Genomic DNA, 288,358 nt, shown 5'->3' with positions numbered 1-288,358 from the left:
ACTGTTGCCAACATCCTCAGCTTACACCTACCCAACGTAATGGGCCACATGAATAAAAAAAGAGAACATTCTCTTGACAGTTCGGAATGTCATATGAATGAAAAATTCGAAGCATTTTCTTTTATGAGGGTGTCTTTCCTCACTACCTCTCCTCCTCCTTGAGAGGGTTCTCAATGTATGCTGTGTGCAACATCTAGCACAGAACACAGGAGTAATCTTACATTTCTTTCAACTCGCTCAAATAGACAAACTATTGAATGTACAAATATGGAAATGACATCTGGAAGAGTTGCACTATGTTTTGATTTTAGTCTTATGAGAAGCAATAAATTACTAAGATGATTACAGACAGTTTACAAAAATGCATTTTCTGATGATATTACCAAATTTTTGACAAGCGGGAAACTTTTATGTAACTGAAGTTAAGTGAACACACTATCCAAATGAAATCTTAAGAATGCATTGCAGTTTGATCTACTACAAACAGGAACACTGACAGAGTTTCCCAACACAAAACAGTTTTGGTTAAATATGATGCATAACGGTTCACTCACACATTAAGTACTTAAGTGGTCACCTATGTGATTTTGTTGGTTGGCTGATCCAGGGAGGGGACCAAACATCGGATTAGGGAAGGATGGGGAATGAAGGCGGCTGTGCCCTTTCAAAGGAATCATCCTGGCATTTGCCTAAAGCAATTTAGGGAAATCACAGAAAACCTAAATCAGGATGGCTGGATGTGGGTTTGAACCGTCATTCTCCTGAATGTGAGTTCAGTTTGCTAACCACTGCGCCACCTCATTCGACGTGGTTTTGTTATGAGAAACAGATCACTAAGTTTGTAATAAACCATTTATTACTTTTTCTGACCTGCCCGGTTATTACTAACCTAGCAAAATATAACATGTATGCTGTGAATAAATATGATGAACGACATATAAAAATGTCAGTGACACAAGTTGTCTGGTGTTTTTTTTTCTTTTTTTTCTTAATTTATATCTAAAAATTCCTCTATGGAGTAGAAGGAGTTGTCATTCAGAAATTCTTTTAATTTCATCTTAAATACTTGTTCGTTATCTGTCAGACTTTTGATACTATTTGGTAAGTGACCAAAGACTATAGTGCCAGTATAATTCACCCCTTTCTGTGCCAAAGTTAGATTTAATCTTGAATAGTGAAGATCATCCTTTCTCCTAGTATTGTAGTTATGCACACTGCTATTACTTTTGAATTGGGTTTGTTTGTTAATAACAAATTTCATAAGAGAGTATATATACTGAGAAGCTACTGTGAATATCCCTAGATCCTTATATAACTGTCTGCAGGATGATCTTGGGTGGACTCCAGCTATTATTCTGATTACACGCTTTTGTGCAATAAATACTTTATTCCTCAGTGATGAATTACCCCAACATATGATGCCATATGAAAGCAATGAGTGAAAATAGGCGTAGTAAGCTAATTTACTAAGATGTTTATCATCAAAATTTGCAATGACCCTTATTGCATAAGTAGCTGAATTCAAACGTTTCAGCAGATCATCAATGTGTTTCTTCCAATTTAATCTCTCATCAATGGACACACCTAAAAATTTGGAATATTCTACCTTAGCTATATGCTTCTGATTAAGGTCTATATTTATTAATGGCGTCATACCATTCACTGTACGGAACTGTATGTACTGTGTCTTATCAAAATTCAGTGAGAGTCCATTTACAAGGAACCACTTAGTAATTTTCTGAAAGACAGTATTGACAATTTCATCAGTTAATTCTTGTTTGTCAGGTGTGATTACTATACTTGTATCATCAGCAAAGAGAACTAACTTTGCCTCTTCATGAATATAGAATGGCAGGTCATTAATATATATTAAGAACAACAAAGGACCCAAGACTGACCCTTGTGGAACCCCATTCCTGATAGTTCCCCAGTTTGAGGAATGTGCTGATCTTTGCATGTTATGAGAACTACATATTTCAACTTTCTGCACTCTTCCAGTTAGGTACGAATTAAACCATTTGTGCACTATCCCACTCATGCCACAATACTTGAGCTTGTCTAGCAGAATTTCATGATTTACACAATCAAAAGCCTTTGAGAGATCACAAAAAATCCCAATGGGTGGTGTTCGGTTATTCAGATCATTCAAAATTTGATTGGTGAAAGCATATATGGCATTTTCTGTAGAAAAACCTTTCTGGAAACCAAACTGACATTTTGTGAGTACTTCATTTTTACAGATATGTGAAGCTACTCTTGAATACATTACTTTCTCAAAAATTTTGGATAAAGCTGATAGAAGGGAGATTGGACAGCAATTGTTGACATCAGATCCATCCCCCTTTTTATGCAAAGTTATAACAATAGCATATTTCAGTCTATCAGGGAAAATGCCCTGTTCCAGAGAGCTATTACACAGGTGGCTGAGAATCTTACTTATCTGTTGAGAACAAGCTTTTAGTATTTTGCTGGAAATGCCATCAATTCCATGTGAGTTTTTGCTTTTAAGCAAGTTTATTATTTTCCCAATTTCAGAGGGAGAAGTGGGTGAGATTTCAATTGTATCAAATTGCATAGGTATGGCCTCTTCCATTAACAGCCTAGCATCTTCTATTGAAACACCTGGATCCTACTATATCCACAACATTTAGAAAATGATTATTAAAAATATTTTCAACTTCTGACTTTTTGTTCGTAAAGTTTTCATTCAATTTTATGGTAATACTGTCTTCCTCTGCTCTTGGTTGACCTGTTTCTCTTTTAATAATATTCCAAATTGTTTTAATTTTATTATCAGAGATGCTGATTTCAGACATGATACACATACTCCTGGATCTTTTAATAACTTTTCTTAATATAACACAGTAGTTTTTATAATGTTTGACAGTTTCTGGGTCACTACTCTTTCTTGCTGTCAGATACATTTCCCTTTTCCGGTTACAAGATATTTTTATACCCTTAGTAAGCCATGGTTTGTTACAAGGTTTCTTATGAGTATATTTAACTATTTTCTTGGGGAAGCAGTTTTCAAATGCATTTACAAAAATGTCAAGAAATAAATTATATTTTAAATTGGCATCAGGTTCACGGTACACCTCATCCCAGTCTAACTGCTGTAGGCTTTCCCTGAAATTTGCAATTGTTAAATCATTGGCTGAACGTACTACTTTGGAGGACTGTTTAGTATTGCTGAATGGAGCTATGTCATATATTGTAACTAGCTGTGCACCATGATCAGAAAGACCATTCTCAACAGGCTGAGCATTTATCTGGTTAAACTTATCTTGGTCTATAAAGAAGTTATCTATCAGTGAGCTGCTATCCTTTACCACCCAAGTAGGAAAATCAATAACGGGTGTCAAATTGAAAGAACCGAGTAATACTTCAAGGTCATTTTTCCTATTACCCTCTTTCAGAGAATCTTCATTGAAGTCCCCACAAATAATAATATGCTTCCCCCCGTCTGACAGATAGCACAACAAGGAGTCCAAATTTTTCAGAAATAGATGAAAATTTCCTGATGGGGACCTATATACAGTTACAATAATAAATGTGCCTTTCTTTAATTTAAGCTCACAGGCACATGCTTCTATATGTTTCTCTACACAAAACTTTTTTGTTCCTATACTTTTTGCACAATAACTTTTGACATATATGGCAACTCCTCCTTTCTCCATATTTTCTCTCATTACATGTGCAGAGAGCTTATATCCACTTACATTTACCTTTTCCATATCAGTAACAATGTGATGCTCAGACAGGCATAGTATATCTATTTCATCCTCAGCTTCTAAATCTTCTAAACAAACCAGAAGCTCATCTATTTTATTCTTTAAACTCCCAATATTTTGATGAAATATACTTACATTATTTTTAATTATACTTTTATGAGAACCTTTCCTTATTCTAACATTTGCAGTAATCTCCTGTCTGAGTTTGGTTTAACACCTCATCAGTTAAAATGTTGTTCCCACACAGGATTAAATGATAGCTACAGAGATGAGAGAAAGTGAAAATAACAAAATTTGAATGGTGACGCCTGATGTCACCATGGAAACCAATAGAATCATAAAAATAATGAAAAGAGGAACTGTAGAAGTTTATAGAGGTTTAACAATAAAAATCTTTTCTGCAATATATTACATTATTCTCAACTGCTGGCACTGCATTACTCCCAACTGCTGCGGTGCCTTTACTCATATAGCACTTGCGGCTGGGAGTGTCGTCCAGCAAGACCTCTCCAGAATCCTGCATACAAGCCACAACATGTCAACTGTGACATGATCTGTGGAATGCGCAGTGAGTGTGCTACCAGTTTGCCTTAGGTGCTACTATCATGGACTCTGTTTATAAAAAGTGGTACTTTGTTGTTGTATGAACCGGACTTTATTTCTGAATACAGATTTAAGATAGCTTGCACCCTTTCTGAAGAGTAACCTGCATATATCTCTTGCTGTAAATAAACTGGGGTGTATCTCCGCTAGCTTATGTGTAACTTGTTTTTACATAAGTGACAGTGATTCAGGACCTGTCATATCTGCAGATCAAATCTTGAAAAATTTTGTACTTAGGTTACAGGAGGGTTTTTACCTAATGTAGGAACCAATCACTAATACAAACTGCCCAACTGTAGACAGAGAGTCTGCCAGATTGCATGGTGTGCATTGTTATGCGAACCATAAATCCAAAAAATATGGGAAGAATCTATCTGGAAACATTGTCCACTTTAGGGTCAGCTTCCACAAGGAAATTTTTTGAACCAGTGACTCATTTGTAAGTGAGAAAAACTGGAAGCTTTTCTAGTAGGGGCATGTGATGATATCCATAGACTCAAAGATTTGTCCCAGCTCCCTGCAATAGCAGTGCGGCTAAACGTTACTAAGCAGATTGTAGATTGGCTTAGTAAGGACACACAAGCACTGGTAACCAGAAGTTATTTCACAATGTGCTTGCCTGTGAGCGCATCTAAGTACATTTGCAAGATTGCGTTCTATGTATGCTGCACTTCCATAGATTTATCACTCAGCTGGTACACTTCCATAGGGTGGACATACCTGTACTGGAATTGCTAGAACATACTTCTTGCTAGTGCTCCTTTTCCACACATGTGGCATATAGTGCATTGATGTGGACATGCACTGCATACCTGGTGAAGGAAATAGTGTTAACATCTATTCCCCATACTCAATGTGCCACTCCCCTAGTAATAGTTTTGAAGTCCCACAACACTGTAATCAATAAAACGGATCTTGCAGATATGTACTTTCAAATCCTTTTAGATGCAGTATTATAGGCTTACCTCATGTTAAATATACCATACAGCCTTTACTGTTACAATTGGTTACCTTTTGAAATCTCTTCAGTCAGAGCCATATTTCAGCATTTTCAGGACAAATTATTAAAAGATATTCCCAACTGTGGCACAAACTTTGATTACATTTTGGTCATAGGAGCGACTACTAAAGTCCACCCTTCACAATCTCAACTTTTTTGTTCCAGAGGATGGCAGAAAAAGGACTCAAATGCACACAGCACAAGTATTCTTTCAGGCAACCATCCTTGACATATTTGGGGTTCAAACCTTCGGCAAATAGATAGGCATCAACTAAGGACCATGTTGCGATCATCCACAAGAAAATGATGTCTAACAGCACACCTAATGCCGTTTGTGATTCTGTAGCAACTTAGAGAACCAACCCAGCTGAAGGACACAGCTGCTGGGGTAGCTTCATGGGCACCAGCCAACCCACTCTCTTGGAGATGCTGCATCCACTGCTGGCACATGTAACTGCTAAGGTCTCTTCTTTCCAGGTGGCCATCCTGGAGTGGTCCAATGAGTCTGTACACCATCCAACCTGAATTTACAGGACAATCTTCATCTACCACAGAGTGTATGATGTTAACTGAGCTCTCTGCCCAAGACCCTCAAAGGCATTGCCAAATTCAACTTTGTTTCTGCCACCCTGGTCTCCGGCCACCAGTTTCACTGCTCCTGGTGAACCCTCTGATTCCATGGTACACTGAGCAGCCCCAGCCTTCTGCAGTGATGCCCAACAATACTGATCTGCTGTCTTTACTGGTCATGGCTCTTCTTAACAGTGCACTACCTAAGTTCTCTCCTCCACTGGCTGCTGTTTGGAGAGGGATGGAATATACTAGTACCACCTGACATCGTTACAGTAACCAAACAGGTGGCTCAACATTACTGTCAATCACTGTGGAGCCACGATTCAGATGGTAATTGTCATCAAGAGAGCCGTCTCAGGAGACCACATCAGAATTGGGCATACTGCTGTGAGCTGTGCTGAGTGCAGTGTGGAGTGGTAGTTAGTTTTGCTGCGTAGCATGCTGCAGGCTGCTTGTTCAGGTCCAGTTACCAGGGAATATTTGTTATTTAGTATTTATCATTCCTGGAAGGTTCTCAAAATTTCTTATGTTTGCATATTCTAAAGTATTTGACATTTCTATAAATAGTAGCACTCTCCGTCTAGGAGGTAGTTCTGCCTGTATGTTGGTGTCCATAATAAACATGCTTTCAGTGCTAAGTGTTATACTTTACTGACAACCCTGCTTTCACATTTGGACTTGATTTTGGTTACATGACTCTGTTTGTTGGAGGTGAAGGGCACCTCAAAACTTCTACATCATTGTAGCTCCAATTAGGCAACATAAAAGCCATTGCATACATGGAAAGAAACCAGAATACAAGCAGTACATCATTCCCAAGGTATGTATATGGATTCCAAAAGACAGTAACTCATCTGTAAATCAGGCATCCATCATGTTTTACAGAGACGCTGCTCAGGAAACAGAGGTATGACTGGAAGGATTTGACTGAGTTGTCCAATACAACACGAGAGATGACATGATGTGTTTGACCAATGCTGACATTTACTTGGATGGCTTAGACCAACAGTGGTTTCAGAACAAGGAAAGAAAACAGGCTAGCTCAGACAAATTCCATGTCAAACTGAAGAAAACATATAGTGACATCTCTGCTGAAGTGTGTTGAGCCCAAAAAAGTGCCTCCTCATTGCCATCACTGCCCAAGAAATAAAAATCTTGGGGCACCTAGTAAGCGGCAATTGTGTCTATTCCAACCCAGGAGAGATACGAGCAGTCACAGATTTTTCAAGAACTCGGCACATTTGTGATGTGAGATATTTTCTTGGAATGTGCTCAAACTACCAGCGATTCATAAAGGACTTATGTACCAAGCAAGAGCGCCCATACAATAGTTTGTGAGGGGGGGGACCAAACTGGAGGGGGATGAAGCATTTTTAATACCAGCATTCTGGAAGATGGGTGGTGACTTGTAAGTATCATAAAAATGTTTTTAGTTCCAACCCTGTTAAAAACCTGCATAATACCGACATTTAAATAATTTTGTTGAAAGAAAAACATCTGACTACACAATATTTTTTTCCTTTTCCTGCTTTGCCTGAGAGCTGGAGGGGGGCGGGGGGGAGGGGGGGGGGGGGGGCATGGTGCACTGTTGCCCCCAAGAATGGCCGCCCTTGGTACCAAGACACATCTCTCACAAGAACTACTGCAGGAAGATGCCAAATTTTCCTGGTAAAACATACTAGAAATATCTTTCCTTGTCCTTAAAGAGGTGCTAACATCCACTCCAGACCTAGCACTGTATGATGAAAATGTCGAGACAGAACTTTAAAGTGATGCTAACGGTTATGCAATAAGTGCAGTTGTGGTGCTGCAAAAGTGATAGCTTATGCTTCCGGAGTATTCTCCCTGCCGCAACTGAACTACTCTGAAATGGGGAAAAGGTGCCTTACAGTTGTTTTGGCCATCACCAAGTTCCAGCTATATTTATTGGGCAGACCATTCACTATTGAGATGTCCCACCATTCTCTAAGTTGACTGACAAGCCTGAAGGATTTGTTGGGTCAACTGGTGAGATGAGCGCTGAGTCTTCAAGAGGATGATGTCACAGTGATATACAAAGCAGACACAAACACAAGGACAGCAACTGCCTTTTGGGTAATCCTGTGGCAAAACACTGAAGCATGGACTATATTGCTGCATTAAATGACATCACCGTTGAACAGAGGGAAGATCCAGCATTGTTGAAAATCAAGAAGCCTTGAACGATGAGGAATTGGCCATTGGAGAGTCCCAACTAATAAAGAGAATACTATATAAGAGGAAGTATGCTGCAATGGGATAAAAATGGTTGCTCATCATCCCAGTTCAACAGACAGCCATCCTAAGGTATTTCCATGATATTCGAACATCTAGTCACCTGGAATATTTTAAGACTAGAAAGAAACAGATGCAGATATCACTGGCTAGGTCTCTATCAATTAGTTAGATATTATGTGAGCCACTGCAGGGAGTGACAACGACGGAAGCACATGTCGCCGTTACCTCCAGGGCATATGACACCAACCCCACTTGCAGCAGTGATATTTTGCCAGATTGAAACTGACCTCTTTGGAAAGTTGGCAAGGACGACAAATTGGAATTCATGGATAACAGTCAGCCCTGATTATCTCACCCACTACACTGTCACCTAAGGTGTGACAACTACCAAAGCTCCAGGAACTACAAGGCTCCTTGTACATGATGTCATTTTGAAGCGTGGAGCATTCCAATGATGGACTCTGATCATGGAGAAGATGTCTAGTTGAGACTGGTATAAGAGGTAATTTCCTGTTGCAAAATCAACCATAGGATGACAACTGCCAACCATCCACTGATGAATAGCATCACAGAGCACTTTAATAAGACATTGGCTGATATATTCTTGATGTATAATTATGTCAAACAGAGAAAGACAGGGATACAATAACGCGCTGTGAAATCTGCATATAATACAGTGAAGCAAGACATGATTCTTTCTGTTCCAAGGTCACAATGCCTTACTGACAATGAATATACTGTTCCAGTTTCAACGAGACTATACTCAGGATGACTACATGAAACACTTCACCGCCAGGACTAAGAAAGTGAGACAGATGGCTCACATGTAGTCCCTGGATGCCTAGAAGGACTGAGAGCACTGTAATGAAAAGCAATGGGCATTAAGATATAGTTGTGGGAGACGTGGTAAAAATTTTGCATGCCTGTGCGGAAAGTGGAACTATTGGAAAAATTACTAAAATGTTACTTTAGGCAGTATCAAATTCTTCGCCACTTTACAACCATCACATGTGAAGTCAAGGATTATAACTTTTCAACAAAAGGCAAACATGCAGAGATGTCATCCATGACCTCTGTATATGAAGCTCTACTGCAGTACCGAGGTGCACATCAATGATGAGGGCTTCTCATTGAATGTAAATGAAGGCACGCTCAATGATCACAAAGCTTTGACCAGAAGGCCTACCTTTGTTGCTCATCATAGTGAAGAGGATGTGACAACATAACCAGACCAATGATATTTCCAAACCAGGGCAAAAACTTGATAGTGGCAACCCCCCCCTCCCCCCCCCCCCCCCACACACACACACGTGAGCATTTAACATAGGTTGTCAAAAACTTAAAAAAAAAAATTTTCAAAAATATGTTCATTTTGTAGCACACATCTTTCTGAAGAGTTTGATATATAAAACATATATATTTGAGGAAATGCAAGACATGTTATTTGGTCTTAAGTGTGACAATGTGCAGTACCATACCATTTCACACAGCATTCTTCTATCGCACATCACTGTATTTCCCTCTGTGGAATTCAAATGTATATATTATGTAATGCAAGCCATTAAACCTATTTTCAGGACAGTGGAAATTAAAATGTCCTATGGTGCCTCTCCTACTCCCAGTAGGCTGGTTTGGCATCCTACCATCCTTAAAAAAAACTCACAATTAATGTTGGGTGGGATTATTTGTAACCGGGAGAATAAGAACTCTTCAGAAGATCTGCACTTTTTATTGCATATTACCTAATAACTTTCTCTATTGTGTGACATAAAATTAAATATAGGGAACATAAAACTAGTAAAGACAAGAGACACACAAGACAGTAAACATTTCTTCAATCCTTAGGTCCCAGCATTTTTTTCTCTCCATTCTTGCTATAGCTTTATATGGCGTGCCTTCGTTTCTGCAAAAGAAACTATTACCTTATCAAAGTTCATCAACCATTTTGCTACATAAAAAATCAAAATGTTGTTGGCTAATACTGAAAAAGCAGTTAATACAAATAGTATCCAAAAGTGGTGTGGTTTCTCGATTTATTAGATCTATTTTGTTGCTGTCGGCTAGATAAAATGAAATAGGCTTTTCTAACATTGCAGCAATTGTAAGACATGCAAAATAAGCAAGACTGCTTTGGCACATATGGTCATTTTTACTACCTCATTTACATAAACAACACAACAGAATATAATTCAGGAAGTACCAATATCAAATGCCAATTAGGTCTATTACAAGCAAAAAGTACGAAGTACCAATATCAAATGCCAATTAGGTCTATTACAAGCAAAAAGTTTTATGTTAGGAAAAATTTTCACATTTCATTCAAATGCTCCAGTTTCTCAAGCATGAGACTGAAAAGAAGTAGTAGTAGTAGTAGTAGTAGTAGTAGTAGTAGTAGCACAAAATTTTTATATTAATTTGGGATTGCCATATTCTTCGATATAATTTGTGTTATGTCCCCATTTTTTCCCTTTCCTCGTTCTAACAAACAATCTTGTCTTCACTAATTGTGTAACTATTTCTGCCATTGTAAAAACTTATTCTCCAGTTAACTTCACTAACCCTGCCAGAACCACTGGTTTAGTTATCCCGTGTTTATTCTCCAGTTAGGCATTATTACTCATTTGTACAATGCATTTTCCAAACTGTTCTGAGAATAGAGCTTAAGCACCTTCTAACTGGGGACTGTACAACTGGCTTTTGGTAGTGAAGCGATCTGGCAAAAATTTTCTGTCAACATTTCAATTTCTTGGATACACCAAGAAGATAATATGTAATGTTCCTTACCTGTTATTCCTCACAGTCATTTGTTTCTACTCTGGTAGTGTGAATCTATGGATTTCACTAATAATTATAACAACGCTTATCATTCGTTCACCCAATCAACCACATAAAAAAACAGTGATTGGTATTCACCGATTCCAGTTTATTTGGCTCAGCTAGTATAGTCCCATTCCCGGAAAGTTCTTTATTTCTTGATGCAACAGGGATTCCCCTGGCAGAGACATCACATACATTGTGCACACATTGAAAAAACAACTTATGATTCGTGCAAAAATTAACTTAGAATGTGTTCAAAAATGTTAAAAACCAACAAGGATGCGATTCAAAATCGTGAATAATCGACAGACCCACCAGCGCTGGACGCTAGGCTCTTTGTACAGGGTTTTTCTTCAAGAATATCAATAATTTGGTGCCCTCTGAAATGGCACCCAGGGCAGATCAAATAACCCAGTTGCCCCCATCCCCCCTTCCTCCTTCCAAATCCGGGCCTGCATGAGGATCTCCCAGTAATGCCATACAGAGGACCACTGACAAAATCTGGAACTAAGATGATGCAGTCAGTTCCAATGAGAACTTCCGAACCAGCAGACAACTATTTCTCCAAGACAGGGAGTAATGCAATGTGCTGTTGTGCATGCATGCTGTGGCTTGTCAGCTCAAAGATGATCACCAGCATACTTGTTATTTAGCATTTATCATTTCTGAAAGGTTCACAAAATTTCTTATGTTTGTGATGTTTGTATACTCTTGAATATTCAGTGTTAGCAGCATTCTATGTCTATTAACCAGTACTTTTCTGTATCTACACTCCTGGAAATGGAAAAAAGAACACATTGACACCGGTGTGTCAGACCCACCATACTTGCTCCGGACACTGCGAGAGGGCTGTACAAGCAATGATCACACGCACGGCACAGCGGACACACCAGGAACCGCGGTTTTGGCCGTCGAATGGCGCTAGCTGCGCAGCATTTGTGCACCGCCGCCGTCAGTGTCAGCCAGTTTGCCGTGGCATACGGAGCTCCATCGCAGTCTTTAACACTGGTAGCATGCCGCGACAGCATGGACGTGAACCGTATGTGCAGTTGACGGACTTTGAGCGAGGGCGTATAGTGGGCATGCGGGAGGCCGGGTGGACGGACCGCCGAATTGTTCAACACGTGGGGCGTGAGGTCTCCACAGTACATCGATGTTGTCGCCAGTGGTCGGCGGAAGGTGCACGTGCACGTGCCCGTCGACCTGGGACCGGACCGCAGCGACGCACGGATGCACGCCAAGACCGTAGGATCCTACGCAGTGCCGTAGGGGACCGCACCGCCACTTCCCAGCAAATTAGGGACACTGTTGCTCCTGGGGTATCGGCGAGGACCATTCGCAACCGTCTCCATGAAGCTGGGCTACGGTCCCGCACACCGTTGGGCCGTCTTCCGCTCACGCCCCAACATCGTGCAGCCCGCCTCCAGTGGTGTCGCGACAGGCGTGAATGGAGGGACGAATGGAGACGTGTCGTCTTCAGCGATGAGAGTCGCTTCTGCCTTGGTGCCAATGATGGTCGTATGCGTGTTTGGCGCCGTGCAGGTGAGCGCCACAATCAGGACTGCATACGACCGAGGCACACAGGGCCAACACCCGGCATCATGGTGTGGGGAGCGATCTCATACACTGGCCGTACACCACTGGTGATCGTTGAGGGGACACTGAATAGTGCACTGTACATCCAAACCGTCATCGAACCCATCGTTCTACCATTCCTAGACCGGCAAGGGAACTTGCTGTTCCAACAGGACAATGCACGTCCGCATGTATCCCGTGCCACCCAACGTGCTCTAGAAGGTGTAAGTCAACTACCCTGGCCAGCAAGATCTCCGGATCTGTCCCCCATTGAGCATGTTTGGGACTGGATGAAGCGTCGTCTCACGCGCTCTGCACGTCCAGCACGAACGCTGGTCCAACTGAGGCGCCAGGTGGAAATGGCATGGCAAGCTGTTCCACAGGACTACATCCAGCATCTCTACGATCGTCTCCATGGGAGAATAGCAGCCTGCATTGCTGCGAAAGGTGGATATACACTGTACTAGTGCCGACATTGTGCATGCTCTGTTGACTGTGTCTATGTGCCTGTGGTTCTGTCAGTGTGATCATGTGATGTATCTGACCCCAGGAATGTGTCAATAAAGTTTCCCCTCCCTGGGACAATGAATTCACGGTGTTCTTATTTCAATTTCCAGGAGTGTATGTTGGTGTCTAAAATTAATGTGCTTTAAGTGGTAAGTGTTGTACTTCATTAATGACACTGTTTTTCGATTTGGACTTGACTGTGGTTGCAATATGATAATATAAGCATGGTTCCCCCATGAACCATGGACCTTGCCGTTGGTGGGGAGGCTTGCGTGCCTCAGCGATACAGATGGCCGTACCGTAGGTGCAACCACAACGGAGGGGTATCTGTTGAGAGGCCAGACAAACATGTGGTTCCTGAAGAGGGGCAGCAGCCTTTTCAGTAGTTGCAGGGGCAACAGTCTGGATGATTGACTGATCTGGCCTTGTAACATTAACCAAAACGGCCTTGCTGTGCTGGTACTGCGAACGGCTGAAAGCAAGGGGAAACTACAGCCGTAATTTTTCCCGAGGACATGCAGCTTTACTGTATGATTAAATGATGATGGCGTCCTCTTCGGTAAAATATTCCGGAGGTAAAATAGTCCCCCATTCGGATCTCCGGGCGGGGACTACTCAAGAGGACGTCGTTATCAGGAGAAAGAAAACTGGCATTCTACGGATCGGAGCGTGGAATGTCAGATCCCTTAATCGGGCAGGTAGGTTAGAAAATTTAAAAAGGGAAATGGATAGGTTAAAGTTAGATATAGTGGGAATTAGTGAAGTTCGGTGGCAGGAGGAACAAGACTTTTGGTCAGGTGATTACAGGGTTATAAATACAAAATCAAATAGGGGTAATGCAGGAGTAGGTTTAATAATGAATAAAAAAATAGGAGTGTGGGTTAGCTACTACAAACAGCATAGTGAACGCATTATTGTTGCCAAGATAGACACAAAGCCCATGCCTACTACAGTAGTACAAGTTTATATGCCAACTAGCTCTGCAGATGATGAAGAAATTGATGAAACGTATGACGAGATAAAAGAAATTATTCAGGTAGTGAAGGGAGACGAAAATTTAATAGTCATGGGTGACTGGAATTCGTCAGTAGGAAAAGGGAGAGAAGGAAACATAGTAGGTGAATATGGATTGGGGGGAAGAAATGAAAGAGGAAGCCGCCTTGTAGAATTTTGCACAGAGCATAACTTAATCATAGCTAACACTTGGTTTAAGAATTATGATAGAAGGTTGTATACATGGAAGAACCCTGGAGATACTAATAGGTATCAGATAGATTATATAATGGTAAGACAGAGATTTAGGAACCAGGTTTTAAATTGTAAGACATTTCCAGGGGCAGATGTGGATTCTGACCACAATCTATTGGTTATGAACTGCAGATTGAAACTGAAGAAACTGCAAAAAGGTGGGAATTTAAGGAGATGGGACCTGGATAAACTGAAAGAACCAGAGGTTGTAGAGAGTTTCAGGGAGAGCATAAGGGAACAACGGACAGGAATGGGGGAAAGAAATACAGTAGAAGAAGAATGGGTAGCTCTGAGGGATGAAGTAGTGAAGGCAGCAGAGGATCAAGTAGGTAAAAAGACGAGGGCTAATAGAAATCCTTGGGTAACAGAAGAAATATTGAATTTAATTGATGAAAGGAGAAAATATAAAAATGCAGTAAATGAAGCAGGCAAAAGGGAATACAAACGTCTCAAAAATGAGATCGACAGAAAGTGCAAAATGGCTAAGCAGGGATGGCTAGAGGACAAATGTAAGGATGTAGAGGCTTGTCTCACTAGGGGTAAGATAGATACTGCCAACAGGAAAATTAAAGAGACCTTTGGAGAGAAGAGAACCACTTGTATGAATATCAAGAGCTCAGATGGCAACCCAGTTCTAAGCAAAGAAGGGAAGGCAGAAAGGTGGAAGGAGTATATAGAGGGTTTATACAAGGGCGATGTACTTGAGGACAATATTATGGAAATGGAAGAGGATGTAGATGAAGATGAAATGGGAGATAAGATACTGCGTGAAGAGTTTGACAGAGCACTGAAAGACCTGAGTCGAAACAAGGCCCCGGGAGTAGACAACATTCCATTAGAACTACTGATGGCCTTGGGAGAGCCAGTCATGACAAAACTCTACCATCTGGTGAGCAAGATGTATGAGACAGGCGAAATACCCACAGACTTCAAGAAGAATATAATAATTCCAATCCCAAAGAAAGCAGGTGTTGACAGATGTGAAAATTACCGAACTATCAGTTTAATAAGTCACAGCTGCAAAATACTAACGCGAATTCTTTACAGACGAATGGAAAAACTGGTAGAAGCGGACCTCGGGGAAGATCAGTTTGGATTCCGTAGAAATGTTGGAACACGTGAGGCAATACTAACCTTACGACTTATCTTAGAAGAAAGATTAAGAAAAGGCAAACCTACGTTTCTAGCATTTGTAGACTTAGAGAAAGCTTTTGACAACGTTAACTGGAATACTCTCTTTCAAATTCTGAAGGTGGCAGGGGTAAAATACAGGGAGCGAAAGGCTATTTACAATTTGTACAGAAACCAGATGGCAGTTATAAGAGTCGAGGGGCATGAAAGGGAAGCAGTGGTTGGGAAAGGAGTGAGACAGGGTTGTAGCCTCGCCCCGATGTTATTCAATCTGTATATTGAGCAAGCAGTAAAGGAAACAAAAGAAAAATTCGGAGTAGGTATTAAAATTCATGGAGAAGAAGTAAAGACTTTGAGGTTCGCCGATGACATTGTAATTCTGTCAGAGACAGCAAAGGACTTGGAAGAGCAGTTGAACGGAATGGACAGTGTCTTGAAAGGAGGATATAAGATGAACATCAACAAAAGCAAAACGAGGATAATGGAATGTAGTCAAATTAAATCGGGTGATGCTGAGGGGATTAGATTAGGAAATGAGACACTTAAAGTAGTAAAGGAGTTTTGCTATTTAGGGAGTAAAATAACTGATGATGGTCGAAGTAGAGAGGATATAAAATGTAGACTGGCAATGGCAAGGAAATCGTTTCTGAAGAAGAGAAATTTGTTAACATCGAGTATAGATTTAAGTGTCAGGAAGTCGTTTCTGAAAGTATTTGTATGGAGTGTAGCCATGTATGGAAGTGAAACATGGACGATAACCAGTTTGGACAAGAAGAGAATAGAAGCTTTCGAAATGTGGTGCTACAGAAGAATGCTGAAGATAAGGTGGGTAGATCACGTAACTAATGAGGAGGTATTGAATAGGATTGGGGAGAAGAGAAGTTTGTGGCACAACTTGACTAGAAGAAGGGATCGGTTGGTAGGACATGTTTTGAGGCATCAAGAGATCACAAATTTAGCATTGGAGGGCAGCGTGGAGGGTAAAAATCGTAGAGGGAGACCAAGAGATCAATACACTAAGCAGATTCAGAAGGATGTAGGTTGCAGTAGGTACTGGGAGATGAAGAAGCTTGCACAGGATAGAGTAGCATGGAGAGCTGCATCAAACCAGTCTCAGGGCTGAAGACCACAACAACAACAACAAGCTGGCTCAGGGCCAACCAAACTCAATTGTGATACAACATTTGTAGTGAGTGACCAGTTTGCTACCAGCTCAGTTTAGATGGTATTTTTGTGGACTGTTTATCATAGGCAGATCTTTGATATGGCATGGACCAGACCTTGCTTTGGAATAGGGATGTAAGTTACTTTGCACTGTTTCCTAGAAGTATCCTTTACATGTCTTTTGTTGTAAATAAAGATGGGTGAGTCCCTGCAAGCTCATATGTAATTTGCTTTTACAACAAAGAGATAGAGAGAGAGAGAGAGAGAGAGAGAGAGAGAGGAGACAAAGAACAACAAGAAAAATAAGGAGAAGAAGAACAGTTCATATAACAGCAGAGTGTTGAAAATGGTAAGATATTCCCCTGTTCGGAAGAACAAGTAATGAATACACAAACATGTTCATGCAACATGACAATAGCCTGAAATGATTCCAGTAGATGAAACACCTAATACATAAACGTGTTACAAGCTTTTATGAATAGATTAAAATGTGACTGGAGAAGAAAGAATAAAACATAAAAAAGCACTGCTCAACAAAGTGAACAGAACGTTAATTTCAGAATAAAATTCAATGATCACTTGCACAATAAATAAGGTTATTCATCACTGCTTTCTGTGTAAATTGTGTCACCAGTCAAGAAACAGAAGCTCGACAGGCAGCCAACTGGGTAGCACTGCACAGACCCTTCCTAGTAACTGGTGTTGATTTTGCAGGACCGTCATACAGCAAAGCAGGAAACACCTATTTACCTGTGCTGTGATTGCAGCCACCGCCTAGTGGTAGGTCGCAGTGCATCAGTGGATCAATTCTTTCTGTCACTACAAAGGTTTATTTGTCAGTGCGACATTCAACACACCATCTGCAGTGACAATGCTTAAACATTCCATATAGCCAACAAAGGAATAATGTAACTGTGGTCAACAATATCTGCTAACAAGACTCTCCAATATTTTATTCAACAAGGCACAGCTTGGAAATTTATTGCCCCACATGCAGCCTGGTAGGAAGGATTCTGGGAGAGAAGTGTCAACTCAATGAAATAATGTCTCAGAAGAGTACTCAGATGTTCAACTATAGATGTAAAAGGGTTACAAACTGTGTTCATGAGTACTGAAACTCCCCTTAACTCAAGGTCCATTTCTCACATTGAGGATGAAGTACTCACTACAGCACACTTCCTCATGGGGAGAGGCTTACGATACTGTCAACCTGGCCCCAGCCACTAATGGCAGTAAACTTGACGAGAGAGTTCCAACTACATAAAAAAACAGCAGATTTCTGAAAGCACCTTATGCTCTTTTGTAATTTTCACCATATTAAATGCCCGAATGGAGGAGAGGTGAAATCTGAGTTGGTGACATTGTACTCCAACAAGAAATTCTTCCGTAGCACATGTGGAAGAGGGCAAGAGCACAGGAGCTGAAAGAAGGCAGAGATGGAATCTTGTGTGTGGCCATCCTTGAAATCATGGATGGAGGGCGCAGCACTAGGTGTGTCCAGCTGGTCATACCTCTGCAGGTGGGAGGATGTGGAGAATCACTGAAATAATGCTTCCGCATTATACAGGGTGCATCAAAAAGAATAATCTGATTTGGCACATCTATATTTCTGAAACTAATAAACATACACAATGAATTTTGTTTTTTGGTGAATGGGAAACGCAAAAAGGTGTTTTTTTTCCACACCTTTTCATAGATGTTCAATATGACCCCCCTTGAGATGCATGGCATATGCCAATGCAGTATTCAAATTGTTCCCACATTGTGGGCACGTCTTTAGTTACAGCTTCCACAGGTGCTGTTATGTGATGTCTCAGTTCATTCATTGTTGTTGATATCAGAAGTCACATAAACAGAGTCTTTCATAAGCCCACACAGAAATAATCACATACAATCTCAGGTTCAGAGACCTTGGAGGCCAATAATGTAAGGCTGAATAATTTGGTCCAGTGTGACTAATCCATCGTTCAGTAATTCTTTAATTTAAAAATTCCCACACTTCCAGATGCCAGTGTGGTGGTTCCCCCATCCTGTAGGTAAATGAAGTCATCTGAATCAGTCGTCAACCGTGGGAAAAGAAAGTTCTCTAGCATGTCGAGATACGTGCTTCCTGTAACAGTGTTCTTGGTAAAGAAAAATGGACCATACACCTTATCTCAAATAACATAACATTTATGATTTTTGAAAACCAGATGATTCTTTTTGATGTACCATGTAAAACTCAAGAGTTTGCTCTTTCCAACGGTGTGTTGTTCATGCACATATCTCAAATAACAATTAGTTATGACATTTTTAAATCGAATGATTCTTTTTGATACATCCAGTATTATACATGTGAAATGTTAATGACATGTTACTTAATCTCTGTGATATAGAAGTTCTGTGAAAATAAAGTTACCTGTGTTTGATATTGAAAATTCACTTTCGAATTTTTCCCAACATTTTATTAAATCCATACTACAGATGCTGCAAAAATAACATCTATGAAAAAAATAATAAGAATGTTACTGAGGAATGAAAACCTTTAGATTTCAATGAAAAGGTCTCACTTTTTGGGTTTTATTCTCTTTTATATTATGAACTAGTTTTCACTGAGATGTGTATTAGCATCTTGTTGCAAAGGGGTGGAGTGGAATAAATCAGGAAATGTTTATAGTGAACAAGACCAATTGCTAACTTGGAAATGTGTGTTCATGTTGGATTTCTTTGTTTGACTAAGGTATTGCAACACACAGAGTAACATCATTTTCTTTCCGTTTTTTTTTTTTTTTTTTTTTATTTATTATAAGTTTTCATCATAGCTTCCAAAAAAGGTTAACTGTGAACCAGGCTAGTTGTTGAAGCTGAATCTTTAGCATTTCATTTGCTGTGTTCTTCTAGTTGAACTGATTCAAAGCTTCATTTCTATGAGACATAGTCATAACATTTCAATTAGTGTAATTATGTAACTGGTACAAATTTTCATTTGTCAGATCAGTCTGCATGTAGAAACTTACTTAAAAAACAGTTTTGTTTGTTTGTTTGTTTCCAAGTACATGTCACCAGTCTTGGTGCACAGTGAAATTCCTGTTCCATAGAACGCTAGCACATCACTAGGGGAGCCGAAACAAAATGATGTAGCCCAGTGCTAAAGTGGAGTCATCATCTTCTTATTCCTCAGCATTTGTCCCAGAATGTAGTGAGGTCCACTCTCTTAAGTCTCTGTATCCATTTGACATGCTCCTGCACTTGGTCAGGGTAGAGGCCTGCTATCTTGAGAATTATATGGAAGGTATCCAGACAATGTTACCTCCATCTCCCGATAGATCTCAACGATAGGTGCCACTCTGTACCACCTACGTATTTTGTCACTGGTTACACAAAGGTGAAGAGTCAGCCCAAACATTCACCGAAGCATTTTTGTTTCCATTACAGAAAGTTGCTGTTCTGTTTCTTTTGCTGTTATCCAACATTCTGCACCATATGAAGGCAACTGGGCAGATAGCAAAACAGTGTACTGAGCAAACAACCCCAGTCACTGTCCGCCATTTAAGGTATTGCTAACACAGCTTGTGGTTTCAGGTATGAGTGAGCCATTGGCAGAAATTTTTGAGTCAAGATACTTGTCTTTGGCTGGTCTACACTGTTGAACTTGAGTGCAGCTGTTTTATTTGCATCTGTTGAGAGGTATTCCATTTTCTTTACACTGAAGCATAGTCAGGAGTGTCCAAGGAAGTTCTTCCCTGATTGTACTTGTCACTGAAGGTCGTTCTTGTCTTCAGTGGCCAGTGGTCTATCATCAGAATACAGCAGAGTCCATGGTGCTAATTCCTGAAGTTCTTTGGTGAGCTTGTCCATTATGATGAAGAACAGAAGGGAAGGGACAGCAGATCCCTGAAGGACACGGAGAGAAACAGGAAAGAAAGTACTCAACTTCTAACATTTTGATACAACAGTCAGACCCATTCAGTTAGTTCTTCAGCTACTGCACACTCTTGGAGGGCAGACCATATGCGATCCCTTTCTTAGTCAAAAGCCTTTTCCAGGTCCTGGAAAGTGAAGTGGAAATGCTTAGCCATCACACACGGTTTCTCAGTAAGATAGAAAGTGGCATAGCCTTTCAAAAACCCGCATTGATTGGGAGTAATACTGACAACCTTGTGTATTTTCTGTCTACGATGTGTTCTGAGATCTTCATTGTCTGTGTCAGGAGGCATGCAGGTTGGAAGTTGGCACGTTCAGCCACATCACCTTTTTTTCCAAACTGGGACTCTACTGCTTAATCATCACTCAGTTGATACCCACTTCTCTTCAATGATATTTCTGAGAAAACCTGTCAGCCATCAAGTTACTTCCCAGTGCCTTGATCTCCACAATTCTGCTGGCAGATTTCTGTCTCAGTCACTTTCTGAAATTTAATCTTCCCTATGACTTTTAGAACTCAGTAGCGTCAACTACAAGAACTCAGCAAAGGAAATACACAAGATTCAGCTTTAACATCTAGCGTGGTTAACAGTTTAAACTTTTGGTGAAAACTGGAATGAAAATTTGTAATAAATAAAACAAATGAGATGAGAAAATGAAGTTACTCAGTGTGATGGAATATCTTAGTTCGAAAAATAAAACTTTAACACATATCTCCAAGTTAGTAATTTGGTCTTGTTTACTATAAATGTTCCCTGATTTATTGCACTGCACTGCTTTGTGGCTGCTAATACACACATCTCAGTGAGGACTCGTTTTCATGGTGATTAATCTTAACTATAAATGTTTGACTGCAATATCTATCAGATGAATCTATTATACAGGTGTTGACTTATTACATATTCTGTTTTGTTTCTTCTAACATCTAATAAAACACAAGTGAGCAAGTTTGATGTAAATATAACTCGCATAACACTGACCATATTGATAGAACTATATACATACAAATATTGACATGCTGCACAAACTCAACACCAAAGAAAATACAACTTTTACTCATACATGAGATGTACTAATCTGCAAAATGTCAGCAGAAATACTAATGGCTAAAATCTGTCAAAGATCAGGTAAATGATTTCACCTCTTTCAGAGTAGTACTGGATACATTATTTCAACAATTTAATTCAATTTAATTCAACAAACTGTACTATTGTAGCTCCAAAGAGTGGCAACACATCATGTGTCTTTCCAAAATCCACTTGCGTTTTGTCCTCACATGACAACGAGAACAAGCAAATTTTGGCTCTTTACCACATTCCCACTTTATGTGTCTCTTCAAGCTACACTCCTGTCTGTAAGTCCTGTTACATTTTGCACATCTAAATCTCCTTGGTACTTCTGAAGCAGGTACAAGTTGTAAACATGTTTGATATGAATGATGTACGGGTGTATGGAAGTCCAAGAATCTGTTACCTGGTAGACATAAAACACAATGGCATCATTAATAAAAATGGTTCTTCAGTATCAATACAATATTTTTTTTTAATCTTATGCAATATAGCAAACACAGTGTACCAAAAAAATGAATGTATAATACAAACATTCTTCCAGGATGCAACTTTCATTACATGGATTAATTTTTATTACATGGATGAACTTTCATTTGTTAATTTATAGTTTTGTAGTACAAAACAATTAAATTCTTATTACTGTTGTTAAACTACTATTATTGCTATATGAATAACAGCAATAAGTTCTTTTTTGCCTAATATACTACACATTTCTAATACAGATTTAAGAAGAAATGATTTCAGTTTGCTTTTAAAATTCACTTACTTTCTTTCAGATATGTTATGGCATGTAGTATTTTGGGATATCTTACCTCAACAGAGAAGAGCAACATTAACATATGTAGCCAAGTTGGCATTTTGATTAAGCACAGCCCATCCTTTTGTTTGTTTTTTTTTTTTTTTTTTTTTTTTTTTTTTTTTTTTTTTTTTTTTGGCAAAGTCAATTCAATTATGAGTAAAATACGTAATATAAGGGAAAGGCAACAACTCATGTATAGTGGACTGATGTGTGGTGCATAGAAACATGTAACAGAAAACAGTATTCACACTAGCTTTTGAGCTCTTGTTCTTTCTCTGGCAAAAGTACACACATTCACACATGCAGCTGACAGCCAAATGAACACTACCATGGTCACAGCGAGACTCTCTCTCTGGTGATTCGGATTGCATATAAAACAAGAGCTATAAATACAGGTGAAGGTCTCATCCTTAGCACATAAACATATAGTAACAGCTATCCTTGCATACTACCCTCAGAAGCCACATTCATACTTAATCATTCTAAAATAGGCCACACAATGTTCCTGCATCAAAATAGCGCCAAAATGCAAATGACAACTTGGTCAGCATGTCCCACATCATCAGGTATGCCAGTGATTTCAGTTTCATAACTGGACACACAAATGACATCAAAAGGGCAGGCCTAATTTCTGGAACATCCAAAACAAAACAATGTGACCTTCCACAATCTACAGCTTGGTTTGTCACCAAGTTTTCATTTGTTCACATGTGACAAGCTGAATAGTTCAGCAATGAAACCAGGACCTGTTGAAGAAACTGTACATTGCTGGAATTTGAAATGAGTGAACAGTTGGAAAAATTTGAGAGCTTTTCTTGTTATTAACAGAGGTACACACCGAAAAAAAGTCATAAATATTTCAAGGAATATCAAATATTTTTTGCAGTGAGTGCACAACAGAACAATTATTGGGGACCAAATGCATGATGCAAAAGCATATCTACAATAGGTACAGAAACTGGACTGCAGTTATAATAGTTGGAGTACATGATATGAAGACAGTAGTGAATGGAGCATGTCAGGGTTGTAATCTACACCCCCTGTAATTCATTCTGTACATTAAGCAAGCAGTAAACAAAACCAAATAGGAATTTGAAAACAGAATTAAAGTTCAGGGAGAACTAATAAACTGTTTGCTAAAGATGACTCTGAAAGAACTACAAAGCCACTGGCAAAATTATAAGCTAGTATTTACCGTCCCCAACCCTTAAACAAAATTGATTGTGCTTCGAAAAGAGGTTATAAGATGAATATCAACAAAAGTAGAGCAAGGGTAATGGAGTGTTGTAAAATCATGTCATATAGCATTACACGAATTAGATTAAGACGAGGCAGTAAACATAGATGAATTTTGCTAGTTGAGCAGCAACATGATTGATGACAACAGAAGTAAAGAGGATATAAAACACATACTGGCAACAGGAATATAAAAATTTCTGAAAAAGAGAAATACATTAATGTCTAATATGAATTTAACTGTTACGAAGTCTTTTCTGAAAGTACTTGTCAGGAGCATACATTTATATGGGAGGAAATATGGATGAGGAATAAAGGTTTTGAAATGTGGTGTTCCAGAACTGGGCAAGAAAGATCTTTATTATGTGTTTGGCTGAAACAAGTAATATGTTGATAGGACAATCCTGAGAAATAAAGGATAGTTAATTTGGCAATGGAGGGAAGTGGGGGAGGGATGGATGGTAAAAACTGTTGAAGGAGAGTTAAGGCCTAGAAAGTTTACAAACAAAAGGATTAAAGAATTAATAAAGCTCAAAAAACTGTGAGAGAGTACACAAACAAATAACATATTACAGAGAAAACAGAACAGGAGTGTGCTCTAAGTACACTTTCCAACTTGGATTTCAATACTTGAGGTTTATTACTAAATTTTTGCAGTTCTGCTAGAAGGCTAATGAATATGAAACCTGCTAAATAGTGCACAACTTCCTGTGCAGTGCTTAAGGCAGTGTTATCCACGAGAATATTGTTTTGTTTTAGTGTTCACTGAATGAATATTGCAGTTTTTTCCTAATGAGTCAATTATCAACAACAAAACCCACAAAGGAATATATATACATGGGTGGCAAAGCTAGGATCCTAGTACACCTGGACAACAGCCTACATGAAGTTTATGAGCTGACAGCACTGAACAGTCTGACTATACATTTCTGAACTAATAATATTCTAGGTGATGACACAGAGTTGCTCCAAATCATTATATCATATGGGATAATAAAGTGAAAGCAAGAACAGTAAATGAGCCTTTCTGCAGACTAGTACTCCAATTAGCAGAACACTGCAACTGGTCACTATTTCTTTCACTGAGTGATTTATTTAGTCATATCTAGAGAGTATCAGGCTAAAGGTAATCTTCATATGGTGGAACAATTTCTTGTGCAATTCTATATAGTTCTCATCCAGATATAGCTCATTTCCTAAAACAAGATGGAATACACATTTAATTACACAAGTGTATGAGAGAGATTGAAGACAGCATCATAGATACATTAGCTTGTCTCTATGTACTACCCTAATACAGAACAAAAAAATATTTCTCAACTTACTAAAGAACTATTTGTCTTGTTGCATTAGTGAGTGATCATTATTTGGCCTTGAACTGTATCCTTGCGTGGTCAGAAATTTCATTAAACTCTAACAACTCAGTGGCAGTGGATAACCAGTTTAGTAAAGATGTACTCTTGCAGTCTTCCAGATAATACCATGACCAAGGCTCAAACAATGGAATGCCCAGGGTGGAAGTTAACAGTATAATGAAAAGGATAGTTGCTACTCACCATACAGTGGAGATGCTGGGTTGCAGAAAGGTGCAACAACAAGAATGTCACACAATCAGCTTTCAGCCAATAGGGCCTTTGTCAACATTAGACAACATATACACAGGCACAAACTCACACAAACACAACTCACACACACATGACCACAGTCTCTGGCAGCTGGAGTCAGACTCTGAATCTGACTCCAGCTGTCAGAGACTGTGGTACTGTGTGTGTGAGTTGCATTTGTATGTGTGTCTCTTTTTGTTGTGCCTTTCTGTGACTCAGCATCTCCACTATAGTAGCAACTATCCTTTTCATTACATTGTTACATGACCAAGGTTTGACATAAAAGAAATAAGATTATAGTTAACAATCTTGTTGTTGTTGTGCTCTTCAGTCCAAAGACTGGTTTGATGTAGCTCTCGACACTACTCCATCCTGTGCAGGCCTCTTTGTCACCGAATAACTACCGCAACACACATCCTACAGAATCCGCTTAGTGTACTCCTCTCATGATCTCTCGCTACAATTTTTAACCCCCACACTTCCCTCCAATACTAGACTGTTGACCCATTGATGTCTCAGAATGTATTATGTACTTAGCAAATCTTTTCAGTCAGTGGTGATTGTTGTCAAATTAGAGCCCATTTTAGTCCAAACATGTCTGTACTCAACCTTTTCACTGCATTTAACTGTTTCTTTATCCCCGAGTCTGGATTTTGGTAACATTTGTTAGAGTCTGAGAATACAGTTCAGGGTTAAGTAATAATATCTTTAATATTACTTCATCCTTTGATCAATCTGTACAGTTATATAGGCAAGTCGCTTCTAATGAGTTACACAATACACAGAATATAGAAAATATCATATGGAAACATATTTGTATGTCTCATGTATGTATGAAAACAATGATAATCTTAGATTCCAGTTATCCTACAAGGTCAAGAGTTTTACATTCACTTGGACAGCAAGCTGGATATCTATATCCAACTCCAAAGTAATATGTCAAAGTAGGCAGCTAGATTGGATGTTAATATCCTCAGTAAAATCAGGCAATTATAGAAGGAGCAATAGCATAGACTGGATTAGGATGGAAAAGGAAATTGACCCTGCTCTTTTCAAAGTTAGGAAAATGATGGAAAATCCAAATCTATATGGCTGGATGGGGCCTGAATTCCATTCTTACTGAAAGTGAGTCCATGTGCCAAACTCTTTCTGCATCTGACTCAGTAGTACAACAAATAGTGCCTCAATAGTGCAGCCTTAAAGATAAGGAATGAATGAATACAGCTAACATCTCATAATACTGTGAAATCATTTAGCAGTGGTTAGTCAAACAAATAAGTAACTGAACATAGTAACTCAGCTTATGAGCTGATCATCTTCAGAATGCACACATGCGTGTATGTCCACGTATGCGCACGCACGCACACACGCGCGCACACACGCGCGCACACACACACACACACACACACACACACACACACACACACACACACACACACACACACACACACACACACAATCTTCAATGCCTTAGAACGATGGATTGATGAATATATGAGTACACAATTATTAGTGGAGATTTAGCAAATCTACAAAAAAGGGGGGTTATTAGGGCCTTATCAGACATTTTACTTGTGTTAAGTACTTGCTCTTAACAGTTGTGTTTGTCTATATATTACATTCATTAATCATATCCACCTGGAAGTTTAACACCTGAGAAGATGTTATGCAGGCGCACATCTGTCACTGCTTCCCACCAACCTTTTCATTCTTCAAGAGGTTTGAAATCCTTAGTAACCATGTCAGCAGCTTGTCAGTTGGCGTGATTTCAGTCTCTTATGATTTAAAAGTGGCAGGCCGCCATACACGGGTAGGTTAGAATTCCTGGAGATCTTGTGAAATTCTCTCTTAAGGGCAGTACATCTGCGTAGATCAGGGGGCATTATACCGGTTAACAGTAGAAGCAAATCAACTGGAGTAGATCTGTTGTTGTATTCAGCTGGGTGTCAACAAGCCTTGTATGATGGCTGTTCATCCAAACAGGTGCACAATACTCAGCACTTGAGTACACCAAGCCCAGAGCTGAAGATCGCAGGGTGGTTGCTGAAGATCTCCAGGTAGCTCCGCATAGCTTATGGATGTTGTTTCAAGTCCTCAACTTTTGAGCTAAGTTAAGAATGTGTTGTTTGAAGCATAGTGTACAGTCCAGGGTGACACCAAGATATTTTGGGTTCCAATTATGACAAAGAATTCTGCCTCTGAAACTTACTTCCAGTTTTACCTGTGCCAGCCGATTATTTAAATGGAAGCAACACACTTCTGTTTTACTCACACTGGGTTGGAGTCTCCATATTTTGAAGTAATTATCTAATGCAGACAGGTCATTGATTAGAATCTCTTCTGTTGTCTTCATTTTCTGGTGTCGTACAGCTAGAGCCAGGTCATCAACATAGCAGTATTTTCTGGACGAAGTGTCAGGTAGATTAGATAGATATAGGTTGAACAGTAATGGTGAGAGAACTGTTCCTTGAGGCAATCCATTGTTCAGCGCCCTCTCCTTACTTATGTTGCTTCCAGTGATTACCTGGAACTTCCAATCGCTTAGCATGCCGCTAATCAGTTGAGCCATTGTTCTGCAGGGTATGATGCGGATAAATTTGTAGATAAGTCCTTCCCTCAACACAGTGTCGAAGGCAGTAGTTATGTCAACAAATGCCACAGATGTTTTCTGCTTCATTTGGTATCCTGACTCTATGAAGGATGTGAGAGACAATACTTGGTCGCAGCAGCTACGTCCTGGTCTGAAGCCTGCCTGATCAACTAGAACGTTCTCTAGTGTAGTGCTACTTATTCTGTTAATATTAGCCTTTCAGAAAGCTTGTAGCAGCACCTAAGTTTTTAAACACCAATGGAAGTTGACCAGCCAGCAGAATGTCAGTGAAGAATTCTGCCAGCCATTTCTAGCTTTTCCTCCCATGGATCAGAAATTCTGGATGGATACCATTGAATCCAGGCGCCTCAAGAGGTTTGAGGTCCTTCAGTCCAGAGTCAATGTCTGGAACTGCAAAGGTATGGGTATACTCAGATGAGGGAGATGCCATCTTTTTTCAGGTCACGAAGCTGTCGTCTGATATGTCTTGTATGTTTCTTGTCAGGAGGCACTCTTGAGGTAGTAATGATGTGGGAAGCAATTTGGTCTGGTGTTACTTCAGAGCTTTTTCTGCATGCTGGTTCACTTCCTCCCAGTTTTCTCAGAAGACTCCATGCTTTCCTGTTCGAGTGGGTAAAGTCCATGGATTCGACCTACCAAGCAAGACCTGGACTACTCTCAACAGAATCCATACCGGCCATGGCCGATCCAGGGATTCTCTCTTTAAGTGGAAGAAGCTGCCTAATCCAGCCTGTGACTGCGGGGCTCCATACCAGACTGTTCACCACATTGTCAATGAATACAGGATTTGAGCCTGTCACGGTGCTGAAGAGGACTTCCTGCTAGCAACTCCAGATGCAGTGCGCTGGATTGAAGGACTGGATATTCAGTTGTAAAGACAAACTTAAGTTTCTTGTGTGTCAATATGTACATATGTATATGTAATTTAATTTTACAATATGTCTGTATTAGCCATATGCTAAATAAAATAAATTAATCATATGCCAATATCAGTTGTAGACAGATAACATACACAACACTAAAGTGATGAATCTGAGTGCTTAAGATCACCAAATACAGCTAGCATATTATTAATGCGTAATTTGGGAGGAATTGTGGATGGTAAACTCATAAGGTCATACACTTTACCACACACATAGGTGGCGTATATTAGTCAACTTCTGTATGACAATTTGTGTGTGCTGTTGGAGAATATTACCCTTGCACAAAGACAACAGAAATGGTTTGTGCATGATCGGAAACCATCCCATTTTCTACACCTCATCTGATAGTATATAATCCAAACATTTAAGGAGTAATGGATGGATAAGGTGGTCCAGAAGAATGTATCCCCCTTTATTTGACTTTACCCTTTTATATTTCTGGCTGTGCAGACAATTAAAATCATTGAAATAAATCATATCTATTACCAACATGCACTACTTAAGTAAGTTGTGTTGGATACATGTGTATATTGGCTTTTTGTTAGAAGCTTGATAATGGATCATAACCATCTGAATCTCGTCATCAATAAATTGTAACTTGCAAGCTAGACTTTATATTATGCACTATAAATAATCTGAGTAGAGCTGAAGAACAACACTCAAACAGCATCAACTGGAAATCTTGCTTTACTTTAAAAATTTAGCAACAAGGTACTTCCATTTTAATTTTATTTATAAGAAGGCGAGTTTCAGGTTTTCACTCATCTTCAAATGATCCTATTACAATCATACATTGCCATCATTATGTTAAAGCTGACTGCATTTTGAATGCTGTAGCTGCACTTTGCTCTGACTTTGTAGCTTCTTCTTTCAGTATTATGTGCATATTAACAAATATGTTATGGACATTTTAAATATTATGCTTTTACTGTGGGCATGACTTAGATTTTCTGACAGCTGAGTTTTGAGTTCACTTACCTTCAGTCTTTGCTGATGTCACCTCTCACCTCCTAAAAGGCAAATCTTGAATACCAGATTCACAATGACCTTTCTGACATACCTGTGGTTTAATATACTAAAAGCAATACCCATCAGCCATACAATTTGAGGTAACCAACGGATTTACAATAAAAAAGCAACTAAGCTGGTTTCTCTGTTCTTCAAAACTTACTGCACTTGCCAAAAGGTAACTCTCATTGTAAGCAGAATAATCGGCCTGGAACATAAAAGCTGATCTATGGAATATAATTAGTTTCTTTTCTGGAGGGTACACTGCACCCAATTTGAGCTCCTCACTCGAAACTAAACATTGAACTATGTATAAATATATTATAAATATAGTATGAAAAGTTTTAACAATGGAAAATCAAGGATGGAATGAAACAATATTATGAAGAGAATAGTTGCTACTCACCATATAGCAGAGATGCTGAGTCGCAGATAGGCACAACATACAGACTGTCACAAAATGAGGTTTTGGCCAACAAGGCCTTTGTTGAAAAATGACGACACACACACACACACACACACACACACACATACACACACACACACACACACTCGTGCAAATGCCTGAAGCTGAGTCTGGCTTCAGCTGTCAGAGACTGTGGTCATGTATGTGTGTGTGTGTGTGTGTGTGTGTGTGTGTGTGTGTGTGTGTGTGCGTGCGTGTGCGTGTCTTGTGTCTGTTGTCTTTTTTCGACAAAGGCCTTATTGGCCAAAACCTCATTTTATGACAGTCTTTTTGTTGTGCCTATCTGCGACTCAGCATCTGCACTATATGGTGAGTAGCAACTATCCTCTTCAGAACATGGAAACTTCTGGCAGAATGTAAATACTTTAAGTGCAAAGGAAAACTTTTACTGAATAGCAGAAGTGTTGAGTCACTGACAGTCACACACAAAAGATAATGAAAACTTGCTAACTTTCAAAATAAATTCTTTGTCAAACTATGACTATAATATCCATGACTCACTGTTGGAATAGGCCAACTGATACAAATACCTGTGTGTAACACTTTGAAGGGATATGAAATGGAATGATCACACAGGTTCAGTTGTGGGTAAAGCAGATGGCAGACTTCAGTTTATTGGTAGAATACTGGGGAACTGCAATCAGTCTACAAAGGAGATTACTTACAAATAACTCGTGCAACCCATCCTAGAATACTGCTCAAGAGTGTGGGACCCATACCAGATAGCACTAACAGAGGATACTAAAAATATACAGAGAAGGGCAACACGAATGGTCACAGGTTTCTTTAATCTATGGGAGTGTGTCAAAAAGCTACTGAATTGGAAGACTTTTGAAGATAGACATCAACTATACCAAGAAAGTCTTTAATAGACTTTTTAATAAAGTTTCAAGAACCAGCTTTAAATGATGACTCTAGGTATATACTACAATCCACTACATATCGCTCATAAAAGGATCATGAAGATAAGATTAGAAATTACTGCGTGCATAGAGGCATTCAAACAGCCATTCTTCCCACACTCCATATATGAATGGAAAAGGAATAAATCCTAATAACTGATGCAGTGGGACACGTGTGTGTGTGTGTGTGTGTGTGTGTGTGTGTGTGAGAGAGAGAGAGAGAGAGAGAGAGATAGAGAGAGAGAGAGCACATGTCCTAGCTTCAGATAGGATTTATTCTGAAAGCTGGCAAGTTTTCTTTCTCTTTTGTGAGTGAGTGCCTGTTGATGATCCAAACACTTTTGCTATTCACTGAGTTGTCTCCTTTACTCCTAAAGTATTTACATCGAGCTAAACACGCATCCTGCAGATGATGGGAGGACAGTTTGTGCTTTACAAAACATCGCAAACAAACTGCAAGGGGATGTGCTAAAAATCCAGGAAAAATGTAAAGCACTGGGCTACGAATTTTACATCATGGCAAGTGAAACTTCCTCAAGTTTCACTTGGCATAAAAATAAATACTGGTCTTATTTTAAATAAGAGGCCATTAACTTTCAACAAATTCACCAACAAACAAGTTTAAGTGGCACGAGACTCAAAATTAGATTCCATTTTTTGTCAGGCTTCCCTGTTATCCTGTTGATATAAACAAATAAACTCAAATTATGTTAATACACTGCATTTCAACATCAAGATACAAAAATATCTGCCAAGTTCAGTCTCCACTAGCTGAAATTTGAATATAATTCAGCTGATGTCAATACTGGAATTCACATCATGTATAAAGCCAAAGACACAAAATAAAAAGGAGGTCATTTCTTAAACTCTCAAATTACATCAGTCTTTTCCAAAACTAGAGAGATAGATACAACTGCAAGGGGATAACTCTGTAGCTATGAAATGAATGTTTTTCACTATCTTTCTTGAGAGATGTGAATTATTTTCAATGATTAGTTAATGTAATCACACAAAATTACCAACCTCACATCAGACCATGACCAGCCAAACCCCAGATTGACTTTCATATTAGTATCTAAGGTTTTATTAGAAAAACTAAGCAACCTCACAGATCATTTTGCTATTTGATGTGAATGGTTTATGTCCACAGTCTGAAGCGTATATGTAAGTCTTCATTGTGCATGAGTAAATTCTGCTGGCTACAAACAAGTATTTCCTTTACAGAAAAAAAGCTGTCTGTAGTTTCAAACACGTAGTGTCAACTCTTGCTAGGTACAATCAGTAATGCTGACAATGGAGATATGGGTAATCAAATAATTGTTTTTAATTTATAAATTACAGCAAACAATCATTTTATATTCAAAATTTCATTTGTGAATCTTGTAACATGTTTCAAAAAATATACAAAAGCTAATTAAGCTTAAGCATTATACCTCTGCAGAAAACTGAGGATGCAGCTTTCAGGCAGATTAAAACTGTGTGTCAGTTTTTTTAATATTGTCAACTTTTTTACGGGCTTTACTGAGGTAGAGATTGTTCAATAATTTATTGAAGACATATAGCATGGGACATGCAGTAAATCGATGTAGATATACCTGTGTATAAATAAATACACAACTGTGTGTTAGACTGGAATTTGCACTTGCAACCCTGTCTTTTGTGAGCAATGCTGTTATCAACTGGTGTAACCAGGTATAACTCACAACCCAACCCCACAGCCTCAACTCTGCCATTAGCTCTAATCACTGCTATTTTCCAGATTTCACAAAGGCTCTACTTTATACCTTGCAGTACTATCATTCCTGTGTCCAACAGACAGTAATATGCTAGGAAGTTTCAAAACTGTACAGACTCTGATGCAAAGTGAAAGATTTATTCTGGGGATAATGAGGGTAGTTGGGACAGGATGGATGGGAGAATGCCATTGCCTTCATGTCTGAAAACTGTCACACTGCAATAGTTATAAGGACAGTAAACATTTTCAGCATTTCTAAATATCTGGATTAATACTGGCTCCTTTGATCTGGGATGTATTTCTGATTTGCATCACTGAGGTATCTGCCAGCAAAGTGCATTTCAGAAAGGAATTAAGAATCCCACATAAAGTGAACTGCTTAACAGAGCACCACAAGGCAAACTAAGACATCCAGGGAAAAAAAATATTTCATACTTTTTGTAGACTACACAAAGCCTTTGACACTATTAACAGAAAAACACTCATCCGAAAACTCAACCTGTTAAATGGTGACACACATCAAATAATGAAAGCACTTACAGACATCTTAAGATACAACCACATCCAAATATCTGATGATATCCCCCAACCCAAGAATATGAAACAAACAAATGGAGTACTACAAGGGGACCCGATCAGTCTGATACTGTTCAACATCATGACAGAAAAAGTCATGAAAATCACCACGAATGGCTCAGTGATATTCCTATTATAAGTGGATGAAATGATCATAGGTTCAGAAGAGAATGATGACCTAGTAACACTAGAGAAAGCCAATATGAAACAACACTTGCGTGTCAGGAAGACAGCACCTTGAAGACTGGCTTATGTCTTAATGAAAGAAACCTTCTTCATAGAAGACATCAGAATGCAGATGCTCCTACCCAACCCTAATGCCTATGACAGCACATGCCAAATACTCGCAGAAAAAACACAACTCTATCTGGAACAACTTCTACTCAACCAATCCCACAATGACAGAAGAGTGGAAACAGAAAAACTAAACACTCTGATACACAGTGACACAATAGACAGCACACGGATTCCACCACAAGTTCTGCCAAAACAAGAGACTCCACACTAGCCAAATGAAGACTGTGTATGTGGACTGTGCAATGAACATTGGGAAAGACATCATGCAAAAAACTGCAGAAAAAGAACAATGTCAATAATAAAACTAGGGGTAGAGTAATGTAACTCAGCTTTTATTTGTACCAGTATTTGCATTTGCATTTGCCCATTGTTCAGCTTTTCATTAATAAACCACTAATAATAAAGTGTGTACATGGTTCCTTGAATGAACTGTGCCACACACAATACACACACTGTGTTTCCAGGTTGTGGATTCGCAAATGGTGAACAAAATCAACCCCTTGTCTAATGCAGTGATTGTGTGGATAAATCAGTTATAATGGTCAGCTCTATAGAAAATCACACAGCATCAAAGCATAAAACACCCTGCATGTGTATTTTTTTTGGCACAACCTCAAAAAGTAAACTGTTGCATACCAGATTGTTTTTGAGACAAAATCATAACACAACTTTTTAAACACAACATATACCAAACACACTATAAGAACTACTGAGAATGTTGACCTCACTCACGAAATGTTTCAAAAAAGTAAGTTACTGAACACAGAGGCAAGAACATTGCTTTAAACTGTATCCCAATTACAAAAACTGCCTCAATTCCCACAACCCGAGTACCTCGCAGAAGTATAAACATAAGTCAACTAATTTTTGTCATATCTTATGTTTGTATATTCACACCACTTTATAACTAATGTCCCTCAAGCTTAAAACATGATTTATGGTGGATAAATGAAATAACACAGTTCATATAATCCATCAAAAATAGAAGAAGACAGAATGGTTAATGTGTATTTATTCCAAGTGGCAAAATCCATAGTATTGTAGATAGAAAGAAGATAGTAATCCTAGCTTTTGGAACTTATATGTTTCTTCTTCAGGGGAGAAAGAGGAATGGATTGGGGAAGGGTGGAAAAGAGGAGATTTTGGAAAAGGGGGGCAGTACGTTATTCAGGGTTCTGGTACATAGGAATCCACCTGCTGTGAGGATGAAGGGAGAGAAAAATGATAGAGGAGGCACCAGACAGAATAAGAGGTCACAGCCAGTTTCAATTGACAGATGATAGAAGGGACATAGTGAGAAGTAAATGTGGATTAGGAGGGAAGAGAAATGAAAAAAAGACAGAATAATGTAATTAAGAGGTAGCAGGAAATGAGGAAAAGAGAAGACAGAATGGAGAAGGAAGGAAAAATAAAAATAAGTAATGGAATATAAATGACTAAATAATGCAGGTCTACCACTGGGAAAAAGAAGGTTGAGGTTGTGGGGAATGACGGGTTGGGGTTGTTGATGGAGGTTAATTCCAGGAGGATGGCGATTCAAGAGAAAATTTGAACAGCACGTTTCCATCTCTGAAATCTGTAGAAACTGGTAAGTGTGGGAGGATCGAATGGTCCATGTGGTGTAGCAGGCATTGGGTCTCTTGAGCCACACTTTAGATGATTCACAGCAAAAGGGAACTGGTTATTCCCAAGACAGACAGTTCTTTTGTGCCCATTCAATTGTTCAGCCACTTCGGGATGTTACTTCTATGAAAAAACGCACATGTATATTTCTGCAAGCTGGTTTGCCTCTGATGTTGTAGGCGTTGCCTGCAGTGAGGCTGGAGTAAGTGGTAGTGAGTGGGTGCAAAGGGCAGGTTTTACATAAGCAACACTTGCTGGGATAGGAACCTGGCTGCAGGGATGATAGTCTGAAAATGATACATGGTCTGATGTAAAGGATAAGTACTGGGAAGCCATTCAGCTACCTAACTTTTAGTTTTTTAAAATTGAATTCACCATTTGATACCAAATAATCAGACAGTTTAGTTATGCAGCCATGACAACAACAAGTAGCTAAAATATCTCTAATGAAATGGTACAGTCCGTTAGCTAGTTACACATCCTGTAGTCCATTTCCATTTGCCTGAGTTGCAGACAATGAATATGGACAACAGTACAGCTCACAGCACTTGAAGAGGAAAGCTAGATCATTTTGTCAAAATATTGTGCATAAAATGGAATCAACAACTCAGCTGTACTCTTCAAAGCACTCTATAAAACAGTCACAGTGAGAAAACCTGAGAGATCACAGGGGCATGTGGGTGCATGGACCACATTGTGCATGAGAAATGATTGCATAGGCAGAAACCATAGAGAAACCATAAAGATGTTACGAAGGTCCGGAGGGTGACAGTGGGTGATGGGTGGAGGCTATAGGGGAGAGAGGCTCTCATTTCAGGGCTCACCTCGAGAGATTCAGAAATTTATAACACTGGTGGAGCAATTTATTGAGGCAATCAAGGCCTAGGTAGTACTGGATGACAAGGGAGATGTTTCAGATTTTTTTGGAAGTTCACTAAACCTATCCTCAGATCCTACAGATCTGCAATTTATTATCCTCAAATTGGACCTTCCTGTATTTGGGTACAATGGAGGGGTATCTGTGAAGAGGCCAGTAGTTGTAGAAGCGGCAATCTGGATGAAAATGCAAGTAGCAAAGAGGAAAGCCAATGATATCTTCACTGAAAAGTCTCACAACAAATGTAAAGCAAACTGGAAGTTAGTGAACTCCATAACGGGGAAACATAGAACCAAGCTAGTGACATCAGTTTCACCCAACATGCTAAATAACTTATTCATAAACTGTGCCAATCAGGGAAAAAGTCGGCTACCTCAAACATGGATGAAAATAATCCTGAAAGTACTTTGGACAATATAGGCCTTCATGATTTGAGACACATTATCTTCAAGTGAACTCAAACTACTTTCAAGATTGTACACCATCTGTATTCAAACTAGGTAACTCCCATATGAAGATACCAATGGCTTCTCAAATTATATCATAAAACTTATCTGTGATATTATAGTCTCTCCTCTGACTTACCTTATAAACTGCATGTTTCAAGCTGGCAAACTGAAACCCACAACTGATGTCCCAGTTTAGAAGGGAGGTAAAAATAGTCTGTACAGTTAACAGACCAAAATCCCTAATTCCCATAATATCTAAGGTCATAGAATGCTGCATGAAAGAGCAACTATGTTGCTACTTTGAGAACAATAAGCTTATCTCTTGTTTGTTATATGACTTTAGACCTGGTGTATCCACCAATGATCTCATAATTTCTCTGGTTGCAGATATTCTGAAATGCTTTGAAAGCCATTCTTTTGCCTGTGCTATGATCCTCAATCTGATCACAGCATTTGACATTGAACCACATGGTATCATAATATCTAAACTTCAAAAATATGAAGTCAAGAATAATGAACAATCATCCATTGAACTGTATATCTTAGATAAGAAACAGACAATGGAAAGTACACTTTGGAATATCAACAGTTATGGAAAGGATAGATTGCTACTCACCATAAAGGCGACACAATGAGTTGCAAAAGTGCACAATGAAAGGACTGTTACACATTAAGCTTTTGGCCAAAGCCTTCGTCAGAAAAGAGAAAAAATCATACACATTCACACAAGCAAGCCATCTCACACTCAAATGACTGCTATCTCTTGACTGCTTAGGCCAGAATAAACTGAAACATATCATATGGGAGCAACAGTCTGGGAGAGGGAGAGAGAGAATAGGCTACATGTGGGGGAAGAGAAAGTAGTGCTGAGTGACAGAGCGTGCAGGGAATAGAGGTGGCCGACGAGGCTGCCTGGTGCACCATTAGGAAGCTGTGGTGGGGGGGGGGGGGCAGAGGGAGTGGAAATGAGAGGGGCAGAGAGGGGGAAAATATTGGTGGGTGCATTGACAAAGAGCGGTGCACAATGAGGGTGAAGCGATGTGATTTGGGAGGAAGTGTTATGGCAGAGGGGGCAGAAACTGTTGGGTGGAGGGTGTGGTGACAGTGGTTTACTGTAGGTTGAGGCCAGGATGATTTTCGGAGCTGAGAATGTGTTGTAAGGATAACTCTCATCTGTGCAGTTCAGAAAAGCTGGTGGTAGAGGAAAGGATCCAGAGAGCCCAAGATGGGAAGCAGCCATTCAAATCAAGCATGTTATGATCAGTTGCATGTTGTGCAACAGTGTGGTCTGCTTTGCTCTTGACCACAGTTTGGTTGTGGCCGGTCGTCCTAGTGGGTAGCTGGTTGATAGTCATACCAATAAAGAAAGCTGAGCAATGACTGCAGCAGAGCTTCACAGGTGGCCTGGCATCTGATGGGGTATGACAAGCCTGTGACAGGACTGGAATAGGAAGTGCTGGGTGGGTGGATTGGGCAGGTCTTGCACCTGTGTCTTCCACAGGGATACGATTCCTGTGGCAAGGGGTTGCGGTGGAAGTGGCAAAGGGGCAGACTATGATGTTGTGGAGGTTACATGGGCAATGGAACACTACTTTAGGAGGGGTGGGGAGGATCTTGTGTAGGCTGTCCCTTATTTCAGGCCATGGAGATAGAAAATCAAATGTGGTTCAGCTGTTCCAGTCTGGGCTGGTATTGGGTGATGAGGGGGGTGCTCCTATGTAGCTAGTTCTTGGCAGTGATAGTAGGCTTGGGGTTTGTGGGGATACGGCACAGGAGATCTGTTCACAGACCTGTGAAAAAAGCCAAGTTGTGTACCAGCTTTGCTGTGATCATTGTTCAGCTTTTTGTGTTGGTATGACTACCAGTCAGCTGTCTATCAGGATGAAGCAAAGTGGATTACCCAGTTGCACAGCATGCAGCTGAACACAATATGCCTGATTTCAATGACTGCTTCACAACCTGAGCCATCTCGATGCTCCCCTCCACCGCCAGGCAGCACTGTTTCCTCTTCCCTCACCCACATCCTGCTATCCCTCCCCCTTACCCACTCCACTATGGACTGTTGCTCCCATACAATCCATTTAAGTTTCAGTCCGGTCTGAGCAGCCAGAGGTAGCAGTCATGTATCTGTGAGGTTTATTTGCTTGTGTGAATGGATGTGTGCTTTTCCTTTCTGATGAAAACTTTGGCTGAAAACTTAATGCATAACAGTCTTTTCGTTATGCCCGTCTGCAGCTCGACATGTCATTTATGTGGTGAGTAGCAATCTATCTTTTAAAAAGGAAACAAGTTGTCAATGTAAATGATCATAGATCAAATGCCCTACCAGTTACTACAGGAGTGCCACAAGGTCTGTCCTGGGGATTTTTCTCTTTCTTATACGAGATGTGCTCAAAAAGAAACTGAACTTTTGAAATAGCATGCCAATCAGGAGAGATAGCACACTGCGGCTACTCAGCCCACTTAGCAGCAGGTTTAGGCAAAAAAACTGCCATTTGCCTCGTGTCACTCAGAGAAGTAGCAAGCAAACCGCAGCTGCTGAAGTAAGCACGTGTACAGACTGCTTGTTGGATTAGTGCAATGAAGGAGCTTGAAGAACAAATGTGTGTGTGAAGTTTTGCTACAAACTTGGCAAAACTTTCATGGAGGCATTTCAAATGTTTAGCCAAGCATATGGGGAGGAATGTATGACTCCCACACAGTGCTAAGAGTTTTTTTAACATTTTCAACAGGGCAGAATGTCGGTCTGTGATACTTCTAAGTCCGGACGCCATCAACAGATGATGACCATGTGGATAGCATTCGTGCTGGCTGTGATTCACAGAAATCATCATTTAACTGTTCAGGGAGTTGCTGAGGAGATGGACACTGGCGTAGGATCATGCCATCAAATTTTGAGTGAAAAATTTGAGATGCGTCATGTCAGTGCAAAATTCGTACCATGTTTGTTGACTGATGATCAGAAACAGACCCGTGTTGAAAAGTGTGAGGAACTGCTCGCTGCTGTTAATGACAATGAAAACTTTCTTAAGAACATCATAACAGGTGATCAGATGTGGGTGTACGGCTATGATGCTGAAATGAAGATGCAATCATCACTGTGCGTGGGCAAAGGGTCACTTTGTCCAAAAAAAAGCACGCATGAGTCGGTCAAAGATCGAGGTGATGTTGAGTGTGTTTTTTGACTGCAAAGGCATTATCTATCATGAATTTGTGCCACATGGTCAGATGGTAAACAAGGAAGTCTACCAGCGAATCCTGGTGCGCATGAGGGATGCTGTGTGCAGCAAGGGGCTCAAATTATGGGAAAAACTAGAGTTGGATGTTGCATCATGACAATGCGCCAGATCACGCGTCACTCCTAGTCTGTGGCTTATCTAGCAAAACACCACATTCCCACTGTGCCCCATCCAGTATATTCTCCAGACCTAGCCCCAGCAGACTTTTTCCTGTCTCCCAAACTGAAAAACACGTTGAAAGGGCTTCATTTCCAAACCACAGAGGAAATACAGGACAATGCAATGAAAGCCTGTGTGCCATCCAAAAAAAAAAAAAAAAGTGTTCCAGGAGGCGTTTCAAAGTTGTAAGAAACAATGGGAACTGTGTACTGCCTGCAGAGGAGACTATTTTGAAGGGGACAGTGCTTAAAATGTACAATAAGCAATTAGATTAGATTAGATTAATACTTGTTCTTTTTCCCCTTAATTTATATCTAAAAATTCAGCCAAAGAGTAGAAGGAGTTGTCATCTAGAAATTCTTTTAATTTATTTTTAAATGTTAGTTGGCTATCTGTCAGGCTTTTGATGCTGTTTGGTAGGTGACCAAAGACTTTTGTGGCAGTATAATTTACCCCTTTCTGTGCCAACGTCAGATTTAACCCTGCATAGTGAAGATCAGCCTTTCTCCTGGTGTTATAGCTATGCACAATGCTATTACTTTTGAACTGGGTTGGATTATTAACAACAAATTTCATAAGTGAATATATATACTGTGAGGTTACTGTGAGGATCCCTAGATCCTTAAATAGATGTCTGCAGGATGACCGTGGGTGGGCTCCAGCAATTATTCTGATAACACGTTTTTGAGCAATGAATACTTTTCTATTCAACGATGAATTACCCCAGAATATGATGCCATACGAAAGCAGTGAATGAAAGTAGGCATAGTAAGCTAATTTACTGAGATTCTTATCACCAAAATTTGCAATAACCCTAATAGCATACGTAGCTGAACTCAGACGTTTCAGCAGACCATCAATGTGTTGCTTCCAGTTTAACCTCTCATCAATGGACACAACTAAAAATTTTGAAAATTCTACCTTAGCTACAGACTTCTGTTCAAAGTCTATATTTATTACTGGAGTTGTGCCATTTACTGTACGGAACTGTATATACTGTGTTTTATCAAAATTTAAAGAGAGTCCGTTTGCTGAGAACCACTTAATAATTTTGTGAAAAACATCATTTACAATTACATCACTTAGTTCTTGGTTTTTGGATGTTATTACTATACTTGTATCATCAGCAAAAAGAACTAACTTTGCATCTTCATCAATGTGGAATGGTAAGTCATTAATGTATATCAAGAACAGTAAAGGTCTTAAGACCGAACCCTGTGGGACCCCGTACTTGATAGCCTCCCCCCCCCCCCCCCCCAGTTTGAGGAATCAGCTGTTGTTTTAACATTACATGAACCACTTATTTCAACTTTCTGCATTTCTGCATTCTTCCAGTTAAGTATGAATTAAACCATTTGTGCACTGCCCCACTCAAACCGTAATGATTTAGCTTATCTAAAAGAATTCCATGATTTACACAATCAAAGGCCTTTTAGAGATCACAAAAAATACCAATGGGTGATGTCCGGTTATTCAGAGCATTTAATATTTGATCAGTGGAAGCGTATATAGCATTTTCTGTTGAAAAGCCTTTCTGAAAACCAAACGGACATTTTGTTAGTACTTTATTTTTACAAATATGGGAGGCTACTCTTTTCTGTTGAAAAACCTTTCTGAAAACCAAACTGACATTTTGTTCGTACTTTATTTTTACAAAAATGGGAGGCTACTCTTGAATACATTACTTTCTCAAAAAGTTTTGATAGAGCTGTCAGAAGAGAGATTGGGCGGTAGTTGTTGACATCCGACGTATCCCCCTTTTTATGCAATGGTTTTACAATGGCATATTTCAGTCTATCGGGGAAAACACCCTGCCCCAAAGAGCTATTACATACGTGGCTGAGAATCCTACTCATCTGTGGGGAACAAGCTTTAAGTACCTTGCTGGAAATGCCATCAATTCCGTAAGAGCTTTTACTTTTCAGTGAGTTTATTATTTTACTGATTTCAGAGGGAGAGGCAATAAATATGATACAGCAAAAGTTCAGTTTATTTTTGAACACACGTCATATACATGAATGATCTACCTAGTTCTTTGACCTGATGATAAAATGACTGGTCCTAATACAGACAAAGTGAAAAGGAAAACACTGACAATGGTGACTATGACTACACAGTGTCTACGAAAGAATGACCTAATACCTAATTTTAAAAAAATGAAAATATGTATTTCACCAAACTAAGTGAAAAGGTCAATGATCTGTCAGACTAGTAGGAATTTGTTTGCACCCACAACTGAATTGGGATGCACAGACAGACCAATTGTGCATTAACCTATCATGTATGATTTGCTTACTACACAATTTAGAAGCCAGTGCCACTAAGGAATAGCTTCAGTCCTCACTATGGAGGTGCTGTTTAAAAGCAAGAGAAACATCAGCCTTTATATTTCCTACGGACATGAAGCTGAATTGGATGGTTTGGTTTAATGATAATGGCATCCTCTTGGGTAAAATATTTGGGAGCTAAAATAGTCCTCTCATTCAACATATGGAAATAAAAAGCAGTGATAACAATTACAGGAATTCCGAACAGAGGGCCATGATCGTCACATTTCAAAGAACAAAAAAGGTTAACTGAACCTTCCCTCTATATTAAATATTAGTAGTATCATATATAGTGGCATAAAGATGTACGAGCACATGCTGAAAAGTAATGCCTCTAAATTTTTTATGTGAAAACTTTTAAAGCTTTTTATGTAAAACAAACTTTATTAACACTTTACATCTTTATTCTTCATATCTATTTCTCAACATAGTCACCCTGGCAATAAACACATTTCTCCCAATGAGAGAGCAGTTTGTTGATACCATCACAGTAAAATGTTTGACTTAGTTGATGGGAGCTACCACCTCAGATCTTTTGGAAACAGATGAAAATCATGTGGGACCAAGTCGGGATTGTATGAAGGATGATCAATGACAGTAAACACAAGGTGTTGGATTGTTGTTCATGTCGCAGCACTTGTGTATGGTCTGGCATTGTCATGCTAAAGGAGAGAGTGCCCCATGTGTGGACAACTAGAAACTCAATTACTGCATGAGTCATTGTTTCTCATGCACCAACATAGTTACGTAACACTCTGCCAAGTTACTTGCTGTAATTTGGAGCCCCCTAGTGGCAGAAGGTTGCAACTTGAGTCAGCAAAGCAGGGAAGTTGATCGAGTAATATGCATTATACGTAATACCTCAACCAATGTCGAAAATAGGTTAAAAAAGCGATGAGAGATCTACCATACAATCCTTTGAGAGTTACATACACAATTATTAACTGGCAGCAGTGTTTATGAAGTAGAAGAATTCAGTTACTGTTTGGTATCCTAAAGCAAACATTTAATTTTTAACATAAAATATAAATGTAATGTCTAATTCTTAATGTAAAATTTTATTACTGTAAACATATCAATACCCATATCATGAACATGTTCAATGGCAGATTGTGGTGATGTTTAAAAGCAAGAGAAACATCGCTCTTATATTTCCCAAGGACATGAAGCTCAACTGGGTGGTTTGATGGTAATGGCATCCTCCGGGGTAAGTTATTTGGGAGCTAAATAACCCTCCATTTCAATCTCCACATAAGGACTGCTCAGGAGGATTTAGTCATCAGGTAAAACAAACATAGCTTATTTTGGGCTGAAGTGTGGAATGTTAGATCCCTTAACCAGGCAGGTAGTTAGTTAGGTGGGTGGGTAGGTAGGTAGGTAGGTAGGTTGGAGAACTTCAGAAGCGAAATGGATGGACTGAAGTTAGATATAGCAGAATGAATGAAGTGTGGACACAGGAAGAACAGATTAGGTGGTCTGCTGAGTACAGAGGTAATGCACGAGTAGGCTGTATAATGAATGGACATGATCTACTATTGTATGAACAACACAGTAAAACACAAACAAAGCCAAGACCCACCACAGAAGTAAAAACATATATGCCTACTATCTACTCAAATTATGTTGAGATTGAAAGAATATATGAAGAGCTAAAAGGAATTACCCACAGGAGATGAAAACTTAATTGTAATTGTAAAGGGGTACTGGAAATCAATTTCAGCAAATGAAATAGAAGGAAAAAAAAGATGGAGAATGATTGCAAAGAGGTTATATATATACGTAAATTGCAAGGAGGTTATGTGTATAAAAGAGCTGTGGAGACACCAGAAGATAGACTACATAATGTAAAGACAGATTTTGAAACCAAATTTTAAACTGAAAAACACATTCAGAGACAGATGTGGACTCTGACCAATAATTTACTGGACATTTATTGCAGATTAAAACTGAGGAAATTATAGAAAGGGCGCCGGCCGAAGTGGCCGTGCGGTTAAAGGCGCTGCAGTCTGGAACCGCAAGACCGCTACGGTCGCAGGTTCGAATCCTGCCTCGGGCATGGATGTTTGTGATGTCCTTAGGTTAGTTAGGTTTAACTAGTTCTAAGTTCTAGGGGACTAATAACCTCAGCAGTTGAGTCCCATAGTGCTCAGAGCCATTTGATTTTTAGAAAGGGAACATGTAAAGAGATGGGACCTGGATACGTTCAGAGACTGACACTACTGACTGAAGAAGGGGAAAGAAATACAATAAAAGTAGAATGAGTCACTTTGAAAAATGGAACAATGTAGGCTACAGAAGTTCAAACAGCAAAAATGCAAGGCCTATTAGGTATCCATTGATAATAATAATAATAATAAAAAAAGATATTTAACTGGAATATGTTGAAATACCATAAACTGATCAGGAAAAATCAAATACAGAAGTAAATGACAATGAGATGGGACATATCATAATGTGAGAAGAGTTTGACAGAACACTGAAAGACTTGAGTTGAAACGAAGCACCTGGAACAGACAACATTCAGTTAGAATTATTGAGGTCCTCAGGAGAAAAAACAATGGCAAAACTAGTCCATCTGGTATGCAGGATATACGAGTCAGGTTAAATACCCTTTGACTTCAGAAAAATATAATAATCATAACTACAAGTAAGGCTGGAACTGAGAGGTGTGAATATCACACACCGATCGATTTAATAAGTCCTAGATGAAAAATACTGACAAAAATTATTTACAGAAGAATAGAAAGACTAGCAGAAGCCAATCTAAGGAAAGTTAAGTATGGGTTCAGGGGAAATGCAGGGACACAATAGTCAAATAGTACCCTACTACTTATCTTACAAGATAGACTAAAGGAAGGCAAACCTAGATTATATCATTTGTAGATTTAGAAAAATTGTTTGACAGTGTGACTAGAACACATTCTTTGGAATTATAAAGTGACCAGAGATAAGATACATAGAACAAAAAGTTATCTATACAGGGTGTACATTAATAAAACCGACAAACTGCAGAGACAGATTCCTGACTGGAAACAAAGGAAAACATGTCATATAAACATGTGTCCAGAAATGGAAGGTGTGCATGCAATGACAAGAAATCATCTTGGAACACAGTACAGAGCTGCATTGCATCCATGTCACAATAGATGTTCAAAGTGTCTCCATGGGATTACAGGTGATACGGATAGTAGTGATTGTCATGTAGGATACACATAATTGTACTTTGGATTACACCATACTGGCAGGCCACTTACCTGGAACTTTTATTAGGATTCGTTTCAATATCTGTAGAATCCAGTCATCCAAATCTGGTGTACACACAGTCTGCCACCTCCCTGCACTGTCGTCTGAAAGGATCCATGATCACACAAACACCCAAAAGGGCTTGAAATGTTGTGTGATGTGGGTGTTGTCTGTGATTATACTTGTTATGGTACAGCTGTGCTGGCTCTCAACTGTTTCCATTTGCTTGGTCATAAACAAACACCATCTCAGCTTGTTCCTGACATGAATACCAGACTATTCTGCTACTTACAGTATGCTGAGTCAATCACACAGTCTGCAACAAACAAGGAAGGTACAGCACTTGGTCAAAGGAACTGTCATTCATCACCGCCATCTACCGTGGCAATGGAGCATTTTCAGACACACATACATGCGATCTTTTTTTCTTCCATTTTCAGTCAGGAATCCGTTCCTGCAGTTTGTCAGTTTTATTAATGTTCACCCCTGTAGAAACCATATAGCAGCAAGAAGAGGTGAAGGACATGAAAGAGAGGCAGTAATTGAGAAGGGAGTGAGACACAGTATTAGTGTATCCCCCATGTACTGAAGCAGGCAGTAAAGGAAATTAAGAAGAATTCTGGAAATAAAAACTTTAATGTTTGCCAATGATGATTTAATTTTGGCACACAGGGCAACAAAATCATAAAATCTGTTTAATGTAATTGACACTGACTTGAAGGAAGTTTAAAGACACACACAAATACTAGTAAATAAAATTATAATGGAGCATCATCAAATTACGTCAGGTGATACTGGTGGACTTCAATTAGAAAATGAGATACTGAACATAGCAGATGACCTTTGCTATTTGGGCAGGAAAAGAACTGATGATAGCAGAAATAAAGAGGATATAAAATGCAGTCTGGCACTAGCAAGGAAAGCTTTTCCAAAAATAAGGAAACGCTTAGCGATGAATGTAAATTTAAGTGTTTAGCTATTTACCTGGAGTGTAGCATTATAATGAAATGAAACACTGATGACAAACAGTTCAAATAAGAAGTGTACAGAAACTTTTGAAATTTGGTGTTAAAGAAGAATGCCAAAGATTACAACAGAAGGAGCTTGGTTCCTAAAGTCTTACTGTCTATTTCACCAAACTTTGTGTAGCAAGTTGCATGTGCATAGCCTTAAGTCATTACCTCAGTTTCTTCCATCCACTACTCCGAATATTCTTTCAACTCATATGTAGCAGCTCTTCATGGTGTGCTAGCCTACTAGAGCCTTGAGATGTTTTGTGAGGCACATGTGTAGTGTTAAAACTTGCCAGAACTATTCTTACAACAGTCTCAGCCCAAGTATAAGCACTTCTAAATCTCCAGAGCTAGGGGCCAACACAACCAATTTGTGTGCTGATCACATGTCAGCAACAACCTCAAGTCTCCAGTCAATACTGTCACTGAAGTCAGAACATCATGCACTACAGAGAGTAAGAGACTTTGGAATGGGGGATTATGAGCAGCCCATCTATATTCTGTCCCCTCAAAGTGACTCATAAAGATGGTTACAGATATACAGATTCACTGTATGATTGGGTTGGGTTGTTTTGGGGAGGAGACCAGACAGCAAGGTCATCGGTCTCATTGGATTAGGGAAGGACGGGGAAGGAAGTCGGCCGTGCCCTTTCAAAGGAACCATCCCAGCATTTGCCTGGAGCGATTTAGGGAAATCACGGAAAACCTAAACCAGAATGGCTGGACGCAGGATTGAACTGTCGTCCTCCCGAATGCGAGTCCAGTGTGCTAGCCACAGCACCACCTCGCTCGGTCACTCTATAATACACAAGAATATGTGAAGTATTATAAATATAATAGAGGGAAACATTCCATGTGGGAAAAATATATCTAAAAACAAAGATGGTGTGGCTTACCGAACGAAAGCGCTGGCAGGTAGATAGACACACAAACAAACACAAACATACACACAAAATTCAAGCTTTCGCAACCAACGGTTGCTTCATCAGGAAAGAGGGAAGGAGAGGGAAAGACGAAAGGATGTGGGTTTTAAGGGAGAGGGTAAGGAATCATTCCAATCCCGGGAGCGGAAAGACTTACCTTAGGGGGAAAAAAGGACAGGCATACACTTGCACACACACACATATCCATCCGCACATACACAGACACAAGCAGACTCCCGGGATTGGAATGATTCCTTACCCTCTCCCTTAAAACCCACATCCTTTCGTCTTTCCCTCAGCTTCCCTCTTTCCTGATGAAGCAACCGTTGGTTGCGAAAGCTTGAATTTTGTGTGGATGTTTGTGTCTATCAATCTGCCAGCCCTGAAGTATTATAAACTTAGAAAACCATATCTTTTACAGTCAATAACTGAGTAGGAGCAGTTTCTGTCTAGGATCTTTGTTTGATAGCTGTGTGATTTACAAGATTGTGAATGGTATCACAGGTGTAACAAATCCCAGAAGTCTTCCAGCTGAAAGAGTCAGGCAGGTATCAAGAAACCTCATCCTCTCACTCCAACTCCAACCAGCAACATAACAAAACACAGTGCTTTTTTTTTTTTGTACAACATAACTGAAACTACAGTAAGAAGATTGAGAATGGCATTTATTACCAAGTGTATGCATGGGCAAAACAATATGCCCATTGGATATTAAGAAGTAAAACCACCTTAAGCAAATTTTACTTTTCATTTGAGAATATATTTTATAAAATTCAAATGTGTATTGATTATAATGAAAATTCACATACTTGTCTTTTCAATTAATCCTACAGCCCACTACCATAATATTGGAAGCAATACAGGAAGTTAGTGTTATGAAATTAAGAAAATATTTCTGCAGTTCTGGCCATTAAAATTGCAACATCAGGGATGATTAAAGAATCTAACAGTTTACTTATTGTGCACACACAGAACAGTAGGAATAATACATTATTAAATCTGTACGTGATTGCGGGGGTACACAATGTTTGAAATATTGTATCCAGAGCTGCCAACATTGGCACCCACAATGGCTATAGCTCAGCTGGGAATCAAATCAATCTGGCAGATATGGGTACTTCATTTTATGCTGCTTCAGCTCTAAGCCATCAATTATAGTTGTTGGTGAGTGCTGGCGTGCCAGTTTCTCAGCTGCCCATGACCAGATCTTTTCAGTGAGTGAGAGATCCGGAGATCATGGTGGCACCAGCAACAGTAGAGCGCCCTTAGCAACTGAGATAGGTCAAGACAGTAAGGAAAACATGCAGCCTTTGTGTGATCTTGTTGGAAGAAATAAACACAGGGATCTTGACTATAGTCCACAGACACTGGCCTATCAGATCAGAAATGTAAACGCTGCTGTCCAAATTATTGGTTATGTGAATGAGAGTTGATCATGTTGTGTTCCCATTGGCACCCCATAGCCTCACACCATGCTGAGCCCATATTATGATGATGAATGCAATCTGGCAACATTCATTATCCTTGAAACCTCCACATACATTCATCATGATGCTGTCTGCCTAACTAAGACTTATATGAAAAACCATTGTGGTGTCACTCTTGTGTCCAGTGTTGGTCACACCATTGTTGACACAGCTCTGTCTGCTGCTGCATCAAAGTAAGTCACAACAAGACTGTTTGTTTCTTTATCAATATGAAATAATACGCCTGTCCTCTTGAACGCTAGTCTGATGGGGTCGCTGAGATCCTGCGCAGCATCAGGTATGGCTGCCTAAAACTATTGATTCCATATTCACCCGACAATCATAAGATTCCCACCAATGCACACACTAACATTGCAGAACTATTAATCGTAGCTGCTGTTGACAAAATATGAATTATGTCAGCAGATGTATCTTATTATTAAATGAGGCATACCACAATTATTTCACAAACAAATAATATTCAAATGTGATTTCTGAATGAGGAACCCATTGCATAATTTTTCATTATGCACAGAATGTAGAGAGCATTAGTCCTACATACTGTGTGAGGTTATGCTGAAATGATGATCATTTGCATATCAAAGCACGCAGCACATTTCATGTCCCTCTGAGATCAGTTGCCTTCCTGGTGCTGCAAATTCAAAACCCACAGTGCATAAAAATCCATAAGTATTAAGGAGATAATTCGAATTATGAATCAAAGAATTCTGTATGTATTAGATAGGTCTCAAGTGAGAGATTCATAGTACACTTTAAGACATTATTGTGTAAGATGCAACTTCATAGGTAGCTGCTTAGCTGATCCAGTCCTGAAACAATGTTGTGCAATGTATTGTCAACGTATGTCATAATAGGGCCACATATTGTAAGGAAAGTGATTAATAAGGCAAATGACAAAAGTTATTTGTATTTATTAGCCACAAAAGCAGGAGAAGTCCAATTATAAATAATTTGAAGTGATAATATTTGGAACAGCAGCACTATCAGACAAACACAAGTAAAACTGTAGTTGTTGCCTGTCCTTGTAGTAGAGTATAGTTCTGCTTACTGTGGAAAGCAGATGCACTCAGCGTAGCTTCCAATTTACCACCGTCATGTACACATGCCAGCTTGAATAATTTTATGCTTTGATAGAGGCTGCAAGACTTAGAAATCAATAATACATGTGATAAAGATGAATTTCAGTCGAGGAATTTAATCTTCCCTTTTTGGTGAGGATGATTCAGAATTCTGTACCAAAAGTGCACACCAGTATGGCTCCTTTTGTGTTTATAAAAAGGCCCATTACCTTCTTCTATAATGTGATCGTTCTTTGTGTTAGCCTGCTCAATACTGTTCTTAATTCTTTTACTCTGTAGACTTGGGAATAAACACATCATCAAATTTCACTAGTGTGTGTGTGTGTGTGTGTGTGTGTGTGTGTGTGTGTGTGGGCACACGCGCGCGAATGCGCCTGCTCTTGCGACCATAAGAGGGGGGAGGGGTGAGAACTGAGTTTGGACTTTGCTGCCATAAAGTAGTGAAATTTCTGCTGCATCACTAAATAATGAAAACAAAACTGAAGAATTTCTAGGAAGGATAGTATTAGTACAAAAAGAAATTGTCACAAGAAAGAGAACCAATAATAAATATCCTTTAAAGACTCCAATTTTTAAATATAGCTAAAAGCTGCATTCCCATCATTACAAAAATAAATAAATGAAACATAATAAAATAAAAAATAAAAGAACAATAGATGTTGAGCAAGAGGGGGAAGAGGCAGAAAAGAATAACACAACGGAAATGTTATTTCATTTTCAGTGCATTCCTAAAGTGAACATTTTGTAATGGAATATCTTTCATGATCAGTAAGCAAGTAAAAGCTTAAACAAGACATTAGTTTCTGTCAATATGAAATGTGGAACAACTAACATCCTGAAATATTCAACATTCCTAACACTTTCAATATGAGCAGTTCCAGGAAAGGAATAACAGAACAGAATAAGTAATAAATTCTGTATTGAGAACAATGTTATATATACATAACAATGCAAGCAAAGAGAACATCTATAAGTGTAACAATAAAGAGTTTTTGTCTCCTTGCACTGTGGTACAGAGAGATTACTACAAATTTCCGATGTAAGGAGATGAGTACAATAGTTTATCTTTATGCTTACACTGAATGTGTTTCAATAAATGACATTTATGAATAGAGCGATTAGGACAAAATGGACACTGAAATCTTCTTTCCTTTCCGCATTCAAAGGTAACATGTCTTTTGAGTGATGCCTTGCGTTGATACTCTTTGCCACATAAACATTTATATATTTCAGTGGTTTGATACGTATTAATTGAATCATCAGTTCCAAGCAAATAATTTGCTGTTGTTACACCCATTGCATTATATGGGTGAAACACAGATGTTACTTCAGATTTACCTGTAAAGGAAAAGTTCTGACATCAGTATGTGAATAAATGACAGATAATATACATACATTTAGGTATAAAATGCTAAAAATTAATGATGGATGCTAAAAATTAATGAGGAATACCATACAGTGGAAGAGCAGGATATTAATCAAGTGGATTATAGGCTTAATTTCTTTTCAGTCATATTTATTTTTAAGTGAAATCTCTGTCTTCTCTACTTCCACAACCTAATTACGTGTTCTGTTTCCTTATCATTTTTCAATTCCAGAACAAATGATGCTATATCTGCTCAGCTTAGTTTTATGAAAGCAGATTCTTTTAAGTGCTAAAATAATGATCACAAACTGAGAAATATTCTGTACGACTTTCAAGAGAAGAGTTTACAATCTGCCTCACAATATATTTTTATAAAAAGGACAGGCTGTTACTCATCTTTGTTTTTAGATATATTTTTCCCACGTGGAATGTTTCCCTCTAGATGATGTGACTTACCAAACGAAAGCGCTGGCAGGTCGATAGACACACAAACAAACACAAACATACACACAAAATTCAAGCTTTTGCAACAAACTGTTGCCTCATCAGGAAAGAGGGAAGGAGAGGGAAAGACAAAAGGATGTGGGTTTTAAGGGAGAGGGTAAGGAGTCATTCCAATCCCAGGAGCGGAAAGACTTACCTTAGGGGGAAAAAAGGACGGGTATACACTCGCGCGCACACACACACACACACACACACACACACACACACACACACACATATCCATACACACATATACAGACACAAGCATATATATATATATATACAAAGATGATGTGACTTACCAAATGAAAGTGCTGGCAGGTCGACAGACACACAAACGAACACAAACATACACACAAAATTCAAGCTTTCGCAACAAACTGTTGCCTCATCAGGAAAGAGGGAAGGAGAGGGAAAGACGAAAGGATATGGGTTTTAAGGGAGAAGGTAAGGAGTCATTCCAATCCCGGGAGCGGAAAGACTTACCTTAGGGGGAAAAAAGGACGGGTATACACTCGCACACACACACATATCCATCCACACATATACAGACACAAGCAGACATCTCACAAGCAGACATATTTAAAGACCAAAAAGGGCATCTACTGCCAAACAGGACAATAACCATAATGTAAAGTGTGCTTGCTAGGCGTGTGTGTGTGTGTGTGTGTGTGTGTGTGTGTGTGTGTGTTTTCTCCTTCCAGAAGAAGGCTTTGACCGAAAGCTCAATGTATAACAGTTATTTTGTTGTGCCTGTCTGCAACTCGTTTCATCATTAAGCTGTGCAGCGAAATATAATTTGTCTTATTCTAGCAATTTAATGTTCAGAATTGCTCATTTCCCTACACTAATTCTAACAGTTTATGGGTCCAGATATCAATGAATGAATTCAGAGAAAGTATTCCATTGTAAAGAAGGAAAAACTGTTGGAATAGTACTGAATAAGAAAGTGTGTTGTGAAAGCTATCAGGATGTACAGAAGTTTGCATAATGTATTACAGTGGTGGAAATATTTATTGAATCACCTCTTACAATTAACAATTTTTGTTACAATCATTGAATCACTGACCGAAATTTGCATGATTTCTCTTGATTTCTATCAGAAATTAATATACACAATAATTTTTGTCAATTTGTTTTTATTCTTAATTTTTGGTTCTATAAATATATTTGTTTTTTATAAGTCAAAAATTTCTTGAAAAATGAATGTAAGTGGATATGTCAGCTATTCTGTTTTCTATTCTGAAATATGAATACTAATGTTCAAAGAAACACTGCATATTAATGTTGTAACATAACACTGATGGATTTTAGTGTTTGTATTGCCTCATATGAGCACATTGTTGCATTTAATACTTTGTTGCTTCACCATGCACTTTAATCACCGCTTTGCATCATGCAGGCATTGAAAGAATTAACTTTTTAATGTACTCCTCACTCAGTTCATGAAACCACACACACAGACAAGGGTCTCCAACAGCTCCCGTTTATTCCATGGCTTCTTTTTGGTGATAGCATTTCCCATAACCTTCCAACAGTTCTCAATAGGATTGAGAACAGTGCTGTTTCCAGGCCCTTCTAATACTCAAACCCCATTTTGTTGAAGGAAAGATTTTACCTGAAATGTAGACGTATGTGATAATTAACCAAGAAAGTAATCTGCTTTGTGTTTGGTACAAATATTAGTCATAGGACTCACCTTCAATGCTCTATGGCAAGGAGCGGAGTCACATTGAAAAATGCAATTGGAAATATCTCCAAACTTGTCTCTAATTGTTGGCATAAGCTTCCTCTCAAGGATGCTTATGTAGACATCTGTGTTGACAGTGCCATTGGTGAAGTCCAGATGACCAACTCCGTGACTGGAAATGCACCCCCAGACCATCTGTCCTTGTGGGTGTTTGAATGTATGTGTTATACATGATGGCAATAATTCTTCACCTTTTCTTCATTGCACGAACACTTTTCCATCTGAGCCGTGCAGATTAAATTTGGACTCGTCTGAAAAGGTTACTTTGTTCCACATCTCTGGTGTCCATGTCGCCTTTGCCCATTGTAGTCGCTGCTGTCACATTATCTTGGTCAATAAAGGCTTCCTTCTAGGGTGACGGGCTGAGAGTCCAGCCTCCAGTAGTCTATTTCTTACATTTCTACTGGTTACTGAGATGTTGCACATTTCTTCCCAGTCTCGCTTTAGTTCAGTTGATGACAGTTGACGATCATTGAGCGAAAGCATTTTCAATATCCTGTCCTGTTTGGCAGTAGATGCCCTTTTCCAACCTCTTCCTTTTTCATGATCAGCATTTCCTTTTTCCCTGTATTTTCTCAGTAACCTCAAAACTGTAGACTGATTAAATCCTGTCTTAAAGGCTATCTCTCGGGTGCTGAGACCAACAGATGAACAAGCAAGTATAGCAGCTTTCTTTTCTGGCGTTAATTCAACTGACCTGCCCATCTTCTCACTGCAAAGTCTCAACTCAAAATGTCGGTACAAACACTGGTTTCATTGTAAAACCAAACGACAACAACAAAGAGTTGTGTATTGTTGGAAAACATGCATGAAGAAGTCAGATTATTAAGGCAAGACTATGTCAACAAAGTTTAGCAACAATGGGACTGGTATAACATGAAGCAAACTGCTGCAAAAGACAAAAAGATGAAGTAATTCATGGTGATGCCATAAATATTTCCACCACTGTAATTTTCTTGTTACCAATAAAGGTAATTGTGAAAAAGGAGAGCAGCACAAATAGAGTGACATGAATGTTATGAAAACTACATTATATGGAAATTTGTTTTGTGATACACTTACACTTGAAAGATTTATGAGATGTAATGACCAGTACACTGATGTCCACTGAGCAAAATTATGCACATAAAGAATAGACGGTAATATCACGTATGATATTACTGATTGATCCAGTGAACTATGCACACATAGAGATAATTGCGATGGCAAAATAAGTTTGGGACAAGTTACAGAGCGTATCTGAAGATGGATTTATTGCAAGAAAAGATGGATCACTCCACGAACTTGCACTCAATTGGATCAGCTCAAGAAATCCACAAGATAATATCTTTATCAAATCAACTAAGGAACATTGGATTCGAAGCTGCCGATAAATGGATATGCACATTATTGGAAGCAGGACTGCATGAAAACTACACACCTGTTATTATGGGGTTAGAAAGCTTAGGTATAATGGGTAAAACTAAAGATTCTGCAGGACATGAAAAGGAAATAAGTCAACTGCTACAACAGTTAAAAGGCGGGTCACATTGCACCCCAACGCCATGAAGGGCAAATAAAAAAGGAAAAAAGTACAATGCAAATACCGCAGAGAGGAGAACTACTAATCAAAGTAAGGCACCCTCCATTTATTATGCTTTTGGAAATAAAGGGTAACAGAGAATCAGAATGGATATTAGATACAGGTGCTTTAGTGTATATTATCAGAACCTCTGATATAAAAGGAGCAAAAATAGTTAATGAAAATGGAGAAATTATAGCAACAGCAACAAATGCTATGGTACAGAATGACTACAGTCATAAGTCACAACTGTGAATTCATCTGATGTGTTTAGTAACGGCTGTGGTTGGCACAGTGCATCATCATCAGTATAACACCAGCACTACAATATCGTATTTACCTGCCGATACCGTGCATGCGACTTTGATGCATACCATCTGATATGCACAGGAATACACATAGTGGATGTGTGAGTACAAATCGCGGACATATGGCCTACAACATATGGAAGTTTACGTCTGGCCGTGACTCGTGCACAGACAGCCAAATGGTAACGTGGCCACTCGCGATAAGTGGGAAATCCTGGTTTGTGTCCCAGTCCAGCACAAACTCTCATTGTCATCATTCCATTCTACAGCTGATGGTACCCATTATTTGCAATTGCGAACTCACCTGATGTGTTTAGTAACGCCTGTGGTCGCCGCAATGCATCGTTATCAATATAACACTGGCACTACAATATCGTTTAGCTCACAATTGGTTCACCTCTTACTTTAACAAAAGACAGCAAAAGGTCATTATCCACAGTGTTGAGAATGGCTGTGATGTGGGGTCTGAGAGGGGCACATTCAAATGGGTGGTGCCCCAGGGATCAGTGTTGGGGCCTCTCCTGTTCCTTATTTATATAAATGATATGCATTCTCATATTACAGGTAAGCTTAAAATATTTCTGTTTGCTGATGACACTAGCTTGGTAGTAAAGGATGTTGTGTGCAACACTGGATCGGTTTCAAATAGTGCAGTTCATGACATAAGTTTATTGCTTGTACACAATAAACTAAAAGTTTGTGACATAAGTTTATGGCTTGTAGACAATAACTCACAGTAATACTCAGTTTTTACAGTTTCTAGCACATAATTCAACAAAACCCAACGTTTTGATTTCACAGAATGGGCATATGATTAGTGAAACTGAACAGTTCAAATTTCTACATGTTCAGACAGATAGTAAACTTCATGCTGCCATTTTTACTATTCGAAAGGTATCTGAAGTGTGTGATCATTTGACACAAAAGTTAGTCTACTTTGCTTATTTTCATTCGCTTATGTCATATAGTATTATATTTTGGGGTAACTCTTCCCATTCTAAAAGGATAGTTTTGGCTCAGAAACAGGCGGTTCAGGCAATAAGTAGTGCAAGTTCGCGATCTTCTTGTTGACCTCTGTCCACTAGTCTGTGTATTTTGACATTGGCCTTTAAATATATAGATTCTTTACTGTCATTTCTTATTCCCAAGAATAAGCAGCTTTCACTCACTTAATCCTCGGCAGAAAACCAACCCCAATTGGATCGGACTTCCTTAACTCTTTTGCACAAAGGTGTGCAGTACACTGTTGCATCCATTTTCAATAAGCTACCACGAGAATTCAAAAATCTTAGCAGTAATCCACGTGCTTTCAAATCAAAACTACAGATTTCCCTCATGGGTTACTCCTAATCTGTTAAAGAGTCCCTTGAAAAATTGACCTGATTCTTATGTTATATTGTTGACTGCATTTACTGAAACTTATGGGTTGACTTTTTTTGGGTTCATAAACATTTTATTTTTATCCGTTATTACTTTTATGTTGTAATTTCATGTGCTGACACATTCCATGACCTTGGAGATTTGCTCCTCAATTTGGTCCGATGGAATTTGACATGTAAATTAATAAATATATAATAAGATATCAAGTAGAGCAAAGCAAAACTGAGGTACATTATTTATGCACAGAAAAAACAAAACATTTGAACAAGGACAAATTTCGGGAGATAATAAAGCAATATGGTTTTACTCGTGAAAGTGAGATTCACAATATATATTCAAAGGGGAGTGTCAGAAATATATGAACAATGTATTTCATAAATGTCTGTTTGTGCAGAAAAGTGTACTACATCAAGGGTAATAGACCTCTATTACGTTTTGTATACTCTGCGGTGTTACCTTAACAATGTACTGTTATGTGCTATTCTAACTAATCATGAATATTAAAATACAGCTTGTGCTACTCCGGAAATTTAGTGTTCAAAACGACTTGTTTCATTATGCTAGTTCTAACAAGCACATTATTCTGTCATTCAGTCATAGTGGCCAGAGGAAACTATAGAGTTTTTGAACTACATAGCCAAATTAGGGTACAAACAAATGACCTCTCAGGCACGATACTGCATTTAATGTGTGTAGGATGGTCCATAAGTAGTAGGTCTTACTTTGAATCAATGTAATGTCTAGCAGAAGTGCATGTTCTGAGAGAGTTACTTGTAACGTGTTGTAGAAGTACCATACTGCACTGTCGTTAAGAACTATTTCATTAAAAGTTACAGGATGAACTTCTGAAATAGCAATTAGTGGGATTCCTCTGGAGTTAGAAATTCAGTGTGTATGACTATATCCAGCAGTTGCTAGCATCCAATATGTCCATCACCATATGCATGCTCAAGTATGAGCTGGATGTACCAAAGCCTGAGACCAATGGACTTTTAAACAAACACTGTACTGGGTTGAATACACTGCATTCACAAAGACCAAAACTGTCATCACAAACTATCTGTACTCAAGATGTACCACTTTAAGATACTGCAATGTAACATTTCTGCTATATGTTACACATAAAACCTGTCAGGAGGTGCATTTCCTCTAGATGTTATGTTATTCAGTCTGAAGGTCACTCTGAATAATAGCAATTTGAAAGCTGTACCCCTTTCCCCTTGCAGATTAGTTTTCTCTGTAATATCCTTACAGCACAGCTGCACTGTAACAAATATGTCTGAGAAGACTGCATGCAGAATCACAGTTTGGTTGGGTCTGGGTGCTTGGTTCCTATTTGAGCTAGGAACATGAGGTAAAAAGCTTTTGGTTTAGCCCAGACCAGCGACCACTTGTATAGTCATTCAAACATCTGTCTTACTGTAGCTACATTACTGTATGTTAAGCAAAATTTGAGCAATGAACTGGAGCTGGTGCCCTGCCAGACTGTGTGAATCAATTAAGTCCTTTTGCAAAAGATTTTAAATAGGTGAAAATTAATGGTCAGCTATGGCACCATTTGTATGAGCACCAAAAATAGTCACCCTCATTTGTATTTCACGTCCAAAAACAGTCATCCCTAAATAACTTCAGACTGGAGCGACACACAATTCAAATTTGGTACAATGAAGTATTGGACCTTCATCTACAACAAGTTTTGACAGTTTGAAAAAATTTTTTTGTATTTCACATATACATTTTTCTGGGCTGTTTCTGAAATGTGGCACTATTACATGTACAAATCGGTTCAAATTTAGCATGAAGGTAGATAAATGGATAAAATCACAATGTAATTTTTTTATATAATAATCTTTATCTGTTGTTGAGATATGATGGTTTAAAGTCGAACTACATGTAGCGTGTAAAATTCATCTTATGTTAAGTGAATGTGTGGAAATGGTTTAAAGTGAATCAGATAAATAAAAAACGCATTCTTGGAACAAACTGAAAACTCACTTTCCAAAATTTTGCTTCTTTTGGATCTTACATGCATAAAATACATTTCTTGAGGCTTTTTTTTCACACAAGCCACTTCAATGTTTCAACATTGTGTGAACCAGTTAAAATTTTGTAGAAAGGTAGACAGGTAATTAATAGTCATCCCATTGTGTTGTGAAAGCACAATATAAGCAACATGGTTCGGGGGGGGGGGGGGGGGTCCAAGTCAACAAAAACCTACAACAGTCACCAACCTATGGCAGTCTAATGTCAAAATTATGCCAGAGTAAAAGTTGGGAACCAGAATCAAAAATGCTCCTATCATAGCACACGAATGGTAACTATGTCCTGGGCAGAGTTCAGGATATAGAAGAAGGTAATTAGCTTTTCAGCTTATCTGGCAGCTTCCAGGCCATTTAAATCAAAACATCTTTACATATTCCTGCTTCTCCCCAGCACAGTGTGCTCTACCAGGCGCACCCCATAACATGTCTGGTGAGGGTTGTAAGAACAAATAAACAAAGATGTTAGTGTTTCTGGAGGGTGGGATGCATCTCCACTAGGAAGTATCTGAGAGTGGGGTGTATGCATCCTAAATTTTAATGACACATTGTGTACAACATGACAAAAGCCATGTTGGATGACATGTGTCATGTTATATGACATGACATCACTTATCACGTTACTTCACTTGACACATATTACCTGATATGAGTACCAGTAAATATGTACGAGTACGAGTAAAAATGCATCAGTATGTCAATATGTTTCGATTTTAATGTCATTGAAGCTACCAGATCAGTCAAAACCCTAGTAGACTCCTTTTACATCCCTAATTCTGCCCTGGACATATTTGCCTTTTTTGGATATGAACATTATTCATTCTGGTTCCCAAATTTTACTCTGCCATTATTTTGACATTAGGCAGCCACAGCTTGGGAAGTGATGTAGATTTTTGTTGACCAGAGTGACGACTGATCAGGAGTGTTCATTGTTTTTCAAACAACACTGCTTGTGTTAGGCATTGTTATCGTTGGAGCCACAAATGGCGGCAGTCGAGTTTAGGCTCGTTCTGCACTCCAACGACACGCATTCTGCGACAGCCAATGAGCGTTCAGTAGTATTCTTGGTGCTCTGTTGTGAATATAGTAGCCAATCCCAGCATTAACCCTTTGGCTGCTGCAGCTGAGCATCTGGCTGGCTGTGTCGAGCGCGTCCTTGAGGTTGCCTAATCCGTTTACCTACACTAATGCCCATCTCCGTTGACTGCAACTGTGCCTGAGCTCTTTGCTTGGCCGACCTCACACTGTGCTGAGTATTTATGGAGCCAGTGTGGTTGCAAATGTCTGGCAGTTGGAGTTTGATCACCAATGTTACAAATAAACACAGTGTATCTGGATACTTATTCCATAGCTTTGAATCTGGAGATGAATTGCTTGATAGACATAACTTACACTTAAAAAGCTTATGCTGCTAACATGTAACTCCTCATCATAGGCTTTCTTTCATTTCCAAATTAGTTCTTCCCAATCATAATGAGGTCTCTGTAGACATCTGAATTTTACCTAACATACTGATACTTAAATTTTCAGCTTTTTGTACATAACTGACAATGTAAATGCAGGAGATTACATAATGATAAAATATTGATGTTTGTCTGCACTAGTGCAGTAATTCGCCTGCAAACAACTTTTGAGAGATGTGTCTGGATGCCAAGACACACTCAATAAATCATCCCCAGGGCATATATTCAATATTTCTGAATTCTCTTTACATAGGACGCACTTGGTATTATACAGTAGAAATAAATGATGATGTATGACTTTTGTTTAATAATTCATAATAATTCAATAAGGAAATACTAAGGTTTCTATACTATTGCTATGCATTAGTCTCATTAAAACACAAAAATGGCTTAACCAATCTGGTTTTTTTTTTTTTTTTTTTTTTTTTTTTTTTTTTTTTTTTTTTTTTTTTTTTGTGTGTGTGTGTGTGTGTGTGTGTGTGTGTGTGTGTGTGTGTGTGTGTGTGTGTGTGTGTGTGTGTGTGCGCATTCATAATTGTTAAGACGAGGTTTGTATGAAAGAAAAATTGCCTACAAAATTGGAAAATTCTGGAAATACTGAAATACAATTTTTCCATGGGATTTTCACAATCTTCATTGTTCACAACTGAAATAATCGATATGAATAACTCTTTTTTTTTTCACTATGCTCCTGGACTTTAAGCATCCAGTCTATGTTTGTCAGAATGGACTGGATGTTTCACGTGTCCATACATAAGGTGTTTGGCAGCGCAGTAATTCTTCTGGAGAGGCTCTTCACACTCAAATAATTTTGTGTTTTTATTTATTTACTTTTATTTTTATCTATTCATTTATTAATTGATTTATTTGCACTGTTATATTTCCCATCCTTCTTTCTCATCTGGGCTTTGGACCAGCAAAGACAAAGTTAAAAATATTTCTTTTAATTTTTGTACTTATTTTTCATTTTGGTTCCCCCTCCCCCCCCTCCCTCCCCACGTTTGGATCATCTAAGGACTATGCACCAATTTCAATGCTTCCTTCTTTGTTGTTCTTTCTTTTTCCTCCAGTATTCTTTCATCTTTTCACTATGTACCCTTTTTCTCTCCTCGGACCATTCTGACCCTGTCTTCTTCTCCCTCTTGCCCCGGAATCCTTCCATTTTTAACACTTTCCTCTTGAAACTCTCTCTTCCTGTTGCATCTTTTTCACTTACGTTGTTTCCTTCCAAATCTTTCCTAACTTATAGTATCCATGCTATTGTTGACTTCTTGTCCCAAAGATATTTAAAAATCTGTTTGGTTAACCTGTTGCTGTTCATTCTATCAGTATCCAAAAAATAGCAGTTGCCTCTTTCGTAGTGTTTCATTTATGTTTTCTACGTTGTGATAAACTTCTTCATTGCTTCTTAATTTCCATACCTCTGTATTTTTTGGTGGTCCAAGTATTTTTTGAATGATTTTTCTTTCTAGGACTTCAAGTTTGTGTAATTTTTAGTTCAGTACTAAACATTCACTTGCATAAAGACATTCTGGTTTTACTACTGTGTTGTAGTGCTGTATCTTTAAATTTTTAGACAGACACCTTTTCTTGTAGACATTCCTAGTTATTCCATAAGCTCTCTCCATTTTATGTACTCTTTCTTCTATAGCAAATTTTTCTAAGCCATTTTCTTGGATAATTTCTCGCAAATATTTCAATTTATTTACCCTCTTTATCTGGCCAATATCTGTTGCTAGGGATTCCAGAGCATTTTTTATATTTGTCATAAATTTTGTTTTTTCTATAGATATTCTTAAACCTGCTTTGTTGACTATTTCTTCTAAGAGATTGATTTGTATCCCAGCATTTGTTAGGTTTTCAGAAAGAATGGCAAAATAATCCGCAAATGCTAAACAGTGAATTTCAATGCATTTTTTTTAGTTCCTAGTCTGATTGTTGATAGCTTCTCTTCTTTTAGTTTTTGTTTCCATACGCAGTAAAAGAAGAGTGGAGACAGGCCAACACCTTGCCTTACACCTGTTTTTATGTTGAATGCCTTCGATATTTCACCCTGAAACTTTACTTTTGATTTGGTGTCGTGAGTATTTCACAAATAAGGTTTGCTAATTTAGATTTGATGCCAAATTCTCTCATCATTTTATCTAGTGTTTCCCTATCAACTGAGTCAAATGCCTTTTTAAAATCTATAAATGTTACAACTATATCTTTGGAGTTTGTAAGTCTGTGACGAATTATGGACTTTAGGTTGAAAATCTGTTCTGAGCAAGATCTGCCCTTTCTAAGTCCATTCTGATACTCTCCCAGTTGACTATCAAGTGTTTCTTCTACCTTGTTTAGCAGTATTGTTGAAAATATTTTATAACCCACTGGCAACAAAGATATACTCTGTAGTTATTTACATTTTGCTTATCACCTTTCTTGTGCGGATGGATGAGAGCCACTTTCCAGTCTTTTGGTATCTTTTCAGTTTCCCATATTTCTTCAAACATGAGCTGAAGGTTAGTTATAATTTTTGGTTGAGACCATTTAATAAGTTCATCTGTAATTGAGTCTTCTCCACTGGCTTTGTTGTTTTTCAGGGTACTTATTGCTTTTTTTAATTTCCTCAGCAGTAGGTGGTGGATCTGCTTCTGTATTTTCATGGAGATCTGGGAATTCTAGCTTACAGTTTGGTGCTTCACAGTTCAATAATTTTTCAAAGTACTTTCTTAGTTTTTCACAATTCTGGCTGTTGCTTAGTCCTACTTTACCATTTTCATCTGTGAAGCAAATACTTGGAGCTTGGTAGTCCTTTAGATGACTTTTAAACATCAGATAGAAATTCCGGGTGTTATTTTTTACAAAGTTGTTTTGTATGTCAAGAAGCTGCGATTTCTCAAAATATCTTTTAGAACTCTTTATTATTCTTGTTGTTTCTTTCCTTTGCATTTTAAATGCATCAAGGTGTTCAGGCTTCCCAGAACATTTCCATTTATTCCACTGCTTTGTTCTTTCTGTAACTGCTTCTTCACAGATTTCATTCCACGAGACTTTCTTCTTCATTTTTGTTGTTCCAAATACATTTTCCGCTGCCCTGTTCATTTCTTTGGATACTTCTTCCCATTTCCCTGATTTAGTTCCTTTAATTTCTTCCTGAAATTTTTTTATTACCTCTTTGGTGATGTTGAGCCTGTCTGTATTGTATTTAATTAATTTTTGCTGTCTCTTTCAGTTTTTATTGGGGAGAAGTTTCAGTTTAATCTTAGTCAGGTAATGATCAGAATCAAATTCCCTGTTTCTTGCTACTTTTACATTCGTTATTTCTTTAAAATTGCATTTAGAAATAGCCACGCTATCTAACTGGAACTCCCCTAGCTTTGGATTCAGAGAGATCCATGTTTCTGCCTTTTTTGGTAATTTTTTGAAGAAGGTTGACATTACCTTCAACTGAAATGTTCTACAAAGACTGATTAGTCTTGTGCCATTTTTGTTTGTCCTTTTATGAGCTGGATAATATCCTACTATTTTTGAAGCTATTTTTCCCTCCCTATTTGTGCATTAAAATCCCCCATTAGTATAACATTTGATTGTGGAATTTTTGATATTTCTTCTTCTAGAAGTTCCCAGAATGCTTCCACTTTACTTGGATTTTTCAAATTGTCATTGTTGATTGGAGCATGACAATTAACAAAGGTATACTGTTTATTTTTGCATTTAGCTGTAAGAAGAGATAGTCTTTCTGAACTGGATTTGAATTCTGTAATGTTATCTACTAAATTTTTATGAACACAGAAAGCAGAACCAAGTATTGGCATGCCTTTCATGATTTTTATTGCTGGTTTACACTTAAAAATTCTATGGTTTTTGGTTTCCATAACATTTTCATCCAAAAATCTTGTTTCTTGAATTGCTAAAATTCGTATTTCATGCTTATCTAAGGGAATTTCAAGTTCTTTTTGTTTACCAATTTTAAGTAATGAGTTTACGTTCAAGGCACCTGCAAAGAATTTCCTTTTGGACTTGAGTTTGGAAGGATACCAAGGATGCTCCGACTCATCCTTTCAATGCGGATGTTGGGACTCCCCAGAACCCTAGGTCCCAATGCAATGCATAAAGCAATTGTGGATTCCTCTTTTGAGCTACCACCTGGGGTAGTGCTTTCTTCTAGCGGACTTTCCATTCTGCAATTGAAATTGTACATTGTACATGGTAGGAAATAAATTCCAAGGTAAGACCAGATTGTAAGTCCGAAATGATTATTTTTCATGGTTTTCTCCATTATGTTCTTCCGCTCTCTCTGCTGTTGGGAGTTATACTTCCTCTTCCACCTTTGAGACCATTGACCGGGCTTCACCTGTAACCCTAGGCAGGGGCCCTCACAGGGTGTTACCATCCGGAGCCAGATGGACCCAGGTTTTTTTACGAGGTGTTACTCCTCCCCCTCCTCCTTCCTCATCGCTAGCAAGATGAGGCCCCGGGCTTGGGACCGGCAGTGGCGGAGTTTTTTGTTTTGTTTTTTTTATTTTTTTATTTTTAAATTTTTTTTTTTTTTCAGAATTAAGGGCTTGATTTCATTTTCCAGATGTAGCAACTTAGCTAAACGTCTTTCTTTGTGTGGTATGTTTCAAAACACGGTACAACACACAAGGGTACATTGCAAGTTTTGCATTCATATTTCGTTTCTCGGCGCACATTCTGTTTTGAGCAGACTGCACATCTACGCCATACTCCACGTTTTTTGGACTGGTCACTTGGAATTACATTTGGAAAGTGCCTTCCAGTAAAGCGTAGAGGATTCTCGTCATCAGAGCGTCTTCCTTTCCTATCTCTTCTCCGTTCTGTTGACAAATACACGTAATTAATAGTCATCCCACTGTATTATGAAAGCACAATATAAGCAACATGGTTCAAAAGACAATAAAAAAACCTTTACCAGTTAAATCATCACCCAAGTCAACAAAAACCTACATCGGTTACCAACCTATGGCAGTCTAATGTCAAAATCATGGCAGAGTAAAAGTTGGAAACCAGATTGAAAAGTTCTCCTATCGTAGCACAAAAGGCGAATATATCCAGGGCAGGGTTAGGGATATAAAAGAGGACAACTTATTTGGGAGCTTCTAAACCATTTAAATCAGAACATCTTGACATCCTGCTTCTTTTTTTGAGCTAACCCTAACCTCCCCAGCACAATGAGCGCTCTTAGGCAAACTCCACTACACGTCTGGTGAGGGGTGTAAGAACAAAAAGACAAAAATTTGTGTGTTTCTAGAGAGTGGGATGCATCTACAACAGGAAGTATCTGAGGGTGGGATGCATGCATTCTAAACTTTAATGATACATGGTGTCATACTGCACGACATGTCAAATGCCATGTTGGATGACATGTGACATGTTATATGACATTATTTTGATATTTAGCAGCCACAGCTTAGGAAGTGATATAGATTTTTGTTGACTTTGGCGACAACTGATCAGGTATATATTGTTTTTTGAACAATGTTGCTTGTGTTGGGCATTGCTACAGCTGGAGCCACAAATGATGGCGGTCAAGTTTAGGCTTGTTCTGCACTCCTACATCACGAATTCTGGGTTCTCTGCTGTGTATGCAGTAGCCAATGTAAGCATTAAACTTGATTTTAACAAGTTTTTTGGTGAATTTTTAATCCATTTGTTGCGAGTTGTCATCATTGATGGTGGAGGTAAGCGACAACTTCTACTTAAGCAAGCAAGGGACATAATTTGCAGGATACACGCTTTCTTCAAGTACAAAGCACGTGTATGCATGTACCACAATTGTTACTTGGAACTGGCGACAATGCAATTCCCGTCCATTACTCGATTTGCATGAACCGCCATCGTTCGTGAATCAGACTATAGTCTGGCTCCTCTCCTTCATCCTCAGACTCAGAGCATACATGCCTCATTGCCATGTAACGTCACATGCCTGCAGGAGGGCTTCTTTTTTTTTCATGCTTTTATTATTTTGTTTTATATGTTTAATATTATTTAATTTTTTTATTGTTTCTTTTTAATTACTCTGTTTTACATTTTTAATTCTGTTTGATTTTCAATTGTTTCTTTTTAATTTTTTTTTATATATCTAAAAACAAAGATGATGTGACTTACCGAACGAAAGCGCTGGCAGGTCGATAGACACACAAACAAACACAAACACACACACAAAATTCAAGCTTTCGCAACAAACTGTTGCCTCATCAGGAAAGAGGGAAGGAGAGGGAAAGACGAAAGGATGTGGGTTTTAAGGGAGAGGGTAAGGAGTCATTCCAATCCCGGGAGCGGAAAGACTTACCTTAGGGGGAAAAAAGGACAGGTATACACTCGCGCACACACACACATATCCATCCCCCTAAGGTAAGTCTTTCCGCTCCCGGGATTGGAATGACTCCTTACCCTCTCCCTTAAAACCCACATCCTTTCGTCTTTCCCTCTCCTTCCCTCTTTCCTGATGAGGCAACAGTTTGTTGCGAAAGCTTGAATTTTGTGTGTGTGTTTGTGTTTGTTTGTGTGTCTATTGACCTGCCAGCGCTTTCGTTCGGTAAGTCACATCATCTTTGTTTTTAGATATATTTTTCCCACGTGGAATGTTTCCCTCTATTATATTAATTTTTTTTATAGTTACACATATTTTATTTGTATACACATGAGAGATTATACGCAAACAAATGAAAAATAACCATAAATACTTAATACAGTGCAAAAGTAACAACAAATATAAATATTATACTGAACAAAATATTAAATACTGTGCAACGTTTATGATAACAATGCACGTCAATAGTATATCTATGAAATATAAACTTGCAATAAGACCACGATTCACACAACAAATAAAAAACTACGGAAAAGTGTAAGTCTTGTTATTCTCTCTTACCTTAAAACTCTTATCATTCTCTCTTTCAAGTATGGAATAACAAAAATTGAAAATTGAAAAACAGTAACTAGAAAAACTCATGTGAATAATTTTGCTGTGAAATGTTGCAACAACTAATCCGAGTTACGAATGATTGGCCGAACTGAGCAGAACTGCGAAACAATATTATGCATGACAAAAAACCAACAACTTTACTTTCCTGTACGAAAATTGACAAACTTACGCTTGCTTTGTCCAAAAATGTATTTTCTTCATCACAGCAAAGTAATTTTTGAAGAAAACACAGTAAAACATTTTCTGGTGGTTAGAAATAAGGTAAGCTTTTCCTAACAATTATTTTATAGCAACAGGTTAGTTTAATTTTCTGCATGGTCATCGATAAAGCTTTCAATGCTCGATCAAACACTATCATTTTGTACATGGCTGGGCATATTTATGGTTTGGTGCATGCACTGTTGTGCAAACCAAAAGATTCCTCAATGATTTTAGCCATTGATGAAATCTTTAACGTATAAACAATGAAATGATAAACAACTGTAATAGCCAGTTTTTCCCTTAATTATATGCAAATACAACGCACTTCTACAAAACACTTTCATATGCAGACACATGATTTTTCGTACATAAAACCCGAACCATTCAAGATTTTTGCAAACTCTTCATACAATTACCATAATAACCTCCCCTCCCCCATGTGCATCACTTAAAACTGTCTCAGCAAGTTTGGTCTGCGTAAAACTGAATTTTACACGCACATCACGTGCAACTTTTGACCACTATATCTTGGCAACAAATAAAGCTTTCATAAAATAACAGGATGATAATTAATTACACGTATTTGTCTACCTTCTTACAAAAATTTGAACCAATTTACACAAATCTGAAACAGAGAAGTGGCACGTGTAAAAAGAAAAGCTCTCAAAAAACATGTTTCTTCCACGCAAAATCTGAATGAAGCTAGATTTTTGAAAGTGAGTTTTCAATTTTACCGTACGAATATATTTTTTATTTATCTGATTAACTTTAGGCCATTTCTGTGCTTTTCATTCATGTAAGAACAAATTTTATGTGCTACATTCAGTTCAATTTTAAACCATCATATTTTGATAACAGACAAAGTTTATTGGATAAAAAAATCCATTCTGACTTTATCCATGTATCTACCTTCGTGCACAGTTTGAAACAATTTGTACAAGTTAAAAGTATAGAAGTGGCATGCCTCAAAATCCTCCCAGAAAAATGTATTTTGGGCAGGTATGATACAAACAAAGAAAGATTTTTTTGTGGGTAACTCAGGTGGTTGACTTTGCTTTATTGGTAGAATACTGCTAAAGTGCAATCAATCTATAAAGGAGATTGCTTACAAATCCTATGTATGACCATCCTAGAATACTGCTCACGTGTCTGGGACCCATATCAGGTAGGACTAACAGGGGATATTGAACACATACAGAGAAGGGCGCACGAATGGCCAAAGGTTTCTTTAATACATGGGAGAGTATCAGAAAGATAATGAAGGAACTGGCCTGGAAGACTCTTGAAGATAGACGTAAACTATTCCAAGAAACTCTATTAACAACGTTTCAAGAACCAGCTTTGAATGATGACTCTAGGTACACATTACAATCCCCTACATATCACTCACAAAGGGATTATGAAGATAAGATTAGAAATTACTGCATGCATAGAGGCATTCAAACAATCGTCCTTCCTGCACTCCATACATGAATGGAACAGGAAGAAAACCTAATAACTGACACAATGGGACACATCCTCTTCCATGCACCTCATGGTGGCTTGCAGAGCAAAGACGTAAAATGCAGATGTAGATGGTTAAAACTTATATCCGACCAGGGTCCAATACACCGATGGGTTAAATTTGAACCATCAGTTTCGTTCTAGTCCGGAGTTATTTAAGGGTGACTGTTTTTGCAAGTAAAATCTAAATGGGGGTGACTGTGTTTGCATGTAAAATCCGAATGGTGCATACACAAATGGTGCAGTCAGCTGAGCGTTAATGTCAGCCAATTAAAATCTGTTACATAAGTAATTAATCGATTCACACAATTTGTCTGGGACCCAGCTCTAGTTTGCCACTCAAATCTTGCTGTAACACAGCTACAGTAAGACAGATGTTCAAGTGGCTATTAAGAAAAGTTATTAAAATATTCAGAAGTATGTGCATTATGTCTGAGATTAGCACCTCTGATAATAAAATTAAAACAAAAATGGAATATTGTTAAACGGGTAACAGGGCAACCGACAGCACAGGAAGACTGTATTTCTATCAAATTCAATGAAAAGTTTGTTAACAAAAGTCAGAAGTATAAAATATTTTAATAATCATTTTTTAAGTGTTGTAGAAAAATAGGATCCAGCTATTCATTAGAAAATGCAAGGCTGTGTATGGAAGAGGCAATACCTATGCAGTTTCACAAAACTGAAATTTAACCCAACTCTCCTACTGAAATTAGGAAAATCATAAATTCAATTTAAAGTAAAAGCTCATATGGAATTGATGGCATTTCCAACAGAGTATTAAGAGCTTTTTCCCAACAGATAAGTACGATTCCTGGCCTCATATGTAGAAGTTCAGTGAAACAGAGCATTTTTCCAGATAGGCTGAAATATGCTATTGTTAAACCACAGCATAAAAAAGGGTAGATGTATGATGCTAACAACTATTGCCCAGCCTCACTTGTGACAGCTTTATCTAAAATTCTTGAAAAAGTTATGTATTCAAGAGCAGCTTCAAATATTTGAAGACTATACGGAAAGAAGTGGTTAAGCCCAAATCTCACAAAAATGAGTTAGTGGTACCATTATGAAATTCATCAGATGTACTTTCAGTTGGGTGAACTTAAATGAATGTGATGGGTATAGTCACAGGGTTGTAGCCAGATTAAAATATGGCATGTACTGAGAAATCAGATCAAGTCCGTCCAATACACGGGCAGAAAGGGTGAAATCCAACAGGTGCGGATTTCTGAGCTGTATTGATTTTCTTTTTGTCTACTTTTATGGAAGTCTCATTGTTGACCAACATCATTGTTGATCTTTCTTGTGTATCGTCAAAGCTAACATGGAGCATATTTGACATTAGCTTCTTTGCTTTGTGCTGTGCTGGAAATGAATTTCCTGTCGTGATTTGTGCTAACACAGAGTAGCCTTGACAATTGCTTCAGTGCTTTGTGGTATGGTAGATAGAGCTGAATTTTGTGTAAAATACAACTGAGGTCAGTGATGGAATATCCAGAGTCAAGTTGCAGTGGTAAGTCTAGAAAAAGACAGAGCCATGGTAGACAATCTGAAGTATCTAAAAAGCTAACAACAATGTCACATGAAATAGGAGAGCATTGTAGCTGCAAGAAGAATTTGTACTGATTTACTAACTGATGCAGCGAAGTCTACATTAATATCTAATTTCAATTTGCTGAAGGACTGGAATGAGCAAGGTTGTCACCTGACAGGACTGATCTCTGTTGACAATGAACAATGCCGAAGGCCTCGCAGAGATGAGACAGTAGCTACTTTGCATAATTATACATTTCATTATGAGGTCAGAATGTTGTTGTTGTTGTGGTCTTCAGTCCTGAGACTGGTTTGATGCAGCTCTCCATGCTACTCTATCCTGTGCAAGCTTCTTCATCTCCCAGTACCTACTGCAACCTACATCCTTCTGAATCTGCTTAGTGTATTGATCTCTTGGTCTCCCTCTACGATTTTTACCCTCCACGCTGCCCTCCAATGCTAAATTTGTGATCCCTTGATGCCTCAAAACATGTCCTACCAACCGATCCCTTCTTCTAGTCAAGTTGTGCCACAAACTTCTCTTCTCCCCAATCCTATTCAATACCTCCTCATTAGTTACGTGATCTACCCACCTTATCTTCAGCATTCTTCTGTAGCACCACATTTCGAAAGCTTCTATTCTCTTCTTGTCCAAACTGGTTATCGTCCATGTTTCACTTCCATACATGGCTACACTCCATACAAATACTTTCAGAAACGACTTCCTGACACTTAAATCTATACTCGATGTTAACAAATTTCTCTTCTTCAGAAACAATTTCCTTGCCATTGCCAGTCTACATTTTATATCCTCTCTACTTCGACCATCATCAATTATTTTACTCCCTAAATAGCAAAACTCCTTTATTACTTTAAGTGTCTCATTTCCTAATCTAATCCCCTCAGCATCACCCGATTTAATTTGACTACATTCAATTATCCTCGTTTTGCTTTTGTTGATGCTCATCTTATATCCTCCTTTCAAGACACTGTCCATTCCATTCAACTGCTCTTCCAAGTCCTTTGCTGTCTCTGACAGAATTACAATGTCATCGGCGAACCTCAAAGTTTTTACTTCTTCTCCATGAATTTTAATACCTACTCTGAATTTTTCTTTTGTTTCCTTTACTGCTTGCTCAATATACAGATTGAATAACATTGGGGAGAGGCTACAACCCTGTCTCACTCCCTTCCCAACCACTGCTTCCCTTTCATGTCCCTCGACTCTTATAACTGCCATCTGCTTTCTGTACAAATTGTAAATAGCCTTTCGCTCCCTGTATTTTACCCCTGCCACCTTCAGAATTTGAAAGAGAGTATTCCAGTTAACGTTGTCAAAAGCTTTCTCTAAGTCTACAAATGCTAGAAATGTAGGTTTGCCTTTTCTTAATCTTTCTTCTAAGATAAGTCGTAAGGTTAGTATTGCCTCACGTGTTCCAACATTTCTACGGAATCCAAACTGATCTTCCCCGAGGTCCGCTTCTACTAGTTTTTCCATTCGTCTGTAAAGAATTTGCGTTAGTATTTTGCAGCTGTGACTTATTAAACTGATAGTTCAGTAATTTTCACATCTGTCAACACCTGCTTTCTTTGGGATTGGAATTATTATATTCTTCTTGAAGTCTGTGGGTATTTCGCCTGTCTCATACATCTTGCTCACCAGATGGTAGAGTTTTGTCATGACTGGCTCTCCCAAGGCCATCAGTAGTTCTAATGGAATGTTGTCTACCCCTGGGGCCTTGTTTCGACTCAGGTCTTTCAGTGCTCTGTCAAACTCTTCACGCAGTATCTTATCTCCCATTTCATCTTCATCTACATCCTCTTCCATTTCCATAATATTGTCCTCAAGTACATCGCCCTTGTATAAACCCTCTATATACTCCTTCCACCTTTCTGCCTTCCCTTCTTTGCTTAGAACTGGGTTGCCATCTGAGCTCTTGATATTCATACAAGTGGTTCTCTTCTCTCCAAAGGTGTCTTTAATTTTCCTGTAGGCAGTATCTATCTTATCCCTAGTGAGACAAGCCTCTACATCCTTACATTTGTCCTCCAGCCATCCCTGCTTAGCCATTTTGCACTTCCTGTCGATCTCATTTTTGAGACGTTTGTATTCCTTTTTGCCTGCTTCATTTACTGCATTTTTATATTTTCTCCTTTCATCAATTAAATTCAATATTTCTTCTGTTACCCAAGGATTTCTATTAGCCCTCGTCTTTTTACCTACTTGATCCTCTGCTGCCTTCACTACTTCATCCCTCAGAGTTACCCATTCTTCTTCTACTGTATTTCTTTCCCCCATTCCTGTCAATTGTTCCCTTATGCTCTCCCTGAAACTCTCTACAACCTCTGGTTCTTTCAGTTTATCCAGGTCCCATCTCCTTAAATTCCCACCTTTTTGCAGTTTCTTCAGTTTCACTCTGCAGTTCATAACCAATAGATTGTGGTCAGAGTCCACATCTGCCCCTGGAAATGTCTTACAATTTAAAACCTGGTTCCTAAATCTCTGTCTTACCATTATATAATCTATCTGGTACCTTCTAGTATCTCCAGGATTCTTCCAGGTATACAACCTTCTTTTATGATTCTTGAACCAAGTGTTAGCTATGATTAAGTTATGCTCTGTGCAAAATTCTACAAGGCGGCTACCTCTTTCATTTCTTCCCCCCCCCCCCCCCCCCCCCAATCCATATTCACCTACTATGTTTCTTTCTCTCCCTTTTCCTACTGACGAATTCCTTTTCCTACTGACGAATTCCAGTCACCCATGACTATTAAGTTTTCGTCTCCCTTCACTACCTGAATAATTTCTTTTATCTCGTCATACATTTCATCAATTTCTTCATCATCTGCAGAGCTAGTTGGCATATAAACTTGTACTACTGTAGTAGGCATGGGCTTTGTGTCTATCTTGGCCACAATAATGCGTTCACTATGCTGTTTGTAGTAGCTAACCCGCACTCCTATTTTTTATTCATTATTAAACCTACTCCTGCATTACCCCTATTTGATTTTGTATTTATAACCCTGTAATCACCTGACCAAAAGTCTTGTTCCTCCTGCCACCGAACTTCACTAATTCCCACTATATCTAACTTTAACCTATCCATTTCCCTTTTTAAATTTTCTAACCTACCTGCCCGATTAAGGGATCTGACATTCCACGCTCCGATCCGTAGAATACCAGTTTTCTTTCTCCTGATAACGACGTCCTCTTGAGTAGTCCCCGCCCGGAGATCCGAATGGGGGACTATTTTACCTCCGGAATATTTTACCCAAGAGGACGCCATCATCATTTAATCATACAGTAAAGCTGCATGTCCTCAGAGGTCAGAATAATGAGAGACAATACTGTGACAGAATTGTCTGTTTGTCAAAAGGCCTTTATATCACTGTATAGTATTTCAAAGAAAAGATTAGAAACTATCAGGAATTCCTTAAAAAATGAAGGCCAGTTGATAAATGAGGAAAACACAGAAGCCAAGTTCACAAACTTTCAACAGAAACAGAGAAAAACATCTGCACTCACATCAAGTCATTTACAGGACGGTCCAGTCATTAGAGCATAAATAAAACACAGAAACTGTAGTTGGCTGAAGAACTCACAATCAAAAAGATGTTTAAGATGTTTCAAGGGACACATTCTTCTTATTCCATATCATATGAAACTTATCGTAAAATACAGGGCGAGGCAGTGAAACGGAACGGTTTTCTAAAATCACGAATAATATATTTACAAAAATAGTATAATTATTTCAGCATGAATCATAAGTACATGAGTGGAAATTAATATTTTACCTTAAAAACAATCATTTTTTGAATATGGTGTCAGTAAGGTGGCGTCCTCGGTTCTGTACACATTTTCGAAGTCTAGGATGAAATCCGCCCATGACGTTCTGTAGCATCTGCAACACAATGTTGTTAATATCCTACTGGATTCACTCCTACAGATCTTTTGTTCTTGGTGGATTTTCCTTGAAGACTTTGCATTTAAGACAGCCCCAAAGAAAGAAGTCTGGGGTGGTCAAATCTGGCGAACAGGCAGGCCAAGGGATATCACCATTCTTGCTGATTAGCGTCCTGAAAATGCGAGTTTAAGCAAATCCATTGGGACATTATAGGTATGGCTTGTTGCACCATCTTGCTGGAGGAGTGTTTCTTCATCTGGATCATACTGATCGATTTCAGGCAGACCAAAAGTTGCCAAGATGTCAGCATAACGTTCAGAGTTCACTGCTACTGTGTTACCATATTCATCTTAAAAAAAAAAAAAATAGGGCCCCATGATCCCATGAGAAGATACTGCACACCAAACTGTTACTTTTTCAGAATGGAGAGGTTTGTCATGAAGACCACATGGGTTATTTGCATACCAATACCAGAAGTTCTGCTTGTTGACGTAGCCATTAAGGTGAAAGTGGACTTCATCACTCATCCAGGAGATATGCACTCTTTCTCCATTTCTTCCTATAACATCAAGTATCACTTGGCAAAAGTGTATGCAATGATTGCAATCATTAGGTTTTAGGGCTTGCACTACCTGTGTTTTTTATGGAAGATAGTGTAGGTCATTCTTCAAAATCCGTCTCACTGATCGATTGCTGAGACAAGTTAAGCACTGTGTCGCCTTGCTATTGTTTTTAAATTCATGGCGGAAAGCGTGTTGGGCACCAACCACACTATCTGTGTTTTTATAATATGCTTTTACAGAAAACATACATTGCACGCTTGACCAACGCTCCATGGCTACTGAAATTTCCACCTGGCTAGATGCTCAATGTCATTTCCCCCACTCCCACAACCCACCCACCCGCCTGTCAGCCGGAGTCGAAATCATGCTGTTTCACTGCCTCACCCTGTATTTAATACAAAATTTAATATCTCATTCGATTTCCCTCAAAGTGATACACGCAGTACTTGTGATAAGTATTCTTAACCTTCAAAGCTCTAGAGGCACAAGTCACAGATGCAACATATGGTAAGGAAAGATCAGACGCTCAAAGTAATATTAAAAGAGAGAAGATTGAGTATGAACTGCACTGCCATAAAGCTGATGCATTCTATCAGCATAAAAGACAATCTCGACAAAGAAGCAGAAAGTTTACAAACACAAACTCGATATGTATGAATTTCCAACAAAATCTTCCATGTCCAAGCTTCGGCACCAACATTGTCTATTATAAGCGACAGCTTTCTCTATATCTATTTAACATACATCGATTCTCAGACAGTAATGCACTGTTTTATGTTTCTCCTGAAACTATAGAGAAAAAGGTTCAAATGAAGTAGTTTCTTTCTTGCATCATTATGTTAATTTGTTTCTCAATCCTCAGGTTAAAAATTTGGAAATCTTCTGTGACTCATGTGGTGCTCAAAACAAAAACTACGCCCTTTTCAGCTTCATCTATTATCTTGGCCCTCATGCAAAGTGATTTGATTCAATTCATGTGACATTCCCAGTAAGAGGACATTCATACCTGGAAAGTTACAAAGACATGGGCCTCATCAGAAGTAAAACAAAAGCTGAGTTCCCAAAGGACTGGCCAAACATAATTAAAGATGCGTGTGCGAAACCCATTCCTTTTCAGGTTGTTGAAGCTGATGGCTCAATGATACGTGACTGGACTGATTTCTTGCAGCCAAGGTACCGACCAAAATGTCCATTCCCATTGTGAATTATTAAGGAGATGAAGATAGAATGTCACCATCCAAGGCTTATCATACATCGTGACACTCACAATGGATCTTGGATCACATCAGTTGTTACTGCTCCTGCTAGTATGAATGGAAGAGGAACCAGAACTTGCAGAAGGAGAGTTTTTGTTCCCTTCTCCCCGTTACGAAGGTAGGCTGGTAAAGAGTTTTAGTCACAGTAATTAAATGAAACTAGATCATATCAGAGTGTGAAATAGCAGGTCCTGCTTTATTATAACAAATCTATTGAGATACCATGCTAATAAGCAGTCGCATGTCCAATGTTTCAGGACTGCTACCTATCACAAAGGAAAAGTGTTGTGATCTGCAAGAACTGAAGGTCTTCTGTGACACAGGGGCCCAAGAGTACTATACAAATATTTCTTTCCAGCAGTGACTTTACAAACTCTTTTTGTGTTATTTGTTTGTAATAATTAAAAAGTGAGAAATGAAGACTGTGGGTTATAAAAACTGTGATGTGTGCTGGTTACTGAAGTTATGTCTTATTAACTATGTTTTTAATGTATGTGTTGTAACCATTTATTGAATAATTGGTGGTAGTTGTATATTTAAAGATACAAAACTTGAGACATGGGCTTATTAATCATTGTAAGCCCTGCAGCCAGGCAACTAGTGCGAGGTTTGGTGTTCTCGTAAAGATAAGTCATTTTAGATTATAAAACATATAGATTAGTACTGATTACGTGGTAAATAAGTGTATTAGTGTGCCGTTTAAGTGTACCATTAAAGGTTTCATTTTTCTTTACGTAATTTAGCAGAAAACGCGAAAAGACCGTACAGTCGTATTTTCTGTTTACGTTCTGCTGCAGCAAATCTATAGAATTTCGTTTAGTTGTTCCTTGCTCTCTCCAGCAATTTAACTTAGCGTACCTCTTCATTATTTAACTAGCATTTCCGGAAAGTAGCGTAAAGTTTAAGTTGTTGTTTCAGAAACTATGCACTTTTGTTTTTGTTTACACACAGTTGCGTATAGGCCAAATTTGTGTAACCATATTTTCGTGTTTATCTGTAATTTAACTGACTTATTCTTAATAAACTATTACGATTATCATGAGTGAAAAGTGCTTGACTTGCCATAGAATTGTTAGGTCGGGGCTTTGGTGTGATGGGTGCTGTAGTTTTTTCCATGTGGGTGACTGTAGTGGCGTGGGAATAGGGGAAGTAAATGAGACTCATCAGTGGTTTTGTAGGATTTGTAGTAGAGATAGGAAGATACTAGAACAGGAGGGGAAAATTGCTGCCCTTCAGGCTGAGTTAGACAAGGCCAGGTGAGATCTTGACAGGTTAAGGAGGGAGAAGGGTAAGGAGAGGTGGGAAGTGGCAACAGGTAACAGGAGGAACAGGCCTAGAACTTTGTCTGACAGCTTTATGGTGAATATGGAAAATAGATTTGACCAGTTGCTTCAGTTACAAGCTGGTGAGCCTCAAGCAGTTGCAGGTGTAGACAGGGCACAACAAACTTTCAGCAGCAAATTGAAAAGTAAGAATGTAGGGAACCGTGGTCATAGTGGGTGGGGCAAGTAACAGTATTGACAGAGATCCTGGGTACAGTATAGAGTGTGACCTGGCGAAGATTGCATCAGCATCGAAGCATACTAGTGTTGAGTTTGTATCTGTTCTTGGGCGCCATGACCGACCTCATTTGAACTCTTCTGTCAAGAGAGTTAATTTGGAGCTGGAACGGCTGCTCATGGCGGGTACGGGGTCACACATTGGTGTGGTTCATGTTGATTCTCTCAGTAGGTGGGATTATACTAGGCATGGTCTTCATCTCAACAGGAAGGGGAAGGGTAAATTGGCTGGGGAAATAGCAGGAAAGTTAAATGGGGGAGGCACTGTCATGAGTGGTAAAATACCAGTGGTTATAGGGTTCAGAAAAGACCCTTTTTTAGGGTAGGGAGGACAGAAAGAAAGCAAATTTTAAGAGAGGTTAGAACTGAGACAAACCTTCAGTTTGAGAAAGAAATCAAAAAACATAATTCCAGCTTATTACATCAGCATAAACAGCCATTGGTTAAGAATTTTCAACTGTCAGCAGATATTTTAACTCCACCCAATTTTAACTCAGTCAATGTGAAATGTCAGCTATCTTTATTGCATCAAAATATTCGAAGACTGAGAAATAAAATTAATGAATTAACTATCTGCATAGATGAATTAGAGTCTTCAAACCCAGCTGACATAATCTGCCTCTCTGAACATCATGTGACCACTGGTATAGAACTTTTAAGTGTTACAGGGTTTAGGTTAGCATCTCACTTTTGTAGATCAGAAATGGAGACAGGAGGAGTTGCCACATTCATCAGGAACTGTCATAAATTTAAGAACATCATTCATAAATTTTGCCTAGAACAGCATATGGAAGCATGTGCAACAGAATTAGAATTTCACAAAAAATCCTTCATAATATTAAGTGTATATCGAGCACCTGCAGGTAACTTTAATCTGTTTGTAAACGACCTTGAAGCTGCACTGGCCCATTTAACAACCAAAAACAAAGAAACAGTGGTTGCTGGTGATTTCAATGTAGATTTCCTTAAAGACTCTCCAAATAAGAACTTATTTGAGTTAGTAACACTATCATTCAACTTAATTCCCACTGTAAAGTTCCCCACTAGGATAGCCACTTGCTCACAAACAGCCATTGATAATATCTTTATAGAAAAGTCCAATGAACAAAATTATATTACAAAACCAATAGTCAATGGCCTCTCAGACCATGACATGCAGTTCCTTCTGTTAAATGTTAATACTGAACAGGATATAAAATCTCTTAAATCTGAGCTCAAGAGGGTAATCAGTAAGCCAAAAATTGATTATTTTAGGACACTCCTCAGAGACATTCACTGGAAGCCATGGATTACTCGAGGAATAGGGGTATCTTGTAAAACAAAAAGAAAACTGTATCTGTCAATCCGAAACATTTCCAATGTTGATGCTATAGCACATTATAAGAAATACTGCAAAATATTAAAGACTGTAATACAGATGTCAAAGCAAATATATTACAAGGGAAAGATAGTCACATCAGATAACAAAATAAAGACAATATGGGATATAGTGAAGGAGGAGACCGGTAGAACCAGACATGAAGCGGAACAAATAGCATTAAGAGTAAATGATACATTGGTGACAGATGTGTATAGTGTTGCAGAACTTTTTAACAAACATTTTATAACTGTTACTGAAAAGATGGGGTTGTCAGGTTCGGTAGATGCTGCTATGGATTACCTTAGACCAGACATTTCAAGTAACTTCCATAATATGAATTTGACCCTCACTACCCCAACAGAAATAATGTCCATCATAAAATCTTTAAAATCAAAACCATCTAGTGGGTATGATGAAATATCAACAAAGTTAATTAAAGAATGTGATTCTGAGCTAAGTAACATATTAAGCTATCTGTGTAACCAGTCGTTTATCAGTGGAATATTTCCTGAATGGCTGAAATATGCTGAAGTTAAGCCACTGTTTAAGAAGGGAGATAAAGAAATAGCATCAAATTTCCGTCCAATTTCACTGTTGCCAGCATTCTCAAAAATGTTCGAAAAAGTAATGTACAGTCGTCTTTATAACCATCTTATCTCAAATAACATACTGTCAAAGTCACAGTTTGGATTTCTAAAAGGTTCTGATATTGAGAAGGCTATCTACACTTACAGTGAAAATGTGCTTAATTCATTAGACAAAAAATTGCAGGCAACTGGTATATTTTGTGATCTGTCAAAGGCATTTGACTGTGTAAATCACAATATCCTTTTAAGTAAACTAGAATATTATAGTGTAACAGGAAATGCTGCAAAATGGTTCAAATCTTATATCTCTGGCAGGAAACAAAGGGTGTTATTAGGAAAGAGACATGTATCAAGCTATCAGGCATCATCCAACTAGGAACTAATTACATGTGGGGTCCCACAAGGTTCCATTTTGGGGCCCTTACTTTTTCTTGTGTATATCAATGACCTTTCATCAGTAACATTACCAGATGCCAAGTTTGTTTTGTTTGCCGATGATACAAACATTGCAATAAATAGCAAATCAAGTGTAGTCTTAGAAAGATCAGCCAATAAAATATTTGTGGACATTAATCACTGGTTCCTAGCCAATTCTTTGTCACTAAACTTTGAAAAAACACACTACATGCAGTTCAGAACTTGTAAGGGGTGTCCCAAGACTATATGTCTAACATACGATGACAAGAAGATAGAAGAAGTGGACAGTGTTAAATTCTTGGGATTACAGCTTGATAATAAATTCAACTGGGAGGAGCACACCACAGAACTGCTGAAGCGTCTTAACAAATCTCTGTTTGCAATGCGAATTTTGTCAGACATAGGGGATATAAAAATGAAAAAGCTGGCATACTATGCTTACTTTCATTCCATAATGTCATATGGGATTATTTTTTGGGGTAATTCACCAAGCCAAGCTAAAGTTTTCCGGGCACAAAAACGTGCAGTAAGAGTTATATGTGGTGTGAACTCAAGAACATCCTGCAGATGCCTGTTTACGGAACTAGGGATACTAACTACTGCTTCTCAGTATATTTATTCCTTAATGAAATTTGTTATTAAAAATATATCACTTTTTCAAACCAACAGCTCAATTCATGGAATCAATACTAGAAGTAAGAATAATCTTCACAAGGATTTAAAGTCACTTAGTCTTGTACAAAAGGTGTGCATTATTCAGGAACACACATTTTCAATAACTTGCCAGCAGTCATAAAAAGCTTAACAACCAATGAAATTCAGTTTAAGAGAAGCCTAAAGGATTTATTGGTGGCCAACTCCTTCTACTCCATTGATGAATTTCTTAGTAAAACCAACTGATTTGTATATAAGTACAACATAACTTCTGCACAATTTCAGTGCAGTAATGTGTTCATTGAAAATTTGTGTGTGTGTGTGTGTGTGTGTGTGTGTGTGTGTGTGTGTGTGTAAGTATAATCTAACTTCTGCACCATTTCAGTGCAGTAATGTGTTCATTGTAAATAAGTATTACAGTAGTTGTATTACATGTTTATTACCTTATAAATAAATAAAAAACTTTTTTATTTTAAATTCAGTGCATTAGTATTTGTAAAATGACTCTTTGTGTTCATTAAAAAATGATGATCATTCCACTTGGGACCTGTGGAATGGTACGTTAGCTTATTTGTTTTAGTTGTAAATATTTGTCATGTATTGTTGTTTTTCTGACATGTTCCACATCCTGGAGGCCCTCCTCACTACGGATCAATTGGAATGAAAGTAAATCTAAGCTAATCTAATCTAATTTACATGAGTTCAATTATAATAAAATAAAATTAAAAAAAAAAACAGAATATTGATAATCAGTATTGTTCCCAAAACCTGATTAGTCATGAACATCCTGTACAATAATGACTAGACTCAAAGATGAAGAGATCTTTGTCAAGCAAGTTGCATGGAAGTTTTATAGTGAAGTATCATCGCAATGTCACATTACATTGTGACTTTTACAGTGTAATCAGTGCATTATACAAAGAAATTAAAAAATAGACATTCAGATAAAAAGACATACAGGGCCCAATTTTTAATAATATTTTCTCAACTATAAAGGAATCCTAAAGAAGGGGTCATTGAATGTACTGAATAAAATACAAAAGCATATTTCAATAACCAATGAAACTATAACATTTTAAACTTTAAAATTGCTCTCCTGAAAAATCTATAAATTGGACTTAACCCCTTCTTTCAGTGTGGTTTTCATTTGTAAAAATGAAGTACTAACAAAATATAAACTTGGTTTTCAGAAAGACTTTCCAACAGAAAATGCTATAAATGCTTTCACTGATCACATTTTATATGCTCTGAATAACTGAACGTCACCCACTGGGATATTCTGTGATCTCTTAAAGGCTTTTGACTGTGTGAAACATGAAATTCTTCTAGATAAGCTTAAGTACTGTGTTATGACAGGGACAGTGCACAAATGGTTTGGTTCTTATTTCACCGGAAGAATGCAGAAGGTTGAAATTAACAGTACAGATAGTCTGCAAAAATCAGCAGATTCCTCTAACTGGGGAGGTATCAAGAATGGTACCCCACAGGGTTCAGCCTTGGGCCCCTTATTGTTCTTAATAATGACTTGCCACTCTGTATTCATGAAGAAACAAAGCTAGTTATTTTTGCTGACAACTCGAGTATAGCTATTACACCCAATAAACAAGAATTAGCTGATGAAATTGTAAATAATGTCGTTCAGAAAAATTTTAAGTGATTCTCTGCAAATGGACTCTGAGCAAATTTTGCGAAAACACAGTATATAGAATTCCGTACATAACACCATTGATAAATATAGACTTTGAACACAAGTCTGTTGCTACAACAGAATATTCAAAAATTTTGGGTGTGTGAACTGATGAAAAACTGAATTGGAGTGAACTGGATGAAACACACTGATGATCTGCTGAGCTACGTATAGCTACTTATGCTATTAGGGTAATTGCAAATTTTGGTGATCAACACATCAGAAAATTAGCCTACTATGCCTATTTTCAGTCAGTGCTTTCATATGACATATTTTGGGGTAATTCATCATTAAGAGAAAAAGTATTCATTGCACAAAAACATTTAATCAGAATAACAGCTGATGCCAGACATTTATTTAAGGAACTTGAGATTCTCACAGTACCTTCGCAATACATATATTCACTTATGAAATTAGTTATTAATAACCCATCCCAATTCAAATTAATAGTGAAGTGCAAAGCTACAATGCTAAATAGCATTAAAAGAAGCATTAAAAGATTGACAGATAGCCAACCACCAATTATAAACAAATTAAAAGAATTTCTGAATGACCAGTCCTTCTACTCAATAAATGAATTTTTAGATCTGAAGTAGTAACTCTCTCTCTCTCTCTCTCTCTCTCTCTCTCTCTCTCTCTCTCTCTGTGTGTGTGTGTGTGTGTGTGTGTGTGTGTTTACCCCATTATCCTAGCTCAAATAGAAACTGAGCAACAAGGCATCTCCCCCACCCCACCCCTCATCTGCCCGAAACTACCACCGTACTGTGATTCTGGATCATTCTAAATTGCAACTGTTTGTAATGAAATCCTCTGTCCTGTTGTTGGAATTTTGCAGGTTAGATCCTACACTTTTAAGGCATTAGAACCTTCGACAAATGATACTATTGTCAGTTTCAAAATGTAATGGCATCTTTGAGAGCTTAAGTGGAGCTTATACAGTTATTTTTCTCAGGCAAAAGCCTGAAAGGCAGTGGAACATTAAGGAATTGTTGATAATGCTTGCACTATATGCAACCACAGAAAGGTAAATTGGTGTTTCCCTACAGAAGATTACCTACAATGAAACCCATATCTGATTCCATAATGTTCTGGAATACCTGAATAACAGAAACAAACCTGTTGGTATATTTGTTGACCTTGCCAAGGTCCCTGATTACGTGGCACACAAAATTTCACTTGGGAAACTAAGATCATGGGCTATTAGTGGTATCCAACTTGCGCGGATAGAGATTTACTCTTGTAAGAGAATCACATTGACACAATAAACCACAAGAATACCAATCATAGAGTGAGGAGACAAAATGGAGAGCCCTGCCATGTAAAGTATTGTATGTGATCCTGTTCTTAATACACAGAAATGGCCTTTCAGCAACTTCAAAAGATTGATCAACAACTACACTGGTGTCCAAAATTAAAGCAACAAACAGAAATTCTGCAAGTTTGAGTTTATGTTGCCACAAAACAGTGTAAACAGGTGATATTAAAGTAAAAACAATGTAAAGAACACAGAATGTAAACAACTACAACTTGCGTAATGGTAGACAAAAATGTTCTTCGTTTTCTCCAACTTAACAGATTTGCATGCACATTACGCACTTGTGAATGTGCTCAGCGTCAGAAGTAATCACCTCTGGCAAGTCTTGGAGAGTGGTTGGTGGATGCTGATGTGATACAACCTGTCTTCCTAGTGCATCCCCGATATGCTCTTTGGGATTCCAATCAGGAGAGCAAGCAGACCATGCCATTCATGCAGTATCTTCCATTTCCAAGAAAACATCAACCACCCATGCTCTATTAGGTCAAGCATTATCGTCCATCAATGGAATGTCCGGGTCCTCACCACCTAGTAACAGCTGCATGTGAGGCCCAAAGGTTTCGTCACAATACCTACCATTAGTTAAACCTTACTAATTCACCCATACAATTTCATGAAGAGGTATTCGAGTGGTCAACATAATCCCTGCCCACACTTCCTTGTTAGCAGTCTCTTTCCACAATGTTTGGATTCTGAAATTATTTTCCACCTTTCCTCCAGGTGAGAACACATCGAGAATCACTCTCCAGACCAAATCACGACCCATCTGCAAAAGGAACATTGGCCCACTGTCCAACCGTCTAGGTGCCATGATGACAACTCCACTCTAGACGTTCCCTTCTGTTAAGACACATCAGAGGTATACATACAGAAGGTATCCAACAATAAAGGCTACTCTGCTGAAGCCTTCTGTACACCGTTTGTCTCAAAACAACACATCCAGTGAATGCTGTGAGGTCAGATGCCAGCTGCCATGCAGTACTAAGGCAGTACCGTCGTGCACTTGCAACCAAATAACGGTCCTCTCGTTTTGACATCACATGTGGTCGGCCCTGTCTTCGGGATACTGTTTGAGTCTCTATAAATCGTTGCCACATCCGAGAAACAACAGAGCGTTCACATTAAGCCTTCAGGCCACATCAGTTTGCGACTGTTCCGCTTTCATTCTTCCTATGGCTTTTCACCACAGAGAGTCTGGTAGGCATCTTCTTTGTGCCATACTGCACTATCTATGACTGTATACACAGCAATTGTGGATGTGGCACTACCCGGAAAACACTACCCCATTTGATAGGTGCCCTGATGTTATAAATGACATGGTCGTCCATTGGCTAGAATGCGATCTTCCATGCAGAACACAATTTTATAGGTATCTGTTGACACTTTGTATGATTATACCGTGAATTAGACACAACAAGGGGAAATAGTGGTTTGTTGCTTTAATTTTGGACAACACTGTGTTGGGTTGGCTGATGACATAAACATACTAATCAGAAGGCCTTAACTCGTCCAGACACAATCCAGATAATAACTAAACAGACCTACAAAGACTCACGTAAAATAACAACACAATGGCTGGCCACTGCTTAACCCCATCAGGTGAAATTCTAAGTACAGGCTGACTCTTACAAAGAAGATTACAGCAAGCAGCCACTTTTTACAATGCTCTTTATTTATTTTAACAGTGCTGTTACCAAATTCGCACCACAGTGCTGTGACCAATTTCAAACCGATAGGTTCATCTTCAGATGGCTAATTCACATTTTACATTACATTTCGTGTTTTGATTCCTCACCTGATGAAACTTCCATGGGGTGGCAATGCCAATGAAGAATACGCACCATTACATTCCAGTGTATGTTGCTTATCATCTTGCAGCATCGAAAACTGTATAATGCACTTTTTGTGTGTGTGTGTGAGATTGGAATGACTCCTTACCCTCTCCCTTAAAACCCACATCCTTTCGTCTTTCCCTCTCCTTCCCTCTTTCCTGATGAAGCAACCGTTGGTTGCGAAAGCTTGAATTTTGTGTGTATGTTTGTGTTTGTTTGTGTGTCTATCAACCTGCCAGCGCTTTCGTTTGGTAAGTCACATCATCTTTGTTTTTAGATATGTGTGTATATATATGCACACACACACACACCAGTTACACACTGAGAAGTTTCATCACATGGAGGTATGTACACAAAGATGGCGATATGTGATACTCTTTGCTGGCATCACCACCCCAAGCAAGGTTCGTCTGGTGGGGAAACAAGACACGAAATGTACTGTAAAATGCGAACTAGCCATCTGAAGATGAACCAATCAGTTTGAAACTGGTAACGGTGCTGTTTACATAAATAAACAGCATTGTAAAAAGTGGCAGGTTTCTGTAATCTTCAGTGTAAGAGTCAACCTATATTTTGTACACAGCCACAAGCTCAAAATGTCAGTTTTTGACAAAATAACAGAAATTCTATGTACTTAAAAATAAAACCTTAAAAATAGAAAAAAAGACTGTTCCTAGGTTTCGTACTTGTGTTTTCCTTTCTCAGGGAGAAAAGAGGATTGGTTAGGATTGGATAAATAAGCTTGGAAAGGGAGGGCAGATCATTTACCAATCAGGTTAAAAGGTACTCACCACAAATCTGGTTCCTCTCAATCTGTGGTTTGAGTGACCTCTCCCTCCTTTCCAAACTTCATTTATGTGCTGACTGAGTTACATCAGTATCACCTTAATTCCTGTGACATAGCAAAAGTCTCACCAGATTGTGGCGGCAGCTGGAGACTATAGTACAACTAAAATGTGATGTGATTAGTAATCCAAAAATGCTTTACTGTGTGATCCAAAATATATTAATGCCAATTTTTCTTAGCCCATTTCTTAATTAACACTTGGCCAGGAACCTTAACAATAGAACATTTAAAGCATAACTATGTGCAAGTTGTTATCGCTTCTTGTTCCAGCTGATAAAGTTCCACACATTAGGAAACTCACAGAAACTGACAGTGCCTTTATGCCACTGTTACTGGGTCATAAAGTTCAAGTAATCTAGCTGCTTATCCCCTTTTTTTATTGGAACATGGCACCACAGATCCAAAGAAGACTTCAGCAATAACTTAAGTGTTGGTCAGGTTGCGGAACCTTTTGCATGAGGATTCACCGTGTGTGTACATGAATTAAGTAACAATTACTATAACAAGGAAATGAAAGAAACTATTTAGAAGACCAATGAACTGGTAACTGAAAAGTTGACTTATCTTCATATAACAGCATGTCAGAAATCAGGCATTAGTACACTACTATTTACACAGTTTGCACAAATATTAAAATTAATCCGTAACTCACAGTGATACAAAAATATTGGTTTAACACAATTGCTTTTCTAATCAAACACAAATATTCACAGATACACACAAATATCACAACAGAAGTTTATCAAATAACAAATTATTTTATTTAAAAAAAGCAACTACCTATTACAAACTGAATCTCACATTAAGTTTGTTATCACATGAAAAGATTTAACATTATTCAGAGTAAATGATGTGCAATGCTTAGACATACATATAAAAGCTTGACACATAACAGGACTGATGTTGATTTGGACAACACATTCAACTTAAGCTCTGAAACAAAATCTTCATGTGTAACCAGTTATGTTATGTATTCACTGAGATCCAGATATATAACTCCCAACTTGTCTTAATAGTTTTAGTTTTGTAACCATCACTATGTTCAGGAACCTGACAAAAATTTGGCACTATGCTCACTAATGTGTAACTAATCCTTCACCAGAGAGAGATCTTTGCCAATTGTCTGAAATACATTGCTGAATGAAAGCATCACTCATGCATGCAGTTCTTAACTTACAATTGGAAGCACAATCATTCACCAACACAATCCAACAAACAAACCAACCAACCAACCAACCAACCAACCAACGAACCAGTTAGATTAATCTTCCATTACCACTGTCTTACATGAAAATATAAATCTCATGAGTCTTCACACAGGTACAAATATTATGGAAGATACAGAGAATACTTTCTGACATTCTAACAACTAAATACTCTCCCTCATGTGTAAAGTCCTAATGTGCACTTCCATATTATCCTTACGCTTCCACCGTGTCTGGCAATATGGACAACTGAACATCGGTGCCACACCACACTCAAACTTGAGGTGTCGCATAAGGTTACCCTTGTTACCGTAAACTTTTCCACACCGTGGGCAACAGTTTTGTGCAATTTGCATATGAAAGTCACTATTTTCCTGCTTCAGGGCCTTGCTGGAGAAAACTGCTGGTGAGATGTATTTCACACTCACATTACCAATTCTTTTCATCCAGTGATCTAAAATAGCACAAAATAATGGTGTTATAATTATTAGTGTGCAGAAATTTTATCTGTTGCAGTACATAAATATTTCTTCACATTATGCTCTACAAGAGAAAAAGTCACAAAAAATGAGTACCAACATGTTAAATTCAATAGAATACATGGAATAATAAAGAAAGACCTAACAAACTCGTGACATAAAATGATAGTATTTTAAAAGTAAGTAATTTCCCTAATATTAAATTTTAACAGAATCGGATTATGAGATTGAAATATAGGTATTATTGCCTCTGATAAGCAATAAATGGCCAACTGTAAATACAAGTTAATTGCTGATTCTAGTCATATACACAGTAGTGCATCTCAAGGAAAGACTTGAGGAAAATTCTTGAGCTCATTACCTCGAAAATCTCTGTGAAGAAAATTATTTATCTGATTAATGGCTGAAGTATGAACTTTCAAACAGCCAGCAGTGCATTTACACAAAAGGAAGCTTCTGACCAAAAAGGAGGAAAGACACAGTGGATGCAGACACCAAACTGTTAAAGGTAAAAATGCTTTTACAATGTTTACAATGTCTGGTATAAAGTAACAGAAAACATTAAAGATGGCTAATTCCCACAAACACATTTGAGTGAACTTTATCATTCCATGTGCTATTGAATCAAAAAATACATACCCCTGCTAAATACAATATTAAAATCCAAGAATTAAATTATAAGTAACACCTCTTTAACTTAATTATGAAAGTTATTTACAAGAGAATGATATTTGAGAATTAAGAGAGGAAATATCCTTTCTTTCTAAAACTTGTTCTAGTGATCCTGTTGTAATGTTTACACTTCACTGCATATATTTTCTACAGGAAGATCACTTAGAAAAATTTACCCTGGCACACTAGGGGGATTCTAAGGTCACACAGCTATGTACTATGTAAAAGGAGTTTCTATCAATCGAGAATTGCAGAGTTTGTCGAATTCTGACAGTGCGTAAATAATGTAGAGGATCATGACGCTATTCCACAATGGAAAACTTGGAATATCTCAGATGTGAAGAAAAAGCAACGTTACATAACACTGGATTCACATACATTTCGTGAGAACTTTTATTACTGAAGTCAAAACCATACAGGTAAAGTGGCATAGTGAGGAATGACTGGAAGATTAGGGTGTTTGACTGAATCAGCTCTGCAATAGTGACAATACATTCAGAGGAAGACTTGCACTGTATGCCATGAAGCAGCGGCATGTTTAAAATTTTGTGGTTACTACAATTCACCTGTTGTAGGTAGAGTTCTGTGTTAGTAGTGAGCACTAAACTGCATCTGGTGTTTAAACTTAGTCAGCTCAGTGTCTTAAATAATTCAGGTTAAATAGACTCTCAAATGACATAGTGGACTAGGCTCCATCTACACTTGAACCAAAATCATGTGAGCTAACTATAACTGTGACATGCACATCGGTAGGTGAGTAGTGCTAATGGTTTTCTATAAATTGACTCTCTTGAACTGAGATAAGACACAATATCCAATTTTGTAATTTACAAGGCCTCACCATGTACTTACCAATAATGCATGAAGAGAAATTGATGATTGAAACACAATATACTAAATTCTTGATGGCCACATTGATAAGAAACTGAACTGGAAGTCACATCTATTGATCTTACACATTTGAACTCTGCAGCATTTGGATTATAGATGACGCAGTGGATTATAGTGTCGAAAATCTCAAAACATGACCTTATTTTTCCTATTTTAATTATGGCTTCATATTCTGGGCTAACTCTTAATTGTGGAAGAAACAGTTTCGTCAACAGAAGTTTATACCAATTTCTGATGTGCACAACACAACCTCTTGTAATAAGCTGTTTAAAGTGTGGTATACTGACAACAGCCTCACAGTATATTCACACCCTTGTAACAAATGTTGTCAACAAAAGTAACATTCATCAATATAATACTAGAAAAAGAAATGACCAACACTATCAATCACTCAGTTTTATTGTACTACAAAAAAGTGTCAGACATTCATTCATGACAATATTTGACCACATATCCAGTGATGTGAAGAACGTAACACACAATAAAATTAATTTAAAACACAGACTGACATCGTATTTGCTTGATTTTAAGTTCTACTCTATAGAAGAATTTTTGAATGTGTAATACTGGGCATGGCTGCACATGCTGCTGCACACGGATCACCATTAAAAAGATTAAAAGAAAAAACTGTCAAAACAGTTTGCTTAAGAACAATGTTAAAGATATTCACATTGATGTAGATGTAAATGAAGATGTCAGCACATTGTAATATTTTCATTGAGAAAGTGTAGTATAATTTTAAAATAACTGACTCATTCTACAGCATAGCGAGATGTCACAATTACTGTATTAACTAAATGAAACACTCGTTTAGCCTTTTTTACAAACTAAGAAGCTAAAAAAGTGTTTTGTTTGGTTAATACAATATTTCACTAAGAACCAACAGTCGAATCAATTAAAATGATCCCAATTATGATCACTGTAATATACAAATATCTAAGTAGCTAACTAACCTACTGCTCTTTCATGTTTGCCAATTTACTGGCAGAAACCAGAAGTAGATGCATTTTTTAACAGTAAGGGTTATACCAGACACATACTCACAAAAAAAGTTTCAATGACTGAACCAGTTTCGACCTAGCAGTCATTTTCAATAGCCCACGAATAACCTTCGGCCTATGACGACGTCAAAAATTAACTGAGAATCTCCAACTGCGTGAGGCTCCTTCCAGTTACTCTGTTTCACAGGTTACTGAAAATTATTGTTAAGCTGAATTTAGTTCATGCATAGAAATATTTTGTAAGGATATTTGACTACAACGAACTTTATTGGGAACCTGGGATTAGCTGAGCACCAACCAATATGGATGAGGCACCTTGATCGCTCAATGCAATAGTGTGTAGCATGGCTACAAACTAAGTACAACCACCATCTGTGTGAAATGAGTCAACACAAATAAAATAATCTAGTTCTGTTCAACTGTTTTTGTCAGAAGCACATCTACAATGTGTTGACCTACAGGTATTTTTTATTTTTTATTTTTACACACACTGTTTTATTACAGAATTAACTTCTGGAGCAATGTATGAAAAGTATACAGAATATTTATTGAGTAGGTTAATAGCTGCACATTTTGTAGAGATAGTTTTAACAATTTTGGAATCCTCATATTCATTTCCCAGTATACACACACTTCACGCTTTCTGTTGCTAACAATAAAAATCAATTTCAATTGAATTATGATTCACACCAGCACAATACAAGACTAAAAAATAATTTTCATGTTGACTTTGCCTCCTTGTGTAGTGCTCAGAGCAAGGTTATGTTCTTTGACACAAAGGAATTAGAAGGTGGATAATCCTTCTACTAATTGTCAAGAGAGAGCCACATTGTAAGTAGTGTGTCTATTGTAAAGCTGTCTGAGTAGACGAGCGGTTCTAGGCGCTACAGTCTGGAACTGTGCGACCGCTACGGTCGCAGGTTCGAATCCTGCTTTGGGCATGGATGTGTGTGATGTCCTTAGGTTAGTTAGGTTTAAGTAGTTCTAAGTTCTAGGGGACTGATGACCACAGCAGTTAAGTCCCATAGTGCTTAGAGCCATTTGAATTTTGTAAAGCTGTCTGAACGAGTAGAAAAGTACCGTGAACAGACCTCTATTGTTTTTCAGTCATGAGTAACTACAATGCCAGAAAAAAATGCAACACCCTCAATGACTGTGTCCAGTAGCACCAGAGTATAATACATGCACGGTTGTAGTGTTACTGATTTATTTGGCACAATCATCGGTGGTCAGGCAGCACTAAGTCTTTGACTTTGCAGGCAGTAATTGTGCTGGGTTTAGAGGTGAACAGTGTTTGTAACATTCATTATAGGGTCCAACCATACCCAACCAATGAGTACGTACTCCTGTTGAACAGCTTCAGCCATTTGAACAGGGTTGCACAGTGCGCCTCTGGGAAGCTGGATGGGCATATTGACAGATTGCTGGACATCTTGGGCACAGTGTACCAGTGGCTAGTCATTGCTTTCAACAGTGGTCAGTGGAGCATTTCCACACCTGTTGACTGAGTTCCTCATAGCACAGACACAAGTCGAAATTGACACATTGTGCAAGCGGTGATGGCCTACCAAATATTGTCTGGGGAAGAAATCGGGGCACATTTTGCACCTATTGTGTCACCAGGGACCATTGGGAACCATTTGCTAGCAGCAGGATTCAGATGACGGCTGGGCTACCACTGACACAACAACACCACCGAGCATGGATACCATGGTGTTGTGAAAGAGGTTATTAGAGAGTGGAATGGCACTCTGTTGTCTTCAGTGATGAGAGTGGTTTCTGTCTGTATACGAGTGATTGATGTATATGTTTATGGCACGGACTTGATGAGCTGGATATTCCACAGTGCATTCAACCACAACACACAGGCCCCATCCCAGGCTTCGTGGCTATTAGTTACAGTCTGTCACATTTGGTGTTTCTGCACAGTAAAGTAACCAGTGCCCACTACACTGTACAGGGTGTTATCCCCATACCTTTTCTGCGACAGGAAGGAGATTTGCTTTTTCAGTACGACAGTGTGTGTCCACGTAGGGCTGCTGCAACACAATGTGTTCTTCAAGGTATCAACTAAACATCTGTGGGACATAATGAAATGAGAACTTGCTTGTTCCCCATGGCCTGTAAGAACCATTGTCAAATAACAAAAAGCACAGGATGCTTGGACAATCTATTCCAGGCTGCCATTCAGCACCTTAATGATCATTTGCATGCAAGAATACACGCCTGCATCACTGACACTGTGGGGGTACCCTGTGTATTGATGTGATTTGTGATTGGACAACCTCTACTGTGACACGTGTTTCACTTGGTTTGAATCTGTTATTATATACTCCGACAATGAAGAATTACCTGTTACTTCACTTGTCAATAAAATGAGCTTGTCCTTGAGGGTGTTCCAGCCCACCCCCACCACCACCCACAGTGTATTTTCTTTGAACAATGTTGATGTAACCAAGTAAATATTAAGCTACCAGTAGAAGATAAATACTAGTCAGGTAACAGAACTGAAGAAACAACTGTTCTATTGAAAGAACTGGCTTTGCTTGTAATGTACTAGGTTACATTTACTAGTCATAAGCAAAAATACCATTAAGCAGCAAAGTGATAATTTATGATCAGTACAATGTACAGTTAAGTTTCTACATATCACTTGTCTTTTGTTATCATATATCTTGACTCATTGCACATGAACATTCTCCTTGTAGCTGACATCTACAGAACGTGATGAATGAATATATTTTGTTAAGAAACTGTGATAAATAAGCTGTCAATAGAAGTTTGCATTCACATTGCCTGAATCATGTATGACAATATTTGTGAATTATGTTTCAGGTAACCTACATGTTGTCTAAGTTGTTGAAGTGGGAAAGACACAAGACTCTCCACAAGCTTTTGGCTGAACTCTACTCTACCAATGTTAAGAGATACGTTTGCCTTGTAGCTATTGGAATCACAGCAGTACTGTAGAAGCGACATTAGTTGTGTGTAGCCACAACGCTGTTTTGTTTTACATACAATGCTGCCACTTTAACTTTGTGAAAGTTCATTTCCAATACGTGCAGTTCCATTTGCCTCAGTCTTTATGGATAGTGTTACCTGGAGTTTTGACTTTAAATGGCATTTTTTGAGAGTCAACCCCAGAAGCAAATCACACATGCGACGATGAAAGCATCACCAAATACAAATATGTGGCATTTTTGTGGCATGTGGAACCACAATGGAGTTCTCAGAACAGCACTGCCATGCGTGTTTGAAGAACATTTTGTGGCTTTGTGTTGTGCTGTCCCGGGCACAGAACTTGATTCTTTATGACAGGAGACTGTTTGGCTGTGTGAAGGGATTGTTGAATAATACCCATCATCTTGGCTAAGATCACTATATCACACCAAACTGGCAATTCTGACACAACAGTAGCCAAACTGAATCCTAGTGGCAGAAGACCTTTTCTTCATCGCGGTTTTGATGGTATGTTAAAGATAGCTGAAGGAATCCAGTTCCTGATCATAGAGTTGCATGTCAATATTGTCAGTAAATTCTACTTTGGGGATAGCTGCAGTGTTGTAGAGACAGAATTTCACCACCATTAAAATTTCAGGATGTCACACAACTGTGATATTGTCAGATCTTGAACTGGTCATTTACAAGATGGTCGAGCTCAGGAAAGGCAAGGGCCACTGTATCCAACTATCTGATCACAGCCAGATGTTGAGTGCTTAGCTCAGGTGACGTGCCATATACGGGGTCATTCAGGCACTGTTCTTTTCACATGTTGGTTCATCAAAAGTAGATCATGAATATGTTGATCTGGGGAAATTCCTTTGGCCACAGTCAACTGCTGAGGGTTACAACAAATTGATGAAAGAAGGAGGCACTGAATATCACAGATTGCAAAAGTAGATACACAGTTTTTGTTACAAAAGCAGGAACATCACTATTGGACACTAGAATCACAGAAAAAGATCTAGAGATAGGAGTTGCTGTGCATGATACAATACAGAGTACAAGAATGTCAAAAACCCTATGTGGCATGTAACCTGCCTGCTTATAGGTCTCTGTTCAGGCAATTACTGAGGGTACGGTGATGTGAAGGTTGTTTAGATGGAATGAAATGGAGTCACTAACACATCTGCTTTAGTCTCCCACTGTTTTAGTCTCCCATGAGCAGACCATACAGTAATTTAATGTTCAATCTCACACATACATTTCTTTGCTGAGCTCTACTGACCTAAGTGCCATCAATCCTTCTGTCTTTTTCTTCTCCCTCCTCTGTCAACTACAGGCCCCTGTCCCTTTGGAAAGACAGTACATCATGCCATTGCATACAAATTCTGTCAGAATTTCCACAGTCATGAAGGTGTTAGCATGACCCTTTAGGTCATCTGAACTCAGTACCCTTGGATTTATCTGAGATACCACTGGCTTTACACAACTTCAACCAGACTCTGCAAGATGTGGGAAGCAGTTCAGCTGTCATAAATTAGGTTGAGTTCCCAATGGTTTCAGTCTGGAGTTCATACTACTGCAAAGACTACCTATCAATGTCTAAGTCAGTTGCTCATGATGGAAGGCATATAGCAGTATATGATGCTATGAAGGTGTAAAATACAGTTATTCGCAATCCTCCAGTCAGATAGGTCATTAAACTTGAACGTGATGGTTTCTTGGTGCTGTCTAGGAAGCTACATGTGCTATGTTAAGCAGTACACCGCTAATACTGTATTTGAACATTACAGGACTATTTTTCCTTTTCATTTGATTAACCTACATTTTACTACAGTTAGTAAGCTGCCATTCACAACACCAAATAGAAACTTCATTTAAGTCACCCCGTATCCTATTACAGTCACTCACCAACCACATTTTCCTTTACACTACAGTGTCATATAAAAACTACTGCAGATTGCTGCTCACCCTATGTATCAGGACATGTAACAACAAGAGGGGCGCTATCACACTTCCTTGTGGCACTCCTGACAATACCCTTGTCTCTGATAAACACCCGCCATCCAGGACAGTGCACTGGTTTCTATCACTTAGGAAGTCTTGAGCCACTCACATATGTGAGAACTATTCTGTATGCTTGGACCTTCATTCACGGTCTACGGTGTGGCACAGTGTCAAATGCTTCCTGGATGTCTAAGAATATGGAATCCACTGGTCGCCCTTCATCCATGGTTCACAGGATATTGTGCAAGAAAAGAGCAAACTGATCCTTGCATGAGCAATGATTTCTAAATACACGCTGATTTGTGTACAGAAGCTTTTCTGTCTCAAGAAAATTTCTTATACTTCAAATTATAATATGCTCAAGAACTCTGTAACAAACTGATATAGAGATATTTATCTGTAATATTGCGGGTCTCAATTGGAATTTTGCACTAACCAAGAGATTTGCAATAAATGCTAGCTAAGTAAGTGACAAATGGCAAAGGTATTCGCTGTAAAACTGAACTGAGATTCCATCTGAAAATGGTGAATTATTTGTTTTCAATTCTTTCAGTTGCTTCTTTATGCCAGGGATTCCTATTACTAAAGACTCCATATGGGGGGTCTGGGTGGTAGTCAATGTATGGTACATCTGTATAACCCTCCTGCATAAATGACTGTTTAAACACGAAATTTAGAAATCCAGCTTTCCTTTTGCTGTCTACTACTGCCACACCAGACAGGTCAACAAGTGGCTGGATAGCAACCTTTAACCTGCTCAGTGATTCTATGTAAACCAGAATTTTCTTGATATCTTTCACTAATATATGATGGTGAAAGTTGTTGTACTCTTCATGCATCTTATTAAACCACAGAGGGTCTTTTCCATCCTTAATGCATTAATTTGGTATATACTTCTCCATAGCACAATTTACAGTCACATGTTTCTCTTGATGGGATACCCACAACTGTTGATATTCATCATCAATGATAAAATCCATTAGAGTTGTAACTAAAAAGGAAAGCACAATCCAGTATCACGACCCATGACCTATCTTGAGGAGCATTTACAAAATTATATATCAATAACACTTATCCACATTGTTAATATAGGAGAAGTTAAACAGAACCAACACAAATTCTTAAAAACAAACCCTGTACAAACATTACTATGTGAGTATATACCAGATGCATAACTGGGGTTAAAATATTTCAAAATAGTGGCCAGTCGCAAACTTAACTCCGAGGGTTACACTGTGTTTTCACACTTGCCTGCCAGCGCACAGTCTATATAATCCACTTTTATGGACATTTCAATGTTCAAATGACCACCTATCTACCTTCATGCAGATCTGTGTGTTGCACACCCTTAAGCCCGAACCATAGTAAGTTTTGTAATGGGGATAAGGGATGTTGGGCCTTTAATACTTTATATTTGATACCATTCAACAGTGGTTCCACTCTTTTAATTGGCGACCTATGTCCTTTTATGTAGCTCCTCCTCTTCGAGAGACTCTCTCATAGGCCTGGTATTCAAGAGGATATCACATTTCATGCCGTATACCAGGGATGCACTATTTTGCATCCTTTACGGACTCACATTTTAATGTATGTACAGGAGTTTTCTCTCTAAGAATTTCTGTTGGTTCTGTTTAGCTTTTCTTTCATTAACAATGAGGATAGGTGTTATGCAGATGCAACTGAAGATAGGAAACAGGTCCTGAAATCAGGCTGTGCTTTTCTTCTTACAAATAAATACTTTTTACCACTGTAGTGGATTTTATAACTGATGAATTTAGAATCAGTTTAGACTTGGCCCACAATTCCTCTATGTCGATCATGTAGGAATTAAAAGCTGTCCATTCACTGTCTAAGTAGAATGCTAACAACTGTGTATCTGCTCTCTACGGCATGAAAACACTCTGGCCTTTTTGATGGATTTATTAACTTTACTAATGTCACTATGAAGAAACCATTATCACTGATCCAAATCTCTACACTGACACTGTCAATAAGGTCATGCCTATTTGTAGCTACAGGGTCTCAAGCATATCCATAGTGTGTTAACTAGCTGCTAAAGAGAGTTTCAAAAAATGTATTCAGAATTACTTCTCAGCATTATCCGTTGCATACCATCTGTAATGAATCCATGGATATTCCACTCTATATTAGATAGGTTAAAATCACCTCCAACTAGTCTTACAAGACTGAGGTACTTCCGTGAGTCTACACTTTCTTTGAATGATTCTACAACTGTTACAGTGGAATCAGGTAGCTGGCACAAAAATCCACTGACAACTTAAGTTCACCTAGACCAGTTACTCGCATCCAGATAACATCATGATTAAAGTAAATTTCGACTTTGATAGAAACAATATTTTTGTTGAGTGTAATGAACACTCATCTTATGACAACTAACCTGTCTTTTTAATATACTTTCATAACTAGTTAAATATTTTGGAGCTTTCTACTTTGGGCTTCATCCATTTCTCATTTTCAAGTATAATTTGAGCGAGACAGCTTTCCCGGAAGGCAATAAATTCAGGGACTTGATTACAAATGCTTCGACAATTTACTTTCAAAATTTTGATATTTTAAATACCTTTACTTTTGTAGGCAATCTGATTTCAGTCTGACCGACAAGCATTCATGAGAGGAACTCAAACTATCGTCTAACCTAAAGAACCTCAATGTGCACTCCACAAGTACTGTCTTTACTGCACTCCTGACTTATAAAGGGGAAACTACAGTTCTCCCATAACACATATAAAGAAATCTGCAGCAACATCTCATAAAATCGATGGAGCCTCTGGTTGACATCCTTGCCAATTATGTGTCTGCTACTACAAATTGTAAGTTCTGATTGCACTCCAAGAGCATGGCCAGCAGTCTTCGCCACTTCCACCAGCTGTCCATACGAACTTAGACGGCCTTAGAACCCAAGTGGCAGGATTCACTGCTGCTGATATGAGTCAAACTTCAAGATGGCTGCACCCTGCACCCTCAATAGCCACAAGCAAGGCTTACACCACATCTTGGATGAGCCCAATTCCCTGGCAGACATTCCAAGAGTACACTGGACTTCTTTCCAGCTCCAGATGCTATTTACCTGATGGGCTGCATAATAACTCTAACATCAGAGCTCCTGATAACTAACAAACCCCTCCCCCAGTATGTCTATTCAGATCTTATTGAATGAGCAGCCAGTTGTCCACTCACAGGCAAATGGGCAAGTCAGAGACCAGTCCTCATATTCATCCTTCACCTCAAGTGATGCGAACCCATTGCCAATTGTCACTAACTCAATGGTCAGCATGGTTCTCCTGCATCAGAAACGCTGGAAGGTGCCTTGGCATTACTGCCATTTAATTGTAATGTAATATCAATTGCAAAAAAATTTCCCATGTGATTATAAGGAGATTAATGCCAATAAGCTCACTAGAAAACACTGCACACAGTAATTTTAATCCTGCAAGAAAATAGTGATGTTAATATAACACCACTTTGTAAATTCTACATATCCCATAGTGAAAGTAAATTATCTGCTTGTTGCCGAGAAGTAAACAAAGTAACACTAATCATTTAACAGTAGAAGGTGCACTGTTTTGAAACTTCACACCAGATTAAAACCGTGCAGCACACTGAGACTGGGAACCTTACTTTTTGTAGACAACACTTTTATGCTCTAAGCATACAGGCAAGTCTGTCAGCCTTTTATTGAACTTTAAGTCAGCGAGTACCTATCCCCTACTCTCTAAACTTCACAATGATCTCCTGCAAGTCAAAGTTTTAATTAGCTAGAAAATTTCAAAACTGTGCACATTCCACTGTAGAGTAAAAGATGCACTATGGGAAAAAACCGTAAGCTGTGGATAAGTCATTTCTTGATAATATCCTTTTATTTCAAGAGTGCTAGTCCCAGAGGGTATAAAGAACAACTTACGTGAAGGTTGGAAAGTAAGAAAGGGTACACATAAAATTAAAGCTATGAGAACGGATAATTGTTATGCCTCAATAGCAAGATTCTGTGTTCGAGTCCCAGTCTGAGACACAGTTTTAATGTGCCAGGAATTTTTAGATAATAATGTTATTAAAGTTGAAGTTCCCACAATGTTCATAGCTATAAAATTTTCTATGGCATGGTGTGTAAAAATTCAATATTAAAATCCAGTTATCATGACTAATATAATTAATCACTAACATATAACTTGAAGAACTCATAGTAATCAGCTAGTTGGTACAATAGCTCGCTCTCTCTCAATTTTGAAAAAGGACAGGTAATCAGAGCACAACTTCTTCATAATTATCTTGCATTAAAGGAAACAGGAATAACACAGTCACAACTTTCTACTGTTTACCAGACATACCTAGCATACTTCTGCAACATTCTCCTTGTGCTGTTACTGTGCTTTTATAGCTACACGCTTGCAAATTCAGTACTTTAAAAATAGTCCTACCATTGTGACATGTGATGGAGAAGTGTCACCACTTTCTTTACTTTTTACATTTTGCAGGCCATTCTGACATAATAATTACTATGATTTACCTTAATTGCCATAAGATTACTTCTGTGTGCATTTAAAGCTCAGATAGAATGTCTTACAAGCCAAGCTAAGATTTGTGATTTTACTCTTTACTTCAATTGCTTTTCTCACAGAGTACGCGACTATTGTGGATGTGAAACAGGGGCTATTCGCTGGTAAGAATTACAAATACTCACTCGAAAGATCCAACTTTCACAGTAGGGTGAAATATCAATCTTCAGTGCAAATAGAATCTACCACCAATTGTGTAAAATGAACTCCCAAACACATTGCTTTTCAGCGATTTAACCTACACTCCAGTCTTAACTCTGTAAGCATGATCACATAATCCACCTAGTTGAAATATAAATATTCAACACTTTTGTGGTATTTTGTTCTAATGAAGAGACAAATTCACACTTTTGTTTGCTGTTAGCCTCAGTTTGAAGTAACATCCTTCACAGTACTCGAGAAGCACTTTTAATACATCTTCAACTCTTGCAAAGTGCTATCAACTCTTGATTGTTTTGCAAAGAAAAATTATCAAGCACCATAAGAAAGGTGCTGATTACTAGTAAATATGTTGAAATATCTGGTTTTACAACACCAGCCATTTCACTACTGGTCAATCTTTCTGGTCGTATGATTGTAGTGTATTAAACTTTTTGTTCCTGACATTTCATATAGAGCTGTGTTGGACACCTTCATTGCATGACAAGCCATTTCCCTGTAGCGTTTGTTCAGTACATTTAATAAACTATGCTTTTATGAAACAAACAGGAAAACAGAAGGATAGTTTCTGTCACTAAGAACAAGAAATGTCAGGCTGAGATTCATACAGAGAATGCTAATTAAATCTAATTCATCCATAAATCCTCATTCAATGGATTCTGTAGTATTACTCATTCAACTCAGTACTGTTACCAAGTACAATTAACTGAGAGGAAGAGAATATTCAAAGTAGTAGTGAGCATTTCATCATCAATTCATTAAGTATGTACAAGAACATCATGGAGATACTTGTCCAACTCAAATGGCAGATGTAAGACAAGACAGATTTACAATAAAAGTTCTGAGAATGCATGTTCTAAGAAGTGTCAAGAAACATATTTTTTCCTCCAACACACAATTTGAAAAATGACTATAATGGTAGAACCAGCAAAATGCAATCTGATACTGAGCACAGAATTCACAAATGGAATAGGAAAGAGAAAGAAGTAGAAGTGTGTGTGTGTGTGTGTGTGTGTGTGTGTGTGTGTGTGTGTGTGTGCTCATACACAATATTTTGAGTTTCATAATCTGATATACCTGCACAGCCATCTAGTAAACTTTTATATAGGCATACTTTCACTTCTGGGGATAAATACCATTGTTATAACAGCAAAGATGCACTCATTCACTAGAGAACAAAGTTAACAGGCTCATAACACACAGCATTCTTACACAAGTTTGCAGCTCTCCACACAAATCAATTTTGTTAAAGTTCTTTTCATACCTGCATAACTACTGCACCCTACATCTGTTTGAAGCTGCTTAATGTATTCAAGCCATGGTCTCCATCTCTATTTTTACAGCCCCCATACTTCTCTCCATGACCAAAGTAATTATCCCTTGAAGCCTCAGGAAGTGTCCTATCAACTGTCCTTTTATTTTAAGTGAATTCTGCCATAAAGATGTTTCCCTACAATTCAATTTTGTACCTCATTGTTAGGTACTTGTTCTACTCATCTAATTAACTTTCTTCTGAATAGCTCATTTCCAAGGCTGTTATGCTCATCTTAGTTTATTATATATATTTCACTTCCATGAAAGTTAACTTCCAGACAAATACCTTCAGGAAAGACTTAAAATTACATTCAACATTAATGTATGTGTCTTTTTCAGTCTTACTTCCTTCTTTTTTCAGTTAGAATTTTATATTACCTTCACTTCTGTTGTCATTAGTTATTCTGCTGCCCAAATAGCAAAACTTATCTGTGTGTTTAATATCTTACTTCGTAATCTAATTCTACTAGTATCGTATGATATTAAATTGACTACATTTGTAATTCTCAGTTTACTTTATTTTAATCTTATAACCTCTCCTCAAGACTCTATCCATGCTAAGCAACAAACCTTCTGAAAGGTGTAAACATTTCATGTTCTTTGTTCTTTTGTAGATATCTTCATTTTCTCTTTCCTGTTTCCCTGCATATACTTTATGTGAAGCACTATTTTCTGCAATATTAAAATAAAAACTAGAGTTTAAGGTTTCATAACTGCCTTGAGGCTCAAGGTGTAAACTTTAAAATAATTATGTGCTCAGACAGTAGGACAACACTCGTCATTACTGTGGATGGCATTTGTTGCTTAAACTGTTCACACCTACATTCTGTACACTTTTTCAGCAACTACAAATATCCTACATGCAGAGAAATCTAACACTATATTCCCAATCTTTTAGAGATCAAATATATGAGGATTGTACCAAAAGTAAGGTCCCCAATGAGCTACAGCCTCGAAGGAAGGTGCTACGCTACATCCGACAGCACTGCTGTGCGCAGTGGTTACCCCCCCTCTCGAGCCCACCCACCCGCGATTCACTACGTCACTCAGTGTTGACATGGCAGCCGTCAGAGATGGAACTGTTGATCACCCCTACTGCCAAGTGCGAGGTTGAAGCAGTAATCCGGTTTCTCTATGCAAGAAAGTTACCCCCCCATGAGTGCATGACCGTTCAAGTACGTCCGCAAATGGTGCAGGGCTTTTGCCAAGGGTCGCACAAAAGTTCACGATGAAGAACGGAGTGGAAGACCACCGGTCCAGAAGATCAACAGTGAGCTGCTCAAAGATTCAAGGGTCACTGTCCGTGAACTTTTCAATTCTGAAGCTTCCCATGGCACAAATGAAAGAACTTTTAACAGAAACATTGGGTTATTGCAAGGTGTTTGCTCGCTGAGTCCCCCGGATGCTGACAGATGGACACAAGGAGCAATGCCTTGACTGTGCTCGCAAGTTTCTCCAACAATGTGAGGGCGGAGGCAATAAGAAGCTGTCATGGGAGATGAAACGTGGGTGTTTCATTACACTGCTGAAACAAAACAACAATCAGTGATAGTACTCCGGTTAACCGCCACCAACGAAATTCAAACAAACAAACACACACAGCCGGCAGGAAAGATTATGGCGACTGTGTTGTGGGATTGGAAGGGGGTACTCCTCATCACTTTCATGCAACCTGGGACGAGTTGGGTTGGGTTGTTTAGGGGAAGAGAACAAACAGTGAGGTCACCAGTCTCATCGGATTAGGGAAGAATGGGGAAGGAAGTCGGCCATGCCCTTTCAAAGAAACCATCTCAGCATTTGCCTGGAGCGATTTAGGGAAAGCACAGAAAACCTAAATCAGGATGGTCGGACGCGGGATTGAACTGTTGTCCTCCCAAATGCAAGTCAAGTGTGCTAACCACTGCGCCACCTCGCTCGGTCAACCTGGGACGGCAATAAACTCAGACAGATATTGTGAAAAGATTGACCAAACTCCGGCGAGCAATCCAGAATCACCGCAGAGGATAATTGAAGGCAGGAGTAGTACTTCTACACGACAACGCTCAATCCCAAGTTGCTTGTCAAACACAGGAGCTTTTGAAGAAATTTGGGTGGACTGTTATGCCCCATCCCCCGTACAGTCCGGACATAGCCCCAGCGATTATCACCTCTTCCCCAAGTTAAAGGAACACTTAGATGGCAAACACTTCAAGTGCGATGATGAAGCCCGAGCAGAGGTCACATGCTTACTCAACAGGTTGGCCGGAGACTACTTCGACTTAGGAATACAAAATTTGGAGCACCGCCTTAATAAGTGTGTCGAAAAAATTGGAGACTGTTGAAAAAAAGACAACAGTGAAATCTTTTCAACAATGTATAAATTAATCCCCCCCCCATGAACCATGGACCGTGCCGTTGGTGGGGAGGCTTGCGTGCCTCAGCAATACAGATGGCCATACTGAAGGTGCAGCCACGACAAAGGAGTATCTATTGAGAGGCCAGACAAACGTGTGGTTCCTGAAGAGGGGCAGCAACCTTTTCAGTAGTTGCAGGGGGCAACAGTCTGGATGATCGACTGACCTGGCCTTGTAACACTAACCAATATGGTCTTGCTGTGCTGCTACTGCGAACGGTTGAAAGCAATGGGAAACTACAGCTGTAATTTTTGCCGAGGGCATGCAGCTTTAATGTATGGTTAAATGATGATGGAGTCCTCTTTGGTAAAATATTCCGGAGGTAAAATAGACCCCCATTCAGATCTCCGGGCGGGCACTACTTAGCAGGACGTTGTTATCAGGAGAAAGAAAACTGCCGTTCTACAGGTCGGAGCGCAGAATGTCAGATCCCTTAATCAGGCAGGTAGGTTAGAAAATTTAAAAAGGGAAATGGATAGGTTAAAGTTAGATATAGTAGAAATTAGTGAAGTTCGGTGGCAGGAAGAACAAGACTTCTGGTCAGGTGAATACAGGGTTATAAATACAAAATCAAATAGTGGTAATGCGGGAGTAGGTTTAATAATGAATAAAAAAATAGGAATGCAGATAAGCTACAACAAACAGCTTAGTGAACACATTACTGTGCCAAGATAGATACGAAACCCACACCTTCCACAGTAGTACAAGTTTATATGCCAAGCTAGCTCCGCAGATGATGAAGAGATTGATGAAATGTATGACGAGATAAAAGAAATTATTCAGATAATGAAGGGAGATGAACATTTAATAGTCATGAGTGACTGGAATTCAATAGTAGGAAAAGAATGAGAAGGAAATGTAGTAGGTGAATATGGAATGGGGGTAAGGACTGAATGAGGAAGCCGTCTGGTAGAATTTTGCACAGAGCATAACTTAATCACAGTAACACTTGGTTCAAGAGTTATGAAAGAAGGTTGTATACATGGAAGAAGCCTGGAGATACTAAAAGGTATCAGGTAGATTATATAATGGTAAGACATTTCCAGGGGAAGATGTGGACTCTGACCACAATCTATTGGTTATGACCTGTAGATTAAAACTGAAGAAACTGCAAAAAGGTGGGAATTTAAGGAGATGGGACCTGGATAAACTGAAAGAACCAGAGGTTGTACAGAGTTTCAGGGACAGCATAAGGGAACAATTGACAGGAATGGGGGAAAGAAATACAGTAGAAGAAGAATGGGTAGCTTTGAGGGATGAAGTAGTGAAGGCAGCAGAGGATCAAGTAGGTAAAAAGATGAGGGCTAGTAGAAATCCTTGGGTAACAGAAGAGATATTGAATTTAATTGATGAAAGGAGAAAATATAAAAATGCAGTAAATTAAGCAGGCAAAAAGGAATACAAACGTTTCAAAACTTGAGATCAACAGGAAGTGCAAAATGGCTAAGCAGGGATGGCTAGAGGACAAATGTAAGGCTGTAGAGGCATATATCATTAGGGGTAAGATAGATACAGCCTACGGGAAAATTAAAGAAACCTTTGGAGAAAAGAGAAGCACTTGTATGAATATCAAGAGCTCAGATGGAAACCCAGTTCTAAGCAAAGAAGGGAAAGCAGAAAGGTGGAAGGAGTATATCGAGGGTCTATACAAGGGCGATGTTCTTGAGGACAATGTTATGGAAATGGAAGAGGATGTAGATGAAGATGAAATGGGAGATATAATACTGTGTGAAGAGTTTGACAGAGCACTGCAAGACCTAACTCGAAACAAGGCCCCGGGAGTAGACAACATTCCATTAGAATTACTGATAGCCTTGGGAGAGCCAGCCCTGACAAAACTCTACCATCCGGTGAGCAAGATGTACGAGACAGGCGAAATACCCTCACACTTCAAGAAGAATATAATTCCAATCCCAAAGAAAGCAGGTGTTGACAGATGTGAAAATTACCGAACTATCAGTTTAATAAGCCACGGCTGCCAAATACTAACGTGAATTCTTTACAGACGAATGGAAAAACTGGTAAAAGCCGACCTTGGGGAAGATCAATTTGGATTCTGTAAAAATGTTGGAACACATGAGTCAATACTGACCCTACAACATAGCTCCGAAAATAGATTAAGGAAAGGCACACGTACATTTCTAGCATTTGTAGACTTAGAGAAAGCTTCTCACAATGTTGACTGGAATACTCTCTTTCAAATTCTGAAGGTGGCAGGGGTAAAATACAGGGAGCAAAAGGCTATTTACAATCTGTACAGAAACCAGACAGCAGTTATAAGAATCGAGGGGCATGAAAGGGAAGCAGTGGTTGGGAAGGGAGTGAGACAGGGTTATAGCCTCTCCCCGATGTTATTCACTCTGTATATTGAGCAAGCAGTAAAGGAAACAAAAGAAAAATGTGGAGTAGGAATTAAAATCCGTGATGAAGAAATAAAAAATTTGAGGTTCACCGATGACATTGTAATTCTGTCAGAGACAGCAAATGACCTGGAAGAGCAGCTGAACAGAACGTACAGTGTCTTGAAAGGAGGATATAAGATGAACATCAACAAAAGCAAAATGAGGCTAATGGAATGTAGTCGAGGTAAGTCAGGTGATGCTGAGGGAATTGGATTAGGAAATGAGACACTTAAAGTAGTAAAGGAGTTTTGCTATTTGGGGAGCAAAATAACTGATGATGGTCGAAGTAGAGAGGATATAAAATATAGACAGGCAATGGCAAGGAAAGCGTTTCTGAAGAAGAGAAATTTGTTAACATCGAGTATAGATTTAAGTGTCAGGAAGTCATTTCTGAAAGTATTTGTATGGAGTGTAGCCATGTATGGAAGTGAAACGTGGACTATAAATAGTTTAGACATGAAGAGAATGGAAGCTTTCTAAATGTGGTGCTACAGAAGAATGCTGAAGATTAGATGGGTAGATCACATAACTAATGAGGAGGTATTGATAGAATTTGGCGAGAAGAGAAATTTGTGGCACAACTTGACTAGAAGAAGGGATCGACTGATAGGACATATTCTGAGGCATCAAGGGATCACCAATTTAGCATTGGAGGGCAGCGTGGAGGGTAAGAATCACAGAGGGAGACCAAGAGATGAATACACTAAACAGATTCAGAAGGATGTAGGTCGCAGTAGGTACTGGGAGATGAAGAAGATTATACACGATAGAGTATCATGGATAGCTGCATCAAACCAGTCTCTGGACTGAAGACCACAACAACAACACAAATTAATAACAATAAGCAATATTTTCTATTTGTAAAAAATATAGGAATCTTACTTTTGGTACAACCCTCGTACTATACTTTTTGTATGAACAACTTTACAACATATATGTAAAAGTGGGTGTGATATGTGGGTCTACATAATACTGAAACAATACAATAGAGAAGAAAAGGCACTGCAGCATTTAAAAAATAGTTGTTGTAAACATAATGACGACAGATTACATAATAGTAATATGTCAGTTGAAAATAGGTGAAAATCTATGACTAACCTTAGCATAAATATTTTAAAAAGAAGCTAGTTGCTGTGCTTTTCAATGTAGCTCAATTCGCAGCCAAGGAAGTCATCATTATCATTGATAAAATAATACTGTAAATCCACCAACATTTGCATCAAAACTGCTATCCAATTTGTAATATCCAGTGATCTTACACAGTTTGAGGCTTTTTGGGATATTAACTCACACTACCTAAATGAAGACATGCCTAATAAAGCTTGCATCAAAATAATTTAAATGTTGTGTAACAACATTGTGCAGCAATCGTCTATAGGGACAGAATTCAATACTTGTACATAGGACAAACAAACTGTCAAAGACATGGTCCAATTTAATGTCTTATGAAAATAAAGTGGCAAATGAGGGTATAGTTGCTAAAAGTCAGATACAGAAAAAAAGACTTTGTGTATACCAGAAAAAATGCTTTTGTGTAGTCACAGATTCTTTCATGGAGGATGCACTTGAGGCACAACTCACAAATTGCCTTCCTTACCTTCCAACCATTAGAAGTTCACTCCCATATATCACCAGATAAGAAAGGGTACTATGGATAATTTCTAATCAACAGCATATATTTAGTTCCCTGAAGAGATGGCCCACTCTGCTCCAGACTGTTCTCTGCCATCAAACTTGTTCAAAAATTCAAACTATATTTCATATCAGGACTCAAAATGAAACTGATCAATGTATTTCACCTATGTACATAGGAAAAGTTGCTAAATAAAAGGCTGGCAGATAATATTCAGAAGGATATGAGACAGGAACAGAACCAGTGACTGGTTCAAAACAAGCATTTGAAAGAAAATGCCAATTCGGTTACAAGCCAAAGACATGTAAAAATGTAAATTAAAGGTAAATACAGTGAACTATATTTTATACAACACCAGTGAATGGGTGTCACAACCTGTTTCACTGACTAAATTGTAATGATTATTTATAGCATACTGTGATATCTTCAGTGTTTAAATTGATTGGCTAACCCACAGAATTTTGTTTGCGGGACCTATGCTTCACCATAAGAAATAAATCATACCGTTCCTGAACAGGACATGAAGGTCAATTAATGGCGCGAAAAAAAAACAGTAAGCTACCTTCAAAACTGTGAAACTTTTTTGATTCTTAGCCCATGTTCTTCAATTATTAAAAATCTCTTAGATAAAAATATATTGATAAATAAATTAGAAAATTATTGATTCTAATCACATTCTGTTCATGTACTACTACAATGGAAGCATAAATTGTTTCTATGTAGGTTATCCAGATTCTGAGTGAAGTTTTACATTCTTGTGCTAAAGTCTATAAAAGGTTGCCAGGAGATATCAGACAGGAAATTAGAAATCACCTGGTAAACCAAAACACAGAATAAGAGTACCCCATATCAACTGCTTCTTTAATTTATCAGAACATTAGGACTCCTAAGATGTATATTCCAGATAACACTAATGTTCACATTACGCAGATTTTTAACTTTCCCACCATAGAGACAGCTGATAGTGTACTCTGAAATCACTCAAGTTGCATAAGTGTTTGCAATGAAGTAGGAGATACAAAGTGCAGCTGAGTAATGTACGAGGAAGTGCAGTGGATCCCCCCACCACAGTAGCTTCTTAGTTCCTAAAATACACTGAGGTGACAATAGCCATGGGATAGGGATATGTACATATTGTGTATATAAGGTACAAAAGGGCAGTGCATTGGTGAAGCTATCAAAGTGGGACATACGATAAAAGTATCCATTAGGACACAGCAGCCAAATTTGGTGTCTATGGGTGATGGAAGCAGATGACAAACGTGAGTGCCTTCACTAATTGCATGACATCGCCTGCAGCATCTATCCTGGGATCGTGACCGTATTGATGGGTTGCACCCTAAAAGACTCAAAAACTGTGGCCAGGTCAGATAGTCCCCGTTTCAGTTGGTAAGAGTTGATTATATGGTTCAAGTGTGGCAAAGATCACATGAAGTTGTCAACAAAGCACTGTGCAATCTGGTGGTGACTCCCTAATGGAGTGGGCTGTGTTTACATGGAATAGAGTGGGATGACTGGGTCCTTTGGTCCAACTGAACCTATCATTGACTTTCATGAACTCCATGCTTCCAAACAACGATGGAACTTTTATGGATGAGAATGTGCCATGTCATTGAGCTACAACTGTTTGTGGTTGGTTTTAAGGGCATTCTGGAAAATTAGAGTGAATGATTTGGCCACCCTGATTACCTGCCATGAATCCCATTGAACATTTATGGGACATAATCCTGCACCAGCAATATTTTCACAATTATGGATGGCAGTATGACTCAATATTTCTGCAGGGGACTTCCACTGACTTGTAGAGTCCATGCCACATCAAGTTGCTGCACTACGCTGGAAAAAGGAGGTCCGACACAATGTTAGGAGGAGTGACTTTTGTCACCCCAGTGTATAGTGTAAATGTAAATGCACGTTATTTATAAGCATCTCCAGAGTTTCAGAAGATGAATATTAGGAGGTATCCCATAACTTTTGCCACCCCAGTGTATAGTGTCTATGAAAATACATACTTATTCATAGGCATCTCCAAGGTTTCAGAAGATGACTGTACTAAAACTACAATACCTAGAGACATTATAGGTGCCAAATATAGGAACAGACACGTGTCAATACACATATATGACATTCTTGCAAGTATGCAAAAAGACAGCTGCCCACTTCTGGAAACATGTTTACTGGGCTACCTATCTGCAGGCACAAATTAATTCGACACAACAACATAGAGCAGATGAATTGTCTACATGTTTTGAGACATCTGCCCCTTAGTGGTACACTCTGCAACTATGCCATGACACACATTATGAATTGAAACTTGGGAAGATGCTCTGTCCACTGACATGTGTAATTTTTCTGTGTATTGTAGTTTTCGCACAATCATCTCCTGAAATGCCCAAGATACCTATGAATATACTTGTATATAAAGAAATCTAGATCCGAGTTCCATATTAGTGGGTGTATATTATCACTAGTTATTATTTGTTATTGTTATACTGTAGTTTACAGTAAACAAATGCTCTCTCTTTTGGGAGCTTGCTAGTATCATGTATTTGTTTTTCTGATGACTTTTTAACTCCTCACTTTTTGTGTGTTCGCTTTTTTATATTACAGATTTCTTAAATTATTCTGATTTTAAGTGAAATCTTAACATTCCTTACTAGCCAAATAATGTGTGCACTTCACTCGTATCATATCACACAGATACTGTGGTGGGAGCAACATGCTGCTAATAACTGACCAGCAGCCCCCTCCCATGACACCTACAAAATTCTAAATGCATACAGCAGTGTAATTCAAAATGAAGTGTTACAAATGAGACCTTATGATGATCATCATCCTCAAAAATAAAAATGAACACATGCCATTCACAGCAACTTTAGTCTGGGCAGTCACATTTCAGTCTGGGATGATAACATTTTCCCATTTGAAAATGTGCATTTTTTAATCCAAACAGAAAAATAACAGTCTAAGTAACAAGAAAAAAGCTAATGCTCGTAGCATTACTCCGAGTAATATTTACTTTGGAAGAGGATACATGAATGCTAACAAACAAAAATGTAGGGACAAAAAATGTTTGATACATTACAGAACAACAAAATAGCAGTTCATCTCCAAAATAGCCTGAACATTCAACCATGGAGGCTTCTTTGTTTTATTTTACAATTAGTAGCAGAAAGCATTTCAATATAAACTAGTATACCAATTAGCTTAATAATCATCTGCATTTTCAATAACAATGGCAGTCACACATAAAAATTAACATTGAAAGCTGTAAGCCAGAGTTCACAGCATAAAATGGACAGGCTTGCTGCGTGGGAATTTCCACTGAGTGAGCGATCTTCCAGGATGGATTGCCAGTATGTGTTGGTTGAGGTTACTGGCAAACTTGCTCCTGTGGGGACAGTATGGACACTGAAGCTGCGGTTCCTTTCCACACACATAACGAACATGCCTGACGAGTGACCGTTTGCTAGGGTACTGGCGGCCACAACGAGGACAGCCCGCCAGCAACTGCCCGGAAAAGTCATGCACCACAGCGCCACCACTGAGGTACTCTGCACAAAGTAAAATGTAAGCATTCAATCCACAAACTGAACAGCACACGATGGAAGAAAATCAGCAAGATACTCAAAAATTAAAAACATCTACAAATAAAAATGTTAATATGGAAGTGGAAGTGCTACCTGGAATCTTAAATGATGACAATAGTGAGAGAAACAGTAACACACAGTTATCCTCTGCATTTTAGCTGTTTCATTCTGCAGTGAAATCCAAGGTTTTAATGGTAATATCCATCCTCTTCAGAACAAGTCATATGGATTATAATCTGTCATCATTTATTGATAACATCAGAATATCACAGAGGAAAGGCTGGAATTAGCATGAGCTAATGCTACATGTATCAATGAAGGATCACAACCCTCCTCTTCTTAATTCATTTCACTGCAAATCTAACCATGAACCTGAATTGCAGTGAACCAAATGAGTGAGATTTGGCACCTGCACTACCACTTCTGTTAAACTGTAATTTATTAAGTTTTCCATCATTAGTATGTTAAATGTCTGATGGACATTTCCATGTACCACTTAGTAAGTACTGATTATGTTTATCTGGGTAACATGATTCATAAACATCTAAAGTCTTTGTTAACATAGAATACAAATAAGCAGACGAATGAACTGTGTCACAACAGATTTCTTTATTTAGTTGCAGTAAGGTCAATTGCCAAAACAAATTTTCTGTGTGGCAGATTGTTGTTGTCCTGATGATTTCTTGATATTACCAAGTCTTTTGCGATGTGAGTGTTTGGAGCTTATCAAGTAAGTAAGAGCGACACAGTAATCTTTATTACAGTTTTAAAACTGTATTTTCCAATATTTTTAACCGACACCATAAACATATGCCAGCCTACACTGATGTGTCTAAACAGGAGAAAAACACAGGCTCTTTGTGACTTGTCCCAAATTTGTCCTCAAGATACAATACCCATAAAAATTCATTGTCCATGGTGTAGAGGCAAAGGCAATTCTGGTCATATATATAAAGATATATAAAGGCTGTTAGTGGCACTAATGTTCGTGCCCAGTCCCTGGTGAATAAGGCAAGAACTGAAATTGAGGGTAACACAGTAAAAACTGAAATGCTTTACTCTGTTTTCAAATGTTTCTTTACAAAGCAAAACCCAGGAAAGTGCCCCAATTTAATCCTCGTACCACTGAAAAGCTGAATGAAATAAGTACTAGTGTCGGCGGTGTTGAGTAACAGCTGAAATTATTAAAAATTGAAAAAAAGCTCCAGGTCCAATGGAATCCCTGTCAGATTCTATACTGAATTTGTGGCTGAGTCTATCATAGATCCCTTGAAGAAAAGGCCGTGATCAGTTCTTGGGAAAAAAAAGCACAGATCACACCTGTCTACAAGAAACAGCACTTCAGAACATCAACAGTGAACTCACTTGTTTACAACATTTAGGGTAACTGGGAGGAAGAGTGGATGGAAGTGAGAGACAAGAAGTTGCAGCTAGTGAAGCTAACAGCACAGCATGGAACAGTCCCAGTCAGAAAAGTGGCACGAAGTGCTACTAACACACTTTCATATTGGACATCCTCTGGCATGTGGGTATCTCCTGTTGTGAGAGAATCCACTTAGTTGAATGAAACATATTTGGCTACCATGAGAGCAACGTATGATGGCTTCAATGACTACTGTGGAAGAATATTGTCAAATGATATTTCACAGAACCCAACGAAATTCTAGTCATATATAAAGGCTGTTAGTGGCACTAATGTCCATGCCCAGTCCCTAGAGAATAAGACAGGAACTGAAATTGAGGGTAGCACAGCAAAAACTGAAATGCTTTACTCTGCTTTCAAATGTTCCTTTACAAAGCAAGACCCTGGAGAACTGTCCCAATTTAATCCTCGTATCACTGAAAAGATGAATGAAATAAGTACTAGTGTCAGAGGTGTTGAGTAACAGCTGAAATTGTTGAAAATTGAACAAAGCTCCAGGTACCGATGGAATCTCTGTCAGATTCTAAATTGAATCTGTGGCTGAGTCTGTCAAGATCCCTTGAAGAAAAAGCCGTTATCAGTTCTTTGGGGAAAAAAAAAAAGCACAGATTACACCCGTCTACAAGAAGGGTAGTAGAAGTGATCCACAAAACTACCGTCCCGTATCCTTTACATCAATATGCTGTAGAACCTTAGAACATATTTTGAGATCAAATGTAAAGAAGTATCTTGAACAAAATGACCTCCTCAATGACAACCACCTTGGATTTTGAAAAAATTGATCATGTGAAACCCAACTTGCACTTTTCTCACATGACATAATGAAAGCTTTGGATCAAGGCTATCAGGTATATGCTGTATTTCTTGATTTCTGAAAAAGCGTTTGACTCAGTACGACACTTACGCTTATTATCAAAAGTACGATCATATAGGGTATCAAGTGAAATTTGTGAATGTGTTGGGGACTTTTTGGTAGGAAGGACGCAGCATCTTGTCGTGGATGAAGAGTCACTGTCAGATGTAGAAGTAACTTCTGATGTGCCCTAGGGAAGTTTATTGGCATCCTTGTTGTTCATGTTTCATATTTATGACCTTGCAGATAATATTAGTAGTAAATCAGGCTTTTTGCATATGATGCATTTATCTATAATGAAGTACTATCTGAAAGAAACTGCATAAATATTCAGTCAGATCTTGATAAGATTTCAAAGTGGTGCAAAGATTGGCAGCTTGCTTTAATTGTTCAGAAATGCAAAATTCTGCAGTTCACAAAAGGAAAAAACATAGTATCCTATGACTATAATATCAATGAGTTACTGTTGGAATACCCCAACTCATTCAAATACCTGCGTGTAGGGATATGAAATGGAATTATCACACAGGTCACGGATAAAGTAGGTAGTAGGCCTCAGTTTATTAGTAGAATACTGGGGAAGTGCTACCAGTCTACAAAGGTGGTGGTGGTGGTGGTGGTGGTGGTGGTGGTGGTGGTTAGTGTTTAACGTCCCGTCGACAACGAGGTCATTAGAGACGGAGCGCAAGCTCAGGTTAGGGAAGGATTGGGAAGGAAATCGGCCGTGCCCTTTCAAAGGAACCATCCCGGCATTTGCCTGAGACAATTTAGGGAAATCACAGAAAACCTAAATCAGGATGGCCGGAGACGGGATTGAACCGTCGTCCTCCCGAATGCGAGTCCAGTGTGCTAACCACTGCACCACCTCACTCGGTAGTCTACAAAGGAGATAGCTTACAAATCATTTGTGTGACCCATTGTAGAATATTGCTCAAGTGTGTGAGACCCATACCAAATAGGAATAACAAGAGGTATTGAATGTACCCAGAAGGTCAGCACAAATGGTCACATGTTTGTTTAACCAATGAAAGAGTGTCACAGAGGCATGCACAGAGGCATTCAAACAATCGTTCTTCCTGCCCTCCATATGTGACTGGAACGGGACAATGGGATGTACCCTCTGCCATGCACCTTACAGTGATTTGCAGAGTATAGATGTAGATGTAGATGTAGAGGTAGGTGTAGCTGTGATGCTTGCAATGGACTATTGGCACAACACCACATTGCAGATGAATGTATTTTATTTGGAGACAGAAGGACAGCACTTCCTGTGGTCTTGTTCTTCATTTTAAGCAGCAACTTGAGGAGTATATCAAGGTGTTTAAAATTTATGAGGTAACAAGTCTATTCCCTAAATTATTTGGCCATGTGTTGTAACTGTCATTGAAGTGCTGATAGTATTTCTTAGAAGCAATAAAAAGCAACCCATGTGACTTGGAAAAATACACAGACCATCCAATATCGAAGTCAGATTGGAGGACAAATGTACAAAATAGGAGGGTCATTAACTGTAAAATCAATTAGTTGTAAAACTATAGATTATATTTCAGTACACTTTTTTCTCCTTTGTTTGATATCAAATAAATCCTCTGGATTTATTTCATGGCAATGTGAAGCTACATAACAACATTTGATCTTTTTGTCCACGAAAAGGGTATTGATAGCAAAAACCAAGCTGATGTCATGTTTCTTGACTTCCCTGAAGTGTCCAACATACTTCTTGATTGATTATTAGTAAACAAAATCTGTGCTTGCAGACTAGCAGATCTAGTATGTGATTAGATTTAATGTTTCTTATGAATCTGAACAACATACAGTATTGTCATAGACAAACATTTTTAGAAGTAAAAGTGTCATCAGTTGAGTTAAGATAGTTATTATTCATGTTAGAGATAAATGGCCTGGCAAAAAATCTATCCAGCCATCTGAGCAAGTCCTCAAATAATTTGTGCACTGGGACCTTATATCATCAGGAAATTATTGTCAAAAGCAGGATGACCCACAGATGACTGACAATAGTTGCAAAGACTTTCAGTGACTCTTGAACTAATGGAAGTGAGAAATACAATTACAGACATGCTGCACGGCTCATCACAGATGTATTCTGCTAACACACTGGCATTACAGAAATGCTGAAAAATTTACAGTAGGATACACCAGAAGAAAGATGTTCTGGGTCATTTAAAGACTCATTCTTAAAATGTTTAGATTGCACATTTAAAAGCATGTCAGAAAAATCATTAGTCCTTCTCAAATACATCTCATATACAGAATTCAGCCTTATACAGATACTCATCCTTTCCATACTTTCTCCTCACATGAAACTGGAAGTGGCAAGACTATACTGCTACACTATGTATCCTCTACAACTCACTGTATTGCGACTTGTGAAGTACAGACACAGAACTAAGCTCAGCAACAATATGAGTTGTTTGCCCTGTGAGCAATTGTGATGTATTTCATGACATACACATTAAATAGTGGTGCAGAAAGTATAAGACAATGCATTAACAACACAGAAATAAATAGAAAGAGGGCAATCAATTTACAGGTTAGACACAATAAAGTTTCTCTGCTGGTAAAGACTGCCTTTACTTTACCTAGTACATCTTACAATTGTTTACTAATATCTTAAGATGTGCATCAACAGGATTAATCTTGGTCTTTGAACAGTGTGTTTAAAAAGATTCTTTGTATGCAGAATTCTTGGATTTCTAGGCTACTGGAAAAGTCCCATTCAGACTACAAATAATGAAAAGAGTACAGATTAAGACTGGCAGTACAGTTTAAGTGTGGACTGCTCAAAAGGCAAATAAACAAGACAGAATTGAGCACAGTCTTCAGACTATATCCTTTCTCAGCACTGACTGACTAACAAAAACATACAAATATACATGCACAGCTCCAGTGCTCAGTATTACTCTGCATCATATCCTCCATTAGGGCTTCAACTAACTTTTATCACACCTTTAAATGAGAAACACTTTTCCCACAATCATCCCCACTTCTCCAAAGTGGTATTCCACAATCTACAAAATACACTGTGTGTCCTAGTCCCAATCTCTTGTCACATGGTATGTATTCCTAAGGAAAACCTATGTGCAAGTTCTGTGCAGTCATCTAACACATCCTATTCCAGTCCCATCACAGGCATATGGTATCACATCAGAGGTGGGGCTGCCTGTGAAAGCAGTTGTATCATATGCCAACTCTGCAGTGACTGCTGCACAGCCAAGATTGTCAAACAGCTATCAAACCAAATGGATGGCTACTGTCAAACTGTAGCCAAGAACAAAGTTGACCACCCAGTGGCAATAGATGTTGCAAAGCACAACATGCTTGACTTGCATGGCTGCTTTTCAACATGTGTCACCTGTATCTTCACCATCAACACCAGCTTCTCAGAACTGCATATGTGGAAACTGTCCTCACAGCGCACCCACATTCCTGCAATCTTTCTGGTTTTATACTCTGCTAGCCCATCTCACACCTACCTCCAATCTTCACTCCTGTGGCATTGCCTGCACTTCATTTCTTTAATCTACAATCATAGTGTTCTCTCCACAGGCTCCCTCTTCCTTGTTAGTTAGCTCTGATAAGTTTCATTACATGAGAGCTTAGCAACCATTTCAATCTTGTTTATGTGATCATCAACCACTCAAAATCTCAACTGTGAGATAAGTTGTCTGTTACCTTTGCTCCTTTCATCAGAAGTAGATTTTTGATACACCGCGGACCTGCAATGCCTGTACATCTTCCAATTCATTAACATGTTCAAGAAAAACAGTTTTCCTTCCATCTCCCTTTTTCACTAATTTCAATACAGAATGGACATAGGGGTAATATCAATAATCTTTCATACACTGACATTGGTATGAATGAAAGACTTTGTGGTCACAGAGAAATGGCAGATTAACAGTAAACAGAGACTGAAAGAATAGGCACCCTAAAGTCATGTACCATACCCACAAAACACTTTCCCTTGTTTCATGACTCTCCCTTGTTTTATGATAATACAAACTGAGCTGCCCTTCTTTGAACTTTTTTGATGTCCTCCATCAATCATATCTACACAGTGCAGCTATATTCCAAAAAAGGACAGACAAGTGAAGTACAGGCAGTCTCTTTAGTAGATTTGATGAAGCTTCTACCTTTACTGCCAGTATAAGACATTCTTTGGTTCACCTTTCTCACTACATTCTCTATGTGATGCTTCCAATTTAAATTATTTGTAATTGTAATCCCAAGGTTTTTAACTGAATTGATAACATTTCAGTTTGCATTATTTATTGTGTAACAAAAACCTAATGAGTTCTTTCTAGTAATCATGTCAAAGACTTAACATTTTTTTTATTGTTTAGAGTCAATTACCACTTTTAAAACCATCCAGATCTCTTGTCTAAATCATTTTGTAACTGGTTTTGATCTTCTGATGACAACACCATCTGCAAACAGTCTGAGAGGGCTGCTCAGACTCTCCCCTAAATATTTTATATAGATCAAAGAACAACAGAGAATAAAAATCTGAAAATGAGATCGAGAATGTTTTCATTTGATTTTTAACATTTTATAAAGATCATTGCTTTGTTCCAATTACATGATGCTTTCTAAAATTTTAAACACCAGAGGCCCCATAACACTTCTTCAGGTAACCCCAGATATGACATCTATTTCACTTTATGACTTTCAATCAGTTATGACAAACTGTGCTCTTTCTGACAGAAAACCATGAATCCAGTCATACAAATGTGACGATACTTCATAGGCATACAATCTGGTTAGAAACTGCCTTTGAGGAATGGTGTCTAAAAGATTCTGAAAACCTAGAAATACAAAATCAACTTGATTCCCCTGTTAACAGCACCCACTGCTTCATGTGAATAAAGAGCCAGTTGTGTTTCACAATAACGACACTTTCTGAATCTATGCCATCTGTGTTGATAGATGGTTTGAGGTCTGAATACAGTATACATTCCAAAATCTTACTGCAAACTGATTTTCATGATGATTCTATAATTCAGCTGACTACCTCTATTTTCTTTCCTGTGCATTGGTGTGATCTTTGCCACTTTCCACTTCTTACATATGGATCTTTCATCATGCAAACAGCTGTATATGATTGCTAAATATTGACTATTATTATTATTTGTGGGTGATGGCACTCAACAGTGAGATCATCAGTGCCTTTGCATGAATGATATACAGACAAGTGTGGAGAAAATCTATTAAAAAATAATAATAAATTGGAAAACCAAGTTGCACTCACACACAAGAATTGAAAAGACAACATTGATATGGTGAGTATCAGAAAAGTCAGACGAAAGACAGCAGAATAACTATATAAAATCATGAATGGAATACCAGGGAACAGGTGACTGTGGCTGGATGAGAGCCACTCTGTAACACATTAAAATCTCACATCCACTATTTTCTGAATTTGGAAGACTCCCACCTTCATTATGACCTTCATTTCTCCAACACTGCCTGAATAAATTTTGGCAGGGTTCCACTGACTTAGGGTTAGGCCTTACATACCTAAGGTATAACCCTATGCGATGCTACAGATGCCAGTGATTTGGCCATATACTGAATTGCAGAGGTGAAGCAATCTGTGGGAAGTGTGGAAAGGCAGCCCCTGAATCTGGGACTGACAACCTGTCCCCAGCAGTATGCATTTGCTCTAGGAGCCACTCTGTCAGGAGCCAAGACTGTCCTGTTTATTCTGATAAACAAAATTTAGGAAATAAAAATGACCAAGTGGATCCCCTACTCAGAAACCAGAAAAGAACAGGAGGAGACAAAACCCCATGTGTTTGCCACTTCGTATACTTCCACAGTGCAGAAACCTGCACCCAAGGTGGACACTTTGATGCAGATGACCTCCAGTGCACCATTATCCACCACCAGGCTCTGTACTTCCACCTGAAGTGCCAAAGCAAAGTGAGTAAAAACATAGCAATCCAGGCAGCTACGACAGATGACACCAGTAACATTTTTGCAATGAACATTGTAAAGGCACCCCAACAGCAGAGTGCCTCTCAATGCTACATTTCATCACCACCCTTGAAGGGAAAGGGAACAGGGAAAGGATCATGATGTGTGGATCAAAAGCTGTCCCAGCCACCATCACATGTCACTGTAACATGTTTGACTGATCAGGAGGACATCACTGATTTTGATGCCTAGGCAGACTCTCCTCTTCCCTCACTCTACAAGTGCCTTACCGCCCCAGCACAAGGATAGGGGTAAATCAAAAACATATGGCTGAAATGGCTCCCATACTCCAGCGGAATATGAATGGGTGCTGAACTCATATGGAGGAATTGAGAGTCCTTGTACAGGACGGACATTTCTGCCTCTGTCTCCAAGATTCTCATTTTAAACAGACTGACATGCCTGTGCTTGGAGTGCTTCATGTCTACAGAAAAAAGAATGGTAAGATAGCAGTGTTCGTCAAGGCACATTCTGCTCCTCACCTGTGCCCTTAACCACAATGCTACAAGCGGTCGCTGTTTGGATAGTGGCTCATGTTGCTGTCATGGTGTGCTACCTACTGTCTGCACCACAAGCCCACTGACAGTGAGGTCCTCACATATCTTCTTGATGGAATACTCCATGTCCCCCTTCAGCTTTTAGGTGACTTTAATGCACACACTGCACTAAGTGGTTCTAACACCATTTGCCCCCAGTGGTTGTATACTTGAGGATCTGACATAAACTACAGATATCATATTGATGAACATGGTTCAAGCCATGCATTTTAGCACCACTACGAGTGCATTTACAGCCTTAGACCTCTGCTTCTGCTCACCTGTCTTTGCAGCCACTGCTCAATGAGGAGTGGATGAAGACCTTCATGGTAGCAACCATTACCCTATCTGGATCCACCTGCCAGATGGAGTAGATCCCAAAACCATGCCACTGAGATGAGTGTTCAGAAAGGCTAACTGGCTGCTTTACAGGCTGCTGAGATGCAACAGTTATTGGCGGGTGACCTCTGGGGACCAGCTGCACCTCAGTTGTATAAGGTTTACTCTGGCAAGCAGGTCTCTGTCTGAGTGGACCCTTATTTCACTGGCTGCTCCTGGGACAGACATAGAACCCTCAAACATCAACTTACGTCCCAGCTTGATGGATGTACCGTCTGGAAGTACTCACATCCACAAAATCTGATAGTCCTCCTGATAATCAAATTGTATTTAGTATTGTGGCTCAAGAAGTTGTAAACTTGAATGTTTGTAGTGATCAAGAGGAAGGAAGAAACATTTGAAAAAACTGTACCCCTTCTGTATTCATAAGGGCATCAGTAACATTATCACTGCTGTCGCCCAATGAAGGAATTGATACTGTCTTGGCTCTAGTGTACTTTACATACCACAAGAATCTACTTGGATTTTCTGCCAGATTTTGAGACAACGTTTTATTGTGGAAACTATTAAAACATTCTTTCAGTGAAGTCCCCTCTTAAATTTCGAGCTTCTATAGAACACTGACAATCTTAGAGACTTTAAACGTGTGTGTTTGCCAACATATTGAGGCTAGACTGATGTCACCACCAACTATAATGGTATGAGTCACACATCTATTCTAAATAAGACTCAAATTTTCCTTGAACTCTTCAAAAACATAAATTGGGTGCCAACATTCTGTCCACACGCACACTGGATCGCTATTTGCGGCTGCACTTTTCCCGTGTCACGAATGGGAAGGCCGTGGCTCGTTTGTACGGCAGGGGGTACTGGATGTCGCCGTGCTCTATGATTCGTCTATGACGACGTTACAGCCTTAACCCTTGGCACCTGCACTCTTCTAGCGAGTCAGCGTATATATTGGCAAGCCATTGCAGCAAGACATCAGTAAGAACCTGAAGATGACGAGCAGCTGTCTCGTCGAAATATTGTGCAGCTTCCACAACATTATCCGACGCGACGCCCACGAACCATTGAAGCTGTTTCACATGAGTCTGAATATCAGTAAAAGGAAAAAATACTTTACTCATTCCAGTTGTCAAGTGTGGTATTATCCAGAGAGTGCAGTGCCACACCAAAGTCAGAAACACATATTGATACCACAAACATTAGTGAGGTCTCACTTAATCTGCAACTATGTGTGGAAGGCGCTCCTGAAGACCACACCTCACCTCTAAACCCAGCATTGCCATCACACTGAGGTCAATATACTGTTGAGCAAGCAAGATCTCAGCTCACTTCAAGACCTCAGCTACAGCAGTCAACATCGTAATGTAGGACAGTGACAGTTAATTTTTAAATGAACTTGTACTGTTGAATATGTTGAACACTGTATCGGAGGAGAGCAGTTTGTTGATCTATGCATCAAGTGATGCTTTCATAGTCAATGGCGGTAGTAAATTATCCAGCAATCCTGTGGAAAAGAAATACGTCAAGGTTAAGTAAATCTTTTTTAATTTATCTAATAAACTGAACTAATGTTACACGTGTTTTTATTTGGTGAGCCTTCACCCAGAGCAATCAAAGAACCCACAGTTGTGGCCAGACGAACGTAGTTTCGCCTGGTCCTAACACCAAATACGAACTCTACCCATACATACTAATAGCAACTATCTACTTCAGGGCCAGCCATGGTGTGACAAACTTCAGGTGTGCAGTGTGTGCGGGCCACATGCACGACAAGTGCTGCCCTGTCACTCGGCTTTGCTTGGTCCCTCCAGGAAGTATCCAGAACAACATGAAATTTCAATTAGCATTGTGGTGCGGCATTTTTCAGTTAGCACAACTCTCCAAGAATGGTAGAATCGTTGTGTCAGCACTGTGTGCCCTTCACTATTTGTTCCTGGTATGAAGGAGATTCACAGGTCCAGTGGCTGTTCACACAAAAAGAGACAGACTAGAGATCTACTATCACAATCCTTTAAAATGAATGGAAATGGCAGAAGATAGGAACAAGAATTCTCAATCCATATACTGCCTATGTGCTATGAAACAATATCACAATACTATGCATGAAGAATTTAAAGAGTTATTTGATGATGAAAGAGCTAAAAATTACAAAGCCATGGATCTTGTGAAGAAATTGGCGGTATGAAGAGCAAAATTTTTTAAGTTGCAAGAATTATTCCACTGTCAGTTGCAACAGTTTTCACTAGAACTGAACAAGGAATATGGAGACCTCAATGTATTCCTGGAAAGTCACGGGACAAGCATGGAATGATTTTTCAATTTAAAACTTGGTTCTGTTGAATTTATGAATGGAAAAGGAGTGCAGGAATGAATATTACAACACCCAGAATGGATTGCACACTTTAAGTAGACGTGGCTGTGCACTGCCCACAGTAAAACACTGCAAGGTAACTTCTTTCTGATTTGATGGGGATGCAGTTAAAACAAAAATCGCATCATAGAAGAGACACATTCTGACAAAGTGAGTCTAGTTCTCTAAGCTCACTGTTGTTAAGAAAAATGCAAGGTTTGATGAATTGATTTTTGTCTTCAAAGTAAATCTGTTTTCGAGCTGTTTTTGAGACCATTTGCCATTTCAGTTGAAAGTGCCCTTGTTCATAGCAGATGTAACTGATTGACCTGAAAGGTAATTCCAGTTTTAATGACAAATCTTTTTACATTAAAAATATCCAGGATGTCTACATTGCTTTCCTCAGTAGAGTTTGCACGTCTCGATAATGAGGTTGCAAAAGTGTTACAATATTCTGATCTATACATTTGTGTGAAAGATCTTTTTCAATTGTGAAACTAAATAAATCATGATTATGTGTCAACTTGAGTGTGAAACTCTGTCTAATTGTTTGCTTCTGTTCCTAAGCCCACAGTTTGTACCAGATTAAAAATTATATTAAGTAATTAAATAGTAATGAAAAGTTGTTTTGTTTCTGATCTATATTGTTGAGAAATGTGAAACATGAAACCAACTGCCAGTTAAACATGGCATGAACACTGCTTCTGCCCCCCCCCCCCCCTCCTCACACTGAGACATTGTGCCATGGCAGGGGGAAAATGTGCAGTGAGCGTGAGCACTTTGTCACTTGTGCCCCGACATGGCCCACAAGCCGAAATCTTGGCTGCCCCTTATCTACCTCGATTACACTACAAGGTAAACTGCTCCTAACAACACAAACAGGGCAATGTTTGACTTAACCCTTTGAGACTCAATCCAATCATCAGGGAATAATAAATGTTATTTACATGAAGTTTCAATTATTTCATTACATTAATGAATTGCTCAATCAGGGTGGTGTAATGAAATAATTCAAACTGGATGTAAATACCATACTTTTATTGCCTGACGAAGAGCTAAGCTCAAATACTGGTCATATAAAAACAGCATTCTAAGCACATCTGACTGGGGTCTCTCTGGAAATAGGCTGTGGTGCACGGAATAATTCCGAAAAGATACAACTTGATAAATTCCCAATTTTCACAATAAGGGGAGATGAGAAGTTCTATTGTGACAAAATATATACACCACATGTGAAATAAGCTGATGACATTGTTTATGATGTGTAAGCAACAAATACAAAACCTTCTGCATATGAAACAAGATAATTACCGTCACATTTAGAATTAAATTTAAAGGCATTTTCAACCTTTCACTTCAACAGTCACTGATAACAACAGTACACTGCACTGCAATGTATTGTATTAACATTTCATCAGAGCCATCCATTAAATAAAATTTCAAATCTGATACTATACACAGGATGTAGGAAGGCAACGGTACATCTCTACCACTACGCCCTTTAGTCCTTAGAAGTTTTAAAGGCTGAGAACCATCACCATTAATGCACAAAATGAATTATAAAATGTTACTTACTAATGTTTTCTATCGGAAGCAAAACCATCACTTTCCCAGTACATATTTCGAAAATCAAAATATGTACTTTCCATTTACATTTATGAGTGCTCTAAGGGTGGAAACTTCATAAAATACTGCAGTGTATTTAAAAATTGGAGAAAAGTTTCTATAATTTCAAACTTTTGTAATTTTGGTATGTACACATATCCTATTAAATGTGAAACAGTTCACAAAGAACACAAACTCCAGGTCGGAATATCGACAATGATTGTTATTCACACAGAATGCTAATTATTAAAATTGTTAAGTGAACTTTTCTTGAAGTTTGTTGGACATTCAACTGCTCTTAGTGTTACATAACATAAGGATCACCTTACAGTTAATCTTTTCCTTTTCTGTCTGCTATAAAATAGTTTCTAGAGTTCCAGCATGAAATTCATTAGCTGCTTATCACTATATTTAATGTTGCTATAAAACATCAACATACACTCTGTCAATTATTTCAATGGAACAAAATTAAAGTAAGTGACTTACACTGACCTTCCTTCTTATTTTAATGGAAAACTATAACTGAACAATCCATCTGTTTCACTACTTTCATGCGCCACACTTCTATTCCAACTTACTTTCACTTACCTAACACAGACTTAGGTACATTACATGTATAAACTGACCTGCATCTGATTTTTACTTCCCGAAGGTTCCCGTTTCATATTTGTTATATTCAATGAGACCACCAACACAGTTTCAGGCAGTTTGGTGTTTCATGGTACTGTCAAGGGAATTTATTAATTTATTTTTGTAAACAAATGGCTGTTGTAATATAATAATGGAATCTGCCTGAGGCAACTCATGATAATATTCAGTGGTGACATTCTGATATTCATACACATATTACTTATTTTACTCAACATTAAATTAGCTATAGCAGTAAACTTCTGCAACATGCTATGCTCTGTCCAGTGGGTAGAAAATAAAACCATCTGAAAACATGTCATCTGAATTATTGCAAGTTTAGCATTAGTGAGTTCAAACTGATAAGCTCTGTATATCCAAATCAGTTTCATAACACTTGCCATGGACTTAACATTTCATGTAAATGTGGAAAAATGCATAAGATACATAGAAATGAAATACATTGCTAATGTGTTCAACAACAACAGATAGTCAACCAGTTAATTTTGTGAAAATTTAACATAAAACTTTGAGAATTACCCAGTCTATATGTTTTCCTGACATTTGACCAGCACTGCATAACATGAGTTACAAGGCTGTTTTTTAATGGTTGTTCAAATCAACTTACTCACTGATTAAGTTGCTTTGTATTTTCTCTGTAGATTTTCAAATTCTCCCCTGGATATATTTTTAATCCTGAAATGGAGTTTATTATAAGAACTAGTAATCTGGCATACTTAGGCATAAGTGAAACAGATGCTAACATAAAGCTTAGGGAAAGTGTGGCAGCAAACTTACACCTAAGAAAAGAGGAAATTACACAGAATATTCTGAATGACTATTTTTAACCAGGATTAAAAAATATGATTAGATGCTATGAAAGTAAGTAAATGAGGTCTCTTGCGATTCAGACAGGTACACAATTTTTCAGAAACATTTTTCAGACTGTATGTGTGTGTCTCTCCAGTTTTAGGCGGCATTTGAGAACTGAATTTATTTATTTAGCAGGTTCTGTGAGACCATGCAACCTACCGTTACTTGGTCATGGAGCGAACCAGTACACTATTTTCAGAAATTTGATTAGGAAATTTATAAACAAAGACAGTTTTAATAAAAAAAACAAAGAAGCAGAGAGTACATGAATAAATAACACATTGCAGGGAAAAGTTCTCAACTACTTCAAGGAATTCCTGTACAGAATACAATGAGTGTGCCACAAGAACTTTGATTTATATTTATTACACTTCTTTTTCAGTTCTTCTGGAAGCCTACTGATAATGACACCTAATTCTTTTTTATGTCACCAGCCATGTTTAGTGCAGATTCTTGATATAAATTAATAAAAGCAATGTACTTAGAACAGAATCCTGTAGCATCCTCAACCTTTATTGACCCCAGTCATATTCAAACCTCTTCCCCATTTGCTGACACTGAATGGCAGCTTTCTGCTTCCTACTTTTCAGATATGTAGCACACCACTGTTGAGCTTTTTTCCCATAATCCTATAATATTACAGCTTATGTAAAATTGTATATGGCCCATACAGTCAAATGTTTTTATTAAATCAAAGAAAACACCTACTGTTCTCAACATATCATCTAGCTCAGCCACTGTCTCACACACAAAAGAATAAACAGCACATTCAGTGGATATTGCCTTCCTAAAGCCAAACTGAGTCTGACACCAAATTATGTGTACTGATAAATGCCGTTTGCTCTCCTAAATATCACTATCCCAAAACTCTTGAAAATACTGGCAGCAAATAAATTGGCTAGCAAGTGTCTGTATTATCTTTTTCACCCTTTCCATAAAATGGTATCACTAACAAGAATTTCGATCTGCCAGCAGTCTGACCAAACTTTAAAGAGTCAGTCCACAAGTGATTAAGTACGGAACTAATGTATGTTGCATTTTCCTTTGTAATCCTACTTGAAATTTCATCATACTCATAGGAGTCTTTGCTCTTTAATAATGTAATAATTGATTTCATCTTTACATGTTTCCTGTGGCTGCATATGATATAGTTGTCTCAGAACATCAACTGTCAAGAGTTGTTCACATTTATCTATGCAGATAAAATTTTGATTTAACTTGCAGACTATCGACAAGAAGCTATTATGAAATATTTTCCATAACTCTGGTGTAGCACTAACAGTTTCATTCTCACATAAGAGAGGTTAACACACCTTCAACTTTTACTCCTGCAATGGCATTCTGATTCCAGCTATATCCAGCCTTTGCTTCCACCTTTTACTTCTTACAGTTGGACCAAATACAGACACTATTAAAAAAATGCTCTTTGTTGTCATGTAATTACATATTAACATGTTCTTACTGAGTTATACACCTTATACATAATGATGATCACAAAGTTATTAACCAAAAAACGCATAAAACCTAGTAAATAAGCTGCTGCTTTTTCATGTTTTGATCAGTTAAATATTAGAGTAATTTAAACAAGAATCATCAATGTTTTTCATTGAATATCAATTACCAGTACTCTTAATGCATGTGAATATGGTTTCAACAAAACCTGACAGCAGTTACAAGTTTCCTGCATGTCTCATTAATTCCTTTCAGCACAACATGACAATGTGTAGATATCTGATTGAGAAACTAAAAGATTTCTCATGTAATGGTTCTACTGCCATTCTTAAACTGTTTGAAGGAAGGAAGATTGGGGTTTAATATACTGTCAACAATATGATCATTAAAGGTGGCATGCTCAGTTCAGACAAGGTGAGGAAGAAACTTTACCATATCCTCTTCAAAGATACCATATATGCATTTTTATAAAAATTCTTTTAGGGAAATCACAAAAAAAACTAGATGACCAGATGGGGATTTCAACTCTGCTCTTCCTACATGTGAGCACCCAAAGCACCATGCCACTTCATCTGATGCACTTAAATGTTTCTGACAAACTCACAGACATTTTCCAGAATTCATTTGCTATGAAAGACCCTTCAAACTATCTGAAGGAATACCAAAATTGAATGCTAAAATGGTTAGTTTTATACACGCAGCGGGCAATTAATCACCGTAAACAGTAATAACTGTAAAGTATCTACAAGTATGCATCTGAAGCAACTTAAAACTGCAACCACCAATAAAAGTTGAAATATAAAAAGCAGATGCTAGCAGAAACACACTGGAAGAATCCTACCAAAATTAATTAATCTATGAAAGAGTTAGTTCACAAAATGCTTATTCAATCATTCCTGAGTATTGCTCAGCTTTTTGGGACCCTTACTACATAGGATTAATGGAGGATATCTAGAGAAGATCCAAAGAACAGCAACACATTTCATCACACACTAATTTAAATAGCACAAAGATTCCCATGCAATTCTGTTGGTATACTCTATAAAACAAACAAAATGCATTACATAGAGGTTCATTGTTAAAATTACAGGAGTTAACATTCAAGGAAGAGTCAAGCAACATATTCTACATACTTCATACAAAACGACGATCACCATCAGATAAATTCTACTCAAATGGAGGCTTGCCAGCAGTCATTCTTCCCACAAAGTTGTTATGAATGGAACGGTAAAGGGAAAAGGGAAAATTAATATCATCACTGTGCATCTTCAGGTTTTGGCGGCGCAAAGACTGTTCCATTAAGTTTCGGGTGTGCAGCCGCAAGAAATCTCCTTCTTCTTCTAATATTTCGGCTGTATAACGTTCAGCCATCTTCAGGGTGAGCCGCAGTACACGAGTATAAAGGGACGAAGCGAGCACTGGAGCGGCAGTCTTGCGGCTCAGCCTGAAGATTGCTGAACGTTATACAGCCGAAATATTAGAAGAAGAAGGAGATTTCTTGCGGCTGCACACCCGAAACTTAATGGAACAATATTATCACTCTTTATCACACACTGTTACATGGTTTGCACAGAATAGATGTAGATGATGTATTTCTTAACTCCCCATTACTTCTCATGAGCTGAACTGCATTCTCAAATATTATGCAATAACAGGTGTAATATTCCAGTTTTATTTCATATTCATGTTCTTAGTATATTATTGAATACGTCCAGATTCTATATGTTTAGAAGTAAGGTTGGTTGTTGGGATGTTTAAGGGGGACTAAACAGCTAAGGTCATCAGTCCCCCATTCCAAAAACTGGCGAGACAGGGTCACGAAGCAGGTAAAACCCTAGAGGGAAGGAGACTCCCCCCAGGCACTACAAGAACACAAATGCAACAACGAACACTACAGACAAGAAGAGGACAGACAAACACCAGACACTAACATACAGAAGAAAAGAAGATGGCTGGAAACTGGTTGACTGACCGCGAGACAAAAAAAAAAGGGAAAGAGGCAACCAGCAGACTATACACCAAAACAGCAACAAATGTAAAGAGACGCAAGGACAAAAGACACAGAATGGGAAGGTGCAGGACCTCCCTAAATCGAACCATAAAACGGACTACCACGGATAAAATTTAAAACGTTATCAGCCATGGAGGCATCGTCAGATAAAACCAAAGCCAAAGTGCCCGGGAGATTAAAAGATTGCCGGAGTGTGCGCAGTCGAGGACACTCCAGCAAAATGTGGCCGACCGTCAGCCGGGACCCACACTGACACAGGGGGGGATCCTCCTGACGCAAGAGATGGCCGTGCGTCAGGTACGTATGGCCGATGCGCAGCCGACACAGGACCACCGAGTCCCTGCGAGAAGCCCGCAGGGAGGAACGCCACACGGCGGTCGTCTCCTTGACAGCCCGCAGTTTATTCGGGGCTGTCATGCCACGCCACTCAGCAGCCCACATCCCAATCAGCTTACGGCGCAACACCATCTGCTGGTCGCGAGCCGTAAGGCCGACCTCCAAAGCCGGGGCGTCGATCGCCCCTTTAGCCAGCCTGTCGACACGTTCGTTCCCTGGGATGCCAACATGACCGGGCGTCCAAACCAAGACCACCGAACGACCAGAACGGGCAATGGCGGAAACAGACTCCTGTATGGAGGACACCAGAGGAGAGGAGGGATAGCAGCGGTCGATGGCCTGAAGGCTGCTCAGGGAGTCACTGCAGATGACGATGGACCCACCTGAGCAGGAACGCAGATGCTCAAGAGCGCGCATGATTGCCACCAGCTCTGCAGTAAAAATACTGCAGCCAGCCGGCAAGGAGCGTTGCTCAACATGGGCAGCGTGAGCAAAAGCGTAGGCAGTGCGACCATCAACCAGGGAACCATCCGTGTAGACAGGCTCACAGCCCGGAAATGAGGCGAGGAGCGAAAGAAAACGGCGACGGAGGACCACAGGCGGAACCGAGTCCTTAGGTCCCTGTGCCAAATCCAGACGGACGGACGGCCGGGACAAACACCAGGGAGGCGTAGGTGTACGGACCCGGAAGGGAGGCAGAAGAGGGAATGACCCCAGGTCTGACAGCAGGGACTGGACACGGACAGCTATGGAAAGCCCAGACCTAGGTCGCCGTTCGGGCAGATGGAGGACCATAGCAGGAAAAAGCAGGCGACGATTGGGATGATCTGGCGAGCAATGAACGTGGACAGCATAGTCGACGAGCAGACGATGGCGGCGAATCCGCAGCGGGGGAACCCCGGCCTCCACCAGTAGACTATCCACGGGGCTGGTGCGAAAAGCGCCAGTGGCAAGCCTAACCCCACAGTGGTGTACGGGGTCTAACAACTTCAACACTGAGGGGGACGCAGACCCATAGGCCAGGCTCCCATAATCAAGCCGGGACTGCACAAGGGCTCTGTACAACCGCAGCAGCGTGCAGCGATCTGCACCCCAAGACGTGTGGCTAAGGCAGCGGAGGGCGTTGAGGTGCCGCCAGCATTTTTGCTTCAGCTGAGTAATATGAGGAACCCATGTGAGCCGGGCATCAAACACGAGTCCCAAGAAGCGGCAAGTGTCCACCACCTCAAGCAGGTGGCCGTCGAGGTAAAGTTCAGGATGAGGGTGGACCGTCCGACGCCTGCAGAAGTGCATAACTCGAGTCTTGGCTGCAGAGAACTGAAAACCGTGAGTCAGAGCCCACGAGGCTGCCTTGCGAATGGCGACTTGCAGCCGGCGTTCGGCGACTCCCGTAGTCGTGGAGCTAAATGAGATGCAGAAGTCGTCGGCATACAAAGAAGGAGACACCGACGACCCCACTGCTGCAGCCAGACCATTAATAGCCACCAGAAATAAGGAGACGCTCAACACTGAGCCCTGCGGTACCCCATTTTCCTGTATATAAGAGGAACTAGAGGTGGCACCGACTTGCACCCGGAAAGAGCGGCGCAATAAAAAGCTTTGAAGAAAAGCCGGGAGCTGACCACGAAGACCCCACTCATGCAACGTGGCGAGGATGTGATGCCTCCACGTGGTGTCATACGCTTTCCGCAGATCGAAAAATACAGCAACGAGATGCTGACGTCGGGCAAAGGCCGTACGGACAGCTGATTCCAGCCGCACCAAATTGTCCACTGCAGACCGGCCCCGACGGAAGCCACCCTGGGATGGAGTGAGGAGACCGCGCGACTCAAGGACCCAACACAAACGCCGCCCCACCATACGTTCGAGCAATTTGCACAAAACGTTGGTGAGGGTAATGGGACGATACCTGTCCACCGCCAGTGGGTCCGCACCGGGCTTCAAGATGGGGACAATAACACCCTCTCGCCATTGCGACGGGAACACACCTTCACTCCAAATGCGATTAAATATCGCGAGAATGTGTCTCTGGCAGTCCCTGGAGAGATGCTTCAGCATCTGCGCGTGGATGCAGTCTGGGCCTGGTGCTGTATCAGGGCAATCGGCGAGAGCAGCGAGGAATTCCCTCTCGCTGAAAGGGGCATTGTATGTTTCAGAACGACGCGTGTGAAATGAGAGCGGCGTCCGCTCGGCTCGCTCCTTTAGAGAGCGAAAGGCGGGGGGATAAGATGCAGTCGCAGAGCTCTGAGCAAAGTGTGCGGCAAGCCGTTCAGCAATGGCGGCAGCGTCCGTGCATACAGCGCCGTCCAAGGAGATCCCAGGGACACCGAAAGTGGTCTGGTGTCCATAAATCCGCCGTATCCGGGACCACACCAGCGAGGGGGAGACACGGGAGCCCAACGATGAGACATACTGCTCCCAGCACTCTTGCTTACGCCGTGTAATCAGACGTCGGGCGAAGGCACGGAGCCTCTTAAAGGCGATGAGGGTCTCGAGAGACGGGTGCCGCCTATGACGCTGGAGGGCCCGCCTACGGTCGCGAATAGCCTCAGCAATCTCCGGCGACCACCAGGGTACAGCCTTCCTCCGAGGGAGTCCAGAAGAGCGGGGGATGGCAGCCTCGGCTGCCGAAATGATGGACGTGGTGAAGACACGGACCACCTCGTCAATGTCACCCTGCGGGGGACACTCAACGGTTGCCGCGGAGGTAAAACGCGGCCAGTCAGCTCTGTGGAGGGCCCAGCGTGGCAGACGCCCAGAAGAATGACACTGGGGCAGTGACAAATAGATGGGAAAATGGTCACTGCCACACAGGTCAGGATGCACCCTCCAGTGGAGGGATGGGACAAGTCCGGGGGTGCAAAGAGAGAGATCGATGGCGGAGAACGAGCCATGGGCCACACTGAAATGTGTGGGAGCACCGGTGTTCAAGAGGCTAAGGTCGAGCTGAGCCAATAAATGCTCCACGGCACGACCGCGGCCATCGGAGACAGTCCCACCCCATAGAGGGTTGTGGGCATTGAAATCGCCCAACAACATGAAAGGTGGCGGCAGTTGGGTTATCAGAGCAGCCAGGACATGCTGCGAGACAGCACCATCCGGTGGAAGGTAGATACTGCAGACGGTAATAGCCCGTGGCGTCCACACCCGCACAGCGACAGCCTCTAAAGGTGTTTGGAGAGGGACAGACTCGCTGTGCAGAGTGTGAGCGACATATATGCAGACGCCACCAGACACCCTTTCATAAGTTGCCCGGTTCTTAAAATAACCCCGATAGCCACGGAGGGCGGGGGTTCGCATTGCTGGAAACCAAGTTTCCTGCAGAGCAATGCAAAGGAAAGGATGAAGGCTGATAAGCTGGCGGAGCTCAGCTAGATGGTGGAAGAAACCGCTGCAGTTCCACTGGAGGATGGTGTTGTCCATGGCTGGGAAAGGCGTGACGGGACTGGGAAGGCAGATTACGCCGCCAGATCACCTGCTGCCTCCGACTGAGCACCCACGCTAGTGCTATTCATGGCGTCTGAGGGACCGCCGAGATCGAGGTCCTCAGCGGACGCCAGAATCTCCACCTCATCTTCGGACGCAGAGGGAGGAGGGTGCGGTGGGACAGGTGCCACCGCAATTTCAGGATTCTTGGGAGCCTTTTTCTTTGACTGCTTTGCTCGCTGTGCCTGTGGTGGTTCTGGCTGGGAGGGCGTCACTGGGTCAGTCTCAGGGACTGAAGACGACCGCGACGCCCTACAACCAGCGACCGGTGGTTTTTTGGCAGACTGGCGAGTGTCCGCTTTGGCACTGGGCAAAGCCTGGGATGGGAGGGCCCCAAGGGACCCCTTCCGGGCGAGAGGAGCCGAAGAAGGCCCACGCTGCTCCGGCTGTGAAGGGGGAACAGATGTCCCCGGTGGTTGGGGTGGTGTTGCTCCTGAAGTAGATGGAGCAGGAGCAACAGGGAGTGAAGTGCCCCCCACAACCGAGGGGGCCGGTGAGGGCTGACAGAGCTGAGTTCGAACTGTTGGGGACGACACTGAAGAAGAGCGAACAGGTGTTGCAGCTGCAGCATAGGTGGACGGCATGGGCACAGGGTGTAGCCTTTCAAACTTCCGCCGTGCCTCGGTGTAGGTCAGGCGGTCCAGGGTCTTATATTCCATTATCTTCCTTTCCTTCTGGAAGATCCGACAGTCCGACGAGCAGGGGGAATGGTGTTCTCCGCAGTTAACACAGATAGGAGGCGGGGCACATGGAGTATCGGGATGAGATGGGCGTCCGCAATCTCGACAAGTGAGGCTGGAAGTGCAGCGGGAAGACATATGGCCGAACTTCCAGCACTTGAAGCACCGCATCGGGGGAGGGATATAGGGCTTGACGTCACACCGGTAGACCATCACCTTGACCTTTTCCGGTAACGTATCACCCTCGAAGGCCAAGATGAAGGCACCGGTGGCTACCTGATTATCCCTCGGACCCCGATGGACGCGCCGGACGAAGTGAACACCTCGTCGTTCGAGGTTGGCGCGTAATTCATCGTCGGACTGCAGAAGAAGATCCCTGTGGAATATAATACCCTGGACCATGTTGAGACTCTTATGCGGCGTGATGCTAACTGAAACATCCCCCAACTTGTCACAAGTGAGCAACCTCCGTGACTGGGCAGAGGATGCCGTTTTGATGAGCACAGAACCAGAGCGCATCTTTGACAAGCCCTCCACCTCCCCGAACTTGTCCTCTAAATGCTCCACAAAAAACTGGGGCTTAGTTGACATAAACGATTCTCCATCGACTCGCGTGCACACAAGGAACCGGGGTGAATATTCTCCACCGACTTCTTTTGCCATACGTTCCTCCCATGGAGTGGCCAGGGAGGGAAAGGATCGCGGATCGTATTTCCTGCCGTTGAGGTTAGACCTCGATCGCTTAGAGACTGCTGGTGGAGGCCCACCAGCGAGAGATGAAGTACCACGCTTCATTGCGGGTCATCCGCCCCGATGCCACCTACTCCGACCAAGGGCCCTCCCCACGGGCGCCACCCAGCCGCAGCAATAGCCACCTGGCAGGATGGCCATTGCCGGGAGTCCCGATGCCCCAGGGAGATGGGCATCTACTCCTTGGCATACGTGGGGAGTTAACGGCGCAGGCATCAGTAGAGCGATCCCTGTGTTGTCAGGGGGCTACAACCAAGAGGGTACATGGCGGCCCCACCACAACGGACTGGCTACCGTGCTGGATCTTAGGTGCAAAATGTCCAACGTCGTCGTCGCAGTTAAAAGAAACACTGCAGAGTGCAGCGTGGTAATCGCCCAAGAGATCGAAAACGAGCGGGACATCATTGCAACGACGAGAAATCAGGCTAAAGGTCTAATTGCACGACGGATACAGTGCACCATGTAAGGCGCCCTTCCCCAATTGGCTCGCTCTTCGGAATAATTTAGAAATATGGAGGTCAAACCCTAATGGGGACCATCACGTAAGGCCGAAACATGTGAGACTCCTTTTAGTCGCCTCTTACGACAGGCAGGAATACCGCGGGCCTATTCTAACCCCCGAACCCGCAGGGGGCGTTTAGAAGTAATATTCTACATTTATTATGAAGTTATATACACTCCTGGAAATGGAAAAAAGAACACATTGACACCGGTGTGTCAGACCCACCATACTTGCTCCGGACACTGCGAGAGGGCTGTACAAGCAATGATCACACGCACGGCACAGCGGACACACCAGGAACTGCGGTGTTGGCCGTCGAATGGCGCTAGCTGCGCAGCATTTGTGCACCGCCGCCGTCAGTGTCAGCCAGTTTGCCGTGGCATATGGAGCTACATCGCAGTCTTTAACACTGGTAGCATGCCGCGACAGCGTGGACGTGAACCGTATGTGCAGTTGACGGACTTTGAGCGAGGGCGTATAGTGGGCATGCGGGAGGCCGGGTGGACGTACCGCCGAATTGCTCAACACGTGGGGCGTGAGGTCTCCACAGTACATCGATGTTGTCGCCAGTGGTCGGCGGAAGGTGCACGTGCCCGTCGACCTGGGACCGGATCGCAGCGACGCACGGATGCACGCCAAGACCGTAGGATCCTACGCAGTGCCGTAGGGGACCGCACCGCCATTTCCCAGCAAATTAGGGACACTGTTGCTCCTGGGGTATCGGCGAGGACCATTCGCAACCGTCTCCATGAAGCTGGGCTACGGTCCCGCACACCGTTAGGCCGTCTTCCGCTCACGCCCCAACATCGTGCAGCCCGCCTCCAGTGGTGTCGCGACAGGCGTGAATGGAGGGACGAATGGAGACGTGTCGTCTTCAGCGATGAGAGTTGCTTCTGCCTTGGTGCCAATGATGGTCGTATGCGTGTTTGGCGCTGTGCAGGTGAGCGCCACAATCAGGACTGCATACGACCGAGGCACACAGGGCCAACACCCGGCATCATGGTGTGGGGAGCGATCTCCTACACTGGCCGTAAACCACTGGTGATCGTCGAGGGGACACTGAATAGTGCACGGTACATCCAAACCGTCATCGAACCCATCGTTCTACCATTCCTAGACCGGCAAGGGAACTTGCTGTTCCAACAGGACAATGCACGTCCGCATGTATCCCGTGCCACCCAACGTGCTCTAGAAGGTGTAAGTCAACTACCCTGGCCAGCAAGATCTCCGGATCTGTCCCCCATTGAGCATGTTTGGGACTGGATGAAGCGTCGTCTCACGCGGTCTGCACGTCCAGCACGAACGCTGGTCCAACTGAGGCGCCAGGTGGAAATGGCATGGCAAGCTGTTCCACAGGACTACATCCAGCATCTCTACGATCGTCTCCATGGGAGAATAGCAGCCTGCATTGCTGCGAAAGGTGGATATACACTGTACTAGTGCCGACATTGTGCATGCTCTGTTGCCTGTGTCTATGTGCCTGTGGTTCTGTCAGTGTGATCATGTGATGTATCTGACCCCAGGAATGTGTCAATAAAGTTTCCCCTTCCTGGGACAATGAATTCACGGTGTTCTTATTTCAATTTCCAGGAGTGTATAACATTTTGTGCCAGTCTTAGATTTAAGAAGATATCATATATTATTGAGATCTTATTAAATCCACAGAGCAAAAACTCTGCATAAAAGTTGCAATTACTTAATTATGCAAATGTTACTATGGTATCAGAAGCAATTAAATTCAGAACAATAAAACATGCCAGTATATTTAAGTTGCTCACTTGGGCGGAGTTAAACATCTTTTTATGTTTGCACCATATTATGTTTTCTAAGTCTTACAAAATGTACCATATTTTGCTGTTTTTGAAATGAATAGCTTTATAATCTGATAAATTACAAAGTTAATTCAAAGTATAATAAAATTTTGAGACAACAAAAAAGATTTTATGTCAGAAAAATTACCAATGTAGTACATATACCTCACCTTTCTTACACTGCTGTGATATGTATTGTAGTCATATCTCTGTTACGGGTACACTGTTTTTATCATAAACGGAAATATAGTTTTAATGTGCACAGAAATAATACAGAAAGCCCTGAAAATATTTAAAAGGATTGTAAAAACATGTACAAATTACAATTCCTCCCTTCACTAAGGATCAAAATTTAGTAATTACTTAGGAGCAGGATGTGCACACTGTATAAAATTGTTAAGTGATGTCTTTGTTGCTTTAATCAGGCTATGTGGCTGATATCAAGTGACTGTGATAGACATAGATTAGTTTGTAATAAGTTCAAGCTGATTAAAGCAAAAATGACATAATACTCAAAATGTTTGGTGGTTTCAAAGATGATGTGACTTGTCACTGTTTGGTGGTTTCAGTTACATATGCTTTAGGATATAGCCCAAGGCATGTTTTTATGCCTTACGTTACACCTCCTAATGCTGGAGACAATGTCAGAGGCTGTAAAGACTCTTGTCAGTTGGATTTTGAACTCAAGCAAGCACTGAATATATTTTTTACCTTCTGAAAGAAGGCATATCAGGCCAACACAGTCCAATATTCTATTCTTATTGAAAATATGGTGCATTTTTAATGTTCAGAAACACAGTGGATGGTGCCGATTTCAGATGGTAAACAGCAAGGTTACTAGCAACATAATAGTGTAAATAACAAATCTCTAAACATTTATAAAACAGAAGCATTTACAGTTTTATTGAGAAACAATTACATAAAATTATAAATCTAAAATTTAAATTACTGATTGTTTACTTTATTTGGTGATGACACCAAAGAATCAAATAATATAAAAAGAAAACAGATTATGTGTAACACACATTGTTCCATTTAGCAGACACAGTAAAGCATCGATTTATCCAAACAGCTGGGGATCGATTGGTGTTTGGACAATTGAATTTTTTACAGGTTACCCTCCATTCAGAGGCTGTTGCATGCAGCGAGCGTTATTTTTGATTTGTAAATAATAGAGTTCAGCTATCAGTCGTCCTTTGGAATTTTCATTGGCAGATCTTGATCTAGATCTGCCAACAAAAATTCCAAAGGCAGATCTAGATCTGCCAATAAAAATTCCAAAGGATGACTGATAGCTGAAATCTATTATTTACAAATCAATTGAATTTTTGGGTAACTGATAATTTATGAAAAAATATTATATCAGTGCTCATGTGAAACACAGGAACACTGAATCAAACATAAAACTGAACATACATACTTTGAATAAATGTGTTTACAAAATGGCTTGGGGCCTAGGAAATTTTATTGATGGTATCACTGTTCTTTTTAATGTCTAATGATGATGTATTTCCAACTCCATATTTCCAACCTAAGGTTGACCCACTAGCAACTTTCTTCAATTGGTCTATTATTTTAAGATTATCAGAAACAATAAAAACAATGCATTATGTATAGTCATCATTGCGAACAATGCATACTTCCAATAAACAGAGTGTCAGGTACAAGCTAAGTACAAAAACCTACTTTTGATGGTGTGATGGGACAGGGATTTGAAACGCCATCTTTCTGTCAAAAGCCAAAAACAAAAAATTAAAACAGAACAGAAATTATTATGGCTGGCAGGGAGGGGGAAACAGGTCGAACTAGCCAGCCCTGTGTTAGTGAAACTTCTACATGGCACACATTCAAAAAGAATTTGACAATTGGAATGCTTTCACGAAACTGAAGTTTCTGTTTACTGGTATTCAGGTAATGAATGTTCTCCTCTACATATAATGATTCCAGCATCATAAATATGATTAAATCACAGAACTTTAAATTTGCAAGCCCGGCAGACCAACTCATACCAAATATTTTTATGATAAATTTAGTGTAAAAAATTGTGGGCACAGCATCAATTACATACTTCCAATAAACAGAGTGTCAGTTACAAGCTAAGTACAAAAACCTACTCTTGATGGTGTGATGGGACAGGGATTTGAAACGCCATCTTTCTGATATGAAACTATCATTTAATCAGACATTTACAAATAGAAATATGTTGTTAAAACAAGAGAAATTAAAAAAACTTACTATAAAAGTATGAGGTAAATTTGTCAACTAATCAAGGCGAGAAGCGAGTGACAAAACACAAGAAAAAGAAGGGAAGGTTAGAGTTTGACATCTACAAATTTCCTTTCATGTAAAAGTCCAGAGACTGAAGAACTTCTTTATTTAACCTGATGACAGAGGAATACGAGATACAAGTTTCAACACGGGAAATGCAATGAAAGACAGAGTCACATGAATAAAATATGACAAAAAGAATGCCACAAATTGTAATGTGTCTGCCGAGTGACAAAGAAAAAGCACAGGGTCCACATTGGGCAATGATGTTGCAGACAGCTTCCAGACAGACATTAAAGGCCCACGTCCAAATAACCACACCGAAGATTGTTATTGCCTTGTACATTGGCAATAACATTTCAAGGAAGGTGCCAGCCAAAGGGATATGACACGATTAACTACACAACAGGACACAAAGTTTTAAAGATACTGCTAAACTAAACATTATTCATGAACAGAATGCATTTAAAAAGGAATATTTTTGGTGAGAGCATGTTTCTTTTAGCATGGGAAAAGAAGGCATCACACAACAGCAACAAGAGTGCTGACAAATAATTTGATTTAAATTCTGGAATAATTTGAATGCTGAAACAATTTGAGCTGGGCAATCAAATGTAAAGGGCATGCCCAGAGCTTGAGCTGGGCAATCAAATATAAGGGACATGCCCAGAGCAAATTTTGCAGAATGCTAGGGGAGTGATCCTCCTAGTGTGGGACACTTGGTTGTTGGCCTGATGTAAGGCATTTTGACATCTGCCAATAGATCGTGCATGATTCTGCTTGTAGTCCCAAGCAGTGACCGTCAGTAGGCCACAGTGAACCATTCCAGTACAGACTGCAGCCACAGATATGTGACAACCACTACCTGCCAACTAAGTCCTGACTACAAAAGTATGACACTGCATGAGGAAGTCAAAGTTTTAATTATCACTTTGTAAAAATAAAGTTTTAATCATTAGTTTAGGAAATAAATATGTAATTGATATGTCTGTCTGCATGGCCAAAATAAGAATAATTATTATGTAATCTTTATTTTCCTTTTCTGCAAGTACATTTCTGCAGTACCCTTGCCGCACTAGCATACGACACTGCTAGAAGAGCCAAAACAAAATAGCGAAGCCCTTGTAACTTCCAAAGTGGCAATAACGAATGAAACATTACAAAAGAGAAGTTAGTATGAAGAGAAGAAGACAAAGAGATGAAGCAGGAAGTGCCGATAGAAGGGGAAGAGGCGCATGAGATACACACAACAACTTACTCTAGTACAGATACAGAACACAGCTGACATGCACAGTTGCAAGGCATACTTATTATACATAGTTAGCAATACATTTTTCTTCAAAATGGGTTTCACATTTGTCACACAAATTTAAGATTCTAAGCATTGTTTCTCAATAACATTTGTACTTACACAAGCAATTGACTCAGTACATAAATAAAAATTATTTAGGAATAAAGCACTGTGTATGGAGGCAGGCATGATGAAAGAGAGAGAGAGAGAGAGAGAGAGAGAGAGAGAGAGAGAGAGAGAGAGAGAGAGTGTGTGTGTGTGGTGCGTTCCAAAAGCTAGCCAAGCTCTCTCAACCTTCTTTTTTTACACCCATTGATGACACAGTGCTTCTGCCTTTTGGTGAGTCATCTCCTTTATGCCTAAATAATTTATGAATTTCGACCAGAACTTTCTATACACACACAAATACATAAAAAGTCAGTTTGTTGCAAACAAAGTTTTATGAATTGTATGTTGTTATGATGTTGCTCCATAACTATGATATTGTTTTGCCTCTTACTTTTCTGTCATTGCAAGGTCCTCTTTGTTACTCAGTCTACTGCTTCCAATGCAACACTCCATAGTGTTCTTTTTTGAGTTGTAAATCATGTGTAATACCAACACCTATCACTCCTCTCTAAATATTTGTCTTTCTAGAATTTGTTCTCTAGTGTAAAGGAAGAAAGCCTTTTGTTATGCACACTCAAAATAAATAACATGCTATCAAAGCAAAAAGTCATGCAGAATAAAGTCAGAGCCAGCAGATCATCACTCCCTCCCCCACCCAAACACACAGATAGGAAGGATTGTTTTCAATATAGTAACTAACTGAAGTTTAGAAAACATCATGCTGCTTCTGAGTCACACCATAAATTGCTTGCTGATGATATAGGCAAAAATATAGATCCTTCATGAACTCTAAGCACATGTCTCTGTAGACTGCCTTTTTGCTTTGATTTATATGAACAAAGGGAACATGCATATTGTGGCTCCTTCCCACATTCCCGCTGTTTGTGTTTAGTTAATGAACCTTTCCAGTAATATTTCCTACCACACTGATCACAAGTGAATTTCTGGCTGAAAGGTCTCTCACTTGAGGCTATACATGAGAGCATGTCTGGTGTACTTCCATCATCACAAGCATAAAGTCTTGTCTCTGGCATGTGTAATGATCTGGTCAAATTCCCTACACCACAAGATTTGACGAACTTTCTTCCAACTTCAGGTGAATACATTCCTGGAAAATTAGAGAAAAATTGGGTTACATTACACATCTGCGTTATAAAATTCTTGTTGGCCAAACAAATTAATATAAATTTACATTCAATTGCCTTAAAATTAACCATAATTCAAAAAACTATGAATTGCTAAAAATGAGATGATGTAAAGTCTGTCATAAATGTTTTGATGTAAAAAACTACATGGTAAAATGTAACACCAAAAATACTACAGGGTGTCAAGCAAAGTGTGTGAAATCATTGTTTTAAACTGTAGACCAATGTAATTCAAAGGACAAAATGTTATATGACTGATATTTGGAGAATGGGCACATGATGTGCAAAGAATATTTAAATGTCACACTACTTCAATTTCATTATACGACTTCACAACATACGCAGCTCTGGGAATATAATTACTTAGGAATCAATGTGTATGGCACATATGTGAATTGGCTTCTAAATCTAATTTATTACTTCATCTCTTCCACATGTCCACTTCCTCATCTCATAGATACTGCATGTTCTTTAGGGACCAACTAAATGACTATCACTTTCAGGATATTAAATATAACACTCTCTAATGTTTTACCCTCTAATACTTTACAGCAGAATTACTAAATTATCAATTCTTGTAGTACAGTTTTGAAAATGATGTTATTGGTGGTGAAATACTTACAATTTACATAAATGACAAACAAAAAATGGTTCTACTAAGAAAACAGGATATTAACAGACGGTAAAAATAAAATACAGTAGCATGAGGGAGACTAAACCAATGATTAAAATTTCTTACAGCACTGCCACATTTTCAGAAAGTACATTATACAAAATCTAGCATTCTTCATGCACACATTTATGATAATCATAAATAAGAATACAAATAAATAATTACTCAAAACTTACAGTAAACGACAACTGAATATCCTTTGACATTATTTCATATCATCTCAGCATTTGCACACATCAATACAAAAATTGTAGTTGATGACAGTGAAAACATAACTTTTCATCAGATCTCTCAAATATAAGGTAAACATATTATTGCAGCATCATATCATTCAGCATTTCACGAGGAGCATTGGCTGTACTTGATTCTGAGCATCATGGGATCAAACCTTAATAAGCATGATGGATAAATAATGAATGCTCTCAGACACCAGACAATATGGGCATTGTTTTTTGCACAGTCCCCACGCCAATTTTGCTAATTCCCTGTTCCCAACCAAAAAAAAAAAAAAAAATTAAAAACTGCCATGGAAGTAAAAAAGAACAAAGTACACATGATATGCAGCTGACAAATTAATGTCATAACTTACCAGCTACAATTCCTTTGATGAAATTATCAAACAATCTACACATATGACCAAAAGTGGCAAGGATTTTTTTTTAAAAATCATTATTTTTAGTTAAATGTATATTCATAAAACAAAATAAGATAGCAGTTATTGTGAGTTGTTATCTAACCACTTAGATATGGACAGCTTTATTTCTGCTGCATATACTTACAATGTGTGCCTTATTGGTTCTCCTATCAACAGATTTGAAGAAAAACAAGACAGCTGAAAACACATTTATAGCTTCAAAAGAAATAGAGTAATATTCTTGACACAAAATACTAGCAATGAAAATAAGGCTATACAAATAATGTTATTCAGCTTTCCTATACATTCTCAGAAGCTTGCAGAACATTCAAAGAGCAAATTATAATTCATAGTTTTATAACATTATTTTTAAAGTTTTCTTCATCTGAGAAAGTAACATGTAACTTTAGGAAAAACTAATGTTAGTTTTTCTAAAAAAAAAGTTTACCTTCCTACTTGACAAAAAGAGTCAATATATCACTCTCATCACTCATAAATTGAACACTTCAGTGTTAAGAAGCAAATCTAAAATGAGTAGAAACATGCAAATAAAAACAATGTTGAAAATCATCAGCAGCAGCAGCTATGATTGTTGTTCTGTGGTCTTCAGTCAAAAGCACGGTTTGATGCAGCTCTCCACACTAGTCTCTACATCTCTGCTCGATGTCTGCAGCCTACGTCAATTACGATACGGATGCAACAGTAAAGTTTATTATTATTACCAGTTTCAGTGGTTGCAAATCATCGAGTACATGAAGTTGTTTTGGTCTCGGTATCTGTTTTGATATAGACATGCTGTTCCATTTCATTTTACACAGCTTCATAAACATCTAGAGATTAGATGTCAACAATATTATGAGCAGGATAATTGCTACTCACGACAAAGATGTCACATTGAGTTGCAGACAGGCACAACGAAAAGACTGTTATGTACTGAGCTTATGGTCAAAGCCTTCCTCAGAAAAGAAAAAAAACACAGACATATCTATTCATACAAGCAAGCACATCTCACACATACTCTCTCCAGCTGCTGCAGCCAGAATGCAATGGTGTCATGTCAAGTGGAAGCAGCAATCTGGAGTGGCGCAGTGTAGGGGGAGGGATACCATGGTACAAATAGGGGAAAGGAGTGAGGGCTGACAGACAGAGCAAGCAAAGACTAGACGGTGGTCAGACAAGGCTGCCTGCCAAAGTGTGGGGGACGGAAAGGGGGAATGGGAGAGCAGCGGAGAGGAGAAAACACCAGTGATGCCGGCAGAGAGTGGAGCACAACGAGGGTGGGGGAGGCGTAAGGGCAGAGGGAGGTGAAAACTGTTGGGTGGAGTGTGCAGGGACAATAGGTTACCTCAGGTTGAAGCTGCGACAATTTCAGTTGTGGAGAAGAGTTCCCGTCGCCTCTGTTCTTTCACCTCCTCCCTATTCACATCCCCCACTCACATTGTGCTCCACTCTTTGCCAATGCCACTAGTCTTTTCCTGTCTCTGCTGCTCTGCTTTTCCATTACTCATCCTCCTCTTCCCTCACACACAGCTTCCAGACACCATGGCAGGCAGCCTTGAGTGGCCGCCGTATTGTCTCTACATGCTCTGTCTTGCAGACCCGACTCCTTTCCTCCACTTGTACCACGATATCCCTCCCCCTTCCCCACCCACTCCAGATTGCTGCTTCTGCTCGATACAACACCACTGCATTCTGGCCGCAGCAGCCAGAAGGAGTACATGTGAGGTGTGCTTGCTTGTATGAATTGTGTGTGTTTCTTTCCTGAAGAGGGCTTTGGCTAAAAGCACAGTGTGTAACAGTCTTTTCATTGTACCTGCCTGCGACCCAAATGCATCATCTTTAGGGTGAGTGGCAATCTATTCTTTTCGTGATACTGTTGGTATTATAACCTGGAAATTTCATTGTTAGAGAGAAAGTGTGTTGTTGTACTACTATGTTACTAAAACACTGCACCTCCTAAACAATGTTTAACTTTTACGTACTGAATACTGATGTTATGGTCATCTTTTTGGTATTAGGCAGAATGAGATGGAACGTCATTCACATCTCCGGGCAGAGACTGTGACTAACAACTTCTTTTGCCTGAGGTTAACTTTTTAACAACTGTATCTGGTAGCAGTAATAAGGCTTTTTATTCAGCTGATGGCAGTACAATAGGATTTTTACTATGTATCTACAAAGCTGTGGAGCACTAGCTAGTGGAAATATTTTTAAACCATTGTCTCTATATAAAAATAGTTCTATGACTTTTGCAGATCACAAGCTGTGTTTGCCAGCTGATTGATGCTATATGATCAACGTTCTGAGAATCAAAATAATGAAGGCACTGTAAATTCGCTTATCTGTCAGCACCACAACTACAGTTCGCACTGGTGGCACCACACTTGCTTCAGTAGGTTATGATTTGCCCACTGTGGACACTCAATTTTTATTTAACTTCAACTCATTTGCAGAAGTTCTGTTACTAGCATAGAATTTTCTGTCTGGAAAATACAATCCAATTCATTTTGTAAACAAGCGTTTAATTATTTGGTTACTATTTATACAGTTGTTCATGTGTTATAGAACAGTTACAAGTTTTATAGACAGTTTCACAAACAGAAAATGAAGGGCAAAGGTGAAAGATACACATCATTTTCCATCTCACAAAGAAGGGGGAGGGGGGACAGAGAGCAGGGGAAGAAGAGGATGAGAGGGAGTGGGAGTGGGAGTGGGGGACGGAGAGGGAGAGGGAGTGGGAGTGGGGGAGGGAGAGGGAGGGGGAGGGGGAGAGCGAGGGGGAGGGGGAGGGGGAGAGCGAGGGGGAGGGGGAGAGCGAGGGGGAGGGGGAGAGCGAGGGGGAGAGGGAGGGGGAGAGATTATATATGAGAGAGAAGAAATACTCAAAAATGTAACACATAAATTGAAATTATGCAAATAACTGGGCAAAAATGAAGCAAAATAACCAGTTAACTTAAGAAGTAAGAATCTTATATACTGCACCAAAACTCTAACAACTAAAGGGAAAAATGTTTGCCCTCCTTCTCCATGTGCATAAAAGATATGGAAGCCAGACATAGCCATACAGTCTGAAAATAATAGAGAAAATTCCATGATTAAAAATACGATTGTTAGTATCATCCAAGAAACAGTTGTAGAAAAATTGCATAAAACTTGAATACAGCAAGAACAGTAAGAGTTCAACAAATGTGTAATGCTTGGTGCAACACTGACATATCTGTAGTACAGCATATTAATCTCAGGGTTATCACAACAAAAGATTTTGTCATTTTCAACACACGGTCCTGATACTGCATTGCACACATTCTTTAAAAAGTCTTTTTGTCAAAGTGTTTCCATAATTTATATAAAATAAAAAGTGAAAAGAAATTAAGATATCACAAAGAAAAACACAAGAAAATATTACACAAAAAGAGTATTAGATACAATTCTTTTTGTTTAAGCTTCTTAAGATTTCTGTGAGAGTATTACATACTTTTTTTTTTCTTTTTTTCAGCTGCTTAGATTTCCATGAGACTGTATTATAAATGTTTGACTTTTGGTTACAGAAAATAAATATAAGTGCAAGAGAGTGAATCCTATTAGACAACATTCTGAAAAATGAGGATTGCTCCACACTCAAATAGATTATCCTCAGTAGCTAAACCAACATGTATCTTTAGAACAGCCGCTGTACTAATACAAAACATTGATATGTTGTCAAAATATGTGTAAAATGTGTGAAAAACATGAACAAGCACTAAACTTTTTCCCAAATGTTAAAAAAGCAGATCAAGCAAATAACAGTTTACCATTAAAATTAATTAACCGGCCTATGTAATATCTGCGTTGTCTTTACATCTTGATGGTGTCACCCTTTGCAAGCCCAGTAGTAGGTTTTACTCGTAGTCATTTTCAAGTACAGTTTTATGTCTTTAAAAATGATGTACAGGATGAACAACGACATAAACACAACAAGACTTGTGATTAGAGGAACAAATGTGTATAATAATAATAATAAACACAAAATATCGCAGCAATGTTCAGATACAAAGTAATAACATATAATTCATTTCAAAGAACATAAATTAGTGTTGTTACTATCTCTTACCTCTTATGATATGATTTCCCCCCCCCCCCCCCCCCCCCTAAATTACACAGCATATAACTGAAAGACGTGTACACTTTTCTGAAAATATATATATACGCATCAATCAACCAACTGCCATGTCATCCTCAGTTATTTATCATTGGATGCGGCAGGGATCGACATGGGGTCAGCATACCACACTCCGAACTGTTATCAACTTTCGCCCAGGGAGCCGCTACCTCTCAATACGGTGGCTACTCAACTGGCATCACGAGGCTGAGTTTACTCCAGCTTCATTGCTCTCACCAAGGAAAAATCTCTGGCAGTTCCGAGAATCGAATCCAGGGCTCCTGCATAAGGTTCTGTAGTGTTGACCAATCAGCTACAGTGATGGACAAAAAAAAAACATTGAAAATTACATTACAAACAGGGAATCTACTGTACAATTTGTGGATATAATCATTCAAGACAACCTGAAGAAGGAGTTTACTGTAGATTCCTGTGCAATAAAAATTTCAAGGAACACGTTAGTAAATAAATATGTTAAGCAAATACTGTAAATATGGCATTACTTTAAAACCTGTGTATAGCACTTTATTTTTCTCGAATGTCAGTTACAAAGTAGAAAAGAAAGGAGAGGATCATCAGTGGGTTAAACATGAAGAGTATTGCCAAGTTTGTTTCACACAAGTTGTATTTAACTGTAATTAAAACGAAGATATTTAGAGAAATGTTGATTGTCAGAACACTATGATGTGAGCTTTGGAGTAGGGCGGGTTTGAAAGAAACTTTTTTATGCATTTCACAAATAACTCAAAAACCACAGCTTCTAGCAAAATGCTTCCCAGTAAAAATTTAAACTACATTAAATTTCCAACAAAAAAGGTCCTCTTCATTTTTTTCTAGAGGACCAACAGTTTCCATGTTCAGGAGATGGAAAATTGTAGATTATTTTAAAATGTTGTTCTAACAGTAGAGAATTAATGTTTATCTTTAAATGAAGTGTGTCAAAAACAAATATTAAATGTATGTATTACATCTATGTGCAGTAGAGCTGTATTAAGGGATAAAACATGTTCCATGGGTGTAAAAGAGTGGAGAGAGAGATATGTGGTGTAGAAGAGTGAAAGAAGATAGGTTGCTGGATTGTGTTTTTGCACTTCGCTCCTTCATAGGTCTGCAAACTAAAGCAGGTGATTCCCTCCCTCTATCTATCCCCCTACAGCATAAGAAGCAACTACAGGATGTTTCATAAAGTTACCATCCACAGCGCACCTTATGAATAACTCGCAATGCAATGTGCAGACATAACCGGGCAGGGAAGGGGGTGGGAAGTGAGGATGGGGTTTAATTTTGCACAAAATGAATGAACACTACATTGTAACATTGACTAATTGTGACATTCCATCCTGGATTTCCCATCATTTGAACAGTACACTGAATGCACATATGAGTCACTAATAACACTAACACCAGTAATGCATATTGAGAGAATCTAATTCTCTGTGCACAGTTTTATACTGCTAGTGGAGAAATTGATTCTCAGTCATCCCGTGTGGTAGCTGTAGCGTTCTTTCAGGAAAGTCACCATCCCCACCATGAGTGCTGCTCAGTTTTCAGCTTACAGACAGATTATACCTACCCAGAATTTCCTGTTCACGAATTCTCTTATGCAAGTAAGTAATTTCACTGGTCTGGTGTTTATACTGTGAAGTTACTTTCAGTTTACTGAATGAATAATTTGCAGTTGATAAGTGAGCTATTATGTAAAAAAGATCAAAAGTTGGAGCTTTCAACTGTCTGCCACATTGAAGAATTTTTTCCAAATTTCCTGACATGCTGTCAATATGTATTCAACAATGTCGATTTCACTGTCTCTACACTCACTGTCTGGGATACTTTTCACAGTGTGAGGGGTATCAAATGCATCACTCCAGCCTCAGCTCTCCCATAATCTGAAGAAGCCCATAGGCTTAAATTATCTCCCTCTGCAACAGAAATAGATCACCTAGGTGTTACAGAATTTCAGATATTGCAACATACATCAAGCAATGCATTACAGCAGATTACTGTTCTAGGCCTGAACACAATCAGTTCCTTCCATCAAACATATTCACACCCATCTTGGAAGATATCATGTGTATATGTGGTAAGTGGCTCCATTCAGTGCAGCCTGCTCTACAACCACCAGCAATTCCTAAATGAAAAAGATTTATGCAGTCTATCAACAACACAATCAATGGTGAGAGAAATGCACAAAAATTTTGTTACAAATAATTCACTACCAGGCAACTACAATGCAATTATGCAGCTTTACGATACCCTGTCAATGACAGACCATGGAAGGGTGCCACATTTACCAATCCAGTTCCTTTCCCACTAACAATATATAGGTCACTGACAACATCACACGCACACAAATCAATACACATCACACACACAAATTAACACACAGGAACATATTTTACGCATCACCTTGCTTAGCAATGGCAAATAAGTAATCAACAAACCGAAAATAACTCCACGATATAAAAATGAACTCAGTGAAATTATTTTGTCTCCTTGCATAACAGAACTGGACAGGAAATTCTGACGAGTTATAGTCTGTCTGTAAACCAAAAAGCGAGCAGTGTTCATGTTAGGGGAAGTTACCTTTCACGGCGGAAGAATACCACAGCTACCATATGGGATGCCTAAGAATCAATTTCTCCCCTGCAATGTAAAACTAAGTAAAAAAAATTTACACAAAGTCTGCCCATATGAATTACCTATGTTAGGATTATTAATAACTCATATCCTCATTCTGTGTAGTGTTAAATAATTTTGTGCAATATCACCTCCTCCCCCTGCACACTGCACTGCCAATGATTCATAAGGCGCGCTGTGGACAGCGAGTGTAACTTTATGAAACACCCACTAGTTGCTTCTAATGCTGTAGTGGGGTAGACAGAGGTGAGGGGGATCACCTGCTTCAGTTTGCAGACCTATGAAGGAGGGAAGTGCATGAACACTATACGGCAACCTATCATGCTTCCACCCCACACATCTCCCCCTCCATGCTGTTACACACACAGAATACAATTTATCCCTTAATATGGTTCCACTGCACTTACATGTGGTACACACATTTAATGTTTGTATTTGACCCACTTCATTTAAAGATAAACATTAATGTTATACTGTTAGAACAATATCTTTAATAATCTGCAATTTTTCCCTCCCCTGAATGCAAAAACTATTAGTCCTAGATAAAAAATTAATAGTATTTTTTGTAGGAAATTTAATATTATTTAATTTTGTACTGAGAAACATTTTTGTTAGAAGCTGAAGTTTTCAAGTTATTCAAGAAAGACATTAGTGAGCTTTTAGTACGTAGTTCATAACACTCTTGCCTAGCACTGTGTACAAATTTGAGACTACATGGTTTTTCCTCCCTAATCGAGCATTTTTGGTCTTTGTTGACAGGGCTATAAATATGTACCAACATAGTGAAAAATTAAAGATAAATACCCATCCTATCACTCACATGACAACACCGTAGGGAAGAAGTTCCCTGCAAACAGTAATCATATGAATAAACATTTTTGCCAGTGCTGCTGTAACTTTCCCTACATTAAAGGTAAATGTTTACCTTTTTATATATTTGTTAATTACTATAACGTCTGTAAAATTTAATTGTATGTCAGTAAAGCTTCTAAGTATGTAATGTTAGATGCTTTGGTGCACATGAAAGGAAATTTGAATATATTATTATTATTTCTTTCTTTTCTCAGACGTTATGTCTGGTCAAAAATGGAAAGTGACGCGGACCTTGATCAAGTGTGACTTCCTTTTAACTGTACGGTATATGTTATATTGCATTTAGGAACTTTCGGGTAATTGAACAAGTGTCAATAATTACAGATTTGTGATCGTGTAAGTGTATTGAGTGCTTCTAGGTCTGTGTTACTCCATTTCACTACTCCAAATGAGTAGGTCAATATTGGTATGGCATAAGTATTTATAGCTTTTGTCTTGTTTCTTGCTGTCAATTCTGTTTTCAGTATTTTTGTTAGTCTTTGTCTATATTTTTCTTTTAGTTATTCTTTAATATTTGTATTATCTATTCCTATTTTTTGTCTGTATCCTAGATATTTATAGGCATCTGTTTTTTCCATTGCTTCTATGCAGTCGCTGTGGTTATCCAATATGTAATCTTCTCGTTTAGTGTGTTTACCCTAGACTATGCTATTTTTCTTACATTTGTCTGTTCCAAAAGCCATATTTATATCATAGCTGAATACTTCTGTTATCTTTAGTAATTGGTTGAGTTGTTGATTTGTTGCTGCCAGTAGTTTTAGATCATCCATATATAGCAAATGTGTGATTTTGTGTGGGTATGTTCCAGTAATATTGTATCCACAATTTGTATGATTTAGCATGTTGGATAGTGGGTTCAGAACAAGGCAGAACCAGAAAGGACTTAATGAGTCTCCTTGGTATATTCCACGCTTAATCTGTATTGGCTGTGATGTGATGATATTTGAATTTATTTGGATATTAAGTGTGGTTTTCCAATTTTTCATTACTATGTTTCGGAACTGTATCAATTTAGGATCTACTTTGTATATTTCCAATATTTGTAGTAACTATGAGTGGGGTACACTATCAAAAGCTTTTTGGTAATCAATGTATGCGTAGTGTAGTGACCTTTGTTTAGTTTTAGCTTGATATGTCACCTCTGCATCTACTATCAGTTGCTCTTTACATCCTCGTGCTCCTTTGCAACAGCCTTTTTGTTCTTCATTTATAATTTTGTTCTGTGTTGTATGTGTCAATAATTTCTGTGTAATGACTGAAGTTAATATTTTGTATATTGTTGATAGGCACGTTATGGGGCGATATTTAGCTGGGTTTGCTGTGTCTGCTTGATCTTTAGGTTTCAGATAAGTTATTCCATGTGTAAGAAGAGCAGTTGAACGGAATGGACAGTGTCTTGAAAGGAGGATATAAGATGAACATCAACAAAAGCAAAACGAGGATAATGGAATGTAGTAAGGTGAAATGTTAAAATTTATTTATAGCTCTTTTTATGAATCTGTGAAATTTAAATAATAAACTAGGATCAAATTAAATCGGGAGATGCTGAGGGAATTAGATTAGGAAATGAGACACTTAAAGTAGTAAAGGAGTTTTGCTATTTAGGGAGTAAAATAACTGATGATGGTCGAAGTACAGAGGATATAAAATGTAGACTGGCAATGGCAAGGAAAGCGCTTCTGAAGAAGAGAAATTTGTTAACATCGAGTATAGATTTAAGTGTCAGGAAGTCGTTTCTGAAAGTATTTGTATGGAGTGTAGCCATATATGGAAATGAAACATGGACGATAACCAGTTTGGACAAGAAGAGAATAGAAGCTTTTAAAATGTGGTGCTACAGAAGAATGCTGAAGATAAGGTGGGTAGATCACGTAACTAATGAGGAGGTATTGAATAGGATTGGGGAGACGAGAAGTTTGTGGCACAACTTGACTAGAAGAAGGGATCGGTTGGTAGGACATGTTTTGAGGCATCAAAGGATCACAAATTTAGCATTGGAGGGCAGCGTGGAGGGTAAAAATCGTAGAGGGAGACCAAGAGATCAATACACTAAGCAGATTCAGAAGGATGTAGGTTGCAGTAGGTACTGGGAGATGATGAAGCTTGCACAGGATAGAGTAGCATGGAGAGCTGCATCAAACCAGTCTCAGGACTGAAGACCACAACAACAACAACAACAACAACAACAACAACAAGTGTATCAGGGAATGTGTATGGGTCTGCAATGTAACTGTTAATAATTTAGTTAGATGTGAATGTGTTGAGGTGAACTTCTTTAGCCAGAAATTTGCTATTTTATCTTTTCCAGGGGCTTTCCAATTGTAAGTAGAATTAATTGCTTGGGTGACTTCATGTTTCAAAACTTTTACTTCAGGCATTTGTGGTATCAACTTGTATGTGCCTGTTTCTGCTTGTATCCACCGTGCATGCCTGTTATGTGGTACCGGGTTTGACCATATGTTGCTCCAGAAGTGTTCCTTTTCTGTTATGTTTGGTGGATTGTCTATTTTAATGTGTGTGTTATCTATTGTCTGGTAAAATTTCTTTTGGTTTGTGTTGAATGTTTGGTTTTATTTCCTTCTATTTTCACTTTTTTTGTATCTCCTAAGTCGCTTGGCCAATGCTTGTAATTTCTGCTTCTTCTCATCTAATTGCTCTATCACTTCTTGTTGTGAGATTTTACCTAACCTTTTTCGTTTTTTTTTTTTTTTTCTGACATTTCATTTCTTATAAATTGTGTTGGCTGTCCGATGTCTTTTCTCAGTTTTTCTATTCTGATCTGTAGCCTGTGTTGCCATGCTGGTTTTGTGGGTTTCTTCTGTGTGTTGGTTGGTTCTGATCTCTGCCTAGTGTGTATATTTAGTGTAGTGAGTGCTCCTATATAAACCAGTAGTTGTAAGTCTTCCATAGTTGTGTTTTCATTTATTTTGTTGTGTATGATTGTGTTGATAGTTTTTATTGTTGTTTCGACTTGTGGGTTATTTGGCGGTCTATGCAAGAATGGTCTAATGTCTGTATTTGTGTCTTTGTATTCTATATATGTCAGCTGAAATTTTTCTTCTATATCTAACATGTGTGTCACTTTGTGTTCTATTTGTACTTGTTCTGGTGGCTGTCTTAAGATTTCGTTTTCCTCTGATTGTTTAATTGATGCGTGTTGTTCTTTGTTTGTTTGCTCTGGGATGTTTGAGTCCATTACTGTATTTTCTTCTTCTTCTGATTGCACATTATTTTGTTCCAGTATTTGTTGTACTTGTCGTTTGATGTTTTCTGATTCTGACTGAGGTATCCTGTTATTTTTTATTATTACACGTATCTGATCAGCTAGTCATTGTTCTGTTAAAAATTTTAATTCTGGGTATCTGGTAATAAATGTTGTGTATACTTGTGATCTGTATCCAGTTGTGTTGGTTCCTAGGTTTGTTGCTTGGTAATAACAGAACATGAGGTGTCGATTAACTTCATCTGACCATCTCATCCTCTGTCTTTGTTTTCCTTCTAGGGTGGTTGCAGGAAGCATATCCTGTAAAACACCTCTATTTGGATTTAAATCAGTTTCCAGTTGGCTAGCAGTGTTGTTACCATTGTGGGCGGGCATAGGGTTCAAGCGTCGTCCCCGACCATGACGGCGCTTGTCCGAGGCTTTTTTAGTTCTGTCCTGAACCAACTCATCACACTAAAAGGGGGGTTAGCCCTATTAGTGGTTTGTTCTTTTCGTCGCCTTTTACGACTGGCAGAAGATACCGGAGGCCTATTCTTTTCCCGGGCCTCCACGGGATTTATTATTATTATTATTATTATTATTATTATTATTTCTTTCTTGTCTCAGACGTTATGTCTGGTTAAAAATGGAAGGTGACGCGGACCTTGATCAAGCGCGACTTCCTTTTAACTGTACGGTATATGTTACATTGGATTTAGGAACTTTCGGGTAATTTAACAAGTGTCAATAATTACAGATTTCTGTAGTTGTATATATAAGTTTGGATGTAGCTGTATTGCACTGATGTACTGGTGGATATTGTGTGGTACGACTCCTGTAGTTGATAGTATAATTGGTATAATGTCAACTTTATCCTGATGCCACATGTCCTTGACTTCCTCAGCCAGTTGGATGTATTTTTCAATTTCTTCTCCTGTTTTCTTTTGTATATTTGTTGTATTGGGTATGGATATTTCGATTAGTTGTGTTAATTTCTTCTTTGTATTGGTGAGTATGATGTCAGGTTTGTCATGTGGTGTTGTTTTATCTGTTATAATGGTTCTGTTCCAGTATAATTTGTATTCATCGTTCTCCAGTACATTTTGTGGTGCATACTTGTATGTGGGAACATGTTGTTTTATAAGTTTATGTTGTAAGGCAAGCTGTTCATGTATTATTTTTGCTACATTGTCATGTCTTCTGGGGTATTCTGTATTTGCTAGTATTGTACATCCACTTGTGATGTGATCTACTGTTTCTATTTGTTGTTTGCAAAGTCTGCATTTATCTGTTGTGGTATTGGGATCTTTAATAATATGCTTGCTGTAATATCTGGTGTTTATTGTTTGATCCTGTATTGCAATCATGAATCCTTCCGTCTCACTGTATATACTGCCTTTTCTTAGCCATGTGTTGGATGCGTCTTGATCGATGTGTGTGGCTGTGTTAGATGATACGGGTGCTTGCCATGTAGTGTTTTCTTTTTCCAATTTACTTTCTTCGTATCTGTTGATGTTATGTGATCTAAAGGGTTGTAGAAGTGGTTATGAAATTGCAGTGGTGTAGCCGATGTATTTATATGAGTGATTGCTTTGTGTATTTTGCTAGTTTCTGCTCGTTCTATAAAGAATTTTCTTAAATTGTCTACCTGTCCATAATGTAGGTTTTTTATGTCGATGAATCCCCTTCCTCCTTCCTTTCTGCTTAATGTGAATCTTTCACTTGCTGAATGTATGTGATGTATTCTATATTTGTGGCATTGTGATCGAGTAAGTGTATTGAGTGCTTCTAGATCTGTGTTACTCCATTTCACTACTCCAAATGAGTAGGTCAATATTGGTATAGCATAAGTATTTATAGCTTTTGTCTTGTTTCTTGCTGTCAATTCTGTTTTCAGTATTTTTGTTAGTCTTTGTCTATATTTTTCTTTTAGTTATTCTTTAATATTTGTATTATCTATTCCTATTTTTTGTCTGTATCCTAGATATTTATAGGCATCTGTTTTTTCCATTGCTTCTATGCAGTCGCTGTGGTTATCCAATATGTAATCTTCTTGTTTAGTGTGTTTTCCCATGACTATGCTATTTTTCTTACATTTGTCTGTTCCAAAAGCCATATTTATATCATTGCTGAATACTTCTGTTATCTTTAGTAATTGGTTGAGTTGTTGATTTGTTGCTGCCAGTAGTTTTAGATCATCCATATATAGCAAATGTGTGATTTTGTGTGGGTATGTTCCAGTGATATTGTATCCATAATTTGTATTATTTAGCATGTTGGATAGTGGGTTCAGAACAAGGCAGAACCAGAAAAGACTTAATGAATCTCCTTGGTTTATTCCACGCTTTATCTGTATTGGCTGTGATGTGATATTACTTGAATTTGTTTGGATATTAAGTGTGGTTTTCCAATTTTTCATTACTATGTTTAGGAACTGTATCAATTTAGGATCTACTTTGTATATTTCCAATATTTGTAGTAACCATGAGTGGGGTACACTATCAAAAGCTTTTTGGTAATCAATGTATGCGTAGTGTAGCGACCTTTGTTTAGTTTTAGCTTGATATGTCACCTCTGCATCTATTATCAGTTGCTCTTTACATCCTCGTGCTCCTTCGCAACAGCCTTTTTGTTCTTCATTTATAATTTTGTTCTGTGTTGTATGTGTCATTAATTTCTGTGTAATGACTGAAGTTAATATTTTGTATATTGTTGGTAGGCATGTGATGGGGCGATATTTAGCTGGGTTTGCTGTGTCTGCTTGATCTTTAGGTTTCACATAAGTTATTCCTTGTGTAAGTGTATCAGGGAATGTGTATGGGTCTGCAATGTAACTGTTAAATAATTTAGTTAGATGTGAATGTGTTGAGGTGAATTTCTTTAGCCAGAAATTTGATATTTTATCTTTTCCAGGGGCTTTCGAATTGTGAGTAGAACTAATTGCTTGGGTGACTTCATGTTGCAAAATTATCACTTCAGGCATTTGTGGTATCATCTTGTACGTATCTGTTTCTGCTTGTATCCACCGTGCATGACTGTTATGTTGTACTGGGTTTGACCATATGTTGCTCCAGAAGTGTTCCATGTCTGTTATGTTTGGTGGATTGTCTATTTTAATGTGTGTGTTATCTATTGTCTGGTAAATTTTCTTTTGGTTTGCGTTGAATGTTTGGTTTTGTTTCCTTCTATTTTCACTTTTTTTTGTATCTCCTAAGTCGCTTGGCCAATGCTTGTAATTTCTGCTTCTCATCTAATTGCTCTATCGCTTCTTGTTGAGAGATTTTACCTAACGTTTTTCGTTTTTTTTTTTCTGACATTTCATTTCTTATAAATTGTGTTAGCTGTCCGATGTCCTTTCTCAGTTTTTCTATTCTGATCTGTAGCCTGTGTTGCCATGCTGGTTTTGTGGGTTTCTTCTGTGTGTTGGTTGGTTCTGATCTCTGCCTAGTGTGTATATTTAGTGTAGTGAGTGCTCCTATATAAACCAGTAGTTGTAAGTCTTCCATAGTTGTATATTCATTTATTTTGTTGTGTATGATTGTGTTGATAGTTTTTATTGTTGTTTCGACTTGTGGGTTACTTGGCAGTCTATGCAAGAATGGTCTAATGTCTGTATTTGTGTCTTTGTATTCTATATATGTCAGCTGAAATTTTTCTTCTATATCTAACATGTGTGTCACTTCGTGTTCTATTTGTGCTTATTCTGGTGGCTGTCTTAAGATTTCGTTTTCCTCTGATTGTTTAATTGATGCGTGTTGTTCTTTGTTTGTTTGCTCTGGGATGTTTGAGTCCATTACTGTATTTTCTTCTTCTTCTGATTGCACATTATTTTGTTCCAGTATTTGTTGTACTTGTTGTTTGATGTTTTCTAATTCTGACTGGGGTATCCTGTTATTTTTGATTATTATTTCTTTCTTGTCTCAGACGTTATGTCTGGTTAAAAATGGAAGGTGACGCGGACCTTGATCAAGCGTGACTTCCTTTTAACTGTACAGTATAAGTTACATTGCATTTAGGAACTTTCGGGTAATTTAACAAGTGTCAATAATTACAGATTTCTGTAGTGGTATATATAAGTTTGGATGTAGCTGTATTGCATTGATGTATTGGTGGATGATTATTATTATTATTATTATTATTATTATTTACATGAAAAAGAACATTATATAATCAATGGAAGATTTACATTAATAGAACAACACAATATATGATACCTCCTTATCCTTCATTCTGATAAACACATGTCAAATGTCAGTGCTATGTTCTTCACTCAAATTGGAGAGAAGGTCTTCCCTTTTCATTTACAGCCTGTTGTACTGCCACAAGGTGTCAGAAGAAATATTTCTGAAACTTGCAGGGAATTAAAAAAGAATCATATTCTTCCCTTAAATTTTAGGTTCACCTAAAGTTTGATGAGTGCTATGTACGGATGTAATTAGCATCACATGTAATTTTCTAAACCTGCCTCCGTAACCGAGGGTACCAATGGTTTCTTCTGTGGTGGTGCTCGACTTGGAAGTTTGTATGTTTGAATCTTGGTGGTGGATAAAATTTTCGCTGCCAGAAGATAGCCAGCAAGGAAAAGGAAGATGGTGATGTTAAGCTCCTGATCACCAGTGTTTGTGCCAATGTCCTGGATTAAATTCCAGATCTATCCACAGTGTCTCATGAAGTGCGAGCATATGACATTGCTGTTGATGATCCATCCATTGGACAGGGATGTTAATTTCACCCTCTCCCTTCCTTTCACCCATGAGAGATCAGTGGAAGGCAATGGCAAACCACCTCTCCTGAACATTGCCATGAGTGGTGGTGCATCTGCCTCCCTATGCTCGTATACTGAGTGTGGGACTTCAAAAACAAAATTTCTTAACACTCTTAAGTATATTTAATACCCAACTGTAGCTGCCAAGGACTGAAATATTTTCTTTACCTTTCAACCTCTTCTTCCTCTTCCTCTTCCTCTATTATCTCTTTCTCTACTTTTCTAGTCAAGCTTTGATATGAAACTGGTGAAACCACTTACCTTACAATAATTATGAAAAACAAATACAATTGTTATAAATCTTATGGACAGATATATTATATTGGTTTGAAACATATTCAATTTACAAACACACAATAATATACATAAACTTTTTAGAATTTGTTCCCAGACAATTCTTTTACTATAAGAAGCTTGCACTGAGTGCAAGCAAATACTTAATATGTAATGATAAATGCAATAACTAATTTTTTTCAGTCTAAGCTCTTACCTTTATGGGAATACTGAGCTGAAATGGAATTGCAGTCTTTCATTTGGTGGAATACATAAGGGCCTTCAGGTTATATATCTACTTCCTAGGTTAAGGTGCAGGTGTACTCGGCCACAGCACCTAAAACAAGAATATGTAGTACTGAAACACAGGACAGCTAAAATAATAGCTGATATAGTACAGCAAAAACATATCTAACTTGGCATTTTCCTTCCATAACAGTTATGTACCAACTGCAACACAAAGGCATTATGTTATTTCTAGATTATTCATTGATACTGCTTTCTAACCTGTTTATAATATCTTTTCTACCAACAGACTTATAACCCACAGGTTAGCATTTAAAAATAATTTTAGCTAATAGTTGAGCATATTATGGGGGTAAATCAAATATAAATAGGATTTTATTTAAAAATATACTGTAAAATAAAAGGCAAATATAATTTATTTTTCTGCAGAGTTTCCTCCATTAGAAATACATTTTATCCAGTGAGAAGGTAGGATGTTTTATACCAGCATCGCAGACTGAAGTTGGCTGTGTCAGGCTCCAACTGTGCATGAACTGCTCCACGCCTTCGTATCTTCAAATTGTTGGCCTCCTACAGTTTCTCTAAGGGAATCAATCAAATGAAAGTTGCAGGGCGATAGACATGGGCTTAGGGAGGATGATCAATTTCAGTGGAGAGCATTTCTTCACGTTTTGAGATCATTAGAGTTGCAGCATGGTGCCTTGCATTGTCATGGGGAAGGACGGTCTCTCTAATCAGTTGGTCTTGTCTTTTGCAATGATATGCAGCCCTCACCTGGTTCAATAGCTCACAGTGGTAAGCAGCACTGATAGTGCATTGCTCATGTACAACAATCAAAATGCCTCACTGGTCAAAGAAAATAGTTGAAAGAACCTTGCTATTTGACAGCCAGGTCTTGGTTTTCACTAGGGCTGTCTCCCCTTTCCTTTGCCACACCACACTGGCTTGTTATAACTCAAGAGTGTAGTGGTGGACCCACATTTCATCACAGGTGATGAACCAACTAAAAGATGGATCACCTTCTTTCACAATCACTACTGAAAGCCTCCGTCAGACCTCCAAAAATCTCAATTTCTGTTCTGTGGTCGAATAGAGTGGGACATATCTGACATACACTTTATGGAACTTTAGGTCGTTTCTGATCATTGCTTGACAGTTCCCATAACGTATTCCGACCTGTTCTGCAATTTCAGATACATTCAACTGTCAATTTTCTTTGAGGATGACTCGTACTGTGTGAATGTTTTCGTCCATAACGTCGGTCTGAGGGCAGCAAACATGTCCCTAATCTTCGACTCATTCTAATCCCTCTTGAATTCTTTATGTCACGCAAATACGAATCCTTGACAATGTTTGGTTCATGAACTGTGCAGTCAATCACTGAAAAATTTCTGTCACTTGAACTCCTTGACAAGCAAGAAATTTTATAATCATGCATTGTGTAGTGCAGGGGTGTATCTGCTGCTCTGACATCATGAACTTCACTGAGTGGAAATGTGGAATTCCTAATGGCCCCTCCCAAGAATGAGAAGTGCAGGCTCACTCCTCCCACAGTAGGCACTCAGAAACAGAAATCTCATTTTTGATTTACCCTTGTTGTATAAAATTCATATAAAAGTAGATGATAACACATTTCTAGTGAAGTACATGATAATTTTTAGTATGTTGTTCTATACTTATGATTATATTTTTTGCTTTCACATATTTTAATCATTATTTAAATCATTTGAAGTTAAGTTCACCATCTCATTTGTTATATAAAATTATGATTCTGTACAAAGTGAAACCCATGTAAACTTGTTTATGTTCAGTCAATTCAACAGCTTAAAATCCAGGAATGCAGAAGTTTGTTTATGTAATACAATTTATGTAAAAAGTACACAGAATTTTGAAATAGAAATTTCTGGAAAATACTGCCAACATAATGGCCAATTGTTTAAAATGCAAAGAGTTAAAAAACTTTTAAGCTTCAACACCATTTTAAAGACATACTAACACATAAACCAACATAATTTCAGTGTTGATATACAGGGTGTTACAAAAAGGTACAGCCAAACTTTCAGGAAACATTCCTCACATACAAATTAAGAAAAGATGTTATGTGGACATGTGTCCGGAAACGCTTAATTTCCACGTTAGAGCTCATTTTAGTTTCGTCAGTACGTACTGTACTTCCTAGATTCACCGCCAGTTGGCCCAATTGAAGGAACGTAATGTTGACTTCGGTGCCTGTGTTGACATGCGACTCATTGCTCTACAGTACTAGCATCAAGCACATCAGTATGTAGCATCAACGGGTTAGCGTTCATCACGAACGTGGTTTTGCAGTAAGTGCAATGTTTACAAATGCAGAGTTGGCAGATGCCCATTTGATGTATGGATTAGCACGGGGCAATAGACATGGTGTGGTGCGTTTGTATCGAGACAGATTTCCAGAACACAGGTGTCCTGACAGGAAGACGTTCGAAGCAATTGATCGGCGTCTTAGTGAGCACGGAATATTCCAGCTTATGACTTGCAACTGAGGAAGACCTAGAATGACGAGGACACCTGCAATGGACGAGGCAATTCTTCATGCAGTTGACGATAACTCTAATGTCAGCGTCAGAGAAGTTGCTGCTGTACAAGGTAACACTGACCACGTCACTGTATGGAGAGTGCTACGGGAGTAATGTGTCAACTACTGACTTAGAATCCGAGGTCAATGATATCCTTAAAGAAGTTCTGGGTTGGTTTAGTACTAACTCCCTTTCAATAAACCTGAAAAAAAAAAAACAATTTTATCCAGTTCCAGACAACCCACAAAAACCCAAAAGAAATAGTTATCACACAGAATGATCAGATAATAAAGCAAGTGTACTTATCAAAATTCCTAGGCGTATACGTGGACAGTAGGCTGAACTGGGAACATCACGTTCTACAAACACTAAAACGGCTGACGTCGGCAACATTTGCTTTACGAATTTTGTCACGCTTCAATGACATTACCATCTCAAAGTCAGCTTACTTTGGCTATTTTCATTCAGTCATGTGTTATGGAATCATCTTCTGGGGCAATACACCTGCCGCAAAGAAAATCCTCACAGCACAAAAAAGAGCAATAAGAATCATTTGTGGTGTACCCCCACGAACCTCATGTCGAAATCTTTTTAAACGACTTGAAATACTGACACCAACATCTCAGTACATATATTCACTGATGTGCTTCATAATAAATAACCCCACTCTGAAACGAATAGCCTACATCATGAACATAACACCAGAAGAAAAGAGGATTTCCACTGTGAGTTAAAGAACTTGACACTTATTCAGAAAGGGGTAAAGTACACTGGAACGAAAATTTTCAATTCCCTACCCAACAGCATCAAAAGTATAAGGAGTAGTACATCAGTATTTAAACGTAGCTTGAAAAATTATTTACTTGAGACCTCACTTTATTCACTAGAGGAATTCTTTCAGAGAAATAAGTAAAACCCAGATTGGAAAGATGTTTTTAAATTTTTTGACACTGTTTACTGTTAAACTAATGTAATAATGCCGTAATGTAAAAATTCCTGTTTTTCTTATTTCCATTTTTGGGTCACTTTTAAACCCAAAGTGGGAAGTTTTGATTACTGTTCAAGGTTAAAATAGATGCACTAATGCCCTAAATATGAAACTGCTATCTTCACATTTATGTTGACTAGTTTTTAAGCTAATAAGTATGACTTTTGTGCACTGTTATTAATACTATAACAATGTCTTTATTCTATGTATTTTATTATGTACATTGACACATTCCACATCTGAGTGACTTGCTCACATGTACAGATCTATGGAACAAGTATATAAATAAATAAATAAAATAAATAAATAACCAGTTGTTTCCGTACCATGTACAGCGTGTGCAGGCACTATCAGCAGCTGATTGGCCTCCACGGGTACACTTCTGCGAATGGTTCATCCAACAAGTGTTTAAAGTCACGCTGGTACGTTCTGTTGCTGTGTGTTTCCATTCCATGATTAATGTGATTTGAAGAGAAGTAATAAAATGAACTCTAACATGGAAAGTAAGCGTTTCCGGACACATGTCCACATGACATCTTTTTTTCTTTGTGTGTGAGGAATGTTTCCTGAAAGTTTGGCCATACCTTTTTGTAACACCCTGTATTTGTAAATGGTAGTACCAAAATTATTTTTTCTAAAATTTGTATATTTCTTATTGTTGGTTGGTTGGTTTGTGGGATTAAAGGGACCAGACTGCTACGGTCATCGGTCCCTTTTTCCAAGTACTAAAAACACCCACAGAGAATAAAAATGAGAAACAGAATAGAGCAAAGACAACACAGAACAAGAGAAACTGAGACAAAGACCAGACAAAACAAACTAAAATCACACAGAGTGTGACGGTGGTTGGCCGACCATAGAAATAAAAAAGGAAAAGCCAACCACTTAAAACACATTTAAAAAAATCAGTTTAAAACCGGAGGCCAAATGCCAGAATCAACACAAAACAACAAGATAAAACAGAAACACTTAGATTAAATGATAAAAACCCCCTGCCCGAATAAAACGTAAAACTAAGCCAGCCATAACAGAGTCATCAGATAAAAGGGCAGGGAGCGTGTCAGGCAGTGCGAACGACTGCCTGAGCACAGCTAAAAGCGGCCACTCCAATAAAATATGGACCACAGATAAAACGGAGCCGCAGCGACAGAGAGGTGCGTCCTCACGGCGCAATAAGTGGCCGTGCGTCAGCCACGTGTGCCCAATTCGCAGCCGGCAGAGGACAACAGACTCCTTGCGAGAGACCCGCAAGGAGGAGCGCCACACACCGGTAGCCCCCTTGATGGCCCGAAGTTTGTTGCGTGAAGGCAGGGCGCGCCATTCAGTGTCCCAAAGGTCCAGAATTTTGCGGCGTAGGAATGCTCGCAAATCTGTCTCCGGGAGGCCAACGTCCAGAGATGGTGCACTAATCGCCTCTTTCGCCAGCCGGTCTACATTTTCGTTGCCGGGGATCCCAACATGGCCTGGGGTCCACACGAAGACCGCAGAGCGGCCGCAACGCGCACGAGTATGCAGGGACTCATGGATAGCCATCACCAGACGGGAACGAGGAAAACACTGGTCGAGAGCTCGTAAACTGCTCAGGGAATCGCTACAGATAACGAAGGACTCACCTGAGCAGGAGCGGATATACTCTAGGGCACGAAAGATGGCGACCAGCTCAGCAGTGTAAACGCTGCAGCCATCCGGCAAGGAACGTTGTTTGGAATGGTCCCCTAGAGTTAGCGCATACCCGACACGACCATCAACCATCGAACCGTCGGTGTAAACAATGCCAGAGCCCTGATACGTGGCCAGGATGGAAGAAAAGCGGCGGCGGAAGGCCTCTGGAGGGACCGAGTCCTTCGAGCCCTGTGCCAAGTCGAGCCGAAGGCAAGGGCGAGGAACACACCACGGGGGTGTACGCAGAGGCGCCCGGAAAGGAGGTGGAACAGGGAAAAACCCAAGCCCGCAGAGAAGCTCTTTGACGCGGACCGCTATTGTACAACCAGAGCGGGGCCGACGTTCTGGCAGACGGACGACCGATCGCGGGAACAGGAGACGATAGTTAGGTTGCCCAGGCGAGCTTAGAACATGGGCAGCATAAGCGGCCAGCAAACGTTGGCGTCGGAACCGCAGTGGAGGGACACCTGCCTCCACTAGTAAGCTGTCCACAGGGCCGGTGTGGAAAGCACCAGTGGCAAGGCATATCCCGCTGTGGAGAATTGGGTCCAGCACCCGCAACGCAGACGGGGATGCTGAGCCATAAGCCAGGCACCCATAATCCAGGCGGGACTGGATTAACGCCTGGTAGAGCCGTAACAGGGTAGAGCGGTCGGCGCCCCAGCGGGTGTGGCTCAAACATCGCAGTGCATTGAGATGCCGCCAACACGCCTGTTTGAGCTGCCGAATATGAGGCAGCCAAGTCAACCGAGCATCAAAAACGACCCCCAAAAACCTGTGGGTCTCAACCACTGCAAGGAGTTTGTCGGCAAGATAAAGCTGCGGCTCAGGATGGACTGTCCGGCGCCGGCAGAAATGCATAACGCAGGTCTTGGCTGCCGAAAACTGAAACCCATGCGCTACAGCCCAAGACTGCGCCTTACGGATAGCGTCCTGTAGCTGACGTTCAACAGCTGCAATGCCTGTAGAGCTGTAGTAAAGGCAAAAGTCGTCAGCATACAGGGAAGCAGAGACAGAATTTCCCAAGGCCGCAGCAAGCCCGTTAATGGCTATTAAAAACAGACAGACACTTAAAACAGAACCCTGTGGCACACCGTTCTCCTGGACGTGGGAGGAACTATACGAGGCCGCGACTTGCACGCGGAAGGTACGACACGACAGAAAATTGGGGATAAAAATCGGCAGAGGACCCCGAAGACCCCATCCATGAAGCGTAGAAAGGATGTGATGATGCCATGTCGTATCTTACGCCTTCCGCATGTCGAAAAAGACAGCGACCAGGTGCTGACGGCGGGCAAAGGCAGTACGGATGGCCGACTCCAGGCTCACCAGATTGTCGGTGGCGGAGCGGCCTTGACGGAACCCACCCTGAGACGGAGCCAGAAGGCCCCGAGACTCCAGTACCCAATTCAAGCGCCGGCTCACCATCCGTTCAAGCAACTTGCAAAGAACGTTGGTGAGGCTAATGGGACGGTAGCTGTCCACCTCCAGAGGGTTCTTTCCAGGTTTCAAAACGGGGATGACAATGCCTTCCCGCCATTGCGACAGAAACTCCCCCTCGACCCAAAGACGGTTGTAAAGATCGAGAAGGCGCCGCTGGCAGTCCACTGAAAGGTGTTTCAGCATCTGACAGTGGATGCCATCTGGCCCAGGAGTGGTATCAGGGCAAGCAGCTAGGGCACTGCGAAATTCCCACTCACTAAATGGAGCATTGTAAGATTCTAGGTGGTTGGTGCGAAACGAAAGGCTCCGACGTTCCATCCGCTCTTTAATGGAGCGGAAGGCCTGGGGGTAATTCGCAGAAGCGGAACTCATAGCAAAATGCTCTGCTAGGCGATTTGCAATGACGTCGGAGTCAGTACAAACTGCTCCATTCAGTGAGAGCGCAGGGACGCTGACAGGTGGCCGATAGCCGTAGACGCGTCGAATCTTGGCCCAGACCTGCGATGGAGTGACATGGAGGCCAATGGAGGACACATACCGCTCCCAGCACTCCTTCTTGCCTTGGCGGATAAGGAGGCGGGCCCGCGCACGCAGCCGTTTGAAGGCGATAAGGTGGTCTATGGAGGGATGTCGCTTGTGACGCTGGAGCGCCCGCCGGCGATCTTTAATCGCTTCAGCGATCGCAGGCGACCACCAAGGCACAGCCTTCCGCCGAGGGGACCCAGAAGAACGGGGAATGGCAGATTCGGCGGCAGTAACGATGCCGGTGGTGACCGATTGAACCACCGCATCAATGTCATCAGTAGAGAGAGGCTCAAAAGCGGCAGTGGAGGAGAACAAGTCCCAGTCAGCCTTATTCATAGCCCATCTGCTAGGGCGCCCAGAAGAGTGGCGCTGTGGTAGTGACAAAAAGATCGGAAAGTGGTCACTACCACACAGGTCGTCATGCACACTCCATTGGACAGACGGTAAGAGGCTATGGCTACAGATTGAAAGGTCAATGGCGGAGTAGGTGCCATGCGCTACACTGAAGTGTGTGAAGGCACCATCATTTAACAGCGAGAGATCGAGCTGCGACAATAAATTCTCAATGATGGCGCCTCGACCTGTTGCCACTGACCCACCCCACAGAGGGTTATGGGCGTTGAAGTCGCCCAATAGCAAGAAAGGTGGCGGCAATTGGGCGACCAGTGTAGCCAGGACATGCTGCGAGACATCACCATCCGGTGGAATGTAAAGACTGCAGACGGTAACAGCCTGTGGCGTCCACACGCGTACAGCAACAGCCTCTAAAGGCGTCTGGAGAGGGACAGACTCCCTGTGCAGAGTGTGAAGGACATATATGCAGACGCCACCAGACACCCTTTCATAAGCTGCTCGGTTCTTATAATAACCCCGATAGCCACGGAGGGCGGGGGTTCGCATTGCTGGAAACCAAGTTTCCTGGAGAGCAATGCAGAAGAAAGGGTGAAGGCTGATAAGTTGGCGGAGCTCAGCTAGATGGTGGAAGAAACCGCTGCAGTTCCACTGGAGGATGGTATTGGCCATGGCTGGGAAAGGCGTGAGGACTGGGAAGGCAGATTACGCCGCCGGGTCACCTGCTGCCTCCGATTGAGCACCCGCACTAGTGCTATTCATGGCGCCTGAGGGACCGCCGAGATCGAGGTCCTCAGCGGACGCCAGAATCTCCACCTCGTCTTCAGACGCAGAGCTGGAAGGTGGCGGTGTGGTGGCTGCCACCGCGAGTGCCTTGGGCTTAGAGCTCTTCTTCTTTGGTTTCTCACGCTGCTCCTTGGGTTTAACTGGCTGGGAGGGCTTCACCGATTCAGTCTCTGGGACTGAGGAGGATCGTGAAGCCCTTCGACCAGCTGGTTGTGGGCACTTACGCCACTGTCTGTCGTCAGCCTTCCCGCTGGTGGAAACCTGGGAAGGGAGGGACCCAAGGGACCCCTTGCGAGCGTGAGAAGCCGAAGAAGGTGGACACTTCTCCGGCTTAGAAGCAGGGACGGACGTCCCTGAAGGGGGGGATGGTGTTGCCCCTGAGGTAGGTGGCGCAGGAGCAACCGGGTGGGTAGAGCCCCCCACTGGCAAGGGGGCAGGAGGAGTTGTACCACTCAGCGATCCGGCCGGAAATCGCGAAACTGATGGGGCGACCACAGGTGTTGTAGCAGCGGCATAGGAAGATGTCAGTCTCACTGGATGTAATCGGTCATATTTCCTTTTGGCCTCAGTATAAGTCAGTCTGTCCAGGGTCTTATATTCCATGATTTTGCGCTCTTTCTGGTATATTCTGCAGTCTGGCGAGCAAAGTGAATGGTGCTCCCCACAGTTGACGCAGATGGGAGGCGGGGCACATGGAGTATCGGGATGAGATGGGCGTCCGCAATCTCGACATGTGAGGCTGGAAGTGCAGCGGGAAGACATATGGCCGAACTTCCAGCACTTGAAGCACCGCATCGGGGGAGGGATATAGGGCTTGACGTCACATCGGTAGACCATCACCTTGACCTTTTCCGGTAACGTATCACCCTCGAAGGCCAAGATGAAGGCACCGGTAGCAACCTGACTGTCCCTCGGACCCCGATGAACGCGCCGGACGAAATGAACACCTCTACGTTCTAAGCTGGCGCGCAGCTCGTCATCAGACTGCAAAAGGAGGTCCCTATGGAAAATAACACCCTGGACCATATTCAAACTCTTATGTGGTGTAATAGTAACGTTAACATCCCCCAACTTTTCACAAGCGAGTAACCTGCGTGACTGGGCGGAGGATGCCGTTTGTATCAGTACTGACCCAGAGCGCATTTTAGACAAACCCTCCACCTCCCCAAACTTGTCCTCTAAACGCTCTTCCCACGGCCTGGCCAGGGAGGGGAACGTTTTTGGGTCGTACTTCTGAGCATTAAATTGAGCCCGAGAACGCTTAGAGACTGCTGGCGGCTGGCCGCCAGCGAGAGGTGATGTACCACGCTTCATTGCGGGTCATCCGCCCTGATGCCACCTACTCCGACCAAGGGCCCTCCCCACGGGCGCCACCCAGCCGCAGCAATAGCCACCTGGCAGGACGGCCATTGCCGGGAGTCCTGATGCCCCAAGGAGATGGGCATCTACTCCTTGGCATACGTGGGGAGTTAACGGCGCAGGCATCAGTAGAGCGATCCCTGTGTTGTCAGGGGGCTACAACCAAGAGGGTACATGGCGGCCCCACCACAACGGGCTGGCTACCGTGCTGGATCTTAGGTGCAAAACTGTCCACGGTCGTCGTCGCAGATAAAAGAAACACTGCAGAGGGCAGCGTGGTAATCGCCCAAGAGATCGAAAACGAGCGGGACACCATTGCAACGACGAGAAAGCCGGCTAAAGGTCTAGTTGCACGACGGATACAGTGCACCATGTAAGGCGCCCTTCCCCAATTGGCTCGCTCTTCGGAATAATTTAGAAAGATGGAGGTCAAACCCAAGAGGGGACCTGCACATAAGGCCGAAACAGTTGAGACTCCTTTTAGTCGCCTCTTACGACAGGCAGGAATACCGCGGGCCTATTCTAACCCCCGAACCTGCAGGGGGGATTTCTTATTGTTAAAAAGGGATATAAAGCTGACATACAAGGCTGCAAGTAACAAAAGAATCAATTTCTTTACCAATCTCCAAGACTGGTGATGTTTTACTGAAACTCGAAACTTAGTGCTTACTTCAATGTGAGATACTTTTAACAGTTTCCACAACAAAGCTCTGTCTTGATATCTGTCAGAAAATCCAAACAGATTGTGGTCAGACATAAAATACACCAGTGGCAAGACACAACCAATACCCTGAACATGCGAAACCAATGGTAATATTACTGATGACAGGAGCACTTAAGTGGAGTTACTAAATATGGTTTTCTGAAATTCCTTCAGCAAAGAAGACAAAGAAAATATTCCAGAATTTGAATCAATAGCAGCTGCCAAAATGAGTAACTGAGAAGTGGATAACCTTGGTGCAGTGAAGCAGCTTAAATCACTTAATAAAGGCAAGCCGCCTAGTCTAGACTGTAAACCAGTTAGGTTCCGGCAAGTGTACAACTCCATACATAGCAGTCTTATACAACAGCTCACTTGACGAAAGATCCATGCCTAAAGACTGAAAAGTTACACAGGTCATACTAATACACAAGAATGGAAGTATGAGCAATCCACTGAATTGCAGACCCATATCACTGGTGTCGACTTGTAGTAGGCTTTTTGGAATATATATTACATTCAAAGAAAATGATCTACTGACACATAGCACAAGTTTAGAAAGAAAAGGAACCATCCCAGCATTTATCTGAAGCGATTTAGGAAAATTATGATAAACCTAAATCTGGATGGCTGGATGTGGATTTGAGCCATTGTCCTCCTGAATGCGAATCCAGTGTACTATCCCACTCAGTAACATTGAAGGGATGGCAAGCCAAAGACTGTTAATTGGCACAACATTTAAAAGAAGTAACAGGTTTACTGAAGAGACTGTCTACACTACACTTGTCCGCCCTCTTCTGAATTGTTGCTGCAGGGTATGGCATATGTACCAGATAGTATTGACAGAGGGCACTGACAAAGTTCAAAGAAGGGTAGTTCGTTTTGTATTACCTCGAAATAGGCGAGACGGTGTCTTGGATGTGGTGCACGTGTTGGGATGGCAATCACTAGAACAAAGGCATTTTTCATTGTGGAAAGATCTTGTTATGAAATTTTAATAGTAAACTATTTCCTCCAAATGAGAATATATTTTGTGGATGCTAATCTACATAGGGAGAAGTGATCATTGTAATAAATAAGAGAAATCGAAGATCACATTTAAATTTTCATTTTTCCTGCACACTGTTTCGAGTTTGGAATGGTAGAGAAATAGTCTGAAGGTGGTTCAATGAACCCTCTATCAGTAACTCAAGAGTGAACTGCAGGGTAGTCATGTAAATGTTACAGCAGTTACTGTAAAATTGTTTGAGAAAGACTACACAGTAGTTGGCATGCACACAACACACTGCTGGCAATAGTCCTGCTGCACTGAACTGACCGGCAGGCTAACCAGCATTCTCAGTGTGCATCTGCAGGCATATAACTGCTTCGGACAATGTTGCGAGTTAGCATGCGGACTAAAATTTTTCTTTGCTCACTCACATTTAGCAAGGTGATCATGTTGTGGACCAGCCACACTCTTTACCATCATATCAGGTGCTGGGCCTGTATGGTGATGACTAACACAATCTGCTAACATTCATACTCCTTGGAGCCTCCATATTTGGATATTTTCATCATGACGCTGTACACAGAACTGGGAGTAGTCTGAAAAGATGACGTGGTGCCACCCTTGTGATCACTATTGTCACTGGATGTCCCACTACCTGCATGCATCTTTCTCTTACCACTTTAAGGGAAGCCACAACAGTCATTGTGCTGACAGTCTGTGATGTTCCAGACGTCATCGTACGGTCCCTGTGGATATGCGACTTGCTATAAACGAGCCCATTTCCTGACACAAGGTAAAGGACAGAGTTGTACAACACCACACAGCAGAGTGAACAATATGTTGTCCTTTCGGACTCGAGTCACTTCCGGTTGTTGAGGTCCTGCTCGGTATTGAGTATGACTCTGCTCAACTCGTGAATGGCATAGTTGTGAAATCCAGACCAATGGCAGCAGCAATACTATGGAAACATAAACCAGTCTGACTAGGCAGCTGTCAAATTCCAATTAGTACTGGTGGGCTTTTCTCGACATGACATGAAGGATAACACAACCATCTAACAAACAACCGATATTCAAATGGGATTTCTGAATGATAAACTCACTGCGTTTTCTTTACTTATATGCAGAATGAAGACAGCATTACTCCTGACTACTTTCTGAGGTTGTGCTGAAATGGTACTGACTTGCATATATGAGCAGATAGTAAACTCCATGCCAATTAGATGTTTGCTGCAGGTCCCTTTCATGGTATTGTAATTTTAATGGCCAACAGTGTACATCACAGACAAATGTCCATTGAAGGAAAGTCTGGGCATCAGTTACTTTAACAACTTAAACACCACAAACGGACTGAAAAGAAATTTCCATTCATGCTGTGTGTCTGGAAACACATAGTGCCACGGTAGGTGGCACTGACACATGAAAGTTCCTCTGACCACATGCACATTGTCCTCCTGTGCTGCAGGCTGCGTGATTGACTCAGCATACTGTTAGCAGCAGAACTATCCAGTATTCATGTCAGGAACAAGCCAAGATGGTGTCTGTGGACAGCCAAGCAGATGGAAACAGTTGAGAGGCAGCACGGCTGTACTAAAACAGGTATCATCACAGACACCAATCACATCACACATTTCAAGCCCTTTCTTGGAACCTGTGTGGGTGCGGACGAACGTGCAGGGCTGTGGCGGACTGTGCATACACCAGATTTGGACAACTGGGTTCTACAGGATACTGAGGCAAACCTCAGTACAAGCCCCAGCCAAGTGGCCTGCCAGCATTGTGTAAGCCAAAGTACAATTACCTGTATCCCACATTAGAACCACTACCATGTCTAACGTCTGCAGTGAGTGCAAGGACTATCAGCAGCGGATTTCCGTCTATGAGAAAGATTTTGTCAATGGTGTTTGCACCAGACCATCACAATTATGGGATTTCTGTCATCAGTCCTCCTTACCAACAAAGAAATCTTTACCAAAACTGGCATCATCAATCTGCAAAATCATCATCTGTGGGCTAAGCCATGGCATGTGGTCAGAGGAAATTTCACTCGTCAGCACCATCTACCATGGCAACAATGCATTTCTGGACACATGTCCATACGACCTTTTTTACTTCACTTTCAGTCAGGAATCTCTCTTTGCAGTTTGTTGGTCAAGTTTTTTGGCAGAAATTGAGGCAACACAGTCTCACAGGGCCACTGACATTAGCTTCCAGCCATTTAGGCCACACGAGGCCATTATTTCACCACATGATTTACTCCTCCTTGACATATTTACCATCACCTCTGTGTGGAGCAGAGTATTAAAAAACGCAAACTGTTAACTAATTTTGTATATCCAAAGAAGAGCTGGCCTACTTTTCTGAGATGGGGAGTAAAATTGTATCAAAAAGTAATACACAGAAATATTGATTGGCTTGAGCAAAGTAATTGCCGTACATATTTACTATGAATTTGCGAACAAGAAAGTATCCATCAGCTAGCCCAAATAAACTTGTTAAATGTCTAACAGGGATTGGTATCAATAATATTGTAATTCCTACACAAGTACAGCAGGAAATATCCCACCACCTGAAAGATCTACGTAAGCAAGGAAGATGGAGATGTTTTAAGTGTTATGAAGTGATTAGCCCTGAACCAGGCAGGTAATATGCCATGAGCAAAACTCCATTTTCTAAGTTCAGCTCTAATATTCTCACCATAAATGAAACATGAAAAACCAATCAAGTATCCGACCTCTGATAAATTACACAGTTCGGATTGCATCTTCGAGGTGCACAGATTTGTGGTATGATTAAGAAGATGCGATAATATTTCCAAAAAAATTTTACCTGAAACTTTATTTTCTTTTTGACAACATTATGAAAATGACAGATTGATACTCACTGTACAGAGGAGATGTTGAGTCACAGACAGAAACAACAAAAAGACTGCCAAATAAGAAAGCTTTTGGCCAAAATGTCTTCTTCTGAATAAGAAAATGTACACACACACACACACACACACACACACACACACACACACACACACACACACACACAAAAGCATGACCAATGTCTATGGCTGCCGGAGCCAGACTGTGAGCAACAGTACATGGCGGGAGAAGTGTCTGGTAGGTGAGGCGGAAGGATACCAGGGTTGCAAGATTGTAAAATGCTACTTGCAGGAGCATGCAGGGACATGGATAGGGCAGCTAGGTGCAGTCAGAAGGTTAAACAGGACGGAGAGAGTTGAAAATAAGAGAAGTAGAGGGGGGAAGAAAAGAGAGAAGCAGAGGAGAGGGGGGGAGAGGGGGGGGAGGGAGAGAGAGAGAGAGAGAGAGAGAGAGAGAGAGAGAGAGAGAGAGACTAGTGGGTGCAATGGTGGAATACAAGGTTGTATAGTATTGGAGTAGGAGCAGGGAAGAGGATAGGTGGGTGAGGGATAGGGACTAATGAAGGTTGAGGCCGGGGGGATCACGGGAACGTAGGATACCACAGGGATTTCACATCTGTGCAACTCAGAACAGCTGATGTTGGTAGGAAAGATTCAGACAGCACAGGCTGTGAAACGGTCATTGAAATGAAGAATTCTGTGTTGGGTAACATGCTCAGCAACTGAGTAGCCCACCTGTTTCTTGGCCACAGTTTGTCGGTGACTGGACAGCTTGTTCAGCTTGTTGGTTGTCACGCCCATGTAGAACAAAGCTCAGTGGTTACAGCTTAGTTTGTAGATTTCACAAATAGTTTCCCAGATAACCCTCTTTTGATGGGTAGGTGATGCCTGTGACTGGACTGGAGTAGGTGACGATTGGAGGATACGTAGCACAGGTCTTGCTTTTAGGTCTACTACAGGATATGAGCCATGAGGCAAGGGTGTTGGAAGCAGAGGTTGTGTAGGGATAAACAAGGATATTGTATAAGTTCAGTGGGCAGCAGAATACTGTGGTGAAAGGGGGGAGAGGGACTACTAGTAGGTAGGACATTCCTAATTTCAAGTCAGGGAGAGAGATAGTCAAAACACGGGAGGAGAATGTGATTCAGTTGCTCTAGTCCTGGATGGTACTGAGTCATGTGGGGAATGCTTGCCATGGTCGGAAAGGAGATTGTGAGGACTGGAGAGATAAGGCACTGGAGGTCTGTTTCTGTACAAAGTTGGGAGGATAATTACAGTCTGCGGAGGCCCGAGTTAAACCCTCGGTATATTTAAAAAAGGACAGCTTGTTATTACAGATGTGTCAGCCAAGAGTGGCTAGGCTGTACGGAAGGGACTTCTCGGTACGGAACGTGTGGCAGCTGTCGAAGTGGAGGTATTGCTGGTGGGTGGTAGGTCTGATATGGACGGAGGTACTGATGCGGCCATCTTTGAGGTTGAGGAAAGTGGCTTGTTGAATTGAAGAGAACCAGGTGAAGCAAATGAGGGAGAAATTGTTGAGGCTCTTGAGGAATGTGAATAGGGTGTCCTCACCCTCAGTCCAGATCACGAGGATGTCATCAGTGAATCTCAACAAGGTGAGGGGTTTGGGATTCTGGGTGGTTAGGACGGATTGCTCAAGATGGCTCACGAATCAGTGAGCATAGGATGGTGCCACGCAGGGCACACTGTCGTACCCCGTATTTGTTTGCAGGTGATTCCTTCAAAGGAGAAGTAATTATGGGTGAGCACATGGAGTAAGTTTGGAATCCGTCACGTATTGGGAAAGGTCGTGTTCAATAGCGAAAAGGCCATGGGCATTAGTGATGGTTAGCATAAAGGGAGGTGTCAACAACAGTGATGAGTATGGCACCATGTGGTAAAGGAACAGTAACTGTGGTGAGTCGGTGCACGAAATAGTTAGCAGCTTTTATATAGGAAGGTAGGCTGCAGGTAATAGGCTGAAAGGGTTCCATCCAGGATTTTCCACTGTTTTGTTTAGTTTTTGTTTCTAAAACTTGTGTATAATCTCATTTGAAACCACTGTCAAAAATAAAATTATTTATCAACAGTAAATAACATTCCTGAAATTTGATGATAAACTGCAATGAGCCACAGACCATTTGGTGTCACATTGGACTCTCAGTCCAACTGGCCAAGCATAATTTTTGGCACACTGACACCATATAGCCTAATATGTGGAAAGTGTTGGTGCTTCACTGCAGACTCACAAGGCCTGGATGGCATTAAGCCCCCTGCACCCAATTAGTTTCAGATGGCACTCAAGTCAACTACATGCTTCCATACACCACAGAATTGCAGTTTATAAAAACTTCTGTGGCTGCCTGAGTGGACAACCTCATCCTGTGCTGAACATTTTTGAAGTCTTTCAGCACTGCTTCCTTCTGTCGCTCAAAGATTTGTCAGCACTTAGAAGAATATTATTGTAGGTGTAAGAATTAGTTTCTGACTTTGGGGTTGTCCACAAAATAACAGCTGTTAGAATTCTGCCAGGGATTCAAAGATTGCTTTTCCTTTCAACAGTTTCTGATGCCATTTTGGCAATGCATTCCTATAGGCTTGTGTTACACCAGTAGCTCGTGTTCCTTCTCAGCTACAAGTCAATGACAGCTACTGAACTTCATGTATTCCTCACTCTACAAAATAAAGAAATAATCTTAATTAAGTGGATACTTTTAGATCACACATTGTTGGTTATTTTCTGTTTGTGTGCAGATTATGTCATTTTGTTTTGCATGAGGGATGAACTCCATCATTGGTAGTTTTCCTTTATGGTATTATTGGAGACAAAAGAATTCTATTACTTACTATGGTGAACAAAATGTACTGATTGTCCGTGACACTCTTCATTTCGAATCACATTAAAAACACTTTAACTGCACTGTTATTTTGTGGTGCAACTTATTTGGTAGCTTCATGAATGATTTTTTTGCAATACTGAGTGCTTGAATACAGGAGGATGACAGATTGCCTGTCTGTAATAAATACACTATGCAAACAGTACATCTATGGAAAAGCTCTTGTCCTGTTAGGAGATTCAGCAATGCTTTTCTTCAATTTCCAATAACTTATTGTATATCATAAATGGACGATATAGTTCTATGTCGTGCAATTAGTAGTACTTCATAACTTAAATGTAATTCCTGATATCAGGCATACATAAACCAAAATGTTTGTCTTTTTCTGTGTGTTTTCTGGCACAACAATTTTACAAAATTTCAAATAACTACTTTCTCCTGTAAATGCTGAAATATTTTGTCTTCCACTTACACATGGAAGACCAACCATCATGATAATATAAACAAAACAAAAGTTTGCACAGAACGATTTAGGTGTACATTTCTCCAACACATTACTAGATAATGGAATGATAGAGATAAAGTTTTAAAGTGTTGTTTTGCAACCTCTGCCTAAAATTTGGTACCTGCCTGGAGAGATTTACAGAAATAATATAAAACCTAAATCTGGATGGCTGAATGTGGGTCCAGCGTGCTAACCACTGTGCCACCTCACTTGGTGCTCTGCTGAGGCCACATATTTTGCCACCCATGATAAGCAAAGTTTGGCTGCACTGTTGCAACCTGTGACCTCTCCCCACAGCTCTGAGCCTCGAGTTTCGCACTGCCACTGTATTTTGTGGGTTCATCATAACCTGCAGTCACAAATCTGCTGTGGTGTCCAAGAATCCTGGGTTCACCACTGAGGTGCCTTCTTATTTCGTCATAAGTGAAACTCTGGTCTCCATCCTTGGTGGAAAAATATGTACCACGTGCTTGCAGATGGAGGGTGGAGGCAAAGCGAGTGGTAGTGATCCACTCGCACCTTTGAGGAACCAGATAGAAGTCCTTACTTTAAAAATGTCAAACTCCCACAGCAGATTCAAATGATACACTGAAACCAAAAGATTATCAGCTCAAACAGTGGACTCAAATTTTCAGGCAACGCTAGACGATTATGTCGGGCTTGTTGACAGTACTCCTTGTGCACCACCACCTAGTGTAGTAAGAAGTTTTCATGTGGTCACTGTTATTTTCTCTTTTTCAGGAAAAGCTTCAGAAAACAATCTACATTTCTGCAGAACAGGTGTGATGTCAATTGTATAGGTTCATGTCCCAATGAGTTTTCACTTAAACACTACACATCTGAAGTTGCAAAAGAGGCACTTGAACATATGTAGAATTAGTGGACACACTGAGAAATGCTGACAGGTTTGAGATGCTGGCTATGAGGTTAGCAGAGCAGAACTGAGACACGAAGAGCATGAGTTTTGTTTAGGCACAAGCTGTAAAACTTTTGATAGCAGGCCTGCTAATATTTTGAAGCTGTTGCTGACTGTATCCACACAATTTCCTATCGCTTGTAAACCCTAAGAGCAAACCAATTCAGGAACGATGTCCCGCTCAAAGCGGCAGAGGCAATGTTTTACTAGGAGCATAAGTCCGGAGACTGGGGGCAATGTAAATGTGGTGTGACCCTCTCCTGTACATCAGGTGGTGTGTTTAGCACTACTGCAAGAAGAAGTGAATCATTTTGTTTCACTTTCTTTTTCTCAAGGCAGTGATTCTCCACATGTTGGCAACTGAGATGATTTTCAGACATAAAAAGCAGTCAGATCATACTGCCAATTGCGTGTCCTGCTCCTTGTTGCACCTAGTGTCAAAAGATAAATTGGTTAAATACTGATTGCTGCTGATCACAGGGGAGATCAGATTGAGGCCAAGGAGTATTTCAGAGGTTTACAGGCAATGGGAGATCTGGTCAGGAAAATGATTTTGGGGCCAATGCTGTTACTGCATCGAGCTCCTGCCATCAGCCTTAATTCCTGTGGAACAACCACAAGCTAAAGCAGGTATCTTCTGAGGCAAACATCTTTTGCGCTGATTATAATTGTACTCTAGGAAAATGCACTGTTCTGGTGGGGGAAAAAAAGTAGGGTTCCACTTTTAACAGTTGTGCGAGACTGGTGGAAAGTACTAAAGATGTTTTGATCTTTTCTATTTATTATGTAAGATCGTAAACTCTAAACTCTTCCAAATACAGTGCTTCTAAAATGAACTTAAAATAGAGTGTCACTTGGTCAAATTTATTTTTTACCTGAGAGAGAGATAGAGAGAAAAAAGAAAAGAAAGAGTGAATTTGCTGATCACTTCAATGAACACTTACAGTGCTTCAGCTCAATTGTCTCTAGTCACTCAAGTCACTTTTCCATCCCTATTTCAGTTCATTTGTATCCATAGCCATAACGTCCCAGCACGTTACAATTTTAACACTATTTAACCTGGTATGCAGCTCACTGTTGATGGGATAGTCTCCAAGTAGCTTGGCAGTCAACAGTTTGTTTACCTGGGGAGCTCTTATAGTCTCAAACAATATAGTACTTCTGTGCAGACTACTGATAGATTTGAGTTGCCCTGCCAAGTTCCGCCAGAGCTTTATAGATATAGAAGATTTTTTTCAAAAAAACTGTCTACACATTTCATCACAACAAATCATGATCTACCATAGGGTGGGGTCCATTATTGTTAATACTTTCGCTTACATTCAGATATGACCCAGGTGTATTAGCCACATGAAGCCTCTTAAGAGTTTGGGTGTTAATACTGACCAACAAACAACCTGAATTGCTGGTAGTAGAAAACCCATATCTAAGCTTCATGGAGTTCCCACAAGCAGTAGGGAAGGCAGCCCACTGAGGGAGACCCCGCTTGCATGGGTAAGCTGTATATAATCGAGGTGTGTCAGGTTCCCCAGTGGTCTGCTGCTAGTGAATTTTCCTCCCCAAAAGCCAAGCATCTCATCAGCACGCAGCACACATTGAAACTGAGGATTTTTTTAATAGAGATTTCTACCATCCTCACGATCTGGGCAGTTAAGCCACGATCCCCATATGCTGTGACACACAACGTTCCACCATCACATCGCACAGTAGTCACTGAAGCTAGCCCAGAGCTTACAGTGACAGAGGACTGGCGGCACTTACCAGCCCCCAGCTCAGGAACCCTGGGATCACCAAGCCCATACCCAGCAAATAAATGCTGAGCCCCTGAGGTTTGTACCAAAAAGCAGCCCAAGAAATATTGACTGACTGGAGCACAATAAATGTAGTATCTTTTTACAATGCACTCTGAAATAAAAATATATTGATAACTCAGTTCACAGACAACATTGCTGAACAGCTAACAAATGTCCATATCAGTGATCTCGATATTCCTACAAAAGCACAGAAGGAAATATTCTTCTCTCTGGAAGATGTAGGTAGACAGAGAAACAGAGATTCTGTGATTAACAAGTGAATCGGGAAGGCAATATCTCGTGAGGCAAACTCCACAGTCAGAGTTCAAATGCACATTCTGTGATAAATTACATTGTTTGGACTGCTTCAAAGTCAAAAACCAGGTGATCAAGAAAATAATATGATTCCATTTTTTTAAATTTTAGTTTAAGTTTTGTGTTAAATATGATCTCAAAAAGTGATAAAAATAAAGTGCTTTGCAAATAGTAAATAAAGGCTTTGGAATTTGTTGCACAATTGGGATGAGCTACAGGCACCATCAACCACATCAGATCCAACAGTGCAACAAAGAAAGTACAATTCTATGGTGTACTCGCCTTCTAAATTAAATTTAATATGGCTGGAAATGAAAAATGAGTTGCCAGTGCAACACCATGATGCCTAAGTTTTGAAAAATTAACATGAATTCATTGTGGACATGTAGGGCCGAGTAGTTATTAACCACACCACCCCCCTCTTGGTTTCATCTGTCACTAAACACGATATACACACAGCATGATGCCTAAGTTTTGAAAAATTAACATGAATTCATTGTGGACATGTAGGGCCGAGTAGTTATTAACCACACCACCCCCCTCTTCGTTTCATCTGTCACTAAACACGATATACACGAAGCATATGTAAAACACTATAAAATTCATTCTGGAGTGTGTAGTTAGGTGTTTACATTCTGTCACACTCCAGTAGTTTTACAAGGAACCTGTGATTCACCTCCTTGATGGAAATACGCCCTAACTTTGTGTAAGACTTTTCCAACCTGCCCACTCCTGGATATGTGATGTATTATGTTGTTCTGATCTTCAATGGTCTTCAATGGTCTTATCGCTCCAGATCTCGAGGCACAGGTACTCGAATGTCAAAGCTTATCAATACTGAAAGATTGGGTGCCATAGAATAATTTTCATCCTCTCTCTGTCATGACATAAAATGGGGACTGCAAGCAGTTGCTCATCTGGTCCTGCCCACGTGCTGATACACATAACCCTCTACTGCAGCAGATGATTTTAAAGACATTTTGTGGCAGATGATAGACAAACATAACTGTTACATATTTTGGTTGAGTACTGAATAATACAAGAAACCACATCAGATACAAGAAAGTCTCAAGATTGTCATTAACTAGGGTGGAAGAACAGCTCAAGAGACTATTATGCAAGTATCCAATAAAGTGGAATGATAAAGAATGGATTTTTCGTTTCAAAAACATTTTAGAGCATCATCACAGTAAAAGTAAAAATGTGGTGGCATTCACAGACCAGAATTTGAAATTCTGTGACCAGAAATACATTACTGAATGTGCTGGACGTTGTAGCATGTGAATTAGTGAGGGACACACTGGAAGGGACAACTGCTAGGGTCAGAACCAACCTTCAGTGTAAGAAATCTTTGAAATAAGGACAGCAGGTTGTCAATAAAATGGATTATCGCCGACACTGGTCAACTCGGTCGCTCCAACAGTGGAGACATGTGAACACATCCATGACTAATGCAGGTGGACAAAGTGGATACAAAATAAAGTATATCCCCACAGCAGCCCATCACATGGTATCGCATCAGAACAAAGGATGCAAATGAGGCTAAAAATCTTGCAGAAATGGGAGTGAAAGCTAACCTCAAGACAGAGTACAGTAATATTAATGTAATGGAGGCAGAGAAAGAGTGTATGATTGAGGGCGAAGTGTTGGAGAATGTACACTTCTTCATGTGTTTGAAGAACATCATAACAGGTTAGATACAAGTGAAAAAGAGCATACCAAAAATGTCTCAAATGCTGCAGAAACTATGATAAATTGCAAAGACAACCTAAGCCAGGAACGACATATTCAGGAATGTCAAATTGCAGCATTATACATTTTGTCTATGACTTAGTACAACTTTGTACGACTTTTAGTGCCTCAAGATTTTTGGTGTAAATTCTAGAAAGAACGTCTCTACCAATCCACCTGTTTCTATGTGCAGCTCGGAAGTTCGTTATTAGACGACTGTAAGAGGGGCGAGTCACTGACGACGAGAAGTGTTTGCTGCCACTGCTACAGACGATGTGAGGAGAACTCAACGCATAATTATGTCATATTCTTTGGTGTGTTAGTGTATGTGGTGATTGTAAAAACGACTATTGAACAGTTGAAGATAGATCGCTATGCACATTCATGGACTCGCTTGAGACTAGATACTTTGGAATTACTTCATATCTTGGCCATGAATGAAACAAGACACATGTATGCTATTTGAATATGTGTAAGTGAGTATAACGTGTAAGGAGTAAATTAGCTTGCAGAAGTTATTGTCTATGAAAGTTGAAAACATAAAGTGATTGAACTGAAAAGTATTTTACGAGTACCAAAATTATTTCAAGGATAGAGAAGTATTTTAATGAATTCCCTTAACCAGCTATCTGCTATAGTCTTCGGAGAAGAAGCTTGTGGGAAATCGACGTAGCTGATTAACCAGAGAAGAGGATCAGCTACATACAACGTGCAAGTTAACTGAATTGAGAGACGTGTGTGCCTTGCAACCCAATACCTTGTCAACCAAAAAACGTTTGACCGTGGCAACCGTGACAGGACCCGAAGAAAACGGGAATTTAATGACAGAAACGGAAAGAAGATATTAGACGTAACCATAGCAACCAGGGCTACCAAGATATGAGAATTGCTTCCAGTAATCGTTTTGAGTCCAATAAACAAATGGAAGAAAGTAATAGAGGAGAAAACTGGACAGAAGACCTGAACTTCTCGACTAAGAAGATCGGGTGTGGAGGGAAAGCAGTCTTCACACACGTACATCGCGCCGGCGCCGACGCAGTAACCAGCCATCGAAGCCGACTGCACCAGCAGCTGTTCACCGGCGCTGACTCCGCGTCCGCTCGCCGCCGCCGCCGACACATACCAACGTCCGACGCCGCCGGAGCCAGTGCTGTCCAACGGCGCTGATTACGCATTCGCTCATCAACGCCGCTAGAACTCTACGCCGCGTGAGCGAAAACCAATAATTATTTGGTACAAGTTGAGGGAACGGGTGAGGGATAAACTGTTGTTATAGTTATAGTACTCAGGGGTGAATTTTCCTTAGATTACTAGGTCTAAGAACAATTAAAAAAAATTGATCAAGGACAACAACTAGCAGAACCAGTCACAGCAATTAGAGTGACCAGGGAAATGCAAGACTTGTCTGAATTAGTGAATTTAATTAAAGCCCAGAGAGCTGATTCAGCAGCTGTAAATGCTCAAATTGCGAATTTAAGTGAAAAATTAAATGCTCAGAATGAAGCTCTAATGAGAGAAATAGGTTTAGTACATTCTAGATTAGATGCTACGTTAGATGACCAGAGAACAGTGTCAAATGCTCAAAATGCTTCATTGAGAGATGAACTGAGTGCGAATTTAAGTCTTAAGTTAGAGTCAGTGAATACCCAGTTGAATAGTAAATTAGATGCTCAGAGTGAAATTTTAAGTAATCAAAGTGAAACCTTGAACAGTCAAATAGCAAACATAATTTACTTAAAGACTTAATTTGAATCTTTAAATAATAGGTACAAAATCTGAAGTTAGATTTAAAGAGTGAACTTACTAGTTCTTTGAATACTCATGTTAATCAACTATTTACTGAATTTAACCAGAAACAGGATGAAAAACTTAAAGATTTAACGAAAAAATTAGAATTTGACATTGAAGATAAATGTAATAATGTAGAAACGGGACTTGTCGAAAAATTAGGATCATTTCAAAGCGTATGCAATGTTACCTTCGATATTGTAAATCAGAGGTTGCACACCCTGAAGGAGAGTACGGTATTGAAAAACAGGATAAACTAATTCCTTTTGTCCAATCGCAAATTGCAGGTGTCAACACTCGAGCTGATACCGTGGAAAGGAATTTTAAAGAGAAACTAATGACATCAGATACCTTAAACATAAGCAATCTGGAGGAACAAGTAGAAGAGTTAATAGACCGTAAAGTGGCCGAGAGGATATTCCCTAACAACGTCTCTTCAGATTTAGCTTTGGAACTTAATGATACGAAGAAAGGCACAGATAATTTATGGAAAGAATTCAAACTTATCCAGGATAAGGTAGACAAAAAAGTGACTTCTTCTAACGTGGTGTTAACCAGTGAGGCAATAACCGACTTAAAATGGAGAGCAAATTCAGGAATATGCAGGCAGTTTCCAAAATTTAAGCCAGACGGTTTCTGGAACGGTTTGATCAAGCCTTGTCGAAAAACCGGGAAGACTCAAAAAAGATGGAATTCCCGGTAGGGTACCTTTTTAGGAGAAACTTTAGAATGGGGCCCTGTAAACACTGAGAATTTTTCGGCTTGGACCGACTTCCAGAAAAAGATTAAGGAGAAGTATTGGTCAGCGAGTGCCCAAGAAAAATTATCTAATTTGTGGGACCCAAAGTATTAAAACAGTACGTGGGGGACAATGAAGGTATTTTGACTGGCATTTGACATGGGCAAAGTACTTGGATAAACCCATGGAGAAAGAAGGGTTGGTTAGGATCTTAATAAGGCGATTACCTATCTACGCTAGGAAAGATATACAGGGTGAGTAACCTAACATTACCGCTGCATATATTTCGTAAACCACATCAAATACTGACGAATCGATTCCACAGACCGAACGTGAGGAGAGGGGCTAGTGTAATTGGTTAATACAAACCATAAAAAAATGCACGGAAGTATGCTTTTTATTACAAACCTACGTTTTTTTAAATGGAACCCCGTTAGTTTTGTTAGCACATCTGAACATATAAACAAATACGTAATCAGTGCCGTTTTTGCATTGTAAAATGTTAATTACATCCGGAGATATTGTAGCCTAAAGTTGACGCTTGAGTACCACTCCTCCGCTGTTCGATCGTGTGTATCGGAGAGCACCGAATTACGTAGGGATCCAAAGGGAACGGTGATGGACCTTAGGTACAGAAGAGACTGGAACAGCACATTACGTCCACATGCTAACACCTTTTTTTGGTCTTTTTCACTGACGCACATGTAAAGTACCATGAGGGGTGAGGTACACGTACACACGTGGTTTCAGTTTTCAATTACGGAGTGGAATAGTGTGTGTCCCGACATGTCAGGCCAATAGATGTTCAATGTGGTGGCCATCATTTGCTGCACACAATTGCAATCTCTGGCGTAATGAATGTCGTAGACGCCGCAGTACATCTGGTGTAATGTCGCCGCAGGCTGCCACAATACGTTGTTTCATATCCTCTGGGGTTGTAGGCACATCACGGTACACATTCTCCTTTAACGTACCCCACAGAAAGAAGTCCAGAGGTGTAAGATCAGGAGAACGGGCTGGCCAATTTATGCGTCCTCCACGTCCTATGAAACGCCCGTCGAACATCCTGTCAAGGGTCAGCCTAGTGTTAATTGCGGAATGTGCAGGTGCACCATCATGCTGATACCACATACGTCGACGCGTTTCCAGTGGGACATTTTCGAGCAACGTTGGCAGATCATTCTGTAGAAACACGATGTATGTTGCAGCTGTTTGGGCCCCTGCAATGAAGTGAGGACCAATGAGGTGGTCGCCAATGATTCCACACCATACATTTACAGTCCACGGTCGCTGTCGCTCTACCTGTCTGAGCCAGCGAGGATTGTCCACGGACCAGTAATGCATGTTCCGTAGATTCACTGCCCCGTGGTTTGTGAAACCCGCTTCATCGGTAAACAGGTAGAACTGCAACGCATTCTCTGTTAATGCCCATTGACAGAACTGCACTCGATGATTAAAGGCATCACCATGTAATTGCTGATGTAGCGACACATGAAACGGGTGAAAGCGGTGACGATGCAGTATGCGCATGACACTACTTTGACTCAGTCCACCGGCTCTCGCAATGTCCCGTGTACTCATGTGTGGGTTCAGGCAACAGCAGCTAACACACCAACTGCACCCGCTTCTCCTGTGACGGGCCTGTTACGGACCCGTTTGCGTGCTACGACCATACCTGTTGCATACAGTTGTCGGTAGACGTTTTGCAATGTGCGGCACGTTGGATGCTCTCTGTCCGGGTACCGTTCTGCATACACCCTGCAGGCTTCAGCTGCATTTCGTCGACACTCGCCATAGATGAGTATCATCGCCTTTTCAGAGTTAGAATACACCATGGTCACAGTTCCTACAAGACTACACTATCACAGACGTCTGGTAACACGGTGTACTACAGTTGGTCTGCGTGCGGAGACGAATGCAGAATAACAATAGCAGCAAGCGCTACATGCGGACACTGCGACAGCTAGACCAAACCACAACAGTGCACTACGGCCACACTCGTAAACACGGTCGTCATCGTAAACATGTCCCTGCAGATGCTGCTCGCCGACCGTGGCCCGTGTTTGTTACAACACGCAACTGAACGTCGGAGGTTTCAAGCGTCAACTTTAATTTACAATATCTCCGGATGTAATTAACATTTTACAATGCAACAAACGGCACTGATTACGTATTTGTTTATATGTTCAGATGTGCTAACAAAACTGACGGGGTTCCATTTAAAGAAACGTAGGTTTGTGTTAAAAAACATACTTCCGTGCATTTTTGTATGGTTTGTATTAAACAATTACACTAGCCCCTCTCCTCGCGTTCGGTCTATGGAATCGGTTCGTCAGTATTTGATGTGGTTTACGAAATATATCCAGCGGTAACGTTAGGTGACTCACCCTGTATTATGCAGTGGGTGGAAGACCGTAGAAGAATTGTTATCTTTTGTAGACGCACTTGATGCCTTAAGACCGGAATGAGAACGTACATGAAAGTGAAAGTCAGAATTACCGAAGGAGCAACAATAGTTGTAATGGTAATTTTAACCCAGATACCCTGACGTCCTTCTGGAAGGACGTCGTCACTCCCTGTTGAAATTATTTATTTTTGCGAATAACGCATTGTTGCAACGGACTGTGGCGCATTGTTATATGAAGTAGACAGAGTAAGTTGCGTGCTGCGAAAGTCAGTTTGACGCTGTCGTTCATAGTGAGTGAGAAACTGTGTCTTGAAAATAGGGCCGATTTTACCATGGACGAACTGACTGCCCTTGTCATCGATGGGTATGTATATTTTCTTTCATACTGCGTCAATAATTCTGAAATTTGTCATATAATATCTTAAAGAAGTAACCTATATTATTTATGGGTTCATATTACGATTGAAAGTTTTTGTCAGTTGTAATTCAATAATGTTTTCAACCGTCCTTCCAGAAGGACGTCCGGGTAATATGTTGTCATTTTGTATTCACAGTAAACGATGTACACTGATAGAACTTTTGGACAAAAAAAATGGTTCAAATAGCTCTGAGCACTATGGGACTTAACTGCTGAGGTCATCCGTCCCCTAGAACTTCGAACTACTTAAACCTAACTAACCTAAGGTCGTCACACACATCCATGCCCGACCTAGGATTCGAAACTGCGACCGTAGCGGTCCCTCGGTTCCAGACTTTAGAGCGTAGAACCGTTTCCAGGGAACAAAAGAAAAGGATTAGCATGCCTCAACTAACTTATTACACTTCTACAATACTCATACGGGAAGCATAGATCGAGCTGACCAAAATGTATCCCTATATAGATGCTCTATAAGAGGGGAAAAAGTGGTATTTCCCGATCATTGCACATTTTATAGACATTGCAGAGCAAAATGCCTGGGATCTTTACAAGCACAATGAAGAACCCATAAATCATCTGACATTTCTTCGTCGAATTGTCACTGCAATTCTTGAAAGTAACAAAAGAGTCACTACCAGCAGAGGATGTCCTAGTAAGGGGGCAAAGCTAGATTCTAGATTTGATGGAAGAGAACATTATGTTGCTGAATTACCAACGGACGAGATAACAAAAAAGAAGAAGCAGCTGAAATGTTGAGGTTGCCACAAAAAAACTACTACTATGTGCGTAAAACGTGACGAACCACTTCATGTTTGTTGCTTTTTCTCTTATCATACTAGTGCATAAAATGTGTATAGGTTATTTTCTTTGTTTTTTTTTTGTATGTATTATCTGTTTTAGCCCATAATTCAAATTTATTTATGTTTATTTGAAAGTATAAAAACCAAAACAAGTTAATTGTGCAATGTCATATACTTGAAAAACATGTTCCCTTATTGTCCTGACGTCCCACAGTGGGTCAGAATCCCAAAAAGCTGATCAAAATATAAGTAGTTGTTCAATTTGTACCAAACTTAGTATGTAAGGGTTTACGGAGTTTCTGATTAAGAATATGATATCAAAAAGTGAAAAAAAACAAAATGGCGGACCCAAGATGGCAGGCTGTATGTACACTACTATCATTTTTTACGTATAAAAGTAATTTTTAGGGAATTATCGAGGTTACTGATGATGACAGAGTTCAAAAAATTTAAAAATGGTGGATCTAAGATGGCGGTCAAAATCTATGTCTTTTTATTTATTTATATTTATATATTTTTATTCATATAAAAGTCAGTATTTAGGGGTTATTGTAAATAATGCTTAAAAAATAAACCAAAAAAGTGGAATCTCGAAGAAAGGACCATATAGGTTACAAGATAGTGTAAAATATTACAAAAAATTATTTCATTTTAATTATAATTATTTATTTTGTAAATTTTTTATAACTTAATTTACAAGTTTTCATTTTCTTATTCTTTTTCATCTTCTGCTTCAACTGAATCGTCATCATCCTCAAACACTGTTTCCTCATTATCTGCATCTGAATCTTCATAGTCTTCCGCCACAGGAACTAAGAGGGCAACGGCTTCTGGCGACAAACTCTTCAGTTTCTTCGGCGAAGATTTGCGTAAGGAAGAAACGTAGGGTTCTGTCGTTGCCATCAATCTCCTGAACACGTCTTCCATAGTCTTAACTCTTAAAAACTTTCGAGAAAAACTCAGGCGATATTGCTTTATCAACTTATTGGTTGATTCCTGAGCTTCCTCCGATAGTTGACCGATGGGTAAAATGGCCGAAGAAATAATGTCTGGACCGTGCATCAACAATCTATGGACTGCTGTTGGTATGTTGTACCAGGGATATTCTTTCACGAAGTGCCTGGCAGTTGCTAAGGCGTATGCTCGAAACTTTTCAACGTCGATCTGACGTCCGCTCGAAATCGTCTGCAAAATTATATGGAAACGGTGGATTAGTTCTTTGGAAACTCCAGTTATCAGCGGTGATGGAGTGTTTTCAAAAAAACGTCGAGTGGTGTTTCCGTCATTCGTACTGCCAAACCCTTGTTTTGGCATGTCAATTACAATTCCAAGCTGCTCTTTGAAAGCTTTTTGAATGTTGGCTTTCAGTATTGCTTTTTCCTCTTTATCTTCTGCTTTACGTGCCTGCCACTTTTTTGTTTTCATTTGGTATGCCAAATGAATACAACATTCAACCATCGAATCCAGGCGTGAAGAGTCGATAGTTCGTACTGCAGATAATCGGCGGTAACTTGTTTTTCCAAACCATCGTCAATGTTATTAAATTGGGCAGACGTAGCCTTGCAGAGATAGCGCAGTTGCGCAGATTTCGTGTTGGTGATAGCATTGCACACTTTACCATCTACCATGGTCATGCTTAAATTGTATTTAATGGAAATGTCTTTCCCATGAATAACTGTTTCGAATGACTGGAGTTGTTCGATCTGCCCAGAGGTTCCGTCAAAGCCCCACTTACAATTAAGGGCCATATTAGACATTTCCAAATCACTCATATGTAAAATATCGTCTCGTTTCAGCAGTAGAACACGTTGAACAGTATGGTCTAACAAAGCTTGCAACCGTACCTCAGCTTTTGATTCGGTAAAAGTGGGGGTTACGTCTGGAGGGCAGCAAGCTTTTTTTGCTACCAAAACAGCTGAATACGGTGGATATAGTGTGTTTAAGCCTTTTCCTTTAGCCCCATTTCTCAAATGCTGGTAAGATTCTTTTCACAATTTCAGGTCGAAAAGAAGTGCTAGATCTTCATTTGCATCATATGAGGATGGCGATGATGTTGAAAATCGCAAGCCTGCTTGTATTTTTTCACCTAGGGTGGACTTGAGAGTGTGACGTCTTTCACAATCTTCGCAGCATCTGGGTGCCCCGAAGATCGAAGACTCATTTGCGCGGCGAACGATAATTCGACAGGACTGAACTTCGTACGAATCTCCCCAGTGCTCCTTCTTTTAGACCTATCAGATGTTTCAAATTTTGTGGCAGGTCGGCCTGTTGATTTAGTCACACTTGCAGGTTTCGAATCAATCGGAATATATACCATTGTATTCAACCAGGTTTCGTTCTTCTTGAAAAAATATCCTTGTCGCCGAGTTGCTTCCTTATACTTGCTTCTTAACTTTGTTAACAAAATCGAAATGGTAGGCCTCATATCGTAGGGAATTTTAATTGTATGTCCACTTTTTTCTGTCAACGACCTTTCCAAATGTTCTATGACCCCTTCCAAATCATTTGACAAATACTCTTTTGTTATTAGAAAAATATCTTTCCTCGAAAATCCGATTCTGGAATACGCTGGATCAGATGAAACTGAAATTAAAAAAAAAAAAAATCTGTGTTACACTTTTCGTTATTCTTCTAATTATTTTATTCTTTACAATGCTTCTACGTGTCGATTGTAATTTAAATTGTACAAATAAAACTCATAATTAATTGATTCTACTGTCACTTTTGAAGATGTCTGAACAATAACATTTTGCAAGTGTCGCTTAAAACGTGGCTCAAAGCCAGAGTCGCAACTAGTCGCAGGATTTGAAGCTTAATTTACAAAGGTAATAATATATACTTGCGTACACAGCGCAACTTATCTCTATTTTTTAAGCGCATTTTACGATTTTGTCATTCATTTCCCTGTAGTACGTTAATTGAAATGTAAACGTGCATAATTGATGATTTAATAGTGATATAAGTGTTTTTTCACTAGTTCATACCTCCTGGAATACATTCCATATTGAAAGTATTGGTTTCACTTGCACAAAACATAAATAACTTCCTTCAACAACACGACTGTTTTTGTAGCCTGGCTAGCTGCGCGCACGCCAACAATGAACTGCCGCCTTTGACCTGAGATATTACCGAACAAATGAAATCTGGTCGTCCGCACAGCCGGCATTCAGTTGTCCCAGCATTGCTGCTGCCAACCTGATATTCCAAAATACCCATCTTTAAACTTTTTTTTTCCTTTTTGGCCACGTTTTCAAGATTCTGGCCCACTGTGCGTCCTTCTGGAAGGACGCCCATGATTGGAAATACTAAATAAAAATAAATACTCAAAATTGTTTTTACTTTCTTCCTTACAACCTTGTGAATGCATGTACGTAAGATATAACTCATTTTTAAAAAACAAATAATTCAGGACTATCAAGCTTAAGAGGCATTAGACTAATCTAGCTAGAGTACATCAGTGTAGTCGGAATAGGAGTAACGAAAGTTATCAAAAGAAACATCTACCTTCGAATATAGGCCCAGTAAAGTCGCAGGAATTTGTACCTAGCAGCAATAGAGTGCAAAGTGAAAATGTAATATCCCGATTTGGTAACCAGCCGGTTATTACAAACAATGAGGAAAACGTTACGCAATCTGGATCCAGGGCCGGGGCCCAGGTCGTAGAAATACATTAGGAGGCCTAGCGTATAATAAATGTTAGCTTTACGCATAAAGTACCGACCAAAGAATGGTTGTTGCTATAAAAACCTAGCTTAACTACCGTTAATCCACAACCAATTGCAGTTGGAAAGGTAGAAGATTTTGAAGTCAACAAATTTATTGATTCTGGCAGTGAAGTGTCACTTATTTCTAGTGGTTTCTTTAATACATTACGAACTAAACATAAATTACCGGTAACAGGCGTGTACATAGTAGGCATTACTGGAACCAAAGTAAAGTTGTGAAACACGAGACCTAGGTGAACTGCATTATTGCGAATGTCCCATTTCGTCAGACACTTTTAGTAGTGGAAAATATCAATAAAGATGTATTATCTGGCATAGACTGGCTATCAAAATTTAACGTCATATTGAATTTTGGGGAGAATTTTCTTTATTTTGGAACAGATGATGATAAATATTGTGTGAAGTTCGTGACGGACCACTATAATGGTAAACAAATAATTGAGAATCAGCATTTAAGATTAACAGCATCAGCGCAATTGTCACCAGAGATTGAAAACGTAAGTTATCCATCACACGGAGCTGAAATACGAGACAAAGTAAATGAATCCCCAATGTTAACCAACGACCAAAAACTGGATTTATCTAAAATTCTATTGGAATATGAAATGGTATTTTCTGATTGTCCGGGTAGTATTAGTGACTATGTATGTAAATTTAAGATCAAAGGTAATACTCCATTTTTTAGACCATATCCGATACCGGTAAGCCTGAAAGAAGGGGTTAAGGGTATACGGAATGAGTTTTTCGATGAAAAAATCGATTTTTGGGTAAATGCATTTTCGAAAAATTTAGACTCTTCCGTTTAATACCATGTATAAAATATTTGGATGACGTGAATAGAACTATTTTAAATAATTTTTTAAAATAATTTCGACACACGATGTTCCGCACTTTGTATATGAGACGCGAAATATACCTGATATAGACAGCCTTGCCAGAGATATAATTGAGCACAAGAGAGTTAGCTGCACCATTTGTATTGTTTCCTTTGTGAGTACATCCATTTCATTGTTGTGAAAGTCGTATGTGGAGAAGTCATTGAGCTTTCTTTCCTTCAACATGCCAAGACCTAGTCTGAAGGTATTTTAGAAAGCGTGTACATTGGCGCAAGAAAGTAATGTGTACTAAAAATTCGTCTGATTCATCTTCATCAGTATCTGATGTCCCAGTAGCGACTAACCTCAACACTGGTAGTGATTCATTGAGTGATCCTGCTGCCACTACACCGGAAAGTGCTTCAAGAAGAAAACTAGCTGGAATTGAAGAAGAATACAAGAAACTAAATGCTGGGACTACAAAATAAGAGGTAATTAAAGTCTCTTTATTATCAGACGTTTTGGAGAACAATGTGTGCTGCAAACAATGTGGAAAATGTGGTGTTTCATTGAAAACAAACTTACATGTAGGGCTTGCTTGTGAATTAGAGTTGATGTGCAGTTATTGCGAACACAGTGTTACTTTCTTCAATTCCTCACATGTTACTGCTGATACAGGTAAACTATACGATATAAACATTAGACTGGTTTATGGATTACGGTGTATAGGAAAGGGCAGGGCTGCAGGTGCCATGTTGTGTGGTGTGATGAACCTCCCTCCTCCACCTTCAAAATTTAACAAACACATAATGCTGCAGGTGCCATGTTGTGTGGTGTGATGAACTTCCTTCCTCCACCTTCAAAATTTAACAAACACATAATTGCAATAGGCTCTGCTGTAGAAGATGTGGCACAGGAAAACATGAAAGATGCTGTTGAGGAAGCAGTTGTTGAAAATAATAATAGCAGAGACTTGTCCATAGCTTTTAATGGAAGCTGGCAGAAGAGAGGCCACAAATCTCTGAATGGTGTAGTAACAACTACAAGTGTGGACACTGGTAAGGTAGCTGATGTGGCAATACTTTCCAAGCATTGCAGATGCAAGGAGAAAATGAAAACTAAACATGAAGAGGAGTGCATGGCAAATTACTATGGGTCAAGTGGTGGTATGGAAGTTGCTGGTGTAATAAGTATTTATCAACGCTCAGTAAAATGGTACAACGTTAGACACACAAATTATCTTGGAGATGGTGACTCAAAGGCTTTCAAAGAAATTGAGGAACTGAGACCCTATGGTAACGATGTGAAAATTTCCAAACTGGAGTGTGTTGGCCATGTTCAGAAAAGGATGAGATTAAGACTTTGACGGCTCAAGGCTAGCATGAAATGCAAGAAATTGAGCGATGGAAAAACTTTAGATGGGAAAAATAGACTGACAGATGCTACAATAGATCATATTCAGAAGTGCTATGGTCTAGCAATAAGACAGAATACAGCAGATGCAGAATTAATTAGAAGAGCAGTCTGGGCTCTGTTTTTTCATACAGCTTCAAACAATGAGAATCCCCAACATGGGCTATGTCCAAAAGGAGACGATAGTTGGTTCAAGTACAACAGAGGCAAGGTAACTAAGAAACAATACAATCACCCTCATCACCTGCCACCTGCCATAATGGATGAAATAAAACCAATATTCCGAGACCTCGCAGATATTAGTCTACTAAAGAAATGTCTTCATGGCCGGACTCAAAATCCAAATGAGTGTATGAACCATGTGATATGGAATAGACTACCTAAAACTGTGTTTGTGGGTATAAACACACTTCACTTTGGCGTTTATGATGCTGTTTCATCATTCAATCAGGGCAATATAAGAAAGTACAAAGTTCTGCAGAAGTTGGGGCTCTGTGTAGGACTACGAACTGCCGCAGCTATGCTTTGTTTGGACAAGGAACGGCTCAAGTCTTCAGATAATGCCATAAAAGTATATTCAAAGATGGCTAGACACCATAGCAGAGCGATAAAGAGGAAGCTGTTGGACGATTCTGATGATACAAGCTATGGAGCAGGCTTGTACTGAAGTAAAAACTCTGAAGCTAATTTCCCGTAACTTTAGTTTTTTTGTGTATAAGGTACATTTTCTCAGGGCCTATTTATAGTAGAAAGATGACATTTTCTGTAGTTGTTCCTTAAGACCTTCTAATATATCTGAATTAAAAGATATGTGGAATTATTTTGTATTAATGGACGTAAATTCTAAAATACTTGTTAAAATGTACAACTTTTTTAACATTTACAAAAAATAAAATATCTGAAAAACTATACATTATTTTTTCAAAATTAATAATTCAGCATAGAAGCAGACCATATCTCTGCGTTCTGTGAAAAAATCAAGAGTATCGTCCAAATAACAAATGAGAAAATGTTCCTAACTTTTAGCTCAATTTAAAATTGTAAGCATAGGGCGTTCCGTGGACCCTTAAGGAAGAAATAGATAAGATCATTGAAAATAAAATAATACAACTTAGTACAAGTGTTATGAGTAACCCTTTAGTAGTGGTTTTATTTAGCTTATGGCATATAACACATCATATAGAAAAGACATAAAAACCATAAGACATGGAAATAAAGAGTAGTCACAGTGTGTGACATATAGTCGTAGATATAAAAGTGTTTAAAAATAGTGTATATAACAAACAAAAGTTCACAAACAAACATCCAGATTTGTGACATAGTCTATTGCACTTTCAGTCGCGGTCAGAAACTCATTGGGGTCTCCTGCAAAACGTCTCAGAGGGCAATCTTCCACGATGTGACGAATCGTCTGCCGGTCCGCACCACAGTCACATCTCGGGGTGGTGATTTTACCCCACCTGTGGAGGCTGTCTGCACATCTGCAGTTATTTGTCCGAATTCGATTCAGGGTCGTCCAAGTTTTCCTTGGCAAATTGAATCCTGGTGGTTGGACATTGATGCATGGCATATTCTGCAGGTTTTGGGGCACAGATTCTCTCCACCGCATTTTCCAGAGGTTGCCATAATCCGGATTGAGAGGATGCGTATTTTTTGCCTTTTTTAAAGAGGGGTGTCTTGAGCGCAATCTGTTCATCTCCAGGGCAGGAACATCCTTATGGATTGGCAGTTTCTCGTTGTTCAGCACTTTTCCATACTCGCGTAAGAGAGCGTTCTCTCTGCGCAGGTCCGGTGGGGGAATGTTGCTCAGTATAGGTAGCCAGTGTAAAGGCGTTGGCTTTATTGTTCCTGATATCATCCTCATTGTGTAGTTTAGTTGAGCATCGATCAAGCCTGTGTGCTTACTGTTTAGCCATACCGGTGCGGCATATTCTGCTGTTGTGTAGACAAGTCCCAGAGCCGAAGATCTCAGTACAGCCGCGGAAGAGCCCCACGTGGTCCCACATAGCTTCTGTATGATATTATTTCAGCTTCTGTGTGATATTATTTCGAGTTTTAAGTTTTGCGGCTGTATTACGTGGGTGTTCCTTGAATGTTAGGGTTCTGTCAAAGGTGACGCCTAGATATCTGGGGTAATTATTATGGTTTAGCTGCCTGTTTTCGAAATGAACGTTGAGCTTTCTTTTTGCTTGGGCATTGTCGAGGTGAAAACATGTCACCTCCGTTTTTGTCGCGTTTGGCCGTAATCTCCACCTTCGGAAGTAATCTCCCAGCTTTGTTAGATCCGCAGTTAATGTGTTTTCCGTTGCCTCCATTGATCTGCCTCTTGCAGCTATTGCCCAGTCGTCGGCATATCCGAATTTCTGAGAAGTGGTTTCAGGTAAGTCAGATATGTAGAGGTTAAACATCAATGGCGCCAGAACGGAGCCTTGTGGTAAACCATTGTTGAGCTTCATTTGGTCACTTTTTAAGTCGCCCATTATTACTCTGGAACTTCTATCTGTGAGCATGTTATCAATGAGGTTGGCCAGCTTATTACATGGTATGACCCGCAGCAACTTAAATATCAGGCCTTGTCGCCAAACGGTATCATAAGCGGCTGATAGGTCAATAAAGGCTACTGATGTTTTGAGTTTTTTCTGAAAGCTCGCCTCTATATGAGTTGCTAGGGAGAGGATCTGGTCGGTGCAACTGCGGTTGGGTCGAAAGCCTGCCTGTTCAATCGGTACCACTTCAAGAATTTTTCCGCTTATTCTATTGTAGATGATACGTTCCAACAGCTTATAGACACAGTTCAGCAGAGCGATAGGGCGGTAGTTTTGGGGCATGTCATTAGGTTTGCCTGGCTTTAGTATCGCTATAATCTTTGCTCGTTTAAGCTGGTGTGGGATATTACCCAATTCTAAAATATCTGTTAAGAAGTTTGCGAGCCATGTTCTAGTATATTTTCCACAGTGAAGTAGGAATTCCGGGTGGATGCCATCGAAGCCGGGAGCCTTGTCACTTTTGATTTTTGACAAGGCTGCTGCAACTTCTTCCGCTGTGATAGGCTGGGAAAATTCGGAGGTAGGCGATGCCCTTTGTTTTAAGGATCTTAATTCACGTTTGACGGTCGTGGTGTGTGTTCTGTCCCTTGGTGCTCTTGAGGTTCTAACTATGTGTGCGGCCACATTGTTAGGGGTTATCGGGTGGGTGTCTTTTATTTTACGTTTACTGCCTCCCAGGTTACGGGGTAGGGAGTAAACGTAAAATAAAAGGCTACAGGAGGTGAGCGGTTAGTGCTGGACGTGCTCCCTTTGAATTGGCATATAGATACGGAACGAGACAGACCAATTAACATCCATGAATTACTGTCCAAATATGAGAAAGTACAGTATTTTAGCACGATGGACCTGACAACTGGGTATTGGCAGATTCGGTTACATCCTGATTCAAAGAAGCATACAGCGTTTCTATTTGATGGGAAATCATATCATTTTAATGTGTTACCGTCTGGACTAAATACCTCGGTATCCGTGTTAATACGCGCGCTGGAAGAGGCGTTAAGAAGGGAATTTTTAAGAGAATTAGTAATATATGTGGATGATATTTTTATAATCTTCGCTACATGTGAAAAATATTGTAAAACCTTAAAGGAAAAAATTTAAAGAAAAGGGTATTACAGTAAAATTATCTACATCGCATTTTGCTAGGCAGGAGCTTAAGTTTTTAGGGCATGTTGTAGGAGTACAGGGAATTAAACCCGATCCGGAACGTAATTTATTGGAATGGCCGGATATTATAGACGATATATACGAAGTCAAGAGCTGGACGACCCAAGACTTATGCGATTATTACGGAAGGGAATACCGTGGAGTTGGGACAAAGAGGCTAATGATATGTCTGAAAATGTGAAAAGAGCACTGGTAGAATCACTGCATTATACAAATTGAAATAAAACAACCCTTTTGTTTTACATTCCTGTTTTGAAAGTTCCGAAACCCCAATAGTATCTAATAAGTGATTTCGCGTAATACATTAAATCTCATAAAATTTATTATTCCATTTGTTTACTAGCAGGTCATGCTTGTCCAATATATGTTCGCAATATTTTGCATTTACAAATGATGCCATAATTACGAAAATTTAGGTTAGCATTGTTTTCCTTCAGTATTTTATATAATAAAACTATAAAACGACTTGGTACCTGGATTATTTCATGGAATTCACGTAACTTGATCCAGTTAGCAGATGAAATGGACTGAGGCAACGACTACTCAGCAGAAGCAGCAGCAAGTAGCAGATTACTCCGAGTTACACCGAACTAAGATACGTACAAGAAATCAGCTGAACTATATAAGTGTCACTGCAGAACTAATTACTAAAGTGTAATGTTTTGGAAACTGTTCTAGCAGTAAACATTTGCATTTGTCTCAAAAGTAATTCTTTGAGTGGTGGAGGCCAATGTGATCAGTAAGAAACACCCCCATGTTCACACGTTTCTTGATGTCTATGAAACACAAGAATAACAACTAATTTTTGAGGTTTTTTTTTTTTGTTTGAATCAAATAATCTCTTTTCAATGTTGAAAATTTTCGCCCCAGCAAAATTTCACTGTCTCCCCATGTAACCATTTTCGTTTCGTTACAAGATACATCCGAATATGGTATAGCAGCGAAACTTTTACAAGGAGAATGGGATCTGGAAAGTACAATTCACAGATCTATAGCTTTTGCTAGCTGAAGTCTTAACAAAAAGGAATTAAACTATACAGCCACAGAGAAAGAACTATTAGCAGTAGTATGAGGAACCAAAAATTCCAAACGTTAGTATGGGGGTCAGATATCCATGTATATACGCATCATCAAGCTCTACCTTTTTTAATGAGTACTCGCTTATTACTTAGTAGATTAATGCGGTGGACGTTGTTCCTACAGGAATATGACATTAAAATACAGTATGTAAAAGGTTCTGAAAATATTGTACCTGACGCTTTGTCTGGATTACCTGTAGATATGAGAGACTTAAAACATACAGAAGGACCCGGCGTAATTTTTGCGATTAATTTTATGACAATAGAATATCCACACAACAGGGTACAAGAAATGGCGCAAAGAATAACCGATAATATCCATCATGATTCCTACTTTACAGAAATATATGCTATGTGTAATAGAAAATCTGTACCTCCTAATCAAGCAGAGAAATGGAAAATCATAGGGCAAAATTTATTTTGAAGAGACAGTATAACATCCCGACGGTGGCGTTTATGCATTCCGAAGTTTTTGGAGGACGAAATTGTGTAGTATGTCCGTGTAGGGTATGGACAATTCGGAATAAAAAAGTGTATAGCCCACATGAACAAGTTCTATTATTTTAAAAAGTTGGGGCATAAGGTAACATCTTTAATTAGAACTTGTGAAACCTGTCAGAAAGTAAAAGAGAGTAACACTCATGTTAGATACAAAATGTATCCAATCATCCCTGAGGCTTTACACGATCTTACAGCAGCGGACTTCTTCGGACCAATTCCAAAAGGAAAAGGAAAAGTGGCGTACATTTTTGTTCTCATATAGCGTTGGTCTAAGTACGTTAAGGAGTATCCCATTAAGAAAGCAAATACACTCTTTGCAACAATACTTTCTCGAGGTGGGCAAACCAAAACGATTCCTCTCCGATAATAGAGCACAATTTGTTAATAACAACTTCAAAGAATTCTTAGCGTGGGAAGGTATTTGTCAGGTATTAATCTCCAACTATAATCCGTCTTGTAACCCGTGTGAAAGGGTTATGAAAGAAGTTGGGAAATTATGCCGTACATACTGCCATGAAGAACATACGTCACGGGCAACGAAAGTTAAAGACTTTGAGCTTATTTTAAATGAATTATCACATTTATCATGTTTATCAACTGGATTAGCACCTTTGGAAGTAATAGGTAAACTTTTTGTGGGAGAACCCCTAATTAAATGTTTTATTTGGCCGAAACAACCTACTGATGATTACCAATTTAATCAAACAATAGTTTCTAAGAACTTGGTCGATAGAGCACAACAACGAATGGGAAAATATAACGAGAAGGCTGTCGGTCGAACATAAAGTATAACATTAATGACCTAGTCCTAGTAAAACAACATCTTCAGAGCTCTGCCCTGAAGAAAGAAACACAATTTTTTTCAAAAGTATGACGGACCTTACCGAGTGCAAACGGTGGTATATCCCAAAGCCTTAGTTTTAGTAGATCTTCTAACAGATCAGAAAAAGGAAAATACAATGTAAAAGACATAAAGTTGTATATCCCCCAGGGACATTAACGTTCTGTGTTAACGAGCGGAGTGACAACCGTCGGATCCATAGTTGTTTTCGGTGTTTCTTCTGTACTATTTTTCCTGCACCGAATTCCCTTCAATTCTTCAACTATTTTGTATTCTATTCTTGAATTCTTAAACTATCCTATAATTTTAGCACACAGGAAACCGGATATTACTACGAGATTAAGACAAATTTAAGACAATCACGGATGATCAGTGATCTCTAGACATGGAGTGAAATGAATAGAATGTTATATTAGTGGTAAGTATAATATGATGGTACTATTGAAACAAAGTGATATCTAGACGCCATAAACTGAACGGAGTACTTTATGTGTGTATGAAATATAGTATAAACTGAATGACTAAACAGCTATGTTATCGTAGTGTATAATTTTCTATTTTTATCAAATAATTTTATACCTTTTGTGAGATGTAATGTAAATGGGAGGGTTTGTATCACTCTTGGAAGGTGTTCGGTAGCACGACTAACACTAATCATACACCCCACTTTTCGCAGGCAAGTGTAACTGATTCTTCAACATTTTCCGTACCATAGGTGTTGCTAAGATTTTTCTTCGGGGACTTCAAAGATGAAGGTGAGAATGTCCGTTCTGTAGGAGACGTTTTAACATCATACCTCCTCCGGCTTCTCACTCAAGTACCTTTTTTTTTGCGTACATCTGAGTAGATGCACATATTACATTGTTGATATGTGACGGTTCTGCGTCGCTATTTTTTGTCGCTGTCGAAAAGAAAATACATGTGCCGTGCTAGTCCTTTGAGAAAAGGCATAGTATCTACTGGGAGTTGGTAAATACAGGTAGACACAGCATCTAATATGTGTGAGCATGATATCTGTTTATATGGTAGAAGTGAGGAGTGAAAGAGGACTCTAGGGTATTAGGTGGAGTATTGGAAAGTGAAGTTAAAGCGTAGAGTTCTAATTTTACCATAGAATATTTAAGAATAGTATTCATAAAGATGTATGCTAGGGCAATGAACTAGGAGGCCTACTCAAGAAGGATACGCAGGGCGCACTCGACATTTACTGGATGAGAAAAAGAGCTGATAGGCAGACCTAAAAAAGGCTGACCTATACTGCGCGGGCAGGGGCACCAAGAAGGGGACTGACCTGTACCATAGGAAGATAAGAATGAATAAGGGGCGTACCTACCAAAACGGAAGGAGAAATGGTACTCCTAGGAGTAAGATATAGGTACCGTTCCTAAAGGGAAAAAGGGCGGTATCGTGACAGAAGTCACACGTTTAAAGGGTTGAGTGTGGTAGATTTGAATTCTATGCAGCACTAGCATTTTTACGTTTTAGATTTGCAAGTGTCGGAAGAAGGGAACACTTTATTCTACCCAGAGTTCCTCCAGATTACAGTAAGTAATGAATAAGTAGATACTTACGAAAAATAGTACAGGGAGTAAGAACAAAGCAGTAGAGGATTCATGAATTATGTGCACCTGGAATTTACGATTGGCGATTGGAAGAGGAATAGAAAACAAAGTTTTTTTTAATTGAAAAAGCTAACTCACAACATGGATTGAAAGGTTCACATGTTGTAATTGTGGTAAAATATGCACGGTTATTAGTAAAAAAGAGAGGTACTGTTAAAAGATAAAGAATTATCAACTTGGGTAATATTATTGTACATAGTGAATATGTATAAAATATCGCGTGTTCGAGCTAGGGGGAGGGATATGTAGTGCCTCAAGAATTTCGGTGTAAATTCTAGAAACACTCGGCCCTCAACCGTCTCAAACACCCGATATTTTACGTACGAGTGCGGGAGGGTGAGAAGGTTTCTACCGATCCACCTGTTTGTATGTGCAGGTCGGAAGTTTGCTATTAGAAGAGTGTAAGAGGGGCGAGTCACTGACGACAAGTGTTTGCCGCCAGCGCCACAGAAGACGTGAGGAGAACTCAACGCATAATTATGTCGTAGTCTTTGATGTGTTAGTATCTGTGGTGATTGTAAAAAAGACTATTGAACAGTTGAAGATAGACTGCTATGCACATTTATGTATTGGACTCGCCTGAGAATAGACACTTTTGAATTGGCTCAAATGGCTCTGAGCACTATGGGACTTAACATCTATGGTCATCAGTCCCCTAGAACTTAGAACTACTTAAACCTAACTAACCTAAGGACAGCACACAACACCCAGCCATCACGAGGCAGAGAAAATCCCTGACCCCGCCGGGAATCGAACCCGGGAACCCGGGCGTGGGAAGCGAGAACGCTACCGCAGAGACTTTTGAATTACTTCATGTCTTGGCTATGAATGAAACAAGACACATGTATGCTATTTGAATATGTGTAAATGATCCTAACGTGTAAGGAATAAGTTAGCTTGCAGAAGTTATTGTCTATGAAAGTCGAAAACATAAAGTGATTGAACTGAAAAGTATTTTACGAGTACCAAAATTATTTCAAGGATAGAGAAGTATTTTAATGAATTCCCTTAACCAGCTATAGTCTTCGGAGAAGAAGCTTGTGGGAGATCGACGTAGGTGATTAACCAGAGAAGATGATCGGCTACACACAACGTGCAAATTAACTGAACTGAGTGACGTGTGTGCCTTGCAACCCAATACCACACTTTCTCTTGTCGTCCGAAAAACGTTAGAGAGTTAGTGTGGCAACTTTCGTCGTAGGAAAGCTGGACAGGAGCAGAATTGATTTGCTAACAAGTTAACACAACAAACAGAACATTTACTTAACTTGTATCCCTCCAAGCGAACGGAGGCTCATTACAAATAATGTGACAAGAAACAGAGTCCAGCCCATCAGTGTCAACAAGGGAGAGTGTCACTGTACTACGCACGAAATACGGTACTGGTGTCGCGACTAGATGGCGACTGCATAGTACGACTCTGTGCAGAAGTGGGGCTGAGCGGCAGCCGTCAGCCATCCATACGGTGGCGGCAGAGGCTGCTCATAGTGCACAGCTGTTGGAGGCGTGGATCAGCAGGCGTGCACCATTCAGTCCGCCAGATCCTATGTCACTGCTATCAGCTTCAGACATTAACTTGCAATTCCGTTACCAACTTCGTGTCTACCGTGGAGTGGTATGGATATGTGATACCACAATACATTGACAATCAAAGATACCTTGTCGTAACAAGCTTGCGCTGCAGAACCTGTATCTAATTGGAGAAGGAGCAACAAGAGATTCTGAGAGACATCTGAAGCATGAAAAGACAACGTGAAGATCAAGACACAAGTTGCATGAGAGTGCAGAACTAACGTCAAACATGATATGAAAAAAAAGACCGAGATCTGGCAGGCACACAATGAGGACCGACGGCAGCATGTTGACCAAGAAGATATTGAATGCTATAGGCTTAATGTAAGCAACAATTGGATGAAAGAAAACTTGGAGGAAAAGAAAGGAATTCCTTGTCAAGGGGTAGGAATTTCTTGTCAAGGTGTTTACTTTGAGAGATATTCCACACTAAGCTATCTCACATACTATTCAAATGTTCTGTGCACAACTGCTATAACATCAAAGAAAGAAATACAAATTTCTAGCCTACAAATATTAACACTTCACAAATAATAGGCTCATAAGTTAAGATTGACAAAATGTTGCAGCAACAATTCAAAAATTTTGGAAAAGTTTTAAATGCTGTATTTCAGAGAATAATTGTTAAACTTGGCAAGATGGTTGAACAGTTTGCACTGTACATATTAAGTAAGCTTTATCTCAATTTATTATACACGTTAGGGATACCTCTTTATGCAGCATATGGTTTTTTTCAGTTTTCATCCCCACATATCTCAAAAATTCTAAGCTCAAAAGTAATCCGACATCCAAGCTGTAATGGATCTGACTATAGAGGCCTGGCCACCTTTGCCTCCAGCCACTTGCTTCCATTGTGAGAGGTAGAAGCTAGCACCGACAGAAGAGATTAAATGTGTGTGGTTGTAATGGGCACTGGACAACAATTATAAATTATTTCGTTGTCATTATAACGGCCTTTCATGTGCAGAATTGGTTGCAGTTGTGGGTATGCAACTATGGGGGTACCAGGAGCTAGCGACTTCAGGAAAGAGAAAGTTCAGTATGAACCAGGCATCCATGAGCAGTCAAAAGAAGGGAACCTAAGTGATGAAGATACACAAGTTGCGGGGAGCATTTGCCTAGCCTATCAGGATCGTTCTGGCGCGGCTCGATGACGTCAGAGTGGCTGTTAATACCATTGGCGTTGCTCTCTCTGGTTTGGCCTGTTTCTTGGCCTTCTTAGAGTTGACGGAACCATCAAAAATACCAGATTAACCACGTGGAGGCACAGGTTATCCTTTATAGCGATCGTGTTAAAGATATTAAGACCCTCAAATTGCAATCATGTGAGCTAGAGCAAATGAAGGAATTAGATAATCGAGTAGTACAATATGAAGACAGGGTGAGGGAATACTTGAGTAAGGTTAGTGCAGGGGTATGGGTGACCTGAATACTGACCTTTCCGTGAGCACCCTTGATGTACCCAAGCAAACTTCGAGATACCAATCGCTTGTGTTTCGTAGTTTCGCCAAGTTGTTTAAGCCACTATTACCCCTTTTGCAGCAGGTGGGAGAACTGTCGGTAGAATCAATGCAAAAAATACATAAGTTTTTGTCTTTGCTGGTTGACGTTTGGGAACATATGAAGGTATTTCAAATCAAGTATAAAGAAGTGTTCAAATTATTGTAACCTTTAGCTAAAGGAGAATTAAGTCAACACATAAGAGAGGCAATTCCACCGAGAAATAGTTCGAATCAATTTCATAACGGCGTTTGGAATTATTTTGTGTTGTACAGGCTTTTTTGTGTGTGATTTAATAAACAAATGCAGAGGATCCAGTAAAATGTGGCCATTCTTTGATAGCTAATATCTTTGAAACAAAAGACATATCGTTGCAATTTCGTGCAGTAGCATAGTCTATTGTTTTCTCGACAAATCTTGATGTGCGTTTTCCAGCAGATGACAGTGCTGCAATGAATGAAGTAAGATTGTCGCCTGAGCAATGCAAGGCTATATTGAACTGGTACTGAAGGTACGAAAACATAATGGAAGTACGATGAAAATAGTGTAATATATATGGGATTCAGCCACCAACACGTACAAAAATTTATCATGTTCTGGATAGATTGAAGCTACTGCTAAGGGTGTGCATAAAGAGAGGTCTGGCCAACCACAAACATCAACGAGTCCAGCTTCCAGTGCTGCTGTGTTACAACATTTTACTAAGTCACCTCAAAAATCTGTAAACAGGAAAGTCAGTGAAGCATATGATGAATTCTGAAGGCTGCAAAGTGGAAAGTGTACCTTCCAAGATCACTGCACATTATGAACGAAGAAAACCCAGATCAAAGGATGGAGTACTGTGAGTGGTTTGAAGGCATCCTTCGCGAAGATGAATGATTTGCAGGGATGGTTATCAGGTCGCGAGGCGCAATTCAAACTGAACAGGGACAGTAAACCGCCAGAACTGCGTGTAATGGGCTCCTGAAAATCCTCACATTCACGTGGACAAACATGTTAATTTACAAAGTGTTAATGTGTTGTGTGGTCCGTCATCGCGCAGTTTTATTGACCCATTCTTCTTTGAAGTTACCGTAACTGATGAGGTGTCTCTACATATGCTACAAACATTGATTTTGCTTGACATCCATGAGGTTTTCGAAATGAAAGATTTTGCCTACAACAAGATGGCGCTCTGCCTCACTGCCAGTGTTGCCAATTTAGCGACTTTGTCGCTAGAAATGGCGACTTTTGCCTTCGTCTTAGCGAAAAAAAAAACTTTTTAGCGAAAAAAATTATTTAGCGACTTATCTGGCGACTTTTGGAGTACTGACGACTTTTGAAGTACAAATCAAAACTATTTTGAGCCAATATTTTCATTAACAAAACTAAGATTTTAACTATACAATGGGTACTAAACTGATGACTTTGTTCTAGATTTACTAAGTTAAATTAAGTTCTTAACAGATCATGTATCATTGTTCAGCATTCAGTAAACCTGAATGTGAGAACTGCCTACAGAGTAAGAAGACCTTGACTATAGAACAATTCATTATTCATTACCCACTAGCCTGTTATCGTCGATAGCGTATCGATCTATAATTCTTCAACTTTTGAACTCCCTTTATTTTTCGAATTGACAAAAAACATACGTAATATTAAGTATAATAAAATACATTTCTGTCCAGCAACCTCTAATTTTTCGAAATGTTAACTCGCAGTCAAATTATTACCACATGCACAGTGGTAACCCAAGAGCAATTCGGTGGGGGTATGTTAGACATTATTACGTTTTAAACAATGCACAATAGGACTGATATCGAGTTACCGAGTGAGTAGATTGTTTCATGACCTCTAGTTCGCCTGAGTTGTAATGTATTTTCAGTGATTATAAATTGGTGAAACTTATGTTGTGGTGGGTTACATAATGGATTTACCGCAGAAGAAGAAGCAGTACGCTCAAAAATATGGGGATGCGTGGGAAGCAGAACCTGAATTCAATGGATGGCTGAAACCAGTCGTTGGAGACTTATCCAAGGCAATATGTCAAGTATGTGCAGCAGAGTTTTATGCTAAATTGTGTGATATTAGAAATCATTCGAAAACTATTAAGCATAAACAAAAAAATGATATAAAAAAAAAACACAAACCACCTTACCTGTGAAAATTGTTCCGAAAATTACAGTTAGAATAGCAAGCAGAGCGGAAGGCGCCCTTTCTTTATTTACTGCTGAACATTGTTCTATTTTAGCTGTAGATCATTTAAGAATACTGTGCAAGAAGGTGTTTTCCGGTGATGAGGGCTCTAAAAACATGCAATTACATCGTACAAAGTGCACTAACATTATAACTGAAGTTTTGGCTCCATATTTTACACAATCATTGATTGAAGATATAGGTAACCAAAAATACAGTGTACTAATAGATGAATCCACAGATGTATCAATATCTAAAATGCTAGGTATCGTTATACGGTACTATAGAGTAAACAACTAAACCATTGGATCAGCATTTCTAAAACTCACTGTAGTAGAAACTTCAGATGCAAGAAATCTGGCTGCTGTTCTTGTGAATTCTTTGAAAGAGCTCAAACATCCAATCGCTAATATGGTAGGAATTGGCACAGATAATGCTTCTGCAATGGTTGGAATAAACAATGGGCTTTTCGAACAACTCAAGAGAGAATATGGTTTGAAGCATTTGGTATTGATCCGTTGCATTTGTCACTCTCTTCAGCTTCCAGTTTCGCACGCCTCAGTGAATACCATACCTAGAAACATAGTTTCTTATACGGGAAACCTACAATTTCACCCAGAAGACAAGAGGAATATAAAAGGGTTTATGAGAGAATAAATTGTGGAAAACAGCCACTAAAAATTTTGAAGGTCTGTGCAACACGTGGGCTTTCAATTGAACCAGCAATACGAAGAATTCTGGAACAGTGGGAAGAACTAAAGTTACATTTTTCACTTGCCATGCTTCAAGACAATTGTTACACTGCCGATCTTTTGTACAAGATGTATTGTGACGACTCAAATCATCTTTACATGTTTTACCTTAAACACGCTTTAAAAGATGTACAAATAGCAATAAAAGCTTTTGAAGGAGAAGACAATGACCCCACTAAATTACTAGATACACTTATATTTCTCATGCAGTCACTCTGACAAAACATAGTTTTTCCAACTGTTGATTTGTTGACAACACCAGTTCCAAGCCATTGTATGTACGCAAATCCGAACCTTGGCTTTATGTTTGAACAGAAATTGTCTGAGTCAAGTTTGTCTGAAGAAAATAAAGTTTATTTGATGAAGAGATACATTCAGTTTAGTCTGAAACTCATAAAAGAAATTCAACAAAGACTGCCAAGTAACGTTACGATCCTGAAAAAAATGTCAATGCTGAATGTTGAAGAAACACTAAAAGTGAATAAAAATAATGCTGTAGCGGATGTAGCCAAAGAATTGGGTTTTAGTGGCGATTTCATAGACGGTATGCTGCAAGAATGGCATAATATCAACTTCATTAGGTGGAATAACACTACTAACACTGTTCGATTTTGGAATGAGGTTCTGCAGCATAAAAATGCCGCAGGGGAGAATCCTTTTTCTTTGATTTCACAGCTAGCAATGACTGTCCTATGCCTACCGCATTCAAACGCAGAAGTGGAAAGAATATTCAGTTCTATGAACATTATAAAAACTAAACAACGTAACAGATTATCATTAAAGACAATTAATGCTTTGATCATATTGAGAGACCAGCTGAAGAAACAAAATAAAATTGTGCATCTTTTGACATACCGTCAGACGTATTGGAGCTTATTGGAACGAACAAAAGTTACTCTTTTGCCACAAAACCAGTCGAATTGCGACATCATCTTTTGAGCGACGTTCAACCATCTACGTCAACTACAGTTCTGTCAGAGCATGAAACAGAACAGTTATTCGATCTTCTGAATGACAACGATGAATAGCTCACATACCGGTATGTATATATTTTGTAACCTAATTTGAGTTCTTGCTTTCTTTTGTTACAAATATAGTTGTATATTTCTAGTATATTTGACCACTGTGATTGAAACAACAATTTATGTGTTGTGTCAATTATGATAACGTGTTTAATTAACGTTAGCATATTTTATATGTATGTTGTTGCAAGCGATGCGTCATTTAATTAAGACAATATAGCAATTACGTATGAGGCAATTTTTATTAAAATTTTGTTACCCCCCCCCCCCCTCACTGGCTTATTGTACCATTCACAGTATGAAATTTTCAGTACACCCCTAGTAAAATCAGTTTTAGTGACTTTCTAGGGACTTTTGATACTGAATCTAGGGACTCGGGTTTTTTAGAGTTGGCAACACTGCTCACTGCCATAGAGATATCAATGCCTACTTCGATGAAAATCTCCCTGGACGATGAACAGATCAAAGAGTACCTACAATGGTCTCCAGACCTTACACCCCTCGATTTCTACCTACAGAGGACCTTGAATATCAGCAGAAGTCATCTACACTGAACAAGCCACGAAAAACCATCAAGGTGTCCTATGTGGTTATCACACTGGCAGTACGTTCAACAATTCAGTGGTATCAACATTGTTTGGCTGCTAATGGGGTTCACTTCCAACACACAAAATAACCTCCCCCCCCCCCCCCTTCCACACACGAATTGTAATGGTGCGTCTTTTTGTTCCATTAATATTGATTATGAATAAGCGTTTACATTTTTCTGGGCCTTCTGTATTATGTACACGCACAAGAAAAGAATGAGTAGTTTCCTCACTAATAGGCTGAAATTCTGCCTATCGTGAAGACCCTGTTCATTAATGTTCATGAGAAACAAAATGTCCAGAACTCGGGCTGATATTCATACCACGGCCACACAGTATTAATGAATTAGAGGGGACAATTTGCAGTTTGAGAGTATTAGGTTGGTTGACTTGAAGTGAATCCATGAGGGTTGTGATCCCAGTGCATAAGTTAACCCTTTGAGTCCCAACAAAAAAAAGTCAAAGTTTTTCACAAAATTGGCCTTTCTCATTAGTGTAAGGAACGACTACAAGAATAAATTGGCAAAAAGTTAACAACTGTGTTGAGGAGGGGGCAACAATTTGGGATAAATTTTTTAATGAAGTTAACCTTTCTTTTCTTAGTAAATAACTATCATTTCATGAGATACCCCGTCATTGCCTGATATATACTTGAAAGCAATTTCACATTTTTCTTACATACAACCCCACATATTGAAATTTCCATCAACTCATAATGTGTCAAACAAATTGTAGTCCTAAGTAACAAGCAAAAAGGGGTGTAAAATTTAATAAATTTATATCAAAAGTAGATAGTGCTCCAGTGGTTTCATTTCAAAGCCACTCATAACAACATTACAAAATCAAATTTATGTTACAATGATTTTAGATATACTTACTTTCACTGTCATTGATCTCATCAATATGACCCCTACATATAGGAGGAAAAAAAAGGGGGGGGGGGTCACAATCTCCTACAACCATGTAGCACAATCTCCATGTCGGCTGTCACATTGAACTCTGTATGTGACTGCTACAATGAACTATCTTCGCAGAACTACCTCAGTGTACCAACATGTTTCTCAGTCTTGCAATAACGCCAATGCTTTCATGCGAAAGGCACCTGTACTTCAAAAGAAAAGTAATAAAATGTTGGTTTCAGGCAGAAACCACTGGTGCTCAGAGGGGTAAGGGTACTGAAACAAAGCAGCAGGTGTTTGCTTCAGTAATTTGTTATCGTTGTGGCAAGACCAGCAATTGGCTAGGCAGTGTATGGGTGGGGGGTTGAGAAGAATTCAGAGAGTGGTTGCTGCATGATAGTTTCTACATATAATTGCCTCTCCTTTGCGTGTGTCTGCATCAATGAGGAACTGGTATGCGCTGTAGTGAATTTCAGGAGTGGAGTGTCAATTATGGATAAAAACTGGTATAACTATTTCAAAATAATTTGCAATTTCACTAAGTAAGTGTCCACTATTCAAGTTTCTCTCAAGGCTGATTCGATTCATCTACAATTAAAAGGGAGTTTGAATGTAAAGCTTCATAAATAAGGATTTACTTGGAGAATTCGGGTTCGAGTGGTTGATGTTTTATCCACTACCATTATCAAGGGCTGTGATTTCCTACAGAAGGCAAGGCTGGTGTTAGATTCGGTGGGTCACGCATTTGCATTTAAATTTCGCCCTGGTTGGAGGTACACCTTATGTCAACATGCAATGCTAGAAACAATCAACAGAATTGTAGATAGGGTTGTAGAAACACCCGAGGATATTTCGTTATGACATTTACCAGAATAACAAGCGTAATATCCTTCAAAGGTTTCCAGATGTGTTGAATAAATTAAGAGCACTAATAAAATCATATATTGGATCCAGCTCACTGACAAAAGAACTGGTCTGGCAATCTTCTTATCAGCTGTCTCCATCAAAAATGAGGGAGTTGCAGCAAATGACTGATAAACTATTAGATGCAGGGGTGATCAGACCATCCACATCTCCTTATTTATCACCCATGTTTTTAGTTCCTAAACCAATAGGGGACGGATTTCAGCTGGTGGTTGACTATAGGGCTTTAAATGAAAATGTCACCTTACAATCAGTTCCCTTGCTGGACTTGCATACATGTTTCTCACGGTTTGCTGGGGCCTAGTGTTTTACTCTCTAGAACCTTAATCCAGCGTATCACAAAATTACTTTGCCTTAGGTATCCAATTCAGGTACTGCACTCTGCACTGATAGGAACCTGTACGAGCTCAACTGCATTACCTTTGGCGTGTCAACTGGGGATGCTGTATTATTACAATTGCTAGACAGCATTTTTGGCTCTATAAAATTTAAATTCTTATATCACTATTTAGATGATGATGATGATGATGCGAATTTTAGTAAAACATCTGAGGATATGTACGGCACATTAGTGAGTTGTTGGAGCATTTGCGAGAAGTGGGCGTAACTGTGTGGCCGTCAAAGGTTAATCAAGATCACTATGAAATGTCTTTCCACGGACAATTAGTATCTGGGCAAGGAATGCAAACTGACCAGTTTCACATCACAGCTAAAGCAAACTTCCTGCCGCCCAAAAACAGTAAGAGTGAGGCAAGATTCGTTTGAATGGTAAACTTTTCTTGCAAATTCATACAAATTTTGTCAAATGGCCACACCGTTAAAGACAGGCCACAAATTTGATTGGTTGGAATTGCAGCAGGCAGTATTCAAGGGTTTAAAACACGCATGAGCAACCTGTGGTGATCTGCGGGCCTGAGTCACATACTCAAGTTCACAGACTGCCTCATCACGACATGACCGCAATGCTCCTAGTCAAAACTATAGCATCTGTGACAATAATGTTTATAGAGTAATGCACTGATATGAACAACACCCATTTCCTGATATGCTGCACCAATCAATTATGCCTGAAAATGCGTGCTTTTGGGAGCACATTCATTTAACGTTCACCCAGACAGAATCTCTTTCATGGGCCCAATATCATTTAAAACAAGAGTTAGCTGTACTAGGGGTCCTGGAGTTTTCCAAGTCCTTTAATTATAAAACATGCATCAATGACCCTAGCTGCCACCGTGTTGTCGCAAATGGATGAGCAGTAAAAGAAGCCAACAGCATAAACTTCCCATTCTTTGTCACCACTTGAAAGAAAATATCTGATATATGAGCTAGAAGCAGGTGTTATTCAAAGCAGAAATAATTTACCTTGGAGATACATAATCAGCCCCTCAGTTGAGTCCTAAGTAGACGTCGCAGGACTGCTCGGATAGCTACAAGTGCCACAAGTATCTCTGCCTTCCAAGCCCATTTCAAGCACATCCCAGGAACTCAAAATCTAATGGTGGACAGCCTGAGTCTTATGTCCTCTGAGCAAGAGGATGTTGGGCATGGTACACAACTGATTCTTGTGTTCAAGAAAGCCATTGAAGAAGCGGGTAAGAAACAGTGTGTTAATGCAATATTGACTGGGTTACCAGTGGTGTTTGGGGACTTGAAGATATATCAAAATAATGATCCTGGCACCTCTGATATTAAGCAGAAGTTAGAAAACAATCAGCAGTTGAAGCTATACTGCATCAAAGAGGGGAAGGAAAAGATAAGATAGTGCTTCCCAAGGAACTGGTGTCAATTATCTTTAATTATTGCCATGAATCTGTCATGGAAGGGGGGGGGGGGAAATTTTAAAAACAGGACAAAAATTAAAGAATCCCTTACTTGGAAATGGGATGGATTATTAAGTTAAGCAGTTGGTGAGTAATTACATTTGCAAAATTAGTGAACATAATGCAAATAACCAACAAGGCTAGCTAGTGTCGAGTAAGGAATAAGGCAACGGAGCGTATTTTTATTGATTATCAGGGGCCATTACCTAGACCTGAAGAGGGGAATAAATATAAATTTGTTGTCATTGACGCCTTTTCTCGCTTCGTATGGTTGGTATCTACAAGGAGAATGTGTAGAGCTACTGTTATTAAGTGTCTGAAGAGCATTTTTTCTAGTTTTGGTCTGCCTAAAGTTATTATGAGTGATAATGCAGTCACCTTTTGCTCATGGATTTTAAAAGATATTTATCTGAGAGCATGATTCAGCAAATTACTTCAGCACCATACTACTGGCAGCTCTCTTTTGTCAAGAGGGTATCAAAAGCTGAAGGTAACTTTAATTGCTTACCAACATAAGGATCCAACTAGATGACACCAGTCTCTCCCTTGGATCAGTACTGCATTTAACATGGCCACCCATGAGTGTCACAGAATGACACCTATTAAGTTGATGTTAGCATACATGCCTAATTCTCCCCTTTTTAATTTGTAGTCAGTCATTGATTTGCTCCCAGAAGACAGGAACCCTAAGGTTATTAGGGAATACTGGAAATATACAAAGCCCAAAATTCCAATCGCCCACCAGATGGAAGCACACTAATATACCAAAAGTGGACTCACCCTCTCTCGTGTGCACGCACTTGCTGAATCTGTTGTTCATTTCATGGGTGATGGTGTGCTGGTTCAAGTGATGCAAGTTTCCTTATGATGCTGTATATGGCAAGTTTAATTGGATAGATAAAAAAAAATCTACTCACCAAGCGGCAGCAGAACACACACACAAGGAAAGTTTTTCCCCTGACCCGTGGTTCTGTGTGACGTTCCTGAAATCTACCCCTTTTCCTAGACCTTTCCAGCCCTTTTCCTTCACCCCTCTTCCTTCCCCTTCAACCCTTCTGCCTGAAGGAGCTAATGGCTAATTATAACCTTCTTGTGTGTGTGTGTGTGTGTGTGTGTGTGTGTGTGTGTGTGTGTGTGTGTGTGTGGCTGCCACCGGTTGGTGAATAGATTTATCTATCCAATTAAATTATTCTGTCAAAATTGATTGTTTTCATTGTTATATATATGGGAAGTGATGCTTAAATGCAAAAGTGATTCTTATGTTTGTCTGCAAGTGGTCAGAGCCTGCAAGTAGCAGTGAAGTGGAACTTGTTGCTAGTTGTTGGTGTTAAACACCACACATATGTCCAGTAAATGCTTTCAGTGTGGTTTATGGATACTACGTGTGCACAAGATTGTGCTGATTGCTATGTGCATGAAATTATTTTGCAGACATTGCATTCTTTCAGAGCGTTTTCGATCTCAGAAGTGGGTCGTACATCATTGTGTCATTGGCTGCTTCAGTTGCATGTTGCTTCCTACAATAATTGTTGTTAATCTATGTAGGCTAGTGAACTTACCTGTATTATAAGTAAGGGGTATTATTCCGTGCTGATCATAGATCTCTTTACTTTAGAATTAAGTGTCATGCACACTTTTCAGTTGTGTTGCTCCCTTGGCAGTCCACGATAATGCTAAAGGAGTGTGGCGTTATACCCAATGCATGTTTTAAAGAAATATTTTGTGCATTGTCTTTTTTATTGAAGCTATCATATTTAATGATTTGTTTCTAAGGGTATCTGGTGTGTCCTTGGGGACAAATGTACAATGGGGCAATCACACGTAAATGACATAGATGGAAGAAAACTACGTAAACTGTTGATTATTTCAAAAGTAATGGTCATAATTGTTAATACATTCGTACTACCATGAGACAATACGGTCACTGCCTTCACACAAAAATGTTTGCGGTTCCCTGCGAAATCATGACTGTACACGGGTCTGAACATCATTGTCCCAAGCAAACAGACAGCCATAATTTTTTTTCAGACTCCAAAATATGTAAATCACCTGGGGAGAAATCATGTGTCTATGAGGATGTGTCCGAGCTTTCCAGCAAAACTTCTGAAATGTAATCAAAACAACCATGACAACATGCGAGCCTGTCCACATTCTCAGCTCACCGTGGGATAAATATATTAATAGTTATAATGATTACTTTTGAAATAACGAACAGTCAGCCTACTTTTTTTTCCATCAGTCTTGTTTTCATTTGAATGCCCCTTACAGTATTTCGTTTTGTATCACAAAGTCTGATTAACACAGCTTTTGTGCTTTTACAAGGTTTAAACCACGAAGTGATGCAATGTGATGTACGTCAGGAAGGAGACTGAATGGTGTTCACAAAAGAAAATAACTGTAAAATTCTATGAACAATGATTAATATACTGTCTTTATGTCTGTGACATAATGTTGTAGTGTAGGGATAACAACAAGGTAGATAGTCATTTTTTGCAACTAGTGGAAGTTTTTCCTTATGTAAGTAGACTCTGAGTCATTCTGTGGTTTACATGTACACCACATTGCCATGGCAGCAGAAGATTGGGAACTGTGTCACAGCACTGTTCAAATCAGGCCAACAACTCTGCCAACATGGCTGATCTTCAGTTCAGTGCCACGGTGTGGTGCCTGCATTGACGCCCAGAGCATGCACCCCAGACCAAGCGATCTCAACTGGTAGCAGACATCAGAATCAGCTGTTCCACACATCTGTCAATGTGTGCTTGAATAATGAAAATTGAAACCAACAGCAGTACTGTAATTCAAATGTTATTCATTCAAAACATGCTACCAGTTTCAAAACAAAAAGGCATCATATTCAGGCCCCAAGCATAATCTGCCATCAATGTACAAACCACAGTGACAAAGACTAATGGAGCCTTCAAATGGAAAAAATACAACTTATTCAGCACATTATGCCAGCATGTGCAACCAATGAAGTCAAGTGAAGTGGAGCCAAAATCAACAGGATTCCATGACTTCCAGTAACAAGCCCACCAGTGGTCATCTGAATGAACGGAATGGACATTGTCTTGAAAGGATATAAGATGAAGATCAACAAAAGCAAAACAAGGATAACGGAATGTAGTCAAATTCTAGCAGGTGATGCTCATGGCATCAGATTACACAAAGTGTTCGTGAAAAGGGAAATTTGTTAATACTGAATATAGATTTAAGCATTTGGAAGTCTTTTCTGAAAGTATTAAATGGAGTGTTGCCATGTATGGAAGTGAAACACGGACAATAAACAGTTTTGACAAAAAGACAACAGAAGCTTTTGAAATGTGGTGCTACAAAAGAATCCTGAGGATTATATGGTAGATTACATCACTAATGAGAAGGTACTGAATAGAATTGGGGAGAAAAGAAATTTGTAGCACAACCTGACTAGGAGATGGGATCGGTTGATATGACACACTCTAAGGGATCATCAATTTATTATTTGAGCAAAAGTGTGAGAGTAAGAATTGTAGAGTGAGACTAAGAGATGAATACAGTGAGCAAATTCAGAAGGATGTAGGTTGCAGTAGTTACTCAGAGATGAAGAGCCTTCACAAGATAGAGTAGCATGGAGAACTGCATCAAACCAGTCTTTGGACTGAAGACCACAACAACAACATGGATCATAACAATATAATTTATCTGGTACCTTCAGTTGTATATAGGGATACTGTTTGCAAGCCATGTTGCGAACAGCACTGCTAGAAAGAAGTAATAAATTAAAACGTAATGTCTGATGCTGAAGTTTGTGGGGGTATCTACAAGAAAGAGTTTCATGAAGGTTTTTAATTAGGTGTAAAGGTTTTGGAAGTTGATAAGCACTCTCATTCTCGATAACTGGATGCATAAAGTCTGCATATTTGCATGCTATCAGTTATGCTGTCTATAAAACAAACCCACTGTTTCTAACTATAATACTTGTCTTACTGTGTTAAACTTTCAACAGAAGAGTATACCTCTTAATGAGTAGACTATAACGGCATTTTAAACTTTTAAATTTGGTCAATAATTACATGAAATATTGAAAATCAAATTTATGTTGCCTCTGAAATGATTTGATAGTCAATCTACAATTGGTGCCAGGTCCCATGGTAGTTACGTAGTAATATAGATTCAACTGACTTAGAGGGTGGCAATATAACAACGAAGTTTATGACCTTGTGTCAGTGATCAGTATAAGCCAATGGAGAAAGATGACTTGTTTAATCTTTAGTGTGTGTGCCAAGCCTCTTTTTGCACCCATCCTCATCCAGTTTTGTAAAGGAAGGAAAGAATCAGTGTTTAACATCTCATTAATGGCAGAATTCATAAGAGTGAGACCACAAGCCTAAAATGGAAAAGGATAGGTACACAAGTTTTCAGAAGGATCACCACAGCAGATATGGCAACTTCCTTTGAATGTGTGCCAATTAAGATTTTTGAGCCTTTATGCTACACTCTCCTGCCAGATAAATAAGCCTATGGCTATTCATACCACTGTTCAATTCTCAGTATCAACCATCAGTCCAAGTGGTTACGGGTCACATACACCTGAGCAGTAATCAAATGCGGCCACAGAAATGTTTTAGACATAGTCTTTTTTGCAGAAAAACCACATTCTCCCTGCATCCTACCAAAGAACACCTACAGTATGGTGAAATACATCATTCATGGTCCTATAAGAAGCACTGGCGCAAGGAGTTCAAGAAAGGACAAGAACATGTTGCAAACGTCGCCCAGTTGCAGCAGCACCACAGTGTAGGCTACTTGTGAATTTGTCAAAAGTAATTGGCACTTACAGAATTTTCCAACAGCCTTGCCGCAGTGGTAACACTGGTCCCCATCAGATCACCGAGTTAAGCACTAGCTTTCAGTTAGTCCTACCCAGACAATGTTCGATCAGCTAGGTATATCCAGAATGAAGAAGTGGTCATTGGAGTGCACACCATTACCCACTTCCCTCCAAGCAATGTCTGCGAGGGCCGGAGAATATACTGGGAAACAGATAGTGGAAAACAATTCCACATCTGTGCTGAAGTGCTCTTGGCATGGATGGCTGCATGTTTGTGACTTAACTAGTGCTTGGAGCTTGCAGTGATTACAGCATCAGTAGCTGTTATTTTTCTGTAAATGTTAAATGGCTTCCAGCAACACTTTCCCCCTCTTTCTGTCAATCTCCTCTTCATAACAAATCTGTACCACAGGGACTTCTGTTCAATAACAGATGATGATACATCCCTTGATTAAAGAAACGTCTGACAAGATTCATTTTCTTACTGTTTCTTTGAAATTTATATGTCATATCTTCTTGAAGGGAACTTTTGGGATGTATTTGTTGTCTGGAAATAAGTAATTGAAATTGTTCTCTCCTCTTCATATTTGTTCTGTTACATTATGGAAAACCATTTCTTTCATCTTTTGACTTTTGAGCGCATTAATTATCCTATAATACTCCACCTGTTTATCACGTCAGTAACTGTCAAATATTTAACCTCTAACTTTATTTAGACACCAGAACTTCAACACAAAATTATGTACAGGAATATATAATTTTTCGTGTCTATAAATTTTGTTTATGGCATAAGTATTATTCTTTTGACAAATGTTAACTGACAGTTTTGATATCTTTGTTTTACTTTGATTAGGGAGAGTCTTTGGGGAGTTATCATCATGAATGGATGTGGGAAGGAAGGACTGGGACACGCCTTGTATACTGACTGTAATCACAATCGTATGTAATTTAGAACAGAAAAAAATAGTTGTAAACAACCAAGACTGTTTTTCTGTTCTAAAGAACTATTACAGTTGCTACATGTTCTGGCATAACCACAAACAACGGAACGAAGACGAAGAATGCAGGACAAGAGAAGGCGGTGAAACGATGTCTGACAATGGTGCGTTAGTTAGGACCGCCACAACAGGAGTGGCACCTGCAAGAAGTGAATATAAGTGTCACTCCTGCCAGCTTCAGCCAGACATTAATGGACATGATTTGCTGAGTACTAGCACAAGCTAGCAGAGAATTCCTGAAGAGGGGCAACATCCTTTTCAGTGGTTGCAGGTGCAACAGTCTGGATGGATTGACTAACCAAAACAGCCTTGCTGTGCTGGTACTGCGAAAGCAAGGGGAAACTACAGCCGTAATTTTTCCCAAGGGCATGCAGCTTTACTCTATGGTTAAATGATGATGGCGTCCTCTTGGGTAAAATATTCTGAAGGTAAAATAGTCCCCCATTCAGATCTCCGGGCAGGGACTACGCAGGAGGATGTTGTTATCAGGAGAAAGAACACTGGTGTTCTATGGGTCGGAGCATGGAATGTAACATCCCTTAATCGGGCAAGTACGTTAGAAAATTTAAAAAGGGAAATAGATAGGTTAGTTAGATACAGTGGGAATTAGCGAAGTGCGGTGGCAGGAGGAACTAGTCTTTTGGACAGGTGAATACAGGGTTATAAATATAAAATCAAATAGCGGTAATGCAGGAGTACATTTAATAATGAATAAAAAAATAGGAATGCGGGTAAGCTACTACAAACAGTATAGTGAATGCATTATGCAGATACGAAGCCCACAGCTAACACAGTAGTACAAGTTTATATGCCAACTAGCTCCGCAGATGGTGAAGAGATTTATGAAATGTATGATGAGATAAAGGAAATTGCACAGATAATAAAGGGAGACGAACATTTAATAGTCATGGGTGACTGGAATTCGATAGTAGGGAAAGGGAGAAAAGGAAACATAGTAGGTAAATATGGATTGGGGTTAAGAAATGAAAGAGGAAGCCACCTGGTAGAATTTTGCACAGAGCATAACTTAATCATAGCCAACACTTGCTTCAAGAATCATGAAAGAAGGTTGTATACATGGAAGAGGCCTGGAGATACTGGAAGGTTTCAGATTAATTTATATAATGGTAGGACAGAGGTTTAGGAACCAGCTTTTAAATTGTAAGACATTTCCAGGGGCAGATGTGGACTCTGACCACAATCTATTGGTCACGAATTGCAGATTAAAACTGAAGAAACTGCAAAAAGATGGGAATTTAAGGAGATGGGACCTGGATAAACTGACAGAACCAGGGGTTGTGGAGAGTTTTAGGGAGAGCATTAGGGAACAATTGACAAGAATGGGGGAAAGAAATACAGCAGAAAAAGAATGGGTAGCTTTGAGAGATGAAATTGTGAAGGCAGCAGAGGAACAAGTAGGTAAAAAGACAAGTGCTAGTAGAAATCCTTGGGTAAAAGAAGATATATTTAATTTAATTGATAAAAGGATAAAATATAAAAATGCAGTAAATAAAGCAGGCAAAAAGGAACTCAAACATCTCAGAAATGAGATCGACAGGAAGTGCAAAATGGCTAAGCAGGGAGGGCTAGAGGACAAATTTAAGGATGTAGAGGCATATAACACCAGGGGTAAAACAGACACTGCCTACAGGACAATAAAAGAGATATTTGGAGAGAAGAGAACCACTTGTATAAATATCAAGAGCTCAGATGGAAATCCAGTTCTAAGCAAAGAAGGGAAAGCAGAAAGGTGGAAGGAGTATATAGAGGGTCTATACAAGGGCGATGTACTTGAGGACAATATTATGGAAATGGAAGAGGATGTAGATGAAGATGAAATGGGAAATATGATACCACATGTAGAGTTTGACAGAGCACTGAAAGATATAAGTCGAAAGAAGGCCCGGGAGTAGACAACATTCCATTAGAATTACTGATAGCCTTGAGAGAGCCAGCCCTGACAAAACTCTACCATCTGGTGAGCAAGATGTATGAGAGGCGAAATATCAAAAAAATGGTTCAAATGGCTCTGAGCACTATGGGACTCAACTGCTGTGGTCATAAGTCCCCTAGAACTTAGAACTACTTAAACCTAACTAACCTAAGGACAGCACACAACACCCAGCCATCACGAGGCAGAGAAAATCCCTGACCCCGCTGCGAAATATCATCAGACTTCAAGAATAATATAATAAATCTAATCCCAAAGAAATCAGGTGTTGACAGATGTGAAAATTACCGAACTATCAGTTTAATAAGTCACGGCTGCAAAATACTAACACGAATTCTTTACAGACGAATGAAAAAACTGGTAGAAGTTGACCACGGGGAAGATCAGTTTGGATTCCGTAGATATGTTGGAACACATGAAGCAATACTGGTCCTACGACTTATCTTAGAAGATAGATTAAGGAAAGGCAAACCTACATTTCTAGCATTTGTAGATTTAGAGAAAGCTTTTGGCAACATCGACTGGAATACTCGCTTTCAAATTCTGAAGGTGCAGGGGTAAAATACAGGTAGCGAAAGGCTATTTACAATTTGTACAGAAACCAGATGGCAGTTATAAGAGTTGAGGGGCATGAAAGGGAAGCAGTGGTTGGGAAGGGAGTGAGACAGGGTTGTAGTCTATCCTCGATGTTATTCAATCTGTATATTGAGCAAGCAGTAAAGGAAACAAAAGAAAAATTCGGAGTAGGCATTAAAATTCACGGACAAGAAATAAAAACTTTGAGGTTCGCCAATGATATTGTAATTCTGTCAGAAACAGCAAAGGAACTGGAAGCGCAGTTGAACGGAATGGACAGTGTCTTGAAAGAAGGATATAAGATGAACATCAACAAAAGCAAAATAAGGATAATGGAATGTAGTCGGGTGATGCTGAGGGAATTAGATTAGGAAATGAGACACTTAAAGTAGTAAATGAGTTTTGCTATCTTGGGAGCAAAATAACTAATGCTGGTCGAAGTAGAGAGGATATAAAATGTAGACTGGCAATGGCAAGGAAAGCGTTTCTGAAGAAGAGAAATTTGTTAACACTGAGTATAGATTTAAGTGTGCGGAAGTCTTTTCTGAAAGTATTTGTATGGAGTGTAGCCATGAATGGAAGTGAAACATGGACGATAAATAGTTTGGACAAGAAGAGAACAGAAGCTTTCGAAAGGTGATACTACAGAAGAATGATGAAGATTACATGGGTAGATCACATAACTAATGCTCTGATGCATCAAGGGATCACCAATTTAGTATTGGAGGGCAGCATGGAGGATAAAAATCATAGAGGGAGACCAAGAGATGAATACACTAAGCAGATTGAGAAGGATGTAGGTTGCAGTAGGTACTGGAGGATAAAAATCGTAGAGAGAGACCAAGAGATGAAGACACCAAGCAGACTGAGAAGGATGTAGGTTGTAGTAGGTACTGAGAGATGAAGCTTGCACAGGATAGAGTGGCATGGAGAGCTCCATCAAACCAGTCTCTGGACTGAAGACCACCACAACCACCACCATAAGCAGAGTGTGCTACAATATCAGATTATAGTGATCCATATCCACTGCTTGATTGAACACTGTTTATAACAAGGACTCGGATTTATGTTGCATGTTACCCATCGCTTGTGACACCTCCGTACATTAAAGTTAAGTACTGGGGTCATCCCATATCAATTCAACCAATTTGAGAAAATGTTCCAGCTGATAGTCTCAGATTTGGCTGAAATTTAGCACACCAATGCTACCAAGTGTGGAACACTCATGTACGATATTTTCAGTTCCCCTGCCAGTTAGTTCCAGAATTATGGCTTGTGAAAGAAGGTGGCGTGACTCGGAAATTGCAACCCGCATCTGGCAATCTATCTTCAGACCCAACTTGAGGTCTTAATAACTTTGGAACTATTCCACACAGTCCAGTGAAATTTTTACAACCCAGTAACATCCACTTAGAAAACACACTTTATGAATCAAAACACCAACAACATATTTCTGAGAGAAAATAAAAAAATTCCAAAATGTGATTTAAAAAATGTAATACGTTAAAAGGTACATATTGTAGGTGCCCTCTATGCCAAATATAATTCACTCAAAAAAGTTATAAATTTTTTTGTGGTAAGCTTAATGTGGCCTAAACACACATCTTGCCCATATCAGTCACACAAACAGAGTTGCATGCACATGAAAATACAAAAATTTGGAGAAATAACCTGAAAAACATGGATTTTCTAAGTGTGGTAGCACAAAAGGGATAAGTGGTATCCAAGCCAAATTTCAAACACTGCATAAGTAGACCATAATATAATATCTGGCAAAATTTCAACTTGTTATTGCAAGGCATTTGTGTACAATAAAAGTTGACAGAGATTTAGTTGGTTACGTTTCTTTTAACATGATTTAGCAAGTAATAGTGATGATGCAGACAGCTTGTTTCAGATAAAGCTGCAGCAATTGTTGAGAACCATTAGGCAACAGAAAGTTAAACACTGGTAGTTTTCAGGGACAGAATGAGTCATTTTTAGGCAGGAACAACAAAGGAAACAAGCAACAATTACAGGTTACTCATGTTTTTAAGATTCTAGTTCAGACTGGTCAGTACTGTTGTGGAAAGTCAGTATGGAGGCAGAAGAGTGTACTAGTGGTGCTTTTGTTCAAACAAGTTGCAGTATTGGTAGAGCACAAGTGTCTGAATGTCATAAAACAACATATGGGACAAAATGTGGCATTCACTTTGTACTGTATAATCTGGATGAATTGGACCAAGATTTGTTGCTATGGAGATCCAGGATACGCCCTGTGGGCACAAGAAGTACAGTTCCAGGAAACTTTAGTGTTTGTTATCATCATATGAAAGTGTTTCTGGATAAGTATTCTTTCCTTGTGTGTGTGTGCGAGTGTATACCCGTCCTTTTTTCCCCCTAAGGTAAGTCTTTCCGCTCCCGGGATTGGAATGACTCCTTACCCTCTCCCTTAAAACCCACATCCTTTCGTCTTTCCCTCTCCTTCCCTCTTTCCTGATGAGGCAACAGTTTGTTGCGAAAGCTTGAATTTTGTGTGTATGTTTGTGTGTCTGTCGACCTGCCAGCACTTTCATTTGGTAAGTCACATCATCTTTGTTTTTAGACATATTTTTCCCACGTGGAATGTTTCCCTCTATTATAATCTTTCCTACAAAGAAGTTGATTTGATCCATTTCAGATTCATAATAAGACAGTGAAGTGTAACCTCAGAGAAATTGATATAAAATCAGTATTGAAAGTGAATCAGTGCATGGCACTTAACATGAAACCAGGACAAAAGTTACGTTCCAGGTGTGTTATACTGCTAAAAAATGAAGAATATTCTGATAATTTACATGACAGTGACGAAGAGTATCAGCCACCTACAACCACAGCGGATGAGCAATTAAATAGTTCAGTGACTGCTCTTGGTTTGTCTCCCATGAAGACACACAAAGTTGGGAAAAGAGACAGGTCCAGCTATGGTAGAAGAAAACTACAAGAAGCTCAAATGGAATTAAAACACAAAATAGCTGACACACTAATGGTAGAAAAGGAAGAACTATCTGCTCCAAAGGAACAGAAATCATGCCAGAAATGCTCTGATTTGGACAAAATTGTGCATAAATTGAAAGAAAAATGTGCCATATCAAAATGGACAAACTGACCACACACAGCTTCACAGCAACAGCACAATCGTCTTATTTCCAGTTTTGTAAGGATAATTTGAAACAAGATGAAATTATAGTAATACTAGACTTTTCTGAAAATTATGCATTTATAGTTCAAGATGCCATCCAAGGATATCATTGGGACAACAGTCAAGCAACTCTCCAGCCATTTGCGATTTACTATAGAGGTGAATCAGGTGATGTGTCTGTCATGAATCTGTGCATTTTTAGTGACTAATTCATGATGCCATTGCAGTTCATGCCCACATTCGCACTGTCATGGCATATGTGAAAAACAAGCTTCCTCACATACATTTTGCGAAATACTTCAGTGATGGGGCAGCTAGTCAGTACAAAAACTGTAAAAATCTTAAAAATTTATGCATGCATTACCATGATTTTCAGATTCACGCAGAATGGATTTTTTTTCGCAACAAATCATGGAAAAATGTATGTGATGTTATTGGTGCTACCATTAAGCGCATGGCATCACGAGCTAGGCTGCAGCACCCTACAGGAGGTCACATTCTAACAACTCTTCAATTATTTACCTGGGTACAGAAAAATATCTCTGGCATACAATCATTCTATGTTTCGAAAGATGAGGTGAAATCAGTCGAAGAGTTGCTAAAAAGCAGACTAGAACATGTTGTAACTGTTGCATGCACAAGGAGCCATCATCACTTCTCTCCAGTGGACTCTGACAATGTGCAGATGAGCAGACTGTCCGGTTATAACTGTAGATTCATGCACATGTGTCTTCACAGTGTGTCCGATTCAGGATTCAGAAGCAAAAGCAGCAACATACAACCAGGTTGCTATGTTATTGCTGTTTATGTGACAAATGGTACTTAGAATGTGTTGCAGAGTGCTGTGAAGCAGAAGGTGATGTATTTGTGAACTTCATGGCACCAGCAGGACCAGCAAGATCATTTCATTGGCCACGTTTGGCAGGCAGGTGTTGGACTCCTTTTGAACATATTCTTATGACAGTTCAAGTTCCTACCACAGTGTCAGGAAGACAGTACAATTTGCCACTCAATGTACAGAGTACAGTAGCTAAAGTGTGGGAGAACTTCTGTTCGAAGCTCAATCGACTGGTTTTTAGCAGTTAAGGTGCAGTAAACATTAATGATAGGTTGTGTTAATCTGTATATATGTTGTTGCTTTGTGATTATACAGTTGTGGGAGAGGATAAGAAGAGGCAGAACAGTTTACGATATGTTTTTACAAAATTGTGTTGTGGAACAATGGCCACATCACCAAATACATCTGTCAACTTCCATTGTACACAAATGTCTTGCAATAACATGCTGAAATTTTGAGATATATATCATTATGGTCTACTTATACAGTGTGTGAAATTTGGTTTGGATATCACTTGTCCCTTTTGTGCTACCACACTTCGAAAATCGATGTTTTTCGGGTAATTTTTCAAATTTTTGTATTTTTGTGTGCATGTAACTCAGTTTTTTGTGACTGATATGGGCATGATGAGTTCTGTGTGTGTTTAGGCTACATTAAGCTTACCACAAAAAATTTTATACCCTTTTTGAGTTAATTATATTTGGCATAGAGGGCACCTACAATATGTACCTTTTAACGTATTACATTTTTTAAATCACATTTTGGAATTTTTTATTTTCTCTCAGAAATATGTAGTTGTTGTTTTGATTCATTGAGTGTGTTCTCTAAATGAATGTTACTGGGTTGTAAAAATTTCATTGGACTGTGTGGAATAGTTCCAAAGTTATTAAGACCTGAAGTTGGGTCTGAAGATAGATTGCCAGATGCAGGTTGCAATTTCCGGGTCACGCCACCTTCTTTCACAAGTCATAATTCTGGAACTAATTGGCAGGGGAAACTAATACATTGTACATGAGTGTTCCACACATGGTAGAATTAGTGTACAGAATTTCAGTCAAATCTGAGACCATGAGCTGGAGCCCCTGGTTGAACTGACATGGAATGACCCACTGGCAATCTGCTTTATACAAATAAAACTACTAATGTTAGTTGCTTGAATTGTGGTATAGCATTCCGAGAATGCAGCATCCTTTAGGCATCCTATACGAGACGAGTGGGCAGGACCCCCTCATTTGGTGACGAAGTGTTACAAACAAACTCCGTGCCTGATGGCCACAAACCTTTTTTGCGTTTTTTGCAGGCACCTTACTTCTCTCTTGTCTTTCCTTCACAGGGATGCTTCATTGCTTTTAAAGTTTCTTGTTGTTTCTGCTAATTCATGTTTTCAGGTGGGTGCTGCAGAAAATTTCTTAGTACCTATTTTTGCTGTTGCATTTGTCCCTTCCAACATGATACCCCCCACCCCCTCTCCCCCACCCCCACACCCCTTCTTGGGCGCCACAACTGCAAGCGTTAGATGCCACATAGCTAATGCAGATGTTTCAGTTTCAGATGCAGCAGATCTCAGCACCACTCAACAAAGCGCAACAGCTACTCACCAATACTGTGCACCCATTGGAAAAAGCACAGCCTCCTACAGCTGCTTTTCGTCAGTTTAGTAAACAAGACAAGGAATGGCTCAAGTGGCTGCACCAGTTCGATGCCCATATGCTAGCTCACAACGTCCCAGGTACTGTGAAACTTCCATATTTGTTATCCACAGTAGGAAGTGCATGTTCAGATTAATTCAAAAACTCTTCCCTAACACCACTCCGAGTGAACTTGCTTATGACACAGTGGTAGACTCACTCACAAAATATTATGACCAACAAGTGGTAGCAGCTGGTATCAATTCTTTCACTGCAAAAAACGGTCAGAAATAACATATTGCGAATGGGTAACAGATTTGCAGGGTCTGACAAAGAAATATAAATTCAAATGTGCTTGCGGTGCTTTATATTCATATATTATGTTGCATGATGTGACAGGCAAAAAGAATTAAGTCTTGCCTGTAGTGTTATCCATGGCACACAAGCCAAGACTGCCCCTCCTGACAGGCTCAGTGATACACGTGTGGTCGGAAAGGACATGTGCAATCCTTATATTTGCAATGAAACAAACATAAGAATTCGGCCCACTCACGAAAATCTGGTCACAAGGCCCATGTCATTAATGCAGTATATTTGAAGTCTGCAACTAGCAAGCGAGCAGTTACGTCAGTGATATGCCAGTCAAACAAACTTTTTGTTCATTTACTTATTTGTGGGAAATTTCAGTTGGAGATGGTTGCCTCTGTCACAGTGCTCAAATGTCACACGTATGAACTGTTAGGCTCTCCATACCTGTCTAAAACTAGCATGCAACTGACAGCTTATAATGGACAAGACATTTCCATTCTCGGAACATGTACTTTGCCTGCCACGTATCGCTCGCATACACGAACAGTGACTTTTACAGTGCTACAATCACGTGAATGTGAGAACATATTTGGTCTTGATTCTTTTGATTTGTTTGGCTTTAACATTCAGGACAACGTGTTGTCAGTGTCTTAATTCCACGCAAAAGACAGTATAACTAGCCTGCTGAAAGAATTCCCAGAGCTCTTTTCTGCAGGTTTAGGCAAGGCTAACAATTTTGTTGTGCATATTACTCTGAAAACCAATGCTCAACCAAAATTTTGCTGGGCTAGAACTGTTCCCATTGTATTGCATGACAAATTCGCTGCTGAACTTAAAGAATTGCAAACTTAAAGAATTGCATGACAGTGGAGCTATTGTGCCCATACAAGCTAGTCAATGGGCAAGTCCACTGGTTCTGCTCCCCAAACCTTCAGGTCGCATACGCCTCTGTGTTGACTTTAAGTCTACAGTTAACCCACAAACTGTGACTGATACTTACCCATTGCCACACCCAGAGGATCTCATAGACAGATTATGCACCGGTCACTACTCTTCAAAAATGATTTGCACGATGCGTGTAGTCAAATTGCGCTCAATGAAGAATCTTAAAAAGTGATTGTAGTGAATATTCACTGGTGTTTGTTTAAGTATTTGCATTTACCTTTTGACAGAGCTTCCGCAAACACCATTTTCCAATGGTATTTGGAACAGCTGACTGCTCAAGTGCCAAACTTTTCAATCTATTTGGACAATATTGTCATAGCAGGCCATACATATGACGATCATATTGCAAATTTGCGTGCTATGTTCCATGTGTTATCTGATGCAGGACTAAAGTGTGGACTGGACAAGTGTGATTTTTTTAAACCTGAGTTGCAGTATCTTGGCCATGTCACAAACAGTCAAGGTGTACATCCTCTTCAGTTGCATTTGTTAGCCATACGAGATTCGCCAGTTCCTCGCAATGCCCCAGAATTGCAGCCAGTCTTGGGGAAAATGAACTACTGTATTCGGTTCATACTGAATGCGGCACAAATTGCAGTTCGCTTGCATCGCAAAAATGTCCCCTTTGCTTAGACATATGAATGTCAAGTAGCATTTCAGAAACTTAAAGATGTATTGCTCAGTGATCGATGCTTAGTTCACTTCAATCCTGACAAACCAGTTGTATTGCAAAATGACACATCCTCTTACGGAACTGGGGCAGTGCTTTCGCATAGAATTGGTGATGAAGACAGGTATATCACTTTCGCATCAAAAGCTCTTTGTAGCTATTCACAAATTAAAAAAGAGGCTTTGGCTATTGTGTATGGTGTCACCAAATTCCACCACTATTTGTATAGCAGAAAATTCCACTTAGTAACAGATCACAAGACATTGCAGTGCTTGTTTCATCTGATGAAGCTGGTTCCTGTACGAACTGCCCAAAAATTGCAAAGATGGGCTTTGTTGTGGTCTCAATACCAGTACGAGATTGTGTATCATCCGACAGCTGAACACGGTTATGCAGACACACTTTTACGTCTTCTAACTGGCCCTGACACGGACTTTGATGCTTCTGCTGCATCTTCTTGTCACATCGATGCCCAGGTTTCTGAACTGGTTCAATCTTTTCTGCTGAACTATTGGAAAATTGGACAGGCTGTGGAAGCTGATTCAGATTAGAACATTTTGCTAATATACATTCACACATCTTGGCCTTGTTCCCTGCATAGCATAAAGAACTCTGTAGTGTGCCAATACTTTGCACATCGGCATAGCATCGCTCTACAGAAAGGTGTGATTCTTGTTCAAAATGACAGTGGACAGTCACATGTGTTGATCCCTAAAGCTTTGCAAAAAGAACTGTTGCAGTTAATTCACCAAGGACACTGGGGATTTTTCATATGCAACAGTTAGTGCATCAACACTGTACTTGGCAGGATATGGACACCCTAATAGAACAGATGACGTCACAGTGTCACGCATGTGTGGAAAATCAGTCCGCTCTGCCACAAAAATTCTCTGCAACATGGCAACATGTGCACACAGACTTTGCAGGAACTTTGTGGAACACTCGTTGGTTGACTGTGGTTGACTTATATAGCAAGTTTCCTTTTGCCGTGCCAATGAAATCGACAACGTCACATAGCACAATTCGGGTGCTGTTCTCTATTTTTTGCCTCAAAGATTTACCTGAAGTTATAGTGTTGGACAACGGCCCTCAGTTCATGTCAAATGAATTTCAAACATTCTGTGAACGCAATGGCATATAGCATCTAACTAGTGCACAGTTCCATCCACAGTAAAACAGCAAAGCGGAATGTTTTGTCAGAACCTTCAAGCAGCAGATGGCCAAACTTCACTCCACACACACCAGGGATCAAGCATTGTTTCATAGCCACTGTCATCAGACGCTGCTCCACCCTCCCCAGCATCTGGCGCCAAAGGAAGGCGGCAATTATCGCTTTGCACTGCATGATATTGTGTTTTACAGGGGTTTTAGCGGCAGCAGACAGAGGCAAGGTCGTCCGTCGACTTGGCGCTTGCATTTATCTCATTTCAGGTCCAGATGGAGTGCAGTGCCGACACCACAATCAACTTTGCCACTGTTATGTGCACAGTCCCCCAGATTTGGGATCTCAAAGATATCGTGGTCATAGCAGCCGTCGGAGGGTGTCATCACAACACCGCGGGATGGTAGGGTAAGACCGGAAGTTTGATGTCCCCTGCAGCGACAGCTTCTGGTCCAGCGAAACGACCACTCTCCTGCCTCCCGCCGTTGTCGCGCTCCCTAAACAATGTCGGTCCGTCACTTTGGTGGGGAGGAATGTTCCGGCGTAATGACAAGTGCCAGCATGACACTTAAGAACAGAAAAGCAGAGAGGGCTGTTAGATAACATCAGTCAATAGTACACTGACTAGGATGACACCAAGACAGGAGTGGTAGCTACACGAAGAGAATATAAGAGCCGCACTGGAGTGGAGGACCAGCTGTAATACAAATGCTACAGCAGTGGCTTATGAACTGTATTGTTTTGCTTGCAATAAATTGTATATATCGAAGGACACTGATTATTTGCATGTCACCATTTGCTTGCGACACAGATTTGTGAATAGCCAAAGTTAAGTACTGTCAATTTAACGTACTGTAATAAACTCCATAATAGGATTTGCTTGAACTGTTGTAGCACTCCAAGAAAAACAGCTTCCAAGACACTCTATATTATATGAGTGGGCAGTACACAAAACAACAGAAATTGCATTCATAAGGGGTCCAACCAGGGGTAATACACTCCTGGAAATGGAAAAAAGAACACATTGACACCGGTGTGTCAGACCCACCATACTTGCTCCGGACACTGCGAGAGGGCTGTACAAGCAATGATCACACGCACGGCACAGCGGACACACCAGGAACCGCGGTGTTGGCCGTCGAATGGCGCTAGCTGCGCAGCATTTGTGCACCGCCGCCGTCAGTGTCAGCCAGTTTGCCGTGGCATACGGAGCTCCATCGCAGTCTTTAACACTGGTAGCATGCCGCGACAGCGTGGACGTGAACCGTATGTGCAGTTGACGGACTTTGAGCGAGGGCGTATAGTGGGCATGCGGGAGGCCGGGTGGACGTACCGCCGAATTGCTCAACACGTGGGGCGTGAGGTCTCCACAGTACATCGATGTTGTCGCCAGTGGTCGGCGGAAGGTGCACGTGCCCGTCGACCTGGGACCGGACCGTAGCGACGCACGGATGCACGCCAAGACCGTAGGATCCTACGCAGTGCCGTAGGGGACCGCACCGCCACTTCCCAGCAAATTAGGGACACTGTTGCTCCTGGGGTATCGGCGAGGACCATTCGCAACCGTCTCCATGAAGCTGGGCTACGGTCCCGCACACCGTTAGGCCGTCTTCCGCTCACGCCCCAACATCGTGCAGCCCGCCTCCAGTGGTGTCGCGACTGGCGTGAATGGAGGGACGAATGGAGACGCGTCGTCTTCAGCGATGAGAGTTGCTTCTGCCTTGGTGCCAATGATGGTCGTATGCGTGTTTGGCGCCGTGCAGGTGAGCGCCACAATCAGGACTGCATACGACCGAGGCACACAGGGCCAACACCCGGCATCATGGTGTGGGGAGCGATCTCCTACACTGGCCGTACACCACTGGTGATCGTCGAGGGGACACTGAATAGTGCACGGTACATCCAAACCGTCATCGAACCCATCGTTCTACCATTCCTAGACCGGCAAGGGAACTTGCTGTTCCAACAGGACAATGCACGTCCGCATGTATCCCGTGCCACCCAACGTGCTCTAGAAGGTGTAAGGCAACTACCCTGGCCAGCAAGATCTCCGGATCTGTCCCCCATTGAGCATGTTTGGGACTGGATGAAGCGTCGTCTCACGCGGTCTGCACGTCCGGCACGAACGCTGGTCCAACTGAGGCACCAGGTGGAAATGGCATGGCAAGCCGTTCCACAGGACTACATCCAGCATCTCTACGATCGTCTCCATGGGAGAATAGCAGCCTGCATTGCTGCGAAAGGTGGATATACACTGTACTAGTGCCGACATTGTGCATGCTCTGTTGCCTGTGTCTATGTGCCTGTGGTTCTGTCAGTGTGATCATGTGATGTATCTGACCCCAGGAATGTGTCAATAAAGTTACCCCTTCCTGGGACAATGAATTCACGGTGTTCCTATTTCAATTACCAGGAGTGTATATCACTTCTCTGGATTGCAGATCACACACCACTTCAGAAACATATCCCTCTGGTAATAAATAGCCGAGGAGCATGGTGAAAAGCACAAGAAAAAGAGGAAGAAGCACTTTCGAGAACAATAGATGTCGGGAAAGTGGAAGCAGGATCACACGACATGAAACAAATCTAAATGTTAATAGACAATTCATACCTAGAGGAAGCAACAGAAGTGATAGGAGAACTCCTAAGACAAACCGCCAATCCTAGGTACAAAGTAAGAGCGAAAGAATGGTTTGAAACAGACTGTCATGGTGTAAGACAAGATGTACTAGAAAGCCTACACCAACTAAAACAGCGAGCAGAGGACGCTATACTCCTTAGGACTTACGCTGAAAAAAGAAGTATCTATAAGAAAACTCTGAAATAAAATAAGAGAACATTCTGGGAGAGAGAGGGAAAGAAACAAGACCCATATATTGCGCTAAGCCCCAGAAAACAAGCTGAAACACATTGCACCAATATGGAAATATGAGAGATCAATACGACAACATACTGAACAAGGGATGACTAAGAGGGAGACCAGAGGGCAGAGAGGATACAATGTTACAATCATGGAATATGTCCCATTGACCAAAGAAGATATCAATGATGCCATTACCAGCATCAAGAACAAAAAATCTGCAGACCTTATAGCGAATATTTAAAAGGCACTAGTAGAGGACCAAAGAGAGAGCTGGCCCATTTTGCTAGTGCGTGTTGCCTACAGCAGGGGAAGGTATGCACTCAGGGGCAAACCTATTGTTCTCCTTTGATTGACAGGTACTTAACCTATTGTTCTCCTTTGAGTTACAGGTAGTTAACCTACTATTCTGCTAAAAGGATCCTTCCTTTTGATTGACAGGCACTTAAACCTATTGATCCCCCCAAGGAACCCTCACCCTCGCTGCTACAGGTACACTTTCAAGTCTGAGTTATTGGATTTATTGGATAGCCCCTCTCATTCTTATCAATTTGATTGAATACTTAATTAAATTGATCAATTAATTAAACCTCTCCCCCTCTGGTAACACCCTCCCCTCCCACCCTGGCTACCAGAAATTGGCAGGAAAAAGACTCAGTTGATCAGTCATTTGGAGGGAATTAGGTTGTAGTGTGTGGAATATTGTTTAAGCACTTTAGACAATGTATAGAATATTATTTAATTATTTATGGCAGTGTATGGAATATAGTTTATTTATTTAGTTAAAGAATTTGTCCAGAAATCAATTGTTGTGTATGGAATGTTGTTTAAACAATTTAGACAATGTGTGGAATATTGTTTGTTTAAACAATTTAGGGGATTCAAGGCAGTGTATTGAATATATGGGAATTGGTGGCCCTTTGGTGGAAATGAAGGATCTTGTAACAGGAAATTCAAGGGTATATACCTTACTTATAAAATATTCAGTTTGTGGGGGTTGGATTTGTCTTGCTCATTATTCTCTGCTGTTTGGAAACACGTAGGTCTTGTAAGAAGTAATTACATGTGGCACACATGTTGCATAACCTAACATTCAGCACTGTACTCTGGGTGTCTTAACCTAATGTTCGGCCCTTTATTGGCACTTAACCTATTGTTCTGTTGATTGGTTTTCCATGTCACCCCCATTTCCTTAAACTATTGCACAGCCTTCGATACCAAATTAAGTAATTATTTATATCCACCCACCATTTTGTGATACACTTTTCGAATTTCACATGCTTTTGAACGCCATTTCTGGTGCATTCTCTTTTGCCACCCACCCCCTTAAACTATTGTACTGCGTTTTACATAAAAATTATGCAAATTAACCTAGTGTTCCGCACTTAACCTGCTGTTCGAGCCCATGTCACCCACTCATGCACACCCTCCCAGTAACTATTGTACCGCTAACACCACGTTGATATAAAAAGTTTATGCTAATTAATTAATTAGATATTCTTCACATGTATGGGGTAGTTTTTTTTTTTTAATTCACTGCATCCTAATGGTCAGTAAAATCGGTAGAATATAGTTGAAACAAAATATCGCTAATAAAAAACACATCCCGCCACTCGACACCCGACGCAGTCGCCGCCGACTCTGCATACGCCCCCAGGAGTCAGGATGCACCAGCAGTCCCCATGAAGTGACGATGCGGCTATCAGCTGCCAAACCACATGTAGTTGTCAATTTGGGTCCTGCAAGGATGAAGCAGCAGTAACTCTTTCATACATGACACCCGAGAAATACCTGGTGTAACGTGTTCACCTAGGCACCGTTGCTGGTGCGATGAAGCATAGCTGCGGTGCGGGTCCAGCACCAAGAGAGATGTTGCAATGCTTCCCAGAATAGCACAGGGTGCATTCTTCCTAGCAATCCTAACGGGACAGCCTGTCCGTCACTGAATTTACCCATCAAACTGCTGCTGCTGCCAGTGTGGGAGCACTGTCTGCCCTTTTTTTCTGTAGATGAGACTTTCAGCGGTAAAAAACTATTTTGTACACATTGCCATATTGGATTGACAGTTAAACCCTGCAAAAGTTGTCAATAGATCATCAAATACATACAAGACTCACAAGAATATTGGGAACCAGTAACATATTTACCAGTGTAACTACAATCAAATATTATGATTCCCGCTGCAGTCTGACACCGATCGATGTATAGGCAATGTCTCCTCTCGACGGCTGTGATTCTGGAATGAATCTCAGTATATATAGGACATATAATGTTCCACATACAAATCTCTCTCACAGCCTTGGTTATCGATGCACTGAATCTACATGTCTCTCATGATAGGACATACACTCATTTTCTCTGGTCATGCCACAACATAAGCCACAGTAACATTACACTGCAATATATACACATTTTACACAAACAGTGCAGTTATCTTTTACATCTGTACAGCACCCAAAAAAGTTATGGTATACCTACACTCACACTGGCTATACGTCTCAATTCTCCTCAGTCCTTGGAAATTATCTGACAAAGTCTTCGAATCAGTGCTTCTGGAAGGTGCTGCATCTTACCAAGATTTTCTCAAACAAGTGTTATGAAGGACAGGTGTTCGGCACTATGTGATAATGAATACTGCACCTGCAGACGTAATGCTTGGAAAGACATCAACCGACGCGGGTTGGCGTACTGTAATCTACATCACTAACAATAGAACAATAAGAAAAATGTGAGGGTACGCTTAGGGGTGCCGATGAGGGGACGTATTGCTACAGCCGTATTGCGCGCCCTGTTTGCACACTATAGTGTACCTGTAGCAGAACAGCAGGTTAAGTGCAGAACACTAGGTTAATTTGCATAATTTTTATGTAAAACGCAGTACAACAGTTTGAGGGAATGGGTGACATAAAAGAATGCACCAGAAATGGCGTTCAAAAGCATGTGAAATTCGAAAAGTGTATCACAAAATGGTGGGTGGATATAAATAATTACTTAATTTGGTATCAAAAGCACTACAATAGTTTAAGGAAATGGGGGTGACATGGAAAACCAATCAACAGAACAATAGGTTAAGTGCCGATAAAGGGCCGAACATTAGGTTAAGACACCCAGAGTACAGTGCTGAACGTTAGGTTATGCAACATGTGTGCCCCATGTAATTACTTCTTACAAGACCTACGTGTTTCCAAACAGCAGAGAATAATGAGCAAGACAAATCCAACCCCCACAAACTGAATATTTTATAAGTAAAGAATATACCCTTGAATTTCCTGTTACAAGATCCTTCATCTCCACCAAAGCGCCACCAATTCCCATATATTCCATACACTGCCTTGAATCCCCTAAATTGTTTAAACAAACAATATTCCACACATTGTCTAAATTGTTTAAACAACATTCCATACACAACAATTGATTTCTGGACAAATTCTTTAACTAAATAAATAAACTATATTCCATACACTGCCATAAATAATTAAATTATATTCTAAAAATTGTCTAAAATTTTTAAACAACATTCCACATGCTGCAACCAAATTCCCTCCAAATTACTGATCAACTGAGTCTTTTTCCTGCCAATTTCCGGTAGCCAGGGTGGGATGGGAGGGGGTTTACCAGAGGGGGAGAGGATAATTAATTGATCAATTTAACTACATCATCAATCAAATTGATAAGAGTGAGAGGGGCTATCCAATAACTCAGACCTGAAAGTGTACCTGTAGCAGCGAGGGGTGAGGTTTCCTGAGGGGGAGGGGAGTGTGAGAGGGAGGGGAGTGTGAGGGGGAGGGTAGTGTGAGGGGGAGGGGGAGTAATAGGTTAAGTGCCTGTCAATCAAAAGGAAGGATCCTTTTAGCAGAACAATAGGTTAAGTACCCGTCAATAAAAGGATAACAATAGATTTGCCCCTAAGTGCATACCTGCCCCTGATGTAGCAACCTGCACTAACAAAATGGACCAGCTCTCTCTTTGGTCCACTACTGACACTACCCAAATACTAACGCCAATGTGGACAAAACTCTACAATAAGTGCATAGATACAGCCTCCATTCCACAACAGTAGAGACGGTCAATATTAAATGTGCTATATAAAGGGAAAGGCGATCCCGAGGACCCTAGCAAATATGGAGCCCTAGAAAACTTACCTTTCAAAGTGTTCACAAAAATAATAACAGAAATAATAAAGGAAACAATCAACAAACACCTCCCTGAAAGTCAAATGGGATTCAGGAAGGCAAGATCAACTCTGACTGCAATATAAGTCCTGCTAAAGAGCATTTGGGAAGTCCTTGAAACAGAGAAAAGTTTTATGTGGTATTTGTAGACTTCACAAAAGACTTTGACTTTATAAACAGAAAATTAATGAACAAAAAACTAGAGGAAATCCTAGGAGAAAACAAATACTCTAATCAAATGGAGTACTACAGGGAGATCCACTGAGTCCTCTGTTATTTATCCTTGCAACAGAAGAAACTGTAAGAATACCGCAAAGGGACGGTGTAATCTAATACGCATATTCAGACAATATTGTAATAGGCACAAACGACACTGCAAAGTTACAAGAAGCGATAAACGATATGGAAGATTGCAAGATTGGTGTGTCAAACACAGCTTCGAAATAAATGTGGCGAAAACATAAATGATGGTACTCAGAAATGGAGGCAGAGAACCTGCATCAGCTGAGATCTTGATATGGGAGAGAAAACTGAGGATTGGACCAGACTTAAGAGTGCCTAAGGATTACAATACAAACAACTGCATTTCACAAAACATGTAACAGAGAAAAAATGCAATCCATGAAATACAATACATCAGATCCCTTAGTCTAGAAACAGCAATGGCACTGTTTAGGGCAAAAATCTTCCCAATACTGACATACGGCATAGAAATTATCAGACCACTTCTTACAGTGAAAAACCTAACGTCACTAGAAACAGTTTTGTCTTCAGATTTAGGTTCATTACCTCCGTAAAGCAAACCAAACACGTAATCACCAAAACCATTCAAAACTGTGGTTTATCTGCATTAATGACTTTCTCTTAAGATAGCGCCAGTGTCGAGCAGCCGCACGTGCAGCAGGATCGACACACAGAGCAAGCTGCGTTACTATAGGAGGAGAAGGCGTTCGCACCTTACAGTGTATAAAACTGTGGATAATCTTGTGATTAATAGAAACAACGGTGTGGGTTAACAAGTGATTTTGCATGGCCCATCAGTGTTTTGTGGATGTTTATTGAATTTTACGCTTACGAACAATGATGCCGCACAACATGGTAATGGTTGGGTTACTATGGCTCTAGTACGTGGTGCTAAAGTAGACTCTATAGCAGGGCTTGAGTCTTTTAACAGTCGAGAAATTATTGCTTAAGGACACTTCAGATTTGCGATGTGTACAACAGAGACATTGGTACATCTTGTTATATGACCTATATAAAGAAACCAACAGAAGTGCCCAAAACAACATGAGCCAGATTTGTATACCTGCTGGCGAACAAACCTTTCCTCATTGAAGACCTACACACAAACCTGATGCTACCCAACATCAGCGCTTTGGAAAGTCTACTTAAAACAACGAAGGAAAAAATGGAAGATATACCTCCACAGCACAGGCACTATGATTGACTGAACATGGGCAAAGGAAAACTTTGAAATGAGACACATGATCACCAGATGGCAGTCCACGGTTTCCACCACCACCATATTTCCATACCATAAAGCAAAAGCAATGTGTGAGTGTAAACTATGTCATCAAATATGCAAATGTAACCATATAGAACTCTATACCAAAAGGACATGGTCAATAAGTGACTATGCAAATCACAATATGTAACATTTCTAATTTCGTTTATCATCATCATAGCACCGTACTTTGAATTTGTATGGCTATTTGGTACAAATAAAATTATTATTATATGTTTCTGCACATTAACTTGTTATATATTGTCGTCCTCATATACTGTGGAATGCATGCATATAATTTCAGTTGGTGTGTGGTTAGTATAAAATTCTTTATTTTTCTAATGTCATATGTGTGGTTAAAATCATTCTCCTCAAACACTTCGTGTCTGCAGTATACTCATGTCAGTGCAATTTGCTAGTATTTAAAATGCAAATGCAAAGCTGCCTAGTTTATTTGATATGAAGTCAGTAAGTGTATAACAACTTAAGTCCTTGTCCACATTTAGCCCTACGAGTTTGATAGTGTCAACTTCATCCATAAGTTGATTGTTATGTTGTATTTTAAGTTCCACACATTTCAAACCTTACGTTTTGAAATGTACCATATACGGGTTTTTTCAATGGCATCTTCATCTTCAGTTCTGGAAACAGAACTGATGGGGTATTTATATTTATGGGTTAAGTCATTCACATGCCGTAGGAACACGACTCACCCCAAAATGGAGCCTTAAGGTACACCTTGTCATACTGTACTCCATTAAAATAATAATTCACTGCATTAGAAATGGTAGTTAACTTTGTTTTCTGTTGTGCAAGCACAGAGCACTGCCCTTAATCCTATATTTGTAGATAAGAAAGGCATGGTTCACGGAGTTAAATGCTTTTCTAGGACCATAGAAAAAAACTTGCAACTTCACTCCTCTGATCCAACAGTTTGCATAGGTTTCATAGCTTTTCAATAACACTATTGACTGCATATTAGGGCATCAATTTCAGCAGTATCTTTCACACACTCAAAATATGAAGGGGGGAAACAGAAAAAAATCTACTGTCTGATTACATGTTAACTGCTCAATGAAATGGAACCACTTTCCCATTTCTATCCTTCCCATTACTATGTGCAGGTCTTAGTATCTACTTTTGGTTTTATGCCAATTATGTGCAGATCTTAATTATGCATTATTAATTTTAATTGTTAATTCAAATCTGAACTATCCATTTTCTAGTGTGATGAAATTATTAATATTAATTTTAGTTGTTAATTCATTAATCTTCCATATCCAAAGATATTAATGTTTTGTCAATTGTTTGTTCTTTGGAGGAGATGGGTTTTGGAGGGAAGTTTCAACGGCAGTTGAATGCATGTGGCAGGTGGTGATGGAACAATTGGGCAGTGGAAATGTTATGTATTTTTTGTGAATAAACAACGATGACGCAAAAATTATGCAGATTGTTATTGCATCATACACATACAGGAAGATCAGCTGCAGTAAGATCTACGATTCTCTTTCCTAGCAGAGCAACCTACATCCCAAGGATTTTATGTTAAGTATTGCTTTTAACAGAAACAGAGAACGGACTCTAAAAATACAAGTCTTTTAGTTTTTCCGGATGTTTATCTGGTGGTGGAGGAAACAAAGAAATACATGCCTAATTCTGTAAGTGCAGACATTACTATTTGGTGTAGTCCTTAACGTGTGAAGACCCTCTCATCACATCAATAGTAATTGGAATGCTTCCCAAGGTAGCGGGAACGTTTCATCAATCACTTGAATTACACACAGGTCAATGCCTAAACAGGATTAATCTGGAGTGATTTAAAATAGAACTACAGCATAAATGCAATAGTAAAAAAAGTCGATGCCTGCCAGTCAGTCATTATAACAGTTCTAAGGAAACATCCTTCATCCTCCAAACCTTATCAAGTTGTTGTTGTTGTGGTCTTCAGTCCTGAGACTGGTTTGATGCAGCTCTCCATGCTACTCTATCCTGTGCAAGCTTCTTCATCTCCCAGTACCTACTGCAACCTACATCCTTCTGAATCTGCTTAGTGTATTGATCTCTTGGTCTCCCTCTACGATTTTTACCCTCCACGCTGCCCTCCAATGCTAAATTTGTGATCCCTTGATGCCTCAGAACATGTCCTACCAACCGATCCCTTCTTCTAGTCAAGTTGTGCCACAAACTTCTCTTCTCCCCAATCCTATTCAATACCTCCTCATTAGTTACGTGATCTACCCACTTTATCTTCAGCATTCTTCTGTAGCACCACATTTCGAAAGCTTCTATTCTCTTCTTGTCCAAACTGGTTATCGTCCATGTTTCACTTCCATACATGGCTACACTCCATACAAATACTTTCAGAAACGACTTCCTGACACTTAAATCTATACTCGATGTTAACAAATTTCTCTTCTTCAGAAACGCTTTCCTTGCCATTGCCAGTCTACATTTTATATCCTCTCTACTTCGACCATCATCAGTTATTTTACTCCCCAAATAGCAAAACTCCTTTACTACTTTAAGTGTCTCATTTCCTAATCTAATCCCCTCAGCATCACCCGATTTAATTTGACTACATTCCATTATCCTCGTTTTGTTTTTGTTGATGTTCATCTTATATCCTCCTTTCAAGACACTGTCCATTCCGTTCAACTGCTCTTCCAAGTCCTTTGCTGTCTCTGACAGAATTACAATGTCATCGGCGAACCTCAAAGTTTTTACTTCTTCTCCATGAATTTTAATACCTACTCCGAATTTTTCTTTTGTTTCCTTTACTGCTTGCTCAATATACAGATTGAATAACATCGGGGAGAGGCTACAACCCTGTCTCACTCCTTTCCCAACCACTGCTTCCCTTTCATGCCCCTCGACTCTTATAACTGCCATCTGGTTTCTGTACAAATTGTAAATAGCCTTTCGCTCCCTGAATTTTACCCCTGCCACCTTCAGAATTTGAAAGAGAGTATTCCAGTTAACGTTGTCAAAAGCTTTCTCTAAGTCTACAAATGCTAGAAACGTAGGTTTCCCTTTTCTTAATCTTTCTTCTAAGATAAGTCGTACGGTTAGTATTGCCTCACGTGTTCCAACATTTCTACGGAATCCAAACTGATCTTCCCCGAGGTCCGCTTCTACCAGTTTTTCCATTCATCTGTAAAGAATTCGCGTTAGTATTTTGCAGCTGTGACTTATTAAACTGATAGTTCGGTAATTTTCACATCTGTCAACACCTGCTTTCTTTGGTATTGGAATTATTATATTCTTCTTGAAGTCTGTGGGTATTTCGCCTGTCTCATACATCTTGCTCACCAGATGGTAGAGTTTTGTCATGACTCCCAAGGCCATCAGTAGTTCTAATGGAATGTTGTCTACTCCCGGGGCCTTGTTTCGACTCAGGTCTTTCAGTGCTCTGTCAAACTCTTCACGCAGTATCTTATCTCCTATTTCATCTTCATCTACATCCTCTTCCATTTCCATAATACTGTCCTCAAGTAAATCACCCTTGTATAAACCCTCTATATACTCCTTCCACCTTTCTGCCTTCCCTTCTTTGCTTAGAACTGGGTTGCCATCTGAGCTCTTGATATTCATACAAGTGGTTCTCTTCTCTCCAAAGGTCTCTTTAATTTTCCTGTAGGCAGTATCTATCTTACCCCTAGTGAGACAAGCCTCTACATCCTTACATTTGTCCTCTAGCCATCCCTGCTTAGCCATTTTGCACTTTCTGTCGATATCATTTTTGAGACGTTTGTATTCCCTTTTGCCTGCTTCATTTACTGCATTTTTATATTTTCTCCTTTCATCAATTAAATTCAATATTTCTTCTGTTACCCAAGGATTTCTATTAGCCCTCGTCTTTTTACCTACTTGATCCTCTGCTGCCTTCACTACTTCATCCCTCAGAGCTACCCATTCTTCTTCTACTGTATTTCTTTCCCCCATTCCTGTCAATTGTTCCCTTATGCTCTCCCTGAAACTCTCTACAACCTCTGGTTCTTTCAGTTTATCCAGGTCCCATCTCCTTAAATTCCCACCTTTTTGCAGTTTCTTCAGTTTCAATCTGCAGTTCATAACCAATAGATTGTGGTCAGAATCCACATCTGCCCTTGGAAATGTCTTACAATTTAAAACCTGGTTCCTAAATCTCTGTCTTACCATTATATAATCTATCTGATACCTATTAGTATCTCCAGGATTCTTCCAGGTATACAACCTTATCAAGTTAAATTAACAAAAATATAATACTAACTTGAACAAGGGACACTTGAATAGGTAGACAAATTTTGCTTTCTAAATCTATATTAACATCCATACTCTACAAACAACTGTGAAGTGCATGGTGGAGGGTAATTCCCACAGTACCGGTTATTAGGGCTTCTTCCATTTCATTCACTTATAGAACACACGAAGAACAACTACTTTATTGCCTCTGTGTGCACTGTAGTATGTCTTATCTTCATGATCACTATGGGAGAAATACACAAAAGTTGTAGAATATTCCTAAACTCATCACTTAAAATATGTTCTTCAAACTCTATAAGTATGCTTTCATACGGTAGTTTGCATCTACTTTCAAGCATTCGCAAATTCACGTCTTTTTCAGCATCTCCATGATGCTCTCCCATGGGTTAAACAAACCTGTGAACATCAGTGTTGCCCTTCTTTGTATCCGTTCAATATCCCCTGTCAGTCCTATTTGGTATGTGCCCACACACTTGAACAATGTTCTATGATGGGTAGTATGAGTGTCGGGGAGAAGCGAGAGGTCTCCATAAGTGCAGTCAACATATTCGCCTTCGAATGCATCTTCATGTTTTTGATTACTGACAAAGTTTCCTGAGCAACCCCCCCCCCCCCCCCACACACACACACACAAAACGAGTCACTTCACAAATGCTGCAATGTCTAACGCGGAACACTCTTTGGAAGTGACTGCCGCGGGGTATGTCGGAAATGCGAGATGATCTGTCACAGCTGATTCTAAGTGAGTGATGACTGAACTGCAGCTGACAATACATTTTGTACCCATGAATTTAAATGTATGTCCTAAGATAACTACAATCTCTTGATGTGCAAGGTATCTGAGAAATGTCGGTCAACAATCTGCATCAGAACTACAATCACAGTAGCTTGCTCACGGTGGTTAAAGGTAATTTCTACGAGCAAACTCAAGATAGAAAAAATTCAGCTTCAGCACTTAACGTACTCGCTATCACTGTTTGCCTGAAACAATACTCACATGAGTTACCATGTACCAACCAATACTTGTTGATACTTGGTTCCACTTTATGGGCAACACAGGCAGATTCCAAAAGAAAAAGTAATGATATGAAGAAAAATAAGGGGAAATAAAGTCAAATATGATGATGAAATTGACGCGGCAAAGAAACAGAAAAAAAATATACATATAACCCGATTAACTGTACGACTGTGATGGTGTTATCATAACGCATTACGTTCCTCCACGGCAGACCGTCAGTGCACAGTATTACTGTTCGTTTTTGGAGCATCACCTGTGACCAGCTTTGCGAAAGAAGTGGCAACACTTTCTGCGCACCCACCCATCATTTTGCATGACAATGCGTGGGCGCACACTGCGCACGCTATGGCTGCTCTGTTCGGTCGATGGGACTGAGAAGTACTGTACAATCTACCATACTCCCTGGACTTAGTCCTTGTGACTTTGATTTGATTCGTGGCATTTGCTTCAGAACTGTTCCAGAGATTTGACATGCAGTATACCACTCCATTCGCACCATCAACAGAACAGGCTCTGCTAACGGTATACTACACCTTCCACATCGCTGGCAATGAGCTCTACTCAACACTGGTGACTACTTTGAAGGACAGTAACAGGTGCAAACATGTAATTCTTTTGAATCGGTTGTGAATAAATCGTTGCCATTATTTAAGTTCCAACCCTCATATTTATGACTGTGGTACTCGAGTCACAATGATGAATTGCAATCTTCAAAAATATGACTTCACGCAATGTCATGTGAATCTTATCAAATGTAAACAGATCTCTGTAGTTAGGATAACTGTATATTCGATCCTGAATCGCGTTTTGTGCGAAAGTATCCTGTTGTGCTTAGTTAGCGCTGTGTATGAAATGTGTGTATTTCATTAGCATCGTTATGTGTGTGCTTTGTTTCTCGTGTGGTTATCATGTATCATGAAATACAAAATAAAAGTGACAGACCCATTGTTTGGGCTCCAAACACATCAAGGAAAAATGCCGGAAAAGGAACTGGAATGAACCAACCAATTGTTGTGGCTGTTCGGCAACAACGAACAGTTCGAGCATGACGTTGAGTGTTCTGATGGGAAGAAACAAGCTCCAACGCGTAAAGTGTCAACTATCAAGTAATTTTAATCTGACTATCAGTTGCTAATTATGAAGCATTACAGATGTTAACCTTGTGTTTGTGTTTAAATATGGTCTTCAATTCCCAAATATCTCCCTCCAGCAAACTGAATAGGCATGATACACAAAGCTATTATATCTAGGGTATATATTACTTATCACAAATGTAACTGCAAAAGTTGTACTCGTATTGGGAGGAAAATTAAATGCCATGATTTTAGTGATGGACTTATATAAGTCATCATTTTACTCTATTTATATATCCAGTAGAAACTAGGTAACAATTAAAACCTCTAGTCCATTATTTACTTGCTAGACTAGGATAGCAATACAAGTCCAGTCCCCATTGCTTCTTCCAAATATGATAATTTAACAGTTCTGTCCATTGCACTGCTACAAGCCACTTGCGTCCACAATAGTGGCCACCGTCAAGTTGGCAGTGCTTTCTTTTTCAGGGCTTTACATTTGTAGCCCCACTGCCATGTTTTGGTGGAGGTGGTTGCCATTAGACATCATCTTTTACTGTGTGCAGCTTTGGATACTTGACAACAAAAGACACGCTTTCAGCCTCTGTCCTGTAAAGTTGTTTAGGGAGTACTTTCAAAAAGGATGCCTATAGTGATCTTGAGTTTGATATTTAATTTAGCAGCTCATAAGTAAAGAAGAATGTGAAGTTACATCAATAGAAACTGAAAGTCGCAACAGTCCATCTGATGACCGACAAGTGCTCGCCAATAGTATGAGATAAATAAGTTCACTGTGCTCCTTCAAGATTTCTTTTCACAGGTAGCCATTGTGAAATAGATTGTTCGACTTAATACATACACAGGAATTAATATATGACTTCCAGTTTCAGGACATTTCAAAGTCCAGTGCACGAGTACATTCAGGATTTTATTAATGGTGATCTTCAAAAAAATTATTACTTTTGAACATTCAATGCTGTCTTTATAAGCCTGTATGTAATGTTATTCAGTATGTGATGTTTTTTATTAATAAAAAATTTATGTTTTGGATCATAATTTGAAAAAAATCAATGTCATCCACCCATTTCATCTCCTATGGGCTATAGTTTATTCAGTGCGATCTGCTGCTGTATCCCGTCGGGGCTTTCAAAAACAGATTGGGGCAAATTCTCAAAAGAACTGAATGATTCACTAGAAGAGATTCCTCCTTTATCGAGTTCTGAAGTGATTAACCTTTTATTTAGCAATGTTGCTCTCAAGCAATATCAAAATTGCACACTATTTTCTGCAATGTGTTTCAAGTTTCGTCCTTGGATAGGTAATTATGCTTGCAAGCAATATTTGTTAAGCTCTCATATGCAGCAATAATTTGTTGTCTATGATAAGTTCCTGAACAGTGAGCACCTTCAGCAGAAATGTGCAAGGTTATGAAAGCATCAGTTACCAGTATGGCAGTTTGTTACAATTTTGTGGTGCTGTTTTTTATTGTGCAACGAAAACTGATGGTAAACGGAAAGAGGAAGTCTTGAAGGTGAGTTATCATACGAATGTGTCCACAAATTCTTATATGAGACATTGCAAATGGACTTATCTTTTCTGGGAAGAGGAATCTTGGATTTGGGTGGACAACAAAACCAAGTGAGGAAGAAAACTGTGGCTCCTGTGCCACTGAATGATATGCGATATGACAGTTTTTGTCACTGGCCAGAGTATGGGCCAAAAGAGAAGATGTATATGTCGCCCTCACAGATAGTTGACTGTAAAATTGGAACTGTTTTGTGCTCTGTACCAAAGTGGACTTTTTAAAACTCATTTCACATGCAAAAGTGCAAAATGCAATCATTTTTTCAGCCACAGTAATAACATTGTTGTAATTTTATTGTACCACCCATGCACCTTTTGAGGGCAGTGATACAATTAACAAACTATATACTGAAACAATGTTCATAAAATTGTTCATATGACCTTATACAAGGTGTGATCAAAAGGCAACAGGAATTTTTGTTTTTCTTAAAGAATCTTTATTTATTCATGAACATAAAATTTGCCTTTTCCACGAAATTCTCCTCAGATACAACACCCTCAAGCCAGTGCTTTTTCAGACCTTCAAAGCACTTCTGGAACTCACTTTTCGTTATGGTTTTAAGCTCCTTCAGCAATTCTCTTTTTATCTCTTCAATGGTAGCAAAACTATATCCTCTCATGGTTGTCTTCAGCCTCTAAAGCCACCCTGCCAGCCCTGGTGTTGTCTACAACGCAGGGCACACTATCAGAGGAGTAGGAGGCAGTCCCCACAGACAGTTTCAAGGCAAAAGTCACCGCCACATATTGTGGGGATAGTCTTTTGTTCCATGGAGGACACTAACACTTTGATGGCAATAGGAACAGTGTAACATTTGGCTTGTAGCCCTGAGGGACGCCTTTCACTTGGACTCTTGGGGAGATGAGTGATGCACCAACTCTAACACGTTACAATCAGAGAAATAAAAATTGATAAATAAAAAGAACGCAGGGAGCCTCAAAAGACCTAGTCACAGAAGCTAAATAAAAGATGCCACCAAGCCACATCATATGCCCTACAAAAATAAGACATGACTGTGAATAAATGTTGCCACTTACAACAAGCCTATCAGTGTGCTGGAATCAACCTAACCAGATAGTCAGCTGTTGATCATCCCTCCTGGAAACCATATTGATAGGGGGCAAAAGGACCCAGCCTAATCATCAAGCTACTGTCTTTCATGCAGTTTGCAGAACATGTTGGAGAGACTAATGAGTAAGTAGCTGTCAACACACAGAGTTTTGCCATGGTTAAGGATTGGAATGATGGTATCTTCAGTGTGAAAGGAAAACACCTTCTAGGAAAATACAGTTGAAGACCCTCAGCAGATGTAGTCTGCGAGTCAAATTCAGGTGTGAATCATCTGCTTATGAATTGAATCAGGTACTGGGGCTGTATCATGATACGAGTCAACAGCCTGAAGCAGTTCCAAGATTCGTGAAAGATTCATGATACAATACAGGGTTATGGGAGTAAAGAATTATGGAACATCTTCAACTTGTCTTTTATGCATTCAGAAGGTAGAAGTATGAAGAGGATGCCATTATTGCCATAAACTGGGTCATGAGATCTTCAGTAACAACTAACGCATCAGTAGAAATACCACCATGAAGGAAGACAGCATGAAAAGTTGTTGATCTTTGCCGGCACATTAGACAATCGAATTTGCCCACACCTCCACACCAGGGATGATGATGCATACATTCACAAGGAGAGGACCTTAACATTCCCAGCACTCCTTAACTTGGTAGTGAGCCTTTGCAAGAAACCACTCAAAAGTGATTAGGGCAGTCTGCAAAGAATGTAGCTAGAATCATGCAGTGCCCATTGCCAGACCTGAATAGCTGCTGCAATTTTTTATGGTACATCACAGAAAAGGCTGGCAGTTGAGGGAGCCCACAGAAAGGGGGACAGCAGTTCCAGAAGTGTATCTGATAGCACTGAAAATGTCTCACACAATTTTGTTGACACCATCTGATGGACAGCGGGAAAACACAGAGGTATACAACTTCCAGTTGGCTCTTCAGAGAGCCCAATGTGTTAAATGCTCTGTAGGGCAGTGACAAGAAAGGGACAGGATCACATGGAAATCACGACGAAGCAATTGTAACATTAATAGCCGAAAACATGTCATGGGTGTCACTAAAGTCAGAAGGCTTTCAGTCATTAATAAGACACAGATCATAATCAGACCGAGCGAGGTGGCGCAGTGGTTAGACACTGGACTCGCATTCGGGAGGACGACGGTTCAATCCCGTGTCCAGCCATCCTGATTTCCGTAAATCGCTCCAGGCAAATGCCGGGATGGTTCCTTTCAAAGGGCACGGCCGAGTGCCTTACCCGTCCTTCCCTAATCCGATGAGACCGATGACCTCGCTGTCTGGTCTCCTTCCCCAAAACCAACCAACCAACCAACCATAATCAGAAAGAAATTGTCAATCAGAAGGCCCCTACTAAACAACAGGGCACTCCTCCAGAAGACGTGGTGTGCATTTATATCCCAAAGTAGGGGAAAGGGGAAAAGAGGGAGGGGATGGAGTGCTGTCAGGTGTTTATCTTATATCTGAGGCTAGTATAATCGGATGCTGAAATGTCACAGTGTTTTTAAAGCACTTGTGCATAACGTTTTTGTGGCAGGGCATGGGAACTATGCTGGTATTTACATCGGTGAATGCAGAACACTGCCTAAAAACACTCTGTGAGGCAAATTTGATCTGGGGCTGGAGTGTCTCCCTGTAACCCCGAAGAGGGCACTTTAACAAGTTCAGCTATATGGGTGGGTACAGCGATCCATCATGATATACATATTATGTTCCAATGATGATTTTTCATCGAAGCAAACTAAAAATAGAGCAAATGTTATGTACTAAAAAGCAATCAAAAGCTTGGAGAACGATTGTCCAGGAATAACCAAACCATTACAGATAATGAGTTACTGTATGAAACTGACCAAAAATTGCAGAATTTACATGAATTTAGTTGCAATGCAGCATGCAATACACACTGTCTAAGTTGAGCAGGCAGTGTAGCTAGGAAACAAATCTTTCTAAAATCATTATTGTAAATTGTCTCAAAGGGCATGAAGTTGAGAGCACACTCATAAAGATTAACCAAGCTTTGAAAGTAAAGTAAAAAAGTGTTCACATGAAATGCTGCTGCATTATATACAATACTGAACATACACATTGCCAATCCAGTGCCATTTAACATTTACACTATTTTCACTCAAATGGCTGTGCTAAGTAGTGGTGTTTCAAGTGTAGCAAATGCATGCATTATACAGGAGTATTAATACAGCCTATGAATGTGGATTTGAGATGTGATGTGACTGCTCTTGTCTAATTGGATCTTTCTCATTTGATGCCCAAACAACCAATGCTAAAAGTGCATGCATTATGTTTTCATGAATCATCTGTACTGATGTATTGCCTATGGAAATTTTCCCATTATAGTAACAGTTGTGTTCAGAGAACTCAAGCCAAGACACATACAAGATGTGGGTCAACGGAGGCGTCCGATCCCACCTGTCGGCTTTGACCCGTGACGTAAGGGTGTTGTAGTGTGTGACGTCATGACGGTGCGGAGTTTATTTTATGAGTATGTTGTGTTTGTAGATGTCGTCTTGTTGCGGTTGGTGGTGTATCTATAGTCAGCGTGTTATGTGGTGTATTGGGTTCATTTGGGTGTCGGTGCTTGAAGTGTGCGATTGTTGGTCATGACTGTTGTAGAAGAACGGAAATTAGTTTCAGTGAGTTATGAATTAAGTTTCCGTTGTGTTGTTATTGTGGTGTCGTTTGATGTTATTGATTTGCTGTTTGTCACACGGTAAGTCATTTAATTTTATTTGTGGCTTCTTTTGCTAGGTATGGATATGACTTCTAAGTTTACTAGTGCGTGTCTGCGGGCAGAAATGGGCGACAATGTGTTGTCTGTAATTAAGTTTCTGCAATTTTTTGGGCTTATGGCAGAGACAGTGATATGCGGCGTATGCAAGTTGGGGTTTGGATTCAGTTGTGTTTTGTGTGTGTGTGTGTGTGTGTGTGTGTGTGTGTGTGTGAGAGAGAGAGAGAGAGAGAGAGAGAGAGAGTGAGAGAGATTGGGGTGGCTGAACTAGTGTGCAGCACCGGAACTTTTTTGTGGTAAGTAGTCGTTTTTTTGGGTCTATTGATTGTGTGTTATGATGTTTGGTGGGGCTTTTATGTGTTGTTGGGTCAGTGTTATTTACTGCATGTGTTGGTAGTTGATATTTTGGTATCAGCACGTGTGGTTGATTTATGTATCTTAGGGGAAGTATTCTATTTCGGTTTTTTTTTTTTATATCGTCAGTTGCATTTGAGCTACATAGGTCATGGGAACTGACCAATACCAAAGTGTCATTGTAGGTATGTGTGTTTTGGTATCGTGAGCTGTTGTTGACCTAGAAAGGTCAAGGGAAGCATTTGATTCCAGTGTGTCGTAGCAATGCATGTTTTGGTATTGTGAACTGCTGTTGACCTATATAGGTCAAGGGAAGTGTCCAATCCCAATTTTTGTTGTTTTAGGTGTTGGTTTTGTGGTATCGGTAGTTGCAGTGGGATTATAATTTTTGGAGTAGTTGGTTTTTATTTTGTGGTATCGACAATTGCGGTTGAGCTATGTAGGTGAAGGGAAGTGATCGATTCCTGCCAATATTGTAAGTGTAACGGAATTTGGGAATTTTGTGGTGTTTTTATGTTGTCATTTTGTGTGGTTTGGGATCGTGGTGTGTGTCTGTATGTGTTTATATTTAGTTTGTCACCACCCAAAAAACCCCAATTTCCCGCGCTGGTCCCGTTAGTTTGATTATATTTTTGGAAGGAGATGTGTTTGTTGGTTTTACATGTATATTCGTGTTTGTTGTCATGTTTATGTAATGACGTCATAGGCACCATACTGGAGACATTGAGAATGGTCGTTTCTGCCACATTGGTGACATCATAGGTCAAAGCAGACGGGTGGAATCAGACGCTCCTGTAATCCCCAAGATGCCACCTGCAGGAAGACTGGTCAACCACTGGCAACATACATTCAGCTGGAACCATTCGTTTTTACAACTTTTTATTGCAATGTTCACCGTCAGAGCACACACAAGGTACCAATACTGGTTTCAACGTATTACCAAGTCATTCTCAGATGATCTGAGTGTTTTATATAGTAGTTCTTCAACAGAACAGGCCCAAGGGGATGCTCACACTATATATATATATATATATATATATATATATATATATATATATATATATACAAAGGTGATGTGACTTACCAAATGAAAGTGCTGGCAGGTCGACAGACACACAAACAAACACAAACATACACACAAAATTCAAGCTTTCGCAACAAACTGTTGCCTCATCAGGAAAGAGGGAAGGAGAGGGAAAGACGAAAGGATGCGGGTTTTAAGGGAGAGGGTAAGGAGTCATTCCAATCCCGGGAGCGGAAAGACTTACCTTAGGGGGAAAAAAGGACGGGTATACACTCGCACACACACACATATCCATCCACACATATACACACACAAGCAGACATCTCACAAGCAGGCTTGTGTCTGTATATGTGGGATGGATATGTGTGTGTGTGCGTGTGTGCGCGAGTGTATACCCGTCCTTTTTTCCCCCTAAGGTAAGTCTTTCCGCTCCCGGGATTGGAATGACTCCTTACCCTCTCCCTTAAAACCCACATCCTTTCGTCTTTCCCTCTTTTTCCCCTCTTTCCTGATGTGGCAACAGTTTGTTGCAAAAGCTTGAATTTTGTGTGTATGTTTGTGTGTCTATCGACCTGCCAGCGCTTTCGTATATATATTTGTCGTTTTGTGTGGTTTGGGATCGTGGTGTGTGTCTGTATGTGTTTATATTTAGTTTGTCACCACCCAAAAAACCCCAATTTCCCGCATTGGTTGCGAAAGCTAGAATTTTGTGTGTATATTTGTGTTTGTTTGTGTGTCTATCGACGTGCCAGCGATTTCGTTTGGCAAATGTGTGTGTGTGTGTGTGTGTGTGTGTGTGTGTGTGTGTGTGTGTGTGTGTCAACCTGTATAGTTCAGGAGTTATAGTGTAAGACTTGCACTCAAATCATCTCATCTCATTGTTATCAGTAATGATACCATATGATTTATTTGAGTTTATCATACACAGTTAAAATGAACAATGCAAAATATAGGATGGTATAATGACATTATTATAAAAAGGATAACTACTACTCACCATATAGCAGAGATGTTGAGTCGCAAACAGGCATAACAAAAAGACTGCTTAACAAGTGGGCTTTCGGCCAAAAAATTTCATCTAAAGGAGGCAACACACAGATATTCATGCAAGCACAACTGACACATGGTATGACCACTGTCCTGGTGCCGAGGCTGGAGTCAGCACCCAGAGACAGTGGTGTGTGTGTGTGTGTGTGTGTGTGTGTGTACTGTCTCCTTTAGAAGGCCTTTCAGCTGAGAGCTCACTTGCTTAGCAGCCTTTTTGTTGTGCCTGTGTGCCACTCAGCATCTTCACTATATGGTGAGTAGCAATCTATCCTTTTCATAATATTGACACATATAATTAAAAGCTTTACAAGACAGCCACTGTACCTCCCTAAGGCAGTATTCCTAGTCTGTGTAAACATTCTTTCTTTCTCTGTTCAATATCATATGGATTGAACAATAAACTTTTGTGTTTACAGCTTGTCATTTGCTTTAAACTTCTCATTTTTATATATAATTTTTAAAATACCCCTACACTTATTTTTGAGATGCAATTCATAGTTCAAGACCCTGTTGTATTCCCTCCTCTATATTATCACTGACTGCATTAAGACATTTTAATTTCCTGCTCCATTTTAGAATTTATAGGTTAAAAATGTGTATGTGTCTGTGTAACATAATAATGAAGAAATTCAATTATGAATCTTATCTTAGGACTGAAAATAACGAAACTTATGACAGATCCCCACACGCTATGTCAAAGCCCTTATCTGCACTATACTTTCACCAACAGATCCTAGATCTGTACTTATGCCTCTGTTGAGCTTCAAAATAACAGAGCAGCACTTACAATTTCAAACTGTGGTTCCCACCATAAAACATGTCTGGACAGCTCATTTAAGCGTTGCTGTCATTTTCATAAACACACTTTAATCACGTTTCAATTCAGGAACACTGCAGCTTGAGATAATCATATTACACACAACATTCCTTCTAAACATCTCAAAGTTTTGAAACACAGTTTCAATCCGAATTATGAACTGAACTCAGTTTCGTAATCAGTTAATTTTAATTCTTACCAATGGAGCACAATAACATGATATCACTGGCATATTTGCAGGCAAAACAAAATGAATAAATGAAATATGATGATGTTATGAAAAATTTCTGGATGCTGGTATCTTACAATTTCGTCTGTAGGGGAGATGCGTGTTTCCATTTTCGAATAAAAACAAGTGCACACAGTTGTCAGACGAGAACGTAAAAATGTTGGTTTAAAATACCACGAATGCCTTCTCACAAAGTAAAATGCGGCAGTTTTCAAAAAGATCTGTATTTCTTAATATTTCTGTTTAATGTGAAGACTGCAATGGGACATTTGTTTCCTTTGTGACCAACTCTTGACGTTAATCTCGTCAAGAAAGTACTATTGGAGAGGAGAGTACGACAGTTATAGTATATAATGAAAGGGATACCGACAGTGACACTTTCTAACTTGAAGCGAACACAAAGTGGACATTCTTGCTATAAATAGCACGCTCTTGTCAACGACCTCGAATCTATACAATTCGCCAGTGCATAAAAATGCTACAAACCTACACCGTAAGTTCTCCAGATGAAAAAACAGGAGCTTGTTTACTGGTTACAAAACAATTAAACATAATTAACTGTGCACTGCGGCATAACTACAAGCAACTGCGCATAATTATCAACAAATAAATGCCACATAGCATGGCTGATCATTTTTATATGTAGTAACAAGTGTGAACTATTTATTGCATATTAAATTAATCTTACCTTTCCATATGTGTTTTTAAAGTTGTTTCCAATTGAACGCAAGTTCTGTGCACCTCAAGAAAATTACACGTTCGTTTATGACGAAGAGAGGCATACATTTTGTCAACAGCAGACTTTAGGATAGACGAAATCAACATTTCACTTGCCGTCACCAATGTAAACAAAAAATATTGTCGAGTTCTGCTTTCGAACACTACCGAACACAAACACCAACCAAAGATGATAGCATTACATGACAAGAGATGTGCATTACGACGAAATCGGTACGACTTTTCGCCCTGCGTTGTCGTATTAAATACAAAAGAAACAATAATTTATAGTTCATTTATCTTCTCACAAGATATGAGACACGAATAAAAATAGTGTTTAAGAGGAATTCAATGTTATTACAAATCCGTTAGTCATTGTTGTTCGTTTGCAGTGGATGTATAAACGAAGTATGAGTAACTGTAGCATAAACTTTATTTCATTGGCGTAGTTGGCATATTTAAAATAGTGAATCACATTCGTTGTAGCAATAGTTTATCGATAGGTAATTACAACAAGCATTGTCAACAAACTTTAAACTGAATTTATCGATGGGTAATTGCAACACACATTATCAATAAAACCTCAAACTGTCAGATCACCCCAGAATCTGGGAAATTAAGACCAGAATATGTAATTTGTCACAAAACAACAATTTCGTATGAAATGAGATTTATCAGTCTACAGTACAGAGATGAATGACAATAAATTATACGTATAAAATTCTGATAAATATATAGCAAACGGAATACCAGTTTACCAACATGTACAGAGAGAGATGAATTAATGAAAAAGTATGACATCTCCTTACTTTCTGTATTAGCTCGTGCCATGTTATAATTTCTTCTCATTGGCAATATTGGTCGTTCTTACTTAGTTGTTCCACAAATCTAATTTGCAGTAAGCGTTACAATGTACAATATGTCAACGGAACAAACATATAACACTTAAGCAACTAAGTAAAAAAAATTTAATAAGGCTGCATGTTGCCCACTTTCAATTTTTATGACTAATTTACTGTACTTACGAATTCCTCAATAGTAGGCCTATTGATGGAATCGTTAAAGAGAAAGCTCTTTAACCCACATTTAAAAACCATTCTGCTACAGGTCAGACATTTTATTTCCATGCCTGGACTGTCGAAAAGTTTTACATCTGCATAGTTCACCCCCTTCCGTCCCAAAGTTAGATTCATTAAATGGTAATGCAGATCATTTTTCCTTCTAGAATTGTACTTGTAAGTATCTTTGTTACTGTCAGACATAGACTGTTGATAAAAAATTTCGTTAGTGAATAAATGTACTGTGAGGTTGTGGCTAATATTCCCACCTGCTAAAATAAATACCTGTAACATTTACATATGTGAAGTCCACAGATAGGTTTAACTCTACAGGGTGTTACAAAAAGGTATGGCCAAACTTTCAGGAAACATTCCTCACACACAAATAAAGAAAAGATGTTATGTGGACATGTGTCCGGAAACGTTTAATTTCCATGTTAGAGCTCATTTTAGATTCGTCAGTATGTACTGTACTTCCTCGATTCACCGCCAGTTGGCCCAATTGAAGGATGGTTAGCACGGGGCAATAGCCGTGGCGCGGTACGTTTGTATCGAGACAGATTTCCAGAAGGAAGGTGTCCCGACAGGAAGACGTTCGAAGCAATTGATCGGCGCCTTAGGGAGCACGGAACATTCCAGCCTATGACTTGCGACTGGAGAAGACCTAGAACAACGAGGACACCTGCAATGGACGAGGCAATACTTCGTGCAGTTGACGATAACCCTAATGTCAGCGTCAGAGAAGTTGCTGCTGTACAAGGTAACGTTGCCACGTCACTGTATGGACAGTGCTACGGGAGAACCAGTTGTTTCCGTACCATGTACAGCGTGTGCAGGCACTATCAGCAGCTGATTGGCCTCCACGGGTACACTTCTGCAAATAGTTCATCCCACAATGTATCAATCCTCATTTCAGTACAAATGTTCTCTTTATGGATGAGGCTTGATTCCAATGTGATCAAATTGTAAATTTTCACAATCAACATGTGTGGGCTGACGAGAATCCGCACGCAAGTGTGCAATCACGTCATCAACACAGATTTTCTGTGAACGTTTGGGCAGGCATTGTTGGTGATGTCTTGATTGGGCCCCATGTTCTTCCACCTACGCTCAATGGAACACGTTATCATGATTTCATACGGGATACTCTACCTGTGCTGCTAGAACATGTGCCTTTACAAGTACGACACAACATGTGGTTCATGCATGATGGAGCTCCTGCACATTTCACTCGAAGTGTTCGTACACTTCTCAACAACAGATTCGGTGACCGATGGATTGGTAGAGACGGACCAATTCTATGGCCTCCACGCTCTCCTGACCTCAACCCTATTGCCCTTTATTTATGGGGGCACTTGAAAGCTCTTGTCTACGGAACCCCGGTACCAAATGTAGAGACTCTTCGTGCTCATATTGTGGATGGCTGTGATACAATACGCCATTCTCCAGGGCTGCATCAGTGCATCAGGGATTCCATGTGACAGAGGGTGGCTGCATGTATCCTCGCTAATGGAGGACATTTTGAACATTTCCTGTAACAAAGTGTTTGAAGTCATTCTGGTACGTTCTGTTGCTGTGTGTTTCCATTCCATGATTAATCTGATTTGAAGAGAAGTAATAAAATGAGCTCTAACATGGGAAGTAAGCGTTTCTGGACAAATGTCCACGTAACATATTTTCTTTCTTTGTGTGTGAGGAATGTTTCCTCAAAGTTTGACTCTACCTTTTTGTAACACCCTGTACATTAAGCTACTTTTTGCTCAAGTGAGGAGGTACCCCAGAATATTATCCCATAAGACATAAAGAGTGACAAAAAGCAAAATATGTTAACTTACTGACTTCTATAGCCCCAAAGCAGGCAATTATTCTTATGGAAAAGTATCGAAACCTACATATTTGGCTTTTCCGGTTTGAAGTTTTCATCAATGTGCATGCCTAGGAATTTACAATTTTTGACCCTGTTCATTAGTTCTTGCTGGTGTTCTAAGTTAACAGAGGGTCCGATATTTCTGTCAGTACAAAACTGTGTGAAATGCGTTTGTGCAAAACCATTAAGTACCTTACATAAAAACATCATTTACTATTTTCCATGTTGACATTTCTTTTCTCAGCTTCACAAAAATGCTTGTACCATTTGCAAACAGGAGTAATTCTGCCTAATTCAAATAAAACAGGGGATCATTAACATCAAGCAAGAACAGTTATCGAATCCCACAGGTCTCCCATTATAATTTCTCCTCATGCTGATGATGTGGCGTCCCTGTTTGTACTACTCGAACGTCCTAAGGTAACTTTCAACATTCCGTTTCTTAACTAAGAGCTAAACTAGATATTTTCTACATTACATATTTCATAGAATTTTAACTTGTCTGCTAGACTACTATGATTGTCACAATCAAAAGTCTTACATATGTCACAGAATATCCCAGTTGATGTTGTTTTATCATTTGAAGATTTTATTATGTGCTCAGTAAATGTATAAATAGCTGACTCTGTAGAATGTCCCTTTTGAAATTGTGACTGGCTAAGTATACCATTACCACACGGGTGGGTGACAACCTCAGAGAACATTAGCTTCTCATAAATTTTAGTAATGATGGAAGGAGTGACACTGGATAGTAGTTAATGGCATCTATGGAGTCACCCTCTTTATAGAGAAATCTAACAACGCCATGTTTCAATCTTTCTGGGAAAACACTATGAGTTAATGATGCATTACATGAGTGACTAAGAACATTACACATTATAGGGCCACAACTTTTTTTGTGTTGTCCTTTATCCACATTGGATCTACATGAATATACAGCTAACTTATAACAACTTATATTAAAATCTTTCAATTGTCCATCCAATGGCTCTCATCTACAAGTCACTAGGCAGAATAACCACATTTTTTAAAAATATGGTTATGATCCATTCTGTACGAGTCATTTATTTACTTTATTCCAAGACCTGTTGGGCTTCGACACAAACCCTATCAAAATAATGAATAACTAGATCGTTTACATGTTAAATATAAACATCTTGTTTATGAATACAACTATTCCTGGACATTGGCATATTAGGTTTTTATAATAGTAATTTTATCAGTGAAATATGCTTAAAAATAAGGATTAAGGAAAGACCTTCATATTTTGTGTGGCAATGGCCTTGCCGCAGTGGATACACCAGTTGCAGTCTGATCACCGAAGTTAAGCACTGTCAGGTGTTGCCGGGACTTGGATGAGTGACCATCTGGGCCGCCATGTGCTGTTGCCATTTTTTGGGGTGCACTCAGCCTCGTGCTGCCAACTGAGGAGCTACTCGACCGATTAGTAGCAGCTCCGGTCCTATCCGCAATCCTCAGTGAGGATGACAGTCCGGTCGAATGGTCCCAATGGGCCACTTGTGGCCTGATGATGGAGTACTTTTTCATATTTTGTACAACATACCAGTATTGTTACATCTCAATAAATAATATTTAAAATATGATACTAAAGAGTAAGTTATATCTCCAGTCTATCAGTGTACATATAAAGAAGGGATCTTATTCTAATGTCCTACCTTTTTCTAAATAGAGCATTATCATTAGCAACAGTTCTTTAAAAACTGTCATCTATATAACTCATGTGATTTACTTTGTCAAAGACAAATTTTCGTGATTCATATTAAATATGTATTTGGGCTATAATTTCTTATAGAGAGAATTAGAAATGTTGAAACATCCTACTAATTTAAAAATTCATATAAAGCATAGAAGAAATACCAGAACAATTATTTCAGTTCATATTTAATATTTATTCCACCCGCTTAGATTCATTTTATATAGGGTGAGTGATCAAAAAGTATCATGATTTAACACTGTTCTGAGTCACCAATCATTTTAGTGGTGGGCAGTAAACGTCATTTTTTTCTTCTGGGAATATATCTGTGAACATTCCTATTCCTTTCAAATTGCAATGGATTATTTAAGATGAATAACAATAAACAATACTGATATTACTGTCTAAGATAATAACTATAGTCATAACCTTACTCATTTTCCTGTGTACACTGGTTATTGGGTTGTAATATGAAACTGTATTCACTGACTTAATTAACACAACTATCTATTTATTTATTTTATTTATTTATTTAGTCCTTCAAATACTATATGTATAGAATATATACAAGGATATTGCACATGGTTAGGTATTTACAAGATATAATACAGTTCGTATTGCAATCCTAAGGACTAGATATTGAAGCAATTTAGCTTCATACTTACAACAAACATTACAGGCAACATACAAAGTAGAATATTAATAATTCATCTTTATTTTTGTTGTTTGGCTTTTCTATATTCTGTCAGACTGTAAAAGCAATGATCAATTAAATATGCTCGGTTAGATAGAGCAGCAATCAGTCGTGGAATTAAGTTGCTTTAATATGACATTTATAGTCATGGCACAGATCAGATTTCGACCTGAGTCAGGTCATTATCAATGCTAAAACAAATACAAGAGTATATATTACAATGTGATTTACAAAAGTTATAAGTCCATCACATCGTTGTCTTTTAATGTTAACATTACATACCTGTGCGGAATTGTAGCAGTTGTTCATGCTCAAGTTAATGCTTACACAGTTCAACCATTACTGTCGTAAAATTATATGTTGGTTTCACAGTACACATCGGTTTTGCGTGTGGCGCCCTCTATGAGCTGCGCCTGAAGTTACAGATTTGACGACATTTTTGTAATATTTATGTTGTACAGTAACTAAATAGTAACATGAAATTATTGTGAGTAAAACTATGTAAATATTACAATTCTTACTTTTTCTCATGTCTGTAACGTGCTAGATGTTTAAAATTACTATAGCATGTAACAGTGACAGTTACGCCTCATGGGCTAAAATTAATTATAAAACTGATATGGCTATGTAAAGTACGTTATAGGAAGTGTTGCATATTTTGTCGTGTTGGGACCTGTCTTAACTTAATTAGTTGTTACTTGACAAAAGATATAACGTGAGCTTTATTTACAAAATGTACTTTGTTGGCGCTAGTAGCGCTTGTAAGCATCATTTCAATATGTTGCACATAGTGGCCGAGAAATAAGAACTATATGATAAAGCGTGATCTTTTGAACACTTATTTTGAAAAATGACAGTTTTACGTATTAATTGTTGCTAATAGTTACCCTCATGAGTTTGTGTGTTATTCTAATGCAATAAGTTATGTAAATATAATGTTATGAAAGTGGTACTCGTTTAGATCTTATGCAAGTGACTGCCACATAATGGCATGAGGTTGTGCCTGATGTTTGAGACCCCCCCTCCCCCACCCTGGATGGAACTTCTCACTGCTATCAAGTAGGCAGTTTTCATTATGACCTGATCATTGATTAGGTTACACTTAGCATTTCTTTGGTAGCAAAAGATATCCATCTCCTCAAGAAGATCGAGGAGTCCACCCTTCTACTTGAGACAAAACTTTTGTGTGAGCTGTCAAGTACTCTGAAATCTGCTTTTTGTCACTTTTGCTAAACAGTTAAATCTTCCTACCTTTTTTAATATTTCTATTTATGGCTGAAATCATAACCACTTTATGACCGCTGATTCCCTGTTCTGCGTCAACTGTTTCAAATAGTTCGGGTCTGTTTGTCGCCAGAAGGTTTAATATGTTATCGACACGAGTCGGTTCTCTGTTTAACTGCTCAAAGTAGTTTTCATATAAAGCACTTTCACTGGTTTCTTTGTCCCTGCCACCCATTATGAACGTTTGAATCTGCCAGTCTATGTCCGGCAAATTAAAATCTCCACCCAGAACTATAACATGGTGGGGAAATCTACTCGAAATATTTTCCAAATTTTCCTTCAAGTGCTCAACCACAACAGCTGCTGAGCCAGGGGGCCTATATGGACATGCAATTACCATGTTTGAGCCTGCTTTAACTGTGACCTTCACCCAAATTATTTCACATTTCGGATCTCCGTCAATTTCCTTCGATACTACTGCACTTCTTATCGCTATGAAAACACCACCTCCTTCACTGTCCAGCCTGTCTCTACGGTATACTTTCCGATCTGAGTTTAGAATTTCATTACTGTTTACATCTGGTTTCAGCCAACTTTTTGTCCCTAGTACTATGTGGGCGTTGTGACCGTTTATTAATGAGAGCAGTTCTAGGACCTTTCTATAGACACTCCAGCAGTTTACTATTAGCACATTAATATTGTTATTCCCTGTTGCATTTTGCCTACTACTACCTTGCCACATCTCAGGAGGCGTCTTGTCGGGCCTAGGGAGGGAATTCTCTAACCTAAAAAATCCACATGAGCACTCCACATATACTCCGCTACACTTGTAGCCGCTTCCTGCGTGTAGTGCACGCTTGACCTATTCAGGGGGACCCTAAATTTCTCCACCCGATAGCGGAGGTCGAGAAATTTTCACCCCAGATCTCCGCAGAATCGTCTGAGCTTCTGGTTTAAGCCTTCCACTCGGCTCCAAACCAGAGGACCGCGATCGGTTCTGGGAACGATACCACAGCTCAGATTCCACTCCACGAGCGAGGCTTTCCACCTTCACCAACTACGCCAACCGCCTGTATGAACTGAGGATGACCGATGAACCCAGACAGCAGGAGTCATTGGTGCCGACATGAGCAACAATTTGCAGTCGGGTGCACCCAGTGCTCTCTATCGCCGCTGGCAGGGCCTCCTCCTCATCTCGGATGAGACCCCCCCGGCAAGCAGACAGAGTGAACACTGGCTTTCTTCCCCGACCTTTACGCTGTTTTCCTAAGGGGCTCCATCACCCACCTAACGTTGGAGCTCCCAATCAGTAATAAACCCCTCCCCCCATGTGCCTGCTCGGACCTTGCTGAAGGAGCGGCCGCATGTCCACTTACAGGCAGAGCGGGCGATGCCACACGGCCAGCCTCCACATTGACCCTCCGCCTCGTGCGCCGCGAACGCCACTGAACCCGCCACTCCCCTTGGGGAGATGGTGGCCCAATCGCGCCCAGTACCCGCGAAGATGTCTCGACAGCAGGGACAGTGGGTGAAGCATGTAACACCTGGGGTGTACCACGCAACGCACCAGACTCCCCACTGCCGCTACACTCCGAGGCAGCAGCCTGAAGACAGCTGACCGTGGCCATCAACACGTTCAGGTGTTCGCGAACAGTGGCCAGCTCCTCCTGCGTCCATACACAGCAGTCACACATCCTATCCATCCTAAGAAATCAATTTACTGTAGAGAGTTAATCAACTTTTAACTATACTGCTGATTCACTAAAGGCGGCTGATTGGTGACTAAACTGTGGTTGCTAGACACTTCTTGTAGAAAACAATGAAAATAGCACTACCTATCTCTGGACAGTATTCAAAACAAACACTAGCATTACTGGCACTATGTCTGACTAAAGGGACTTTCTCTGACTGTATTCAAAACAAACACGAAATCTATGGAACACTATTACTAGCAATCGACAATTAAAGCTTCCTAAAAGCAAAAACATACGGAAGAAGAAGTGACAAGTAAGAAAAATACAGTTAATACTTAAATTAACGTAGCTCACTGCACAGCAGACGTGACGCAGACGGCAGTTACGACGACACTGACACTACTGGCACTATGGCTGACTAAAGGGACTCTCTCTGACCGTATTCAAAACAAACACGAAATCTAGGGAACACTATTACTAGCACTCCACAATTAAAGCTTCCTAAAAGCAAAAACACGCGAAAGAAGAAGTGACAAGTAAGAAAAATACAGTTAATACTTAATGTAGCTCCGCGCAGAGCAGACGTGAAGCAGACGGCAGTTACGACAACACTGACACAAATGCGTAACGTAGTGCGACTCTGATGTAGGTTATAAGCATTGACAAGTGGACCAGGGATTAGTTTGGCATTCGCGTCTTTCCAACATGCATGTGGTAAATGCTGCAATATGAACTGCGTCGATGTTATTACCAAATGCGTCGAAATACGACCGACGTGCTGTAATTCTTTTCTTGGCTGCTGAAGGACAGATATTGATAGACATCCAGAGGAGAATGAAACTGCATATGGAGCGGCACGTCTATCGAAAAGTACCACTGTGGGATGGTGTGAAATGGGCTGCTGCTGCTTCATGATAACAAACATCCCCATATCGCAAACGTCGTGAAGAAAAAGTTACGTCAACTCAAGTGGCAGCCATTCGAGCACATGCCCTGTAGTCCTGACTTTTCTTCATGTGATTATCACACCCTAGGTCCCTTGAAAAAGTTCTTGAAGGGTGGATGATTCCTGTCAGATGAGCGGTGTGCAACAGGCACTTATAGGTATCTTCATGCAGCAGGAAATTGTGTTTTACCAAATGGACATGTTCAACATGGTGCATCGGTGGGATGATTGCCTCAGTAACCATGGCTATTTTACCTGAGTGGCATACCGATTCTGGACTGTACAGCCACTGAACGGACACTTTCTGATCGCCCCTTATAGTCTGATTTTCAGTCATGTGATGAAGAAAGTATACACACCATTGATAGGCAAAAAGGCCATAGTGATAGCATTATCCACTTTTGTCTATCTGTATTTTAACCAAGATCAGCTATTACACGTTGTTGGCCTCACTTAAGTTCAGCATTTGTTTTATTAATCAGTTCAGTTCTTACTTGCAGTTAAGTTTAGGGTAAATGCTGTCATTTATTATTTTTGTGCTGTTTTCATTGTTTCTAATTACCGATAAGTTAGCAACATGAAAGAAGAAAGACCAGTTTTTATTCGTCCTCTGTTATTATGATAAGTTAAAAAGAAGGACACACTATTATAATAGCCTAACTGCCCATCTTTAGCAGTTCAATGTTAGCACTTGAGTCGTTATTTGGAGACTGGTAGAACTTAAGGGTTGAAATATTTCAGTATTTCACAAGGAAGTGGAACAGTAAAGATCACTGCAAAATGACGTTAAACTAAAATCAGAGCATAAAAATACACTTGGATTTGATTGTGTCGCCCAAAAATCACGTTGATCAACAAGAATAAGGCCCACATGGCGATGGTTACATTTCTCTAGAAAATGTTTCAAAATTTTGTCATTATTAGCCCCAATCTGGTCATACAGACAGTACTAAACCATAAAAACCAGTTCCAATATACAACGATGGAGAGAAGTTCGTGGAGAACACGAGGGGTGTATGACGAACATTCCATAGTTTGTTCGTTTCTGAAATATTTTTTTAGTAGGCCGCTTGAATTCGTTTGAGCCGACTGCGCCCTGCATCCCACTCCCCCCTCCCTTCGTCTAACCCCTATTTACACTCTTGGAATACTATCATATATGAAGCCACTAATTCCCTGCAGAATTAAAGCTTGAAGTGAGTACATTCATGCACTAGCAAATGATGACACAAGCACAATCAAAGAAATAACATGCAGTACCAAAATCCAACTTTTGTTGTGATGCATTTTATTTGAAAACTATGTATAAAATCAGCTTTTTCACATTGTCCACTGATGAGAGTAGCTCTGCGCCTTGGGGTGCTGAGTTAGCAATCTCTGGATTCGAGAGACAAGATTTTTCGAATCTATCAGCTAGCAACCATGAATAAGCACTTCTATGGTTTTCCATTTTCAGTTTAGGCGAATTCTGGGCTTGGTCCCTTACTGTAGGCCACAGCCAATTTCTTCCCAATTCCTTTCCTTCCTGTCAGATACCAGTTCCCGTAAAGATGCAGCCTCTCTGGTTAAATGAAAAGAGCTGCATCGAAGATGAGCCAAACATCTGTTTGGAGACTCCTGGCACTAAAAGCCAATTTTACATTGGAAGACGGCTAGCGATCGTCATTTTGCACTACTTTTCTGTGCATTAAATGTGGTTCACTACCGGAATGGCTAGATATCAAGCCTTCAAGTTTTACTGCAAGAACATGTTCTATTGTGAAATGTCTGATTTGTAATATTCGTGGAACAGTGCATCCAACCGTCATAACTCTAATGTACTTGTAAATAAACATCATACCAATGACAATATATGTTGTACATTGTAGTGGAGTTTATTATTGTCAAAGACCATATAAGAATATTATCATGGATAAATACAACCTCATTTATGAGGTCACATACATTCGAAGTCAAGTTCAAATCAATATGTGATTCTGTGTTAAGACCCTAAAACTGTAGCTCATGGAATCTGTGTATTCTGTTTCCTTTTACAAATAAATTTGGTTGTTATAGTTTCAAGTTGACTGTTGAAATGATAATTTTAGACAAATTCTTGATCACTTAAGAAAATTGAAGATATTTAATGAAACAAAAGACTCTTTAAATTTGAGACTGAGTTGCAGAACTTGGTTTCAGATAAAGCACAGTTTAAACAGAGTTTGAAAGACTTTTTGATAGGCAATGCTTCTACTCTGTAGATGAATATCCTAACAGAGACTGTTAGGGCAGCTTTAGTAAAAATGTCTGTTAGATTTCAGTTCTGACAGCACTTCGTCACAACAGTCAAGATTAGGTATTTTGTTTATGATAAATTAATGGTGCATAACAATGTTTGATTCTGACTGTGTAATAATTGTGTAAATATTAGCTGTTCAGGTTTACTGTATTGTATTCACATAATTTGACAATCTCCTGAAAAATGATCGGTGTAGTAAGTATAATATTCAGATATTTTGTGTTTTTTATGTCATACTTTATGACATGTTCCACACCCATGAGAACTATCTCATTTTTTGGGTCTATGGAACGGAAACTGAATCTAATCTTTGATGTGCTGAAGAAATTCTCACTTGGTTTCAGATAAGCAGTAAATTTAAATGCAAGACTGTAGGAGAAAGATACCTATTGTCGAGAAAGATATGAACCTGTTCAACTTTGTAAGTTCTTCAACCTAACATTAAAATTCATCTGCTCTGCTATAGTGAACCTTGCATTAGAACATCTGTGTTTTTTTTATCAATGAGGCAATACATCATACTCAAATTTTCATTCTGTTACTGCATTACATTAATAAAAGAGAGGATAACCATCTTCAGTCACAATCGTGATTTTATTTCAATGTATGATGCATTTCGAGCCCTGGAGGTTCATCTTCTGTGTTTTAACAGTCTACATTTCTTTCTTTTCTCATTAGTTTAATTCTAGCTGTGGTAAGATTACAATGGTTTATTACAAAATGACACATTATGAATATAAGTTTAGAAAACTAAGACAAATCGAAAGATAACTTACTGTTTCCAGTAGCAGATACATGCTTTTGAAGCACAGTATGAGTAAACAGGTTTGTATGCATACACATATGTAAGTGTACAAATGCAGATCAACATGTTTAAAAACATGAATACAATACTGGAAACAGTAAGTTACCTTTCAAGTTGCCTTAGTTTTGTAAACTTATATTCCCAATGTGCCGTTTTTAAAGTCCCATTGTAATATTACCAGGACCAGAATTAATGTAAATCTTAGAAAAGAAAAAAATGATGTAGACTGTTAAAGAACCTGAAGATGAGCCCCAGGACTCGAAATGCATCAAGTATTGAAATATAATCACCATTGTGGCTGAAGGAGTTTGTTCTTTATTTTATGAAAGAAATGTTTGTGGCACCATTGGGTATGTTTCCTGCTTAATTTTATAGGCCAAATACTGTTTGGATAAAGGTTACCTCAAAGCTAATTGAGTAGATAAAATAAATAAATAAATATGTTTTCAGACTAGAATGGAAAACATGAGCCTTTTTATGGTCCTCTTTAACAAATCTGACTTCCCTCTTGACAAAAACCTGGCTATGTCCTTTCATTAGGAGATGACCATCATGCTCTGAGATGTCATTAATTACTATCTATGAATTATGGGCTTGGTGTATCTATAGAAAGGTTGTCAGTAGCTGTGTGGCTGATCCCATAACTCTTGTTGCAAATCGTATGTGAAGCTAGACTGCATGAAATGGAGGGAACTTAGGTACAGCTCTAGCACTGATATGACCTAAAGAATTTAAATTAAAATCTCTATTTAACACTACCTTATTATGCTTGGATGTAAGGAAGTTGAATAATACATTACATTGCATTGTAAGCAATTCAGAATTGCAATATTAAATCCTATAAATTGTTATTATTAATTTTGCATGAAAATCTAACTCAGTAGCACAAGATTCAAAATGTCGATCACTATCAAATATGTGGGATGGATGTTTTTAGATTTTTATACCTTATTAATGTAAGTAATAACTTCTTCTTTCTCAGAACTTGACCTCCAGTAACTGGATGTGGAAGGATATAGCTTTCTATGGTCAGCACCCCAATGAATATGGTCAAATGATTTCAGAAAAGTAATGATACACCCATGATTGTCAGTGTCCCCTTTAAAAATTCTGTTATTGACCCAGCCAATTCCTTTGCCTCATTCCTGTTGAGATGTAGGCTATATTCTGTAAAATGCTATCTGCCATTGGCATCAACAGAAACAAAATCAATGTTAAATTCTGTACCTGACAGCAGCAGATTATCTAATTAAATGTTGAACTACACTGACAGAGTTATTCACCTGGGGCTGATCTTAACACCTTAGAACACAAATAAACTCAGACTGCGTTCTGTTTGTTGCCAAAAACTAGTTTACCACACCTCTATTGAGCGATGAGCCCTAAGCCCTATCATGACAGTTTCCTGCATCATCCGCTGTCTCAAGATTGTTCTACTTTCCAAAATTTATGGAAACTTGTGCCAAGTAATAAATACCAGTTCTTGGACACTACAGATTTGGATTTAAGTTACATAGTACATTGCATGTACTCTTTATAAGGTCACAAGACGAATAAAATTCAATTATATGGATAGGTTTTTAAAACTATCTTTGAACAGAAAAGAAATGTCTGGAGAATATTTAATTTTTTTAATAACTTTTATTTCAATCTCACTTGAGAGTACTTATGTTTAAGATCTCATATAAAACGGACATGTAATTTTTACTTGTGCATCAACAATGCGTGTAGTAAATGCTATATTCGTTCACAAGCATGACTTTTGCCTTCACTCATAAGGAGAGGCAGTAATTTCTTCCATACTGCAAGACACGTAAAAATATATATGTGCTAATTGTCAATATTAGTGGATGGACTCTATGATCGGCAACCACACAAAATTAGAGGTAAATTAATGATACCAGTGTAACATAATAGCGACTTCTGTTAAATACATATGTCTAATAATTGACCAATTGACTTTTTGTTTAGCTCCAAGTTTGCTGCAAAATCACACATTCTAACAATGTCCATGGACAGAGTAAGAAAAATTGTCCTGTATACATGATTGATTTTTGTGATTTCAGAAATTGTACATTGTATTGCAGTTTTCTTACATTACGAGGAAAATACTTCATGGCACCAATTCAATATCAACAAGAATCAATGCTTTAATTCCAGTACAGGACGTAGTAATTATCTCTCATTACGTAAATTTCATGCCAATTCATACTCTTTGTGTTACCTGTTGGGCTACCTCTCAACATGACTAATCCAAAACAGACCAACAGACTAACACAATTGGCGACCGATTTTCCAGGACCATGTCATAGCTAAACATGAACAGCACTTTTCTTGTGAATGTTAAATGAACATACGCAAAAATTTTGAAATCGTTGTGTAAAAGAAAAACTAATTTTCTTGCAGCATGAATACGAGTGCAACAAAAGCTATATTATGTGAAAACGAGGAACATAATATAAACAAATGAGGAGCAGAGAATTAAAAAGACTAATTTATCCACCAATGGGACACATAAATGAGCTGCTCGACTATGCAGACATGGTTGGAAATTTGCGCAATAGCTTTCATGATTACGCTTAGTAGCACCTGTCTTGTCGTAGTTAGCTTTCTTTCCCCTTTTCCGCACGATATCCCCAGTAGAAAATTTCTTAATTGAAAGGACTCAAAAATCAATCCAAACTTTGACTCATCAGTATAGCGAAAATTATTACGAAAATTTCGTGTCGAAGTACTTTTCGACATATTGACAGGAATTTATCGAAACGCAATTACACAGGAAATTGCAGGTTTCAGGTGCAAGATTTATTTAGATAAAAAATTTCTACTGATTTTTATTAATTTTTTGATTATTGCTCGCACAATCAAAATGGCTGACCAAAAATTACTCATTGTTGATCGTAATACAGAGGGTGCAATCGGCCAATATGGAGGTGATTTGCACGAACAGATAAATGAAAATGAAGCGCCAACTGCGCAGCTAGCATGAAGCCAACATAAATCAGAGATAGGTATCACAGATGCAACAAATGATAGCACAGATACACATACAAAGTATGACGATATCATGATGACTATCGATGAGACTGTTTCACTCCTATCCCGAAGCGATATACCGCTGCTGAGCAAAACCAGGCCCCCACAACCACACGAGTGGTCGACTGTGAAGAGCGGACAAATTGAATAGCTGGGCGGCGGCCATTAGAGTGGTAAACTAACGCGCGGAGTTCGAATGTTTATACAACGCTTTTGGTTATAAAATGCCTTCTCTTGAGTTAGGCCAGAAACATAATGCCCCATTTAAATACGTTACTATAATATACTTTTTAATTTATGAACAAACAGCAACTAGTAACTGTTTATGAATTTATCTTACGTACTGCATGGAATCTGCCGTAGATAAAAGTTATGTACTGGACCCCTAGCATTTTTCGTAGTTCATTTACGATAGATGTACGCAAAATGCATCAAAATACTCGAAGATTTGCCGACTATATTAATAGATTTTATATTAATAGATATTTTCTGACTCTACCTTGCTTTAGATTTTATGACGAGAAGTACGTTATATATGGCATAGTGCTTTGGCAACTCACGACCAAATTATCAAGTTTCAACGTAACCTAGACCATGAAAACACTACCGATCAGCCAACTTTCTTCAAAATGATCAGAACATATAAAAAGTTATTCTGTCGGTCGGAAATCTTGCCTCCTGACAGCGTGTAACCATTTTTGTAACAGCTATGGTTTTGATTGGTTGGTTGGTTGGTTTTGGGGAAGGAGACCAGACAGCGTGGTCATCGGTCTCATCGGATTAGGGAAGGATGGGGAAGGAAGTCGGCCGTGCCCTTTCAGAGGAACCATCCCGGCATTTGCCTGGAGTGATTTAGGGAAATCACGGAAAACCTAAATCAGGATGGCCGGACGCGGGATTGAACCGTCGTCCTCCCGAATGCGAGTCCAGTGTCTTACCACTGCGCCACCTCGCTCGGTTTTGAGAAAGGAAACCTGCAAATAGATGCACAGACATTATGCTAATACCGTGTTACAAAAACATTTATTAAGCAAGTACACTGACATACAAAACAACTTAAAATATCCACATACCTGTGAAATGTAATATTCGTTCTTTTCTCGAATTTATTTGTACAATTAATCGCTGCACAACTCTTCACCATTGTACTTCTTTTGATTGGAACGTACAGACAGTAGAATTACGAGTAACAAATACTGTATGTACGCCCCAACAAATATACAATGTTGAATCAGGGTCTTCATAAACAACAATGCTACACAACACATCAGACTACAACCACTATAATGGCGTCCAGCCGAAGGTTCAAATTATCCCGCGACTGCAGCGCCATAAGTGAGTCTAGTTATTTTTTAGAAGGTCTTTGAGCAAAACAGAGGAACATGAAACAGCAATGTATTGTGACAACATAGGATGGACATCGATTATCGGTAATCAGAATATTAACATGCAAAGTACAGCTGATAGCAACGATAATAGTACCACTGAAGCCATGTTACTGCAGTTACTGACAACTGTGAACACTAAATTCCATGATAAGAACACGAAATTCAATAGTTACTCAGCAGCTTAGTAACTTGAACACAAAATGTAACGATTTCTCACAAGGTTTTTCAGATTTCAAAACAGAACAAAAACAGGGGTTGGAAGATTTCCAAAACAGTTTCATGCAAAAATTGAATGATCTGACAGAAAATCTACACACAAAGATATATGAAATATATATATACGCAATGTTGAACTAAGGAAATGTACAAGAGACTATGAGTAATATCTACATAAAATAATAATGTTAACTTACTATATTCAGATATGTGCAGGTGTTTACAGAAAGTGAACTACAGGACGAGTAAGATAAATTTAAGGATATGAATGATGACAGCTAAGATTGAAGCAGGATGCAGAGATGAGGAGCATAAATATCTCATGCTTTATAGAATTTCGTAGATACTTCTCTTTACAGAGTAAAGATAGGTGAAGCTGGTAATGTACTGGGTAGAATGGGCGAATAAAACGGCTCCATATGAATGACTGAATCAGTGGCCACTGAACTATACAGATTTAGTTTTAAGATAGTTTTAAGTTTTTCTCTTTATAGCGACCAGTGCATCGACATGTCGTGAAAGAAGAAATGATAAGCTTCGAGAATGGTATGGTACCATACAAGTTTAGTGGGCAGCACCTCAGACAAATAAAATTTAGTTGTAAGAAATATTATACACTCTTGGAAATTGAAATAAGAACACCGTGAATTCATTGTCCCAGGAAGGGGAAACTTTATTGACACATTCCTGGGGTCAGATACATCACATGATCACACTGACAGAACCACAGGCACATAGACACAGGCAACAGAGCATGCACAATGTCGGCACTAGTACAGTGTATATCCACCTTTCGCAGCAATGCAGGCTGCTATTCTCCCATGGAGACGATCGTAGAGATGCTGGATGTAGTCCTGTGGAACGGCTTGCCATGCCATTTCCACCTGGCGCCTCAGTTGGACCAGCGTTCGTGCTGGACGTGCAGACCGCGTGAGACGACGCTTCATCCAGTCCCAAACATGCTCAATGGGGGACAGATCCGGAGATCTTGCTGGCCAGGGTAGTTGACGTACACCTTCTAGAGCACGTTGGGTGGCACGGGATACATGCAGACGTGCATTGTCCTGTTGGAACAGCAAGCTCCCTTGCCGGTCTAGGAATGCTAAACCGATGGGTTCGATGACGGTTTGGATGTGCCGTGCACTATTCAGTGTCCCCTCGACGATCACCAGTGGTGTATGGCCAGTGTAGGAAATCGCTCCCCACACCATGATGCTGGGTGTTGGCCCTGTGTGCCTCGGTCGTATGCAGTTCTGATTGTGGCGCTCACCTGCACGGCGCCAAACACGCATACGACCATCATTGGCACCAAGGCAGAAGCGACTCTCATCGCTGAAGACGACACGTCTCCATTTGTCCCTCCATTCACGCCTGTCGCGACACCACTGGAGGCGGGATGCACGATGTTGGGGCGTGAGCGGAAGACGGCCTAACGGTCTGACACACCGGTGTCAATGTGTTCTTTTTTCCATTTCCCGGAGTATATATATATATATGAATGAATGATTCATAGTATACACAGTAGCAGTCGAATAAGTTACATTGTAATGATATAGATTTGATACTAACGAACACATAAGGGGCCGATCTACACACAGGGTACAGTCACTGCTTCTGAAACTCCCAACACCCATTTTTCTCTTTACAATATTTTCTATATCACGAATGACAACAACATTTATGGCAATTAAACACATCATGAATATTTAAGTTACACAACGTCTGGAGTAAGCAATGTCTATTTAATGTACTAGGAACATAAGAATCTACCATGAACAATGCTGACTGAGAGTATTCTTGTAAAATGATATATGAGTTATATGTCCTTTTCTTAGTAATCCGATGGGCCTGTAGTCAAATAGCTTCATACCTTTATTCCTAGAGGTGATGTTAAGCATAGTTAGGCAAGCAGTGCATAGTGTATTTGAAGTAGATGCCGATGGTTTCCCACTTGCTCCATAAATAAGTTACAAGCTTCCAGGAATAATGTGAAAGGAATTAAGTATAATGTTTATTATGTAAAGATTTGTGATGCTCAAACATATGAATGTATATACACTCCTGGAAATGGAAAAAAGAACACATTGACACCGGTGTGTCAGACCCACCATACTTGCTCCGGACACTGCGAGAGGGCTGTACAAGCAATGATCACACGCACGGCACAGCGGACACACCAGGAACCGCGGTGTTGGCCATCGAATGGCGCTAGCTGCGCAGCATTTGTGCACCGCCGCCGTCATTGTCAGCCAGTTTGCCGTGGCATACGGAGCTCCATCGCAGTCTTTAACACTGGTAGCATGCCGCGACAGCATGGACGTGAACCGTATGTGCAGTTGACGGACTTTGAGTGAGGGCGTATAGTGGGCATGCGGGAGGCCGGGTGGACGTACTGCTGAATTGCTCAACACGTGGGGCGTGAGGTCTCCACAGTACATCGATGTTGTCGCCAGTGGTCGGCGGAAGGTGCACGTGCCCGTCGACCTGGGACCGGACCGCAGCGACGCACGGATGCACGCCAAGACCGTAGGATCCTACGCAGTGCCGTAGGGGACCGCACCACCACTTCCCAGCAAATTAGGGACACTGTTGCTCCTGGGGTATCGGCGAGGACCATTCGCAACCGTCTCCATGAAGCTGGGCTACGGTCCCGCACACCGTTAGGTCGTCTTCCGCTCACGCCCCAACATCGTGCAGCCCGCCTCCAGTGGTGTCGCGACTGGCGTGAATGGAGGGACGAATGGAGACGTGTCGTCTTCAGCGATGAGAGTCGCTTCTGCCTTGGTGCCAATGATGGTCGTATACGTGTTTGGCGCCGTGCAGGTGAGCGCCACAATCAGGACTGCATACGACCGAGGCACACAGGGCCGACACCCGGCATCATGGTGTGGGGAGCGATTTCCTACACTGGCCGTACACCACTGGTGATCGTTGAGGGGACACTGAATAGTGCACGGTACATCCAAACCGTCATCGAACCCATCGGTTTAGCATTCCTAGACCGGCAAGGGAACTTGCTGTTCCAACAGGACAATGCACGTCCGCATGTATCCCGTGCCACCCAACGTGCTCTAGAAGGTGTACGTCAACTACCCTGGCCAGCAAGATCTCCGGATCTGTCCCCCATTGAGCATGTTTGGGACTGGATGAAGCGTCGTCTCACGCGGTCTGCACGTCCAGCACGAACGCTGGTCCAACTGAGGCGCCAGGTGGAAATGGCATGGCAAGCCGTTCCACAGGACTACATCCAGCATCTCTACGATCGTCTCCATGGGAGAATAGCAGCCTGCATTGCTGCGAAAGGTGGATATACACTGTACTAGTGCCGACATTGTGCATGCTCTGTTGCCTGTGTCTATGTGCCTGTGGTTCTGTCAGTGTGATCATGTGATGTATCTGACCCCAGGAATGTGTCAATAAAGTTTCCCCTTCCTGGGACAATGAATTCACGGTGTTCTTATTTCAATTTCCAGGAGTGTACATAAATAAGGATGATTGATGTAACTGAGGTTATGCATGTTCATTCTATAATGTGAATGTAAATGAATCAATTATTTACAAACTAAATTGATACGACTGTCTATGAAAATAATCAACAGTAATGTAGCATTTTAACTATTCCCGAAATGAAACTCAATATGAAGTAAGCGTGAGTGGAATGTCAGCAGTCATATGTAATATTTAAATGTATTTAAATTCTAACTATGTAAATAACGATGTGTTTAAGTAGTAACATCTTACGAAAGCAGACATTTTATACAAAATAAGTGATTAATAGAGTTGGATGGCAATTAGGCAAGGAAACTATGTGAAAGTGATTTTTTTTCTAGAGTGAAGTGTACTGACGCTCAGTATGTGTGTGCAAACCTAAAGTGAATTACAATGAGTAAACATGTTGCTCCCGGGGCATAAAATTGGAGGTTTTCTGTCACAGCATCGGAATACCACAAGCACGCACACTGTTTCCAAGCAATGAACAAATATTTGTGGAGGAATCCATGGTGCAACACACGACGACTTCGCAATGCTTAAGTCCCAGTGTCAGGCCGCCAACTACTTGCCACGCGCATGGGCACAGTAATGAAAGAGACTTGACTAAACCAAGCCTCATTAAATATGCACAGTATTTGTTACTTGTACCCCTTTTTTATAACTTGTTATCCTTTTAATTATTTGTATTATTATATGAAAATATAATAAGGTAAAACTGACATCTCCACATAACATGTCGTAAGCCTATCTAAAACACTGAGAAATAAAGGGCTTTGATCCCCACATCGGTAATAGATGGCATCCAAGTAATCATATGATACTGCCTAACACTGCACACCTCCATACAATGTCAGTGTACAGTGAGGGGCAATTGTGTAATACCTAAACAACTAGCTCCCAATAAAGTGACATTGAACATAAAGAAAACTAATGCCGTGAATTACAGTCTGAAGAGGAAAAATGACAATGTTAAATTAAATGTAGATGGCACCTCTATAGACTGTGTAACAAATGCAAAATTTCTGGGAATGAATACTGATTCTCAGTTGTCATGAAGTGAACACAAAGGTACTTGCAAACAGAACGTCATCAGCATGTTCTGCCCCTAGAATCCTATCATCAGTGTGTAACATGCAGTGTCTTTAAGTTACATATTATTCATATGTACACTCAGTTCTAAGCTATGGGATTCTTTTTTGGGGAACAAATGCACAAAATATGAACACAATTTTCAAACTCCAGAAAAGAGCCACAAGAATAATACCCAAAATTACTAGTTGAGCTCATTGTAAAGATCTGTTTAGAACACTGGCGATTTTAACTGCTCCATGTGAATACATTTACCAGTCAGTTGTACACATAAAAAAATAACATTGGTAATTACTGCACAAACAGCTCTGTCCATGACTATGCAACAAGAGATAGACTCAACTTACATTTACCAAGAAAAAATAAACATAAAACTCAAAACAGCATTTCCTACCAAGGAATAAAACTGTACAATAAATTACCAAAAGAGATTAAAGAAATTCCAAAAATACACTTATTTAAAAAGGCAGCTAAAAGGTATCTGTTATGCAATACATTTTATAGAATGAAGGATTACTTAGCTAAAACAGATTAGGGGTTTGATAAAAAATGTTATACAAATAAATAATAATAATAATGATTATAAAATATCCAACATTCCACATAACACCTTCACTTTATGTCTTTTTTCTTCTTTTTTTCCTTTCTGTAAATACTTACACCCACGCTATGCATAACACAATACTAACATCTCTTCCTCTTACTGAGTTCAACATCTCGCTCATTATGGAGGGATGCTGACTTAGTTTTTCAGGATAGCAAATGGCAAGTTGCGGTACAGAAAATGGCTAAGAGATCACCAGTGTGTGTGTGTGTGTGTGTGTGTGTGTGTGTGTGTGTGTGTGTGTGTGTGTGTGTGTGGTGGGTGAATGGGTGGGTGTGTGGGTGTGTGTAATGGTTTAGTGAGTGAAGTGTTATCAAACAACATATATATAGTGTGTGCACTGACTGATAGTGAGATATGAGTGAACAATGTGGCATTACATTATAGAATTAGTTATTTGTAAAAAAAAGTATTGTATACCAGGAGTAAATCTAATGATTGTCTCTAACTAGGAGTCTGTAAATATATGTGTATATGAATTAGATTATTTTAAATTGATCTGAATTTGTAAATACTTGTGACATGTCCTATATCCTTGTAAAAAGAGATCTACAGATGAATAAAGCTACTACTACTACTACTACTACTATTACTACTACTACAACAACATCATACCTTTTTCTTTTTTCTCGTTATTAATTTGTATGAATGTTTTCTTTTCCTCATTAGGAATAAGAAATTTGTACATTGCCGCAGAAGATGGCAAAGATAAGTTTTAAAATTATCTTTGAATAGAAGAGAAATGTCTGGAGAATATTTAATTTTTTAACAACTTTGTTTCAGTCTCGCTTGAGGGTACTTATGTTTAAGATCTCACATAAAAAGGACGTGTAATTTTTACTTGTGCATCAACAATGTGTGTAGTAATTGCTATATTGGTTCATAAGCATGACTTTTGCCTGCAATCATAAGATGAGGCAGTAATTTCTTCCATCCTGCAAGACACGTTAAAATATATATGTGCTAATCATCAAGATTTAGTGGATGGACTGAGTGATCGGCAACCACACGAAATGAGAGGTAAATTAATGATACTGTCGGAAAGAAGATAATTAGCACTGTGGTGTAGTGGATATGATACTAAAGTATTGCATGGAAGGTTGTGAGTTCAAAATTCACCTCGACTGTACAACTTTAATTTCTATATTCAGTTCGAGTACATTCTAGAAGCATCCACAAATGTCAAGAATCATGGTACTGGAATGTTCTGTAGCCGTATATATACTGTACGTGTTCTGGCTGGTGGCAGTTCGCTCCACACTCTTGTACGTGCAAGTGCTGAATAAACCAGCGTTAAGTGAAGTTAGTGTTCGTCATTCATCTAATTACACCTTCTTCTATGTGGCATTGTTCTGGTGGAGACGCTGGGTATTGGAACTTGTGATAGCGCACATTATCGACGATACAGTGGCTCCCATCAGGCCACGACAGAGCCGCCATTTACGTGGCGAGAAACCCGAGTTCGAGCCATATTCAACAGATCGCAATCTATTGGAGACAGAAGAAGAAGAGGACGTTACAATGACAGCAACTGTGTGCCTCCACATGAGACATCCTTCCAGGTACTCTGGTGACGATGACCAAGATCCAAACGAGTGACTGTAGTTATATGAACGTATAGCCAGATTTAACAAATAGGATGACACCGAGTGTTTGGCTAACGTATTTTTCTACTTGGAGGGCACTGCCAAGCAATGGTATGAGAACAACGAAGAAGTTCACAAACTGGCAAGTATTCCAGGAGGAACTCCGCAAGTATTTCGGCCACACACAACGACAGAAGTGTAAGGCTTAAGATAAATTAATGTGCAGGGCACAGTGTCCAGGAGAAACTACAGCATCCTACATTCAAGACATCTTGGAGCTGTGTAAAGTAGTGGATCCTAGAATGAAGGAGGAAGATAAGGTTGCACACATCATGAAGGGTTGCTGAGGACATGTATCAAGCCCTACTCCTGAAGGGGGTTTCGAAAGAAGACGACTTCATAAAATGGTGCCAACATATCGAGACAATGCATCAAAAAAGAATTACACACAAGAAGTTTGAACGTCTTCCAAACAGTCGTATCGATGTCTGTTTTGGAGGAAGCAACTGATTTCACAAGAGTTCTTCGTCAGATACTGAGAGAGGAAGTTCAGAAGGCACTTGGATTGCACGGCGAGCAAAAAACCGAGACACTTCAAGATGTCATAAGGAAGAAAGTGGAACAGGCATTGAATCCAATTGTCGTCCTTCATTTCCCTTTAAAACGGAGAAAAAGTCAAGACCCAGGCGGAGTTATGTTCATACAATGTCTCATGAGGTACCTGTTTGGGCACCAAGGAAGACTGACGTCTGGAGGACCCAGGATAACCAACCAGTATGTTTCCACTGTGGACGACCGGGACACGTGGAACGCTACTGTCGAGAAAGGCAGGGGACATTTGATGACCCCCGCGCCAGAGGACAGCAGACCGATCTTAGCCGACGTCAACTCCGGGACGACGAAGATGAACAAGGAGATGGGAGTGTAGGACGACGTAGGTCATCATTCCCGCAAGCTAGCCGCTGTAGAGGACGCTCCCCAACACGCCGATCAAGGATTCCATCGCCTTTAAGATGTACCAGCAGATCACCTAGCCGCCGCAACCTGGAAAACTAAAGGGTGCGACCTTCCTTGGAGGAAAGGCCGCCGAAGAGAAAAATCCTTCTCCGTCAATCATTACAAAAATGATGGAAACTGCATCAATATCCTCATGGATGACCGACCAGCCCAAGCTCTTGTGGACTCTGGAGCATCATATTCAGTCATTTCGGAGAAGTACCGTCGCCAGTTGCAGAAAACTGTATTCGTCGACAACAAAACATTTCTGCTGAAGGTGGCTAATGGAAAACATGTAAAACCTATAGGAAGATGTACCATTCGTGTGGGTAAAAATGGCCATACACAGCCCTTAGAATTCATCATCTTACAAGACCGTAGTCATGACGTCATTCTCAGATGGGACTTTTCGAAAGGTTCTCAGGCAATTATAGATTGTGGTCATTCGAAGATTATGCTAGACGAGATGAGATACTGTGGGCAGGAAGATGCGCATCCGAGTGTCTGGAGACTATGTGTGCTGGTTGAAGTGATCATTCCTGCAGTCAGTGCTAGAAAGGGAACTGTCACGTGTTATGCCATGCATCAACCCATGGATCTTGTTGCTGAATGTAAGAGAAGCATACCACTGAAGAATAACTTGGTCATCCCAGGCTCTGTCGTCTCATTTAAGAACGGATTCGGTGAATTGTGGATAGCTAACGAACGCCGAGAACCGCAGGTCCTTCCAAGACACATGTGCATAGTAAATACTGAGGCGTTAATTGAAGAAAAGCTGAGCATCATAGAAACCTCCCATGCCGAGTCTGGGTGAAATTAGCCCTACCACTAGACAAGATCTTCTAGCTCGACTATCACCAGGTCTCACTAAGGAACAACAAAGAAGCTACTTGCCATTCTTCAAGAGTTCTCTGAATACTTCAATCTACAGGTGAAGAGCAAATTAGACAAGTCGACAGTGAAGCATCAGATTAGCACTGGAGACCATCAACCAATAAGCCAGAGAGCATACCGTGTGTCAGCAACGGAACGTCGAATAATTTGGGACGACCGACGAGGTTGAGAAAATGATGAAGAATAACACCACTCAGCCTTCGCAGAGCCCATGATCGTCGCCAGTGGTCCTTGTCAGGAAGAAGGATGGCAGCTGGCGCTTTTGTGTTGATTACAGAAAGCTTAATAAGATAACTAAAAAGGACGTTTACCCTTTTCCATGAATTGACGATACACTAAATTGTCTGAAGTGGGCTAACTTTTTCTCAACCATGGAAATGTATTCAGGATACTGGTAAATCGAAGTAGATGAGGCTGATCGTGAGAAAACTGCATTCATCACCCCTGAGGGCCTTTATGAGTGTAAGGGAATGCCATTTGGTTTTTGTAATGCGCCAGAAACTCAAAAAATGGCACAAATGGCTCTGAGCACTATGGGACTTAACATCTGAGGTCATCAGTTCCCTAGAACTGAGAATGACTTAAACCTAACTAACCTAAGGCCATCACACACATCCATGCCTGAGGCAGGATTCAAACCTGAGACCGTAGCAGTCACGCGGTTCCAGACTGAAGCGCCTAGAACCGTTTGGCCACAGCAGCCGGCGCACCAGCAACTTTTGAACGTATGATGTAGAATCTTCTAATGCACCTGAAGTGGACGATGTGCTTTTGTTATTTAGATGACATTATAGTGTTCTCAGAGATATTTGATGAACATATAAAAAGACTGAGGGCTTTTCTTCAGTGTCCCCAATAAGGCAGACTGAAACTTAATCCAAGAAAGTGCCTCTTTGGAGAAAAAGAAATTAGAATACTGGGACACCTTGTGTCAAGCGAAGGTGTGCGCCCAAACCCAGGAAATGTAAGATCTGTAACAAAATTTCCTATTCCTAAAAGTATTACAGATGTGAGAAACTTCCTCAGATTATGTACTTATTACCGTCGTTTTATCAAAACCTTTTGTATCAAAGCCAGGCCACGCCAAGAGTTGTTAAAAGCTGATCCTAAATTTATCTGGAGTGGTGTTCAACAAGATTCTTTCGATGTGCTGCGAAAAACTTTCACGACTGACCCTGTATGTGGTCTGTATGATGAGAGAGCACTTACAGAACTACACACAGATGCCAGCAGGTATGGGAATGATGCTGTTCTGGTGCAAATTTAGGATGGAAAAAAGAAGATTATAGCCTATGCTTTTGGGACACTTACAAAATCCGAAAGAAACTACTCAACTACAGAAAGAGAATGTCTTGCTGTGATCTGGGCCATGTGCAAATTTCGACAGTATCTCTATGGTAATGGTATGACATTACCATAGGGTACAAAAGTGAAAGAAAACACCAAGATCCCAACTGTCTCTGAAGAAACCCCGTGCAAGACCATCAAGACATTGATGAAGATAGTGACTGCCTCGCTGCACTACATGATCTCTCTGCTGAGCAGAAGAAGGACGCCAAGATATCTCAAATTACGCTTGCCTTAAATCGGTCAGACTATGTGAAAGGGCAGTTTAAGGTAGTTAATGGATTAACTTTGCAAGAAAAACTTTGATCCGTTTGGAAAGAGGTGGCTAACCGTGGTTCCTAAATACCTGCACTTAAATGTTCTACAGAAATTCCATGACACACCTAAGGCCAGACATTTAGGATTTATTAAGACATAGGATAGAACCCGCAAGAGATTTTTCTGGCGAGGTTTATTTAGGAATGTCCGTCACTGTGAGCTGCACTGTCGAGAGTGCCAGAGGAGAAAGGCAGCTCCTCAGAAACCATCTGGCCAACTCATACAAATTCCATCAGCCGAAACGCCTTTCCAGCGTGTTGGGATTGACCTCCTCGGACGATTTCCAACGTCTGCTAGTGGCAATAGATGGATTATTGTTTCCACTGATTATCTAACACCCTATGCCATTACAAAAGCCATGAAAACAACCGAAGCATCTGAGGTAGCCAAATTCATCATGGAAGACATTGCATTAAAACACGGCGCCCCAAGGTCGTTAATTACGGATCGAGGGAAAGTTTTTCAATCGAATCTTGTGACAGAGATAAACCGTCGTTGCAACATTACTCATCACATGACGACTGCCTACCATCCACAAACTAACAGCTTACTTACGCCTTAATAAGACCTTGGCTGACATGTTATCAATATTCGCCAATGTTGAGCAGAGCAACTGTGATGAGGTGCTACCTTTCGTGACATTTACCTACAACACCGCTAGACAAGACACCACAGGATTTACGCCATTTTTCCTGGTGCACGGGCGCGAGGCGACTATGACGATAGACACTGTGTTTCAGTTACATCCTGATGACGTGGACGACGAATACATCGGCCAGGTGTTAACCAGAGCTGAGGAGTCTCGGCAGTTAGCTTAAATCCGCACGCTGCAGGCTCAAGAAAACGATCGCCGAAGGTATGACGCGAGCCACCGCCCTGTTGTCTACCAGCCTGGTGACCTCGTCTGGATCTTCACTCCTGTTCGGAAGATCGGGCCTTATAAGGTCGTAAGACATTTGTCTGATATTGCTTATGAAGTTGAAGTTTTCGACCCTGACACAAGACAACGAAAGATCAGAGATACGGTCCACGTCCCTCGAATGAAGCCCTACAAGGATCCTGCCACCCAGGGTAAATCGAAGCTCCAGCGACAGGCAACAAGCGGAAAGGTGACGAAGAGCGTAGCGGCAAAAGAAGTTCTAAGATCACCGCCAGGGCGAGCATCAGTCATCGGGAGTCGGAGTACGCAGGACCGATGACTCGTTCCCGGACTAGGAGGACGTAACACTGAGCCGTTGTTCTCTTAAGGAGGGAGCAAAGTCGCAGAAGAAGCTGAGTAGCACCGTACCATAGTGGTTATGACACTAAACTGTTGCACGGAGGTTTGTGATTTCAGAACTCACCTGGACTGTACAATTTTAATTTCTGTATTCGGTTCAAGTACATTCTACAAGTATCCACAAATGTTAAGAATAATTGTACTGGAATGTTCTGTAGCAGTATATATACTGTATGTGTTCTGGCTGGCAGTTCGCTCCGCGCCCTTGTATGTGCATGTGCTGAATAAACCGTCGTTAAGTGAAGTTAGTGTTCATCATTCATCTAATTACACCTTCTTCTATGTGACAATATCAGTGTAAGCTACTAGTGACTTCTATTAAATATACAGGGTATTACAAAAAGGTACGGCCAAACTTTCAGGAAACATTCCTCACACACAAAGAAAGAAAATATGTTATGTGGACATTTGTCCAGAAACGCTTACTTTCCATGTTAGAGCTCATTTTATTACTTCTCTTCAAATCACATTAATCATGGAATGGAAATACACAGCAACAGAACGTACCAGCGTGACTTCAAACACTTTGTTACAGGAAATGTTCAAAATGTCCTCCATTAGCGAGGATACATGCGTGCACCCTCCGTCGCATGGAATCCCTGATGCGCTGATGCATCCCGGGAGAATAGCCTATTGTGTCACAGCCGTCCACAATACGAGCACGAGGAGTCTCTACATTTGGTACCGGTCTGCGTAGACAAGAGCTTTCAAATGCCCCCATAAATGAAAGTCAAGAGGGATGAGGTCTGGAAAGCGTGGAGGCCATGGAATTGGTCCGCCTCTACCAATCCATCGGTCACCGAATCTGTTGTTGAGAAGTGTACGAACACTTCGACTGAAATGTGCAGGAGCTCCATCATGCATGAACCACATGTTGTGTCGTACTTGTAAAGGCACATGTTCTAGCAGCACAGGTAGAGTATCCCGTATGAAATCATGATAACGTGTTCCATTGACCATAGGTGGAAGAACATGGGGCCCAATCAAGACATCACCAACAATGCCTGCCCAAACGTTCACAGGAAATCTGTGTTGATGACGTGATTGCACAATTGCGTGCGGATTCTCGTCAGCCCACACATGTTGATTGTGAAAATTTCCATTTTTATCACGTTGAAATGAAACCTCATCCGTAAAGAGAATATTTGCACGGAAATGAGGATTGACACATTGTTGGATGAACCATTCGCAGAAGTGTACCCGTGGAGGACAATCAGCTGCTGATAGTGCCTGCACACGCTGTACATGGTACGGAAACAACTGGTTTTCCCGTAGCACTCTCCATACAGTGACGTGGTCAACGTTACCTTGTACAGCAGCAACTTCTCTGACGCTGACATTAGGGTTATCGTCAACTGCACGAAGAATTGCCTCGTCCATTGCGGGTGTCCTCGTCGTTCTAGGTCTTCCCCAGTCGCGAGTCATAGGCTGGAATGTTCCGTGCTCCCTAAGACGCCGATCAATTGCTTCGAACGTCTTCCTGTCGGGACACCTTCGTTCTGGAAATCTGTCCTTATACAAACGTACCGCGCCACGGCTATTGCCCCGTGCTAATCCATACATCAAATGGCCATCTGCCAACTCCGCATTTGTAAACATTGCACTGACTGCAAAACCACGTTCGTGATGAACACTAACCTGTTGATGCTACGTACTGATGTGCTTGATGCTAGTACTGTAGAGCAATCAGTCGCATGTCAACACAAGCACCAAAGTCAACATTACCATCCTTCAATTGGGCCAACTGGCGGTGAATCGAGGAAGTACAGTACATACTCACGAAACTAAAATGAGCTCTAACATGGAAATTAAGCGTTTCCGGACACATGTCCACATAACATCTTTTCTTTATTTGTGTGTGAGGAATATTTCCTGAAAGTTTGGCCGTACCTTTTTGTAACACCCTGTATATGTGTAATAATCGAACAGTTGAATTTTTGTGAAGCTCCAAGCTCTCTGCAAAATCAGAATTCTAAAAATCTCCATGGACAGAGTAAGAAAAATTATCGTGTATACATTATTCATTTTTGTGACTTCAGTATTTGTACGTTGCACTGTATTTTTCTTACGCTACGAGTAAGATTGTTCATGGCGCCAATTTAGTTTCAACAAGAATCTATGCTTTAATTCCAGTACTGCAAGTATAGTGACCGGTACGAAATTAGGGCTTCAAGGTCATCTCACCGTCTTACAGCATTTCCAGTTTTCTTTTATTGCCGGCCGGGGTGACCGCGCGGTTCTAGGCGCTACAGTGTGGAACCGCGCGACCGCTACGGTCGCAGGTTCAAATCCTGCCTCGGGCATGGGTGTGTGTGATGTCCTTAGGTTAGTTAGCTTTAAGTAGTTCTAAGACTAGGGGACTGATGACCTCAGATGTTAAGTCCCATAGTACTGAGAGACATTTGAACCATTTTTTGAACACGGCTAAGAATCCGTCCACCAAAATCAATTTCTTATCTAATGGCTTAATCTCATGCAAGGTCGTTGCTAACTGTAACTGTGGAGGTAACTTTACGACCCACTGTGTCGATAGGGTTGAAGTAAAACAATGTTTTTCTTCAAACTTTCTCGAAACGTTAGTTGTTTTTTTCATAGTAACTGCAGACAATTTTATTTTGAAAAGTACTCCATTATATTGTTGACTAAAATAGAGATGACTCATTTTTAGCAGTTTTTACTAACAGTTGAAATCATCGCTAACTGGCAACGCTGTAGGGTGATGAGATAATCTTGAGGTGCCTATTTTCGTGACTGCCACAATAAGATGTTATTTTGTCACCTCTGGCTACCAACAAATGTGACGTGACGAGACGAAGACAGTGCTCATCCAATGTCTCGCCTGGACGCTGGAACAACAGTTGCGTCAGGTTATTTGCGATGTAAATTTAGACACCAAGACACATTCAGAACTCTGAAGCCGTCTTCGAACACTAACTGGTGCAGCACTCATGCCAGGTCACGCGTTACATACACAGTGGATCATAAAGTTATCTCACCAGTTTCAGCTGTCTGCCACGGTAGCTGAGTGGTCAGCGTGACGGACTGTCAATCTTTAGGGCCCAGGTTCGATTCCCGGCTGGGTCGAAAATTTTCTCCGCTCAGGGACTGGGTGTTGTGTTGTCCTAATCATCATCATTTCATCCCCATCGACACGCAGGTCGCCGAAGTGGCGTCAGATCGAAAGACCTGCACCAGGCGAACGGTCTACCCGACGGGAGACCCTACCCCCTAGCCACACGACATTTCCATTTCTATACCAGTTTCAGCTAGCAATGATCTTGCATAAGAATGAGCTATTAGAAAAGAAATTAATTTTGGTAGTCAGACTCATAGCCCTGTTACAACAGTGACAATGCGTTAATTCACCGGACAACAATGATCAGTCCTGCCTCAGTCGGGAAGAACACCATAACTCGTGACAGCAGGCAGCCGAATGATTCCGAGCACGCACAGACGCCGTCGATGGACGCGTGGGCAGCGACCTAGCAGCTAAAAACTAAAACTGAACTCCTTCCAAACAGGTCATGAAGGCCCAACGGCACCGAGCGGCCGCCGTGTCGTCCTAAGCCTACAGGCGTCACTGGATGCGGATATGGAGGGGCATGTGGTCAGCACACCGCTCTTCCGGCCGTGTGTCAGTTTCCGAGACCGGAGCCGCTACTTCTCAATCAAGTAGCTCCTCAGTTTGCCTCACAAGGGCTGAGTGCACCCCGCTTGCCAACAGCACTCGGCAGACTGGATGGTCACCCATCCAACTGCTAGCCCAGCGCAACAGTGATCTGACGGGAACCGGTGTTACCACTGCGGCAAGACCATTGGCGACCTAGGAGCTAGCTGAAACAAATATGCGGCCAGTTAACAACACACCATTAGCCGACAAGATGACTCGACCACATCTCTGTTGGGTTCAGAGCTATTTCAGCGATGGAGCATGCAACTATACAGCACCTTGTGAGCATCTCTACGAGATAAACAGTCCAGATTGTTGCACCAATTCAAGTTTCCTAACACCTCAACAAATGAGTCATTCTCGTTGCACACCGTCCTTTTGCGACAGACTCTACGTCCTGGATCATACTTGCAAGCAATATTTTCTCACTGGATCTGAGGTGAGTGTCATCGCATACAAATCATCACCGAGGGGACAACTTTACCTCCCATTTCAGCTTACATAGCAAGGTATGGAACCACATTTCGAACCTTGGACTTGGACTTCAGCTTAGAAGACACGTTCTCCTAATAATTTATCATCTCTGACATCAACAAATTAGTTGTCAAGAGATTTTCATCTCCCGCAATTTGGCACGTGGAACTCTTCTACATCAAAGCAGTGGACGTTCTGTGACTACAATTGTCGGCACCCTACCGTCCATCATGCAACCAACAATTGTGGACTCCAGCTCACATACTGTCAATTCTGTTGACACAAACACTGTCAACATATACTGCGAGACTGCCTGTCATTAGTGCTGCTGCAACGAATCATTGAGCAATGCAGCGACATACAACAGGAAACCTTTCACTTAGGCAAAGAGAATCATATAGTATATGACAAAATTCGCGCGTCTACTGCCGAGCTTACCGTTGTACTCAGGAGTAGATTCATCATTCCAGCTACACCATCATGAATGAATCAGCAGACGTCTGGCAGCTGCTAGCAGACAACCCCCCTCCCTGCCAGATTCAGTTCAGACAGTGTGCTATTAATAAGGAAACAGTTCACAAATTAAATATTATGTGCGACTAAGTTGGTTATAGACGAATTATTGCAAATTAGTATTGTCAGACTGACGAATAGTCCTTGGACCTCATCTATTTAACTCGTTGCAGAGAAAGACGGCACTCACAGACTGTGTGGCGACTATCAGGTTCGTAATTCATGGGCATACTGGATAGATATCCTGTCTCGAATATTGAGAAGTTTGCGCATTATTTCAGTGACGTGACGGTGTTCAGAGAATTTGATTGTAAAAAAGCGTATTTGCAGATCCCTATGAAGCCACACGACGTCCTGAAGACAGCTATCATCACTCCTTTCGAACTTGATGAATTCCTTTATATGCCACATGCACTTA

The 288,358-nt window shown here is 39.8% G+C and overlaps 2 protein-coding genes across 3 annotated transcripts; both read right to left on the bottom strand.

The window, feature by feature from the left end:
* Nucleotides 1-51,114: 51,114 nt before the first annotated feature.
* LOC126253568 (uncharacterized) lies at nt 51,115-63,495 on the bottom strand. Its single transcript, XM_049954989.1, has 2 exons — nt 62,921-63,495; nt 51,115-51,492 (listed from the first exon to the last, which is right to left on the bottom strand). Exons 1-2 carry the CDS (start codon nt 63,147-63,149, stop codon nt 51,179-51,181), a joined length of 543 nt encoding a protein of 180 aa, XP_049810946.1. The 5' UTR covers nt 63,150-63,495; the 3' UTR covers nt 51,115-51,178.
* Nucleotides 63,496-87,392: 23,897 nt separating this feature from the next.
* LOC126253567 (zinc finger protein 672-like) lies at nt 87,393-254,915 on the bottom strand. 2 transcript variants are annotated; one of them, XM_049954987.1, is made up of 5 exons: nt 254,730-254,915; nt 159,779-159,898; nt 142,144-142,329; nt 88,700-88,837; nt 87,393-88,313 (listed from the first exon to the last, which is right to left on the bottom strand). In XM_049954987.1, the coding sequence occupies exons 2-5, from the start codon at nt 159,819-159,821 to the stop codon at nt 88,024-88,026; spliced, it is 657 nt and encodes a 218-aa protein (XP_049810944.1). In that variant the 5' UTR covers nt 159,822-159,898; nt 254,730-254,915; the 3' UTR covers nt 87,393-88,023. The 2 variants fall into 2 exon arrangements, with proteins under 2 accessions (XP_049810944.1, XP_049810945.1); XM_049954988.1 differs by lacking the exons at nt 87,393-88,313; nt 88,700-88,837 and adding an exon at nt 111,362-111,881.
* Nucleotides 254,916-288,358: the final 33,443 nt, after the last annotated feature.

Source organism: Schistocerca nitens, chromosome 4 (genome assembly GCF_023898315.1).
Source record: "Schistocerca nitens isolate TAMUIC-IGC-003100 chromosome 4, iqSchNite1.1, whole genome shotgun sequence".
NCBI lineage: Eukaryota > Metazoa > Arthropoda > Insecta > Orthoptera > Acrididae > Schistocerca > Schistocerca nitens.
The sequence above is the reverse complement of the archived record's forward strand: the minus strand, read 5'-3'. Positions and strand labels throughout refer to the sequence as shown.

Excerpts from the sequence above, each read along its gene's own strand:
- LOC126253568 (XM_049954989.1), bottom strand. The coding sequence starts at position 63,149 with ATGAAAATACAGAAGCAGATCCACCACCTACTGCTGAGGAAATTAAAA. Across the intron at positions 51,493-62,920 it reads CATCCATCCGCACAAGAAAG|GTAAATCTGAAGTAACATCT; the intron begins GTGATAAGCAAA and ends TTTCCTTTACAG.
- LOC126253567 (XM_049954987.1), bottom strand. The coding sequence starts at position 159,821 with ATGAAAGACTGCAATTCCATTTCAGCTCAGTATTCCCATAAAG. Across the intron at positions 142,330-159,778 it reads AGCTCAGTATTCCCATAAAG|GAATGTATTCACCTGAAGTT; the intron begins GTAAGAGCTTAG and ends CTAATTTTCCAG. Across the intron at positions 88,314-88,699 it reads TCTTCACAGAGATTTTCGAG|ATCACTGGATGAAAAGAATT; the intron begins GTAATGAGCTCA and ends GTGCTATTTTAG.